Genomic DNA, 288,358 nt, shown 5'->3' with positions numbered 1-288,358 from the left:
TAATCTTGAATGTGACCATTTACACTTCTGTATCAACCATTAATTCTGGAAGAAAATTTCACATGCTCCCACATTGTTCTTGTTCTCCATTACATTTAAACTTGAATCTACATTCGCTTGTTCTTGGTCCATCAATCAGAAAACAATTTGCTTCTATGCTTTTAGAGTTTTAAACATTTCCAGCATGTTATCCTGTAATCTCTGTGCCACTAATCCAAGTGTCTTTTTGTGATGTTGTTTCCTCATACCATGAAGCAGTCTTGCAAATCCGTTTCATGTCTTCCTTATTGTGTGGAGTCATTCAGGCTTTATAAAGGAGCCTCAAAGCCTCTTTGCTTTTCAATTCTTTATCTCATGATAAACTTAAAATAGCTATTAGCTTTTTTGTTTTATTACAGCCTATCGACCCAGCATGCTGCCTTTCATGTCTTATGAACCTGTACTCCTGAATTCTTTCACTCTTGGAGAGCATTCCATGTCCTAAGAAACCCATGCTTTTTAAAACAAAAAACTCTCCTTCTCCTTGGTTCTTTTGGCGAGACCTTAAATCTGCACCATCCAGTTATTTATTCATCCCCCCCACCCACCCCCACCTTACCAAAATAATTTAGAACTGGGAATGGCGCTAATGGACAGCACAAGCTTATGTGGGGTGGTGGGTGGAGGGAAGAGGTTCAGAGGACGAATTGAAGGAGTGACTGAGGTGCCAGCAGGAATCGAAGAGGAACGAGTACTGTTGTGAACTCAGGAAGAGAAAGGCTGATGAACTGGGGTGGGATGAAGGGGATGCTTCTATGAATTGGAGGGAGATGGACGAGAGAAAAATTTGGTCATTGCGAGAATGTGGATTAACATGCTGGCATAATCAATCAATATATTAAAACTTTACTTCCTAACTTGCTACAGTTTTGCTATTTAACCGTAAGGGATATAAATTAAAGTATTATAATGAAATTGACCACGCCTGGCTCTAAAATGAGGATTGAATTAAATGCGAACTCAGTCCACTCCTTGAACCTCGAAATCGCACCATTTAAAGACGAATATTTGATCTGAAGTCCCGTGTGTAACGGGTAGTGGCCTGGTCCGGTCCAGTATTTTAAATGCTTAAAACTTGTAGCTCTGTAGCCTACAGTTTGCTACTCTTCAGCGTTGAAAAGTTAGCACCATTGATGTAAAAGAAGGTGCTGCAAGTTGCAGGTGAACATCAGACACTTTAGTTATTGGGGATAAGGATGCTGAGAAACGGAATTCGGGATGAAAAAAAACACCACAAAACACATCGTATTTTAAAATAAACCCATCCCATCGTTCTTTTAATTTCTGAGCCCAAAAATAAAATCACCGCAGCGCGATGTTTGTCAGTTCGGACATTTACCAATGTCCATGTTCGCTGAGTTGGGATAGGGACTTGAAAAGTTGTGACTTTAACATTTTATTTCATTTGGATCCCAATTTACGTCCCAGGTTACATTTTTTAGTAAGCCTTTTCCCCACTCCCTTACTTCGCAACGAGCGCACATCACTAAAAGTGTCTCTTGGTGCTACCACGATTAAACACGCCCGACAAGAATTAGACTTTTAATGCGGCACAATTTCTGTAAAAGTAGAAATATTTCGCTTACCTTAGAAAAAAATGGGATCCAGGAGTTTAATTTAGAGAAACGTTTGACGCTGAGCACTTAACAATTCGGTATTTTACTAAGCTTTTATCTAAATCTTTCCAGTTTGTAAGAAACAGAAGTCGGACAAAACTGTGTTCTAATCACTGCCTCCAAGTCAGTGAAAGTTTAGCCTGGCTGTTAGTTAGCATTATCGCATCAAGCGACTCCCAGCGGAAGTAATACAGTGCACACGTCAGAAGGTACCCTTTGAATAATTCCATCAGACCATCTGACTGGCTGAATTTTCGGAATCTCATTTTTATATGTCAATAATTAATTCTTTGCCTCTGTTAAATATTGAGGAAGCTATAATTAGTCAGTGGATGAATGCTCTGAAGTCTACGACACCGAATCATATGAAACCCCCAGGTTCAGCCATTGTTTCCAGGACTGTCACTGACCTCATCTCCTCTGGAGATCTTCCTCCCACAGCTTCCAACCTGATAGTCGCCCAACCTCGGACGGCCTGCTTCTACCTCCTACCCAAAATCTGTCCTGGCAGACCGATCGTGTCAGCCTGTTCCTGCCCCACGGAACTCATTTCTCGTTATCTTGACTCCCTTCTCTCTCCGCTTGTCCAGTCCCTTCCCACCTACATCCGTGATTCCTCTGACACCTTACGTCACATCAACAATTTCCAGTTCCCTGGCCCCAACTGCTTCCTCTTCACCATGGATGTCCAATCCCTCTACACCTCCATCCCCCACCAGGATGGTCTGAGGGCCCTTAGCTTCTTCCTTGAACAGAGGCCCGAACAATCCCCATCCACCACTACTCTCCTCCATCTGGCTGAACTTGTTCTCACACTGAACAATTTCTCCTTTAACTCCTCTCACTTCCTCCAAATAAAAGGTGTGGCTATGGGTACTCGCATGGGCCCCAGCTATGCCTGTCTCTTTATGGGGTATGTGGAACATTCCTTGTTCCAGTCCTACTCCGGCCCCCTCCCACAACTCTTTCTCCGGTACATCGATGATTACTTCGGTGCTGTTTCATGCTCTCGTCGGGACCTGGAAAAATTTATTAATTTTGCTTCCAATCTCCACCCCTCCATCATTTTCACATGGTCCATCTCTGACACTTCTCTTCCCTTCCTTGACCTCTCTGTCTCAATTTCTGATGATAGACTGTCCACCAATATCCATTACAAGCCTACCGACTCCCACAGCTATCTCAACTACAGCTCCTCACACCCCGCTTCCTGTAAGGACTCCATCCCATTCTCTCAGTTCCTTCGCCTCTGTCGCATCTGTTCTGATGACGCTACCTTCAAAAACAGCTCCTCTGACATGTCCTCCTTCTTCCTTAACCGAGGTTTTCCACCCACGGTCGTTGACAAGGCCCTCAACCGTGTCCGGCCCATATCCCGCGCATCCGCCCTCACACCTTCTCCTCCCTCCCAGAAACATGATAGGGTCCCCCTTGTCCTCACTTATCACCCCACCAGCCTCCGCATTCAAAGGATCATCCTCCGCCATTTCCGCCAACTCCAGCATGATGCCACCACCAAACACATCTTTCCTTCACCCCCCCGGCGGCATTCCGTAGGGATCGTTCCCTCCGGGACACCCTGGTCCACTCCTCCATCACTCCCTGCTCCTCAACCCCCACCTATGGCACCTCCCCATGCCCACGCAAAAGATGCAACACCTGCCCCTTCACTTCCTCTCTCCTCACCGTCCAAGGGCCCAAACACTCCTTTCAAGTGAAGCAGCATTTCACTTGCATTTCCCCTAACTTAGTCTACTGCATTTGTTGCTCCCAATGCGGTCTCCTCTACATTGGAGAGACCAAACACAAACTGGGCGACTGCTTTGTAGAACACCTGCGGTCTGTCCGCAAGAAAGACCCAAACCTCCCTGTCGCTTGCCATTTTAACACTCCACCCTGTTCTCTTGCCCACATGTCTGTCCTTGGCTTGCTGCATTGTTCCAGTGAAGCCCAACGCAAACTGGAGGAACAGCACCTCATCTTCCGACTAGGCACTTTACAGCCTTCCGGGCTGAATATTGAATTCAACAACTTTAGATCTTAAACTCCCCCTCCCCCCATCCCCACCCCGTTTCTCCCCCCTCCCCTTTTTTTTCAATAATTTGTATAGATTCTTCTTTTCCTACCTATTTCCATTATTTTTAAATCTAAAACTAAAACTTTGTTAGTCTTTCCACCCCACCCCCACTAGAGCTGTACCTTGAGTATCCTGCCATCCATTCTTAATTAGCACTTTTCTTAGATAATATCACCACCTTCAACACCTCTTTGATCCTTTTGTCTGTGACATCTTTTGATTATCTGCTCCTATCACTGCTTGCTTATCCCTACAACCACCCCACCCTCAACTTCTCTCTCCCCCCGCCCCCCACCTTAGACCAGCTTATATTTCACCTCTCTCCTAACTATACTTCAGTTCTGCCGAAGGGTCATGAGGACTCGAAACGTCAACTGTTTTCTTCTCCACCGATGCTGCCAGACCTGCTGAGTTTTTCCAGGTAATTCTGTTTTTGTTCCCCAGGTTCAGTCCCTACTCCGAGACGTATGGTGTCAATCAGGCCAATCTTGTAGCCATTACAAATGGTCCCCGTGTGCCTGAAGAGGAGAAAAAGATTGGGCATGGATTGTTTCCTAATAACCAATGGATGGAAGTGTGAGACAGAACAGGGTCAGGTTCAGTGTTATACCACCATAGAATATCCAATTTTCTGAGGGATGCAAGGACTATGACAACTTTATCCTAAATGAGTGTCAGCTTGGCTCAGTTGGTAGCACTCTTAGGTCAGAAGGTTGTAGGTTCTCTGTTAAATGAAAAAAAAATCATGCAGAAGTGAAGGATACTATGCAGTCAATGCTTTTTTGGGGGATTAGATGTTAATCTGCCTGCCGTCTGCCCACTCAGCTGGATGTAAGGAGTTGAATGGTAAAACTAGAGTGCAGGTTTGGAGTTACAATCTCCCATTAAATGTTCATTAGTGAATCATTGATTTCAGGTGTGCCATACTAAGGAAGCTCTTGAGGCAAATTATTTTTTGTGGGAAGGGAACTTTCAGGGAAAATTAGGCAAGGATAATTTTGTTCACTTTTTGGTAGCTAATTTTAGTTTGGTTATTTATTTGGAACAGGTATGGCTCAAGTTATAAAATATCAGAATTCTGAGAAATGGAGAAATACCTAAAACAAAACAGGATACTCACAACACCCCTCTTTCATTTACTTAAAAAATGTTCATTCCTCTTGTAATTACCAAGATCAGCAAAATATAAGGGCCATGGGTCACAGTACAATTCCAGACATTGAATCTCAGCAAACTTTCCCACTGTAAGTAGGGATAGCAGCAGATCCAACCCAGTAGTCACTTGGCATCCAAACCAATTCACTTTTCACCAAAGGTTATTTCCCCCAGTTACCATAGAAAAATAAGAAGAATAGGCAATTCAGCCCTTCAAACTTGTTAGATCTGAATCACAACTCTATTTGCCTTTGATCCCTATTCCTTGACACCATTACCCAATAAAATCTGTCAATCTCTATGTTGAATATTTCAATCACATCCACAGTTTGTGAAGAAAGTGTTTCCTGATTTCACATCAAAATGGGTTAGTTCCAATTTTAAAATACTTCCTTTTTTCTGGATTCCTGCAACAAAGTGGTTTATGCTTCCACCCTATAAAATCCCTTTATAATTTAACAGTTTTGACTTAGATAACCCCTCATCCTTCGAAACTTAAGGGAGTATAAAATAACTGTATGCAACCTACCCTAAAAATTTAACCCTTTAAGTCCTGGTATCATTTTGCTGAATCCGCACTCAAAAGCAATATTTCTTTCGTGAGGTTTGATGCTTAAAACGGAACTCAGTACTTCAGGTAGAATCTGACCAGGGTTCTCATAACTGAAGCCTCACTTCTGTTTTTCAAGTCTCTTGAGCTAAGGGTCAATGGCCCATTAGTCTTTTGATGATGCGTACCTATGTATGACTATCAGTGATCTGTGCACATGAACACTAAAATCACTTTGCTTCTCCATTGCTCACCATTAAGAAAATATTCCTGTTTGTGTTTCTCAGATCCAAAGTGAAATGCACAAATTGAACTGTCATAGTTTTGCCTGCTCACTTAGTCCACCATTTTTTCACATACAAACTGACAATCGTCTTCTCCCAGGGAATATGCATGTGTGCCATCATTATTCGGTGTAGTCTGGATCAAAAGCAGCTGCAATGTCTTCCACAGCTGAATAGTCCTCTGACAATCTCAGATTGAGCTCGAACATGAAGAATGTTGAGGTGCTAGAGGCTGTCCATAGAGTCACACTCCAGCAAGACTCAACCTCCTAATAAAAGATGAGAAGTAAAGGCATTCAAGAGATAAAAGAGAAACATTTCTGTGTTACTAACAATTTAGAATTTATGATAATTTACATAGATAAAAGCTATTTTGTAGTTTGTAATAAACAGAAGTCGAACCATAATCCAACTGTATGTGTAGATTCTAATCACTGTCTCCAAGTCAGTAAAAGTTTAGCCTGGCTGTTAGTTAGCATTATTTTATCAAATGACACCCAGCGAAAGTCATATGCGTCAGAAGGTACCCTCACTTTGAATAGTCCCATCAGACCATCTGGCTGGCTGAATTTTCGGAATCTCATTTTTATATGTCAATAATTAATTCTTTAACTCTGTTAAATATTGAGGAAGCTATGATTAGTCAGTGGATGAATGCTCTGAAGTCTACGACACTGAACCATATAAAACCCCCAGGTTCAGTCCCTACTCCGAGACGCATGGTTTCAATCAGGCCAATCTTGTAGCCATTACAAATGGTCCCCGTGTGCTTGACGAGGAGAAATAGATTGGGCATGGATTGTTTCATTGGAAGAAGGTGTGTCTGAGACTGAGAGCAAGGTCAGGTTCAGTGTTATACCGCCATAGAATATCCCAGAAGCATTTAGTATTTGGGCTCACGCCAAGTCTCACTTAGTGAGATAAAGTACTATATAACACAACTAAAAGTAATTTTAAATGAATATATAGTGATACTGTTTGCCACAAAAGAATCGCTACATCAGGGGTTTTCACTATTGCGACATGCAGTTTGCTGTTAGAAAGTTGCATGAAGGAAGAGGCAACATTCAAGTTCAGCTGTGATGAACAGTCTGCTTAATTTAAAATGGTTGCACACTTGACATTTCTGACCGACAACCACTGTAGTATAATCTACATAAGAATTTCAAAACATTTGGGGCAAAAATAACCTGTGCCATCGATAAATCATTATTTTCTTCCATCAAAACTGCATCTCGTGATTGATGTAACCAATATAAGACTAACAAAGAAAAAAACTGAAAATTCTCCCTGATATGAGGCAATTTAGTAAAATTTTCAGGATAGCAGACTAACATTACAATCTATATTACTAAACACTTACATTTCAAAAATTACATTTCTATGGTCTCAAAAGAATAGCAGGCAAATTATTCTATAATGTCCTGGATCATGTATATCCATGTTTATTGTTATATCTTATATAACAATATATTGTAGGTCTCCTACTACATATCTTCAACCACCTTCAACTGCTTCATCAATGACCTTCCCTCCATCATTAGGACAGAAGTGGGGATGTTTGCTGATGATTGCACAATGTTCAGTACAATTTGTGATTTTTCAGATGCAGAAGCAGTCCATGTCCATATGCAGTAAGGCCTGGACAACATTCCAGCATAGGTTGATAAGTAGCAAGTTATGTTTATGGCACACAAGTACCAGATAATGACCATCTCCAACAAGAGAGAATCTAACCATGTACCCTTGACATTCAATGGCATTACCATCACTGAATCCCCCACTATCAACATATTGGGTGTTATCATTGACCAGAAAATTATCTGGACCATAGAAATACTGTAGCTACAAGAGCAGGTCAGAGGATGGGAATTCTGCGCTAAGTAACTCAACTCCCAACTCCCCAAAGTCTGTCCACCATCTACAAGGCACAAGTCAGGAATGTGATGAAATACTCTCCAGTTGCCTGGATAAGTGCAGCTCCAACACTCAAGAAGCTAGGCACCACCCAGGGTAAAACAGCCTGCTTAAATAGCATCCTGTCCACCACCTTAAACATCCACTCCCTCCACCACCGATGTGCAGTGGCAGCAGTATGTACTATATAAAAGATGTGCTGCAGCAACTCATCAAGCCTCCTTGGACTGCACCTTCCAAACCTGCAACGTCTACCACCTAGAAGGACCTGGGCAGCAGATGCATTACCACCTGCAAGTTCCCCTCCAAGCCATACACCATCCTGACTTGGAACTATATCACCATTCCTTCATTGTCGCTGGGTTAAAGTGCTGGAGCTCCCTTCCTAACAGCACTGTGGGTTTACCCGATGGACTGCAGCAGTTCAAGAAGGTGACTCACCACCACCTTTTCAAGGGCAATATGGGATGGGAAACAAATGCCTAGCCAGTGACACCCACATGCTGTGAGCAAATAAATAAACAAAAATTCTTCCTGTTCTTAAATTGGATACTTATCCAGCTCATTAGAAGAACATGTTGCCTGAATACTTGAATTATTAATTCTATACTTCCTTGAAAAGAAAGTCCTGTCTTTTTAAATTCACTTCTCTTGTGTTGCTGCCAAAACACAACATTCTTTCTGTCATGGCAGGATTGACCATGTCACCATTCTGAAATGCAAATCATGTAGATATGTAGAGAAAGAGAATAGGTCTTCCTGTGTGAGGAAACTGAATAATTTAGTGAAAGGTGTGGAAAGATATAGTTCAGCAGAGTATGCTAATTCACCTGTCTTTATCGACACTTACTGACTAAACTACTGATTAATCAACAGAAAAACATAATAAATACACAAGCAGATTTTATGAGTGCCAATTCTTTGCACTTTGAACAAGGTGCTTTGATGGAAGTGGTTTTTTCATATCTTTACGACTTTCCTGAATGCAACTTATTAACAGCGAAAATTACAAAAGTGCACATTGTTCATAATGGTTCTGATTTTTCACTGTGTTGAAAATGGTTTATTTTAATTTTCATTTCAAGTGTTTTTCTTACATTTATTCTTCCTGCTGGCTCTTTTCTATTAACATTCAACTTGCTGGCCCAGATCTTCTGTTCTCCTGAGGCCGTACCCTGGAAGATGCGACTGCACGGGAATTGCCCTGGAAATGTCAACTTCTGTTGGGCAATTACCCTGTGCCTGGAACCCTCCAAAACTCTGATTTAAATCGGAGACTTCGGATGGTTCCAACTCTCCTAGCAGAATAGTTACCCAGGAAAAGGTAGAAAGATTAAAACCACTTCTAACTCCTGGGTAATTATGGACCTGAACCCGCCCACCCCCTCCCCCCCCAGCCCCCCCGCACTGGATACCCCCCATCTAGCCCCCCACGCCCCCGACACCTGATTACCGCCCCCAACCCCAACACCTGATTTCTGCCCCCACGCAACAACTATCCCCCAACCCCTAGCTTATTTATTTTCTCACTACAACCCCTAACCACCCAGCCCTCCCAACCACACCACCCCCGACTATCCCCAACCCCTCCTGATCACCCGATCCCCGACTATCCCCAACACCCTGATCACCCGACCCCCCCAACTAACCAGCACCCCCCTGACTAACCCCCTATTCCGCCCCTGACTACTCCCCTGACCCCACCTCTGACACAGACACAATGGACCAAATGACTTCCTACTGTGCTGTATACTATATGGCATATAGTATATGTACCATATAAATTTAATAACTCAGCTACTTTCATTTCTAAAACATTATTGATAATTAATATGTAGCAAGTAAAGTTAAATATTTGGAAGAAATTCCATTGCATAAATATCCTCTTTTAAAGCTGCAAGAACTCCAGCGGATATATTAAAACTACTCTGACATGTTGGAAATTTGACCAAGACTTATTCAATAAAATTGATGCACAATTATCATATAAATGTAGTAAAAGTTCCTAACAGAATGGAGACAAAGGGAGAACTAAGAGACAAAACTTCCAGAAATTGTAGCAAATCAATAAAATGCAATAGGATTTGATGGCCCTTCGATAAGATTAGTGAAGGAATGCAGTTTATTTGCCAATATAAGCTCCATGGAAATGCACTAGCCTCCTGAGAAAATTAATATAAATCAATTAACATACACAATTATTTTGGGTTATCATAGGACATGCATCAGAGACAATAAATGATCACTTATAACAGCATCTATTATATTTTAAGATGAAAAGCACCAGACAGCATAGATTTCAGAAGATATATTGACTCTTGTAGGCTTATCAGTTTCACACAGATGATAAACTAGAGAATAATGTTGCTTAAGTCCCCAGTTGAAACTATTAAGCTTGTATATAAACATGAGCTGTATTAGTGGAGTCAGCATTGTTTTATGGGTGTAGTTACTAAAAATCAACAACCAAACATTAGAAATGAACAGTAGCACAACAGGACAATGAGGAAACAGGTCAGCAAGCATTCTGATTTAAAAAATCAATTCTGTCAATAGGAAAGCTACGTGATAGAAGCCGTGGTCAGATACAGCTGCAGGGAAGCTCTATCTTTCATTGCAAAGACCATGGCCAGAATTTTATGCCTCGCGGACAGGCATGCACCCGACCTGAAAGGATGTGAAATAGTGAAAGATGATGTCATGTGAGTGTCCCGACGTCATCCCGCATGCGAGCAATGTTCAGGCTGGTGGGCCCGTGCGGGTGTCGGAGCCACTCGCCAACAATTAAAGGGCCACTTAAGGCCATTAAAAAGGCAATTGATCCTGATTTTACGTTGCCTGTGCAATTTCATGGTCGTCGCCCAGGCAAAATGGGCAGACGGGCAGACCGCTTTTAACAAAACCGCATCCAAGGGTGGGATAAAAAGGGTCTGCAGCATTGCCCTCGTCAGTTGTTTAGGAGATAGTTTGCTGCTGGTTGCTTATTTTAACTTGACAGTTTCATCTCTGTTCTGAGCTTCGGTCTTAGCACTTTTAGTCTTCATTTCAGGACTCTTTGGTGTCTCCAAGGCCCCAGGAGGATTTTGACCATGTGGACTCTTCCAGGTACCAGACAGCCTTCTATTACCCTGGTAATGGGGATTGTGGTATCCACTGGGGGCATCTCCTCTGAGAAGGGAGGGCCAGAAGGGAGAGGAAGCCAGATGTCCCTATGCAGCTTCCAAGGGAGCAACCTGTGGGAGGAGAGGCACAGGCACAAGGGGCGCAGGGCCAGCAGGTAGTCCAAAGTGGAAGGGGCCGCAGAAGACGCCACTATCCTGCTGCCAGGATTTACAGGCAGCAGTGCAGCTACCTCAAATGTCCGAGGTGCAATCCCAAAGGAGGCTCCACCTTTCCAGGAAGACTGTGACCTCCATTTGTCAGATGGTTGGGCTTGAGATCACCTCCAGCTGTGTAAGTGGACACTCCATGCCAGTGGCTCTGAAGGTCACAGTGGCCCTCAACCTTTATGCCTCCAGCTATTTCCAGGGGTCAGTGGGGGATCTTTGTGGAGTGTTCTAATCAGCTGTCCGCAGTTGCGTCAAGTTGGTGACTGATGCTCTGTTTAGGCAGGTAATGACATTTATTCATTTCTGTACAGACGAGGCCAGCCAGGCTGAGCGAGCCAGACGGTTTGCAGCGATTTCTGGGTTCCCCCGTATTCATGGTGCAATTGACTGCACACATGTAGCCATCAAGGCACCAGGGGGTCAGTCGGGTGCCTTTGTCAACAGGGATTCCACTCGTTGAATGTCCAGATAGTTTGTGACCACAAGATGCAAATTATGCAAGTCTGTGCAAGATACCCTGGCAACTCCCAAGACGCTTACATCCTCAGGCACTTACAGGAGGTGCCAAGCCTGTTCACTGCTCCAGCCCGACTGGATGAATGGCTGCTGGGTGACAAGGGCTATCCGTCGAAAAGGTGGCTTCTGTTGTCTCTCCGCCACCCAAGAACAGGGGCAGAGGGCAGAGAAGTGTTATAATATGAGCCATGCCTCCACAATGGCGGTGACAGAGAAGACCATAGATCTTCTGACGATGCACTTCCAATGCCTGGACCATTCAGGGGGAGCACTACAATACCTTCCAGTAGTGGTTGCATGCTGCGCTCTCCACAATCTGGCATTGACAAGGGGGACCCACTGAAGGAAGATGAGGGTCAACGCAGTGCTCATGCTCCACATGGACTCCTCTACCATGGAGACCATGGCACGTGGACCCTCATGGGTCTCCGCCAGATCCTCCCGCACATTCCACTGGACATCCAGCATCTGCCTCCTAATGGATGACTCCAGAGGCTCATCATCTGCCTTCGAATCAGCATCGTCCTGGTCTCCAGGGCACTCTCTGCCTCCGCCTGCACCTCAAGTGAGTGTGAAGTGTGCTCACCATCGTGCAATGACATTCTAGCTGATGATTTAATGCCCACTGAGGTGCTGGTATCTGCGCTAGGGCCTGGTGCAGAGAGGGGATGTGACGATGTGAGCCCAGTGGTCCTCTGGCATCAAGGGTGGCTCTTCCTGCGTTCGTGGATGAGCTGGCAATTCTAGGGGAGAACAACGACATATCATTAGTTTAAGTCATCACACTGTCACTGTGCATGCCAGGCACCCTGGTGAGACAATGGAGATCTGCATCATAGTGCAGTCTTTCAATGGGAACTCCTGGTTTGAGGCTCCCATTAATGATGAGACTACACAAGAATATTTGCACAATCCGACACTCTCACCTCTGTGCACTGCACTCTTACCTTCGTCAGTGACCCCTGCCTCTCCATGACCAGCTGACCGAGGTGGGTGGCAGCACTCAAGCTCCAAGGCACCAATCTCCTACCTCGTCAGAATAAGGTGGTTTGGGGGGCCTTTGCCTGTCTTAGTTCTTTCATTGGTGTTATGGCTTCTCTTCTCCTGAAATGACAGAGGAGCATTGATTTGTCCACTCTCTACCTGCAGCGCCATTGCAGCCTGGCAAACCACCACCACCACCCCCGACACCTTGCAGGGCACATCCGAGTTGTGCACTCGGGCAAGTAGCCATGGCTCACCCCCTTGGCCGACGCTGGTGTCAGTGACAGTTGGCACTCAGGCTCTAACACCCCTTAGCTCCATGGGAGGCTGGCCACCCCATAACATTTCTCCACACTGATCTATGCCAACTTGGTGCTCACCCTTGCCGAGCACAGCAGATTGCTGAACCTTTTGCGGCGCTGCACCCATGTGCGCCACACAACGTCGTGGCCGCTGACCTCGGCTGCCACCTTCTCTCTGACTTTTTTGAACAGGTGCAGTGGCCTCCTCCTGCCATCTCTGGGTACCAGAGTGTCCCACCTGACACCGACCTTCTCCACAAGGAACACGAGACACACGTCTGAGAAGCAGGGGGCCGAGTGCCCACCCAACTTGCCCTCCCGCCTGGCGTCTCCAGCCACTGGTGAGGCCATTGTTTGAACGAAATGGTTTCCTGGACAGACTCCAAAGATTCCCCCCTGGCAGCCTTCAGGGAGCTGCCTCTGCCAGTTTTAAAGCGCCCGCTGAGTCACCATTGGACCCGGCGCCCAACAGGCTCCCATCCTCGCCCGGCCCGTCCCGACCATTGAGAAGACTTGTTTCATGCTGGACGGACCTTAATTGGCCAGAGCGACCATGGCCGGGAACGGATTTCACATCCGCATCTGCCGACTTGGCGCGTACACCAAGTGTGAAATTCAGGCCTATGTCTTTGTCAGAATGGGTTATGTGCAAGTGGTTTCCTCTTATTATCTCGGACTCACGCTGAAAAGAATTTGTTCTGAAAATTTATAAGCTTTCCTGATGGCCCAGTGGATAAGGCACAGGAGAAAGAAACTGTTGCAAATTTCATTTGTGAAGCAACTCGATGGGGATAAAGATTTATGCCTTAAAACACAAAATAAAAAATCAGGCAGTATTTTTTTCTGGAACAGACATAAATAATGCAAACCAAATGAAAGTTGTTAGAGTTTGCCTCATTGACATATTTGTGTAATTAATAAGGCTTAAGTTATCAAATTGTACTGTCCACAAGCTTAAGTGATGAAAAGCCTTAATTTGTATTATTGGAATGTGGTTAATAAGTCAAGGCTAGAACTGTAAGTAAAGGGTATAAGTTTGTTGCAAGGAAGCCAAAAGCACCCATCTCATTGGTCAAGAATTGCAAATACTGTATTTGGTTGGCAGTTATTAGTTCTGTTGGCACAGGTGCACAAACATGGGCTGAATGTTGCAAAAGCTGCCAGCTAAAAGGGTATAAAAATAGGACACTTGCCAGGGGTCTTTGCACTTGCTAAGTGTCAGCATTTGTCACATGACAAATGGAGCATTTATTGGGAGAGAAAGTTAGGAGTGAGTACTTGCTCATATTATATCATATCAAGTTAATATTTGTATAAGACATTGCCAGTTGACAGGTAATTGACGCCAGGCTATGGGCAGCTGTAGAATCCCAGCATCAGGTTTAATTAGTGGCAAAAGCAAAAAACTGCAGATGCTGGAAATCCAAAACAAAAACAAAAATACCTGGAAAAACTCAGCAGGTCTGGCAGCGTCCGTGGAGAGGAGCACAGTTAACGCTTCAAGTCCGAATAACCCTTCTGTCACCCTCTCTCACCACCTCTCTCAGACCCCCACTATCTCAGGCCCTGCCTCTCTTCCCACCCCTCTCTCCCACCCACCCCTCATCCCTCCGTCTCACCCCCTCTCTCTTAACCGCTCCCTCTCCCTCTCACCCCCTCTCTCGCCACCCCTTCTGTTGAAGGATCATTTGGACTCGAAAAGTTAACTGTGTTCCTCTCCACGGATGCTGCCAGACCTGCTGAGTTTGTCCAGGTATTTTTGTTTTAATTAGTGGAAAAAGTAATTGTTTTCGGGCTGAGATAAAATCCAATACATTCAGCTGGTTAAAGTCCAGCTTGGGATAATCAGTAGTAAAGTACAGTCATTTTGGAAAAGTCACAATTAGAAAGCTGTTTCCACTAGTGAGCGAGGGAGAGCAATGGCAAGTGAGAGGGAGAGTGAGGATCAACAAAACGAGCGGGGGTGAGCGCGGGCAGGGGAGAGCAAGGGAGAGCAGGGGGGAGCAAGTGAGAGCGAGAGCAAGGGCAGGGGAGAGTGAGAGGGGATGAGAGAAAGGGAGCGGGGTTGAGAGAGAGCAGGGGTGCAAGAGAGGTGATGTGAGAAAGGGAGAGGTGGTGAGAGAGGGATGAGAGAGAGAGGGTGAGAGGGGGGATGAGAGAGAGAGCAGGGGTGAGAGAGGTGGTGAGAGAGATAGAGGGGTTACTGAGAGAGGCGGTGGTGAGAAGGAGAGGGGGTGGCGAGAGAGGGGGTGAGAGGGAGAGGGAGTGGTTGAGAGGGGTGAGAGGGGATGAGAGAGAGAAGAGAGAAAGTGGGTGAGAGGGAGGGAAGAGGGGTGGGTGGGAGAGGGGGTTGGGAAGAGAGGCAGGGCCTGAGATATTGGGTGTCTGAGGTGGTGAGAGTGGGTGAGAGAGGGAGACGGGGTGAGAGAGATTGAGAGGGGTGGGAGGGGGTGCGAGAGAGAGAAAGAAGGGGGTGGGAGAGAGAGGTGGTGAGAGAGAGGGGTGAGAAAGATGGTGCGAGACGGGTTGAGGGGGTGAGAGAGAGGGCGGTTGCGTGAGAGAGGGGGGGTTGCGTGAGAAGGGGGTTGTGTGAGAGGGGGTGTGAGAGAGGGGGGCTGTGTGAAAAGGGGTTTGTGTGAGAGGGGTTGTGTGAGAGGGGGTGTGAGAGAGGGGGGTTGCGTGAGAGGGGGGTTGTGTGAGAGGGCTTGTGAGAAAAGGGGTTGTGAGAAAGGGGGTGTGCAGAAAGGGAGTGTGCGGGAGAGGATGAGAGGGGGTGAGGGAGAGGGGGAGGTGTGAGAGAGGGAGGGGTGAGAGAGCGAGAGGGGTGTGTGAGAGAAAGGGGGATGAGAGGGAGGGGGGAGAGAGAGGGGGGAGCGAGAGAGGGGGGAGAGAGGGGGGTGAATGAGAGAGAGGGGTGAGAGAGGTGGTGAGAGGGGGGTAAGAGAGAGGGAGAGTGGTTGAGAGGGTGTGGACAGCAGGGGTGAGACAGAGGGGGGTGAGAGGGAGGGTGAACGAAAGGGGGTTGAGATATAGAGGGGTCAGGGAGAGGGCGTGGTGAGAGAGAGTGAGCTGAGAAAGAGAGGGAGATGGGGGTGAGAGAGAGAGATAGGGAGGTGAGAGAGATAGAGTGGGGTTGGTGAGAGAGCGAGAGGAGGGGCTGGTGAGAGGGGGTGTGAGAGGGAGGAGGGGGCATGAGAGAGGGGTGGTGAGAGAGGGAGGTGAAAGAGAGAGGGTGTGAAACAGAGAGAGGGGGTGAGAAAGAGAGAGGGGGTGAGAGGGAGAGGGAGGGAGTGAGAGTGAGAGGGGTGAGGGCGAATTGTTGAGAGAATGAGAGATGGGGTGAGAAAGAGAGAGGGTGTGAGAGATAGAGAGAATGGGGGTGAGAGAGCAGGGAGAGCGAGGGAGTTTGAGAGCGAGGGAGATCGAAGGAGAGCTAGAGGGAGAGGGAGAGCAGGGGGGGTGCGAGAGAGGTGGGGAGCAAGAGCGAGAGTGAGGGGGGTTAGCGAGAGTGGGGGGGAAGTGACAGTGGGGAGGGTAGCGAGAGTGGGTGGGAAGGGAGAATGGGACCGGGGGAGCGGGGTGTGAACAGGAGAGAGCAAGAGTGAATGAGAACGAGAGGAAGAAGTGGAGAGCAAGAGCAGGGGAAAGCAATAGCGGGGGAGAGCGAGAGCAAGGCAGCAGGAGAGTGAGGGAAAGGGAGAGCGAGGGAAAGGGAGAGCAAGAGGGGGAGCAAGAGCGAGGGACAGGGAGATCAGGGGAGAGGTAGAGTGAGATCGGGGGAGAGCGAGAGCGGGGTGGGAGCGGGAGAGAGTGAGAGCGTGGAGAGCGAGAGTGGAGACCGAGAGTGCAGAGAGCAAGGGAGAGCGAGAGCAAGGGAGAAGGGGAGCAAGAGTGAGGGAGAAGGGGAGCAAGAGCGAGGGAGAGGAAGAGCAGGGGAGAGTGAGAGCCTGGTGGGAGCGAGAGGAAGAGGGGAGAGAGCAAGAGCTGAGGAAAGCGAGTGGGGGAGAGCGAGAGCGAGGGAGAGTGAGAGCAAAAGCAAGGGGGAGGGGTAAGAGAAAGATGATGTGAGGTAGAGAGAGGGGGTGAGAGAGAGAGGGGGTGAAAGAGAGGTAATGAGAGAGAGGGGTTGAGGGAGAGGGGGTGAGAAAGAGGAGGCAGCAGGAGAGAGTGGGGGAGGAAGAGAGAGAGGGGGAGAGAGAGGGCGGAAGAATGTAAGAGAGAGAGAGAGATAGCAGCACGCAGCTGTGAATCATGTAGCTTCATGTGTTAAGGTGGAGTGGGTTAGACTGGTGCCACATGTAAAATGACACTGGTAAGGGGGAAGCCTGTGTCACTGACATTGCTGGATCTCCTGTGGGCAGCTTTCTTCAGGGTCAGTGGCAAAATATTTTTTTTCTTCTCCACTGACCATAAAATCCAACCGAATGTCTTCAAGAGAGTCGGGGAGCATGAAGATTTTAAGTCTGCATCCAATCTTTGTTGAAGACTGTCCATATAATTTTAAGCAGAATGATTATTTTGGAGTTCACCTTGAGAGAAACATTGAATATATTAAAATGGAAGGCTAAAAATGATTACTTTCTATAAAAATGTTGTGCTTCATACCAAAGCTAATGAATATTATAAGGAAACCAAATCTGGGTGCTGTTCACTTTGGTGAGGTCACACTGATGGAACCAAATTCTCTTTTCTAATTGTTGTCAGGGTACTAAGTGAAATGAGTTTTGGTATTCTCAGTCAAATTCTCATTGGGTAACAACATTGCATAATTTGACATATTTTAAGAAAAGGTACAAGGACAAGTAGTATGACTATTTTTGAACTTTCATAAGGTGCAATTAAGAAATATTACTTGAGTATATGTAGGAGCTGCAACAAATGGGAAAGTGTTCCACTGATACAGTCAATAAACTAAGTGAATGCCCCCATTAAAATAGTGGCTATTTCAGACAAATGCACTAGTACATGTTATTGTGCTGCACTTTCAGAGCAATGATATTTTATTCATTTCATTACCACAGCAATATGAAGGAAATAATAAAAGATCCTTACAAAAAGCATTACAAAACAAATGAACAAAACTCAAACACAGAATTTAAGACCTTCTCAAAATAAAAATACCACTTACGAAAGTGTAATAAAGAACAAAGGGATAAATTATTCTACATTATTTACATTTCTGGAATTATTGCCAAAGAATTCTGTTATGGAATACAAAAAATACACGCTGTGTACGGACAACATAATCCCTCTTTTGTTTAATTTTGTAACTCCAGTTCTGTAGATAGTATGTGATGAGGAGGATCTTTACAGGAAGTTGGCCACATATTGAAGAATTCAGCAGGTGATTCCTGAGGAAAGATCCATTGTCATTTCCTGTATGACTGGCTGCCTAGAAAAGGAACAAACAAGTTGAATTTAGATGCAAACAGCTTAACCCTGTTGTCCAAAAATCTGGCTTTTGTCTATTCCCTACTTACTAATTGCATTATTTGTGAGAACAAGAATGCGAATCTTTCAAAGCTGACAGAGAGAGAAATGTAGGTTTCAAGAGCCAAGCAATTTGTCAAGCAATGGCACAGCAGCCATTGATTGGGTGCTAAACAATCTCCTAAACCTCCAATACATTGGGCAAGAAATGCATGTTCATTAACCACCATAACGGAAAAAAAAAAGCCAAAAAAAAAAATCAGCGTGCAGTAACCACAGGCATTATTCCTGTTTCAGGGCCCCTCTGTAAGGCTGGTTTGCTCTGAGGTAGCTGATGTCAGCTGCACTCAGGAAAAATGAATCCATGTGAGCCTAAAGTAAATAACAATCCACAAGTTATGTATATCAGGGCGTGGGAGTGAGAAGTATATCTGGGTAAGGGTTAAGTGATAAGTTGTTAAAATGTACACCTTTGAATGTGGAGGTGAAAGAGACAAATGCTCATCTTCACTTATATGCACAAAGTTGTGAGGGGCCTGGATACAGTGGTGGGAAGGGCCTATTTACATTAGCAGAGAGGTTGGTGCCCAGGGGGCACAAGTTTTTAAAATTCATTTACGGGATGGGGGCATCAGTGGCTAGGTCAACATTTATTGTCCATCCCTAATTCCTCTTGAGGAGGTGGTGGTGAGCTGCCTTCTTGAACCACTGCAGTCCATGTGGTGTAGGTACACCCACAGTGCTGTTAGGGAGGCTGTTCCAGGATTTTCACCCAGCGATTGTGAAGGAATAGTGACATGTTTCCAAGTCAGGATGGTGAGTGGCTTGGAGGGGAACTTCCAGGTGGTGGTGTTCCTGTGTATCTGCTGCCCTTGTCCTTTTAGATAGTAGTGATCGTGATTTTGGAAGGCGCTGTCTAAGGACCCTTGGTGAGTTTCTACAGTACATCTTACATCTTGTGGATGGTACACACTGCTGCCACTGTTCGTCGTTGGTGGAGGGAATGAATGTTGTGGATGGGGTGCCAATCTAGTGAGCTGCTTTGTCCTGGATAGTGTCAAGCTTCTTGAGTGTTGTGGGAGCTGCACTCATCCAGGCAAACGGAGAGTATTCCATCACACTCCTGACTTATGCCTTGTAGTTGGTGGACAGGCTTTGGGGAGTCAGGAGATGAGTCACTCGCCGCAGGACTCCTAGCCTCTGACCTGCTCTTGTAGCCACAGTATTTATATGGCTAGTCCAGTTCAGTTTCTGATCAATGGTAACCTCCAGGATGTTGATAGTGGGGGATTCAGTGACTGTAATGCCATTGACTGTCAAAGGGTGATGGTTAGGTTCCCTCTTGGTGGAGATAGTCATTGCCTGGCACGTGTGTGGCCTGAATGTTACTTGCCACTTGTCAGCCCAAGCCTGGATATTGTCCAGATCTTGCTGCATTTGAACATGGACTGCTTCAGGATCTGAGGAGTTGTGAATGGTGCTGAACATTGTGCAATCATCAGCGAACATCCCCACTTCTGACTTTATGATGGAAGGAAGGTCATTGCTGAAGCAGCTGAAGATGGTTGGGCCTCGGACATTACCCTGAGGAACTCCTGCAGTGATGTCCTGGAACTGAGGCGATTGACCTCTAACGACCACAACCATTTTCCATTGTGCTAGGTATAACTCCAACCAGTGGAGAATTTTCCCCCGATTCCCATTAACTCCAGTTTTGCTAGGGATCCTTGATGACATGCTCAGTCAAATGCTGCCTTGATGTCAAGGGCAGTCACTCTCACTTCACCTCTGGAGTTCACCTCTTTGGTCATATTTGAACCAAGGCTGTAATGAGGCCAGAAGCTGAGTAGTCCTGGCGGGACCCAAACTGAGCGTCAGTGAGCAGGTTATTGCTAAGCAAGTGCAGCTTGATAGCACTGTTGGTGACCCCTTCCATCACTTTACTGATGATGGAGAGTAGACTGATGGGGCAGCAATTGGCCAGGTTGGATTTGTCCTGCTTTTTGTGTACAGGACATACCTGGGCAATTTTCCACATTGCCAGGTAGATGCCAGTGTTGTAGCTGGACTGGAGCAGCTTGGCTAGGGGCGTGGCAAATTCTGCAGCACAAGCCTTCAGTACTATTGCCGGAATATTGTCACGGCCCATAGCCTTTGCAGTTTCCAGTGCCTTCAGCCGTTTCTTGATATCACATTAAATGAGTCAAATTGGCTGAACACTGACATCTGTGATGCTAGTGCCCTCCGGAGGAGGCCGAGATGGGTCATTCACTTGGCACTTCTGGCTGAAGATTGTTGCGAATGCTTCAGCCTTATCTTTTGCACTGCTGTGCTGGGCTCCTCCATCATTGAGGATGGGAATATTTGAGGAGCCTCCTCCTCCAGTGAGTTGTTTAATTGTCCACCACCATTCACGACTGGATGTGGCAGGACTGCAGAGCTTAGATCTGGTCTGTTGGTCGTGGAATCGCTTAGCTCTGTCTATCACTTGCTGCTTATACTGCTTGCTCCACAAGTAGTCCTGTTTTGTAGCTTCACCAGGTTGACACCTCATTTTTAGGTATGCTTGGTTCTGCTCCTGGCATGCCCTCTTGCACTCTTCATTGAACCAAGGCCAATCCATAGGCTTGGTGGTAATGACAGCATAGGGTATATGCCAGGCCATGAGGTTACAGATTGTGGTCGAGTACAATTCTGCTGCTGCATATGGCCCACAGCGCCTCATGGACGCCCAGTCTTGTTTTGCTAGATCTGTTCAAAATCTATCCCATTTAGCACAGTGGTAGTGCTACACAACACGATGCAGGGTGTCCTCAATGTGAAGGCAGGACTTCATCTCCATAAGTTAAGTGCGGTGGTCACTTCTACCAATTCTGTCATGAACAGTTGCATCTGCCGCAGGCAGGTTGGTGAGGATGAGGTCAAGTATGTTTTACCTCTTGTTGGTTCCCTCACCACCTGTTGTAGACCCAGTCTTGCAGCTACGTCCTTTAGGCCTCGGCCAGCTTGGTCTGTGGTGGTACTACTGAGCCACTCATGGTGATGGACATTGAAGTCCCCCACCCATAGTACATTCTGCACCCTTGCTATCCTCAGTGTTTCCTCCAAGTGGTGTTCAACATGGAGGAGTACTGATTCATCAGCTGAGGGGAGCGGTACATGGTAATCTGCAGAAAGTTTCCATGCCCATGGTTGCCCTGATGCCATGAGACTTCATGGGGGCTGGAGTTGATGTTGAGGACTCCCAGGGCAACTCCCTCCTGACTGTATACTGCGGTGCCGCCACCTCTTTTGGGTCGGTCCTGCTGGTGGCAATGGACTTATCCAGGGATGGTAACTGGGACATGATCTATGAGGTGATTTAAAGTGATTGGTGGAAGGATTAAAGGGAAGATTAGGACATTTTTTTTTCACCCAGAGGGTTGTAGGGGTCTGAAACTCTGCCTGAAAGGGTAGTAGAGGCAGAAACCTTCAACTCATCTAAAAGGTTTCTGGATATGCACCTGAAGGGCCGTTACATGCAGAGCTACGGATCAAATGCTGGAAAGTGGGATTAAGGTGGGTTTTTCAGCTGGCGCAAACACGATGGGCCAAGTGGCCCCTTTCTATGATTCTGACTTCACTTTCAAAAAAATGCAGGCCACTTCCTGACACTGATTCCCCTCCCAGTTGGCACCCATCCCTCTTGAAAGCCCCTCTTCCCAGTTACCAACTCCCCTTCTTCACTAATCTAAGGGCCACCGCAAAACCAGCTGCACCCTGAGTTTTCACTGCACCTGACTAGTGAGCCTCCTGTTGCTCTCTACAGCTCACTGGCTCAATGTAATTGAGACTTGAGCCTCAATATCAGGACACTTTGGACGTCAGGTGCAGTGAATCCACTATGTGCACCCAGCCCCCATGACCATATATTGCATCTTTGTTCAAGAAAAGTTTTGCACCTCAATTAACCTTACAGTTTTTGATTGAAGAAAAAAATAGGGGTGAACATTCACAGAATCTCAGAATTGTTACAGTACAGAAGGGGGCCATCCAGCCATTATGTCTGTGCTAGTTCTCTGTAGGAGCACATTACCGACTGCAACTCCCTGCCCTCTCCCCATACCTCGCACATTCTTCCTTTTCAGATAATAATCCAATTCCTACTTGAATGCCTCGACCTCACTCAGGCAACGCATTCCAGATCCTAATCATGCACTGTGTGAAAAAAAAATTCCTCATGTCGCCAGTGCTTCTTTTGCCAATTACCTTAAACCTGTGCCCTCTTGTTCACAATTCTTCCACCAATAGGCATATTTTTTTCCCTATCTACCCTGTCCAGACCCCTCACGATTTTGATCATGACACTGTTTCCCAAAGTTTACTGATGCTTGAATGGAAATGTTGCTGGAGCCATATTTGACACGTAAGAAAATCTTGCAAAAAAAATTGGGATCTCATCAAGTGGCCAAGGTAGGATTTAATACAGAGATAAAAACAAAAAGCCACTGTGGATGCTGGAAATCCAAAACAAAAACAGAATTACCTGGAAAAACTCAGCAGGTCTGGCAGCATCGGCGGAGAAGAAAAGGGTTGACGTTTCGAGTCCTCATGACCCTTCAGCAGAACGGAGAGAAATGGAAAGCAATGAAGGTGAACAAGACAGAAGAGACAGGCGGAAATCCTGTCGGAGAGCAGAGCAATACTTCTTCAAGGTAGGCATTTCTTGAAGAGGAGTGGCAGTCAATTAAACACAGAGATAAAAACAAAAAACTACTGCGGATGCTGGAAATCCAAAACAAAACCAGAATTACCTGGAAAAACTCAGCAGGTCTGGCAGCATCGGCGGAGAAGAAAAGAACTCAGTTCTGCTGAAGGGTCATGAGGACTCGAAACGTCAACTCTTTTCTTCTCCGCCGATGCTGCTAGACCTGCTGAGTTTTTCCAGGTAATTCTGTTTTTGTTTAGGATTTAATACCATAGGCTTACTCAGTCCAGGGACTTTATATAATATAGATATGTAGAGAATGCATGATACATTATAGGCTTTACACCCCATCTATATCCACCTGGTCAAGTGGAGGGATTATGAGTTAACATTTTATCTGTAAGGTGACACATCCAATAAGACAGCATTCCCTCGGTATTGCACTGAAATCCCAGCCAAGAATGTGTGCTGAAGTTTTAGAGTGCTGCTTGAAGTCACACCCATGCCCCATTGCTACCACAGAGATCGGTGCTGGAGCCTCAACTGTTTCCAATCTATATTAATAACTTGGATGAAGGGACCAAGTGTACTCAAGGATGCTACTCAAGGATGAGACTAAGAAAGGAGGGACATTAGAGATTTGATAGGCTGCTAGTGGTGGCAGGATGAGAAGAGGAGATCTAAGCGGAAGGTTGCTCATGCATAGACCACTTAGGTCAAACTGCCTTTTTCCATTTATTCATTGAATGCAAAGCATACAATTAAGTGATAAGACAAATTAACAAGCTGCATGATTGTATTCTTTTGTTCTTCCTTCCTACAGTTTCACACTAAGCAGAAGGAACAAGGTCTGGATAGGACATTGAGACAGAAATTGAGTGGGAGGAGGAGGAATGAGGGGACCATAAGTGCGTAGGGAGAGTGGAATGGCAAGGGCACTTCTATCACCCCAATGCACCATAAAGGTGGTGGTGTGGAGGTGATGCTTGACTACGGCCATAATCCCCATCCCCTCCCTGACAGCCAACCCTTCACAACAATCCCTGGTCACTCTCACTCTGCATGTGATGCATCTCTGCCAGGCAGCCATATAGTTGTACCAACACCTGTAGCACCTATGAGACAGTAGTCACTTCCTTAGTCTGACCTTCCAGTGCATTAAAGACCATGGAGTGGTAGGGAGTGTGTGCTCCAATCCACTCTAAGGCACAGTAAAAATTTGAGCCCGATATAAGGACAACTGGATTACAGAGGTTTAGATGGCAAAGAAGGTTGATTCAGGAACATCATAGGAATCCACAACACCTCAAGTTCAGATGAAGCTCCTGACTGAACATGAGAGAGGATGTCCAATCTCTGCTCTGTCAAGAGGTCAGCTGAGGACAGTACTCCTACAAAGGCCCCTATATCTGCATTGCAGCTCCACCCACTGTAGCAAGTGTTTTGGTCCACAAAAAACATACAAGTCAGCAGTTTCCAGGATCATCTCTATCCACACCCAGGTTTTACGCCAAACACACTGGTCTTACAGGATCCAGCTGCTGAGGATGACCCTTTTACAACCAGCAGTTGCCCCATCATAGGAGGCAGCTGTCACTGCTCACAGCACACCTAACTCCCTTTGTCCTGTCAGAAACCCAATTCCCAATTCTCTGATTCTGACTGATCTGTGGGACACATAGGCTGTGCCTTTCAAACACAGGTTTGTGCCTGGTGCATGCAATGACTAGGGTGCCAGCCTCATTCAGAGTCCATGCTTTATAATGGCAACTTAATTTGTTGCTGTTAAAAAAGCTAGAAACTTTGTGAATGGGTGCAATAAGTTAATAATCCCTGACTTTTTTATTCAATTTCGGGATGTGGGTGTCGCTAGCAAGGCAAGCATTTATTGCCTATATTTAATTGTACTTGAGTCCAACTGAAACCCCTGTCCATCTGGTGAAGATATTTCCATGGTGCTGTTAGGTAGGAAGTTCCATGATTTTGGCCCAGCAACGAAGGAGCAGCAATATATTTCAGGATGGTGTGAGGCTTGGAAGGGAACTTGGAAGTTGTGATGTTCCTATGAGCTTGCTGCTCGTCCTTCTCGGTGGTAGGTGTCTTGGGTTTGGGAGGTGTTGTCAAAGAAGCCTTGGTGAGTTGTTGCAGTGCATCTTGTAGACGGTACATATTTCATTATTTCTGTCTGCAGTCAAACTGCTTTGCATAGTAATTTATATTACATAAGTGAAGTGGATGAATAGATGCTTAATAGACCATTACAATGTCTGTGGAGCATTGTTTCACCCTTTGTTACTTGAATAATTATTTTGTTCAATAAATTACCTTAAACATGTCCAATCACCTCTCACTGAAATTATGCACACCGTTGGAGCCTTGAATCTTTTTCACACGGAATCTCGTAATCTTCAACTGAGCTCAATCATTAAATCGACAGATCAAATGCTATCTATATGCTCTAGCCCTTAATTATAACTTGAATCTACAATTTTTTGATTCAGAGTCATGAATGCTATCAACTGAGCCAAGCTGAAACTGAATCCAAAAGTTGCATAAGTAATAAATATTGAAAGAAACAACATTTGCAAATCAAACCTATTCATAATCATAAGCCTGGATCACAACTTTTGAAAGTGCATAAATTTAATGAAGAATGTGTTATTGCAAGAAGGAGAATGGCTTTCCCCAATTACTCAATATCATGATTAGGCCATTAAATGTCACTACTGCTGAGAAATAAAAATTGGTCTTTAACTAAACTAGTCTAAACAGCCTCTTTGCAATGCAAAACATTTCCCTAAAGTTTCCAGTTTAGAAAACAACGGATAGCAATTATAAAAAGTAACAAAAATGTAATAAAGTTTTTTCGGATATGTGCATTCCAACTATACTGTAGATTTTCCGAAGTGCTACATTTCCTCCTCCACGCTGCAATTTGCCAATGAAAGCATTAAGCAGGAAACAGCAATGTCTTACAAAAAAGTGGGACAAAAGATATGAGGAGCACACACTTTCAAAGTCAATAGTTCATAATACAAAATTTCAGAGTCTAAAATTTGGCAATTAGCAGCATCCGATATTATGTTGTCTGCAATTAAGGTGCATTTCTGACAACAGCAGGAAAATTTATTGTTATTGTTTAACTGCAGAGCTTGTTTGTGTGTGCTTTCAGTTGGTAACTCTTCTATCAAATAGCTGCTTATAATAAAAATGGAAAACTGGATTTTTATCTATATCCACAGTGTATTTAGGGTCTAAATCTAATTTTAATAAAAATAAAATATAAATACTGCAGGTAGAGAATGGTATTTGCATTCACCTGCACAAGAGGGACTCCAGCGGTTCAAGAAGGCAGCTCACCGCCACCTTCTCAAGGACAATTAGGGTGGGCCACAAATAGCTGGCCTTGTCAGAGATGCTCACATTGCATGAAAGAATGAAAAAAATTCCATTCCGCAGGCAAGACAAAAGGCCAGAATCTTGCACTCCCCCAAGGGCAGGTCGGCAGATGCAGCGGAGTGTAAAATTGGGTGACATGGCAGTGGCACCATGCCCATTGCCTATCCATCTGTCCTCATGGGTATTTTACCCACTGTAGAGGGAAATGTTGGGCAGCCTGCTTGCCCCTGGGCCAATTAAGGCCCTTACTCAGCTTCCTCACATCACTCAATAAAACTTGGTGAGCTTTGTGGCTAGGCTGGGGTGGGGCTGCCTTCTAGTCAAGCACCCTGTGCCCATCAGAGGCCAACCCTCACAAGGTATTTCATCCCCTGCATTTTTCCCCACCAGGGTGTGCCAACTTGGACCCCAGTAAGTCCGGGTCCACGCCACTCATCTTCAGGGACTGCCAAACAGTGGCCAGCAGCTCTTGGAGATGGGATTTCCTCTCCAAAGGGGGCGAAGGCTCACATCAAGACAATTAAAGGCCCGACCTCGCCCCCCCTGTGTAAAATTCAGCCCCATGAATGCACAAAATAAGAAAATTGCAGTAAAATCAGTGTCAGCAAAAACGGAGGACCAGTGATTTGAAATGAACTGGAAAAAATGTATTGCGTTTATATAGTGATTTTCATGGTGTCAGGGTGTCTCCAAGGTTTGTACAGCAATTCATTATAGTTAAAGTGCATACATTTGCAAGACAGGAAAATGTCAAGATAGAAAGACAGATATTTCTTATTTCTCAAAACACAGCAGTATCAAAGAAGTTAGATAGCGTATACATATACATGTATTTTCTAACAGACTGAGCCAGCCTAAAAGCCGAGGCTTTAGCAGTGTCATTTCATTTGCATAGTAGAGTACCTCACCACTAGGTTGTCCTTTTTTTTGCTTGGCAACGAAAGGAAAAAGCAACAAGAAATATCCAAGCACCAACATCCACCCACTTCCAGGTAGGCTATGAGGCTATGAACAGAGGAAAGAAGGTAACTGAAAGATAGAGAAACTGGAAAGAAAGGGAAAATACTAAATGAGGAAAAATATAAAGCAGAAAACAAGAAAGCAAAGTGAGAAACTGGTGACAAGGTAAGCATTAAGTGTAGCCGGCTTATCTGAATTTAGACAGAGTGACAAGACTATTCAAATGTCATGTGCTTCACAAGTAAGCTGATAGCTGTCTTCACCCAACACCTACACGTGTCCTTTCTTAACAGTCACCACCAGATAGCAATCAGGAACAAGAAACAAGTTGATTTTTCCCCTCCTTAGACCAGGAACATTACAACCCATTATAATGCCCTAACTGCTACCATTTTGTGGTGCAATGTGTTGCAGAAGCTTTGGAATGGGGAGTAGGGTGACGACACACACTTCCTCCCTGCCCTTTATTACTCACTCTGTTTGCTTCTGTTAGAGGACCCTCCAGAACTTGGACGGCTTGTCTGTTGCGGACCAGACTGAGAAAACTGAGGGGCAATTGTTGGAGTTTTGATCTTTCGTGGGCTAGTAGAAACATCTGGAGTCCTAGGAATTCTGGGCCTACTGTCAAATGCAACTTCATAATCATTTTGCCTGCAAGGGCAGAAACAACAGAATGGATGAATAAAAGATAATTGATAGCACATCTTCAAGGTTAAGTAACACCTAATTATTAACCACATTTTAATTTTCATGACACAAATCTAATTCTGCCATCACTGCCAGAAAATGTATTAAGCAAGTGGACCACTAAACAACTGGCTCTCAGCTGAACAGTCTGTAGGCCTTGTTTCTTCTTTACATTAATTGGACAAAAAGGTTGTCAGGGTAAAGAGGAAGATGATAAAATGGAGGGAAGGGAACACAACCATAAATCTGCTGACCACATATGCTGAATAGTACTTGAATCAGCTATTTCATATCCATGCTAAGGTTGGGCAGAGTGCAAAGAAGGAAAAGGAGGCGGGGCAGGCTCACCTGGTTTTCTTCCTGTTAATTTAAATGAAAGGAAAATCAGGTGGGTCATGTTTGGTCATGAAATTGTTTCCTCTACCCTCCAGAAATTTTTCTTTGCTGTCTGTCCAGGCAATGCTTAATTCCACCTGGTAAAAATGAAAAGCTGCTCTGCCTAGTTTACACTAATGGATTGTAGATCATTAATGTTTAAAACAGCTGCACAGATGATTGATAAAACATACTTCACTGTAAAAAGGGGCACGAAAGTTTTCAGTTGGTTTTCAGTGCATATTGTTAAAATGTAATCGAGTGTAATGCTAGTGGAATGATTAGCTTCTTCCAAAGGACTCAAGTCAAATTAGCAATGATGGGTAGAAGTTTAAATCTTTAAATTTATTAAGCACACTTTGCGAAAAAGTTCATAAAGACTTTTCTTGTACAGCACAATTTCTGCATTTTAGTATTTGCATTGTCTCCTCACCTGATAGACTGTCGACTCAATCTGTCAAAAGACCTGATACCTAACAAACTTGTAGCTGCTGTTAGATCCTGATCAAAATCACCAACTGGAGAACCCAACTGTGATGTGTTGCGATCAAAACCTGCAGGAAAAAAACACAATTAAAAACATTTCCATCAAAAATTATTAATTTGAATAGTTTAGTCTTAGTAAAAACTCTGTACAATTTTGGGAATCCTAATTGCAAAATTCCATTTACTTATGGTGGGAAATTCAGAGAAAAGCATAATGAACAATAATAGTTTAGTGAACATACTGGTTCCTGTCCTGTTGGGGGGACATAAATATCATCTGTAGAGTGCAGCTCGTAAAGGTTGAATGAAGTTGGCTACAATGTTGGATTGAAAGCCTGGAGTTTTGATTGATTGTCTTACAGTGTTGGTAAGAAATTTCAGATTCTTATTGTCTTGGATGCTTAGCATTCAATCAGTTATTGCCTACTGAGATTGAGAAAAGAGACCCCAGTTTAGCATCTCGTCCCTCTCTGTTTCCTGGTGTCAGTAATGAGTTCAATTGTGCCGATGATCTTCAAAATGTTGGCCTAGATTTTCTGATTTGGGGCCAACGAGGTGGACAGAAATTTTACTGAATTTCTAGTCCTGGGTAATTTGGTTGTGGGAGATGAGGGCCCAAATCTTCCAATCTCCGGATTGTTGGAGACCAGACGTATGATGGAACATGCGCATCAGGATTCTGAGGAAGTCCTGACACATGAACATACATGGGAATTACCCAGGAAGTTCAAACTTCTGATGGGCAATTCCCTGCTGCCTGCAACCCTGTGTGAAAGTCTCCAACTCTGGATTCTATTCCAGTAACTGGAGTTAGATGGGAGATGCTGCACTGCCGGTTTTGGTGTCAGCCGGGATCAGAAGATCCTGAAGAATTTGGAAGCAGCACTGGGTTGGGAAAATCTTCATGGGCAGCGGCAGTGACAGGAAGATTTGGGCCAAGGCCTTGCTTCTGCCAGGGAGTTGCACAAGAGACATGGTGGAAGAGACATATTGCAACGTGTCAACTGGCCTGCTACAATGGTGTTTGGGGGTGGGGGGGGGGTGCGGAAGAAGCAGCCACTGAAGAGATTGGTATCTTTGAGAATTGATTTTTATTGAGTGGCTATCATACTTTGACATTACCACCACAAGTTCTTTGGATGATTCCCCCAAGGGCTCCCTCTACTGACAGTTGAATGTTAGATACCCTGAGACAAATCAGTTGGCCCTTAGGAACAGTATTCAATGAGGGGAGGAATTAATTACAGCAAAGGCCCTATTTACCTCATTTAAATTTAATTTGCATATATCTGCCCACATGCTGAAAGGTGAACTTTAACCCATCCAGTACACATACTGGGAAATGGTGGCGTGATGGAGGGGAGCATTAGGGATGCCATAGAATCTGTCCCTGAACAGGTGGATGCCCCATCAGCTTGTGCAGAAGCGCCAGTTGGGAACTTTAGCCTATCTTATTTTTGTCAAAATAATGGCTTGGATCTTCCAAGGAGCGGCAATCATCATTGGGTGGCACTCCCACGCGAACTTTCGCCCGCCTCAACGCTGCTCCGTTTATCTTGCCAAGTCTTCCAAGCTCAGCTTTCCTAGAAATGTGGAGTGCAGCGTGCCTCAAATGACTCCATTGCAGCGCTGTATAGTCAGGGGGAAGCCACAACAGGTCCTCTTTTTACAGCACTAGTTGCCATATAGTAAGTTTAAAGGTCTAGTGTGAATGTTAGTGAATGGATGAATGTTTGTAATTGAGTCATTGGAAAGGGTGGTAGGGTGGGCAAGTGGTTAGGGTGGGTGAGGTGGTAGGTAGGTGAGGGGGCAGGTGGGCGAGGGAGGCAGGTGGATGAGGTAGCATGTGGGCAAGGCAGCATACAGATTGGGTGGCTAGGGAAGCAATGGCTAGGGCGGCAGGTGGGTAGGGAGGCAGGTGGGCAGTGTGGCTGGGGCAGCATATCAGTAGGGCGGTAGGTGGGTAGGGAGACAGGTGGGTAGATGGATGAGTGGGTGTGTGTTGGGGGGTAGTCGAGTCAGGTTGTGGGGTTAGTATGGTCAGGAGAGCTAGTCGGGTCGAGGTTAGTTGGGGGTTGGGGGTGTTAGTCAGGAGTCAGAGGAATAGTTGAGTGGTTGCGGGTTGTCGGGGGGGGTCAAGGGGTAGTTGGGGTGTTGGGGGAGTTGAGGGTGGTTTGAGAGGCAGGGAAGTTGAGGGGCCAGTGAGAGTGATTGGAGGTCTGCTCCATAGTTATCCAGGAGTTAGACATGTTTTTTTTTTCTGTCTAACATTTCCTAGGCAGCTATCCGGGTAAGTACATCCGAACTGTCTGAGGTCGCTGAATCTTTTGTGAAGGATCCTGAGGAGCAGCAGAACAGCCAATTGGAATCCCGGATATTTCTCGTGTAGGTCAGTACACCAGGACTTCCGCGGGGCATCGATAAGCATCTCCAGATGTATGTCTGGTCTCCGATGATCCGGAGAATTTTTAAACAATCAATATAGATTTTCAACTTACTGACAGGAGAAGCACCAAGCTCGGAAACACTTGTTCTGCTCCCACTTCGAGTTGGTGGCCGAATGCTCTGCCGCGAATAGAGGTTGCTTCCTGTGCTGGGGCTTCTGCTTTCATGTTTATTTAGAGCAGCTCCTAACCTATAAAGTATATAGAAAGTAAAGTCTTGATAAATTCTGTAGATAAATACATTTGTTTAACTAAATGAATAAAAGACTGTACTTGATAAAAACATTTTTTAGAAAAGTAATGCAGATTACCTGTTCTTCCATTCATAAATAGTGAAGACACTACACATTTTGTAGCAAGTTATATTTTACCTAATTATTTTCCATTTCCTTTTTAAGATTTTATGTCTTTTTCTTTGGTTTGCATTTCTATTTCTCTCCTTCATGAACAGGTAGCTTTAAAATGGTTATTTTATCATTAATTGTTTCAGTCATGGTTTGAACTGATATAATTTCAAAAAGGGCAGATGGTGGCATAGTGGTATTGTCACTGGACTGGTATTCCAGAGACCCAGAGTAATGTTCCGGAGGTCCGGGTTTGAATCCCACCATGGCAGATGGTGAAATTTGAATTAAATAAAAGTCCAAGTGATGACCATTGCCGATTGTCGTAAAAGCTGGTTCACTTTAGAGATGAAATGCTCATGGGGTCATGAGAGTCCAGACCCAGGTTGACTCAGAACAAAGGCAGTTAGGGACGGGCAATAAAGGTTAGCAACATCCCAGAAACGAATGTTAAAAAAAATAAAATGATGCATCATTACTTGTTCTGTACATGATGTGACTATAACTTTTCAATTCACATAAACAATGCAACTGTGATGTTTCACCTCACTCCCAAGGAAATAAAAACTCAAGTTGCTAGGTATTGAGGACAATAAGAGCAAAATAGTTGCAGTTACGTATCCTAAATTAAAACTGTCAAAAAAGAATCATTTGTATTATTCATAACAAATTATAAAGCCCTGGAATGTAAAGTTTTCCACCAATTAACCCGGTCATTAAAGAAAACAAAGTATTGGCTCTTTCAACACTTCAATTGCTAAATTCAGACTACTTACGATGTATAACCCACTCTGTGCATGCTAGGTGTAACTGGTCGCCGGAGGGGTTCATCAACACTTTCATTCAAAAGTGGCAGTGGCTTCCTCCTGGTCTTCATTGTGTTTGTCATTATCTGTCAAATGATAGAAAACCCATTGTAAAATTGCCTAAAAGTGCACATTTTTCACATCATTAAATTATGATAACTAACAAGGCTTATGACAGCTGTTTGGAAAGGCACATGGATGTAGTTTCTCTCAGTTCCCAACTATGCCAAGATGCCAGGAGGACATCCACATTTACCCAGTCATTGAAAGCTCATTCAATGATTTGCACATTTAGAAGATGGTATGTATTACCTAAATATTTCAATCTTCAGCAACACAATTTTCTCAACACTGCCCTTGTATTCTTTCCGATATACAATATATTTCAGATACAAATTCAAAAAAGGCTCTCAGTGGGCTACATCTGTAAATTAATATTAATACCAGCTATTATTATTAATTAGCCAATATTACTTTTACAACATAAGATGCGTTTGCATGCCAAAATAATTAAGTGTTGATAGAGGAAAAAATGGCAGTATAATCTTGGAGTATAATCTTAGCAAAAAGATACAGAAGAGCTTTCTATTGCTTTGCTACTAATATATTCTCTTATAGCTTAATATGTTTGCACATTGGAATTCACATTTTTCCCATCAATGGAGCCTAAGAATATGATTATTACAATTTCAGTACTTCTGTTCTTGGCATCAACCGCAATTGTAGGATTTAGATGAAATATCCAGCCTGACTATATCATATTCAGAACTATTTCCTTGGCTTAATACATATTTTTTCCTTTACCAAATTAATTATTTTCAATTCTATGGAATACTTGCTGTACAATGCCTACAATTATTAACTACCTCTTTTCATAGCACAGTGAGCAAGTATATTGATGATGTGGCATTGAATCATACAGATCAGAAGCTCCAAGGTACATACACTGGTTTCTGCTGAGTTAGTCAATTTCTGCTGGGTTATGTGGGGGAAACAGATGTAGTACGCTTATTACAATCCCCTGCCTGGGAGAGGTGGGAGGGAGGGGCAGAACCAACCGAGGTTCCCAATACTGATCACTAGTTTTTCAAACTTTTAGTTTGCAACAGATGGATGATGATGGCAGTTGGCATTTATTGTCCAGCCCTAACTGCCTAGGGAAAGTGTTAACAGACCTCCCTGCAACTACTACAGTCTTCATGACAACCACCATATAAACTGGGGTTACTCACAATCCAATAAAGATGGTGATTGATTACAAAGTTGGTGTCTAGTAATGCCTTCGCCCTGGTCCACGACCCTGAACAGTGTACCCCTTTTGGTCAATGAAATGGAGTCAAGATTATTCTCCTGGAATCTGCTGGGTCACATCTACCACCGGAGCCATGCACTGTTCCCACCAACACCCCATGTAGTCAACACTGATCATTAACTATCCATGTGCAGCTATGACCACACTCCATCACAAGTACAAACAAAAGCTGGAAATTCCAGAAAGGTAATTGGACTTTGTTCAGATAGGCTGCTCAATGAACAACTGTTACCATCTGAAAGCATAACATCCCAACTGTGAAGGTTATAAACATATTTGTGGCACTATCTATAAAACTGCAGTATCCACATTTCCTCATGGCAACTGCCTCTTATATATATTGTGCTTGGACAAAGACTGCACTGCAATATTGAAGCTGTTGAAGGATTTTGGTGACTTAGTCTTTGAACAGACAGTATGTGATGTATTGAAATGCCCAATCTGGGAGTCCCCAGTGGCCTTCAAACCTTCAACTTCGTGCCATGTGATATGAAACCAGGTACTACAGGCAGTTTGAGAACATATATGCTGAACATTTGCAGAAGCTTGGTTCACAAATTTGTTATTGGCTCTCACTTTTATTCGCTCGTTATCTTGGCGGCTGAATTTCAGCAGTGTGGTACCAAGCTAAGATTATTTAAGCTAGATAAGGATCTACAGTCAGTTGGAGCTGCTGACCAATCTTCCCCAAGGGTTTACCATAAGATGCTTGAGGACTGGTCCGTTAGTGTATAACTTCAGCAGTTGATGTTCTATTCCAGAAAACCAGGTGAAGGGTAGAACTGGTATCAATCTTTACACACTTTTATAAGCTTTTATTTACAGAGATACACATTACAAGTCTCCTAACCCAACAATCATAGTTTCAGTCGACTCCTACATACAGGAATACAAGTGAATAATCCCTAGTTAATGCCCACCACCTGAACACAATTAAATACTCAATTGCTATACAATTAACAGTTGACGCCACACTCGGCCCAGATAAAGCTGCTTTCTGTTGTATTTGCAGCATTTGTGACCAAGTACTTGCCTTAGCCACCTTTATCAAAAATAGGTTTCAGAAAGACCTTAAGTTGTGTTTTTTGATCTAACAGCAGCCTATGATACAGTCTAGCATTCTGTTCTTCAGGTGAAAATATTGAGAGTTCTACTATTTGGACCACCTGCATAGTTGAACTGCTGCTACAGGGCTGGCATTTCAGAGTAGACATGGCTGACCACATCAGTTCTTGCAGATACCATTTCAATGGACCTTCCTCAGGGATCAGTACTAGCACCACACCTTATTAATCTGAATTTAAATGACCAGACTGCTGAAATTCCTAAACTCTTTCCTGCTCAAGCTAGTAGCTTTTCCATGCTAGAAACTATTTTCAATCAGAGTAGTATCTTCAACTAACTACGACAAAGGATGGCTTCGTCGTGTTTCACCTGCAATATGCTAATGCCGAGATGAACTTGGTAGCATCTTAAATGGTCAGCTCCTCAAACATGATGCTCACGCAGTCTACTTGGCCACTACACTTGACTTGTGAAATTTGTAATGAAGGGATAGCACCCCAAGATTTTTTGGGGCAAAATTAAATGTTGGGAAAGTGTTTTAAAATGACATTTTAAATCATGCTTTCAAACTTTTCTTATAATTTTGCAGCAGGAGCCCAGATGTAATAGAAAACAAGGGGCAGAATTTCACCCATGTCGGGTGGGCTCGGTCGGGAAGCCGACCGCCACCCACAATCGGGGCTGGAAGGCAATTTCATGCTGGTGTGAGTGTGTGCTTCATAATCTCCCTGAGATTTTCATCTCGGACATCTTGGAAGCGACAACATGCCTCCTAAAGATGACAAGAAGAAGAAAGATGGGGGCAAAGGGGGCAAAAAGGATAAAGACCCAGTAAACAAAACTGGAGGCAAGGCCAAGAAGAAGAAGTGGTCAAAAGGAAAAGTAAGGGACAAGCTGAATAACTTGATCCTGTTTAACAAAGCCACATATGATAAACTGTTGAAAGAGGTACCAAACTACAAACTTATCACGCCCGCAGTCGTCTCTGAAAGACTAAAGATCAGAGGTTCTCTGGCCAGGACTGCCCTGCAAGAGCTGCTTGCGAAAGGTATGATCAAGCTGGTGTGTAAACACAGAGCACAGGTAATTTACACACGAAACACCAATGGAGGGGATGCACCATTGCGTAAACAGGTTCTGGAATGGATACCAAGCAAGGATATTTGGATACAAGTGTAAAATAAAAATAAAAATGATGTAAAAAAAAAAAATCTCCCTGAGGCACAGAAGTGTTAAATAAAAAAAATAAAGAAAATAAAACTGTAATGAAACATGTCCCTTCATGTGACTTTGTCACTTGAGCAGGGACATGTTATTAACTAAGTTTTAAAGTTTTTATTTGCTTTAGGAAACCTCATCCTGCCCTTGGATGAGGTTTCCTAAAAAGTGCAAAGGCCGCTTGACCTTTTCACCTGCCCACCAACCTTAAGGTTGGACAGGCAGCAAAAATTTCAAGTTAATTGATAACTTAATGGGCTTAACAGGCCTTTTAATTGTCAGCAGGCATGCTACCAGGCTCAGTTCATAGCACCCTCGCCTTTGAATCAGAGGGTTGTGGGTTCACGTCCCACTCCCGGAAACCAAGAACTGTGATTGTACTCGAAAGAGTTGCAATCTGTGACTGTTGATAACTCGAAAGAGTTTAAAGAGACTCTGAAACAAAAATCAAACTTGACCAGCGCCCGTCGACCAAAATATCGTGCAAGTGCGTGATGACGTCGGGGCGCTTGCCTGATGTCATCGCGCGTCATTTTACGCTCAGTCGGGTCGGGTGTACGCCCGCCCACCGAGCTAAAAATTCTATCCAAGATGCAGGTAAAGAATAGTAAAGATAAAGACAAATACTTGTAACTGGTATTGTAACATTATTAAATAAAGCTAAATGGGCCAGCTGCAAAGAAGGTACAACATAATGTAAACAAAGCGATAAATATAAATCATTAACTATGTTACCTTATTCACATATAATATCAAACATGGGAATTTCCAGAGAATTAAAAAGAGAGAATAATTCCTTCATAGTCCCCTCTCATTCCATATCAGATGATGTTTGGCCATAACAAAGGATCATATATCCACCAGGAAACCTACTGAGGTGGACTCTGACTCCATATCACTTTCAGGCACCATACACTGGTGAAAACTTGACCACAAACCATTCCAAATCAATATACTCCCTAAAGCATGTGAAGGTGACTCCTTGAATTTTCAGTGCAAGTTTATTAATTATTTCACAATTGATGATGTAGTGGGGATTATACAGCAAATAAGGTTGTGATAGAAAGTAGGGACTAGGCTAGATAGCCCAATAAGTGCCATGACCTTAAACCAAGGCAGCTATTTTATGGAAGTTGTCTCCTAGCCATTATGTCCTGAATGCCCAAATTTTACTTGAATAGCCCATCTTTGCCAAACAGCTGGGAGTGAATTATAATTGCTTTTATTAACTTAATAACCTATACCTTAAATATTTCACAATTATCTTCAGTATTCAACTTACAGTGCTTCCAGATGTCTGATAATGAACACCTACCCCTAGATACTCAGCTGTCAGTAATTTTTCACCTGATAACTCTCCAGGCTGAGGTTTTAATATTTCAGCCTTATCCAGATCCGCTTCCATTGCATCCTGATCATCCTGTTATTGAGATTTTAATCAATTACTAAACCAAAAAACAAATATAATCCATAAATAAACCAAGTTACTCATATTTTCTTACTTCTGTACTGTTACACCAGTCAGAAGCCATGCAGCTTTTAAAAGGTTAAAACAAAGAAATGGAGTTTAATATTGTAAATGCTGAAGTGCCTCTATCCCATCATTCTGGACTAACTATTATAAACAGATAGAAACAAAATCAGACACAGTACTTGGAAGATTGTCCACTCAAAAGTAGGAAATCTTTTGAAATTTTCCTTAAAAGTTAGCATTAATTTTGAGGACAAGTTTGAACAGACCAGTCAAACTATTTGTACTTTTAATTCCATCATTATAAAATGGCAAAAAAAAACACTGTACTCGTCAGACTAGAGAAACAATCCAAATGACAGAACTGAGTTGATAGGTAGTTTCCACTGATAATATAAACTGCAAAATTCATTGTACATTATTGAATTTGCTAGGTTTGTACTGGTCAGAGCTACCAGTATCTTAAATGTAAATCAACTGTGATCTGTGGATCTTATGGGTAAAAATTGCTTTCCAATTGGCAGGGGGAAAAGAACACTCTTCTAACCCTGTACATCTTGCTAGGTTTAAGAAGGAACAACATTCCAATATAAGCTTTTTCAAAGGTCACATATACATTGACAATCAAAAAGGACATCTAGGGCAGCAGAAAAATGTTGTACATGAGTAACTGTGAAAAATGTGAACAAAGCTTTTACTTTTACCAGCTTCTAGAAGAAATTATACTCACTTCATCATCATCCTCTTCCTCTTCATCATCAGAATCTGATTCTTCAAGCACCTCCTCTGTTAGATGTACATTTAAAAGTTATAGCCATATGTCATTTTGAGAAATTAAAATGAATAGTCTGCCAATTTACATAAACTTTGAGAGTTAATTAGCAGCATTTTACAAGTGGTGTTTAATACAGTAGATCATAAAACATGCACTATGTGTATAAATGCTATTGGTTTCTTTAGCAATCTTTAGATCACTAACAGCATTGAGAAAATATTTTCATCAGCATGACCTCTTTTGTACACTAACCTGAATTGAGCTGCTTTATAATAAACTCAAGCTGTCTGTTCATCTCAGTATTCCCTTCTTTAATAAAACATCGCAGAATTTCTTCCATGCCCTAGAAGTGTGTCAGAAAAATGGCATAATGAAACTAAATCAAAGAAATCATCGGAAGATAAAGGTTTTTTTCTGCGTTCTGCCCCTCCTCCACACTCATACTTACCATTGCTTTTGCCTCCTCACGTATTGAAGGGATGGCAAGGATGCTGTATAAAGCTCCATTAACATATGGCCTTATCTGAAAGAAGCAGCTGGTATTCAGTTAATTCATATTTGGTAACAAAAATGAAGAGAGTTTTATTGTCTCATACCTAATTGCTAATTTCATGGATCTGTTGAAAATATTATGTTTTAAAATTAAAGACAGATTTATGTTGAAAACTAGAAAAGGAATTGGACTTTACTTGGAACCTACTGCAGTTTTTTTCTCTGCACCACTACTCCACCACCTCCCCTAGATCATGCTTCCAATGTGTGGCAATAAACATCATAACCAGGGCCACATCTGGATTCTAACGCATTCCTTCTCATTTATATCAATGTGAAGAAGGAACAATAATAACTAATCAAAAGAATTAAAATTATTTTGGATTTTTTTTTGGTGGTTTCTATACTTTTTTTCTCCCCAATAGAGGGTTATTAAAGCATAAACTGTTTTAACACAAGTTGCTAGAATACAATACTGAATTGGAATTTCATAAATATTTTAAAAAGGAGGAATATAAAAGGATGCAAAGAAAGAGCAGCAAAATTAGTCAGTGTGCACAGGGCTGCTGCCAGCACAAATGCAATGGGCTAAAAGCTATCTTATGTGCTTCAACCTGTATGATTTATGATCGCACACTTACACAAAAACAGTTCACCCATTTCACTCGTACACCAGGGCTCTCTCTATCCTGGTCCTCTTCACAAGAATGTGAAAAGTGAAGATTCCATCAGAAGATTACAAGTAATTTTCATCCTACCACATTAACCTTCTTAGGGTAGCATTTTACGCAATAAATCTTCAAAACGTTAAGGGCAGCTCTATTTTAATTTTAAAATGATATGCATTTAGTAGATTATTTAGTGGTCTCTATGTCTATGATGAAGAAATTCAGTCATCGGACTAACCATTACGACATAATTACTGTATGTTTAATTAAGAAGTAATGTATATATAAAATATGTGTAATTTTAAAAAGCCTTGTGCTTAGACATGTTCATCACACTTCAACCATAATCTACATATAAAAAGCCATTTTCCACTGGTTATTCTGATCTTGATAATCTGTCTTCTCCCCAGAGCAACAACTGGGGAATTCACAAGCAGCTGCCAATTTACAAAAACTTGTAAACTTCATACAACAATTAGCCTGTTTAGGAATTTCTCCATAGGAAATATGCAGGCAGAAAATCCCAACTCCAGTCTACCCCTGAACCTTGCCATGGACAAGCACTGAGTGCATTTAAACAATTTTAAAAAGTCAACTAAATTATTTCCAGAAACAAAGTAAATACTTAGATTTGTACTATGCACTTAAAGATAGTACCTCATGATTTTCATGACCCAAAAGATCAGACAATACTTTCAACACTCGTCTTGCATCTTCCACACATTTCCGTTTACCTGAAAGGTAGTAACACATTTTCTTTAGACTTTAGCTGGTTGAAGTACAGAAGTCCTTACTTATGAAATGTGATTCAAGCATGAACATGTCTGTTTGACTATTAAATAGTAGGTTATCTAAATCATGCTTCCAATGTGTTGCAATAAACATCATAAGCAGGGCCCAATCTGGATTCTGACACATTCCTTTCCATTTATATCAGTGAGAAGAAGGAACAATACTAATTAATCAAAGGGATTAAAATGATTTTAGATACCTTTAAAAGCAGTGGTGGTTTCTATCCAAATTAGTACCATTCTAACAGCACAGGAATCCAAATGCAGCCGAATTGCTAGAATTATCTCTGTTATTGTTCTATATCATGGAATTTTACAGTCTGCCTCAAATGGAAGCTGATCGTATAAAAATTGGATGCTAAACTGAGGCAACAGTTACCCATTGGACTTGTATTTCTTCTAGTAGCTGCTTTCAGACAGGCATAGTTGGAAAGCTAGGGTGGGTTGGCCAACTTTTCAGGCATAAATGGGCTGTAGTGTAAGAAACCAGAAGAGAACAAAATAACCTTAAGAAGTGAGACATTCTCAATCCCTGATTTGCATTGAATTAGCTAATCTGTCAATTGAATTTGGGGCTCAGAATTCATCTTAATATCCTGGTTTTGGAACATTATCCAATGTGTCTTTCTGAAGTGCCAGACAGCACGGGCCAGTCAGGCTGTGATGGTTCCTAAACTTAACTTTCACAGTCTGGACAGATGAATGAATAATGGCTGCTGGACAAGGTATCAAAAGATTGAAAGCCCCATGCCTCAGGAGTGAAAAAATAAAATCAAAGAAAAATGAGGAACAGATGAAAAAGACAATTTCACCTTTAACAAAAATAAATTAAATGTACTGATGCAGCATTTCTGTTTTTGAAAAAAAAACTCAAGGATTGATAAACAGATGGTGTTACAAATTTCAGATCTGCACTTGATGTCCGCTAAGGGTCATCACACTGGCTTCTGCACTTATGACCTTTACTGCCTAATATCCAACCATATGAAAAAGGTTGGTTGGGGCCATTATAATGTTGGTATGTTGTAACGTGAATGAAATATGATGAACTTGCATATGACCCTATGCATGTTTCTCCTATCTTCCAAAAAGTGGACTGATAAACTTTTCAATGACATTAGGCAAGTTCTAAACCAATGGGCTACTTATTTTCTTTTACAAAGAAATGTGAACAAGAAACATTTACTGTGAATTTTACCCTATTTCTTATCATCCCACATACCATTGTAAATAACGAAGGAAGAAACAAACAAAGCACGCCACACCTTCCTTCTTCACCTCTCTATGGTAAGTGAAAAATACCACCTTGGATAGATGTTTTGACTGAGTCTAATTCCTTTTTGTGCTGAATCCTAATCCTCATCTCCAGATGCTGCATATTGTGGATTTAACCTCTGTTCAACTGAATTTAGCTTAAATAGCCGTTTCTTAATACACAAGTCCTCCTAGGTTAAAATCAGCATTCTGAAACAACAAACTTATTTTGGACATTTGGATAAAACTTGGATCTTATAAAGCATTTTGAAAGGTACAAGCATGAATTTCTAGTGCTATGATTGAAATCACTGTTCTGGCGTTCCAGGTTTATTCAGAAATTATGCACTTTCACAACCAACAAAAGAAGATTTCCACTGTGTACCAGGTGTGGCAAAATCATAAGCATGTTGTTTACAAAGGTGCTTGTGATTTTGCTACACCTGGTGCACAAGGAAAATATTCCCTTTATATCTTTTAACTCTTCATTGTGCAATCACAGAGAATGTTCACTGCCTGGCCAGCGATATTATAACTGTACCTTGGGTCCGAAGGCAGAGGTTCATAAACAGTGCAACAGAATATTCCAAAGTGTAATCTGACAATGAATCCGAATCCTCCAGTACGCTCAGCAGCCAGAAAATAATGTTATCTCTGACCATGGCTGACTGCAGTGCTCGTCTGAAAAGGAGGTAAATGTCAATATATGTTAATTGTATTGCTAAGGTTAAGGATAACATGTGAAAGGTTTGAGCACATATAAAAAGGGGACTGCTGGGTCACTGGGAGTGTTAGTAGGTAAGAGCAGACATACGTAAGGTTGCATTCTGTAAATAAACCAACCATTAAGAAAAGGATATGTGTCTAGTTTCACACTTCATCATTTGACTTGGAATCCATTTAACAGAAAAGAGCACTTTTTGGAGCAATATCCCAAGGGTTTTCAAGAACATTGCAGTTGCAGAACACCTTATTTTATTACTGATACCAGAAAGCAAACCATTTGGATTGACAAATTGTCATGGGCTGGAATTGCCGGTGGGATTGGTACTGGGTGTAGGCACGATTTAAAAATTGCGTTCCCGAAAGGCCTGTCTGGATTCCGGTGAGTGCAGGGTGAGGGAACGGGGAACCGCTCACAGTCAATTATTGGCTCATTAAGCTCCTTTAGGAACTTGTTACTGGGCCTGGGAGGTTGGCATTGCAATTTTCAAAGGAGATTTTGAAGAACCCTAACAGTCTTGTACATGCTACTGCACAGCCGTCAGTTCACAGTGGGGCAAAGGAAAACTTTAACACTGAAGCTTGTAGGGCCCTTGGGAGTCTTGCACCAGATCATGCACATTACCTATGTTTTGGCTGTTTGATCACCACTTTATGTCTTTATACTGCTGGCCCTCTGAGGAGCTATCGAACCTCTTCAGCAAGGCAGCAGCTGTGCCCATCATGGATGCCATTTGCCTTTGTCGCTTGCGCTCTGCTGGCAGTTCCCACCTCTTGGAGGCCACCACAAACTGGCACCGAGCTCACCTCCGGCAAGTTAGGGCATTAGCTTTTCAAAACAGCATCAAGGTGTGACGATAGGAGATGGAATTGTCTGGGCATCGGATTCCATGCTCCCCTTTGACAATCTGGCCCTCTGTAACAGCATTATTCTTTTTATACATGTTTTCTGTCTAAAGGAAATATTAAAATTGAATTTGCAATCTTTATCATGCCATGCTGTTACCCTGTCCCTACCTGGTTCTAGATTTATCAAGAACTTATGCTACTATTTTCAGCTGCTTTTTATTCACTTTTCAAAGTAACACTGTAAGGTGTCATACTGAAGAGCCTGAGCATTTGGCTGTGTTCAGTTCAAACTGTTTTTTTGACATTGAAGGTCTTTCGGAGGACAGGATGGATGGGGAGGCGAGGGGAAGGTTAGTGGGGAGATTGCCCAATTGCAGAGGCCCCTCATGTAGGCACCTGGATCCAGGAGGTAGATGTAAAGCGCTCACATCCTGAACCTGCCAAGTCCTTGCCTTGATGAAGCTGCCAGGTTTCCCCATGTTTGGAAAACCTGGTTGACCAGAGTTAAAATTGAAAACCAGAATGACAAAGAGCCTTGCGCATTCATTATCATATTTAAAGTGCCTCCTTGGAGTGGATTAGTTGCTTAGTCACCTTTCAGTTTCAGTTAAAGCCAGAAATGGACTTTAACCTGCTCTCATCTGACCCAAACCCACCTGTTTAGTTAGGTTAAAATTTCCCACTGAGCTTCTGGTCATTGTCAACTCCTCATCTAAAACATATGAGAAAACGGGCCTTTCACTAAACAGCTGGAAAACTAAAGTCTTCTTCTAATCAGCTCCCACAGTACAACACATCCCCTTGTCAATTAATATCAGTGATGAGATGCTGGAAAACATGGACCATTTTCCGGATTTTGGGAGCTTCCCCTCGACAAAATCAGACCTGGACAATGGAATTCATCATTGCCCCCGAAGTGCCAGCCCAGCCTTTGGCTGAAAGAAGAAGAGTATTTGAGGACCAGGATCACAAACCCATGACTAAGGTCATGGGTTTATAGGGCAGCAGTGATTTGTGCGTTCCTATATGCTTTACAGATTTGGACAACCTATAGAAGGCACCTTAAAACCTTAAAGCACTGGAGAAGTACTATCAGTAGTGCCTTCGCAAGATCCTCCAAATCGGGTGGCATGTGATCCATCAGCAGTGTTTTCTCCCAAGCTAACATAAACAGCATTGAGGCGCTAATCATTCAAAACCAGCTCCACTGGGTGGGATATAGAGTTGATACACCTAACACCAGACTTCTGAAGCAACTGCTGTACTTGGAACTCAGTCACGGCAGGACACTCCCAGGAGGACAGCGAAAACGCTTTAGGGATATCCACAAAGCATCCCCTGAAGAAGTCAAACATCCCCGCCAACTCATGAGAGTTCCTGGCTCGTGGCTGACCAAAATGGAGAAGGCTCATCCAAGAAGGCAACGGACACATGCAGGGATTTTGTCAGAAACATGCAGAGAAGAAGTTGAGGCGCAGAGGGAGCGCACAAACTCCAAACAACCCATTCACCCAACCCTTCAACCCTTGTCTGCGCTTCAGGCATTGAATGTGTCAAACTTGAGTGGAATCAAGTCATCCTTGATCCCCAGGGACTGCCTGAGGATAAGAAAATGCTCCCTAAATTTCACAAAGCAAGTACAGGGTAAATAGGCGTCTGCTGGGTGAACAAAATAGAAACAATTGGATAGAGAATAATGAACCCAGATACTGATTGAACTTTAATTTTTGGTTTAAAAAAATTCTAGCAGCACTATATCCTTTCCAGACAAATATTATATTAAGTCCAAAGAAGATGATAGCAGCATACGAACATAATAATTAGTAGTAATAGGCCACTCAGCTCCTCAAGCCTGCTCCACCATTCAACAAGATCATAAATAATCTGATTATAACCTCAACTCCATGTTCCTGCCTACCCCCGATAACCTTTCACCCCCTTGCTTACGCAAAGACTCTGCTTCCGCCGCCTTTTGAGGAAGAGAGTTCCAAAGACTCATGACCCTCAGAGAAAAAAATTTCTCCTCATCTCTGTCTTAAATGGGCGACTACTTGGGTGGGATTTTCCTGTCCCGCCCACTGACAGGATCTTCTGCTCCCATCAAAGACAATAGACTTTTGGCTAGTTGCGGGAAAGTCCTGGCCTTTATTTTTAAACAATGACTGCTGGTTCTAGATTCTTCCACAAGAATCCACCCTGTCAAGACGGCTCTGCATTTGATACGTTTCAATCAAGTCATCTCTTACTCTTCTAAAATCCAGTGGATACAAATTTAGCCTGTCCAACATTTCCTCATAAGACAACCCGCCCAATCCAGGCGTTAGTCTAGGAAACCTTCTGCATATTTTATCTTTATCTCAAGTTCTTTGCTTTAGGTTCGCCAAATAATTTCTCAGCCAACAACATAACCTGCCTCTATCAGGGCTGTTATAAAACTGTTGGCTACGAGGTGTAACAAAGTTTTGATTGATTCACCTTCAGGCTTGCCCTCTGTATAGGGATTGGCTTGCCTCTGTTCAGCAATTTCTCCAGTGGGTTTGTGACACCAGGAGCTGAATTTTCCCTGCAGGCTTCTTGAATGCCGGTGTCAGGTTGAAATGTGGGTCAGGAGCCCGCACTGCGTGGGAAACATTCACTCTTTGTGGTTTTACCTGAGGTGGTCCATTGATGAACAATTAATGATCGTTGGCAGGCTCTTGAGCTGGAGGGCCCATTAGAGGCCTTCCAGCATGGAAGAAGCAATAGGCTGCAATGGAAGTAAGGAAGAGGGTGCTTCAAAATGGAGCTTCCTCTCTCCAACATCTTTAAACGTAATTAGAAAATTGATTTTGGCGACGGGCCACAATTGTGGGGGATGGGGAGGAACACTCTTCTTCAAGGGGGCCTTCAGCTGTCGCAGGGAGAGCTGCTACGCCTGCCTGGGGTACTGATGCCCCAGTCTTCCACCAGCAGGCTGCAAAGTAGTCAAACTGATCCTGACCACCTGCAGGGACTTGGAGGCTGACTGGAAAATCCCAGTCGGCTTCCTTTAATTGGCTTTAAGTAACTCTTAATGAGCTGTGTTGGCTACGTTGTGTGTGTGCAGGTGAATAGTCTTGCCACCACCCTCCCATCCCACCTCCACAAATATGGCCTGGAGGGAGGGGGCTGATGGGATGAAGTCGGGTAATCAGCACGTCCGGTGACAGTGTTACTTTTAGCACCCACACGGCTCCAATCCTGGCCTCAGTGGAACAATCAAGCCTTAGGTGCTTAACAAAAACAAAAATACCTGGAAAAGCTCACTAGGTCTGACAGCATATGTGGAGAGGAACACAGTTAACGTTTCGAGTCCGTATGACTCTTCAACAGAACTAAGGAAAAATAGAAAAGAGGTGAAATATAAGCTGGTTTAAGGGGGGGTGGGACAGGTAGAGCTGGATAGAGGGCCAGTGATAGGTGGAGATAACCAAAAGATGTCATAGACAAAAGGACAAAGAGGTGGTGATATTATCTAAGGAATGTGATAATAGGTGACATTAAGGGTAGAAAGCAGGACGAGCAAGGTACAGATAGCCCTAGTGGGGGTGGGGTGGGGGGAAGGGATCGAAATAGGCTAAAAGGTAGAGATAAAACAATGGATGGAAATACATTTAAAAATAATGGAAATAGGTGGGAAAAGAAAAATCTATATAAATTATTGGAAAAAAGGGGGATCGGAAAGGGGGTGGGGATGGAGGAGAGAGTTCATAATCTAAAATTGTTGAACTCAATATTCAGTCCAGAAGGCTGTAAAGTGCCTAGTCGGAAGATGAGGTGCTGTTCCTCCAGTTTGTGTTGAGCTTCACTGGAACAATGCAGCAGGCCAAGGACAGACATGTGGGCATGAGAGCAGGGTGGAGTGTTGAAATGGCAAGCGACAGGGAGGTCTGGGTCATGCTTGCGGACAGACCGAAGATGTTCCGCAAAGCGGTCACCCAGTCTGCGTTTGGTCTCTCCAATGTAGAGGAAACTGCATTGGGAGCAGCGAATGCAATAGACTAAATTGAGGGAAGTGCAAGTGAAATGCTGCTTCACTTGAAAAGAGTGTTTGGGCCCTTGGACAGTGAGGAGAGGTGAAGTAAAGGGGCAGGTGTTGCACCTTTTGCGGTTGCATGGGAAGGTGCCGTGGGAGGGGGTTGAGGTGTAGGGGGTTATGGAGGAGTCGACCAGGGTGTCCCGGAGAGAACGATCCCTGCGGAATGCCGCTGGGGGGGGGGGGTGAAGGGAAGATGTGTTTGGTGGTGGCATCATGCTGGAGTTGGCGGAAATGGCGGAGGATGATCCTTTGAATGCGGAGGCTGGTGGGGTGATAAGTGAGGACAAGGGGGACCCTATCATGGTTCTGGGAAGGAGAGAAAGGTGTGAGGGCAGATGCGCGGGAGATGAGCCGGACACGTTTGAGGGCCCTGTCAACCACCGTGAGTGGAAAACCTCGGTTAAGGAAAAAGGAAGGCATGTCAGAGGAACTGTTTTTGAAAGTGACATCATCAGAACAGATGCGACGGAGGCGAAGGGACTGAGAGAATGGGATGGAGTCCTTACAGGAAGCGGGGTGTGAGGAGCTGTAGTCGAGGTAGCTGTAGGAGTCGGTAGGCTTGTAATGAATATTGGTGGATAGTCTATCACCAGAAATTGAGACAGAGAGGTCAAGGAAGGGAAGGGAAGTGTCAGAGATGAACCATGTGAAAATGATGGAGGGGTGGAAATTGGAAGCAAAATTAATAAATTTTTCCAGATCCAGACGAGAGCATGAAGCAGCTTCGAAGCAATCATCGATATACCGGAGAAAGAGTTGTGGGAGGGGGCCAGAGTAGGACTGGAACAAGGAATGTTCCACATATCCCATAAAGAGACAGGCATAACTGGGACCCATGCGGGTACCCATAGCCACACCTTTTATTTGGAGGAAGTGAGAGGAGTTTAAGGAGAAATTGTTCAGTGAGAGAACAAGTTCAGCCAGACGGAGGAGAGTAGTGGTGGATGGGGATTGTTCGGGCCTCTGTTCGAGGAAGAAGCGGGGAGCCATCAGATCATGTAGAGGGATTGGACGTCCATGGTGAAGGCAGTTGGAGCCAAAGAACTGGAATTTGTTGATATGATGTACGGTGTCAGAGGAATCACGGATGTAGGTGGGAAGGGACTGGAGAAGGGGAGAGAGAATGGAGTCAAGATAGCAAGAAATAAGTTCCAAACCTTAGGTACTTGCTGGTGTCATGTTGCAGCTTGCTTTTACAACAACAATAGCTCTGTGACAGAGTATCACTTTAAAAACGTGGGGCATTGTGCCAGTACACTTCATTTTTAAAAAATATTCAATTACGGGACGTGGGCGTTGCTGGCAAGGCCACCATTTATTGCCCATCCCTAATTGCCCTTGAGAAGGTGATGGTGAGCTGCCTTCTTAAACCGCTGCAGTCCATGTGATGTAGATACACCCACAGTGCTGTTAGGGAGGGTATTCCAGGATTTTGACCCAGCGACAGTGAAGGAAAGGCGATATAATTCCAAGTCAGGATGCTGAGTGGCTTGGAGGTGAACTTCAGGTGATGGTGTTCCCATGTGTCTGCTGCCTTTGCCCTTCTAGATGGTAGCGGTCGTGGGTTTGGAAGGTGCTGTCTAAGGAGCCTTAGTGAATTCCTGTAGTGCATCTTGTAGATGATACACACTGCAGCCACTGTTGATTGGTGGTGGAGGGAGTGAATGTTTGTAGAAGGGGTGCCAATCAAGCGGGCTGCTTTGTTCTAGATGGTGCCAAGCTTCTTGAGTGTTGTGGGAGCTGCACACATCCAGGCAACTGGAAAGCATTCCATCACACTCCTGACGTATGCCTTATAAATGGTGCACAGGCTTTGGGGAACCAGGAGGTGAGTTACTCGCAACAGGATTCCTAGCCTCTGACCTGCTCTTGTAGCCACAGTATTTATATGACTATTCCAGTTCAGTTTCTGGTCAATGGTAATCCCGAGGATGTTGATACTGCAGGATTCAATGATGGTAATGTTACTTGCCACTTGTCAGTCCAAGCTTGGATATTGTCCAGGTTTCGTTGCATTTGGACACAGACTGCTTCAGTATCTGAGGAGCTGCGAATGGTGATGAACATTGTGTAATCATCAGCGAACACCCCCACTTCTGACCTTATGATGGAAGGAAGGTAATTGATGAAGCAGCTGAAGACGGTTGGGTCTAGAACACTACCTTGAGGAACTCCTGCAGTGATGTCCTGGGATTGAGATTCTTGACCTCCGACGACCACAACCATCTTCCTTTGTGCTAGGTATGACTCCAATCAGTGGAGAGATTTCCCCCTAATTTCCATTGACTCCAGTTTTGCTCAGGCTCCTTGATGTCACTCTTGGTCAAATGCCAAGTTGATGTCAAGGACAGTCACTCTCACCTCACCTCCGGAGTTCAGCTCTTTTGTCCATGTTTGAACCAAGGCTGTAATGAGGTCAGAAGCTGTTTGACCCTGGCGGAACCAAAACTGAGTGTCAGTGAGCAGGTTAATGCTAAGCAACTGCCACTTGATAGCACAGTGATGACCCCTTCCATTACTTTACTGATGATCGCGAGTAGACTGATGGGGCAGTAACTGGCTGGGTTGAATTTGTCCTGCTTTTTGTGTGCAGGACATGCCTGGGCAATTTTCCACATAGCTGGGCAGATGCCAGTGTTGCAGCTGTACTGGAACAGCTTGACTAAGGACGCGGCAAGTTTTGGAGCACAAGTCTTCAGTACTATTGCTGGAATATTGTCAAAGCCCATTGCCTTTGCAGTGTCCAGTGCTTTTAGCTGTTTCTTGATATCACGTGGAGTGAATCGAATTGGCTGAAGACTGGCACCTGTGATGCTGGGGACCTCTGGAGGAGGCTGAGATGGATCAGTCACCTGGCATTTCTGGCTGAAGGTTGTTGCGAATGCTTCAGCCTTATCTTTTGCATTGATGTGCTGGGCTCCTCCATCATTGAGGATGGGGATATTTGTGGAGCCTCCTCCTCTAGTGAGTTGTTTTATTGGTCCACCATCATACACAACAGGGCGTGACAGGACTGCAAAGCTTAGTTCTGATCTGTTGGTTGTGGAATCGCTTAGCTCTGTCTATCACTTGCTGCTTATACTGCTTCACCAGGTTGACACCTCATTTTTGGGTATGCTTGGTGCTGCTCCTGGCATGTCCTCTTGCACTGTTCATTGAACCAGGGTTGATCCCTTGGCTTGGTGGTAACGGAAGAGTGGGGGATATGCTGGGCCATGAGGTTACAGATTGTGGTTGAGTACAATTCTGCTGCTGATGGCCCACAGTGCCTCATGGATGCCCAGTCTTGAGTTTCTAGATCTGTTCAAAATATATCCCAATTAGCCAGTGGTAGTGCCACACAACACAGGATTTTGTCTCCACAAGGAATGTGCGGTGGTCACTCCGACCAATACTGTCATGGACAGATGCCCTGCAGCAGGCAGGTTGGTGAGGGTGAGGCCAAGTATGTTTTTTCCTCTTGTTGGTTCTCTCACCACCTGCCGCAGACCCAATTTAGCAGCTATGCCCTTTAGGACTCGGCCAACTTGGTATGTGGTGATTCTACCGAGCCTCTCTTGGTGATAGATATTGAAGTCCCCCACCCAGAGTACCTTCTGCACCCTTGCCATTCTTAGTTTTTCGTCCAAGTGGTGTTCAACATGGAGGAGCACTGACTGATTCATCAGTTGGGGGAGGGTGAGGTGGGGGCTGGCGGTATGTGGTAATCAGCAGGAGGTTTCCTTGCCCATGCTTGATCTGATGCCATGAGACTTCCGGGAGTCTGGCGTCGATGTTGCAGACCACCAGGGCAACTCCCTCCCTACTGTGTACCACTTTGCCGTCACTGGCACAGGACATATCCAGGGATGGTGATGGTAGTGTCTGGGATATGATCTGTAAGGTATCATTCCAGTGAGTATGACAATGTCAGGCTGTCACCTGACTAGTCTGTGAGGCAGATCTTCCAATTTTGGCACAAGCCCCCAGATATTGCTAAGGAGGACTTTTTGTTGCTATTCATTCACGGGATGTGGGCTTCGCTGGCTGGGCCAGCATTTATTGCCCATCCCTAGATGCCATTGAGAAGGTGGTGGTGAGGTGCCTCTTGAATTGCTGCAGTCCATGTGGTGCAGGTGCATCCATAGTGCAGTTCAGAAGAGAGTTCAAGGATTTTGGCCCAGCAACAGTGAAGGGACGGCGATATATTTCTAAGTCAGGATACTGAGTGGCTTGGAGGGGAACTTCCAGGTGGTGGTGTTCCCATCTATCTGCTGCCCATGTCCTTCTAGATGATAGCGGATGTGGGTTTCGAAGGTCTAAGGAGCTTTGGTGAATTCCTGCAGTGCATCTTGTAGATGGTACACACTGCTGTTACTGCGCATCGGTGGTAGAGGGAGTGAATGTTTGTGGATGTGGTGCCAGTCAAGCAGGCTGCTTCGTCCTGGATGCTGTCAAGCTTCTTGAGTGTTGCTGGAGCTGCACTCATCCAGGCAATTGGGGAGTATTCCATCACATTCCTGACTTATGCCACGTAGATGGTGGACAGGCTTTGGGGAGTCAGGAGGTGAGTTACCCGATTCCTAGTCGCACGATTCCTTGCCTCTGACCTGACCTTATAGCCACGGTATTTATATGGCTAGTCCAGTTCAGTTTCTGGTCAATGGTAACCCCCAGGATGTTGATACTGCGGGATTCAGTGATGGCAATGCCATTGAACGTCAAAGGGCGATGGTTAGATTCTCTCTTGTTGGAGATGGTCATTGCCTGGCACCTGTGTGGCGCGAACCTTATTTGCCACATGTCAGCCCAAGCCTGGATATTGTCCAGGTCTTGCTGCATTTGGGCATGGACTGCTTCAGTATCTGAGCAGTTGCAAATGGTGCTGAACACTGTGCAATCATCAGCAGTCATCCCCACTTCTGACCTTACGATGGAAGGAAGGTCATTGATGAAGTAGCTGAAGATTGTTGGGCTGAGGACACTGCCCTGAGGGCCTTCCGCAGTGATGTCCAGGAACTGAGATGATTGACCTCCAACAGCCACAACCATTTTCCTTTGCGCTAGGCATGACTCCAGCCAGCAGAGAGTTATCCCCCTGATTCCCATTGATTCCAGTTTTGCTAGGGCTCCTTGATGCCGCACTTGGTCAAATGCAGCCTTGGTGTCAAGGGCAGTCACTCTCACCTCACCTTAGGTATTCCACTCATTTGTCCATGTTTGAACCAAGGCTGTATTGAGGTCAGAAGCCAAGTGGCCCTGGCAGAGCCCAAACTGGGTGTCAGTGAGCAGGTAAGCAAGTGCCACTTGATAGCATTGTTGATGACCACTTCCATTACTTTACTGATGATGGAGAGTAGGCTGATGAGGCGGTAATTGGCCGGGTTGGATTTGTATTGGTTTTTGTGTACAGGACATACCTGGGCAATTTTCCATAAAGCCGGGTAGATGCCAGTGTGGTAGCTGTACTGGAACAGCTTGACTAGGGACGCAGCAAGTTCAGGAGCACAAATCTTCAATGCTATTGCCGGAATATTGTTAGGGCCCATAGCCTTTGCATTATCTAGTGCCTTCAGCCTTTTTTTGAGATCACATGGTGTGAATTGAATTGGCCGAAGGCTGACATCTGTGATGCTGGGGACCTCCGGAGGAGGCCGAAGTGGGTCATCCACTTGGCACTTCTGGCTGAAGTTTGTAGCAAATGCTTCAGCCATATGTTTTGCACTGATGTGAACTCCCCCATCATCGAGGATGGGGATATTTGTGGAGCCTTCTCATCCAGTGAGTTAATTGTCCACCACCATTCACGACTGCATGTGGCAGGACTGAAGAGCTTAGATCTGATCCATTGGTTGTGGGATCAATGAGCTCTATTACTTGCTGCTTATGTTGTTTGGCACGCAAGTAGTCCTGTGTTATAACTTCAAATGAGGTTGACACCTCATCTTTAGGTATGCCCAGTGCTTCTCCTTGCATGCCCTCCTGCACTCTTTATTGAATCAGGGTTGATCGCCTAGCTTGATGGTAATGGTAGAGTGGGGGATATGCCAGGCCATGAGGTTACAGATTGTTCTGAAAAAGAATCATATAGACTCGAAACATTAGCTCTGTCTTTCTCTCCATAGATGCTGTCAGGCCTGCTGAGTTTTTCCAGCACTTCTTGTTTTTGTTTCAGGTTTTCAGCACCCACAGTATTTTGCCTTTATTTTAGGTTACAGATTGTGTTTGAACACAATTCTGCTGCTGCTGATGGCCCATAGCGCCTCATGGATGCCCAGTCTTGAGTTGCTAGATTTGTTAGAAATCTATCCCATTTAGCACGGTGGTAGTGCCACACACGATGGAGGGTATCCTCAATGTGAAGAATGGACTTCGTCTCCACAACAACTGCGCAGTGGTCACTCCTACCGATATTCTCATGGACAGATGCAGCTCCAGCAGGCAGCTTGGTGAGGATGAGGTCAAGTATGTTTTTCTCTCTTATTGGTTCCCTCACTACCTGCCGCAGACCCAATCTAGCAGCTATGTCCTTTAGGACTCGGCCAGCTCAGTCAGCAGTGGTGCTAATTGAATTACCCCACACAGAGTACATTCTGCGCCCTTGCCACCCAAGTGCTGTTCAACATGGAGGAGCACTCATTCATCAGCTGAGAGGGGGGGGGCTGGTATGTGGTAATCAGCAGGAGGTTTTCTTACCCATCTTTGTCCTGATGCCATGAGACTTCATGGGGTCCGGAGTCAACGTTGAGGACTCCCAGGGCAACTCCCTCCCAACTGTATACTACTGTGCCACCGCCTCTGCTGGGTCTGTCCTGCCGGTAGATGGTGATGGTGGTGCCATTATCTGTAAGATATGGTTCCGTGAGGATGACTTTGTCAGCCTGTTGCTTGACTAGTCTGTGAGACAGCTGTCCCAATTTTGGCACTAGCCCCCATATGTTAGTAAGGAGGGCCTTGCAGGGTCAACAGGACTGAGTTTGCCATTGTCGTTTCTGGTGCCTAAGTTGATGCCGGGTGGTCTGTCCAGTTTCGTTCCTCAAACTTTGTACCAGAGACTTTGGTTTGATACAAGTGAGTGGCTTGCTAAGCCATTTCAGAGGGCATTTAAGGGTCAACCACATTGCTGTGGGTCTGGAGTAACATGTAGGCCAGGCCAAGTAAGAACGGGAGATTTCCTTCCCTAAAGGACAGTAGTGAACCAGATAAGTTTTTACAACATTCGGCAATGGTTTCATGGTCATCATTTGTTTCATGGTCCAGATTTGTATTGAATTCAAATTCCACCATCTGCCATGCTGGGATTCGAACCCAGGTCCCAGAGCATTACCCTGGGTCTCTGGATTACTAGTCCAGCAACAATACCGCTACACCGTCGCCTCCCCCAATTTACATATTAAACATGGCTTATGTCAGAAACTTCCCCAATCTACCAGCTAGGGTAATTTTCTGATCAGCTTTCTAATTTGAGGCAACTTGTACAGCTCATGAACTGAATCAGTGTGATACTCCAAAAGCAAAGTCTGTGACTGTGGTGATTTGTCCTCGATCGTCCTTGTTGGCTTTTTGTGCAGCTTTTGACATACCACACCATCCTCCTCCAACAACTTTCCTCTCATGTGATTCCACCCGTATTATCCATTCAATCATAGACAGAGCATATCCAGATAGTTTCACTTTCTATTCCTGCACCATTACCTCTGAAGTCTCCCAAGCATCTATCCATGGTCTCTCCTATTCTACATCTATAGCATCCAAAGATATGGGGTCAGCTTTCCTGTATATACACCCCCCTCCCTTCAGCACAGAACTGGTGGCTGCACCTTCAGCCACCCACGCTCCATGGTTTGGAATTCTTTTCTGAAACGTATCCACCTCTTCGCCTTTCTTTCCACTTTTAAGATATTCCTTAAAAGATACCCCTTTGACCAAACTTTCAATTAACTCCTCCCCATATTTCAAGATTCATTTTCTGCCTCTGAAATACCCTGGTATATTTTTCAACCTTAAAGGTACTAGACGAATGAAAGTTGTTATCACCTGAGACTAAGTTTCTGTAGGGCTCCTAACACATTTTCTCTAGTTATGGAATCCTCCTCCTCAGTCTCCAGTGCTTCTTCAAGTATCTTCAATAACACTGTGCTCTGTGCCAAATACGTTCGGCCTGATACACAGAAGAGGAGACAAAACAGAACTGTCGAACCATGTCAAAAGAGACTGTTAATAACACAAAAGCAAAATACTGCAGGTGCTAGAAATCTGAAATAACAACAGAAAATGTTGGAAACACTCAGCAGGTCTGGCAGCATCTGTGGAGTAAGAAACAGTTAATGTTTCAAGTCAGTGATCTTTCATCAGAACATTTGTCAGATTGTTAAGAAATTGGGTTTAATATAGATGGGGAGTAACCACATAAGTTAAAAAAACAAGGCTTTTCAAAATTCAGATAAATATCAACTAGGGCATAAAAATAAAAACTTACCATGTGACAGCGATGCAAAACCATTGATTAGTCGTGCTGTATACTGTCTGACAATCTCACTCTTTGAATTTAACAAATTAATTAGGCTCCGCTGCAACAAGGAAAATATTATTTACAATCTTTTACTTAGTATTTTTAGAGATAGCTTGAAACAAAACTTTCTGATTATTTTGGCTTAATAAATTAATTTTAAAACTGAAAATTTTACTGTCATCAGTAGAGTCTTTCATTAAGTGCTTAGTCATATTTTTACAGATAGCCTATTTTAATTACTGATAATAGTAAGATCTGCACTTACTATCATCTGCACTTCATTTTTATATTGGGAAAGCAAAGCTTAAGACATTATAATTTAGAACACAAAGTCTGTAACTCCACAGATCAGTAGGTCAATGCACTACATAGTTCTCCGTCATAAAGACTATGAACATTCCAGATTCAGCTCCTAGCTCGTACTGAGTCAGCCATAGGATAGACAAGGGCAGGATGGAAAAAACCCTCATGGAACATCTTTTATTCGAAGAACTGGATTAATAAAAATTTTATTTTGTACTTCATACTGTTGCACATGAAAAAAAAATCAGTATTCTGAACAATTACTTCCTCCAAGTATTCACAAGGGAGACAGACAGCATGTGCTACATGTACTTCACAACACTATCAATAATTTCAACATAAATGATATGCTAGCTATAAGAATATAGATACATTTTTACATTCTTCCAGTACAGAACAAAGGCATAAAAGCTAATGTAGACAGAATTAGTTTAAACTGTGTGCTCACAAATCCTTATCTTTTCCCCTCAACAATACTGATAACACTAAAGACGGATGAAACTTACGGCCGCAAACATTATATTCTGTATTGGCACATATAAATTATTAACTAAGTGAGCTAGTTGGCATGAATGATATAATATGCAGCGAAAAGCACTGTAAGGCAAAAATGCATATCGGGCACAAAATTTGGATGGCATTATGGACACTGATTGCCGATTGGGGGTGTGCACTGCGGCATCAGCCATTTTCAGCATGGCCTGGGTGGCACACCATCTTGAAAACAGCATACAGGCTGACACCCCTTGTCAGTTCTGGAAGCAACTAAGTTGTTGATATCATGACATCACACAGCTCCACCAGCAGATGTGACACCCATTTTGCAAACTTGGACCACGCAGTTCCATTCAATGAATTTGCATGCCGCTCACCAAAAATCAAACTTTCAAATGCAAGAGGGGCCTAGCACTAGTTATTTGAAAGGGCCAGTCCAGAAGAAGCAGATGAGGTACTTTTCACTTACTTATGCTTAGGCTGAGTTTGTGGAAGTACTGTGCTGTGTTTTTGAAGTTAATTTTTGAGAGTAGGTGTCTAAAGTCAAGGTGATCAGGGGACAGCGATGTTAACCTGATGAAGCTACAACACAGGATTACTTGCATGCTAAACAGCAGGAGCAGCATACAATATATAGAGCTAAACAATCCCACAACCAACAGATCAGATCAAAGCTCTGCAGCCCGGCTATTTCCAATCATGAATGGTTGTAGACAATAAAACAACTAACATTCCCATTCTCCATGATGCAGATCCCAGCATTTCAGTGCAAAAGACAAGCCTGAGGCATTTGTAACCACCTTCAGCAGAGTGCTGGGTGGATTATCTATATCGGCTTCCTCCTGAGGTTTTCGCCATCATAAATGCTAGCCTTCAGACAATTTGTTTCATTCCACATGATTTCAGCAAAAGGCTATGAGCCCCAAACAAGATTCTGGCCATGGTGCTGAAAACCTGTGCTCCAGAACTAGCTGCACCCTTAGCCAAGCTGTTTCAGTACAGCTACAACACTGGCATCGACCTGACAATGTGGATCATTGTCCTGTCCACAAAAAACAGGACAAATCCTATCTGGCCAATTGCCACACCCTCAGTCTATTCTCAGTCACCAGCAAACTGAATGGAAGGTGTATTCGATAGTGCTATCAAGTGACACTTGCTCAGCAATAGCCTGCTCACTGACATTCAGTCTACGTTCCACCAGCGCCACTCAACTCCAAGTCCAGCCTTGGTCCAAACATGGTTAAAAAAGCCCAATTACTCAAGGTGCGAAGAGACAGCCCTTGACACCAAGGCAGCATTTGCATTCTGGAGTTTTGGAGTTTAGAAGAATGAGAAATGATCTCATTGAAACATACAAGGTTCTGAAGGGGACTGTCAGGGTAGACACAGAGGTTGGTTCTGCTGGCTGGGGAATCTAGAACACAGGGGTAAGGTCTCGTGACAAGGAGTTGATCATGTAGGACTGAAATGAGGAGAAATTTCTTCACTTGAAGGGTTCTGAGCCTTTGGACTTCTCTACAACAGAGGATTGTAGATGGTCCACTGTTGGCCATATTTAAGGCTGGGATAGAATGGGTTGTTGATCTCTCAAAGAATCATGGGATATGGGAAGCGAGCAGGAAAGCAAGTTGAAAAGCAAGATCATCCATGATCGTAATGAATGGCAGAACAGGCACGACGGGCCGTATGGTGTGCTCCTGCTCTTACTCTTGTATTAATGACAAGTAGCAAAACTGGAGTCAATGGGAATTAGGGGAGAACTCTCCAATGGCTGGAGTCATACCAAGCACAAAGGTGGATGGTTGTGGTTGTTGGAAGCCAATCATGTCAGTTCTGGTCCAATACTGGAGAAGTTCCTCGGAGTAGTGTCCTGGGCCTAGCCATTTTTAGTGTTTCATCACAGACCTTTCCTCTAGCATAAAGTCAGGTGTGGGGGGATTCGCTGATGATTGCAGAGTGTTCAATGCCATTCACAACTTCTCAAGTACTGTAGTAGTACACGCTTGTATGCAGCTAGACCTGAACAACATTCAGGCCTGGGCTGATAAGTGGTAAGTAACATTTGTGTCACACAAGTGCTAGGCAATGACCATCTCCAACAAGAGAGAATCTAACCATCTCCCCATGATATTTAACAGCATTATCATTTCTGATTATCCACCATCAACATCTTGGAGGTTACCGTTGGCAAGTCATATAAATACTGTGGCTACAAGAACACATGCATACATATGAACTTATGAATTAGGAGCAGGAGTTGGCCATTCGGTCTCTCGAGCCTGCTCCGCCATTCAATAAGATTACAGCTGATCTGATTGTGGCCTCAACTCCATTTTCCTTCCTGTCCCCTATACCCTTTGACTCCCTTGTCAATCAAGGATCTATCTTACTTAGCCTTAAAAATATTCAATGACTCTGCTTCTACTGCTCTCTGGGGAAGAGAATTCCACAGATTCATGACCCTCAGAGAAAAATTTTCTCCTCATCTCAATCTTAATTGGGAGATCTCTAATATTTTAACTGTGTCCCCTAGTTCTAGTCTCTTCCACAAGGGGAAACAACCTTTCAGCATCTACCTCGTCAAGTTCCCCCAGGATCTTACATGGACAAAGGCTGGTTAGAGCAGCAGGTCAAAAGCTGCAATTCTACAGAGAGTAATTAACTCTCCTTCGAACTCCCCAAAGCTTGTCCACCATCTTCAAGGGGCGACTTTGATGGAATACTCTCCACTTGACTGGATGAGTGCAGCTCCAACAATGCTCAAAAAGCTCGACACCATCCAGGACAAAATAGCCCACTTGATCAGCACCCCATCCACTACCTTAAACACTCACTCCCTCTATCACTGGCGCACAGTGGCAGCTGTGTGCATCATTTACAAAATGCACTTTAGCAACTCACCAAGGATTCTTCAATGGCATTTTCCAAACTCGTGACCTTTACCATGTAGAAAGACAAGGGAAGCAGGTGCATGAGGACACCAGTATCTGCAAGTTCCCCTCCTAGCCACACACCATCCTGACTTGGGAATTATGTCATTCCTTTGCTATCGTTGAGTCAAAATCCAGGAACTCCCTCCCTAACAGCACTTTGGGAGTACCAACACCCACATGGACTGCAGCGGTTCAAGGCAGCTGCTCACCACCACCTTCCCAAGTGCAATGAGAGATGGGCAATAAATGCTGGCTATGCCAGTGATGTGCACATCCCAAGAATGATTTTTAAAAATCTGACCCAGGTATGGGGGTTGCAGGGGCAATGCTTCTTAGTCTGCAAAATGACCAGGACATGGAGCAGAGGATGCAGAGAGGGGAAACTATGCAAAGCGGAAAGAGGAGGGCTCTACACAGAAGGCCATACCCACTACGGGTTTTTCGAGAGCATTTTGTATACCTATGCCTGGCCCAGAAACAGTGTGAGGCAAATTGGGTTCAACAAGGAGGTAGTCACTGAACTGTGCCACCTCTTCAACCCATCTGAAGCCTCACAGCATGGCAAGGATGGCCAGGCAATGGCAGCAAAGGTCACCATTGCCTCAACTTTTACATCTCCAGTTCCTACCAGGCCAGAGGGGGAGGCATTGCCAACATTTGCTAGTGTGCCTTCTATAGCAGTATTAGGAGGCCATCCAGTCAAAGCTGTTCATTACATCTTCACTGAGGAGGCACAAAGAGGGTGAAAGCATTGGTAGCTTTGCCAGGATAGCAGAATTTACAATGGTGCAGGAGATGTACATGGCGCTGTGGGCCCCATTGTCAACAGGGAGAGGTATAGCAACTGCAAAGGGTTTCATTCCATAAGTGTGCAATTGGTGTGCAATCCTGTAACAACCATCACTTCTGTGAATGTCTGCTACCCTGGCAGCAAAAATGATGTGTTTATCCTGTGCCAACCAGCCCTACCTTTGGTCCTCACAGTGCCTGGCTGCTCAGGAACAAGGGCTATCCCCACTGTATGTGGTTGGTGACACCCATCCCCCATCCCAATAAGTGAGCAGAACAAGTCAACGAGGGCCACAGAACCTCTCTTAACATTGTCACACAAGCAGTGAGACTCCTCAAACAACACTTCTGCTGTCTTGACTGCTCAGTAGAAGCACTGCAGTATATGCCAGAGCAGGTCTTGAAGTTCATGGTGTCTGCATCCTCCGGAACATCACCATTATGAGGGGGCTGTCGTCAGCTTCAGTGACCCGGAGGTCACGTCAGTAAGAGGAGGAGGAGGAGGAGGCAGGGTGGAAGCATCCTGGACCCCTATTAACTGGATGAGTGGTGACAGCGTAGGTTATCAGGCTCCAATTTCAATTCCCCACACCAGCATTACTCAGTGGTGTCCACCGTTAGATCCATCTGAGATTCTTATCATTGCACCTCCTTGGCCACCAACGAACAATAAAAGTACCCAGCCAAAAATCTTTCAAAATATTTTATCCAACAATACATCCAATTACTGTTTAAAAACAGAGCTACTTCATCTTAGCAGCAGCGGTTCTGCCACAAGTGCCGCATGTGAATTGGTTATCAGCTGTCATGGTGGGTTGTTGTTTTCAGTGTTGGCTCCTGGTGTCAAGTGCCGTAGCCACTGATTGTCATGGTGGTACATGCCAGCCCATAAGTGATACATGCCACCCCATAGGTGATGCCACCACTTTCCTCTTTCATCATCAGTGTCTCCCAGATGCAAAAATCAATGCTTAGGGACTTCATATCATGCAAGCATCCTTGAAGTGGTACTTTGGACATGTTAGGAATCTGGCTTCGGCTACTTGTCATACTGAAAATCCTTAGATATGCAACCATCTTCCATCCTATGAACATGCCTGAGCCAACTAAGTTGCCTCTGCTCAATGAGTACCAGCATAGTTGGGCGATTTGCCTTTGAGAGGACTGTCGCATTCAAGATTTTGTCCTTCCATGAGATGTCCAGAATGCGCCACAAATTGCAGAGATTCATGTTGTTGAACTTTCTTTATAGCTGTAAGTTATCCATGTTTCACAGCCATACAAGGTTCTGAGAACATAGGCTTCACAAACCAGTATCTTGGTCCAACAAGTCAGCTTGATGATATTCCAAGCACGTTTTGTGAGTTGGCCAAAGGTGGTAGCTGCTTTCCTTATGCATGTATCAAGTTCTGCATCAAAAGACAGATTGAACTATACACTCCTGTGCATTCCCTTAGAGACTTTCTTGAGTTTGCTTTTGCCAGTCCTTGTGCTCGTACACAGTGCTACCCCAGCGGCTGCAGTGCACCTGATGAAGAGCTGCTAACATTCAGTGGGGACAACTGCAGATGGCCTTGTATGTCGATCTCGAGCTGTTCCGGACCTTGAAGACTCGGCTTTGGACTGCAGCACTTTGGCACAGGGGCAGCAGTCTGGGTTGGCTGGCTGTGAGGCAACAGGAAGGGCACTGGTGTAGTGGCATCGGCGGGTGCACAAATGTTTTCATCCTGAGAAAGGGTAGCCGGTTTATGCACCATGGAGCCACTGCCACGCCCACTAGGTGGCATCTCAGCAAAGCTAGTAATCTGTTAAAGGTCAGATTACTGGCCTTAGCCCTGTGTGTGCATTGCGGTCAGTGGTAAAGAAACAAATTCATAACAGCAAAGGAAAATAAATTTTATGCAACTAGTACTTTCCTAATCTTCATGGCTCAATATCATATTGAGTGCAGCATTCATTCATAAAGCTGGTAAGGAAGTACATGAGCTTTCGAGAGAGATGTCTGATTTTAGTGCCAAATTTGGACAGTTTGCAACTTGGTCTCACACTTTCTAGTAACTCGGTTGAGACTGGTCAACCTATTTTCAAACAGTATCCTTACATTTGATAGTCTGGGTTGGATTTGAATCTTAGGCTCAGAGATAAAAAAAACATCATTAAAACAGTGCATCAACCAATCTCCAAAAATGGTCTTTGGATTTTTATTCCTCCCTTTCCCCAAAAACATGTTATGTGTACACGGCCAATTTTCTACTCAGTATGTCCAACGTATTTGCAACAGGTGAACTCTTTTTAATAAATTTGCCATCCAATTCGCAATGTTAATACCATTTCCAATTCCTGCCTCAAGCTACACACTAGAAAATGAGGGAGGACAAAATAAAGCAAATGTACTGTGATGAAATGGCAACATTTACGGCAATCTACTGCAAAGTAAAGACAATAAAATTCAAATATCAAAGCTTTTTGATTCAGAAGGAATTTTGTTACATTACTAACCTGGCTCTTATTGTGACATTCCAGCAGATCATTGCTAATGTAAGCCTGAAGAACTGTATCCCTTTGCTCTCCAGGATGAGACTGTGTCAGCCGCTATGGGAGTGAAAAAATGTACATTAATCTAATTTTGCACCATAATTTTTAACAAATTTTCATATTCTTTAATCTGTCAGAATTCCAATTTAGCATTCTAATTCACTTTCAGGTTGATGGGAAATATTAATTTAAACTTGGCCAAAAATAAATCCATGCAAAGTTTCTCAAATCTGCAGTCGACTGATGGTGGATTTTTATGATGCTAAAAACGTGACCAGTCACAAATTTTGCAAATATCAGTCATCCATTAATTGTGAAAATTTGGCTCTTCTTCTGTGTCCTTTTGCATGCACATATTGGTTATTGACTCTGGTCCAAATACTTATCGCCTGACTGGCTGTTTCCCATGCAGTTCTGGACTCTTGTCACCTCGCACCTCCTCCTACCCTCTTTCCCCCCTCATTTCATCCATGTTTTGCCATCCCTGGTAAAGTTCCTACCTCCATGCCCCCTTGTTTGAGAGCTGCAAACTGGAGCTCTGCTGACACATGCTTGGCCTGAATTTTCAACGGTAGACCTGACTTAACCTTACTAAGCCCAGGCATTGTTCCCACTAAATTGCACAGCCGCCTGAATGTTCCCACCCAGGATGTGCACAAGTCAGCCCTTAAAAGTTACCACAAGCGCGCAGCCGTGCAAAAAAAGTTTAAGGGCCCGCATACTTAAACAAATTGGCTGTGCACTACAAAATAAAACTTAGAGTCCTTTGCCCCAGTCTCCTTGTTCCAATGCTGAGTGCAAGGTGTTTATCGATTTTTTTCAACTCCAAGATCATAATTATCCAGACAAATGACTCTTTCTTCTTTCCTTGATCCCTCTTTGCCACTTTCGCATTCCAGTACACAGATTATGGCTCTGAAGCGTCCCCTAAGACTTCACCAAGTATCACAGTATCTTTACAGTGCAGAAGGAGGCCATTCGGCCCATCGAGTCTGCACTGGCTCGCTGAAAAGAGTATTCCACCTAGTCCCACTCGTTACCTTATCTCCGTAACCTTGCATATTCTCTCTTTTCAGGTAGCAATCTAATTCCCTTTTCAATACCTCAATCAAACCTGCCTCCACCACCCTTTCAGGAAGTTTGTTCCAGACTCCAAATACCCTCTGGGTGAAACGAAATTTCTTCACACCACATTTACTCCTTTTGCCAATTATTTTGAATCTGTGCCCTCTAGTTCTTCATGTTCTCTTGAGTGGGAAGTTTCTCACTATTTACCCTGTCCATTCCCCTCAGAATCTTAAATACTCAAATCTCCTTTCAGCCTTCTTTTCTCCAAGGAAAATAGTCTCAACCTCTTCAATCTATTCTCATAGCTACAGTTCTTCATCCTGGGAATCATTCTTGTGAATCTCCTCTGTACTCTCTCCAATGCCATCATCTCCTTCCTCAAGTATGGCGCCCAGAATTGGATGCAGTACTCCAGATGAGGCCTAACTCGTGTCTTATACAAGTTCAACATGACCTCCTTATTCTTGTGTTCAATGCCCCTATTAATAAAGCCTACGATACTATATGCTTTATTAATTGTTCTCTCAACATGCCCTGCCATCTTCAATAACCTATGTATGGTCCCTCCGTTCCTGCACCTCCTTTAGAGGCTGTTCCTTTATTTTATACTGTCTCACCATATCTTTCCTGCCAAAATGAACCACCTCACACTTCTTTGCATTGAACTTCATCTGCCACTTGTCTGCCCAATCCACAAACATGTCTTTGTACTTTTGAAGTTCAAGACCATCACAGTTGACAACATTTCTAATCTTTGAATCATCTGCAAATTTTGAAATCATGCCCTGCACACCACCGTCTAGGTCATTAATATATATCAGGAAGAGCAAGGGTCCCAACACTGACTCCAATACAAACCTTCCTCAATCTGAAAAACAACCATTTACTCTGTTTCCTGTCACTCAGCCAATTTCTTATCCAAGTGCCTGCTTTCCCTTTTATTCCATGACCTAGAATTTTTGCTCACAAATCTGTTGTGTAGCACTGTATCAAATGCCTTTTGAAAATCCATATAATACACCACATCAACAGCATTTCCCTTATCAGCCTTCTCTGTTACCTCCTCAAAAAACTCCAGCAAGTTAGTTAAACATGATTTTCCCTTGATGAATCCATGATGGCTTTCCTTAACTACCCTGTACCTGTCTAAGTGACTATTGATTTTATCCCGAACTATAGTTTTCAGAAGTTTCCCTACCCCTGAGGTCAATCTGACTGGTCTGTAGTTGCCAGCTTTATCCTTGCACCCCTTTTTGAACAAGGGTGTAACATTCGCAGTTCTCCAGTCCTCTGGCATCTCCCCTGTATCTAAGGAAGATTGGAAGATTATCCCTTTGGCCTTTGCAGTTTCCACTTTCACTTCCCTCAGTACCCTTGGATGCATCTCATCCGGTCCTGGTACCTTATCTATTTTATGTGAAGATAGCCTTTCCAACACCTCCTTCCTCTCGATTGTAAGTTCTTCTATTGTACCAGTTACCTCCTCTCTCACCTTGGTCTGGATAGCAAATTCTTCCTTTGTAAAGTCAGATGCAAAGTACTCGTTCAACACCTCCGCTATTTCTCCAGCCTCCACATGCAAGTCCCCTTTTTTGTCCCTAATCGGCCCTACTTTTTCTGTTACCACTTTTTTATTATTTACATGCTTATAGAAGACCTTGGGATTCCCTTTATGTTCACTGCCAGCCCCTTTTCATGCTTTCTCCTTGCTTTTCTTATTAGTTGCTTCACTTACCCTCTAGTCCTGCTATATTCAGCCTGATTCTCCATTGTATTTTTTACCTGACATCTGTCGTACACTCACTTCTTCCTTTCATCTTTGCCTCTATCTCTCTCGTCATCCAGTGCTCTCTGGATTTATTTGTCCTACTTTTCCCTTTCAACAGAATATACTTTGACATTGCCAGTAATACTTATTCTTTGAAGGTGGACCATTGTTCAGCCACGGTCTTTTCTGGCAACATTTGATTCCAACTCACTCGACTCAGGTGCATTCTCATCCCATTGAAGTTGCCTTAGCCAATTAATTATCCCTGCTCTGAATTGTTCTCTGTCCTTTTCCATGATTAACCTAAACCTTATGATGCAATGGTCACTTTCCCCGAGAGGCTCTCCCCATGATATTTGATCTACTTGGGCCAACCCATTCCCCAGAACCAGGTCCAAATGTGCACGTCCTCTCGTTGGACTGGGAAAATACTGCTGTAGAAAATTATCTTAAATACATTCCAGGAACTCTCGCTCCTCTTGTCCTTTTGTACTATTCCTATTCCAGTCTATAATTGGATAATTGAAGTCCCCCATTATGATTACTCAATAACTCTTGCACCTTTCTATAATGTCTTTGCAAACTTGTTTCTCCACATCCCTTCCACTCATTGGTGGTCTTTTTACTACGCCAATCAATATTATTGCACCTTTCCCATTCCTTACCTCTAGCCAGAGAGATTCTGTCCTTGACCCCTCTGGAACATTCTATCTCTCCAGTACTGTATTGCCATCTTTAACCAGTATTGCCACTCCCCCACCTCCCCCCCACCCCCCAATTTTTCTTCCTTTCCTGTCTCTCCTAAACTTCTTGTAGCCAGAAATATTTAACACCCAGTCCTGCCCTTCTTTGAGACAGGTCTCTGTTATAGCAATAATATCATAATTCCATTTGTCAACCTATGCCTGCAGTTCACCAGCCTTATGAATCACACTCTGTGCATTTATATGCATGCACCTTAGCCCTGAGTTAGGCTTTTTTACTTTCCTGCTTATTCTGACCCCATCTAATGACTTACTGTTGCCTACTCTAATTCTATCAAGCTCTCCAAGTATTCTATCTATCTTGATGCAACTCTCTGCTATATCCTCTATCAGTTGATACTTCACTATCTCCCACTGCCAGTTTTTCTCCTCCACACTCTGAGTTTCCCCCCAAGTTCCCATCCCCTGCCAATCTAGTTTAAACCCTCCCCAACAGCACTAGCAAAACTCCCTGCGAAGACACTCGTCCTAGTCCTGTTAAGGTGTAACCCATCTTTCTTGTACAGGTCCCACCTTCTCCAGGATCTATAAGAGCCTCTTCTGTTCCCCAAAAAAATCCTGGACACTCAACTAGTTTTCCTTGCCCCAATATTTGTCATTTATATAAACGACATAGATGACTATGTGGGGGGTAGGATTAGTAAGTTTGCAGATGACACAAAGATTGGCCAGGTGGTTAACAGTGAGGTTGAGGTTCTTGGGCTACAGGAAGATATAGACCGGATGGTCAAATGGGCAGATAAGTGGCAGATGGAATTTAACCCTGAAAAGTGTGAGGTGATACACTTTGGAAGGAGTAATTTGACAAAGAAGTATTCAATGAACAGCATGGTACTAGAAAGTTCTGAGGAACAAAGGGACCTTGGCGTGTGTGCCCATAGATCTCTGAAGGCGGAGGGGCATGTTAGTGGGGTGGTAAAAAGGTATATGGGACACTTGCCTTTATCAATCAAGGCATAGATTACAAAAGTAGGGAGATCATGTTGGAGTTGTATAGAACCTTGGTGAGGCCACAGCTGGAGCACTGTGTGCAGTTCTGGTCGCCACATTATAGGAAGGATGTGATTGCACTGGAGGGGGTGCAGAGGAGATTCACCAGGATGTTGCCTGGGATGAAACATTTAAGTTATGAAGAGAGGTTGGATAGACTTGGGTTGTTTTCATTGGAGCAGAGAAGACTGAGGGGCGACCTGATCGAGGTGTTCAAGATTGAGGGGCATGGACAGGGTGGACAGGGAGCAGCTGTTCCCCTTAGTTGAAGGGTCAGTCACAAGGGGGTATAAGTTCAAGGTGAGGGGCAGGAGGTTTAGGGGGGATGTGAGAAAAAACTTTTTTACGCAGAGGGTGGTGACGGTCTAGAATACACTGCCTGGGAGGGTGGTGGAAGCAAGTTGCCTCACATCCTTTAAAAAGGATGAGCACTTGGCACGTCATAACATTCAAGGCTATGGGTCAAGTGCTGGTAAATGGGATTAGGTAGGTAGGTCAGGTGTTTCTCACGTCAGTGCAGACTCGATGGGCCGAAGGGCCTCTTCTGCACTGTGATTCTGTGATTGTGTGTGTGAATACACCCTAGCATTGTTAATGGCTTCCTTTGCACAGATATTGATTCTCTTCTATTACAAACTGCTACTATCATTTGCTTTTTCAAAATCCCATTCTTTACCGTCTTTTATCAACCCATCTCCAAACTCTGTCTTAGGGTCGTTGAAAGCTTTGTCCCCATGCAGCTCTGCAGTCACTTCTCCCACAAATCTGTACTTGATTTCCTTCAGTTCAACTGCTATCTTATTGTGGTCAAAGTTATTAATGTCATGCTCTGATTGCAATATTGTTGCCTTGTTTTCTCCATGGCATTCAAAGCAGTCACACTCCCCAACCTCCTCACTACCTTTACTCCATGGTGTGCCATGATTGGACTGTCTCCATCTGGTTCCACTCATATTTTTCCCAACAGAGCCTGCACATCTATCCACACAAGTATCTTCATGGCTCCTCTATCTTATTTACATGTCATCCACAGCAAGAACATCTATAGCCCTGGGGTCAGCTCCCATATGCACACCAAAGACATCTAGCTCTATGCCTTCATCACCAACAACTTGCATTTACATGTTGGCTTTAATGTAGCAAAATGTCCCAAGGCACTTCACAGAAGCATTATCAAAGAAAATTTGATACTGAGGCACTGAAAGAGATATTAAGGCAGATGACCAAAAGAGAGATAGATTTTAAGGAGCACCTTGAAGTAAAACAGAGATGTAGGAAAACAGAGATTTTTCGGAAGGAAATTTAGGGCCTTGGCAGCTGGAAGTATGGTTGTCAATGGCGGAGCAATTGAAGTTGAGAATATGTAAGAGGCTAGAATTAAAGCAGCATGTATATTTTAGAGTACTGTATGGCTGGAGGAGATTACAGAGAAGGGATGGGGTGATGCCAAAGAGTGATTTGAATACAAGTATGAGAATTTTAAAACCAAGCAAGATATTGCTAATCAGGAACCAATGTAGGGCACTGAACACAGGGGTTGATGAATTAATGGAACTTAGTGCAAGTCAGGACACGGGCTGCAGAGGTTTGAATGAGTTTAAGTTTATGGAGGATGGAAGGTGGGAGGCCAGTCATTTGGAATTTCTAAGTCTAGAGGTAACACAGGCATGGATGAGGGTTTCAGCAGCAGATGAGCATGACAGGGGTGGAATCAAATGATGTTAACGGAGGTGCAAATAGACGGTCTTAGTGATGGCGCAGTTATATGGTTGGAAGTTCATCTTGCGGTCAAATACAAAACCGGGGTTGCTAATAGTCTGGTTCAGCCTCAGACTGTTGCTAGGGAAAGCTGGGAGTCGGTGGCCAGGAAATAGGGGACCTAAGACCATGGCTTCAGTCTTCCTAAAATTTGAAGGAAATTTCTACTTATCCAATGTCAGACAGGCAGTCTAACAATTTAGAGCAGGGTTCCCAAACTGTGGGTCACGACTGCCAGTGAAGTCATAGAGATAGAGCAAGCTCCCCTTCCTCCGGAGCAACACTGTCAACTGTGGAGAGGAGACTCTGGAGGAGCAGCTCTGGATTCATTGGCTGCTTGCCACCAAACAGCAAGAGGTGAGCCCAAAGCGCCCACTAACCTCAAAAAGCACTTTTAGTGCAGGGTGCCAAGCAGGGATATTTCTGTGCCAACTTGGTGCAGGCAGAGGCAAGCAAGTGTAACTCAGTAATTGACTATGTGCAGAAAGAAAAAACAGAAGGTCATGCAGCTGAGCTAGGAAGTGAGTGGTGGCTTCAAACTTTACTGTGTTTCTGCTCCTGTTGTACAGGCTCTATATCCCAAATGGTGACTGCTTCACAGGGACTGGCAACCAGGATGGAACAAGGGGTGGTGGCGGTGGTGTTAGGATGATTATAGTGCATGTGGAGGAGAGGGGCTAATTAATGTGTGTGTTGGGGGCGGTGTGGAGGCAGGAAGGGGAGAAGGGCTGATTACTGCGTATGGGTGAGAGGAGCTGATTACTATGTATGGGGTAGAGGGTAGCGGGGCTGATTACTGTGTGTGGGATAGAGGGTAGAGGGGCTGATGCTGTTTGTGGGGTAGAGGGGAAAGGGGCTGATTACTGTGTGTGGGGTAGAGGGGAGAAGGGTTGATTACAGTGTGTGCGGGGAAGGGTTAAGGGACTGATTACATTGTGTGGGAGGGTATGGGGGAGGGGGCTTCACTGAGTCTTCTGTCACTGGGGAATATGGAGAGCTTGGCTGAAACATACAGGAGTCCATAAAATATTAACTTTTTTACAAAGCCATTTAAAAACACTTCTTCATGTTTATATGATATATTATTATACGTTGATTCATATGTTAGTATATGTTGATCCACGTTATTTTATGTTGATCCGTTTTTGCTGACATTTCGGGGTCATGTAATTGTCAAGTGTTAAAATGGGATCATTTCGGTACTGTGTTAGGTGCAGAAACCCGATTGGATGGATTCAAATGTGGAGTTCTGGGAAAGATGGGTAGTACTTTCTCCAAGACAAAAGCCATCAATCTTTAGTTCCCAATATTAGTGCCTCTGATTGCTTGATACTCATTCCAAGTAATTCAGATGGTGCAAAACTTCAAGTGGGGCAATAAAATTTACCTCAGCTTAGGGAGAGGACTGTTGACCAAGGCTTCAGCTCTGGATTGCTATTCTTCAAAATGTGCTGCAGTACATTTAAATGAATGCAAGCAGTGGACAGGATCAGGCATGACTGTAATACTTGCGCAGCTGAATAGTCTATGACATTAACTGCTATAGATCACATATAAGCTGTGGTTATTTGGGCAAAACTGTACCTCAAACAAGAGATTATTTTCTTTCAGAAGAGGCATGGAGGAGAAAGGGATTACTATTAACAAAAGCAGAGTTGCAGTTAAATCATGCTTTCTAAAACAGAAGTTTAAGAACTGACCGGGTGTCCCTCAATAGCTCAGTGGGTACATTGGAGTGGTGCACACCCCTTTACAGTCAAACAGCCAGACAATACTTATTGTATAGGCTCACACATGAAGAACAGGTATTTTGGGCAAGGTATTAAAGGGCTGTAGGCATCTGTCAAGCAATTCTCCAGCAGAAGTCATTACCATTAAGAATGGAAGAACACAGGTGCAGGATAGGGAACAGTATCTTTCTGACAAGGATGAAAAAAGAAAGAAAATTCTGAAATGAACCCTTCAGATGAGGATAAGCACAAAATTAAATCTCAATAATCTCAAAACTCTATACAAGTTCTGTACATAGTGGATCTTATTATCTACATTCAGAATGTACTGTATAGACCGGAAACAATGCATCATCACACTCATTTCAAGCCAAATAGCAAATGCATCAAAAATAATTGAAGCTATATTAAGATTTACCAAAGTTAAACTAACAATTCTATACATACCCAACGCAGTGCTTGCAAAAGAAGTGCCTTAAGTCGATCATTTCCATAGATCAAATCATTCTTCAACTTTTCGTAATCAAGAGATGGTAATAAAGGTACATCTTTAGATTTCCTAAAGATTGAGACATTTATTAGCAGCAACATTAATAAAAGTTTTGCATTTAATGCACAACAGCCAATTTAAACCTCAAAAGTGCAACAATTCAGGGTTTTGCACATCATAGAACAAAAATTAGTAACTGACAATTTAACGAACTTAATTTCAACCAATCAAATATCCAATTGACTAAATAAATTAATAATAGCTCAATTCTGTAACTAGCAACAAGCAATCAGTAAGTGGCAGAAAATTAGGCAATCACATCAGTCATTTTTTCCAAAGCTACCTTTTCACCAAGCAGCAAGTATCACAACGTTGATCAATTCAGTTGTTCAAACAAACATTTTTCAGTTGTTATTCTTTCTTCATTCAAGTGAGAATATAAGAATATACAACCAGATTTAACATAAAATATGAACATATGATTTAGTAGCAGCAGCAGGCCATTCAGTCCCTTAAGCTTGCACTGCCACGAGACCATAAAATGTAGGAGCAGAAGTAGGCCATTCGACCCGAGTCTGCTCCGCCACTCAATGAGATCATGGCTGATCTGATAAACCCAGCCTTTACAGCCCTCTGCGGTAAAGAATTCCACAGACTCACCATCCTCTGAGAGAAGAAATTCCTCCTCATCTGTTTTGAATGGGCGACCCCTTACTCTGAGATTATGCCCTCTGGTCCAAGACTCTCCCACAAGGAGAAACAGCCTCTCAGCATCTACCCTGTCAAGCCCCCTAAGAAACTTATATGTTTCAATAAGGCTGCCTCTCATTCTTCTAAACTCCAATGAGTATAGGCCCAACATACTCAACCTCTCCTCATAAAAAATCCCTCCGTACCCAGGATCAACCAAGTGAACCTTGTCTAGACTGCCTCCAGTGCTAATATATCTTTCCTTAGATAAGGGGACCAAAACTGTTCACAGTGTTCTAGGTGTGGTCTAACTAGTGCCTTGCATAGTTTTAGCAAGATTTCCCTATTTTTATAAAAGCAAAATACTGCGGATGCTGGAAATCTGAAACAAAACAAAAATAGCTGGAGAAACTCAGCAGGTCTGACAGCATCTGTGGAGAGGAATACAGTTAATGTTTCGAGTCCGTATGACTCTTCATCAGAACAATTCTGATGAAGAGTCATATGGACTCGAAACGTTAACTGTATTCCTCTCCGCAGATGCTGTCAGACCTACTGAGTTTTTCCAGCTACTTTTGTTTTGTTCCCTATTTTTATGCTCTATTCTCTTTGAAATAAAGGCCAACATTCCATTTGCCTTCCCTATTACCTGCTGAACTTGTATGCTAGCTTTTTGTGATTCATGCACGAGGACCCTAAATCCCTCTGTGCTGCAGCTTTCTGCAGTCTTTCTCCTTTTAAATAATATTCAGCTCCTCTATTCTTCCTGCCAAAGTGCATAACCTCACATTTTACCACATTATATTCCATCTGCCAAGCTTTTGCCCACTCACTTAACCTGTCTATATCTCTCTGTAGACTCAGTGTCATCCTCATCACTTGCCTTCCCACCTATTTTCGTATCATCTGCAAACTTAGAGATAGTACATTCACTTCCCTCATCCAAGTCATTAATATCTATTGTAAATAATTGCGGTCCCAGCACTGATCCCTGTGGCACTCCATTAGTTACAGGTTGCCATCCTGAAGATGTCCCCCTTATCCTAACTCTCTGTCTTCTATTAGTTAGCCAATCCTCTATCCATGCTAAATATACTACCCCCAACGCCATGGGCTCTTATCTTATTAAGTAGCCTTATGTGTGGTGCCTTATCGAACGCCTTTTGGAAATCCAAATATATTACATCTACTGGTTCCCCTTTATTTATCCTGCTTGTTACCTCCTCAAATAATTCTAATAAATTTGTCAGGCATGATTTTCCCTTTATGAAGCCATGCTGCCTCTGCTTGATTATATTATGTATTTCTAAATGCTCTGCTATTATATCCTTTATAATAGACTCTAACATTTTCCCAATGACAAATGTTAAGCTAACTGGCCTATAGTTACCTGCTTTTTGTCTCCCTCCCTTTTTGAATAAGGGTGTTACATTGGCAATTTTCCAATCCTCTGGGACTTTTCCAAAATCTAAGGATTCTTGAAAGATTGCTACCAGTGCATCCACAATTCTGTAGCTACTTCCTTCAATATCCTGGAATGCAACCCATCGGGTACAGGGGACTTATCGGCCTTTAGCCCCATTAGTTTCCTTAGTACTCCCAATTGATAAGATCATGGCTGATCTGACTGTGGCCTCAATTCCACTTTCCTGCCTACCCGCTATATCCTTTGACTCCCTTGTTAATCAAGAATCTATCTAACTCTGCCTTAAAATATTCAATGACCCTGTCTCCACCGTTCTCTGGGGAACAGAATTCCACAGGCTCACGACCTACCTCACCTACCTTCTGGTACGAGTCAGGAAAAGTTAGTATGTAGGTACAGCAAGTAATTGAGGCGGCTAATGGAATGCTATACCTTATCACGAGAGGGGTTGAACATAAAAGTAAGGATGTTATGCTTCAGTTATACAGGGCATCGGTGAGACCTGTGCAGTTTTGGTCTCCTTATTTAAGGAAAGATGTAAATGCATTGGAGGCGGTTTAAAGGAGATTTACTAGATTGATACCTGGAATGAGTGGGTTGTCTTATGTGGAAAAGCTGGACAGACTGGGCTTATTTCCACTGGAGTTTAGAAGAGTGAGGAGTGATTTGATTGAAGGATACAAGATCCTGAACGGCTTTGACAAGGTAGATGTCGAAAGGCTGTTTCCTCTTGTGGGTGAGTCCAGAACTAGGGGGCACAGTTTTAAAATTTTTAGGACAGAGATGAGGAGAATTTTTTTCACTCAGAGCGTTCTGCGACTTTGGAACTCTCTGCCTCAGAAGGTGTTGGAGGCAGGGTCATTGAATATTCTTCAGGCAGAGGTAGATAGATTCTTGTTAGGCAAGGGAATCAAAGGTTATTGGGGTTAGATGGGGATGTGGAGATTGAAACACAAGAAGATCAGCTATGATCTTATTGAATGGTGGAGCAGGCTTGAGGGGCTGAATGATCTACTCCTGTTCCTACTTCTTATGTTCTTATGACCCTCAGAGAAAAAAAATCTCATTTCCATATGGTATGAGAGATCCTTCATTTTTAAACTGTGCCCTCTAGTTCTAATGTCTCCCACAAGGTGAAACATTCATTTAGCATCCACGCTGTCAAGGCCCCTCATCTTCTATCTTTCAATAAGATCACCTTTCATTCTTTTAAAATCCAATGGATACAAGCCCAACCTGTCCAACGTTTCCTCATAAGATAACCCCTTCCTCCCATGAATTTGTGGAGTGAACCTCCTCTGAACTATTTCTAATGCAATTATATCCTTTCTTAAATAAGGAGGCCAAAACTGTACACAGGACTCTAGATGTGGTCTCACCAATGTCCTGTACAACTGTAACAAAATTTCCCTACTCTTATATTCCATTCCCTTTACAATAATCGACAACATTCCATTAGCCTTCCTAAGCACTTGCTGTACCTGCATAATAACTTTTTGTGATTCATGTACCAGGGCACTCCGATCCTTCTTTACCAAAGAGATCTGTAACCTCTCTCCATTTAAATAGTATGCCACTTCTCTGTTCTTCTTGCCAATGTGGACAAGTTCACATTTTTCCACATTGTACTCCAATGGTCCTCTGCTCATGTACACTATGGCCAGAATCTTCTGGCCTCGTTGGCTGGTGGATTCTCAAGGACATGGTTCCGCCGCAAAGCAGCTCATGGAATGTGGAAGGTCTCCGTTGACGTCTTGGGTCTGGTTCAGAACATCACAGTCTTGGCCATGGGCTGTTACAAATGGTCGGCGAGAGGCGGGAGAGGAAGGTCCAGTTGTGAGTGGTGAGTGGGAGAGGAAGGTGTACCAGGGGATGGAGGTGAGAGAGGAAGGTCTAGTTGTGACTGGGAGAGGAAGGTGTACCAGGAGGCGGGGGTGCGAGGGTGGAGAACAAAGGTGTCAAGGTGTCGGGGAGGTGAGATTGGGGGGGGGCGGCGGGAATGAAGATGTCGGTGTGGGGCAGGTTGGGGGGCAGAGGATGAAGGTGTCAGGGGGTGGTGAGTAGGGAAGGAAGGATCACGGGGGGCGGGGGGGAGGAGGAGGGTGTAATCGGGGAGAATGCGGCAATTGGGGAGGTAGGTAAGGGAGAGAGTTCGGAGGGGGGAAGGAGCTCGGAGTTGGGAGAATGTGGTTGGTGGGGGGGGAGGGAGGCAGTTTGGAGGTGGGGTGGGGCAGGGTAAGGTGTCCGGGGAGACAAGGGAGTTCGGAGAGGGGAAGGTGTCCGGGGGGAGGAGGAGGCAGGGGGTCGGGGTTCGGGGGGGGGCGGGGGGTGTCCAGGTGGAGGAAGGAGGAGGGTTGTGGGAAGGAAGTAAGAGAAAGGGGATGTCCAGGTGAACGTACAAGGGAGGGGTCTGTGATGTCAATGACTACCTCCTGGGGAACAATCTGAGAGTGGGCATAGTAGGAGGGAATAGAAACATAGAAGGCCATTTGAGCCTGCTCTGCCATTCAATATGATCATGGCTGATCCCCTATCTCAACGCCATATTCCCACTTTCTTTCCATTCCCCTTGATGCCCCTAATGTCCAAAAAAATGATCAATTTCTTTCTTGAATATACTCAGTGACCGGCCTCCACAGCCTTCTGTAGTAGAGAATTCCACAGGTTGACCACCCTCTGGGTGAAGAGATTTTTCCTCATCTCAGTCCTAAATGGCCTGCCCCGTATCCTGAGACTGTGGCCTCTGGTTCTAGGCTCCCCAACTGGGGAAACATCCTCCCTGCATCTAGTCTGTCTAGCCCTGTTAGAATTTTATATGTCTCAATCAGATCCCCCCTCATTCTTCTAAACTCAAGTGAATACAGGCTCAGTCGAACCAATCTCTCCTCATACGACAGTCCTGCCATCCTTGGTATCACCCTAGTGAACCTTCGCTGTACTCCCTCTATGGCAAGTATATCCTTTCTTAGGTAGGGAGACCAAAACTGCATGCAATACTCCAGGTATGGTCTCACTAAGGCCTTGTATAACTGCAGTAAGACCTACTTCTGAACTCAAATCCTCATGAACTGAAGGCCAACATATCATATGCCTTCCTAATTGCTTGCTGCACCTGCCTGTTTACTTTCATTGACTGGTGTACAAGGACACCCAGATCCCTTTGTACATCCACATTTCCCAATATATCACCATTTAAATAATACCCTGCCATTCTGTTTTTCACACCGAGCGTATAACTTCACATTTATCCACATTATACTGCATCTGCCATGTGTTTGCCCACACACACAACTTGTCTAAATCGCCCTGAAGCCTCCTTGCATCCTCCTCACAACCCCGCCCAGTTTTGTGTCATCAGCAAACTTGGAAATATTGTATTTAGTTTCCTCATTCAAGTCATTTATAAACATCGTGAATAGCTGGGGCCCAAGCACTGATCCCTCCAGACACCACTAGTCACCGCCAGCCATCCGGAAAAAGACCCATTTATTCCCACTCTCTTTCCGGTCTGTCAACTAATTCTCAATCCGTGCCAGTATATTACCCCTGATCCCGTGTGCTTTAATTTTGCCCACTAGCCTCTTATGAGGGACTTTATCAAAAGCCTTCTTGAAATCCAAATACACCACTTCCGCTGGTTCTCCCTTATCTATTCTACTAGTTGCATCCTCAAAAAACTCCAGTAAATTAGTTAAGCATGATTTCCCTTTAATAAACCCATGGTGACTACAAGAGGGGGCAGAGGGAGCTGGAATGGTGGAAGAATGAGGGTGCAGTGTTAGCGGTAGAAGGGATGGCGAGGTTGGTGAAGACTCAGAGGCAGACATGCACCCTGGGGGTGGGAAGGCAGAGATTGGGGAGGTCAATGTGCATGGGGGTGGGATTCACAAGGGGATAGGGAGTGTGTACGTTCACCTGGACATCCTGGAAAGACAAGGGTTGGTCAGTGACGGTGGGGCGGTGGTGCCAGGGGATCGACAGCGATGGGGGAAAGGACATGTGTGGCTAGTGGAGGGGAAAGGGTGGCGGAGCTGATCAAAAACTTGACTACGACCGTCATTGTCGAAATCAAAAGTGCGCAGAGCCTCGTGGTGGATGGGCACAGGTGCTGCATGGGAGTGCAATGATCGGGTGGGTGGAGATGCAGGTCAGCTCAGATGGACAACTGAAAGAGAAAGCAGCACTGAAAATGCTCAGGACAGTAAGATGAGTTTGATGAATGAAGGCTCTGCATGCGTGGGAGAGTGCTTACACGAGGCTCCGAGAGGCTCTGCCACACACACATTTCTCCCTCCAGAATCACTTGTGGTCCAGCTGCATGCAGCTGAACTGCAGGGGAGGACTCACGAAGCTTGACAATAAAGCTGAAAGATGACATTACGCATTACTCAATGAAAGTGAGTTTTTTCAGATTATAAAGTGACAAAATGTGTTCACCCATGCATCAGAATTTCTTAACTTTTCTAGGCCTACCACTTCTTCTAGGTGCTGCCCTGACATCCACAGCAGGAACGGAGACAGCCTGTGCAATGCTTGGCCCTAGTGCCTCTAATGACTTTGGCGTGCATCCTCTGGAGAGCGGAGGCTTGAGAGCCCTGGCTTGCTTTGGCTGTCCTCCTGTGGGCTAGCTGCTCCCTCTGGGGTGACAGAGGGTGAGGTTGAGGGGGTCACAGATACAGGGGACTCAGTGGGAGCAGACATCCTGAGTGGATGACCCAGGAGTGTCCAGCTGCCGCTCTTCCTCCCTTCGGGTGCCTCAGGGCCCCAGCCTGACTCCTTAAAGGGAAAGGGCACCTCGATGGGCGTCAAGGTGCCCTGTTTTCCTCTCGCGTCACCACTGCAGGAACTCACCCATGGTTACCGCAATGGAGTGCAGGCCTGCGTGCATGTCCGCATTCTGCTGGACCAGAGTGTCCATGGGGTCTGCCATCCTTCCCATGGAGACCTCCATGCATGCATATGTGGACACTACATCATCAGACAGCAGGTGGACGCACTCCTTTGACTCAAGTGTCACTCTGTTGAGGGCTTCCAATAGCTCTACTTGATGTTCCCCTGCCTTCTGCTGACTCTCCATGATGAGTTGGAAGGCCAAATCCAGAGGCTTATCATCTGACTCAGACCTCACAGATGCCTCTTCCCCAGCAGTCCTTCGAGTTCCGGTGGGGGGCTCAGCTGAACCTGCCTCCTCCTGCTGCCGACACTTGTTTCTGAGGTGACCACCAGATTGTGAACGCGAACCTGCCCTAGATCTAGGTCCCACCGAGGTGTGTGGCTCTGCACTGGTGGAGGGTGTGGGTAAGCGCTGTGACGGGTCTTCTAGGCTGCTTATTTCCAACTCTTCAATGGAGGCGCCTTGATGATCACATTGGTGCAATCAATGATGCCCTGCATCTGGGAGAATCCAATGATGGTGGTGAAATCCACTGCCCTCTCTCCTTGTGAGGCCCCATCTGCCTGACATCGAATGTCTATGCAGTTCTCACAAAATGGGCATCAGTTACCTGTAAGATGCAGTCTTGTGCAGTCATTTACAAGGCATCAACGCCTCAGAAGGAGCCAAAGACGAAGAACTTCAACACCATAATGGCTTTGACAGCTACAGGCAGGGCATGGAGAGCTGTGCTGTGAGGTGTGAGGACTTAACATTTAAATATCTTGATAAGGCTAACCGCCACAGATGGACAGGCAGGAAAACTTTCTGGCGCAGAAACGTTGGGGAGCAGACCATTCACACCCTTCATCTCCAAAGCAACCTCCATAGTGCTGGGAAGATTCTGCTCATTAACTCAGTTTCTCACTCCACAGATGCTGCCAGGCCTGTCTCGTATCTCCAGCATTTTCTGGTTTTATTAATCATCAGCCTTTGTTCAGTTGTAGCACTCTCACAGGTTCAAGAACGACTCCAGAGACTGAAACACATAATTCGAACTAATAGTTTAGCACAGTACGAAGGAGTGCTTCATTGTTGGAGATGCCATTTTTTGGATAAGTAGTTAAATTGAGGCTCCATCTGTCCTCAGAGTGAAGTAAAATATCTCATGGTGTTAAGCAAAGGAAAGCAGAAGGGTTCTGTTGTCCCAGCCAACATTTATTCCTTAAGAAACATCGCTAAAACAAATGATCTAATCATTGGGTTAGTGAGGCCTTACTATGTGCAAAATGCCTGTTGCGTTTCTCTATATTATTACAGTGACAAAGATTTTAAAATACTTCATTAAACGTGAAGTGCTTTTGGATGTCTTGAGTTCGTGAACGGTACATATAAATTCAAGTTTTTCTTCATTTAAAAAATAAATTTCACGATTTGAAATACAACAGATCCCCCTATTCATCATGATAACCATATAGTCAGATTCTGGTTTTTGACTATAGAAGAGAATATCCTTCGAAAAGAATTTCACCAACAGCTACAGCAAGAACCATGGAAAATAATAGGTAGAAAAATATATTTTATAATCATAAAAAAGAAAAAGTAGTTTTGAAAAGGGGAGTTAAAGGTAAATAAAATACTTGTACATTAAGCAAATACTGTTAATCATTGTGGAACACAGAACAAATACTACAAGTAACTGAAAATAAGAGGTTTTGGTTGAGAAGAATAAATTTTCATCTTAAATAACCTTTATAAAGGTGGTAGGTAAATTGCATTACAAATATTAAACTTGCTTATTTGCAATTTTATTTTCAAAAGATATGAAAATACTTTAACTGAGTCAACAACATTTTACTGCTTCAGCAAATATGCTGTATTACACTTATGGACAAGTCAAGGCACATCTAGGGTTGCAGGTGGCATGGCTATAAATATCAAAAACTGCACTTCATGCCTGGACCACAAATGAAGAGCACCACTGGAGATGGATTAGTATAAGAAAATATACAAACATGAAACTTTCAAAGCATTTAAATCACTTACGTGGTAGGAACGATGGATGCCCTCAGCATAGATGATGCCTGTTTTAAAAGAAATTTAAAGAACACTTTAAATTGACTGTCTCAATTGTAATTCATTCAAGCAATACATGCAGCTTCTATGCATTTGCAAAACAAAAATCAGCACATTCCCAATGGCAACACCTTTGCAGGCTATGGTATTTTCTGCTTTTCATTAATAGAGCTAAATGTTGCTTGTAAATATTTCATGCACTGCACAAAATGAGAAACAAGGTAAGGCATAATAAACAAAGCTTCATGCTAAAATTACCTCATACACTGCTTGTAAGTAGCCCTGGAAATTAGTGTTTCAGTTTGAAACCACTTGTTATTAAACATGTGACAAATGCATATTGAACAATTGCAACAGAAGGTTAACAGAAAAAGTTCTTGAATTTATAAGCTTGCTTAGGAGATGCAACAGATATATAAACAATGCACCAGAATTGGGTTTCAATTAGTTAATGCTTCCTTCTTTACATAGGCTGAGAATGAAATTTAGGTCTTAAACATTATGGCCAGGATTTTGGTGTCTGCAACAAACAAAGAGCGCTCGCATTCTGACAGACTCACCATTATTTTGACTGGAAAATTCAGGCCACAGTATGATTTGATATTATAACTTTTTAATAAGATTTTCTTGACAGAAATTAATTGGAAGAATTCATTTTCAATATAATTCAATTGTAAAGAAATTTACACAGCTAACATACAGTGGAATCTGCTTTAGCGATCAATGGGTGAAGTGAATATGAGGATATGATGTTTAAATTGTGTTTGCCAAAAATCATTTGAAGTCAGGGAGGAGATAGCAGATGCTCTGAGGATGATTTTCCAATGTTCACTAGATATAGGGGAGGTACCAGAGGACTGGAGAAATGCAACAGTCCATTGTTTAAAAAGGATCAATGGAAATGCCAATTATAGGCCAGTTAGTCTTACATCGGTGGTGAGCAAATTAGTAGAATCAATCCTGAGAGATAGGATTAATTGTCATGTGGAAAGGCATGGACTAGTCAGGGATGGTCAGCATGGATTTGTTAAAGGAAGGTCTTGCCTCACAAATTTGATTGAATTCTTTGAGGAAGTGACAAGAAGGGTTGATGAAGGTAGTGCAGTGGATGTTGTGTACATGGATTTTAGCAAGGCATTTGACAAGGTCCCACATGGCAAATTGGTCAGGAAAGTAAAATCCCATGGGATTCAGGGAAATGTGGCAAACTGGATAAAAGGTTGGCTTTGTAACAGGAAACAAAGGGTATTGGTCGATGGATGCCCTTGCAAATGGAAAGTTGCCTCAAGTGGTGTTCCAAAGGGCTTGGTGTTGGGACCCTTGCTGTTTGTGTTATATATTAACGATTTGGACCTGAACGTGAGGGGCACGATTGGGAAATTTGCAGATGACACAAAGATTGGCCGAGTAGTGGATAGTGTAAGGATAGCCATAATCTCCAAAACGATATAGATGGGTTGGTGGAGTGGGTGGTAAAGTGGCAGATGGATTTTAACATAGAGAAGTGTGAGGTCATACATTTAGGGAGGTCAAACAGTTACAGGGATTACAAAATAAATGGGAATATACTAAGAGGGGTAGATGAAGTGAGAGATCTTGGCGTACAAGTACACAGGTCCCTGAAGGCAGCGGTTCAAGTAGACAAAGTTGTAAAGAAGGCATATGGAATGCTCTCCTTCATTGCCAGAGGTATAGAATATAAAAGGAAGGATATAATGCTGGAATTGTATAAAACACTGGTGAGGCCACAACTGGAGTATTGTGTCTAGTTCTGGTCACCACATTACAGGAAGGACCTAATAGCTCTGGAGAGAGTGCAGAGGAGGTTTACAAGAATGTTGCCAGGGTTTGACAAGTGTAGCTATGAGGAGACATTGGATAGGTTGGGATTATTTTCCTTAGAACAAAGAAGGCTGAGAGGTGACTTGATTGAGGTGTACAAAATTATAAGGGGAATAGTAAGAGTGGACAGGATAAAATTGTTTCTCTTGATGGAGAATTCTAGAACCAGGGGACATAAATTCAAGATAAGTGGCAGAAGTTGGAGGGGGGAACATGATAAAGAATTTTTTTATGCAGAGGGTAGTGAGTGTCTGAAATTCGCTGCCAAAGTTGGTGGTAGAGGCAGAAACTTAAACTCTTTCAAAAAGTACCTGGATCTACACCTAAAGTGCTGTAAACTGCAGGGCTATGGGCCAGGTGCAGGAAGGTGGGATTAGAAAGGGCACCTGTGTGTCCTCGGGCTGGCATGGACAAGATGGGTCGAATGGCCTCCTTCTGTGCTGTAACTTTTCTATGGTTCTATGGTTAACCCCACGTTGTCTTGGTTGGTTGTACTGAACAATTTTGTGCTAGAATCCCTATTGGTTTCAATTTTCTAATTTGCCTTCTATCCCACTGTAAATTTCTGAATTTTAGGGTGCCAATGAGCAGCAATGCTGAATAGGTGAGCAACACTGTTTCACATTCATCAGCTATTCTGGTGTCTCAACATGATGCAAGATCAGATGTTAATACAATAAAAAGTTATTCTGTTCATAATTTCAACCCAAAACCAGTACTGTGAAAACTACTCAGTTGTTTAAAGTGCCAATTCCAGCATGCTGTTTTTATGGAGTGAAAAAAAGAATGGAACAATATAATAGCCTTCAAATTCTTTTTACTTTAATGGCATTTAAGTAAGGTGGCAAGGATAAGAAAATGATTAGCATTTTAATGGTCAGCTGTTTGGAGGGTATGAACGTTCAACAATAATGTTCAGTAATACAATGAAATCCATAGTACATTGGGATCATGGGATAGCTACGTTCAACTATGTTGTTCAGTTGATCATATCACCACTTGAGTTATTGAGCACTGTTGATCACTATGACCAGGTTCTGCTGTATTTTGGATAAATTTTTCAATACAACTTTTTAAGTAGATAATTATGTAACTAATTCCAATTTAGAAATTAATATGTTGTGTAAATTATAAGAAAAATGTAATATTGATGGAATTAGAGGAAAGGGTAGGACAGGAACAGACATTCAAAGTCTAGAAAGAATATTAGAAACTCACAGATCCTTCACTGTTACAAGGGCTCTTAAAGTAAACATCCTTTTTTTGGACAGGTAACCAGACAACAAAATAGAAAACATTCACAGAGTTAGAAAATTTACAAAAATTAAAGCAAAATTATATTAATAAAAAGCAATTAATCATCTAGATTTTAGTCTTTTGCCTCCACCAGACAAAAGATCTTATTTAAGTGAAAAGCTAAGTGGTCAAAGTGTCCTGCTGCAGGCAAAAGGTTGAAGTTTAAAAGTAAAAACAAAAATAAGTACATTGTTGAAAATAAATTTTCTTTAAAAACTGTCTTAAATTAATAAGTTATAAGAACTATATAAAAAATGTACGAAAGTCATTTACATGTTATCTGTCATCAGGATAATTATAGCAAGAAAAGTAAGAGACCTGTTAGAAAGTTTTCAGTAAAAGATGACAAATAATTATTATACAGCTATAATTCTTAAACTTCATGTTCGAAATGTTCAGTATCAAGCAAGTTTAATGTTGCAAAACTAACATTTGAAAGGAAGAAAGTGCAATTTCAAAAACAGTGAATAGTGGTAAAACTGAAAAATTAGGGATACTTTTGTTGACAAAAGCAGTGGTTGCTTGATTTGAACAATTAGATCAAAATACAGGAGTGGATGCATGATCCAACAAAAGGAACATAGTGCTATTGAGTGAATCCAAGAATGTTCAGCATGGCTCTGAACCACGTTATTTTGCGCATTAAATAATTCAAGAATTTTTCTATAAGAACAGAAAATATATTCCCCACCACAGTTCTCTAATGCTGAGATCCATTGAATGAAGCAAAGGTGAGCTCAGGTAATGGTCTATCACAGTTAGCCATTACTGTAAACTGTTAAGATGTTAAGCTTAAAAATTAAAATAAAGATTACACTCCAACACTGCCCCAAAATCTACAATGTAAACTGTTAAAAGATGATCAATTACAAGCAGTATCAAGTGTTACTGTACTATGAAAAAATTGTCAACTGCATTCCATTTTTAAGAACTGAGTTTTGAAATTTAAATATAAGTAGACTTAAGCTGATCACTAAATAAATAATTCATATATAATACAAATATTTATATAAATTAACAGTTACGATCAGGAGACAAGAGGTGGAATGGTTCCCCTCTTTTCCCACTCCTTGGGCTGAATAATATGGAGGAGGGGACTCCCCCCCGGAAGCAAGGTCGAAGTGGAGCCAACATGCTCGATGCCAACCCATCCCACAGCCATAATGCCTGCGGGATGGCTAAATGAAAGGCAAGTGAGACTTCCGCCCCTCACAATACCCAATTGGCTAGCAGCTCCATTGGTCCTGGCAGCACCAACAGCACATCAGTGGCAGCTGCTGGGACTGCATGAGAAGAAAGAAGGCGGCTCATGGATCTCCAGGGCATGTAAGTCCAGGGTCTTGGACAGGAAGGGTTTGGGTAAGTCAGGGAGGGGGACCGAGTTGAGGGGGAGGGGATGGGTTAAAGGCTGCGGACAGGTATGAAGAGCGGGGGTGGGGGGGGTGTTCAATCGTAAGGGGGATCTTAGGATCGGTAAAGGGCAGACCCTGAAGAGAAAATGTCCCCCTTCCTTCCCTCCCTCCCTTAGAAGAACTTTAAAAAACAGTCAAGCTGCTTGCTCCTGCCCGACTGTTCACGTCAAACATTTTATGGCATGGGCAGCTTATTATTAGAGTCAACTGGCTTGATTACTTATTTGAATATGGCAGGCAGGATGCCGATTTTGACACCCACCCTGCCCCCCATTTTATGGGGGTGAGCGAGAAGGTACTGGGTTGGGCACCTGCCCTATTTTACGTGCCCACCCCCGCACAAAGCACATCTGGCAGGGGCACATAAAATACAACCCCTTGTTTGACCACAACAGGATTTTTAAAAGGATATGATATGCTTGCCAATTCAATGAGTGTTTAACTGTTTACGTGCTGTGACTTTAAAAGACACGAATGGAGAGGTTTCTTTAAAAAGGAAAAGAGAATAGTTTTTACTGTGCTACCCAGTCTAAGTAAAATAACAACACTACAGGTGGAATTTTCTGTGCCCGTGGACATTGGGTGTCATGGGGGGCGGGGCGTGAGCAGACAATATGGCGGGAAGCCAAAAATCGGTTTCACGATGTCATGAAACCAGTTTGCAATCGTCCGCTCCACCTGTCAACAGCGGGCCGCATTTCCTTCCGCCACACATCGGGAACATCATTTTAATACACCTGCATATCATTATAAGCCCTACTCGCCAGAATCATCTCTCCATACTGGATCATCCAGGCATGATGGCTGGCTCACAACAGCATTTATAAGGCGTGCATCTGGTGAGCTGCACTTTGAGGGGAACTTGGAGGTGAATGCACAGTAACGTTGCAACCACTCACGAGGGTCACCTGTTGGACCTCAAGGGTTGAGGCACAGTGCATTCAGGCGAGGGCCAAGGCAAGTCACATTTTCCCGGCTGGCTGACAGTGTGGTGCTGGGGCAAGCGCTGCACTGTGGTTGATGGTATTGCAAAGGGGGGCAGAGGGAAGTGGCCACGCATTAAGGAAACTTTGTATGAAGTGACCATTCCACCGCAGCTGAAATAGTTCAGGCGCAGACACATTGACATGCTTGGAGTTGGGTCTCTAGCTTATCTGCCCACTCAAGCAACAGAGGCCTGAACGTGCCACCAAATGCTCCAGTGTGCTTTTCACCCCCTCAGGCATAGACTGCAAACTAATGAGCGTTTTCGTAGACTGCAGAAAAATTGGACGAGTGGGCACGTTGTTCAATCTCCTTGTGAAAGCTGGCCATGGAGCAGTCTCTGGTGGAGGCACTCACAGTCCCTTGCCATGTCATCATTCTGGTTTGAACCAGTTTCTCCCATGGTTCAAGCTAACAATGCAGCCTTGCAGTGTGGGTTAGGAGAATGCCTGTGCCTGAGCTGAGAGCACAGCATGCAGTCCACTGGGCAAAGTTGCCGCCAATCGGTCAGGTGGAGAGGGGTGGGGGTGAATGGGGTTTCAGCAGCCATGCAGCGCACTAAGCTCTGGCCATCCAAGAGGTGGCCAACACTCTCTGGCATGCTTTAAGGGGGCCTTCAGACTTAACCAAGAGAGGTTCTTGGTATACCCAAGCTTTCATCCCGTAGGAGAAGTACATCAGGAGCGTGGAGCCTGGTGATCTAGCTGTATGCCGCAGAGCTTACAGAGAGCGGAGATGAAGGAGAAAAGAGTGACAGAGGCCCCTGACTGGGCAGAGAGAGGAGCAGCACCCTCAAGAAGAAGGGGCAGCTGGGGCTCCCGCACAGTCCGCTTAAGATCCACAATGAGCCGCCGATGGTTGGCACCTAGCTAAACCAGGGTCTGTAGACGGCACTTGCCATTCCTGCAAATGACCAAGAACCAGTGTCGCCAAAGACTTCACATGTCCAGGGAATGGTTGGTCACATCTGCCACCTACTACAGGATTTGGCGCCACAGGGGACATGGAGGGCATCCACTGCCAGTGGCCATGAAAGTGACCGCAGCGCTCAATGTTTACGCCAGTGACTCCTTTCAGGGTTCCTGGGGTGACCTCCGTGGGATATTGCAGGCCTCCACGCACAAATGCATCCATATCTTCTGAGGTGCAGGAGGTTCTGGGTGTCCTACTGCATGAATCACAAAAGGCTAGTATGCAAGTACAGCAAGTAATTAGGAAAGCTAATAGAATGTTACCATTTACTGCGAGGCGAATTGAATACAAAAGTACGGAGGTTATGCTTCAGTTGTAAAGGGCACTAGTGAGACCATATTTGGAATACTGTGTACAGTGTTGGTCACCTTGTTTAAGGAAGGATACAAATGCATTGGAAGCAGTTCAGAGTAGGTTTACCAGACTAATACCTGGAATGGGTGGGTTATCTTATGAGGAAAGGTTGGACAGACTAGGCTTGTATCTGCTGGAGTTTAGAAGAGTAAGAGGTGACTTGATTGAAACATAAGATCCTGAGGGGTCTTGACAGGGTGGATGTGGAGAGGACGTTTCCTCTTGCGGAAGAAGCTAGAACTAGGGGGTCACTGTTGAAAATAAGGGGTTGCCCATTTAAAACAGAGATGAGGAGAAATTTTTTCAGAGGGTCATGAATCTTTGGAACTCTCTTCCTGAAAAGGTGGCGGAAGCAGAGACTTTGAATATTTTTAAGGCAGGGGTGGATAGATTCTTGATAAGCAAGGGGGTGATAGGTTATCGGGGGTAGGTGGGATTCAGATTTCAGGTTACTATCAGATCAGCTATGATTTTATTAAATGGCAAAGCAGACTCAAGGGGCTGAATGGCCTGCTCCTGCTCCTTGTTCATATGTTTGTATCTGTGAACATTTAACTCCTGTCTGGCTGATGGCAGTGCATATACGCTCTATGATAAGGCTCCTGTCATGGAGACACAGTGGATGCCCAAAGTCCCTACATTCCAGGAGGATGATGACAACATCCAGTGGGGACACTCCATAGATCCCCACATAGCTTATTTGAATGTCTGCCTCCTGTCTGGCTGATGGCACCTCGTTGCGCTCTATGAATAGGGTCATATCATGGAGATGCAGTGGGGAAACTTTAACTTCCCCTGAGCCTACGGCATCCTTCATGAGCTGAAACCTTCAGGACCATACTATCACTGGACATAGATGCTGATGAGATGGGGGGCCAGCTGCACCTCATAGGTGCTGGGAGCACACAGAGGGAATGATAGAGCTCTGTGTCACCAGCCCAGGGCATTCTGGCAGCAATAATAAGCCCCCTCGAGGTGCAGGCATGACTGATATGACCAGTGACAATGAAGGCAAACCATCAGCGTGCTGGGAAGGTTGCACAAAGAAGAGGCCTTGGACTGAGACACCTACCTTTATCTTATGCAGAGACCAAGGTTTCACATCTGAGCAACATGAACACTGCTCATCAGAACAAGGAGCCATAGGCAAGGAGAGATTCTTGGGAGTTTATGAACAAAGTGAACATTATGTAGAGGTGATTAACACCCGTGCCCACTACTTCTTCTTAACCTTCCTAGCCCTGACGCTACGTCTTTTTTGCAGATTTTGCAGAATTTGTAGATGACACAAAGCTGGGTGGGAGGGTCAGCTGTGCGGAGGATGCAGAGATGTTTCAGTGTGATTTGGACAAGCTGATGCAGTATAATGTGGATAAATGTGAGGTTATCCACTTTGGTCGCAAAAACAGGAAGGCAGATTATCTGAATGGCTATAAATTGAGAGAGGGGAATGAGCAACGAGACTTAGGTGTCCTCCTACACCAGTCACTGAAGGTAAGCATGCAGGTGCAGCAGGTGGTAAAGAAGGCAAATGGTATGTTGGCCTTCATAGCCAGAGGATTCGAGTACAGGTGCAGGGATGTCTTGCTGCAATTATACAGGGTCTTGGTGAGGCCACACCTGGAATATTGTGTGCAGTTTTGGTCTCCTTATCTGAGGAAGGATGTTCTTGCTATAGAGGAGTGCAACGAAGGTTTACCAGACTGATTCCTGGGATGGCAGGACTGACATATGAGGAGAGATTGAGTCGGTTAGAATTATATTTGCTGGAGTTCAGAAGAATGAAGGGAAGGGGAAGCTGGAGTGAGATCACACTGCCCCTTACTCCTATCACATTGACACAGTTGGAGACCAACTATGGCGTCAGCGATGGAGTTCAACCCACGCAGCAGTGCAGAACCGATGTCCCGGACCAAGGTCTCCTTGGCTGCCACCATCCTACCAATGTTGACCTCAGTGTGTTGGCATGCCAGCGTTATCACCTCAGACTGAAGGTGGCCGGACTCCTTGAACTTGCCATTGCAGCTCCAGCAACTGAGGTATGACCGGATTCAGAGGCTCATCATCTGACTCAGACTCAACAGATTTCTGGTCTCCAGCAGTTCTCGAAGTGCCAGAAACCTGGGAAATCCATGCCGCCACCTGCTGTGGATCAGACAGTGTGATGTGCTCATCAGATTGTGACCCCGAGGCTACTCTAAAGCTTGGCCCCATCAAGGTGTGAGTCTCTCCGCTGGTGGAGGGTGTGAGTGAGTGCTGCGACAGGCCTTCAATAAGTGTTTCAGCAAATTCCTCTTCTGAGGTTTCTTCAGGGCTTGAGTCGAGGACTTGGGTCGTGGGCTCACTCGGCTGTTTCCCAGATGTGCCTACGAAAGCAAGGAGAGATATTAGTGCATGGCAGTGGCCTGTGAAACAGGACACATCACTCACAGCATGATTGTTTGATGGATGTCGCACTGCTGGATCCTCACTTTGTTGATCACTGCTGACCTCACCTTCAGTATAGGAATGGTCCAGATCTTCACCGGCCAGCTGGATGACTCTATTTTCAAATTCCATGAGGACCTTGATTTCAGACATTCCTCCACCAGTCTGCGACCTCTCCCTTTTGTTGTGTGCCAGCTCGTCCTGCATGAAGACAGATGGAAAGAGTGTAAGCAGGACACCTGCTAGGCCAGATGATAAGTATGCCTGGCATGTGTGGGTGGTGAGTGGTCCCACAGACGAGACGCGGGCAATGAAGGTGTGTGTGAGAGAGTGAATGTCCCTTGAACTGACAGTGAGTGAGATCCCTGTGGATGTGTGATGAGCCTGAGTGTGTGAGCTGAGAGTGATGAGAAAAGTGACTTACTCTGGAGAAATGGAGATCATCATTCATCCTTTTTTGGCACTGGCTGCCCTCCTTTGCCAGGTGTTGGCACCAACCACCGCTATCACCACCTCCAAAGCCAGATTGATGATGTTGCTGCTCCTCCTGCAGCCGGAGCAGGGGTAGGGGACATCACGGCGGGCCTCCATGGCATCCAAAAGGTGTTCTATAGATGTGTAACTGAATCAGGGGGCTGCAGTCTTCTTGCCTTTTGGGGCCATGACTTTTGTGCAGCAGTCCTGGGCTGGAAGCACTGAGAGGTGTGCGTGCAGCTGCACTTTAAGTATGGCACCTGGCATGAAAAAGACAGCGCGACGGGCGAATCGGAGGCCGCCTGCCAGTGAAACGGCTTGTTTCCTGGGAATCCATGATTAATGAGGCAGGATTGGGACGATACAGCGTGAAAAGCCGCCACTGCGGCCGGCAGGTAAAACGTTTATTTCCCGCCCGCTAACGCACTTGGTGAAAATCCGGGACGATTCCGCCCTGCAACTTTCACGCACACACACACATATATATATATATATATATACACACACACATACACACACACACACTCAGGTTCACACATGAAAAGTAGATTACAAAGTGAGAGGATAGATTAAATGATATTTCTGAGGTCCAATAAAGATTCAGTTATACAGTTGTTGTAGGTTGATGACTTGGGTGGATCCAGGCTGAGCTCAAAGGTCCTTCTGGTTCAGCACCAAGTTGGTTTAAAGATGTTGACACACATTTATTGGTTTGTCTAGTGACAGTAGCTGCTGGGTTGAGCTCTTTAAAAACTTCTGCTTGCGGCGTGTGGATAGTCACAAAGTAGTAAAAAATAGCAGACAAGGTTCGAACTTGTAAAAATAGGTGGAGGGAGATAAAGAGGGAGAGGCTAACACAGGAGGCTTCTGTTCTGTTCATTTCCAGGCTGGCTTGTTCTCCCTGGTTCTTGGGAGTAAAGAAGATTTGTTATCTGATGTCAGTTTTGGTCATGTGACCACATGATCACTATTTCCATTGTCCACATAAATGATTTGCAGTTAGAAGCCATTGCTACACAATGGGGAATGATGGTGGCTGTTCACACCAACTTCTGATGAACTGGTTCCTCACAGCTCTCTTTTATTAAGTGTTGCTTGGAGACATTAATTAAGAACTTTCCAGAGAGTTGAGGGAATGCTGTGTCTGTGCAGAAATTACAAAAGTCAAAGCAAAATACTGCAGATACTGAAAATCTGAAATAAAAACATGAAAAGCTGGAAAAACTCAGCAGGTCTGGCAGCATCTGTGGAGAGAGAAAGGGAGTTAACGTTTCGAGTCTGTATGACTGTCTTCAGAGCTCTGATGCAGCACTGAGAGTGCTGCACAACTGAAGGCACCACGTTCCATCTGCTTTCTCAAAAGGATGCAAAAGATCCCATTCCACTATATGAATTGCAGCAAGGGATTTCTCCCTGCATCCTCCCAGCGGCCATTGTTCATCCGTCAAACAGCGCAAACAAAAACAGATTAGTTAGTCATTTATCTCAAGTGATCTTTGTGGGACCTTACTGTGCATAAACAGGCTATCATGTTTCCCTACACTGCAGCAGTGACAACTTCAAAAGTTCTTCTTTGCTAATGAACTGCTGAGATGTTCTGAAACACTATGTAAATGCAAGCTTTTCTTTCTAATTTGGATCAGCGACCCAGAGGTCTTGTTCGAATCCCACCATGGCAAATGGTGAAATTTAATTTAAAAATCTGGCAATTTTGTGAGCTTTCACCATTCAACTTTTTGCAGTTGCAGGGTGCTGTTAGCTGCTCATAGACAGTACCTTATTTGAAAATTAAATTAGTCTAGTTATTTCAAAACTAGATTAATGAAACTCTCAGGTTTAATTCACCAGATTCATAAACAAATCCAATGGTTTGTACTTACAGTTCCTGGTCTTGTGAAGTCAATGCTTTGGGCCATGCTTTGTCTCATTTGGTTGCTAAACAGTCGCACACAGACACTCTGAAGATATTCTGGTGTGATCTAGTAAAAGCAAACAGAGATCATCAAGTGATATTTAAATGATAACATTTTTCTTTTATAGCTGGTTTTACTTCTTTGTGCGTCTTTTTTGTGGATCACATGTCGTCCCAGCTGAAGGAGCAGGTATGGCTTGCTCTTAGGTCTCATTAGTCAAATGCTGGAAACAATGCAACATCAGTTAAGGATAATTCACCACTAATATTGCTTTTTGTTTACTTGCAGAGAATGATTTCTTTCCTACTGCTCTGTAAGAGATCAGTATCTTTCTGGAGAATTTAAAAAGGTGTCCTCAAAGGAAGCTTATTGATAAGCTGTATTTGAACTTGTTGGCAGTCTACTGGATCATTGAAGTAGTCCACAGAGATCTAATTTTCAGTGGGCATTAGCTATATTAGTTAACAATCTTAATATCTACACCAAATTGAAGAAATTATTTTGCTCATCATTGTAATGTGTTTTATACATTCCCTGGCTGCTATATCTTAATAGTAGCAACACTCCAGTCCTATTCTCTTCAAATAAATTTTAGAGATGATGTTATATATGCTAATGTATAATGTGGTCATAATCTGACCACATGCTTCCAGTTTCTTTCACACTTGTATTCAAGCCTATGGGAGTTGCAGACAGCATTATTTGTCAGTGAACTTCTGTCAGGTAAGCTGAACTGTGAGCTTTTGGAGTTAGTGCCTTAGAATATCAAATGAGCTATCTTTCTTTTCACCAATTTCATGCAGCAATATCTCCACCGCTGTATCAGTGAACCTTGGACTTCTTTTTCCTGAGTAACATAGGCATTAGTTAACTTCCCTTTATAATCCGTTTCTTCACAAGCTACTTTGCAGCCTTTTACATGGCTGCATCATTCCTCAAAATTGCTGATATTCCATTCAGCTCCATGTGTGCGCCTTTAGGCAGCTGCTGAGGTCTCTCCAGCCTGTGATCAATGGAAATCTTATGAACTGATGAAAACTTTCACTCTAATGCTATTAGTCTTGCTCTAAAAACCCTTGAAAAAGTTACACCTTGTTGGATGAAATATTACTGGGTTTTTAATGGTGTACTAACTTCAGAATCATTGCTTATGCCCCTGATGGCCCTGAGAAGCTAATTTTATTTTTGTGGAATGTCAAATTTCTTCACATTGATAAAGAAATAACAAAAATGTGAATTTTTAAAAAAGTTTGTTTACTGTCATTTTAGCTTCTAAATCCAATCATAATCATTTATTTCGCTATCAGAAAATTAAAAGAGGTTATTAAGTGCTTTTAACTTCTTAGTTTGGTCTGTGTGAATACTTCAATGTGACTGGCTCATTAGCAGCTTGCTGCTGCTGCATACTGCATGCCAAGACATCCCCTTAACTTGGCATCAGATGTAAATGCTCAGAAGGAGGTACAGATCGAGCATAATTCAGCAGTTCTGGTTCCAGCTTTTCTTTTGCACTCACTTGTTGGATTCCGCCAACACTGAGGATGGGAATGTTAACAGAGCCTCTTCCTCCTCTTGCCTGTTTGCCCACCACTATTCATGATTGGATACGGCAGGACTGCAGAGTTTTGATCTGATCCATTATTGGCGGATCGCTTAGCTCTGTCTATTGCAAGATGCTTTCACTATTAACATGCATGTAATTCTGTGTTGTAGTTTCACCAGGTTGGCATCTCATTGGAATGAGATTCAAATGGGAATGGGTTCGAATCCCACCATGGAAGCTAGTGGAATTTAAATTCAATAAATAAATCTGGAATTGAAAGCTAGTCTTAGTAATGGCAACCATGAAGCCATCATTGTTGTAAAAACTCATCTGGTTCACTAATGTTCTTTACAGAACAAAGTCATGCTTGCTGCTGCTTCTGAAATGCTCTTCCACACTGTTCATTGAAGCAGCTGATTTGACAGAAATGGTAGAGTGAAGGATATGCTGGGCTGTGAGGTTACGATTGTGTTTGAATACAATTCTGCTGCGGTTTGGGCAGAATGCTTCATGGTTGCCAAGTTTTGAGCTGCTAGATTTGTTCTCAATCTATCCCCTTTAGGTCAGTAATACTGCTACACAGCACAATGGAGGGTAACCAGGGGACCTCTGTGTGAAGATGGGACTTTATCTCCAAAATAACTGCGCAGTAGTTGCTCCTACCAATACTGTCTTGGACAGATGCATTTGTGACAGGTAGATTGGAGAGAATGAGGTCAAGTACATTTTTCCCTTGAGTTGGTTCTCACCACCTGTCGCAGGCCAGCTCAGTTGGTAGTGATACTACAGAGCCCCTCTTGGTATTGAACATTGAAGTTCATCAACAAGAGTACAGTGTCCTTGATAGCCTCAGTGCTTCTTCCAAGTGGTGTTCAACATGGAGGAGTACTAAGTTAAAAGCTGAGGGGAGGGACGGTAGGTGGTAATCAGGATGAGGTTTCCTTGCCTATGTTTGACCTGATGCCATGAGATTTCATGGGGCCTGGAGTCCATGTTGTGGACCCCCAGGACCACTCCCTCCCATCTGTATACCATTGTGTTGCCACCTCTGTTGGGTCTGTCCTGCTGGTGGAACAGCACATACCCAGGGCTAATGATGGTGAAATCTGGGGGAATCTTACCATTTTTCCATTTACTGTAGCTTCCAAGGAATCTACCAGCTCTGCAGTGACTCCAATCAGGCTGTGGTAATCCTCTTGCATCTTGCTGTATCTTTTCATATATGTCGCTGCTTTTCTCTCAGTCTCTGCTAACTGTTGCTGAAGTTGTTGCAACAATTCTGCCAATATAAGGTCAACATAATAATCATACAAGAAAATATCCTTGCATATTCTGTTTAAATAAAATGTATCCTCCACTACATCACTTTTCCTATAAAAAACTCCCAAGTTCAAGCTTTCAACAATTTCTAATTCTAACAGCTCAATATAATTGAGACATCCTTGCAGTAGTCAAAGTCAAACATCAATTAAATCACATATTGCAAGTCCCTCTTGAGCTCCCTTTTCACTCAAGATATTTCAGAGGCATCCACAGACTCAAGTGTCAGCTGTGGCTCAGTGGGTAGCCCTCTCACCTTTGAGTCATAAGTTTCTGAATTCAAGTTCCACTCCAAGACTTGAGTACTAAAATCAAGACTGGCACTCCAGTGCAGAATGGGGGAATGCTGCACTATCAGAGGTGTTGTCTTTTGTTAAACTGAGGCCCCATCAACCTGCTTGGGTGAATATAAAAGATCCCATTGCATTATTTCAAAGAAGACAGAGGAGTTATATCCAGCGCCCTGGCCAATATTTATCCTTCAATCGACATCACAAAAACAGGTTATCTGGTCATTATCGCATTGCTGTTTGTGGGAGTTTACTGTGCACAAACTGGCTGCTGCATTTCCTACAGTACAACTGTGGCAATACTTCAAAAGTGCTTTATTGACTGTAAAGCGCTTCGAGACATCCAGTGGTCATGAAAAGTGTTATATAAGTGTAAGCTTTTTTACTCAAATGTGCCAATTAAAAAAAGCAAGCTTCTATTATTACATTAGCTGTTGACCACAAGCATTATGCCTAACGTTTCTCCAAAATTAACAAGATTAATCTACAATGGGGGAGATAGTGGCATAGTGGTAATGCCACTGGGCTAATAATCTCGAGGCCCAGGCTAATTCACTGGAGGACACGGGTTCGAATCCCACCATGGAGGCTGGTGGAATTTAAATTCAATAAATAAATCTGGAATTGAAAGCTAGTCTTAGTAATGGCAACCATGAAACCATCATTGATTGCCTAGTTCACTAACGTCCTTTACGGAACGAAATCTGCCATCTGTACCAAGTCTGGCCTCCATGTGACTTCAGACCCACAGCAATGTTGTTGACTCAAACTGCCCTCTCAAATGCCCAAGCAAGCCACTCAGTTCAAGGGCAATTAGGCGTGGGCAACAAATGCTGGCCTTGCCAGCAACGCCCACATCCCATCAAAGAACAAAGAAAAAAAATGTCTGGAAATAATATACACTGAAAGACAAATTTTTTTAGCTGTATGCAAAAATAAGTCTGGTAACTTCTAACGGAGAATCAGAGGCACGAGGCATTAGAAATTAAGCTGATGTTCAATTTTGCATGTGTCTTCATGGAAAGTATCACTATTGAATCCATGTAAATACTGGCTGGAACGCTCTACAGAGAGCCAGCATGGGCTTGATGAGCCGAATAGCCTCCTTTTACGCCATAATAACTCGGTGAATAATTTTTTCCAAAAAAGATCTCTAAATAAAAGAGTACAGAAATGGGGTTGTTTATCTTTTTAAAACAAGCTCATTAAAAATATACTTAACAAGGATGGTAACTTTAGATGGGCAGTGCACATATAGTACACACCCTTACCCTCCTAAAGTTAACATCCTTGTTTGGCTGGTAAAGTGTACATCTGCAATTTTTACATCTCTTGCTATTTGTATTTCAGATCTAAAAATACTCCAAACAATTTCAGCAGTGAATATCTGGAGACACCCAACATTGTATTCTTCCAGAGACTTAATGTTAAAAACAACAGTGCTGTAACTGCCAATTTGCAGAAACGGGTGATGGTTTCAAAGCAAAATGTACATGTATGCATCCTATATGTGCATGTGGTCAAGTAAGATATTTTTCTACTTGTTGTCATAAGCTTGTTTGATGATAACCATATTTTCAAACTCTTTCGAGTTATCAACAGTCACAGATTGCAACTCTTTCAAGTACAATCACAGTTCTTGCGTTTTCCGGGAGTGGGACATGAACCCACAACCCTCTGATTCAAAGGCGAGGGTGCTATGAACTGAGCCACAGCTGACACCTCTTAACCATATTTTCAAGGTGCACTGCAGTGCTCACCTTCCAAATTTAACACAGATGAACCCAGTTTGTTCATCTGTAATTATCCTGCGATCTTATTTCATGCTCACATTCATTGTATTTGCACCTGTTCAAAGCACCTGGTCACTAATCATCTATCCAAAGGTGCAAGCTTTCAATTTACAGAATGGCAACAGTAACGCGCTAGGTCCAACAAATTTTATCTATGTTGTACTAAGCAATAAGATCTTCTTGTATTGATATTATGTGATCATAAATTGAAGCTCTTGTTCATTAATTTAGAAGTGCCTGTGCATGTCCATTTTTCTACTGTGCCACACAGGTTCAGTAATCACACATTATTGAGTTAGGAAAATAAAAGTTATATGCAGAATAAAGCTTCTCCTATTTTGTCCCAAGATGTGCTTTATCATTGGTCTCAGAAGATCACCTTCCGTTGTGCTAGTTGTCACGTAGCAACTCAATTTTTTCACTGGCAACCCTTTGGATTTCTAAGTGAAATTGTTATCTTACTTAAAATTATATACAGTTTATCATGGTCTACATGTTATCAACAATTGCTCAGTTCAAGAAGGGAACCTTTATCCTAGTTGCGACCAAAACAAACAAATCTGACAGAATGCATTCTAATTTAGTGAACCACCTTTTTCCCCACATTGTAACAAAGCTTTAAGTAACAAATGTAAACACAAGTATAATTTTGATAAACAATACAGTAAAACTCTTATTAGTAAATTATCTTCATAGGCCAGAACATGAAGAGACTACAACAAATTTGCCTGATTATCAAATTTAAAAATCAGAATTATATTCTTCTGTTATGCAGGTGCTCACTTTAACATAACATTCTTCTGTTCAGAGGGACAGTTTATGAAGTAGATATCTCAATGACCACTGGCCTTTGTAACAGGAGTGCTTTTGTGTTGAAATAAGTCTTCCCTCCTTCTTTGTAAGATAATTTACCTACAAGACTAGTCATGACTGGTAGCACTCATTATAGGCAGACTAAAAGATTCAAGTGTCAGGCAGCATGACCTCAATCTACATCTTCGAGAGCTCTGAAGCAAATAGTTACAGTTTAATACCAGAATGCTTTCAATTTAAATATTTTTGTTGAATTAGCAAAGATAATAAAACATTTTTTAAAATTCAGATTTTCCATGGAATTTATATTGCATGTGGTGAAAAGACAATAAGATAAAAAATACATAAAGTCTGAACTTTATCAAAATTAGTTTTACGTACAATATTTTTTCTAGAAGAAGTTTACATGATACAACAGTTTAATCATTTATTAAGTTCATTTTTGTTTTCACAAAGCTGGGTAATAGCACTCAAATTTTCTTCATTCACAACCTTTACGAACAACAGAGAGATTAGGCTTTCATCTCAGTGCTGGATTAAGCAAATGCTAAAGTTTTGGGACTGGAGTCATTTATAAGCCAGACTGGGTATGACAGCAGGTTACCTTTATTAAAGGATATTAGTGAACTGGTTGGATTTTCACAACAATCCAACCACTTCATGGTCACTTTTACCAATCTTGGATTGCCCGAATTTTTTTTAAACTGAATTCAAATTCTCAAACTGCCATGGTGGGATTTGAACTCACATACTCTAGATTAAGTTTGTCCAACTGGCATCCTGCAGGCCGGATTCCAGCCCCGATCCCTCTGGACTCGGCCACTAAACTTATTGGACAAACAACTGACTTGTATTTGAAAAATGCTGTAGAATTGCTCATCAAATCACAGGCCTGGTTTCCCCCTGCATTTGCCACTGATAGGCCCACTCATGAGCTTATTACCACCAAATGCAGGGAAAACCAGCCTGTGATTGGATGAGCAGCAAACAGTAGTGAGCTAAATTTGCAAGGCAAATTCTAGGGCCCAAGGTGCAAGCGGCGCCCGGGGAAGCCGGGATAACAGCAAGGCCCTGGGATGCAGGGGCTCGGGTGAGAGCAGGACCCACTGGAGGGAGAGAGAGTGTGTGTGTGTGTGTGAGAGAGAAAGAGAGAGCAAGGGGAGATTGTAGGAAAGAGTGAGTTAAAGGAGAGTGCGAGAGTGAGTGAAGGGAGAGTGCGAGAGAGTGAGTGAGGGAAGAGTGAGAGAGTGAGTAGGGGAGTGAGAGATAGTGAATGAGGGGCGAGCGTGCGAGAATTCACCCTCACCCCCACACACAAACATATGGGTGAGGGTGAGTAGCCTGAGACTGGGATGGAGTTGGACACACACTCTCATGCTCAAATGGTCATCTTTATTTATTAATTTATTTTAAAAAATTATCAATCATTGCTCAGCAAGTTATTTTCTTTTCATACCTGTCATGAACACTTTAATCACAGAAAAGGGCTCATCTTCAAGGGCTAAGAACATCCTGGAAGAATTTGTGTTTTAAAAGACTTAAAGGGTTAATGCAGGACTGTGATTGCTACTCCTGGAAAAAGCATTCTTTTACAAGAAAAGGTAATTAAGCACCTTTAAAGCAGCTGAAAACCTCTTGGCCCTGGTGGACTGTGTAAAAAGGAGTCACATGGTAGTTTATGGCTCTGAGAAAAAAAACATGCCAGGAAATAATGTGTTTAAAAGTTGGTTTTGGCTTTGCTTTGAGAAGACAAAGGGCCAACTGCTTGCGAAAGGAAGACAGCAGCCTTTTGTAGTCCAGAGCCAGTCCACAGCGGGAAGCGAATAGAAGTTGCTACGTGCTGGAATAGAGTACCTGCAAATGTTCCTCGAGTCCGCCTGAAAAGCGAGAGAGTGAGTGAGGGGAGTGAGTGAGAAAGTAAGCGAGGGAAGAGTGAGAGAGTGAGTAGGGGAGAGTGAGAGATAGTGAATGAGGGGCGAGTATGCGAGAATTCACCCTCACCCCCACACACAAACATATGGGTGAGGGCGAGTAGTCTGAGACTGGGAGTGAGCCGGACACACACTCTCTTGCAAGAGTCATTGACTGCTTTGCAGTTCAGTGCTGAGAGACCAACCACATAACGTGGACACCATATCAAGAACTCCACCATTTTTTCTTTTCTCTTGAACCATTGACTTTTAACCTTTGGCAGAGTTCCTCTTTTTATTTTATTATTTCCATACTGTATGTTAATACGCTTTGCTTTTTTATTCAACATGTCTGGTTTTATAATAAACTATTAAGTTTGTTGTTTATTGAAAGAAGCCTGGTCAAAGTCTCTTTTTATTCTCTTTTATATTATGTTAACAGTAGCAAAAGTAAATGATCGGCCATTTTGGTGAGTGAATCAAACTTTTAAACTAATGATACGACCTGTGGAGTAGTGGGGCTAGATCAACTGCGCACTCCTCCCATCCCAGTCGTAACATGCCTCACCTTTTTTTAAAAATTCATGTTTAATATTGCGCGAAAACTTATCTTTCTGAAATTTGCTCATCAGTCCCTGGAGTGGGGAAAAAAAATTGAAATTGAAATGTGAACCCCCCCCCCCCCAAGCAAAGAGGTTGGACAAGCCTGCCCCAGATTGTTAGTGCAGGCCTCTGGACGTGTAATATGTATTAATCTGATATTGGATTCTAGTACTAGATCAGCTCACAGGAGCTCAAAGCAGGAACAGTGACCAAAGAACAACGGTCTCACTACCACTGCAACAGGTTCAGATTATCAAACTCTACTTGTCAATGCTTCATAATTAGAGGAATATCATTTAGTAGCAATTTCCTGACTATGGGTGCTGTCAGGTGAACAATTTTCCTTGTTTACAATTTACAGCTGTAGTTAGTAGCATTTGACTTTACAATTCAGAAGCAAGCAAATATTTTAGTCAACAAGCAGTTGCAGACATTAACAATATAATCTTGTGAAAACAGCAATACATTTTTAAATCAGTTTATAAATAGGTATAGAAGCTTGGCAATGCTCTGAACAGTCACAATTACTACTGTCTTTAGGAATAATGGAGCAACAACATTGAAAGCCATGTTAAATTATAAGTCATTACCTTTGGAATTCTGTCCATTTTCTTTCTAAAAGACAAGTTAAGGACCACTGCTTTTCCATCCAGTACTAATATGTTACAATTTTATAAGGCTTGAAAAACAAGTAACAACTCTGTTTTTTCCTGTTGCTACACCAAACAGTAAACTTTGTGCTATCCAACACTATACCAGCTGGAGTTCTCTAGTAACTAGAATTTCTGACCAATCATTTTCAGTGTTCAGATAGTGCATTCTTTTAAAATAACTAATAATAATAGATTGTAAATCTGCAGAAGTTGTTCTTAGGCTTTACATCAAAATTATTAAATTATTGGGTCAGTTTTGGTTAGTGTACTCTGAACAAAGATATACCGCAACTTGAATTGTGTCCTGAGTAATGTGACTTGCCGTTAACCAGCATTTTTGAATAACTGGCACCTCCCATTCTGCATACTGTATTGTGTGGAAAAACTGTCCACAAAGTTGTGTGATTGATCTTCTATATCCGTGTGCTACCCCATTTTCTTTACAGGTTACCTCCAATACCAATGCGGTCAGAGGCATCTTATGAGAGGGTGTCTCAGCCTGCTCATACTTAATTGTTTGTGAAAGTATGTCAATTCCATCCTTAGTACCTTCCTTTCTGTTCTGAGGAGAAATTGCATTGAAATTCCCAATTGTCCCTTCTTTTCCCTGGCTACTTGCCTTCCTTTCACCTTCCCATCCTCTATCCTTCTCAGGTTTAAGGGGGATTACGGAAAAAGGGTTTAGATTTATGGACCAGTTCATAATCGTCAGCTATCTCCACTGCCTATCTAGCTGTTTTAACCTTCTGATCTTCAACATGGGTTCTAACTACAAGAGGAAGTGAATCTTTAAATTCTTCCTAGAGAATTAGTTCCCTAAGAGCTTCATATATCATCTCTACCTTTAATGCCCATATCCAACGGTAAAAATTACTTTGCTTTACCCTCTCAAACTCAATATAGGTTTGCCCAGGCTGTTTCCTTATATTCTGAAATTTCTGTCTGTATGCCTCATACACACTCAGAATAGCCTTTTTTACTGCACCATAGTCCACTGATACCTCTTTTGAAAGTGAAGCATAAACCTCATGAGGTCTACCAATAAACCTACTCCGTAAGAGCAATGTCCAGGTTTCTTTTGGCCACTTCATTTGCCTAGCCACCTTCTCAAATGAGATAAAGAATGCCTCTACATCCCTTTCCTCAAACTTTGGGAGAGCTTGGACAAACTTAACATCTTACCACTAGGTTGTGGGTTGAAGATTTTTTCATCATCAGAACTTTCCCCAGCATCTGGGGCAGCTTTTTTAACTTCCAGCCTCCTAAGCTGGTATTTCCTTTCTTTATCCTTCTCCCTCACCTGAAATTCCAGTTCCAGCTTCCTTTCTTTCTCCTGCTTTTCTGCTTGCTCCCTTTGAAATGCTCTTTCTCTTTCCATTTCTTTTTCCTTTGCCTCTAGCCTTTTCAATTTCAATTCTTTTTCTTTCCCTTTTTTCTCCAATTCAAGATTTTTCAGTTCCTTGGCTTGTTCAAGTTGCTTCATTTGCAACTGGATCTTAGCTAACTGAATTGACTCACCCCCTGGAGAACGTGGTCTCTCTGTTATCCCTTCCAGTTTCAAATGCTGTGCTATTATCTAAACTATGTCTGCTTTCCTCGCCCCTTCAGGTAATTCTAACTTCAGCTTGTCCACCAATTCAATTAGCTTACTCTTGGTTAATTTCTGTAAACCAGTCAAGGCTACATCCTCCATCTATAAAAAGTCTTAGCAACCTCCAATGTCATTTTGAATTCCAACTCGTATAATACCTCACAGCAACTCCAATTCCTATGTCCAGAGCCTCTTTACCTCCACGTGCTCGTTTTATAAGGATTCACAGATCTCACCAATGTTCAAGGATTTCCAATCCCACCTCATAATCGATAATCCTGGACCAATTACTATTCTGTGTCCAACCACCCGCTGTCCACATTTCAAATCCCGGACAAGCCCCCACTTTGTTATGATCCCAGCTGAGGTTACCCCTGGACAAGTCTGATCCCAGAGTGGAGCCCAACTTGATAGGTCCTAACTTTTATTGTTTGTTTAGATACGTGGAGAGTAGCTACAGAACAGAGTCACAGGAGCCAGCTGATGAACTTTTAACAAAAGAATAAAACATTTATTCAACAAGAAAAGATTAACTATGTTACACTACTCCTTCACCCACAACTATACCTTTACAGATATATATGTATAGACTTGTAAGGATAACACAAGTTACAAAGCTCTCTTATACGCTAATGTCCATAGTAAGTACACAGTCTATGTACCAATAGGCATCCTGTGGTCAGACACATCACACTCTGAAACCAAGTGACCGATGCCACCTCAACCAGATGCTATGAATCTCTTATCTCTTATGGAACTCTCCTTCCGGTGTTCCTCTGCCCTGAGTCACCACATGCATTCAAGCAGTCTTCCACGCACTCTCTTTCACCAACTCAGCCGTCAACAGTATCACTGGTTCACATACCCATAGCAAAGAGTTCCACATCTTCAGTTGTCTCTTTGGGCCTTCTTGCTTCTTGCAAGCTGTTCTCACTTTAAATCTGCTTTCTGCAGTTTTTGTCTCATTAAATCTGAAGCTTGGAGTCCTTCTCTCTGCCCCTCACACTTAACTTTACTTAACAGGACATTTTCCAAGCTCCTTCCCTTCCTTTGACTAGGAAGTCATCTTGGAACTTTCTCTTGTTCCATTCCCCTGGATTCTAGAGTCTTTCTTTAGCTCTGTCCCTTTTAGGTGGCTTTTGTTTGGCAGCTATCTTCCAAACTAGCTGAACTCCAACGGCTTCCAAGACAAACTGCTGTTTCTCTTCTTGTGTGTCTGTGGGAGGACCTGCCTCTCTGGACCCCTGTTGCTAGGCAACAGCCCAATTCTTCTACCCTTGTGTTTATCTTCTCTTTAGGAGTCAATAAACCTCATTGGAAATGCAAGCCCTTTTAAAGTGAAACTAAAACTCAATTTGACCTTTCTTAATACACAGACACAGAAATACAAATCAAACTTAAACTTTAAAGCTAAAACTCATTCCTAACACCTACAAACACCAATATAACTTACTTAAACTGTCTCTATTTCCTAACGCTTTTGATACACATCAAATGATGTAAAATCAGTTACATTTTTCAGTAGTCAGCATCATCTTGCAAAGAAAAAAAAATTGTCTAATCTCTGCTCTTGCTCAAGCTTATGAATTTTGTAATTGTACCCTTAAACTCTGTGCTTACCGTCCAGGCTAAATAGCCTGTTTATTTAATTTATCTATACCTGTTATAGTATTTTAAAAGCCTGCTTTATGTTTCCTCTCTGCCTTCTTTACCCAAGCAAAATTAAGTAAATCCTTTATAATAACTTAGTCACCCAAGGCCTTGCCGCTCATCTCTGAACAGTTTCCAATGCATCTATTTTGGTTGTCAAGTGCGGTGGCCAAAATTGCATTCTCCAGAACTGGCCTCAACAGTGAGCTACATGTCATTATAACTTAAGCTGGCTTCTAGTCTATTGTGCTCCGGATGCATCATAGTCCTGATTGCCTTATTGACAACTGTTTCCCTCTAGGTAGTGTTTTTGATAACTATATCCAAGAAAGAAGATTTACAATGTAAGGCAATGCATCATATCTATTCAGTATTCATATATTTTTTGCTAGTATATTGGTTGAAACTGATCAATGAATAGTAATAATGGGAAATTGGAAGAGCAGTCCAACTGAGGAACTCTACTTGTACGTTTGTCTTTCTACTGGCCTGCTGATCTTTAGTCATTGATACAGTAAGGAAAGTCACCGATTATACTTTAGCAGTTTCTACCTCCTCCTCCTCCTTCCTCTCCATATGCACACCTTTTCAGAACTAAATACCAGCCACAGGAATTATAAGTTTCACTGAAGATTAAGATGTAGAAAAAAAGGATACAAATAAAGACATCAGCTTTGGGACATTGATCACTTTCAAACTTGCAGACAGAAATTTTTGCAGTCTCATTTTCAACTCAGGAGACCATGAATCCTAAAGAGCAAAATCAGATTAACAGAAATGATTATAAGAATAAAAGAGCAAGACAAAAACAGCCTTTATTTATAAACCTTTCGTGGTAGAATCTAAAAAATACATAAACTTGGCAACAAAATGGCAATTATTGCAAGATACTCTTGCACTTAATGAATGAAATTGACGAGGGTTGTTAGAGATGTAATACGCCCCTCTCACTTTCCAGCATTTGCTGAATAGGCTCTGTTCAGAGCTGGTGGAAAGTGGAAGCTCAGATACCTGATATTTTATCACATACTTGCTTTCAACAATAATATATCCATTGTTGTCTGCCATTTTGAACTACTAATCTTAGTTACTTATGCATATTCAGGTACTTTCACTCAACAGAAAGTTGGATAGGAACTAATACAGTTCTAAAATCAAAGTTTATAAAGCATAATACTAAGTTCCTGTGTAGCGAGATAGATTACCCAGCTATTGGGATTTTCTTTCATTCTTTGAATGACATGCATCCTCCACACACAGCAGGATTACAGCCTAGCTTGATAGATTCATGGGAAACCATGTGTTGAGCAGGTTTATTTAAATGACACCACAACATTGCAGGCAAATGGTGCTCCAAGCACTTTCCATCTCCAAATTCCTGCACTGCAGGAATTCACCAAGGCTCCTTCGACAGCACCTTCCAAATCCACGACCACTACCATCTAGAAGGACAAGGGCGGCAGATAGATGGGAACACCACCACCTGGAAGTTCCACTCATCATCCAGGCTTGGAAATATATCACCGTTCCTTCACTGTCGCTGGGTCAAAATTCTGGGACTCCCTTCCTAACAGCAATGTGGATGTACCTACACCACATGGACTGCAACGGTTCAAGAAGGCAGCTCACCACCACCTTCTCAAGAGCAATTAGGGATGGGCAATAAATGCTGGCCCAGCCAGCGAATTCCACACCCCATGAATGAATTTTAAAAAGTTGTTGCTAAATCAAGGGACATAGGAACAGGAGAAAGCCATTCAGCCCGTTGAGCCTGCTCCACCATTCAATACGATCATGGCTAATCGAGCACTTCAATGCTTTTTACCCACACTATCCCCATAACCCTTTGCATTATTGTTAATTAGAAATCTATCAATCTCTACCTTAAACATACTCAATGACTGAGCTTCCGTGGCCCTCTGGGGTAGAGAATTCCAAAGATTCACAACCTTCTGAGTAAAGAAATTTCTGCTCATCTCAGTCCTAAGAGGCTGCCCCCTTATTCTGAAATTGTGTCCCCTGGTTCTAGACTCTCCCGCCAGGGGAAACATCTTACCTGCATCTACCCTGTCTACTCCTTTAAGTATTTTGTAGGTTTCAATGAGATCACCTCTCATTCTTTGAAACAGGCCCAGTTCCCCCAATCTGTCTTCATAAGATAGTCCCGTCATGCCTAGAACAAGTCTGGTGAACCTTCGTTGCACTCCCTCTATGGCAATAATATCTTTTCAGGGGTTAGGGGACCAAAACTGCACACACTACTCCAGGTGCGGTTTAACCAAGCTTCTATACAATTGAAGCAAGACTTCACTTACTCCTGTACTCAAATCCCCTTACAATAAAGGCTAACATGCCATCAGCTTTCCTAATTGCCTACTGCACCTGCATGTCAGCTTTCAGTGACTAATGGATAAGGACACCCAGGTCCCTTTGTACATCTACACTTTCTAATCTCTCGCCATTTAGGAAATACTCTGCACATCTGTTCCTTCTACCAAAGCGGATAATCTCACACTTTTCCGCACTATATTCCATCTGCCATGTTCTTGCCCACTGACTAAGTCTATCCAAATCCTCCTGTAGCCGCTTTACATTTTCCTCACAACACACATTCCCGCCTAGCTTTGTATCACCCGTGAACTTGGAAAGGACATGTACTATTGCGCCAATTTACTTTGACCTGAAACTAAACTGAAACTACCTTCTACTAACTCAACCCAAAAAAATTGTACTGCCACTGGGTCTACAAGAATAGATGAATGGGATGGTGTGCTGAGGATGTAAATCATTTAAAGAATGAAGACAACCAGATTTTTTCTATTCTACATCCTCCAGAAGCCAACAAAGTACACATTTAGGAGCAGGGGCTTGCTGAGAGGCCATAGCGCCAGGACAAATTATATTTATGTTCTGTAGTGAAGTATATACAGTAATGTTCAGCAAATGTGTGAGATTCGCTCCATGTGCTAACTTTGAATATTCTAAAGATTGGACTCTGATAGGTGTCAGGAAGCAGATGTGGAATGAATGGAATATCCTTCAACCCAGCTTCCTCAGTTCTCTGCTAAGAAAACAGCAGTATCCCATTCCATAAGCACATTCCATTATCCAACTGGCTATCTGCTGCTTAATCACTAGTTTTGTACTGGATCTTTGCATCATCTTTGCATCGCACAAAACAAATAACTTCCTAAATTGCAGTGTGAAAAAGACATCATTAACTTAAGGCCCTGCAGGCTACAGTGGGTATGATGATCCAACTCTGACCTCAGTAGTGATGAAAAGAACAATAGAAGAGCAATTTCTTGACTACCTTTATCATCTGAATAACATTATCTTACTTGTGTGTTTTGATCACCCAATACAGATTCAAGTGGTTACAATACCATGTCTGGGCAACAAATATTTTATAAATAGATTCTGAACATTAATGATCATGAACGAACACTTAACTGTTCATCATATTTAAATTTTCTGCCAGATTTTGGACATACTTGTTAACTATAATGGCACCAATTCTATTTTAATGCATTGTAGTGCCAATGCAGGTACACCTCAGTTAAATAAAGGTAAATTTCTAACTTGTATTTTAGCATTTTTGCTTGCAAATGCCAGTTTGTTTCTGCCTGCTTTATTGCGCTTTTAATGGTTATCTAAACAGAAGGGGACTGGTTGCCATATGACCTAAAGAGCATATATTTTCTTTCTTCTGCATATCTGTATTGAAAAGTGTAGCACAATATTTTTTTCAGATTGTCATCCAGTGCCAGGTACTGTTGACAGCTTCCACAGAACCTGACTAGAGAAAACAAAAACTCAGAAAAGTTGGTTTAAACACTGGCATATTTGATACCCTAAGGTCTGTGCAATCTAACCTACTCCTGCAGAGAAACTCAAGGATTGATCCCAAACTCTTGTGATGACAGGCGCAAAGTAAGGAACAAAGAACTGTTATTTGGGGAAAAATGAACTGGTGCAATGGCATAGGGCTTTACACAGTACAGGAGTAGGAGATCAAGCGCAGTAAGCCTGTCATATGTATGCTCACATGGAAATGACTACGTGTTGTTGCAAATTGGTAGTTTTATTAGAACCTACCAAGCTAGTCTACAATGTATAAAGGCAGAACTACTTAGAAGGAACAATAGGCAGAATTTAATGTTGGCGGTGCAAATTCCGGCATCAGACCCAGAAATGAGTAGCATTGCCATGTGGGGTGGTAGAAGCAGTTAGCCGTGGGGTCCAGCAGCACAACTGGGTACAGTGTGTTAACTCGATCCTCCTCCACACCTCTAGGGTGAGTCTGAATGAATGACGAGTGTGCTGTGGCTGCCAGGTGGGCAAAACGCGATGTGTCTCAATGTGGAGAAGAAATGGCAAGGCGGGCAAAAGAATAATATGCCCCGGCAATAGCTGCCTTGTGAGAATGGCTGCATGTAGCTGAGAGGAGTCTGCCTCCCAGTGCCAGCATCCTTCAAGTCACAGGAGAGTGGACATATCAACAAGACATCTAGGAGGAGTCATCATGTGCCTGAGGGATGCCAAGCAAGGAGGAGACTAGTTGATCACTATCTGGAGATTCACTTTCTCCTTCTGCCTGCAGGAGGAAAGGGCCCATAACACGACAGAGCAGGCGAAGGCAGGTGGAGGTGTACCAGACTTGCAAACCCTGACAACTGCTGAGATGGAGATTCTCGGCCTGGCTGGGTAGCAGGGCAGCCGGGCCATCAATGATGGAGAGCTCAGAGTGATACGCAGAGAGTGAGGAGGTCTCAAGCTTGGTTTCCACCTCTGGGCAGAAAGGAGGTACATGGCAGGCAAGGTCATAAGTAATGGGAAGGCCTAAGCCCTAATTGAGTTCTCCCCTCCTGGTATCTGCACTCTGGAGGGACAGATTGCTGCTTCCATAGGGATACTGCAGTACACCTCTGAGGAGGAGGATTTCCAAGCTTCAGGGGATGCAGCATCACAACATTCCCTCGTGTCTACCACCAGAGCAGATACATTCACCTTGATGGGTATGCACTCCTAACTCAATCTGGGGTTCACAAGCTGGTGAGCACCTCACAGACATGCAGGAACAACTAGCAGGTGTGACAGCCAAAGGCCCTGACAGTCAGAGGTATGTTGGAGGCCAAGCGCAGGCCAACGACAGGCCTCTGGTGTCAGCTACACTGAATTTACTGGAGCTACAGCAAAGAACAGGAGAACATCTGGCGGAGTTGCCAGAAGCTATACATGGTCATGTGTGGATGATGGAGGAGTCCATTCAGGCCATGAGTTCCACCATTTTTTATACGTGTGAGCAAATGGCTTCCTCCATGGGGCGGTTGACAAACGTCATGGAGAGCCAGATTCAGCAGACCTCTCGGTGACTGCAGACCAGCATACCATCACTTTGGCCATGAGCTCTCAGCCTCAGTAGCCATTCTCCTCTGGGTGCCCTCCATCTCCGGTAGACTGGGAGGTGCCATTGTGACAGAAGTAAAATGTGTTATGAGCAATGAGAATCACCCCTTGTCTCAGTATTACTGTTGGATGCTTTCAGGGAAAAGGATGCAATCTCTCAGATGCAGTACAAATAGGTTCCTGAAGGTGCTCTGAGGGATGATAGCCGCTCCTCAGTCCCTTTGTCTGTCGCCAGACCACCTCCAGTAGACAAGGTCACAATGGAGGCTTCTTCACTTGTGCAAGAGCTCCTCTGTGCCTGCCAGGGCCCTCCAGGCCTCAGGCATCCAGAGGATGGCCAGCAAGACAATCTCAGGCCACGGGGCATCGCTTTCAGCAGTCTGCCTCCACCTCAGCTGCGGATACAGGAGCCACACTCGAGTACATTCGGAAATGCATCAGGAAGAGCACTTAGATGCACGAGGGAAGCACGGATGTTTAAAACCTTGATTGGTCTTTGTGCTTCATTAAATGGTGTAGGTGCATTTTTATTCCTGTGTCCTTTATTCAGCGGCTGGTGGCTTCTGAATGGCTCTGTGAACCCTTAGGCCGTCATCTACCTGTTTGTAGGAATGTAAGCAGAGAACCATCCCCATGTATTGGACACTGGGCTTGGTGAGGCTGCTAATTAATACGTCTGATAATATGTGGGTGAGACTTGGTCTGTTGGTGAGGTGCAGCAACCAGCTCAGGAACCTCATTCCTGCTGGAAGCAACTTTGAATTAGGTTGTAATGACCCTCTCTAATGTGTATCTCCAAGGCTCTGATTTCTGGTGCAGGCAGTGGATGTTGCTCTCCTGCCTCCTCCTCCACATCCTTCTTTTCAGAAAGGAGTCAATCTCCTCCATGTCCTCTGGTTGAGAGGGTGAGGTTGTGCAGAGTGCAGCAGCCAACAATCATTCTGGAAACCCTCACTGGATCATATTGCAGAGTTCCTCCAAAAAGGTCCAGGCAACGGAACTGCATCTTGAGCAGGCCTACAGCCTGTTTGATTGGAGCCCAGGTCGACTTATGGCAGGCATTGCACCACTCCTTGGCTTAGGTGCAAGGGTCCCTCACCAACGAACTGGCATCAGTAGCTATGTCTTGAGAGGACACCCCTTGTCACCAAGGATCCATGTCGGGAGCCATGCGCAAGGCCAGAACAAGTGTAGCACCTGGAAATGTAGGGCTAGATATGCATCATGAGTTTTCCCCGGGAAACGGGCACACACCTACAAGACTCGCTTCTGGTGATTGCATAACAGCTCAACATTTATGGGTTAGAAACCCTTCCTGCTGTTGAGATTGCAGGCTGGTCTGATGGAGCTTTGATGCCTCATGTGTGCAAACTATTATACCCTGCACACCTGAAAAGCCTGCAATGGCCCTGAAGCCAACAGACCTCTCAGCCTGTCCCTGAGGGCCAGTGCAGTATCGCACAAACTCTCCTAATCTGCATTGATCGCCTCTGTAATGCAACTGCCTGGGATATCCTACATACATCCCCAGTGGACCCTTGGAAGGACTCAGAAGCGTAGAAGTTCAGCTCTGCAGTCATTTTGAGTGCCATTGTCATTGGGTGCCCGCCCAGGCCCATTGGTCGCAGGCACCCTACAGGATCACACAGAGGGTGGTGACTGACTCCCTTGAGAGGTAGCCTTCTTTGGCAATGGTGCTCCAACATCTACAGGTAATTCATTCAACTTCGTAACACTCTGAGATGCGGCATGACCCATCTTCATTCTCTCTCCTCTGCCATTCCCCATGGCATCCCGGTGCCAGCTGTCCAGCCAGAAGACTGTATCGCTTGCTGCTCCAGTAATGGTGGCTCTGGGGTCTGGTGCACCATTCCTCTGTGCCTCTCGTCCACTGATCGTGGGTCCAGGAGGGCCTTTGGGCATCCCCTTCACTGGCTGCAGCCCTTACATCGGATGACCAGCAGTTGCCCCATAGCTCCTCAGACCTGCCCCTCTCATTCACACCTCTGCCCCTCAGCTCCGAGCTGCTCCTCATATTCACAGCTCTGCCCCTCAGAGCTGCCACTTTCATCCACAGCTCTGACCCTCAGCTCCTCAGAGTTGCCCACCCCCTTCACAGTTCTGCCTCTCAGAGCTTCCCCTCTTCTTCACAGTTCTGCCCCTCAGAGCTGCCCCTCTCCTTCACAGTTCTGCCCTCAGAGCTGCCCACTTCCTTCACAGTTCCTCCCCTCAGCTCCTCAAAGCTGTCCCTCTCCTTTGCATATTCACTGGCCTTCTCCCCCTTTCAGTTTGCACTCCAATGGAAGGCAGCTCCTGAATGCCTCACCTTCTCCTCAGTGTCTGAGACTCCGCCTGAAAACCACCACCTTTGAATGGTCAGGGATCTGACGTGATCACCATTTAATTCCAGTCATGTTAATTTGACTTACTGGCCTTTTTAACAAGTTCAAACACCTTCCCGCTGCCTTCAAACAACCTCGCCACCTCCCCGTCGCCCACATAATTTGGCTTGAATTCCCAACGTCAGGCCTCCAATACACTCCCTCCTGTGAGATTCAATGCCCCCTCCAGGTTCCTGATCCAGTGGCCTGCATTAAATTCTGCCTCATATTTTAAATTAAAAAACAACTTTAAGGAGTTTGAGAATCATATTTTCTAGCATACTTGTAAAATTAACCTCTTTGAATGATGCAATGTGAAGAGTTAATGACTGATTTAGGACAACAATTTGTCAGTTGACTTTGCCACAATATAGTACAACATCCTTCCCTTCAGTCCACCAAATGGTAATTTCAAAGTCTAAACCCAATCATGAAACCAACTTGCTCCCCAAAGAAGATGACAACAAAACTGGACAGCAAGTCTATTCTTGCACATATGCTGACTTTGGAGAAAGCCAAGGACTCAAAGGAAGAGTCAAGTGTGAGCCTTTGCTCATCTATAGCACTCATTTCTGAATCCAAAGGTTGCAGGTCCAATTCTATTCCAGGACATGAGCACATAATTTACAGGGATGTTACTAGTACTGAGGGTGCTGCACTATTAGAAGCATAAACTTTTAGATCATATATTAAACCATATTCCCTCTCAGGTGGACGTAGAAGATCCCATGGCACTATCTGAAGAAGAAAACAAAAATTCTCACTATGCCTGGTCAAAGCTTTTGTCTCAGAAAACACCAGAAATAAATTAACTTCTCATACAACTCATTGCTGATTTTGCAATTTTTCTTTATGTAAATTGGTTCCCACCTTTGACTTCAAAACAAAAGTGACTACTCTTGAAAACTAACTCATTGGTTGTAAAGCACCTTGGGAGGGAGAGTACTGGAGGCCTGGCATTGGGAACTCAGCCAAATTACGTTGGCAGCAGGGAAGCAGCGAGGTGGAAATGCTGCATGGAGGCGGCGGGAAGGTGTTTGAGCTTGTTAAAAAGGTCATTAAGTCAAATTAACATACCTCTGATTGGAATTAAATGCTGCATTCTGAATTTAACGCATGGCTCATGGTGATCACGTGTCATCAGATTGAAAGGTGGTGGTTTCCAGGCAGAGTCTCAGACACTGACACCGAGGAGAATGTGAGGCATTCTGGAGATGCCTTCCATTGGAGTGCAAACTGTTCGCTGAAAGGGGAGAGAGGTTGCAAAAGGTGCTAGCTAAATGCAAATACGTTCTTGTTGAATATCAGTTAATACATTAAGGGAAGTATAGAAATATTAATTAAAAAAAACAAAAACTCCTATGGGAATCTAAACAAAAAGAACTGCTATTTGTATAAAGGTTGCATTCTTGATCTCAACAAGGAACTATCACGTTGCAAATAAATGTGGCTTTCAATTGGACTGCACTTTAAAGGTCTTCAAAATGGGATCGTACTGGCACATGCTTAGTCTATTTCAATAAATCAGTGGAAAAGTCACCCCATTGCTCTACAGCAAGATTATTCAGAAAAGGTGTTGAAAAATAGACAGGTCTCTGACACCAGATACATTTTCTTTGAACAATGTACTGGGGAAAATAATGTCGTTTTTTTCTATCTCCAGTGCTTTCATCTGTATGGAAATACCCATCTTTCACAGGTTCTGGTGGAAATATGGCCTTTGGCAAGTCATGCAATTTGTCACGTCTGTGAGGTTTCTCCCATCAATGAAAGAAAATTGCCATCAAAATGCAGCATAATTGTTATATACCTAGATAAGTTACCTGTTAGCAAAACATCATTACCTAGTAACTACCAACACAAAGAGTGCAACTCGTACCTGAAAAAGCTCCTTAAAAGAGGGGTGCACTGTGGGATTGGGGACAAATGGCAGTGCATAAAAGGGTAAAAACTCTGTTGTCTGACTTAATGCAGCACCTCTGGTTTCTAGATAGTTTTTGAAATGCGATACTCTTTCATCCACATCATCTTTGTCCTGTTAAAAAGAAATCAGCATTTGAACGATGAACTTCAGTTAAGTACATTTCAGATTTTGTTTCTACAATCTGGTATTTTCTATATTTAACAAGACTTATTTTGCTTTCAATATATTGCCTGAAATCTTCCAGGGCATCAACTATGCCAATTATTTTTTCTCTATAAATTTTCCTCTGATTTTCTTTCCTTTCCATCCTCTACCAAAGGTTATGTGAAGTATGAAAGGTAATCATCCAGATGTTGTCACTTGAAAATCTGAGAAAAATGCATTCTAAGAGGATATTATAATTTATTATGGGTGACCATTTTTACTGTTTTTTTATGCATTATGTCTCAATACTTCCACATATTAAATTAGCCCGTGCATCAAGCTGACAAGTAATTTTAGTATAAATGCACTGGTCCATCAATGTGGTATTTTATGCCTCTCAGAAAAGATAGGACATGGGTTTTTCACATGAAAATGGCATGCTTCATAAAACCACAGCTAGAGGGGATATTGTCAACCCTGGGTATGCTATTCCTTATATGGCATGTACAATGACGCAGGTTTTTTTATCCTAGAAGAATTGGTTTGCTTATGGAAGTCTGCTTATGATTTTATACTCTGAACATTTCTCTCCGTTGAGAGAAATCCTGAACTTTAAGATTCACCAACAAAGTAATGTACATCACTATCAATTCTGTACAATTTATGCATTTATGAATATAAAAGAATTCAGCAAAATATTCCTTCAATCATGTTCTCTTTTGTCATATTAATATTCTGCAGCAGTAACTTCTTTTCATTATCTCACATAGTTTGATTGCCCTTCACTAAAAATGTCAAAACTGGAACAAAAATTGTCCTTTGCAAATAAAAAGATACAATCAGATAAAAATGTACAGGACTTACGCTCAATTATACCATACTCTGATAGAATATTAAAGCTCTTAAACTGGTCTTCAATGCAAATAATCTTTCTACTGTCATATAATCAGATCCACTTCCCCTCCCATAACCCAGCTGGAATATAACTGTGTGTTATTAACACTAGTTCAACATCATTTTATTTCCAAAAGGTGGTGTTTAAAAGTCAAGATGTGGCAAGAAATTGAGAAATAGTGACAAACCCTCAGTTAGCAAATATGTTACAATCATATTGTAAAAATACAACTAATTAAGTACCAGCTGCACTTTTATTCTTATGAACAACATGAAATAAGGTTATACGTGGACACCCGGGCTAGAAATGGTTTGATGTAGTTCCTGTTAAGAAGAAAAATAATTTGTAATTTATGTTATGTGGGGGAGATTAACCAACAATATATTACTTGCTACCTGCATGTACCAAGCAGAAACAGAAAATCAGCAGGATAGATCTACAGAGCTTTTTGAGGTAAAACACATGGCTGAGAATCTACAATAAGAAGCATGGGAATTTCCTAAAACTTGAATAAATCTTTCCACAGTGCTGTTGGTTAAGGGAGTTCCAGGATTTTGACCCAACGATAAAGAAGTAACAGTGATATATTTCCAAGTCAGAGTGACATGTGACCTGCAGTGGAACATGCAGGAGGTGGTGATACGAAGCACCTACTCCCTCTGTCTTTCTAAGTGATGGAGGTCACTGGTTTGGAAAGTGCTGTCAAAGAAGCCTTGGAGAGATGCTGCAGTGTATCTTGTAGATGAAAAGCACTGCACCAGTGATGGAGGAATTGAATGTTTAAGGCTGTTGATGGGATGCCGATCAAGCATGCTTTTTCCTGGATGACGAAGAAACTTTTTCATGTTTCTGGAGCGTTTGTCCAGGCAAGTGGAAGGTATTCCATCACACTCCTGACTTGTGCCTTGTAGATGGCAGACAGGGAGTCAGGAGGATCACTCGCAGTCTCTGACCTGCTCTTGTAGCCACATATTTATTTGGCTAGTTCAGTTAAGTTTTTAGTGAATGGTGTCCCCCCCCTCAGGATGTCGATGGTGGGGATTCAATAATGGTAGTGCCTTTGAATGTCTTGGGAAGATGGTTAGACACTCTTTTGTTGGAGATAGTTCTTACCCGGCATGTGTGGTACAAATGTTACTTGCCACTTATCAGCCCAAGCCTGGATGCTATTCAGCTCTTGCTGCATATGAGCATGGTCTGTTTCATGATCAGAGGAATTATGAATGGAACTGAACATTGTGCATCAACAAACAATGGAGGGAAGGTCATTGATAAAGCAGCTCAGGATAATTGGGCCAAGGACACTGCCTTGAGAAACTCCTGCAGCGATGTCCTGGGGCTGAGATACTTAGCCTCTAACATCTGGAATTCAGCTGTCTTTTTGTATTTGGACCAAGGCTATAATGAGGTCTGGGGCCAAGTGGAACTCAAACTGAGCAATGAAGAGCAGGTTATTGCTAAGTAAGTGTCACCTGAAAGCAGTGTTGATGATACCCTCCATCACTTTGCTGATGATTTGGAGTGGGATGATGGGTGTTAATAGACTGGATTTGATTTATCCTCCTTTTTGTAGGTAGAGAATACCTAGATAATTTTCCATTTTGTTAGTAAGCTATCAGTATTGTTGCTATACTGGAACAGTTTGTTAGAGGCACGGTAGTCCTGGAGCACAGGCCTTTAGCCCTATAGCTGTGATGTTATCAGAACCTGTAGCTTTTGTTATATCCAGTGCTCTCAGCAGTTTCTTTATATCAGATGGAGCGAATCAAATTGGTGGAAGACTGACATCTGCAATGCCGAGCACCTCAGGATTAGTTCTTGATAGATATCTACTCAGCACTTCGGGCTGAAGATAACCATCTGCAAATGCTTCTTATGTTTTGGATACTATTTTCTTTTAAGCCGTTTCCCAATTTTCTCTCCTCCCTTTCAGACGTATAACCCTCGCTCATGTGTGATCATATGAGCAATAGAAACAAAGTGGTAATTTTTTTTTGATTGCTACACTAGCTAAGATCAACTTAATGCAACACAAGCCATGCATTGAACCTAAGGCCTTCTGGTTTATACGGCTTTCGTTGAACCACTAGGGATCTTTCTTTGCACATGCTTACAAACACTGGTGGGGAAGCTTGATAAACAATTTTTCAGTGATAATATGGCACTGCAAAAGAATCTATTTGAGGTAAAACAGCACCATCTGCTGGTTACATTTCTAATATGATGGTGGAGTGACCAGACTACATACTTAGAAACTGCTGTTCTGAGACAAAGTTGAATTTTATTAACTTATCATAGTCCACTGCTAACAACTACTACTTGCCTGTGTATTAAGATACAAATGCTACTATAAACATTTCAAATGTCAGTGCATTCATGCAGCAGCAGCTGTTGATCCAATCTATGTTCCTAAGTAGAGTGAACTGTGAAGCTGGAATTTACATGCCCCCGTCAGGCATGTTTACAGTGGTTGTGTGGGGGAGGGGGGGGTGTAAAAATAGGTCAGGTGGCTAGCCCAGCACCTTTCCGCCCACCCCCATATCATACTATGCTATATATATGCTAGGTGGGTGAGCACCAAAATCAGAAACCTACCCACTGTATATAAATAAATAAATAAGGGTCATTTAGGCTTGTGAACAAGCCTATAGACCTGAATAATACACTCCCCACGCCAGAACACGGTTGACATGGGCAGTCGGGCAGGAGTGGGCTGGCCGTTTTTAGAGGCCTACATGAACGTAGACGGGAAGGAAGGAGACAGCACCTCATTCAGGGGGCGCCCTGTGTACATGGCACCTCCCCCAAGTGTCATGACCCCCTTCCTTCTGCCCAGCCTGCCCAACAAAACCTGCCCCCCCACCCCATTCCCCCTCCCTGAGTTCTGAGATCCAGCCCTGCCCTATAGCCCCAGGACTTACCATCTTGGGGCAGCCATGATCCTCTTTGGGCTTCTTCCTGCAGTCCCGGCTGCACCCACTACTCAGCTCTGACTCTGATGGGAGTGATGGGGCTGTCGGCCAATCGGATTGCCTGCAGTTTCTTAAGGCAGGACTTCCACCCAAGAAAGGGGCATTCCGCCCACTGCGCACCCCCCTCCCTAACAGCACTGTGGATGTACCTACATCACAGGGACTGCAGTGGTTCAAGAAGACAGCTCACTGCCGCCTTCTCAAGGGCAATTAGAGATTGGCAATAAATGCTGGCTTAGCCAGCAACGCCCACATCCCGTAAATGACTTTTAAAAATCTCCAAGACTTTAATAACTTTTGAGAGGCATACTTTAACAAATTAATTGCCAAGTATCTTGATAAATGCTGGAAAGAATATTATTTTCTACAAATAAAACAGTGTGTAGTTTTCAAAAAATAATCCATTACACTTTCCCTATAAGGACAATTTTAAAAATGAATATTGTTGTTATATGTATTAACAGGAAATTGGTACAAAGTTCACATAATTTAGCAGCACCTATTTAGCCACATTTTTTAAAAAAACTTTTTTTTGTAACTTACAGGCTTTCCAGAATTTTTCAAAGGAAAGATGGCAAAATGAACATGAAGGTAAAACTCCAATTTCTGGGGCAGTTGCTCATCATCTCTAACTCGAGGTGAAATATGCTGTTCCCACAGTTTGAAAAATACATTTCTGTTTCCATCTTCAAATGCTTTAAGCAAATCTCCCTGTTAAAAAGGAAAAAATACATTTTCATCCACTATACATAAAAATATTGTGTACTGAAACTAACCTTTTCATTAGTTATTTTATTTGTACAATCTGCAGCCCTTTGGTCTTGTCTTAATTAAAAAGGCTGTGAACATTGGCTGCAAAGGTTTCTTTTTCCAAAGATATATTTCATTCATATTTCTTTAAAAGATGCATTACAATACAAGTGTGGCGGTACATAAAGCACATTATAAATCAATTTGATTCAATACAGTATATGGTACTTGAGAGTGCCTCAGTCCACTTACATTGCAGATTGCATCTGTATCTACAATTCTTTTAAACATTTTCTCATGCATACAACCAGAGGGGTTTTACACTGATTACAGCCCCTCACCATACTCTTGTGGGAGAGCCATATATGATGGCTGTTCCCCCATTGAGCCTCTGTGGTAGCTGCAGCAAGCTTCAGCGCATCCCTCAGTATGTAGTCTTGGACCTTGGAATGTGTCAGTCTGCAAATTTTGGTCATAGACAGTTTCTTGCACAGGAAGACCAGCAAGTTTCAGACAGACCAAAGGGTGTCTTTCATCAAGTTGATGGCCTTACTGCCACAGCTGATGCTTGTTTCAGTGTGCGTCCCTGGGAACAGTCTGTACGGCACAATGTGCTCACAGAGTTTCATAAAAATCATTGCATCTCTTTCCAGATGCTGTGCGCAAATGCGCATTCCAGAAGGAGATGAGTAACTGTCTCTTCCTCACCACAGCCATCCTGAAGGCAGCGTATGGTGGCAGAGAGAAACCAGGTGTGCATGAATGATCTGAAGGGGAGAGCCCTTCTCACCACCAGCTCAGCTACATCTTGGTGCTTGTTTGAAAGTTCTGTCTATGAGATATTCTGCCAAATTATTTTGACAGTTTGTTCAGCGTTCAAGGAATTATAGCATCCCGATTAATGCTCTGCTTGAAAATCAGCTAGCTCAGCACAGACCCAGGGTTGAATAAAGGATCTTCCCGATGTATATGACTTATCCACTTGGAGATAAACTCATTGAGCCATCAGAGAAAACCTCCCAGTTCATCTCTCACCAATGTATTTAACATTTTTTTTTGCAGGGAAGGGAAACTCATCAAAAGCCCCACAATGCACAGTGAGCATAAATAAATCCCAGCAGAAAGGAAGAATACCTCAGCACAACACACACCCATAAGGCAGAATCCTGACTCCCCAACCCCTCCACCCGATCACCCTCAGAATCTTAAACTGGTTCTGGTGGGGGAGAACAGGAACCACTGGAGTCACCCTCCTCCCTTATGTTGAGGTAACTCTCCTGTCTTTATTCTCCCACCCTCTGTCCTCTACCTTCTCTCCGCCCTTTTCCAGTCATTCACTGTCTCGCCCCTACAGTCTCTCCTTTCCCTTCCTCCTCAATCTTCCTCCCTCCTCCCATCAGTTTCCTCTGCACTTCTCCTTTCCTATTTAGCTCCAATTATTTCCACAACCCAGATCCTGCCTAATCTGAATATTGCACTTGTTATTTTTTCCTCATGCGCATTGTCATGAGAGGTAAGACCACAATATTTAATTCTCCACCACCACCTCCCACTCCCACTAGTAGGGTCGGAAATGTGAACCCTGTTATCAATTTTGTATCTTTTTTATACTTTGTATGTGACGGATTCATTTATGTGTATTCAGTATTTTGTATTAGCTCCTGATAGATGAAGAGGTAATTTTAGATGAGTGCTCTACTGTTGAAGGGAAGGCAGTGGCATAGTGGTACCGTCACAGAGACCCAGAGTGATGCTCTGGGGGCCCAGGTTCGAATCCCACCATTCAATAAAAATCTGGAATTAGAAGTCTGATGAAACCATTGCCGATTGTCGCAAAAACTCATCTGGTTCACTAATGTCCTTTAAGGAAGGAAATTTGTCACCCTTACCTAGTCTGGCCCAGACCCACAGCAAGGTGGTAGACTCTTAAATGCTGTACCAGTATTCACTGGACCAGTATTCTAGAGACCCAGGGTAATGCTCTGGGGACCTGGGTTCGAATCCCACCATGGCAGATGGTGGAATTTGAATTCAATAAAAATCTGGAATTAAAAGACTGATGATGACCATGAACCCATTGCTGATTATTGTAAAAATGTGGTAGACCCTTTAAAATGCCCTCTGAACAAGGGCAATTAGGGATGGGCAATAATGCTGGCCGCATCCCATGAACGAATGAAAGTAAAATGAAGTAGTGTTGAGTTATGGATGGATTGCATACACGTTAAGAATATGCTGTTTGGGTTGTGACTACGATTGATGACTTAAGGTAAGTAATGACAGACAGGTAACAAGATCAGAACACGACAACACGGGAATAACACAAGAGCAACACAGAATGGACTTGGAGGTTTATTGTACAGATTTAAAGGTGACATAAGGAGACACAAGAGAAAAAGAGTCACGAGCCGTTTGTGCCATCTGAACTAGGATACTGGTTGTCTTTGGTTTGTTATAATAACTTTTGTTGCTTAATTGATTGTCCTAATAGCACTGCATCAAGTGTCTCCTTGTCCAGAATTTATTGTCTTGTCTCTGAACTTCTTAAAACAGTCACTAGGCAAAAGTATTTCATAATGCTACATTATGCTCAAAAGATTAAGCAGGTCTCAGGTTCAAATTCCATGGTTTTAAGACAACCCTAAACAGTCAGAAATCGCTAAAATTAACCTTCATAAGCCCCAGTTCAGGAGAGGAAAAACACAACCAGGTTTTGCACTATTTATCATTATCCAGTAAAGTCCTGCTAATAGGATGATGTTCATATCTAATACCACCCACTATTAAAAAACACACAAATATATGCACAAACCCACCTTCCCCCTCCCCACCCCACTTGGCTAAAGTCTCAGAGGGCTGTTGATGTTCATAGAACCATGCTCAGTAATGAATGTTTGCTGTTTGGAAAAGAGGAAAGAGAAGGGGAGATGAAAAGGTATGCAAATTCATTAAGCTGAATCAGAAAAAAATCTGGATAACAGATATTCCAAGGGGAAAATTTTTTTCAATCACAGAGAAACTATATCATTATATCTGTGCAGCTAAAAATTCATTCATATCCTTGTAATCTCATACAAACTGAAACTGTACGAGTAACTGATAGAATCACCTGTGACATCCCATTTGTTCTTTGTAACACAGACCATGTAATGATTAATGTTCAAAAGTATGTTTCAAAAAGTAATAATTACTATAACTTTAGCATCAGAAAGTAATAATTATTGTAGCACAGATTACTTTAAGACTCTCAAGTAGTGATCCAAAAGAACACACAAAGTTTACCTGAATGTGTGAAGTCTTAAAATCTTGGTCAGCGCTCATTGGTGGTTTTGGGATTGCCTTTCCCTTGCTTTTGCATTCCTTATCAAACATATTCACAGTTTCCACAAAAGCAGCAAACTTTAAATACTGATTGAGAGAGAAATAGTTTAATGTGTGAAAACCATATAAAATATTTCCTGATAATTTTAATATTCCAGTTTAATTCAATTTTCACAGTATTATTAGACAGAAAATGTTAATCATTAAATGTCACCATCAATGCTTGCTTTAATAAACAAATTATTTGCATATTGCATGGGCAGCCGCTGTAATATTACTCTCTCCTATTTTAGGGAGATCTGAGATACCAGCCAGCTCAATGATAACATTAGCAGAGCACGCAGCTCAGAGCCATCTCTTCTGGCTGAGAATGTATAGGAAATAAAGACAGAAAATTTAAAATTGAGGAGGGAGGAAGAGGAGGATTGAGCATGAAAGATAAAAATAATCCCCATGTTCTTCTGGTAAACTATTTTCAATTACTCAATTTTGTGATTACATTGAATTGTTTTAGCCGAGCAAGTGGTAAAATTAAGCCAGGGTAGGCAATTTCACAGTTTTACACTTCTCTTTGAAACAGATTTACGTGATTTAAAATAAACTATAGTTTTCAACATTATATAGACCCTCTATATAGAAATTTCACAATGCTCATACATGCACAAATCTCAGACACAAGATGAATAGGCTCTGAACTGAAACCGAACTTTAGGCAGTTTGTATCCTGGAGTTTTATTATGGCTAGAAGCCATTTGCAACTTGTCACCTGTGGCCCAGGCAAGCTTGCTACGCTATGTGCTGTTGGGGTCCATTTAATACCAACAGTGGGATACTGTTAAAGATAGAAACGTTCACTCTTGTTTCCTTATTCTCCAGCAAGAGAAGGCAAAGCTATCCCAACTTCCAAGAAGCAAATAAAATTACAAATTTGATTTCAGTTTTTAATTTAAAACTGCTGAATCAATGTTGCAAGATTATTATAATTCTGCATTTACTTGTGCAATTTGATAATTTCACATCATCTCAATTCAGTTTCGAATATTTTCAGGCTGATAATCAAAAGGAAACCCTCCCTCAAACCAGTTCCTTCAGTTATCATGGACCATAATTTACTGTTTAATTTGCTGTTACTTGTCTTTTGCATGTTTAGGTTTCTTTGTTTTTTGTGGCAAGTTGTTGAAAGTGCAAGCTCATAGTGGTGCAACAAGGGAAATCTGGACATCTAGGCTCTGAGTAAACAGGACTAATAACTGTGCATCTGTTTAACCGAATGTGAATTTAACAATGTAAGGACTGAAAAGGAAGTGTAAATTAGAGTGGGTGAATTCAATGTCAATGTTACATACAGAAAAAGAAATAAAGAGAGGGAAGGAAAGATTGAATTAAGAACGAGAAAAAAAGAGACAGAATGGAAAAATATTTATTATTTTAAATGTTATGTTTTAAAAATCGTCAACAACTAAAACCTGAAGGAATGAGACTTCACAGTTGTAGTCGTTCATTTTCAGTGCCAGAGAGGTATTTTGGCATAACTAATACTTAACCACCTTGGTAAATGGGTTCCTAGGCTGAAATGGACAAGACCTAATTTTCTCTGGCGAGTCCAGTTCATACCTACCACACAAATACAGAAACATCACATAGTTCAATACATTTCAACTGTAAGCCAGACAACAAGATGTCACTTTTGCAAATCTAATGATGGAGAGGGCACATCATACAACAACCTTTGGATATCCACATACAACTGTGCATTTGCCACTCTACTGCCCTGAAATTTCTCCACTATTTGTGCATAAATAATTGCAAGCATCATTGGCCTCACCATTATTTTGACAGCAAATTTGAGCTCATGATCAACATTTAATTTAACCAATTTTTAATGTATATGGATAGCAATGCTCTTTCCAATGTACTTTCTGTCAACCTACCTCTTTTATCAAACCATTTAGCTCAGCTTCATGTGCTAAGTTGTCCCCCATGGTTCATGGAATAAATTACCGTTTTGTAGCTAAACAATCTATAAAAAGGAGACAATCAAAATATAATAGTAAGAAATGATCCAAAGGTCTGTGAAATTCAAATGGCTTTCAGTGAAAGCTGATCATAAAATGCACGAATTAAACACCATAAACTTCCAAGTTTTTAAAGAATTTATACCATTGCATGAAAATGAGCATACTGCTGCTCTACTAAACTGCTGACATACCAATCATTGTGTCTGGTCATTTTACTTGGGGAAAATTCTTTTAAGATCTTTTTCAAAAAAGTGGATGCCAAATTATTGAGCATATCTCAAGGAACACTGCAGTTTTAAAAAAAAATTAAGGGTTTTTTGGCTACGGCACTTGTGTAAGCAACAGGTGCAAACATGCAGTAAAAAGTGTCATATGTTCTGAATGTCACAGTAGTTCATTGTACATGAGTTTCTGGGTATTTGAGTCAATGGAGCTCAGGCAATAGCTTTGGTAGTTTGGGGTTAAGGGTTGTATTTTTGAGCAGAGGGGTGATGATGGTAGATTTTAAGGAGAGAGGGGCAGTACAGAGACTTTTAACGATATCAGTTAACAAGTGAACCAGTAAGGGAAGTTGGATGGTGAGCAGTTTAATGGAATTGGGTTGAGGAAGCAGGATGTGAGCCTCATGGAAAAGATGAGCAGTGATTGGGCATGAGGGGAAGTAGGAGAGAAACTAATGATACCAGTTCAGGGTTGGAGTGAAGGGGGGGTGGGTGGGTAGCCTTTGAGGAAGTTTGGGATCCAGCATCCTAGGGGAAGGGAAGGAAGTGGCAGAGGCAGCTAATCGGATGGTCTCAATCTTAATGACAACAAAGTCCATGAGCTCCTTGCCCTTATTGTTGGAGATGAAGGTGAAGGAGACAAAGAAGAAGAGTTTAGTACGTTGGTACAAGGATGAACTCCAAAACTACTGGTAAATACAGAATTAAAAAACTGGAAGGTAGTGATGTTGGTATCTTTGCACCGTTGGCCAATAGTTAAAAGTAACATCTCAGCTTTCTAGCACAACATGTGCGTTGAGATGAATACCGTTTTATTCTACTTTGTGCAGGATTGATTGTTGTTTACAAATTGAAAACTGTGTACCAATAAGGAATAGTGTATATGTAACTTTTGCAATTTGTCTGTCCCTGTAATTGTAACCATTGCAATCTTGTACTTTAAGAAAGGCTAAAGAAGTGTTTATTTATTGCTATTATTTCGATCTGATGGTGCAGTGGGCAGGGAAGAGATCAGTAATAACGAACAATATCATGGCAGCTCAACTGCACTCACTTTCCAACCTTCTGTGAAAAATTGATAAACATGACACCACTCTAACTTATGAATTTTTGGTTCCTCTTCCCTATTTCACAGAATTTACTCTGCAGTAACACAAAAATAGGAGAAAAGCAGCAGATTTCTATATACTTGTCATCAAATAAATACATTTTGTATAATGACAGGAGCAGTACAGTCTGCACTCTATAATTTTAAGCACTAAATGCCCATTCGCCATGTTATTTATGCCACTTAATTCAAACTATTGCAACTGATTGACTTCCTCTTTTAATTTTTTTTGAAGTGTGTATTTAAATAAATATGAAAGAACTAAACTACAGAATCTCGACCTACCATTAAAGGTTCACACTAGGCAGCTTGGGGACAATGGGGAATGCAGATATAATTATGGTCTTGGTGGTATATACTATACACAATGGTACACTTCATTTTGTTGTAGAAGCTTGTTGAAACCTAGGGACTGAAAACTCCAGCTAATGAAGCTGCTCACTCAAAGTGCTAGTGGATTTCAATCCCACAACATAAGGGGCTAAAAACTGGAGTGTCGGATTTTAGCTATGGGGATTGCCCATACCCAGTCGAGGTGATGCAAGCTTCATGTTGCCTGCTCATCACCATGATTGTGGCATGCAACCCAATGCAAAATGCACTGCCGATAGCAGGGTGCCCAGGTTTGCACACAGCTAGCACAAACTACAGCTGGTCTACACATCTTTAAGGCAGCCTGCACCTCTTAAAGGGGATGTACATTCTGGCTGCAGTAGATGGTAGAATTGTCTCCAAAAGTGCTTCTCAGAAGGAATGACAAAATGGAGCAGCAAAACAGAGTGAGGACTCTGATGTAACCTTGGCAATTTGTCTTTCCCTGTAATTGTAACCATAGCAATAGAGACCTTAATCCAGCAGGAGGAAATGAGAAAAGAGGTCATGTTTCCTCAGGAATGATGGGATCAGTTAGCCACACTGTTCAATTCAGGGAGTGTAGTCCTGAGGACTTGCTTGTGTGCCGCAAAAGATTCAATGCCCTCAAACTAGCAGGTCAAGGTCACGCAAAGAACGCATCTTCAAACGCCATCACCTACCCACCGCACCACTAAACTTACATGTCACTCAATGCACTACAGCCCCATTGCAAACTCATCAGCAATCTCTAGCAATCAGGAGTCAATCCTAACATTCAGATGTTCCACCTCACCCACAGCCATTTACCACTGCTGCAAGCACAATCACATCTCGCAGCTTCCACATACTGCCAACTACTCAGCTAAGATAGGCACATTACCCACACACATTGCAACATACTCACTGAAACTCTTCACTCTCTTTTCCAGGTCAAGGTTGCAGGAGCAGCAGTAGAGAACCAGAGGAAGACAGGCTTGCCTGCATCTCCTGAACCTCTTAGAGGAGACTGTGCCGGGAATTATTGAGCTGCCTTTGACTCAGGCCATTGCAACCAATGTCACCATGAACATCCATGATGATGATATGTTACTGCACAGTCTCAAATCTCACTTCCCCTTCATTCCATTGTGATATGAACATCTTGCTTTCCAGCCAACTCCATTCCCTGACCCAAACCTTCTCTTTCTGCATTTCAGACACCCAGGACCAGTAAGTGCAACATCATAATGAAAACTGCAAGTATACGCAGACATATGAGGAAGAACCACCTTCATTTGATCTAATACTCACACCCACCAGTTCAGATACTAGCACTGCATGTGCTTCAGAAGGTAGTATAGAGGCAAGATTAGCATGTCACCAGGTACAAGTAGATTGTAGCCAATGAGAGGGAAAGGATGGTGAATGTGCCATCTCGCCAGATGGGTAGGTCGTAGATAAGTTCTGCTGCAGAACACTCAGATGAGGGCTTCAATAGGTTGATGTTGAGGATGGGGAGGGGATTCAGACTGTGGACAATCAGTGTTGAGGATGGCGGGGGGGAAATTCAGATGTGGACCCTCAGTGTTGAGGATGGGGGTATTCAGATGTGGACCCTCAGTGCTGAGGATGGGAGGATTCAGACTGTGGACCCTCAGTGTTGAGGATGGGGGGGCGATTCAGACTGTGGACCCTCAGTGTTGAGGATGGGTGGGGGATTCAGTTTGTGGACCCTCAGTGTGGACCCCCAGTGTTGTGGATGGGGGATTCAGAATGTGGACCCTCAGTGTTGTGGATGGGGGATTCAGAATGTGGACCCTCAGTGTTGTGGATGGGGGATTCAGAATGTGGACCCTCAGTGTTGAGGATGGGGGAGGATTCAGACTGTGAACCCTCAGTGTTGAGGATGGGGGGGGGGGGGGGATTCAGACTGTGAACCCTCAGTGTTGAGGATGGGGGGGCAGGGGTTCAGACTGTGGACCTTCAGTGTTGAGGATGGGGGGGGGATTCAGTCTGTGGACCTCAGTGTTGAGGCCGGGGGGGGAATTCAGACTGTGGACCGTCAGTGTTGAGGATGGGGGGGATTCAGACTGTGGACCCCCTACAAGGGCCATCTGTCACCATGTTGTGTTCAGCGTGCTTATTCTGGTCCTGCTACTGGTCTGATCAGTAAGGGAACCGAGGGTTATGGGGAAAAGGCAGGAAAGTGGAGTTGAGGATTATCAGATCTGCCACGATCTCATTGAATGGCAGAGCAGACTCGATGTGCCGAATGGCCTACTTTTGCTCCTTCGTCTTATGGACCGTTTCTGGGGAAGGTGGGACCTGTACAAGGGGGACGGTCTACATCTGAACCAGAGCCGGACTAACAACCTTGCGGGCGGGTTTGCTAGTGCTGTTGGGAGGAGTTTAAACTAATTCGGCAGGGGGAGGGGACACAGAATGTTAGCAGAATAGGGACACATCATAATACAGTAAAACAATCAAGTCAGAGGGAGTACAGCTGCATTAAGCTTCAAGGGAGTAAGGCAAGGCTGGATGGCCTCTACTTTAATGCCAGGAGTATGACAGCTAAAACGGATAGTTAAGGGTGAGGATTGACATGTGGAATTGTGATATAGTAGCCATCACTGAGACGTGGTTGAGGGAAGGGCAGGATTGGCAGCTCAACATTCCGGGATATAGAATCTTCAGGCGAGACAGGGGAGGGGGGTAAAAGAGGAGGAGGCATTGCATTATTAGTTAAGGAGTTAGTTACTGCAGTAAGGAGAGATGAAATCTTGGAGGGGGCATCGAATGAAGATTTGTGGGTAGAGTTTAGGAATAAAAAAGTGCCAGCCACATTGTTAGGTATTTATTATAGATCCCCAGACAGTCAGTGGGAAATTGAGGAGCAAATATGTGCACAATTTGTGGAGGTGTGAAAAAACAATAACAATAGGGTAATTATATTAGGTGATTTCAACTTTTCCAACATTAATTGGGATAGACATAGTGTTAAGGGCTTGGATGGAGTGGATTTCTTGAAATGTGCACAGGAGAACGTTTAGGTCAATATGTAGAGGGTCCAACAAGGGACGGCGCAGTGCTGGACCTAATTCTGGTGGTGAGCGAGCATTTTAGCAATAGCGACCACAACATGGTACAGTTTATATTTGCTATGGACAAAGAAATCAACAAGTTGCAAAAAAATGTTTTGGATTGGGGGAGAGTGGATTTTAGTAAAATAAGGCAGGATTTGGCCAAGGTAGACAGTTACTTGTGGAGAAATCTACAGAGGAACAGTGCGAGGTATTCAAAAAGGAAATGTGGAGGGTACAGGCCCAACATTTTCCCCTTAGGGTGATAGGAAGGAGTAACAAGCCCAGAGAACCATGGATGACCAGAGGTATTCAGATTACAATGAAAAGGAAAAGAGAGGCTTTTAGCAGGTACAAGGGAAGCAAATCAGCAGAGGCATTAGTGGAGTGCAGAAAGTGCAGGGTGGAGCTTAAGAAAGCAATTAGGAGAGCAAAGAGGGGATATGAGAAAGCTCTGGCTGGTAAAAGTAGGGAAAATCCCAAGATATTCTATAAGTATATCAATGGGAAGAGGATAACCAGGGAAAGAGTAGGGACCAAGGGGGCAATCTATGGGTGGAGCCAAAGGACATCGCTAGAGTGTTGAATGAATACTTCACATCCATCTTCACCCAAGAGAATGAGGATGAAGGTATCGAACTCGGGGAGAGAGACTGTGAGGTTCTTAAGCAAAATAAAAGCAAAATACTGCGGATTCTGGAAATCTAAAACAAAAACAAAAATACCTGGAAAAACTCAGCAGGTTAAGAGGTTCTTAAGCAAATTGATATAGGGAGTGACAAGGTATTGGAGGTGTTGGCAGGCTTAAATGTGGACAAATCTCCAGGTCCGGATGATTTGTGTCCCCGACTGCTGAGGGAGGCAAGGGAGGAGATCGCAGGGGCTCTGACCCAAATTTTTAATTCCTCTCTGGCCACAGGGGAGGTGCCAGAGGACTGGAGAACAGCTAACATGGTTCCGCTATTTAAGATGGGTTGTAGAGATAAACCAGGGACCTACAGGCCAGTGAGTCTCACGTCAGTGGTAGGGAAACTATTGGAGGAAGTTCTGAAGGAGAGTATCTTTCTCCAGTTGGAGAGGCAAGATTTGAATAGGGATAGTCAGCATGCCTTTGTCAGGGGGAGGTCATGCCTAACAAATTTGATTGAATTTTTTGAGGAGGTGACCAGGTGTGTAGATGAGGGTAGTGCAGTTGATGTAGTTTATATGGATTTCAGCAAAGCCTTTGACAAGGTCCCACATGGGAAACTTTTAAAGAAGGCAAATGCACATGGGATACAGGGTAATTTGATAAGGTGGATTCAAAATTGGCTTAGTTGTAGGAGACAGAGGGTGATGACAGAAGGATGCTTTAGTGACAGGAAGCCAGTGTCCAGTGGCATACCACAGGGATCTGTGCTGGGTCCCCTATTATTTGTCATTTATATAAACGACATAAATGACTATGCGGGGGGTAGGATTAGTAAGTTTGCAGATGACACAAAGATTGGCCGGGTGGTTAACAGTGATGTTGAGTGTCTTGGGCTACAGGAAGATATAGACCGGATGGTCAAATAGGCAGATAAGTGGCAAATGGAATTTAACCCTGAAAAGTGTGAGGTGGAGGTGATACACTTTGGAAGGAGTAATTTGACAAGGAAGTATTCAATGAACGGCATGGCACTAGGAAATTCTGAAGAACAAAGGGGCCTTGGCATGTGTGTCCATAGATCTCTGAAGGCAGAGGGGCGTGTTAGCGGGGTGGTGAAAAAGGCATGTGGGACACTTGCCTTTATCAATCGAGGCATAGATTACAAAACTAGGGAGGTCATGTTGGAATTGTATAGAACCTTGGTGAGGCCACAGCTGGAGTACTGTGTGCAGTTCTGGTCGCCACATTATAGGAAGGATGTGATTGCACTGGAGGGGGTGCAGAGGAGATTCACCAGGATGTTGCCGGGGATGAAACATTTAAGTTATGAAGAGAGGTTGGATAGACTTGGGTTGTTTTCGTTGGAGCAGAGAAGACTGAGGGGCGACCTGATCGAGGTGTACAAGATTATGAGGGGCATGGACAGGGTGGATAGGGAGCAGCTGTTCCCCTCAGTTGAAGGGTCAGTCACAAGGGGGCATAAGTTCAAGGTGATGGGCAGGAGGTTTGGGGGGATGTGAGGAAAAACCTTTGTACCCAGAGGGTGGTGACGGTCTGGAATGCATTACCTGGGAGGGTGGTGGAGGCGGGTTGCCTCACATCCTTTAAAAAAGTACCTGGATGAGCACTTGGCACGTCATAATGTTCAAGGCTATGGGCCAAATGCTGGTAAATGGGATTAGGTAGGTAGGTCGGGTGTTTCTCACGTGTCGGTGGAGACTCGATGGGCTGAAGGGCCTCTTCTGCACTGTGATTCTGTGATATGAAATGAACCATATCCTGATGTCTAACCTAGATCTGGGCCTTATACAACTCAAAAGTGTCACCTCTGACCCTTCCTAACCTTTTTAATTGGAAAACACTGTCAACTGGAACACAATCTATTCCTTTCATTTTCTTAAAAATCTTGATCAGGTCACCGTAACTGCAGTTCATGTTCTTCACAGTTTATTTTAACCAGACTTGGAAAACTGAATTAACTTCACAATATCAAAGAATTGCTGAAAAATAGTAACTCAATAATTTTTGCAAAGTCTGAAACATAAATATGACAACGAAAACAAGGGCAGAATTGATACAGAAAGAACCGAGGAAACAATATATTTTTGCACCAGAGCTCTCTCAAAGAAACAGGAACAGAAAATAAAAATGGTGGAACCAGCAACTAAAACATGGAAAAATAATTGAAAACAAAGTTAAAATAAACAAGAAACATTACACAGATTATAATACAGTCCTTTAATAAAACCCAAATATGTCATGAAAATCCTTGGTCGTAAGGCAAAAGTCCCAGGCTTCATGAGACTGAAGTTTAAAACAGCAAGGGAGTAAATGTCCGCAAATGAAGTACAACACGAAAAGGAATGTGGTAGATCAGAAACACAGCTCAACTTTCTCTGACTACCTGGTGAGAGGAGGGGCAGGCAAGTCCTTGTGGGTCTGCCCCTGGAGGATGGGTGGGTGTAAAGCACCTTGGAACGTTTTCATTGTCAAAGATGGGGGGGCGGAGGGGAAGGGGGCGAGGAGAAGGGGAGGTGGGGGACGCGGCGGGGGGGAGGGGGAGGGGACGCGGCGGGAGGGAGGGGGAGGGGACGCGGCGGGAGGGAGGGGGAGGGGACGCGGCGGGAGGGAGGGGGAGGGGATGTGGCTTGGGGGGGTGGGGAGGGGGTGGGTGGGGGGGATTAGGGAGGAGTTGTGGGGTCGGGGGATTAGGGAGGAGATGCGGGGAGGGGGGGTGGGTGGGTTGGGGGGATTAGGGAGGAGATGCAGGGAGGGGGTGGGTCGGGGGGGATTAGGGAGGAGATGCGGGGAGGGGGTGGGTGGGGGGGATTAGGGAGGAGATGCGGGGAGGGGGGTGGGGGGGGATTAGGGAGGAGATGCGGGGAGGGGGGGATTAGGGAGGAGATGCGGGGAGGGGGTGGGTGGGTGGGGGGGATTAGGGAGGAGATGCGGGGAGGGGGTGGGTGGGTGGGGGGGATTAGGGAGGAGATGCGGGGAGGGAGTGGGTGGGTGGGGGGGATTAGGGAGGAGATGCGGGGAGGGGGGGATTAGGGAGGAGATGCGGGGAGGGGGGGATTATGGAGGAGATGCGGGGAGGGGGGGATTAGGGAGGAGATGCGGGGAGGGGGTGGGTGGGGGGGATTAGGGAGGAGATGCGGGGAGGGGGTGGGTGGGGGGGATTAGGGAGGAGATGCGGGGAGGGGGTGGGTGGGGGGGATTAGGGAGGAGATGCGGGGAGGGGTTGGGTGGGGGGGATTAGGGAGGTGATGCGGGGAGGGGGTGGGTGGGTGGGTGGGGGGGATTAGGGAGGAGATGCAGGGAGGGGGTGGGTGGGTGGGGGGGATTAGGGAGGAGATGCGGGGAGGGGGGGTGGGGGGATTAGGGAGGAGATGCGGGGAGGGGGGGATTAGGGAGGAGATGCGGGGAGGGGGGGATTAGGGAGGATATGCGGGGAGGGGGGGATTAGGGAGGAGATGCGGGGAGGGGGTGGGTGGGGGGGATTAGGGAGGAGATGCGGGGAGGGGGTGGGTGGGGGGGATTAGGGAGGAGATGCGGGGAGGGAGTGGGTGGGGGGGATTAGGGAGGAGATGCGGGGAGGGGGTGGGTGGGGGGGATTAGGGAGGAGATGCGGGGAGGGGGTGGGTGGGGGGGATTAGGGAGGAGATGCGGGGAGGGGGTGGGTGGGTGGGTGGGGGGGATTAGGGAGGAGATGCGGGGAGGGGGTGGGTGGGATTAGGGAGGAGATGCAGGGAGGGGGGGTGGGGGGATTAGGGAGGAGATGCGGGGAGGGGGGGATTAGGGAGGAGGTGCGGGGAGGGGGGGATTAGGGAGGAGATGCGGGGAGGGGGGGATTAGGGAGGAGATGCGGGGAGGGGGGATTAGGGAGGAGATGCGGGGAGGGGGGGATTAGGGAGGAGATGCGGGGAGGGGGTGGGTGGGTGGGGGGGATTAGGGAGGAGATGCGGGGAGGGGGTGGGTGGGTGGGGGGGATTAGGGAGGAGATGCGGGGAGGGGGTGGGTGGGTGGGGGGGATTAGGGAGGAGATGCGGGGAGGGGGTGGGTGGGTGGGGGGGATTAGGGAGGAGATGCGGGGAGGGGGTGGGTAGGTGGGTGGGGGGGATTAGGGAGGAGATGCGGGGGGGGAATAGGGAGGAGATGCGGGGAGGGAGGGATTAGGGAGGAGATGCGGGCAGGGGGTGGGTGGGGGGGATTAGGGAGGAGATGCGGGGAGGGGGTGGGGGGGGGATTAGGGAGGAGATGCGGGGAGGGGGGGGTGGGTGGGTGGGGGGGGGTGGGTGGGTGGGGGGGATTAGGGAGGAGATGCGGGGAGGGGGTGGGTAGGTGGGTGGGGGGGATTAGGGAGGAGATGCGGGGAGGGGGTGGGTGGGTGGGGGGGATTAGGGAGGAGATGCGGGGAGGGGGTGGGTGGGTGGGGGGGATTAGGGAGGAGATGCGGGGAGGGGGTGGGTGGGTGGGGGGGATTAGGGAGGAGATGCGGGGAGGGGGTGGGTGGGTGGGGGGGATTAGGGAGGAGATGCGGGGAGGGGGTGGGTGGGTGGGGGGGATTAGGGAGGAGATGCGGGGAGGGGGTGGGTGGGTGGGGGGGATTAGGGAGGAGATGCGGGGAGGGGGTGGGTGGGTGGGGGGGATTAGGGAGGAGATGCGGGGAGGGGGTGGGTGGGGGGGATTAGGGAGGAGATGCGGGGAGGGGGTGGGTGGGTGGGGGGGATTAGGGAGGAGATGCGGGGAGGGGGTGGGTGGGTGGGGGGGATTAGGGAGGAGATGCGGGGAGGGGGTGGGTGGGTGGGGGGGATTAGGGAGGAGATGCGGGGAGGGGGTGGGTGGGTGGGGGGGATTAGGGAGGAGATGCGGGGAGGGGGTGGGTGGGTGGGGGGGATTAGGGAGGAGATGCGGGGAGGGGGTGGGTGGGTGGGGGGGATTAGGGAGGAGATGCGGGGAGGGGGTGGGTGGGTGGGGGGGATTAGGGAGGAGATGCGGGGAGGGGGTGGGTGGGTGGGGGGGATTAGGGAGGAGATGCGGGGAGGGGGTGGGTGGGTGGGGGGGATTAGGGAGGAGATGCGGGGAGGGGGTGGGTGGGTGGGGGGGATTAGGGAGGAGATGCGGGGAGGGGGTGGGTGGGTGGGGGGGATTAGGGAGGAGATGCGGGGAGGGGGTGGGTGGGTGGGGGGGATTAGGGAGGAGATGCGGGGAGGGGGTGGGTGGGTGGGGGGGATTAGGGAGGAGATGCGGGGAGGGGGGAGTAACCCGTTATCTCCTTATTTGCGACACCAGAAAAGGCAAACCCATTAAAATCATGAGGAGTCTGTTTAAAGCTAAAACTGCTATTGACCGGAGCTGAGCAGAAAACAGCTACGTGACCCGTGTCACAGTCAATGGAGCTCGCAATCTGCACGCGCCCTCAGTTTTCCACAGCTATTAATATATAATTATATATTCTGAGAAGTGATATTTTTGTAGGGAATGGATAAATTGTGCCACTCAGTCCCCAATACCTTGAATTCTCCGCTCCAATCAGCCAAGTCTAATGTGACCCATTTATGGTGATCAACCGCCAGCGAGCGACCGGAAGTAGCTCCTTGACAACCCGGCCCCCCGACGGCAAACAACAAACTACCGCAAATCCTTGTCGCAAAGTATCGCAAACCCTAACCCTGGACAAAGGCTGCAGAAGCCTCAACGTCTGGAGTCTGTGAACACAACCTCTCTCCACTAAACAATACGGTGTCAATAACGCGATACAAATCGACTATGTTGTCAATGGTCACTCCGGTGCTTTTAATATTCGAATGAATTGTGACTTTAGTTTGTTTTTGACTGGTGGACAGAGAAGTATTCGCCAGGCTACCTTTCGTTAAATTCCAAATGCCAACCGCAGAATAGAGGCGGGGAATGGCATTAGCAAGTGTTTTCGGATTGTCTGCCTGTGGACACCCAGCCTGATTTGTCCTTTATATTAATGGGCAAAAGGTACAAAGTTCATAGCACCCTCGCCTTTGAATCAGAGGGTTGTGGGTTCATGTCCCACTCCCGGAAACCAAGAACTGTGATTGTACTCGAAAAGAGTTGCAATTTGTGACTGTTGATAACTCGAAAGAGTTTCGGCAGGGTTTGAAACAGATGGCGTGAAGGTTTGCCTCTTTAATTAAAGTAAATGAAAGGAAAATCGGATGGGATATACAATGGATGGCTAAACCATTACTGCACGATTTCCATCCTAATCAGAGTTGAAGTTTACCTCCATTCAATGCGTATCTATACATGTGAAACGATCACAGCCTGACCTTAGCTTTTTTTAATAGATTATTTGTGAATGTAGGATGATAGTTTTACTGGCAGAATGCCTACTTTGTCAAATTAAAGATATGACAGGCAGGAAGGTAGCAGATGTGACTGCAAATGAAAGGCGGTTTAGAAATTAGGTCAGTTTTGTTCCATTTTTGTAACCGATGAGAGCGTTGGTCGAGTTGCCTCAATATGACCTACTTGTTGAGAGCTTCAAGAGAAATGGAAAGCAGAATAATAGCAGATAATCATCAAAGATGCTGGTTACAGGTCCTCGATTGGAGGAGCCTCTGGTCTGAAACACATCCCATTTTGTTACTGACCAAACTTTTTTTCTTGTTTTGTGAGTGTCGAGAGGCTGCATGAGCAGAGTAAGGGTGGTGGTACTCATACTTCACTAAGGCAGGATCTTGCGTTTTGATTAACCAGAAATTTGCTCAGAGCTGCTCCCCCTCCACCATCATAACATTGCTGGAGAAGTGGTGGATGTTCAATTTTGCTTAGAAAATAACTTTCTGCCACACCCCTGACATATCACCAAAGAAATTCCTGACATTTTTTTCCCACTTTTTGCATAAAGTCCAACCCATAGTTTTTTAAAAATTCATTCAAGGGATGTGGCATCACTGGCTGGGCCAGCATTTATTGCCCATCCCTAATTGTCCTTGAGAAGGTGGGAGTGAGCTGCCTTCTTGAACCACTGCAGTCCAGATAATAGTGCAGATAGTTTTCCTGATATTGCAGTCAGTTTAAGATTAGTGGTAGGAAAGATAATGGAATCCCTACTAAAGGTAAAAACAGAAAATCATCTCATGACTAAAAAATATAAGGAATAGTCAGCGTGGATTTCAAAAAGGAAAATCTTCCTTGACCAACCTCATAGAATTATTTGAAGAGGTAACAGAGACTATAAAAAGGATAAATCAGTAGATATAATATATCTAGATTTCCAAAATGCCTTTAATAAGGTACCACATAATGGACTAATGAATGGCAGAGCATGTGGAGTTATGGAGCAAGTAGCAAAATGTAAAGCAAGCTAGCTGTAAGACAGAAAGCAGTGAGGAGGGGTAAAGGGTTTTTATTCAGAGTGGCAGAAGATGAGAAGTGAGATTCCACCAGAATCAGTGCTAGACTGTTGTTATTCACAACTTATAATAACAATTTAGACTTTGGAATCAAAAAACACAATTTCTAAGTTTTCAAACAACATTGAACTTGCAGGACAGTCAATACTGATGAGGACTGCAACAAATTACAAGACATTAATAAATTTGCAGAATTGATAAATGAATTTAAATACAGATATTACATTTTGATAAGGAAAATAAAGAAGTCACATATTGGGAAAATAAGAACTTAAATGGGGTAGAGGAGAAAAGGGATCTGGGAATACAAATATAAAAATCACAAAAAGTAGTGACACAGGTAACAAGACCAAACAAAATAGAAAACCAAGCACTGAGGTTTATTTCTAGAGTGATAGAATTGAAAAATAGAGAAATTATACAAAATTTGTTTGGAACCTTGGTTAGGCCTCACTTGGGATACTGTATACTATGCTGAGTGGAGAGGGTGCAAACACAATTTACAAGGATAAAACCAGAAATACAAAGCTAAACCTATCAGGAAACTATGAACAGGCTGAGTCAGGGGCCTCTAACAGTACATCACACACCTACATGATGGATGTGCCCTCCAAAATGGGCTTTGGGGAGGGAATCTGCAATTGGATACAACTGCTCTACACAAACATCCGTAGCACCAATTTTGATCAATGGGTGGGATTTGGAAGGCTTTCCAATCAAATCTGGAGTCAGACAGGACTGCCCTCTTCATTGTCCTGTTCGTATGTTGTATCGAACCTGTTGCTGAGTCCACCAGGAAGGATGCAGGTACAAGAGGGGTGATCCCATAAAGTGGAGGCATTGTAGTCATTCCCTGTACATGGATGACATCACTGTCTTCTGCTCAGATCGGCTGATGAGAATCTGCAACCAGTTCAAATAGGCCTCAGGAGCCAAGGTAAACTGTGGCAAGAGCGAGGCCATGTTCTTTGGGAACTGCGCAGTGGCGATCACTCGATCCACCTTCTGCTTTATCTGGATGTTGTAAATGGACCCTGTTCACAGGGACACAATGTGCAAACCTCTGGATAAAGAGGGAAAGAAACATACCCAACAGCGCCCTCATCCAATGGTCACCTTTGTGTGCGGCAGCATCAAGCTGTGCATGGACCTTCGGTATGCAAACACTAAGTTTCACTACATGCTGAAGTTCTACCTATCCCAGGTGTTGTGAAGGATGGGTCTGGCCACATTGCTGCAGAACATTCAAAGCAGTTGGCCTGTGCTGTACTACCTGTCCCTCGTGGAAAGGTTTATGCAGAAAAACACCTTTGACCCCAAGTCCATCAGGCAGTGGTCTGCATGTTAAGTCTTCAAGGCCCTGAAGTTAAAGGAGATGGTGGATCCTGTCAGAAGGTTCCCTGAGCAGACTGTCTAAACTATTTGGCAGAATACTTCATCAGCAGAACTTTCAAACAAACACCAAGATGTAGCTTAGCTGGTGGTGAGAAAGGGCCTCCATATCAAATCCTTCCTACATGCCTGGTGTCTCACCCCGTCCACATGTTGCCCTCGAGTTGGCTGTGATTGAGTAGAGACTATTGTCCACATCCTTCTGGAATGTGCCTTTTCAAAGAAGGTTCTGGAGAGGAATGCAGTGGTTTTTGTTGAGGGTCATCCCAAGCAGCTCCTGATCACAGGACTCTGTGCTCTATTGGCTGTTCCCAGAGATACAAACCAAGATAAACATCAACTGTGACTGGAGGACTATCAACTCAGTGAACAACATTCTTGGTCTGCTTGAAACTTGCTGGTCTTCCAGTGCAAAGAATTGTCTTCAATGGAGTATTGCAGACTGGCACATTCCTAGGTCCAGGACTACATGCTGAGGGACGCACTAAAACTTTGGGCATCTGCTGCAGAGGTGCAGTGGGAAAAAGTTGCCATCTAAGACCTTTCAGCCATTGTAAAATTACAGATTTGAAATGGTGTAAAATGCCTTGGGCTATATGCCCGATATGGAATGTGCATCAAGAGAATTAAAATTGTGCTGAAGCACCTCAAGAGTGGAATATGCTTTAAGGAGAACAGTTGAATTCTATTGCACATTCTGTAATATTCAATTTGAAATGTTTTGCCCTTGGGCTGCATGCCTGACATGGAATGTATATTGTAAATATTGTTATGACCACAGCCAATGTTATTCGCTGAGCAAGCCAAATCCCAGAGGGAAACTTGTCTTACTGATCATAATTTCTTTTTTTGTATTTTGAACATAAGGGGAAAACTACTGATCTCAGAAGCATAGAACCGCAGTAACACTTTTAGGATTTTAAAATTAAAAGATTTAATAATAAGAAAAAAAACTTAAGCACTTAAGATTAAAATTACACAGTTAAAACAGACTTACAAAACATTCCCCAGCCCCCCAAAAACCCATTTGGTCAGAACACACAAGTAAACTATTTGGCAACAGCTCCCTTATAGATTTTAACCATAGAAATCCAGTAATATTACCCAAAGCAAAAACTGCTGTAACTTAAGTAAAGGTATACAAACGACTTCTCACTCTCTTCCACTCTGCTGTGGAAATCCGAAAGAAAGGTTCAGTAACAGTCTGCTTTCTGAAAACAAGGGTTTCTCTGGCTTGAAAACTTGATGGCTGCTTCAAATTTACAATTTTCACATCTTCTCCCAGCACAGATATAGTCTCAGGACATCTCCCCCACACAGCTCAACATCCTACCTTTTTTCCCTTTCATCTTAGATTCCATTGTCCTAAGGACCTCTTTGAACTCAACTTTTCCAAAATATAAAAATCCTTCATGTTTTCCTGTTGCCTCCACTTTTGGGTCAAATAAAATTTAATAACCTTCCCTTGTTTACTTATGAAACCTTTGTAAGTTGTAAAAGTCCCTTAAACTCCCTTGAAAATTTAACAGCTGAAAAGTCAATCCCCTACTTATAATGCAAATTTCAAACCCAACCTATTTACTTGTAAATCCCACTTCACCATAATCCCTCAATACAAATGCATGCATCTAGCCCCTTTACCTTTCATCTCTCTGTTCCCACAGAAAAGCTGTCTTTACTAGCTTTCCCCCCATTTAATTAATCATGGACACACACACACAGCCTTCTTTACAGAATCCAGAATAATATTAAAATAATAACATCCATCTTCACATTACCAAGAGTATGGCAATTGTATTGAGGCACCACAGAGTGTAACATTGCTGTATGGAGAAAAGTTTAATTTTATTGCACTTTCTGTAATATTCAGTTTGAAATGTTTTATAATGTACTTTTGCAAATTTTATGAATAAAGTTTTTTAGAGAAAAGTATTAACAAGCTGAATCTCTTTACTCTTGCGAAGAGGAGAATGAGAGGTGGCCTAATAGAGGTCTTTAAAATAATGAAAGATCTTGATGGTTTAGACACAGAGAGCATGTTTCCACTTGTGGAAAAGAGCAAAACTAGAGGGCATCAATACAAGATAGTCACTTAGCCATCAAATAGGGAATTCCAAAGAAAATTATTTACCGAGAGATTGGTGCGAATGTGAAATTTGTGACCACATAGGGTAGTTGAGGTGAATAGTGTAGATGTGTTTAAGGGGAAGCTAGAGAAGTATTTAAGGCAGAAGGAAATTGAGGATTATGTTGATAAAATTAGATGACAAAGGATGTGGGGAAGCTCGAGTGGAGCATAGAGGCCGGCATAGACTGTTTGGCCTGTTTCCGTGGTGTATATATGTAATTTCAGTTTTAATGTCTTAATTTCTGTTTTGTTACATTTTGGGTTTTTTAAGGCTAGATTCGTCCTTTAGTTTAGCATTACCAGTCAGTTCCTTAAGTGAACATTCTGTCTCCTATAAACATAGCATGTGAAAGACTATTCCACCACATTTTTATCTATATCGAGTATATATTTTGAGTAATCACTTTTGTATTAACAACATGTATACCTGATGACTATTAACAGCTGGATTGTAACTTCATATGTTTCTTGACTCATTACACCACACATATTTTTGAATAAGTAACTTTTACTATCTTCATATGAATACCTTTTTGTATTAATTATACAGTAATTACCATGCATAAGATTGTTTGACACCTTATAACAGAGTTGGGGAACCTTTTTCTTATCAAGGGCCACTCAAACATAGATAAAATCAGTCATGGGCCCCACACACAAAAACCAACTTAATTTTTTTCTAAGAGAGAATACAGAAACATTCAACTCACCCACTGCTTTAATGCGATGGCTGAGTTTGCTTCTCCTTAATGAGTAGCACAGCTTCTGTGTCTCAATCACAGCACTCCTGAAATTGAGCTCAACTTTTCACCTGCTTTCTTTTCCCATTCTCTCCCTCTCTCCTTTCCCACTTTGTCTCTTCCTCACTCTCTCCTTTACAGGAGCAAAGACTGACACTGGAAGAGAACCAGACAGCGGTTGCTACATGAGAAATAGGCTGGATCCAAACAAAAGAAACACCAGATGGAGTAGGACCAAGGGCTGTGGTACATAGGATACCCTGGGGACAGGGTGGGAGGTAGGAGTGGGGGGTTTTGACTCAGAGATTCAGGCTGGGTGAAAGCTTCCTTCAACACTCCTACCAAGCGAGTGCAAAATTTAGCCAGCATAACTCTTGATCTTGTTATAGACCGAGGCACATATAGATGCCGATCCTTGTGAAAACCTAATTAAATACTACAGGACCATATTGGAGTTATGTTGATCATTGGAAAAGGGGGGAAAAGGCCCCCTACATATGTCTTTATGTAAATGTAGCAGGAAAACAGAATTCTTGTCACCATTCTCTAGTGGGAGCATGTCACATGCCACTATGTGATTTCCTTGACTTTGAAGCAAAACATAGCCCACGGCTTGGGCTATAAACCGGAAAATAAAATTGGTACATAAAATTGGTAAAATAAAATAAAACAGGCAAAAAAGCAGTCCAAATAATATATATTCATAGTAATTACAACAACTTGCTAATGTTTTCAATGTCTAGAACAACAAAAACTGCAGAAGCTCCTGTGCCAAATCTTAACACCCTGACCATTGACCCATTTTGTTTATTTCGTATTTGACAACGTCAAATTAATGAATGAACTGATCCTCAGGAGCCAAGTGGAGAGCTGACTTTCAAGATCCCACTGAAGATTTTCACAAACTTAACTAGAGGTTTCAATAGCAATGTAGCTGGGAGATGGTCATACAATGTTAATGTCACTGGATTAGAAATCCTGAGGCCCAGGCTAATGCTCCAGGGACATGGGTTCAAATCCCACCATTGCAGCTGGTGGAATTTAAATTCAGTTAATAAATCTAGAATGTAAAGCTAGTCTCAGAAATGGTGACCATGACAACTATCATCCATTATTGTAAAACCCCACTAACGCTCTTTAGGAAAGGAAATCTGCCATCCTTACCTGGTTTGGCCTACATGTGACTCCACAGCAATGTGGTTGACTCTTAATCACCCTCTGCAATAACCTAGCAAGCCATTCAATTTAAGGGCAATTAGGGATGGGCAACAAATGCTGGCCTTGCCAGTGACACCCACATCGCATGAAAGAATAAAGAAAAAAATGTTAACCAAACCTATAACTATAAAAACATTCCAAGATGTCATGAAAAAGGATATTTGAATTGAATATAATGGCTGACCCATTGCTCTGATTCAAACACTCTGGGCTGGATTTTCTTGCAGGCTTCAGGACCCCAACCCTGGGAACAAATGGGGGTCCAGGGACACAATATTCCCAAGGCCAGCTTCCAAATTGGCTGCCCCCACAGTTTCTGTCCTATTAAAGAGGACAGGTGGGCTTTTGATGCTGCAGATCCAATCAGAAGACCAGCAGCCCCACCAAGCAAGGTGGGTGCTGCTGAGACAGGTTGGGAACTACAAAGGCACTTCATCATGGAGGCACCTTGGAAGGGCTGAAGACATTAGGCCACTCAGAGCTGAAGGGCTCAGGAAGAAATCTTTGGGCCATGCGCAAAGCTTTTCCTGTTCACAGCCCGATCAATTAGGGCACAGAGCCTCCTGCTCTGATGGCCCCTGGCCCGGCTCCATTGAACTGGCAGACTCCATGATTAGTGAGGGGGGCCTCCCAGCCTGCTATCACAGAGCTGGAAAAATTCTCTCCTTTGGTCAACCTGAGAGGGTTGAGAAATACCACTGGTCCCAATAGTTATCAGTGATACTGTTTGATAGACTGCCATTAATACGTTTCTAAGGCAAAATATATGAGCATATTAAATCCTCATTTTTTTGCTGGGATAAACTGCAACAGGGACACATTAATACTCTTCTTTGTAATGCAATGTCCCTATAACTGGAAAAATCAGGTGGCAGTAAAGAGCTTTAACTCCATGTTCTGAGACCCAAGGAAAAAAAGATAAAGTTGCCACATTACAAAAGACAATGTTAAACTAAAGACAAATACAATGTTGACAATATTAATAACGAATCCCAATGTAGCAAAAGACACAGATGCAAGTGAGGGAATTACAATTATTTTCTTAAAAAGTTAGACTTTGATATGTTGTTTACATGTTTGAAATTTCTGTTCAAAAATGGTACAATCTAATCCAAAACTGAATTGACAATCTTTGCAATGGATTTCCTGGAATGAGTTTCATGGTTAATGCTTATTCTTTGTGCATCCAGGCTTGTTAAGTGAAGTGCCAGTCATTGTAAATGACAGTCACTTTTGTGGCGATGATAAGGTATTAAATTTCACTGAAAAATGATAAAATTCAATTTGTTTAAATTGATTTGTCTAAGCAACATGGAAAATTTTACATTAAATTTAGGACAGAGATGAGGAGCAATTTCTTCACTCAGAGAGTGGTGAACCTGTGGAATTCTCAACCACAGAAGGCTGTGGAGGACATGTCATTGAATATATCTAAGAGGGAAATAGATGGATTTCTAGACTCCAAAGGCATCAGAGGGTATGGGGAAGAGCAGATGTATGACATTGAGATAGAGGGTCAGCCATGATCGTATTGAATGTGGAGCAGGCTCAAAGGGCCAAATTACCTACTCCTGCTTCTATTTTCTATGTTTCTATGTAAATAAGAAAGAAATACTTGTATTTATATAGTGCTGATCACATCACTTTTCAACAACCTTTATGTGTAATGATTATTATTCTGTATAGCAAAAATGAGCAGTGACATAGGAGATTCATAGAAACATAGGGCAGAATTTTGCCGTCAGTGAGCAGGGGGCGGGGCCTGCTCGCCGACACATAAAATGACGCGGGATGATGTCGGGCGGAACCCCCAACGTCATCCATTTAAATTTTCAGGAAGACGGGGGGCGCAGCAAAATCAGCTGCGGACCCGCCGGCCTGTCAGTGGCCAATTGAGGCCATTGACAAGATCAATTACACAATTAAACGACCTGCCCGTCCAACCTTAAGGTTGGCGGGCAGGCCAGGAGCCTCAGCGGCAAATAGAAAAAACATGAAACCTCATCCACCGGCGGGATGAGGTTTCATGTAGGGTTTTGAAAAGTTTAATAAAGTTATTATGTAAATTATGAACATGTCCCATCTCATGTGACATTGTCAATGAGGGGAACATGTTAGGGAATTTTTTTTTTCTATTTTTCATATTTTTCAAAGTGTTAGCGATCTCCCTGAGGCAGCACTTTAGCCTCAGGGAGATGTGCACTCTTTCGTGTGCATGCGTGAAAGAGCGCACTCGCGCTTTTGGGGAATCTTCCCTGCCCACACAGGAAGCGCATAGCGCTTCCCGCCGGACGTAAAATGGCGTCGGAGCCCACTTCTCCGGCAGGGATTGGCTCCCCGCCCGCTGGAGATTGGGCCCACCCGCCCAACAGGCAGAAAATTCTGCACATAGAAAATAGGAGCAGGAGTAGGCCATTCAGCCCTTCGAGCCTGCTCTGTCATTCATCATGATCATGGCTGATCATCCAACTCAATAGCCTGCTCCCGCTTTCTCCCCATATCCTTTGATCCCTTTCGCTCCAAGAGCAATATCTAACTCCTTCTTGAAAACATACAAGGTTTTGGCCTCAACTACTTTCTGTGGTAACGAATTCCACAGGCTCACCACTCTCTGGGTGAAGAAATTTCTCCTCATCCCAGTCCTAAATGGTCTATCCTGTATCCTCAGACTGTGACCCCTGGTTTTGGACTCCCCCACCATTAGGAACATCCTTCCCGCATCTACCCTGTCTAGTCCTATTAGAATTTTATAGGTTTCTATGAGATCCCCCCCTCATTCTTCTGAACTCCAGCAAATATAATCCTAACCGATTCAATCTCTCCTCATATGTCAGTTCCGCCATCCCAGGAATCAGTCTGGTAAACCTTTGTTGTACTCCCTTATTGCAAAATCACTCTTCCTCAGATAAGGAGACCAAAGCTGCACACAATATTCCAGGTGTGGGCTCACCAAGGCCCTGTATAATTGCAGCAAGACATCTCTGCTCCTGAACTCGAATCCTCTCCCTATGAAGGCCAACATACCATTTGCCTTCTTTACCGCCTGTTGCACTTGCAAGGTTACCTTCAGCAACTGGTGTACGAGGACACCCAGGTCTTGTTGCACATTCCCCTCTCTCAATTTATAGCCATTCAGATAATAATTTGCCTTCCTATTTTTGCTACCAAAGCGGATAACCTCACATTTATCCACATTATACTGCATCTGCCATGCATTTGCCTAATCACTCAGCTTATCCAAATCACACTGAAGCATCTCTGCATCCTCCTCACAGCTCACCCTCCCACCCAGCTTTCTGTCATCTGCAAATTTGGAGATATTACATTTAGTTTCATCATCTAAATTATTAATATATGTTGTGAATAGCGGGGTCCCAGCACCGATCCCTGGGGTACCCCACTAGTCACTGCCTGCCTTTCGGAATAAGACCCGTTTATTCCTACTCTTTGTTTCCTGTCTGTCAACCAGTTTTCTATCCATCTCAATTACATGCTAATCTCTGATGTAGGACTTTATCAAAAGCCTTCTGAAAGTCCAAGTAAACCATATCCACTGGCTCCCCCTCATCAACTCTACTAGTTACATCTTCGAAAAATTTCAGTAGATTTATCAAGCATTATTTCCCTTTCATAAATCCATGCTGACTCTGTCCGATTCTGCCACTGTTTTCCAAGTGCTCAGATATTAAATCTTTTATAATGGACTTTAGAATTTTCCCCACTACTGACATCAGGCTGACTGGTCTATAATTCCCTGTTTTCTCTCTGCCTCTCTTTTTAAATAGTGGGGTTACATTAGCTACCCTCCAATCTGTAGGAACTGTTCCAGAGTCTGTAGAATCTCGGAAGATGACCACCAATGCATCCATTATTTCCAGGGCCACTTCTTTAAGTACTCTGGGATGTAGATTATCAAGCCCTGGGGATTTGTTGGCCTTCAATCCCATCAATTTCTCCAACGCCATTTCCCTACTAATACTGATTTCTTTCAGTTCCTCACTCTCACTAAACCCTGTGTTCCCCAACATTTCTGGGACGTTATTTGTGAAGACAGAACCAAAGTATGAATTTAGTTGGTCAGCCATTTTTTCTTTGTTCCCCATTATAAATTCCCCTGTTTCTGACTGTAAGGGACCTACATTTGCCTTCACCAATCTTTTTCTCTTCACATACCTATAGAAACTTTTACAGTCAATTTTTATGTTCCGCACAAGCTTACACTCATACTCTATTTTCCCCTTCTTAATAAATCCGTTGGTCCTACTTTGCTGAATTCTAAACTGCTCCCAATCCTCAGGTCTGTTGTTTTTTCTGGCCAATTTGTATGCCTCTTCCTTGGATCTAATACTATCTCTAATTTCCCTTGTAAGCCATGGTTTGGCCATCTTTCCTGTTTTACTTTTGCGCCAGACAGGAATAAACAATTGTTGCAGTTCACCCATGCGCCCTTTGAATGTTTGCCATAGCCTATCCACTGTCATCCCTTTAGGTAATGTTTCCCAATCCATCATAGCCAACTCGCGCCTCATACCATCGTATTTTCCTTTATTAAGGTTCAGGACCCTAGTCTCAGAATCAACTATGTCACTCTCCACCTTGATGAAGAATTCTATCATATTATGACCACTCATTCCCAAGGGGCCAAGCACAACTAGATTGCCAATTATTCCTTTCTCATTATACAATACCCAGTCTAGGATGGCCTGTTCCCTTGTTGGTTCCTCAATGTATTGGTCCAGAAAACCATCCCATATACACTCCAGGAATTCCTCCTCTATGGAATTGTTACTAACTTGGTTTTCCCAATCTATATGCAGATTAAAGTCACCCATAATTACAGATGTTCCTTTATTGCATGCGGCTCTAATTTCCTGTTTAATGCCATTCCCTACATTCAACCACAATAGTTTGGGGGTCTATATACAACCCCCAATAACGTTTTTTGCCCCTTAGTGTTTCTCAGCTCTACCCATACAGATTCCACATTGTCAGAGCTAATATCTTTCCTCACTATTGCGTTAATTTCCTCTTTAACCAGCAATGCAACTCCACCACCTTTTCCTTTTTGTCTGTCCTTCCTAAATACTGAATACCCCTGGATGTTCAGTTCCCATCCCTGGTCACCCTGCAGCTATGTCTCCGTAATCCTGGCTATATCACACCTGTTTACATCTATTTGTGCAGTTAATTCATCCACTTTATTGCAAATGCTCCTCGTGTTAAGGCACAAAGCCTTAAGGCTTGTCTTTTTAACATTACTTGTCCCATTCCCACTATTTCTCACTGAGGCCCTGTTTGATTTTTGCCCTTGATTTCTCTGCCTATCACTTTTCTTATTCCCCTTTCTGTCTTTTATTCTTGTCCTTCATTCCTCCTCCTCTGACTCCTTGCATAGGTTCCCATCCCCCTGCCATTTTAGTTTAAACCCTCCCCAACCACTCTAGGAAATGTTCCCCCTAGGACATCAGTCCTGGTCCGGCCCAGGTGTAACCCGTCCAGTTTGTATTGGTCCCACCTTCCCCAGAATCAGTCCCAATGTCCCAGGAATCTGAAAACCTCCCCCTCACACCATCTCTTCAGCCCCGTATTCATCCAATATATCCTGCTATTTCTACCCTGACTAGCACGTGGCACTGGTAGTAATCCTGAGATCACTACCTTTGAGGTCCTACTTTTCAACTTACTTCCTAACTCCCTATATTCTGCTTTTAGGACCTCATCCCTTTTTTAACCTATGTCGTTTGTACCAATGTGTACCACGATCACTGGCTGTTCACCCTCCCCCTTCAGAATTCCCTGTAGCCGCTCTGAGACATCCTTGATGCTAGCACCAGGGAGGCAAAATACCATCCTGGAGTCTCGTTTGCTACAGAAACACCTATATATTCCCCTTACAATTGAATCCCCTATAACTATTGCATTCCCACACTTTTTACTCCTCCCCTGTGCAGCAGAGCCAACCGTGGTGCAACGAGTTTGGCAGTTGCTGCTTTCCCCTGAGAAGCCATTCCCCTCAACAGTATCCAAAACGGTATATCTGTTTTGCAGGGGAATAGCCACAGGAGATTCCTGCACTGCCTGCCTGTCCTCTTGCTCTGCCTGGTGGTCACCCATTCCCTTCCTGCCTGTGGACTCTTAGCCTGCAGCATGGCCACCTCTCTATACGTGCTATCCATGACACTCTCCGCCTCGCGGATGCTCCACAGTGTTCCCAGCCACCGCTCCAGCTCCAAAACCCGGGCTTCCAGGAGCTGCAGCTGGAGACACTTCCCACACACATGCTGGCCCCAGGCACTGGAAATGTTCCCGGCTTCCCACACAGAGCAGGAGGAGCACACCACGGCTTTGAGCTCTCCTATCATGGCTTACCCCTTTAAATTAAATTAAACCTTTTGGAAGATATTTAATATCAAATAATATCAAATACTCTAGGGCCCTCCTTCCCTGCTCCTCATTGTTACAGAATATAGCCCTTACAAACGATGAACCACAAAATAAGACCTTAAAAATTATAAGCGATACAAGTAGTAAATACTTACCCGACTGTACTCACGGTACTCAAAGGATCACCTCATTCCCTCCTCACCGAACTCCCAAAGCAACACCAGTGATGCTGACTGCAGGACACTCTTCCCAGACTACTTCACAGTGATGCTGACTGCAGGATACTCTTCACAGACTCATTAATACCTAAAAGGAATAAATTTAAGAGAACAAACTATATGGACTTTAAGGAACTTGCAATATCCTATACCAACAAACATCATGATCATACAAAGAGTTGCAGTGAAAGGCAAGAATTGCAGTTATTTAAATACAACATGTAAGAAATTATGTATTATATAGATTCACATCTTATAACATATTATATGGTAAATGTATTTACGTACTGAAAATTTATAGAAGTAAAATTTTTTGAAGTTTATAATACATAAGTACAATTGGAATAAAGTTCTCACATGATGAAATATTGTCAATCATTGCTCCTTTTGTAAGTAACTATGTTTGATTTACCACTACTTATATTGAAAGTAAATGTGGGCCCCTTAGAGGTTGAGACAGGAGAAATTATAATGGGGAATAAAGAAATGACAGAGGCACAAAACAAATATTTTGTGGCTGGATTCACAGTAGAAGACACAAATACATACTAAAAATATTGCAGAATCAAGATTCTAAGAGTGAGGAACTTAAATTAATTAATATTAATTAATAAAGAAAAAAGTACTGAAGAGATTAATAGAACTAAAAGCTGACAAAAATCCTGGACCTCCTAGGTTTGTAAAAGAGGTAGCTGCAGCGATAGTGCATGTAATGACTGTGATCTTCTAAAATTGCCTAGATTCTGGTGGCTGAGAAAGCACAAAATGTAACACCACTATTCGAGAAAAATGGGAGGAAGTAGGGACCTATTGCTTAGTTTGCCTGACATCAGTTGTTTAAAATGCTGCACTCCATTATGAAGAAAGTGGTAACAGGGCACTTAGAAAATCATATGATTAGACAGAGTCAACATGGTTTCATGAATTGAAAATCATGTACAACAAATTAGTTAGTATTTAGCAAGAAAGGCAGTCCAACAGCAGCACCCTCTCCTAAGCCAAGGTGCCCAGCATCAAGGCGCGAATCACCCAAAAGCTGTTCCGTTGGGCAGGACATGCATGTCGTTCATATGCCTAATACTAGATTCCCAAAGCAACTGGTCTACTTGGAACTTGGTCATGGCATGAAATTCCCAGCAGGACAACAGAAATATTTTAGGGATGTTCTTAGCATCTCTGAAGAGGTGAAACATCCCCATTGGCTCATAGGAGTCCTTGGCTTGTGACTGACCAAAATGAAGAAGCTTCACTTTGGAAGGCATCAAACACATTAAGAAACTTCTTTGGGAATATGCAGAGAGAATGCACAAACCTCCCAACAACTCACCACCCAACCCTCCAAGTACCGCCTGCCTCACATGTGACAGAGTCTTCAGATCACACAATGGACTTAGCAGCCATCTCAGAACCCATTGAACTGGAATGGAAGCAAGTCATGTTCAATCCTGAGGAACTGCCTAAGAAGAAGATTTGAATATATAACAGCAACGTAGGAAAACCAATGGAGGTAGCATATTTGGATTTTCAAAAGGCATTCGACAGGGTACCACATGAAAGGTTTTATCTTTATTACAAGATAAAAGTTCTTGGGATTGGTAATAATATATTGTCATGGATACTGGATTGGCTAAAGGACAGAAAACAGAAAGTAAGAATAAGTGGGTCATTTTCAGATTGGCAAGCTGTTATTAGTGGGGGTCCTGCAAGAATCAGTGCTAGCACCTGAGCTATTTGCAATCTATCTTAATGACAGATGAAGAGGCCAAATATAATGTATTCAAGTTTTCTGACTGTATAAAGCTGGGTGTCCAGAGTGTACAAAGGGCAGAAGTTTGAGACTCTGGGGCCGGTAATGAAGGCAAGCTATCAACAATCCTGCCAGCCGGTTTGCTGATTCCCCCTCTCCAACCTGCCTTTGGGCAATTTTTGTGGAGGTGGGATATGGGAGAGCAGCAAGGCCAGCCCCCATGTGCCAGGTAAACAAAATGGCTCATTAAGAGTCTATTAGGGCCAATTAAAGGAGGCTGGCTGAGATTTTCCAGTCAGCCTCCAGGTTCCCACAGGCAGCAGTTTATATGGCAAAGGGGACAGTGATCTAGCCTTCCCTGCCTGCCAATGGATGGTACAGCAGCTATGGGGTGCCCTGTAGAAGGCTTCCCTCAACCCTCTTATCTCCCGTCAGCATACCTGGCTGCAAAAGCCACCTTTAAATTTAAATGTTTTAAAAAGTTGGAGAAAGAGGGACGAGGAGGAATTTCTTCTTTCAGTGGGCTGTTAGTCTTTGGAATTCTCTTCTCCAGGGAGCAGTGGAGGCTGGGTCATTGAATGTATTCAAAGCTGAGTTAGACAGATTTTTGATTTTCAACAGAGTCCAGGGTTATGGAGGGCAAAGAAAAAATTTGGAGTAAGGCCACAATCAGATCAGCCATGATATTATTGAATGGTGGAGCAGGCTCGATGGGCTGAATGGCCTACTCATGCTCCTATTTCTTAAGACCCTAAGATTATGATTTCCATCTTAAAACACCCTCTCCCTTACTTATCTTCCATTGTAGCCTTTCCCTTTCAAAATCAAGGCCACCCTCCAGCTTCAAGATTTCATCTGCCATCCTTATATGGATGGCGAACCTGCCCTATGGCCATTAATTGGGTCATGAATCTGTGGAATTCACTACCTCAGAGGGCTGAATAAATTTAAGGAGGAGATAGACAGGTTTTTAATTAGTAACGGGTTGAAAGGTTATGGGGAGAGGGTGGGAAATTGGAATTGAGGCCGAAATGAGATCAGCCATGATTGTATTGAATGGCGGGACAGGCTTGAGGGGCTGAATTGCCTACTCCTGCTCTTAGTTCTTATGTTCGAATTGGTTGCCCTGGGGAAATTCGCAATGAGTGACTGTTTCCCACATTGCGGTCTTCTGTTCTACATCTCAGCCTGATGATGGGGTTCAGAAGCCTGCAAGGAAGATCCGGCCTAAGAAGTCTGCAAAGGGTGTTGGATGGACTATAATGCAGGGAATTGTGAGGTTATTCACTTTAGTAGGAAGAATAGAAATACAGAATACATTTAAATGGTAGGAAACAATTAAATGTTAGTGTTAGGAACGTAGGAAATAGGAGCAGGAGTAGGCCATTCGGTCCTTTGAGCCCGCTCCACCATTCAATAAGATCAGGGCTGATCTTCTACCTCATGCTATTTTCCCATAATATTCCCGTATCCCTTGAAATCTTTAATATATAGAAATCTATCAATTTCTGTCTTGAATGTATTCAATGACTGAGTCTCCGCAGGCCTCTGGGGTAGACAATTCCGAAGATTCACCACCCTCTGAGTGAAGAAACCCCTCCTTATCTCAGTTTTAAGTGACCTACCTCTTATTCTGAGACTGTGTCTCCTGGGTGCCCCCACCTCCCAGCTAGGGGAAACATCTTTTCTGCATCTACCTGTCGAGCCCTGTAAGATTTTTGTATGCTTCAATGAGATCACCTCTCACTCTCCTAAACTCTAGACAATATAGGCCCATGGTCTCCTCAATCTCTCCTCAAAGGACAATCCCACAATCCCAGGGATCAGTCTCATGAACCTTTGTTGTTCAGAGGGACTTGGATATCCTTGCACAGCAACCAGTTAGGAAGACAAATGGTATGTTGGCCATTATTGCAATAAGTCTAGAGCACAACAGTAAGGAAACCTTGCTACAATTGTACAGGGTTTTGGTAATATCACATCTGAAGTATTTTGTACAGTTTTGGTTTCCATATCTACGGAGGGATATACATATCTTAGATGGGATGCAATGAAGGTTCACTTGATTGACTCCTGGAATGACACAGTTATCAGATGAAGAGAGATTGAGGAAAATGGGCCTGTCCTTGCTGGAGTTTAGAAAAACGAGAGGAGGTCTCATTGAAACATTTAAAATTCTGAAAGGGCTTGACAGAGTAGATGCTGAGAGGTTTGTTCTTGGCTGAAGAGTCCAAAGTTAGGGAAAATAGTCTCAGGATAAGGAGTCAGCCATTTATGACTGAGATGAGGAGAAACTTCTTCACTCAGCAGGATGTGAATCTTTGGAATTCTCTACCCCAGAGGGCTGCAGATGCTTGATTGTTGGGTATATTCAAGGGTGAGGTAGATGAATTTTTGGATTTTAAGGGAATCAAGGGATTTAAGGATCGGGATGAAGGTGGAGTTGGGATCAAAGATCAGCCATGGTCTTGTTGAATGGCAGAGCTGGCTCAAAGAACTTTATAACTTACTCATGCTCTTGTTTCTTATGTTGTTGATTTTTTTGTTGTCTTTTTATTTGTTGTTGTTTTGAAGTGCCTTGAGAAGCTTTATTATGTTCATGGCACTATCTAAATATAAGTTGTTGTTGTTTCCTTTCATCTTCCACTGAGCAAATGTTAAAACATCAAAAGTTTGAATACATTTTACTTTCCCTAAATCAGCCCAGTAAGAATAAACAGTTTGTCTTAGCTGAAGTAATTGCTCTGTTTTCAATTAACAGGCAAGTTGATTAGCTAAGTTTGACAGACTGCTGTCATTGTTTAACTGTAAAATGAAATGGATGAATCATCAGTCTTTTTCAATTATGAAGGCTCAGAATGGCTGATGTTTGCTTTCTATTCACATTTACTATAGGTGCTGTTCAGTCTCTCCGTTCAGATCGCACCATAATATTAAAATGCTATTAAATCTCCCAATGTTAAAATAAAGGAAGTTATTATTGTTTAGTGAGATTGAGTGTAATCTGTCTCAATACTTTTGCTCAATTCTCCTAGACTGATACCTCGATTTGTGATTCATGTCACAATGATTCTACAATGTTCTGCTCGAGGAGCTGCTCCCACAGCATGCGGTGTGCAGAATCAGGAAGTTAGGTCACAGTGTAGCTGTGACTAAGAACACAGGAACATAGGAGCAGGAGTAGGCCATTTGGCCCTTCGAGCCTACTCTGCCATTCAACGAGATCATGGCTGATCTAATTCCTCAATGCCATTTTCCTGCACTATCCTCATATCCCTTGATAGCTTTAATATCTAGAAATTTATAAGCCTCAGTCTTGAACATAAACTGACTGAGCTTCCACAGCCCTCAGGGGTAGAAAAATCCAAAGATTCACCAGCCTCTGAGTGAAGAATTTCCTCCTTGTCTCAGTTCTAAAAGGCCTCTTATTCTGAGACTGTGTCCCCTGGTTCTAGCACCCCCCAGCCAGGAGAAACATCCTTTCTGTGTCCACCCTGTTGAGCCCTGTAAGAATGTTGTATGCTTCAAACTCCTGGTTCAAGAAAATTTTGTGGTCACATTAGTTATTGCAAAATATTGAAATGGATGCAAAGCGATCACACGTAGCAAAGACTGCTTGTGAATCCTGCCACAAGTGGACGTCTCCATTCAATCCTCTGGCCTTTTCATATCAGACTTGAGGGCCTTCTGAAGATTTGAACCCTAGGTCCTACAGTATTGCCGATCAAAACGGCATCTGTGCACTCTAAAGTTGCTACCATCTCCAAAATGTTCTGCGGATCCTAAAACATGCTCAAATGTTCAGATGTTGGAGCAGCAGTTCTGTATGTCCTCTTACATTCCATGCTACAATGGAAGAATTTGCGTTTAGATAGTGCCTTTCACATCCTCGGGATGTTCCTGAAGTGTGGTCACTGCTCTTTTAAAGGTGATCGCAGCAGTCAAATTACACGCAATATCCTCCCCAATACTGCACCCAGTACTCTAACTGAAGTCTTATTAAAGTTTCATATAGACTTATTATTAGCTTGTGGCTTTTACATTCTATTTCTCTTGTGATAAAACCTAGAATTCCATTGGCCTTTTTTTTTAACAGCTTTATCAACTGGAGCTGTGTTCTGTGAACATATATCCCAAATCCCTCTTCTCTTTCACAGCATTGCTTCCATGCAGAATACAGTTACCACTATTATTTATTTTTACCAAAATGCACTCCCTCTAGGATAATTTCCATATCATTGATCTTTACAGTGAACAGAAGTGTCCCCAGTAATGAACCCTGTGGGTCACCACAAACAGCTAATAACCGCTCTGAAGAATTGTCCCTAATTCTTACTCGTAGTTTTTTCCCCTTATAATCAATATTTAATCTAGTTTGCTAGTCTTCTCCTAATTCCATATTCCTTGTCAAGGAAGAAATCCTACACACATTCTAGGAATTCCATTCTTTTTCCCCATTAATTCCCTCTCTGTCTGAATCATTAAATGCATAATTAAAATCCTTCAGAAGAATAATTTTGTTGTTTCTGCTCATCTCTCTAATTTGACTGAAGATTTTCTCTTTCATTTCCTTCCCACAAGTTGGATGCCTTTAATATGTCCCAACTAAAGTAACAAGTCCTTTCTAATCTTTGATGCAGCCTTTGGAAAATTCTCTTGTTGTCCTGGGCCAACATTCTCACTAACCAACAAAACGGGCTGGCTTTTCAAATGCCGATGAGAGCAGGAACGAGTATGGATGAAATTTGAAAATTGCGTGCCCGGAGGGCTGCACTGGATTCCACAGTCCCTGGAACAGTTTGCAATTTTCAATGGACCTGCAGAGGGGAGGGAATGGGGAACCTGCTTGGTATGATGATGGCTGATTGTGTGTGAACTTGAGCATTAGATACTCTACGGTATTCAGATAAGATACTGTAAGTTATACTCTGTACCATGCATGCTGTCACCTGACCTGGGGTGGGTCACCTGACATGGGTTGAAGGTCAGATAGAGAGTTAGCCAGCATGCCAGATTAATTGATGTTGTTCTTGCAGTTCGAGTGACTTCAAGTGTTGTTCTGTCAGCCTGAGACGTGACATTGGCGATGAGGATAATTATGGAGATATTTATGTTTGTTTTATGGCATTTGCTGGAGCTGATATGTCTGCAGTCTGGGGAATTAAGCTGTTTGATCTGACAAGTGATGCCAGTACCATCAACGTGAAGTAGAAAGTGGGGGAATTCAAAGCATATACTGACAGTTGCGATCTGTTTTCGGACAGGGCGACAGTGGTGCATAAAGCACAGCAATGGTCCTTATTATTGTTCAATGCAGGTGCTTCAGTGAGGGAAACTTTCATGATGTTGCCTGACACGAGAGAAAAGGCAGATTATGAACATGCAGTGAAAGCCCTGAAGGACCATCATGTGGTGATGCCAAATGCCACATTCCAAAGGCATGTTTTTCAGTCAGATGATACAGAAAGAGGGGGAAACAGCAGCTCAATTTGTGACATTTAAGGCATGGGTGCAGTTATGTTGCAACAAATGTGAATAATCAGATAATTGATCTGGTGGTCCAAAATTGTAAGTCAGAGAATTTGAGGTATAGGCTACTAGAAAGAGGAGTTAACTTAACGTTGGATGACACTTTGAAAATAGTAGCCACATTAGAAGCAGTGGATGGACAATTTCACAGCATGAAACATGGTCTCACTTCTGCCATTGGCCTGACAAAAATTGAGGCTAATCAAGTGGCACCAACAGAATTCAGGTACGTGTAAATGTAAAGAGTAAAGGTCTGAGAGAAAGTGTTGCAGACGTGGCAACTTGGAGGGCACAATGGAAAAGATGTCTGCAGTCCTGTCAAGTGAAAGATATGCAGAAAATGTGGGGGCAAAGACCATTTTGTCAACAAGTGCAGAAGCATAGCTGAACAGAGAGGAAAGCCTGGCAAACCACATAAAGGAAAAAGAGATGAAAGTAGCACAACTTGAGATGAATTGAAGAAGATGAAGAGTGAGGACACAGATAGTAATTATCGATACATGTTTTCAGTCAACAGAAGCAACCATGAGAAAGTTCCAGTGATTGCCGGTGGTGTTAAAGCGAGCATCATTACAGATTCAGGCAGTGACAGTACTGATCGACAGAGCACTGTGGGAGGAACTGAAGACAAAGAGAATCAAGCGCACATTTCAAAAACTGTCAAAAAGCTCTAACCTTACACACCTAAAACCCCACTTCAAACTGTTGAATGCTTCATTACAGATATGAGAGCTGGGGATCAGAATGTAGAGGCAGAATTCATCATGATTGAGGAGGATGGTGAGCCTCTTCTGAGCAGACAAACTGCCCAAGACTTGGGGGTGCTACACATTGAATTCAAAGTGAGTTCTGTGAAATCCTACGCAAAGCTTTGGGAGGAGTTTGGACCAGCATTACATGGAATTGAGAAGTTACACAACTACCAAGTGAGATTAACCATTGTCGAAAGTGTGAAGCCTGTAGCTCAGCCTGAACACAGAATACCTTTTGGTCTGAGAAGGAAAGCTGAGGCAAAGATCAAGCCATCACAGAGCCTGGTGAAAGACCAACACCAGGGTGAGCCCTGTTGTGGTCGTACCTAAACCAAATATTGACATCGGACTCTGTGTTGATATGTGACAGGTGAATGAAGCGTTAGTGAGAGAATGTCACTCAATTCCACAGCGGAAGAAGTCTTTCAAGAATCGTCAACAAGCAGTTTATTTTCCAAATTGGACTTAAAGTGGGAGCTTCATCCTAATTCAAGGAAGGTTGTGGATTTTACCGATTATGAGATTACTATTTGGCATCAATGCAGCATCAGAGATTTACCAAAATCCAATGGATCCCAGGAACTGCCATTATCTCAGATTTTAAAAAATTCATTCACAGGATGTGGGCTTCGCTGGCTGGGCCAACATTTATTGCCCATCCCTAGTTGCCCTTGAGAAGGTGGTGGTGATCTGCCTTCTTGAACCGCTGCAGTCCATGTGGCGTAGGTACACCCACAGTGTTGTTAGGAAGGGAGTTCCAGGATTTTGACCCAGCGACAGTGAAGGAACAGCGATATATTTCAAAGTCATGATGGTGAGTGACTTGGAGGGGAACTTCCAAGTGATGGTGTTCCCACCTATCTGCTGCCCTTGTCCTTCTAGGTGGTTGTGGTCGTAGGTTTGGAAGGTGCTGCCTAAGGTGCCTTGGTGAATTCCTGCAGTGCCTGTAGTAGATGGTACACACTGCTGCGTTGGTGGTGGAGGGAGTGAATGTTTGTGGATGTGGTCAAGTGAACTGCTTTGTCCTGGATGGTGTCGAGCTTCTTCAGTGTTGTGGGAGCTGTACTCATCCAGACAAGTGGGGAGTATTCCATCACACTCCTGACTTGTGCCTTGTAGATGGTGGACAGGCTTTGGGGAGTCAGGAGATGAGTTACTCATTGCACAATTCTTAGCCTCTGACCTGCTCTTGTAGCCACAGTATTTATATGGCTAGTCCAGTTCAGTTTCTGGTCAATGATGTTGATAGTGGGGTTTCAGTGATGGTTTTGCCATTGAACATCAAGGGGCGATGGTTGGATTCTCTCTTCTTGGAGATGGCCATTGCCTGGCATTTATGTAGCGCGAATGTTACTTGCCACTTGTCAGCCCAAGCCTGGATATTGCTCAAGTCTTGCTGCATTTGGACATGGACTGCTTCAGTATCTGAGGAGTCGCGAATGGTGCTGAACATTGTGCAATCATCAGCGAACATCCCCACTTCTGACCTTATGATGGAAGGAAGGTCATTGATGAAGCAGCTGAAGATGGTTGGGCCTTGGATACTACCCTGAGTAATTCCTGCAGTGATGCCCTGGAGCTGAGATGACTGACCTCCAACAACCACAACCATCTTCCTTTGTGCTAGGTATGACTCCAACCAGCGGAGAATTTTCTGCCTGCTTCCCATTGACTCTAGTTTTGCTAGGGCTCCTTGATGCCACACTCAGTCAAATGCTGCCTTGATGTCAAGGGCAGTCACTCTCACCTCACCTTGGGAGTTCACCTCTTTTCTCCATGTTTGAACCAAGGCTGTAATGAGGTCAGGAGCTGAGTGGCCCTGGCGGAACCCAAACTGGGCATCAATGAGCAGGTTATTGCTAAGCAAGTGCTGCTTGATAGCACTGTCAATGACCCCTTCCATTACTTTACCAATGATGGGGAGTAGACTGATGGGGCGGTAATTGGCCAGGTTGGATATGTCCTGCTTTTTGTGTACAGGACATACTGGGCAATTTTCCACTTAGATGGGTAGATGCCAGTGTTGTAGCTGTACTGGAACAGCTTGGCTAGGGGCGCGGCAAGTTCTGGAGCACAAGTCTTCAGTACTATTGCCAGAATGTTGTCAGGGCCCATAGCCTTTGCAGTATCCAGTGCCTTTAGCTGTTTCTTGATGTCACATGGAGTGAATTGAATTGGCTGAAGTCTGGCATCTGTGATGCTGGGGACCTCTGAAGGAGGCCGAAATGGCCTCGGCACTTCTGGCTAAAGATTGTTGTGAATGCTTCAGCCTTATCTTTTGCATTGATATGCTGGGCTCCTCCATCATTGAGGATGGGGATATTTGTGGAGTCACCTCCTCCAGTGAGTTGTTTAATTGTCCACCACCATTCACGACTGGATGTGGCAGGGCTGCAGAGCTTAGATCTGATCCGTTGGTTGTGGGATAGCTTAGCTCTGTCTATCACTTGCTGCTTATGCTGTTTGGCACGCAAGTAGTCCCGTGTTATAGCTTCACCAGGTTGACACGTCATTTTTAGGTATGCCTGGTGCTGCTCCTGGCATGCCCTCCTGCACTCTTCATTAAACCAGGGTTGATCCCCTGGCTTGATGGTAATGGCAGAGTGGGGGATATGCAAGGCCATGAGGTTACAGATTGTGTTCGAGTACAATTCTGCTGCTGCTGATGGCCCACAGCGCCTCATGGATGCCCAGTCTTGAGTTGCTAGATCTGTTCGAAATATATCCTATTTAGCACGGTGGTAGTGCCACACAACACGATGGAGGGTATCCTCAATGTGAAGGCGGGACTTTGTCTCCACAATGACTGTGCAGTGGTCACTCCTACCGATACTGCCATGGACAGATGCATCTGCGGCAGGCAGGTTGGTGAGGATGAGGTCAAGTATATTTTTCCCTCTTGTTGGTTCCCTCACCCCCTGCTGCAGACCCAGTGTAGCAGTTATGTCATTTAGGACTCGGCCAGTTTGGTCAGTAGTGGCACTACCGAGCCATTCTTGGTGATGGACATTGAAGTCCCCCACCCAGAGTACATTCTGTGCCCTTGCCACCCTCAGTGCTTCCTCCAAGAGATGTTCAACATGGAGGAGTACTGACTCATCGGCTGAGGGAGGGCGGTATGTGGTAATCAGCAAGAGGTTTCGTTGCCCATGTTTGACCTGATGCCATGAGACTTCATGGGGTCCAGAGTCGATGTTGAGGGTCCCAGGGCAACTCCCTCCTGACTGTATACCACTGTCCCGCCACCTCTGCTGGACCTGTCTTGCCGGTAGGACAGGACTTACCCAGGGATGATGATGGTGGAGTCTGTAAGGTATGATTCCATGAGGATGACTACGTCAGGCTGTTGCTTGACTAGTCTGCGAGACAGCTCTCCCAATGTTGCCACTAGCCCCCAGATGTTAGTAAGGAGGACTTTGCAGGGTCAACAGGGCTGTGATTGCCGTTGTTGTTCCGGTGCCTAGGTCAATGCTGGATTGTCCATCCGGTTTCATTCCTTTTTTCTGTCTTTGTAGCAGTTTGTTACAACTGAGTGGCTTGCTAGGCCATTTCAGAGGGCATTTAAGAGTCAACCACATTGCTGTGGGTCTGGAGTCACATGTAGGCCTGAGCAGGTAAGGACAACAGATTTCCTTCCCTAAAGGACATTAGTGAACCAGATGGGTTTTTACAACAATCGACAATGGTTTCATGGTCATCATTGCACTTTTAATTTCAGATTTTTATTGAATTCAAATTCCACCATCTGCCGTGGCAGGATTCGAACCCCAGTCCCCTGAGCATTACCCTGGGTCCCTGGATTACTAACTCAGCAACAATACCGCTACGCCATTGCCTCCCTGACATCATTATTCATGGAGCCAATAGAGGGAACATAATGAGAGGCTGAGATTAGTATTGACTAGATTGCAGTCAGCAGGATTTATGGTAAATGCAGACAAGTGCTTGCTGGGGTGACAGAGCTAACACTTGTGGGGCATAAAGTCATGTGTGGTGAAATAAGTCCAGCCAAAGACAAGATAGAAGCAATAGCAGAGACACTTGAACCACAATATGCCAGAGAAGTGAGAAGTTTTCTGGGACTTGTGAACTGCTGAGCGAGTTATATCCCAAACTTCCCCACTACTCTGGCTGATCCAGTGAGGAAGTTGACCAGAAAGAATGAATAGTTCAGGTTTGATGAAGAATAGAAAGCTGCCTCCAAAGCTCTGAACGACAGCTTGGCAAGTGCTCGAACCCTGGGATATTAAGATCTAAATGCACCAACGCAAGTCACAGCAAACGCTAGTCCAGTAGGATGAGGAGCATTGCCGCTGAAGACCCGAGAAACATGGTCTATACAAGCAGATCTCTGACAGATGTGGAGAGGAGATATTCTCAGCTGGAAAAAGAGGCCCTAGGATTGGTGTGGGCAAGTGAAAGATTCCATGATAAGTTTGAAATAGTGGCAGATCACAAGTCATTAGAGGTGATTTATTCTCCAAGATCCAAACCATGTACCAGAATCAAAAGATGTGTTTTGAGACTCCAAGTACAAGACCAAGGTGATTCACATTGCTGGAAAGATGAACATTGCTGACTCACTAACACAACTACTGAGGGAGGATCAATCACACATATCCTCATTGGAGAAAGAAGCTGAATCATTCGTATGGTTTTTGGCAGTTTGAGCTACACCCAGAGCAATGACAACTAGAGAGATTGAAAGAGAGTCAGACAGAGATCCTGAATTGGATGACATCAGACAGAACATCCAAGCTGGAAACTGGGAGAATTGTCCATTCAAGGCGCACATTGCGAGATGAACTATGCACTGTTGGGAAGTGTGTTCTCAGAAGCAGCAGATTCGTTGTGACCAAAAGCTTAGGCCCAGACTGTTGACTGTAGCTCATGAGGGTCACTTGGGAATGGCTGGCACTAAGCAAAACTTAAAGACCAAAGTATGGTGGCCAGGAATGGAGAAAGATGTGGAGCAGTTTGTCAAACATGTCATGGATGTCAACTTGATGTCAGCAGACCCAATCCACCAGAACCAGCAGGCAGTACACTGTTACCAGCTGGACCATGGGAGGGTGTAGCAGTTGACTTCATAGGCCCACTTAAATCAGGAGAATCCATACTAGTGATGATTGACTGCTACAGCTGTTACTATGAATATGTTGTGATGAAGTCTACAATGGCAGAGGAAATGGTGTCTGCATTGATTGAAATATTTGCAAAACACGGTCTACCAGTCACTCTGTATTCAGACAATAAGCCATAATTCATTTCATGGACCTTTGCAGATTACATGCAAGTCACAGGCATTCACCGTCACAGAGTAACCCCTAAATGGCCACAGACAAATGGGGAAATGGAACAATAAAACCAATCCTTAGAGAAACAGAAGAGGACTGCTCAGGCTGAGGGCAAAGATTGGAAGGAGGCGTTGCTGTCATGTGGCCATGTATAGAGCCACTCCGTGCACGGCGATGGGAAAGAGCCTGGCTAAGCTGCTATTTGGATGCAAAATACACACCAAGATGCCAGAGCTGAGGGGACATCAGTTTTGATCAAGAGGATCGAGGTTATGATGCAGAGAAAAAGTGCGCTGCAAAGTTTTATGCAAACCACAGAAGGGGAGCTAGACAGTTTGATGTGATGCCAGGTGACGAAGTGCTGCTGAGACGGGAGAGTCCGAGTAAGATGGATACACCATTTTACACCAAGCCATACACTATCGACGCCGAGAAGGGAAACAGTGCGACTGTGCAGCCACCAGAAGGAGTGCTACAGACAGAAATTCTTCACGTGTCAAAAAGTACCATGGTGACAAGGATGCAGCAGCAGATGAACCAGATATAAGGGCTGAGGTGAAGCTGACATCCAGCAATCCAGAAACCAAAGCCAGCGATGCTAATCGTAGGCAGACAGCTTGCTATTCCAGGGGGAAAACCATTAGTTCCAGAGGGAATTCCATAGGCAGCAGGCAGATCATGATGAGAGAGGAGACCACCAAAGCAATATGAAGATTTTGTGTGATTTAACAACAGAACATGAAATTGGAAATCAGTTTGGAGCATTGTGATTTTAAGTTGAAAACAACAAATCTTGACACAAAGCATGTGCCTCGGTGTGAAGTTGTATGTGTTGTGATTATGTTCAAAACAAAAAGGGTGTACGTTGAACACTGCTCTTATGATTTTGAAGTTCCTGTATGTGATGTTTGCAATACACACAAAAGTAATTGGATTGGATCATTGAAGAGCATCGAATTACATATTGATGCTTAGCACAAGGGATGCCACAGTTAAATAGTGAAAGAGAAATAACAGTTCAGGAAGCTAAATACTGAACAAAAGACTGAAGCTATATTGGACTGTGATGCACTGAACTTACCTGATATTCATAACTGAAGAAATTAATTTACTCAGTGAGCTAGAGAAATAATGATTTGTTAAGTTTGTTTGCAAAATTTATTGCAGTATGTTTATTAAGGGATGGAGTCTTAAGCTACCTAAACCAAGCAGAAAAATCATGAACATGTTTTTGGTCCAAAAAGGGAGGGATGTCATGATGATAGCTGATTGTGTGTGTATGCGTGGACTTGCGTGTTAGATACTATACGGATCTTGGATAAGATACTGTAAGGTACACTCTGTACTACAAACTGGATCACCCGACCTGGGGGGTTTGAAGGTCAGATAGCACATGTTAGAAAGTTAGCCAGCATGGCAGATTAAATAATGTTGTTCTTGCAGTTAAATCTGTGACTTTGACTTCAGCCTGAGATATGATACCACTTACTGCCCCTTAATGTGCCCCTAAGCTCCTTAAGGAGCTTGTTTTGAGGCCTGTCTGGAACGGGATGGGATTTTCACTCTTTTTTTCTGGATGAAGCTGAACAACTGGTGCACATTAGCGCACAACTGTCAGGGTCGCCGTAGGGCAAAAGACAGTTTGTTTCCATCGGTATTTTTTTGTGAAATGTGAGGGGTCGGGTTGAGCACCAAATCTCGACTTTGCATCCATGGCCACTTTGCAATGTCTTTATCCTCCAAACCCTTCCGTTAGCTGCCTGCTTTCCTCGGCAAAGCAACACCAACCCCCAACACGGCTGCTAGCAGACAGGGAGCTCCTGCCTCCTAGAGACGCACAGAGCCTCAAATGGTGTGCCCAGCTCGCCTCGTGCACAATTAGCCCATTGACATTTAAAAATTGTGTCGCCAGAGCGACACAGTTCACATGTGAGGTCAAGACCCGGAGTTCATCCGGTGTCAGGTTCCTGAACCCCACCCTTTGAAAATCTGGAAATCTTTCATTTTGCGGGATCTTGAGTGCAAATTAGTTGCTGCATTTGCTGACATAACAACAATGACTGTGATGGACCTAGAATACATAGGAAGAACCTTTTCTCTTAGCAAAGAAGCCAAAACCAAGGGGCAGGGATTTAAAGCAATTGGTAGAACGATTAAAGGGGTGAGGAGAAATATTTTCACCCAGAGGATGATGGGGGTGTCGATCTCGCTGCATGAAAGGGTAGTAGAGGCAGAAATGCTCAGCACATTTAAAAAGTATTTGGATATGCCACTGACTTGACCTAACCTTCAACGTATATGGACCAACATGGACCTGGAAAGTGGCTCAATCAAAATGGGCAAATGGCCTCCTTTTTTGCCATAAATTTCTATACTTCTACTGATAAGAGCGAATCTAACCACCTCGCCTCGACATTCAATGGCATTCTCACCTTTGTATAATCCACCATCAAGGTTAGAACTGATCAGAAACTTAACTGTGTCAGCCATATAAATACTGTGACTACAAGAGGAGGTCAGAGGCTGGGTATTCTGCTGCGAGTAACTCACCTCTGACTCCCCAAACCCTTTGCATTATCTACAGGGCACAAATCATGAGTGTGATGGAATACTCTCCACTTCTCTGGATGAGTGCAGCTCAACAAACTCAAGAAACTCAAGACCATCCAAGACAAAGAGGCCCATTTGATTGGCACCCCATCCACACCTCAAACATTCACTCCCTCCACCACTGGTACAGTGTGGCTACAGTGTGTACCATATACAAGATGCACTGCAGCGACTGATCAAGGCAACTTAGACAACACTTCCCAAACCAGCAACCTCTAATTCCGTGAAGAATAAAGGCAGCAGGTGCATGGGAACTGCACCTCTTGCAAATTCCCTGCAAGTCACACAGCATCCTGACCTGGAAATATATCATTGTTACTTCATTGTCGCTGGATCAAAATGCTGGAACCCCCTTCCCAGCAACACTCTGGGTGTACCTATGCCATATAAACTGTAGCAGTTCGAGGAGAGCCCAAGAGAAGGACCCCAAGCCAGGCAGTCAGCAGCACCTAGAGGAGAGTGCAAGAGGAGGACCCTGGGCCAGGCAGTCAGCAGCACTTAGAAGAGAGTGCGAGAGGAGGGACCAAAGCCAGGCAGTCAGCAAAAATGAGAAAGCTTTCCAATTAAATTGTGACATCAAAGAAAAACAGGTAGGTGATTGGTGGGTATCTCTTTTGATTGGCCAAGTGGTTTAAATCAGGAGATGATATTACAGCTGAAGAATACAGTTAAAAAATTCACTTTTAAAATATTTGGTAGGTGATGTGTTGCAGCTGTAGTATGTGGGTACTGGTGGCCATATCTGCAGCAAGTGTTGGCTACTCGAGGAACTTCGGCTCAGTGTTGATGAGCTGGAATCTGAAGTGCGGACATTGCAAAACATCAGGGAGGTGGAGAATTACCTGAACACTGTGTTTCAGGAGACAGTCCCACCCCTCAAATTAATTACATCAAATTTGGACTGAGGTCAGGGACAGGAGTGTCTGATTGTGAGTGAGGCAGATATAGGGATCCAAAATTTAGCTTTGGAGGAGCCTTTGACAATGCCCTTGTCCAATGGGTACGAGGTTCTGGTTCCCGGTGTGGATGAGGGCACAGATTGCAGGGAGGATGAGTGAACTGACCACAGCACCATGGTACAGAGCGCCATTCAAGTCGGGGGAAAAAGGGAAATGTAGTAGTAATAGGGAATAGCATAGTTAGGGGAATAGATACTGTTCTCTGCAGCAAAGACAAAGCGTCCCGAAGGCTGTATTGCCTACCTGGTGCCAAAGTTAAGGACATCTCTTCTGGGCTGGAGAGGAACTTGGAGTGGGGGTGGAAGGATCCAATTGTCGTGATCCACATAGGTACCAATGCCATATAAGGACTAGTAGAGAGGTTCTGCTGAGGGACTACGAGCAGCTGGGGGCTAAATTAAAAAGCACCGCAAAGGTAATAATCTCCGGATTGCTACCTGAGCCATGTGCAAATTGGCATAGGGTAAATAAGATTAGAGAGGTAAATGAGTGGCTCAAAGATTGGTATGGGAGAAATGGATTCCGATTCCTGGGGCACGGGCACCAATACTGGGGAAGGAGAGAGCTGTTCCATTGGGACAGGCTTCATTTGAGCCATGCTGGGACCAGTGTCCTGGCGAATTGTATAACTAAAGTTGCAGATAGGACTTTAAACTAATTAGTGGGAGGAATGGTTCAATTGAAGGGAAGTTTAAAAAAATCAAAATGAAATGATAGAGCAAAGATGCAGGGTAGTGAAGAGGCGAACGATAATCAATGTGTAACAGGAAGGGGCAGAAAATATAAGCAGAAGAATGCCGCAGAAATCAGATCCAGGATGAACAATAATGGTAAAAGGTCAAAGCTTAAGGCTCTTTATCTGAATGCATGCAGCATTTGTAACAAGATAGGTGAGTTAACGGCACAAATAGAAATAAATGAATATGACTTGATAGCTATTACAAAAGCATGGTTGCAGGATGACTAAGACTACAAACTCAATATACAAGGGTATTCGATGTTCCAGAAAAAGGCAAAAAGGAAAAGGAGGTGTGGTAGCTTTGTTAATAAAGAAAGGTATCAGTGTGGTAGTAAGTAGTGATATAGGTGCAGTAGATCGTGATGTGGAATCAGTTTGGGTGAAAATAAGGAATAAGGAGAAGAAGTCATGGGTGGGAATCATCTATAGGCCCCCGAAGAGTTGCCTCGCTGTAGGGCAAAGTATAAATCAGGAAATAATGGAGGCGTGTAAGAAAGACGCTACAATTGTCATGGGTGATTTTAATCTGCATATTGACTGGACAATTCAGATTGTCAGGGGTAACATGGAAGATGAATTTGTAGGGTGCATCAGGGATTGTTTCTTAGAGCAATACGTTGCAGAACCCTACCCAGGAACAGGCTATTTTGGATTTAGTATTGTGTAATGACGTGGGATTAATAAGAGGTATCATAGTCAAGGATCCTCTAGGGGGTAGCGATCACAACATGGCAGAATTTCAAATTCAGTTTGAGGGTGAGCAATTCGGGTCTCAAGCCAGTGACCTCAACTTAAATAAGGGCAATTACAGAGGTATGAAGAAAGAGTTGTCTAAAGCGGGCTGGGAGAATAGACTAAGGAGAAGGTCAGTGGATGAGCAGTGGCAAACATTTAAGCAGGTATTTCATAACACTCAGCAAAAATTTATCCTGGTCAAAAAGAAGGACTCGATGAGAAGGATGAACCACCCGTGGTTAACAAAGGTGGTCAAGGAGAGAGTGTCCAATCAAAAACTAAGGCATACAAAGCGGCGAAAACTAGTGGTAGGCCAGAGGATTGGGAATTTTTTAGGAACCAGCAGTGGATGACTAAAAAGTTAATAAAGAGGAAGAAAATTGATTATGAAAGTAAGTTGGCAAGAAATATGAAATCAAACAGCAAGAGCTTCTACGGGTATTTGGAAGGAAGAAAGTGGCTAAAGTGAGCATGGGACCCTTGGAGGTTGCGACTGGAGAATTGATAATAGAGAACAGGGAAATGACAGATAGTTTAAACCAATCTTTTGCATCAGTCTTCAGGGTGGAGGACACTATAAACATCCCAAAGATATCTGATAAGCAAGCAGCTAATGGGAGGAAAGATCTTGTAACAATCTCTGTCAAATACTTGGTCCCTCATGATATACTAATGGGACTAAAGGCAGACAAGTCACCAAGACCTGATAGCCTGCATCCAAGGGTTTTAAAGGAAGTGGCTGCAAATATAGTGGAGGCATTGGTCGAAATATTCCAGAACTCGCTGGATTACGGGAGGGTCCCAGCGGATTGGAAAAGCGCTAATGTGACACCCCTGTTCAAGAAGGGAGGGAGACAAAAAGCAGGAAACTATAGGCCAGCCAGCCTAACATCTGTCATTGGCAAAATGCTAGAGTCCATTATTGAGAAAGAAATAGCAGGATATTTAGAAAAGCTTAACACAATCAAACAGAGTCAACATGGTTTTGTGAAAGGGAAGTCATGTTTGACAAATTTGCTAGAGCTCTTTGAGGATATAACAAGCAGAGTTGATAAAGGGGAACTGGTAGATGTAGTGTGTTTAGATTTCCAGAAGGCATTCATTAAGGTGCCACATAAAAGGCACCAGAGAAGAGCTCATGGTATTGGGGGTAATATATTAGCATGGCTTGTGGATTGGTTAACACAAAGAAGACAGAGAGTCGGGATTAATGGATCATTTTCAGGTTGGAAAGATGTAATTAGTGGAGTACCACAAGGATCAGTCCTAGGGCCTCAATTACTTACTATCTATATTAATGACTTGGAGGAGGGGGCAGAGTGTAAATGTATCCAAATTTTCTGATGATACAAAAATAGGTGGGAAGGTATGTTGTGATGAGGACATAAAGAGGATAAGGGGATGTAGTGGGTGGGCAAAAACTTGGCAGATGGAATTTAATGTAGGAAAGTGTGAGGTCATGCACTTTGGTGGGAAGAATCAAAAGACAGACTATTATTTAAATGGAGACTCCAAAAAGGTGCAGCACAGAGGGATCTGGGTGTTCTTGTGCATGAAACACAAAAGGTTAGCATGCAGGTGCAGCAAGTAATTAAGAAGGCAAATGGAATTTTGGCTTGTTTTGCTAGGGGTTTGGAGTTTAAAAATAGGCAAGTTTTGTTACAACTGTACAGGGTATTGGTGAGGCCACACCTGGAGTACTGTGTACAGTTTTGTCCCCGTATTTAAGAAAGGATATACTGGCATTGGAGGCAGTTCAGAAGAGATTCACTGGGCTGATTCCTGGGATGAAGGGGTTGACTTATCAAGAACAGCTAAACAGGTTAGGCCTTTATTCATTAGAGTTTAGAAGAATTAGGGGTAATCTTATTGAAACGTACAAGATTCTGAGGGGGCTTGACAGGGTAGATGTTGAGAATATGTTTTCACTAGTGGGGGAATCTCAAACTAGGGGACATAGTTACAGAATAAGGGGACACTCATTTAAAACTGAGTTGTGAAGGAATTTCTTCTCTCAGAGGGTAGTAAATATCTGGAATTCTCTACTCCCTTCCTAACAGCACTGTGGGTGTACCTACACCACATGGACTGCAGTGGTTCAAGAAGGCAGCTCACCACCACCTTTTCAAAGGCAGTTAGGGATGGACAATAAATGCTGGCCCAGCCAGTGAAGCCCGCATCCCATAAATGAATTTTAAAAAAACCCAGAGAGTTCTGGAGGCTAGATCGCTGCAAGTATTTAAAGAGGAGGTAGATAGATTTTTGAAATACCAGGCAGTTAAGGGTTACGAGGGGTTGGCACGAAAGAGGAATTGAGGCCTGAGGCAGATCAGCCATGATCTTCTTGATTGGCAGGGCAGGCTTGAGGGGCCAAATGGCCTACTCCTGCTTCTATTTCTTACGTTCTTATGTTCAAGAAGGTGGCTCAGCACGACCTTCTCAACAACATTTATGGATGGGTAATAAAAGCTGACCTGGGCAGTAATGCTTACATCCCAAGAAAGAATAAAATAAAGACCAGCAAGATGTCTGGTAAAATAAATATCCATGCTATGTTTGCTGATTTTAGCTGGGTGGTAGTTAGGAATATTAAACCAGTTTCAGGAGCAGAAAAAAAATCAGGGTTTATTCTCCAGTGACTGCTGCTGAAAGCACAAATATGTAGATATTGGCTGAAGATAGACTCAAAGTTAGCTGTAATGTCCTCTATGAATGAATGGCATCCTGACATTCATTACCTCATTTCCCAGATAAAGAATGGGTCACTTGGGCAAGATGCCAAGAGGGTGCCACTGTCTGTTGAACTACACTCCAATATGGGCCAGTTTCTCAGCAAAGGAGAAAATTGGAAAGTAACATATTACACAATAAATATCCAACAAGTGTTGCCATCCTGTTATCACCCTTATGGCATTTGCCTAAATTGAAAATATGCGCAGCCTAATTTCAAACAGCCTGCCAACAATTTGCAACACATGTATAAGGCTCCTATGTTTTTGAGACGTTAAGAATACCACAAATTTGCTATTTTTAATACAGCTATAATAATATTGCAACATTAATAATCCTGCATATTCTTTCACATTACATAAAAATGATATTTGTGATACAGTTTGAGTCTGTTAAAAACGATAGACAAATTTTGGAAGTAGGGGTTTGCCGATCTGGGGATTGAAAGTTTCTCAAAGATATTTTTCAGTCAATATATATCAATACCCTGAAGTCAGGGGAGCTTGCTGCACTCAATATTAGAAGAGCACATTCCAAGAAAAATTAAAGTATGTAACAGTCCCTCAGAGGATGAAAGTACCTTAAGAGATTTATCCTGAATCAAAAAGCCTTGGGGATATAGAGCAGATGGAACCAGCTCTGAAATATTCACAAACTTCTTCAGTTTTACACTCTTGGGACTTCAAAATTGCACTAAAACAGTTTTACAAAATCAATTTTCAAAGGAAAATTGCATTTCCCAAATTGCTTGCCAAGTCACAAGCTTTCTAAAATGTAGTCAAATAGTCTCTAATTGTATCACAAAATTGAAATAGTACTGCATGTATCCTCAAAGAGAATTAACCCATTCACATCAAGCCTGCTAACTTCGTTTATAATATGGCTAACAAATAAATCCCATTACACGTGTGATCTGAAAACTAGTTTTTCTGCTTGGTAGTTTATACTTCCAACAGCCACTCATGAAATTATTGTTTTAAAATACAATCAGGATCAGAATAAAACTTTTAAAAATCATACTCTGTCAATATGTGTTCTCTTTATTGTAACGTGATGTGATGTAATGTTCGATGGTTTCGTAATTGTGACTACATAAAAAGAACATGTTGTAACCTGACTATAAATATTTAGGGATTTGCTAAAGCAGAGATTGTATCCGAGGGCTGGTTAACAGTGAAAGTAAGCCCTTATTCAAAAAGGAGGCTGGGAAATTCTGAGTAACAATAGGTCAGATAAAATTCTGGAATCAATTATGAAGGTTGAGGTCAATACCTTAAATACTTGGAGAGATATAAATTATTTGGAAAGAGTCAGCATTCTTTTAGAAAAGGACATATTTCCAAAGCAATATAATAGAAAATTTGAAAATGGAATAAACATTTAATTAAGGGTAAGAATGTAGATGTTCAGTGAGGCATATGATAATATACTAATAATGGGCACCACAATCCAGAATGTTTACAATAAAATTAACAGGATATCATGTTCATTGATAGTGCGAGAAAGAGAAAAAATATAATCTCAAGCAATGAATGCATGATCTTTAGTGTACTATCTTCAGTGACAATCCAAACACTGGATCTCATACACAATGATCTGTGGCCAATTGTTATTCTGTGTAGTTTAGTATGTTAACACTACCATTTGTAGGAGTTGGCTTATTTTCTTCTCTCTTGATTTTTTTACAGTCACTTTTTTTCCTTTCAGATAGCAAACATTAACTGAAGTAACGGCATGCCAACTTTTTATCCACAGGAATTGCTGTAAAAACACAAGGTAAAATGTAAGATTTCTGGTGGGTTAAGAAAGAAACACCTCTCTCTATGCTATTGCATCCAATGTTTTCTGATATTCTAGCACAGGAGTTTTGAATTGAATAGACCTGTCTCTAAATTCCGTGTTTTTTTTAACTGTCTCAATATATATGATCCAGGGTGTCGGTTCATAGTCCCACATATCTGAATATGTAATATGGCTTATTTTTGTTTCTATCTGTATAAAAACATATATGCATCCAGAAATCACAGGTAAGCTGTATGTGGGTTATAGATACAATAAAATATTATTGAACTATATAACAATTAGCTATTAACAGTGCAGTAAAGAACTCTGGGTGATCTTTCAACCAGAGCCAAAATGGTGGTGGGAATAACCCTTAACTTTTAACAATCCTGAATTAGAATTTATTGTGAGTGAAATATTAAAATTTGCTTTTCTACTTGTTCAACTCTCATTGGAATGGTTAAATGAAAATCTGGCTTGATATTGCTTTATCAACAATAATCAATGTTAATAGCAGCTGATATACTTGCGGTTTGTGGGAAGTTAAGAAATCAACACTTTCCTATAAATTGCAGGAACCTGAAATTTAACAAATGAGACATACTGATTTGCTGAAATCTAGGCCAGAATTTTACGCTCGGCATACGGGCGCCTGACCGACACACTCAAGCGTGAAATAGCGCGCGATGGCATCAAGTGAGCATCCTGACATCATCGCGCACTTGCTTGATATTTCGGTCAGTGGGCATGCGCAAGAGTTGGCAGCACGTCCATGGACAATTAAGCGGCCTATTAAGGCCATTAAAGTAGCAACTGATGGTGATTTTTCGCTGCCTGTCCAACTTTACGATTGACGGGTGGGCGAATCGGCAAGGCGGCCTTTGCATTTTTGAGGAAACCTCATCCACGGGCAGGATGAGGTTTCTGTGATTAATTTAAAGAAAGATTAAAATTTTGAAAAAATTTTCATCATCCGTATGTTGAGGTGTTTCACCACCACCTTTTCAAGGGCAACTTGGGATGGGCAGTAAATGCTGGCCCAGCTAGTGGAGCCCACATCCCGTGATTACATTTTTTAAAAATTCTGATGCGTGGATATTTTTTCCCGATTTTACATTCTGTTTTTATTGATTTTAAGTTCGTCAGCTCCCTGCGGCAGTTCTCTGCCTTCAGGGAGCTTTCCTTCCACACTCCCCCAGCTTTCACACTGACTTCAGCACTTGCCCTCCTTCCGCCCCCCACCCCAGCAGCACTGAGCCTTTCAGTGAAATTGAGGTTGGGGGCCGATCGCGGTCGGCAGTCCGTTCCCTGGCCGCTCCCGGGCCCACCGATCAAGGTCACTTGACCCGAAAATTCTGCCCCAGATCAATAAAAGCTTGAAAATTAGTAAATTAGTGAAAGAAACATACTGAATCACTAAAGTATAGATGAGCAAAAGCTTCAAGCAAACCCTGAAAACAAAATTTCTTTCTGAAGCATGAGCTACCTGTTGAAGAAGCTGCTAAATCGAGCAGTGGGCGGAGGAACAGCTAGGCCTTGACTGTCTTGCATCAGCCACTGTTAAAAACATGGACTGCTTCTTGCTGAGATGGGAACCACCTTCAATTTTTAAAAAATTCTTTCATGGGATGTGGGTGTCACTGGCAAGGCCTGCATTTGTTGCCCACCCCTAACTGTGATTGAACTGAGTGGCTTGCTAGGCCATTTCAGAGGGCAGTTAAGAGTCAACTACATTGATGTGGGTCTGGAGTCACATGTAGGCCAGACCAGGTAAGGATGACAGATTTCCTTCCCTAAAGCACATTAGTGAACCAGATGGTTTTGTTTTTAATGACAATCATTTCATGGTCACTATTACCAAGACTAGATTTCAGTTCCAGATTTATTAATTGAACTTAACTTCTACCAGCTACCATTGTGGGATCTGAACCCATGTCTCCAGAACGTTAGCCTTGCTAATGTTACTAGCCCAATGATGTTACCACTCTGCCAGTGTCTCCCTATAAATGCCAGTTACAGCGAGGTTTGAGAGAAAAGAAATACAGAAGAGTTTCTGAAAGAATTCTCAAGTGTGAAGAATAGGAAACTAAGCTTTGCACAAAGCCTAGATGAGGAAATGAAACTTGATGTTGAAAAATATGCACTAGTACTCGAACACACAGGGGACAATTTTTGACTCAAGGGTAAATTGGGGTGACGGGAATGGCAAGTGCTCCTACCACCAAAAGGCTAGGGCCTGTGAAATTTTCGTAGCCATGCCTAATTTAAATGAATTCAATGACTTGGCAGTGCAAAACGCACCCCCTATAGGCAGCTCACTAATTGGAGGAGCGAATTTCAGCAGATGGCTGCTACCTTTACAGAGGTGGATATTGGTTAGTGAGATTGTTCTGCAAAAGGCAAGGTCTGACAAGAGTCTTCAAATTCTCTGGTGCAGTAATGCAAGTTTGCAACAACAACAACCACTTATAACTATATTTATACACAGTATATTTGTATTTATACACGATAACACCAATGGAAGAGGACACACTCAACATTACTGACAGAGGGCACATAGCATTGGAAATGGCCAGGATCAAGGTCAGGTATAGTTGAGTGTTTGGCCTTTTTCCCTTTTCTTTTTCTACTTAGATCGCTCATTCATAGTCATGCACTCTGTATAACAAACCGGTCTGTACATTGATCTGTAAATTATACATGCAGTAAATCACCATCATACATAGGCTGCAAAATTGGGTTCCGTGGCTCTAAGGAATCCAAGGGCCTTCAAGATGGAGTGCACAGTGATTTTATCCGCTTGCACTGCGATCTATGCAGCTCCCCATGTTTGGAAAGGCATGAGCACAGGCGTGCCATGAGCTTTCACAATGGGCAAATTGTGACATCAAACAGCCTCTCAGGTCCAGTGAACGTTCATTGCTAATTGTTTCCAGTTGAATATGTGTTAAGCTGCTTTAGGGGCACCCCCATCAGTGCTACTTAAAGGGCCAGCCATTCAACTTGCTGGTGAGGTACTCGAGGCTTACTTCTGCTAATACACAGTTTATGGAAATACTGTGGTGTGTTTTGGAGAACTTTGGTGACATACTAGATTTTGAAGCAAATGCTGCTGGAAAAATGGAGTTGAAGCCAAAGGTCACCTATGATCATATTGCATGGCAGAGCAGGCTCAGTGGGCCATTTGGTTTACCCCTGCTCCTATTTCTTGTATCCTTGTGCTTCCTGTCAGGGAGGTCAGAGGAGTTTTGTGACCCGTCTATAGAAAGGCTACTAAAGTTATGGTGACTCATGTTGGAGTGCCTCTGGGTCTTCAACATGACAAGGAGATGGAGCTGAGGCTGCAGAGAGGGGAAGCTCTGCAAAGGCGAACTCGCCATTGAAGGTCAAACCCACCGAGGGTTTTCAAGGAGCACTTCTAATTCCATCTCAGCCAGATACAGTGCCTGGGGCATCTGAGATTCAGCAAGGAGATGGTCAAAGAACTGTGCCACTTCCTTGAACAGGATATTTAGCCTTACAGTAGGGCAGAAACAGTGCTGCTCGTGGCCATCAAGATTGCTCTCAACTTTTAAGTGACCTGATCCTTCCAGTCAACACAAGCGACATTGCCAACATTTCCCAGTTATCTGCACATTGCTGCGTGCGGGAGGTGATGGAGGCCCTGTATGCTGGGGAGTTCATTATTTTCTCTCTATCCAGAGAGAAGCAGGATGAACAAGCACCTTGCTTGGCCAGGATAGCAGGATTTCCAGTTGTGCAAGGAGCCATCAACTGCACACACATGACTTTGCGGGCCCCATGTGTAAACGGGGAGAGGTATGGGAACCACAAAGGGTTCCCCTCCATTAATGTGTTGTTGGTGTGAAAGCATGCCCAAACAATCATGTAGGTGAATGCCTCTTATTCTGGCAGCAGCTACATGGCTTTCATCCTGAGGCAGTCTGATCTTTCCATAGTTATTGGGCCCACCACAAAGAGCCAGAGGCTGGTTGCTTGGAGACAAGGGATACCCCAAGTACACATGGCTGATAACTCACCTCTGATACTCAACTATGTGAGGACAATGGGCCTACAACAAGAACCATGCTGCCACCAGGAACATCGTAGAGCAGACCATTGGCATTCTCTTGGACCACTCAGGGGGGAAGCCCTACAATACCTGCTGAAGCCATTGTGTCGAAGTTCGGAGTGGTCTGCTGCGTCCTTCACAATCTCGCTATTGTGAGACCGCAGCCATTTCCACCAGGCATTCGGAGGTCACTTTGAGAGGAGGAGCAGGAAGAGGAGGAAAAGGAGAAAGCATCAGGGTCTCCTTTGCACCAGCCGGGCTGTCAGTGAGTGCTTCTTGCTCCCATAGGACGTCATCCCCACAAAACCATGGCTCCACAATGCTCCACCTTCCCATATACCCATGAAATCACATCCCAGCATCCTCTTCCCTAAAATCCCACAACAAAAGTCACCAACAAATACCTTTTCATAAGAACTTTATCCAGCAAAACATCCAATAATAAAAATGAAACTGAGAGATTTACCCTTGTGCATTCCCTTGCTGCCCATCTTCTGTGTGCTGTTGCCTATCCGAGTGTTCCTACACAGTGCTAACCCAGTGACTGCAGCATGGCTGATGGAAGGCTGCTGACTTTCATCACAGGTAGCTTCAGATAGTCTTGCAGGATGCCCTCGAGTAGCTCTGGGCCTGGAGGGCTTTGTTTCATATTGCACCACCTTGACATGGGTGACAGCAGTCTGGATTAGTTCACTGAGAGGCAACAACAAGGGCACTTGTGGAATGGCAATGGGGTGAGGATGAATGTTGACACCCTGAGAGACGACAGCAGGTTCATGCTCCATGGAGCCACTAGCACATCCCCAGTGCAGTGCCTCAACAATCCTCGCAATTTGTTGGAGGACAGATTGCTGGACTGATGTGAGAACCTGCATGCCCCTTTATGCACTGAGATTCACTGCCATTATGGTAGCAGTATGAGCCTGCATAGATCTCATGACTGCTGTCTGATCTTCCAATGCATCACTAAGACATTAGATAGTTACCACCTGTTCTGCTGTGGAAGCTGACACAGCAGCCACCAGATGCTGTATCACGGCTGAGTCCACAAGTGCTGCCATAGAATTGGTCACACTTCCATGGTGGAAAGGCTGAGCTCCAAGCTCAAATGATACCCCCTGTGTCATGTTGGAGCCAGACTCCTTCGTGCCCCTTGAGAGTGACAGGAGGCTGTCTAGCAGGCTTACCAAATACACCAAGCATTTCAGTGTGCATGTTCATAAGTGTTATCCACAAACATCCTCAGCTGAATCCCCTCTTACAAAAATTGTTTTCAACTCACCCTTAGTGGGCTGGCACACAAACTCCCTTCCTTATGGCCTGGCTGCAACCACTTGTACCCCATGACTCATCAGGTGCTGACCTTGACTTTCTACTACCCTCTAAGTTAGTGCTGTCAGTACCTGAGCTAGTGGCTGTGAGTGTCAGTCCAAGTAATGGTGCTTTTCCCTCAGAAGCCTGTAGCAGGTCTTCCTCTTCCTCATGAGGCTGCACTGGCTGGTCAGGGAGTAATTTTTGGGAATCTGAAAGCAGAAATTCACATGGGGAGGGTTGAGGTGAGGGAAGGTGGGTGGAGAGGGAAGCAGGAAATCCATGGTCACATGATCTGCAACTTGCACTTCATGCCAGATAGCCGGATGCCATTGAGGTGGGATGTGAACATGATCATGTCATCCTGAATCTTGCCAGATACAACAGCTTCACTCACAGCCGACCCCAAGATTTTGAGCACAGTTTCCTCCAGGGGCTTAATTCAGTGATACTGGCATGCCTGTCCCCTTCCAGTTCCATTCCACACCCTGCGCTTATAGACCATCATGTCCTGGGAGAGAGCGAGAAGAATGTCAGTGATTGTGACACACTGTGTTTAGAAGATCTGCCTATCACAGCTGAATAGCTGGAGTCTGTGGAAGCAGTGAGAAGTGGGTGTGATGCTGGCTTTGTTGCTGCCTGTGTGAGGGTGAGGTGGATCATCTGAATGATAGACTTAAATCCTGACTGCAAGGGACTGCTGATTGGTGAATGATGGGAATATGGTGTATTGAGCAGTGTGAGAGGTTGGTGGTACAGTGGGCATGAGATATTATTTGAAGATACATTCACTGGCTTTGACCGCCCACAAGGTTAGGGAACTTCCTATGCCACTGTTGCCAGATCCTGGGGGTGAGACTCTGGGAATTGACTTCCCTGGCCACCTGCTCCAATTCCCATCTGAAGGTGTTCCTTGAGGGCCTCTTAACCCTCATGTGGAAACATGGCTTCTCTCCTCCTGCCAACATTCATCATGAAGACCTCCAGCACACATCCAAGAACCTACTTCTTCCGTTTGGGATATTTCTACTTACAGACACTTCTTGCGGAGATGGTCAGCAGCAACTTCCTTCCTAGTGCAACTCCCCTTTAACAGCCTTTAAGAGTTTCAGGCTAATATGTACTAGGCATGTTGTTAAGCATTCAGCCAGCCAGCTGGGCACGCTCAACTAACTGAACTGAATGTTACAGTCATGGAAATGAGGCAGCAAAGTTTGAGTTGGGACCAGGTGTGGGCTGACCGCGAATTGGAACCCCAAGCTCGAAAAAAAGGAGCAAACCAGTTTTAATCCCTACTATGTAACAGCACAGCAACAGGCCACTCAGCTAAAAATTGCTCTTGCCAGGTCACTGTGGGGGCTATATGCAGGATGCCAGCAGACCTGCAAAATTACTGTTTGAGGATTTATGATAGTCTGTTCAACAAAGGATCTAACTGAGCCATGGATGTGATTGTTGCATAATCAAGCCACCAAAGCACAGGTTCCTGAGAGGTCACGTACTGCCGATAGGGCCTTAGTTCCCCAGCAGCCACTTGCTATGCAAGGGGGAAGTGAGGGCATTGTAGGATTGTCACAATATAAAACGCATGATGACAGTCAAAAGGTTAGAGGACACAAACTATATCATGGTACGCTTCTGGACGCTGGATAAATGAAGCAGAAAGCCTGTGATTCATAAAAGTAATGGGAACATCTAAAGGAGCACAACGCCTATTGAAAGGTGGAAAATTGTTTCAGTTCTGCGCAGTAAAACCACTTCAGTTCTCAGAGTGACGACTCCCACACAAAAAATATCCATTGAAACTGAACGAAATAAATGCCAGCAGGGCCCAGAAACGTGCATTCCGTACTCATCTCCAAAGAGATCCAATTTTGTTCCACAGTTGAAACACAAAGCGGTTTATCCGGGAGCCAAATGATATCCTACAAGGGTGGTGTCACTTATTTCCATTAATCTGCAAGGTGACTTATTAAAAATGATCCATCAAGCGGCGGATTGTGGATTAATTGTAACACTGACTACAGCATGAAGTGACGACAGTGGTTTCCAGTATTTTACCACTTCTGCAGGAGCGATTGAGTCAGCAGTAAAAACAACTCTTTTCTGTACATTCTGCAGCCCCAACAGGGACGTCATTGCTGGAGTGGGTTGGAGGCGGTCACATGATCAATCACATGATCCACAGTTGGGTAACTTTCCCTTTGGAGCAGTTTTTGAGTTGTTGCTGCTGCTGCAGTGTGCCAGCCGGCGGCTCTGTTTAGGGTTACATACCCTGTCCCATGTTGTGACAGCCATGGCTGAACGGACGCCCCTACTCAATTACCGACTCTACACAGCGCCCGAGCCCGCCAGCAGCAGCAGCGGAGGCGGCAGCCGGGCCAGGATCGCGGGTCAGCAGCCCCCGCCCAAGAAGCTGTCAACTTTCTTCGGGGTCGTTATCCCCACCCTGCTGTCTATGTTCAGCGTGGTGCTGTTCCTGCGGTTGGGTGAGTGCTAGTTCTCCTTGTGCTTGAGCTTTCTCTCCGGAGTTTGTTGCGGGTTCACATCCTGAAACTGGGAATTCCTTCCTGACGTCAGCTGTCGTGGGTGAGACTTGAGTTTGAACGTTCCTGTTTCAAACTGCTCCCCAAACGGTGACGTTTCGGTGTGGATTTAAAAACAACTATTTAAGTATACTCTCGGATGTAGTTAGCCTAGGATATCTGGAATCTTTGGATTCTCCAGTAAACAAAGTGGGTTATTCATTGAACAAACAGCACAGGAGGCTATTCTACCCTTTGTTCCTGTGCCAGCTCTTTAAAAGACCTATCCAATTAGACCCCTGTTGCGTTCCCATCGCCATTGCAGAATTTACCTTATCAAGTGGATATCCAATTCCTTTTTGAAAATTATGATTGAATCTGCTTCTACCGCCCTTTCAGGCAGTGCACTATGAATCATCACATTCCAGATCATGCATAGCTTACCAAACTCTCATCAGTGGAAACTCCCTATGTGCTCTATAATTTTAAACACTGCTTAACCTTCTTTGCTCTAAAGAGAACGATTCCAGCTCTCCACATAACTGAAATTGCTCATCCTGGTACCATTCCAGTAAATCTCCCCTGCACCCTCTCCAAGGCCTTGACATCCTTCCAGAATTGAAGACAATGCTCCAGATGAAACCTACCCAATGATTTTTGAGGTTATAACTGATTTCCATACTTTTGTGCCCTTTGCTTCTAATTATGTAACCATGGATCCTGTCTTTTTAACAAATTTAACAAATTGACCTGTCACCTTCAATAATTTTTGTATGTAAACCCCAAGGTTTCTTTGTTCCTGCATCTGCTTTAAGATTGTACCATTTAGTTTCTATTGCCTTTCTTCTTCCTAAATTAATCACTTCACACTTCCCTGCATAAAATGTTATGTGTCTGCCCATTTCACCAGTGTGTCTTTCTGAAGCCTGCTACTATCCTCCTCACTGTGTTACACCTCTGAGTTTTGTCATCACATTTAATACTGAGGGATCTAGAGATTTATAATGTTTATCTCCAACGCCGCTCACTCTGCCTCTCCCAGAGCAATGAGGTTGATACTGATGTGTCGTCACAAGGATGTGCTATTCCTGCATTGTAGTTTTCTCATTCATCTTGAGGTGCAAAATATGTATCATCCCTGCTGCAATTCCAGCCCACATCAGTAGTTTGGATTTATTTGCTGCAATTAAAAAAGCTAAGTTCAACCTAATCCAGTTATTTACAATTCACCATTTCCTTTATTTTTTTTCAGCAGCATTGGAGGTTGCTGAATCTAAAGTATATTTTAAATGAGTGGAATAAAAGCTCACAGCTTAAGTTACTCCATCTCTTCCCAGCCCCAGACTACCCACCACCAGCTCTATGGCAGAACCTGCCCATGAGTTACCATCATCACTCTTGCATTGATGTATCACCAAATATTGTTAGTAGCAATGCAAATTTAGTTGTATAAAATCAGCTAAAGTGCCATTTAATGTTTATGGTTATTCAAGCAAAATGTTACCCTAATTCATTTTTAAAAATACACATTATCAACAAGTGAAAATAACAAAAACATTGCGTAGCTCAACGTGAATGTGAAAACTACTATACAAGAATCACAGGACCTTGTGGTAACAGAAATATGAACAGTGGTTGTAGGAAACACCATCCCAAACTCATTGCACTGGTGGCATGAGAGGTGCAAAACAATAAACGTCACTATAAATGTCTAGGTCCCTCTGTACTAAATGTGCTGACTCAAAACTAAATAATGTAGTAAACAGTGAGAAGGACATGGACTGGTGAAATGCGTAGACACATGGCAAATTAAATTTAATGGAGACGAGTGTGAAGTGGTGCGTTTAAGAATGAGATGACAATAGAAACTAAGTGGTACAATCTTTAACAGGGTACAAAAATAAAGAAACCTTGGAGCTCATGGACACAGTTTCTACTCCTACATCATTCTATTTTGGCTATTGCAAATTATAAAGCGACGAGAAATTGACGTTCCTTCAATTCTGGCCTCTGGCGCATTCCTGATTCATTCACCCACCAATGGCGACCATACCTTCAGCTGTCGAGGCCCTAAACCCTTTGCTAATTGTGCTATATAAGTGCAAGTTGTATCTGAGTTCTCCTTCTGTGGTTGTGGCATATGGTTTTTTTAAAAAGTTATTTTGCTGGTACGAAAAACGCAGTTCTTCTCTGAATTTCTTCATTAATACTGTAAAGCATGGTGAGAAATAGAAAATCAGTGTCATGTGCAAACAAAAAAGGTTATTCATTCATTCAGGAACACTTCCAAAGCTGCAAAAGAAATTGCTGAACACAAATGATTAATTGATCAGTCCATTTTGTTCGTTTTACTTTAGTGGCTTCATTCTTTTAAAATTAGAGACCCTATTTAGTGTTCACTGTAGCAGTTGATTTGAACCTTTGATTCTGTTACCTGGGAAACATGCAGATAGTGGGTCTCTGAGTAATTGTGGACATAACAGACTCAAAATTGTTTCAGATGGTGCATCCAACCTCGTCGACCTGGTAAACTGAAAACAGTCAATGTTGTACAATGTTGCTTTGACTTCTTAATTCCAATACTTCCCTATTTTCACCTGAGCAATTGTGTAGCAATATCAGCCATAGATGAAAAATAATTTAGAAAATAGCACTTATCTAGAGAAAGTCATTAGTGCTCTGTAACCTCTGTTTTTATTCTGCATAGGGTCACGAACCCAATTTTATGTATGAACAAAAGAATGAGGCAATTGTGCAGACTTGAATCTTTTTGGTCTTTCTTCCAGCCTTGAATTTTGTAGGATTTCAGCAGCAAGCAATTTTTAAATGGCTCAGTGGCAGCACTCTTGCCTCTGAATCAAAAGGTTGTGAATTTAAGCCCCAGATAATGTAAACTAACATTTCAGTGCAGTAGTGTGGAAGTGTCAGAGACGTCATCTTTCAGATGAAATGCCAGACCAAAAGTGAACTAAAATATCCCAAAAAAGCAAAACAAGCTCAATGGGCTAAATAGCCTACTCCTACTTCTATATTCCTGTGAGATGTTACACAAAGCTCCATATGCCTCTTCAGGTGAAGGTCCCATGGCACTTTTTTTGAAGAGAAGGGAGTTCTCTCAGTAACTCAACCAAAATTTCTCCCTTAACCAACATTTCCAAAATGGGGCTTTAATCTAACTTGTTGCTTGTGGGCGCTTTGTGTTGCTGCTTTGTTTGGCTATGTAACAGTGACAACAATTTTTTAAAAGCAGTGAAGTGAGGATGTGAATGATGCTTAATAACTTTCCTTCCATCCATGGTCTCTGGTCTTTGAGCAGCTTCAAAATGACTCCCGTTAGCTATTTGCTTGTCACATTCTGTCTTTTCCATCTGGACATTCATCAAAACCTGGACAAAGAATGTCAATGGGCTAATTAATTGTAATGAGCAACATAAACATGATCAGTTTTGTCCATATAAGCACAGGGTGGAATTGCTGGGTAATCATCATGAGTGGAAACATTAGTGACTATTTAAACTCTCCTGGGATACTCAGGCCAATTGTTGCACACCTGCTCCCATTCAAGCTGAGATCAAGTGACCTGGATTGAGCTCCTGAATGTTGCGGGAAACAATAACCATTGAACTTTATTTAAGTAAATATTTATTCATTTTTAGAAACTTATTTGCTTTATTTAATAAATGGTGAATGTGGAAGTTCATCTTCCTCTTTTGGTTTGAGTCACAATATTAATAGATTCATACTGAAATTATTTTCTATACGCCCAGGACAATTCCTTAATGTGGTGCAAATGTTTCTCCTTTGTATAACAATCTCCTCACTTTTTTTTATTGTTGAAGGTTTTGTTGTTGGTCAAGCGGGACTGTATCAGAGTATACTCATGTTCATTGTGGCATATTTCATCATAAGCATGACTGTACTGTCAGTGTGTGCTATCTCCACTAATGGAGCATTGGATGCTGGTGGAGCCTACTGTATCTTTTGGTGTTATGATGTTTGCAAGTTCATTAACTTTGTGTATTAATCTTGCGTAAGTTAACTAGATAATAAGTCACACCATCTAAAGTCAAAAGATTCAATTGTATTGATATTTAAACTGGAAAAATAAATCAATTTGTAAATGCATTATAGATAGACAATGATGTTTTCCAATGGCTGGTACTATTCTGGTAAATTTGGCCAGCAATTTTCTTCTTGTTTCAGGTCAAGGACCCTCTTTGAGGCAACTCGTAACTTTTTGATCAATTTTAACTTTCTTGATCTATCACCACCAACTCTGCTCATATCTCTTGTAGCATTTCCATTCACTTAAAATGGGAGGATTGCAAGTTATCGAATTGGTAGTAGATGTGGTGCATAAAGTGAAGAATAATAGGTTGATAAGGAACATAGGGACAGGAGTAGGCTATTCAACCCCTCGAGTCCATTCTACCATTAAATTAGATCATGGCTGATATTTACCTTACCTCCATTTACCTGCCATTGATCTATGTATCTTGATGCCCTTGCTTAAAAAAAAATGTCTATCCATTTCAGTCTTGAAAATGTGGATTGACCCAACATCTACGGACTCTTGGAGAAAGAATTCATTATTTCCACGAATCTTTGCGTGGAAAAGTCCTTCTTGATTTCACTCCTGAATGGCCTAGCTGCAGTTTTAAGATTGTGCCTTCATGAAGGGGAAATCATGTCTGACAAATTTATTAGAATTCTTTGAGGAGGTAACAAGCAGGATAGATAAAGGGGAACCAGTAGATGTAATATATTTGGATTTCCAAAAGGTGTCCGATAAGGTACCGCACATAAGGCTACTTAATTAGATAAAAGCCCATGGTGCTGGGGTAGTTTATTAGCATGGATAGAAGATTGGCTAACTAATAGAAGACAGAGATTTGGGATAAGGGAAGCATTTTCAGGATGGCAACCTGTAACTAATGGATTGCCACAGGGATCAGTGCTGGGGCCACAATTATTTACAATATATATATTAATGACTTAGATGAGGGAAGGGAATATACTATCACCAAGTTTGTGGATGACACAAAAATAGGTGGGAAGGCAAGTGGTGAGATGACACAAAGAGTCCACCGAGAGGGATATGGACAGATTAAGTGAGTGGGTAAAAACTTGGCAGATCGAATACAATGTGGGAAAATGTGGGGTTATGCACTTTGGCAGGAAGAATAGAGGAGCTGAATATCATTTAAATGGAGAAAGACTGCAGACAGCTGCAGCACAGAGGGATTTGGGAGTCCCCGTGCAGAAATCCCAAAAAGCTAACATACACGTTCAGCAGGAAATAGGGAAAGCAAATGGAATGTTGGCCTTTATTTCAAAGGGAATGGAGTATAAAAATAGGGACATCTTGCTAAAACTATATAAGGCTAGTTAGACCACGCCTAGAATATTATGAACTGTATTGGTCCTCTTATCTAAGGAAAGATATACTGGTGTTATGACACAGCTGTTGGTAAAGGCTGAGTTGTTTAAACCCCAGAGGGAAACTGGAACAACTGTCATAACCTACATTTCAATTGGTATATTTGAGATGCAGCCCTGAACTCAGGAATAAGACCACCGAGCCTCAAAAGGTTTTTTTATATAAAACTAAATTAAACAGTTATTAATTTAACAAATTAAAAACACACAAATGTCTACAAATTACTACCATAATAACTTTTAAACAAATCCTCAAATTAATTACTCCCAGGTAAATCTCCTCCAAGGCAACAATAACCCATAGACTTTAAGTGGACACCAGGCAAAGCACATTTGGCCTTACAAATTCAAAATGAGGTTCCTTGCAATTTGGTTCCTTTGTAGACACAGTTGAAGGCTTACAGGCTGGTTAGATCCTAAATGCCTCTGCCTTACACACACACAAACTCCTCTCTGTTTATACCTAGCTTTTCCTTTGAATGTAAATTTTCCGTTGTATCACCAAACTTTTAATGTTACGCCTCCTAACGATAATATCCTTTCATTCCACCAATTTTATTAGTGAGCTGAAAAAAAAACACATTGCTTCACGTCTTCTAGCTAGGTGCAAGATTTTGCTCCCACTCTTGAATGCTTTATTCAACAAATGCAAGTTTACACTTCTATCCTCCTTATTGTTTACCCAATTAACATCTCAAAACTATTATACATCAAAGCACTAGCTGACTTTAATCCAATTAAGACATACACTGTCAAACACACAGACACAGACCCCACTACAATTCCATTTTAAAAATAATTTCCAATAACATTATAGTCATTAATACCTCTTCATGACACTGGCATTGGAGGCAGTCCAGAGAAGGTTCACAAGGTTGATCCTGGGTATAGAAGGATTTTCTTATAAGGAGAGGTTGAGTAGTTTGGGCTTGTACTCATTGGAGTTTAGAAGAATGAGAAGTGACCTTATTGAAACATATAAGATTCTTAGGGGGCTTGACAGGATAGATGCTGAGAGATTGTTTCCCCTTGTGGGAGAGCCTAGGACCAGAGGGCAAAACCTCAGATTAAGGGGTCACTCATTGAAGTCAGAGATAAGGAGGAATTTCTTCTCTCAGAGAGTAGTGAATCTGTGGAATTCTTTACCACAGAGGGCTGTAGAGCCTGGGTTGAGAAGTATATTCAAGGCTGGGATAGACAGATTTTTAATCAGTGAGGGAAGCGAGGGTTATGGGAATAAGGCAGGAAAGTGGAGTTGATCAGCCGTGATCTCATTGAATGGGGCGAATGACCTACTGTTGCTTCTACGTCTTAAGGTCTTATGGTGCCTCCAACAGAGGAAATAGCTTCCCTGTGACTATTCGATGAAATCCTTGCATCGTCTTAAACACTTCAATAAAATCACCCATCAATCTTTTAAATCCAAGTCAATACAAGACTTCTGCAATTTGCCTTCCTTTTAACTCTTTAAGCCCTCGTTATTTTGCTGGAGCTGTGCTGTACCTCATTCAAGGTCAATATTAACCAGAGGTGCAGTGTTTAAAACTGGACGCAGAACTCCAGATGGGATCTGACCAAGCACAAATGGTGTTTCAGCCACAAACCAGCAGAAATAGTACAGGCACTCCGATTTGTAAACAAGTAGAATCTTTTTTTTAATCATTTTTGAGGTGTGAGTGTCGCTGGAAGGGCCAGCATTAATTGCCCATTCCTAATTGCCTTGAGGTGATGATAAACCACTTTCTTGAACTGGTGCAGGTCATGTGGTATATTTTGGAGCTACAGCACTGCTGAATTTGATTATTTGCTTCCACATTACATAAGCCCCTTCATAGTACCATTGTCACATTATATTAATTTGTCAAGTTTTTCTGCCATATTCATCGTCATGTAAAGACAGAGAACAAAAGAAAGGGAAAACACATAATTACTTCATACCTTCCTAATCAAAAAGGTTTGCTCACTGCTGTCAACTTCCACAAGACATTACATCAGGTTGGTCTTGCTTTATGTTTTTACCCCTCTTAGCTCACCATATATTACACCACTTGCATTTGCTGTTGTTGTGGGCTACACATGTATCGGCCCCAAGTACATTAAATCATATTTGTAACTGTAAGCATAATGCCATTGCAGATCAGGACCAAGATTGAGGTATGTGCTACTAAAACTCCACCCACATTCTCACCATTTTCAGGTTCAGCTTGTCTAATATTTCCTTGCCAATCCCTGAGTTCCACCTTATGCAAGCTAACGCCTACACACTCAATTTGTCTGTTTGCCAAACTCCACTAACACCCTTCCCCCAGTGCATTGTTTCAAATTCCTCAAGCTCATTTACAAATATTTCCTTGATCTAGATATAGTGTGATGCAACTTCGAACAACCCTGCATCTCCACTCATACCTCCACCCTTCTAACTCTGGCCTGTTGGGTGCATTTTCCTGTCTTCTCTATTCCACTATAGATGGTAGAGCCTTTAGCTATTACACCCCTATGCTCTGTTATTCTCTTGCTAAAAGCATTTTCCCTTGCTACATCTTACCTTACCTTCAAAACCTACTTCTTGGAATAAGTCTTTGACTTTCTTCCCCAAGTCTTTTCACAACATCTGCTTAATGTGACTTTATTTATCTGCCCTTCCCTTAGGGATATTTCACACATTTTATACATATGTATATTGGTAATAGTGATATTGTTTCAGGTAAATTGAAACACTTACTACTAAAATCGCCCAGGGTATAATCTTTTAATCATTTTTTACTGTTTGAATGGGAAAGTCCTCACCCAATATTCATCAGAATTTTGATCTGTATAATATTGTGAAAACGACAAAATTACAGAGGATAAATTTGCAGCATTGACTTCCAATGAATGTAAAATGCATGTCATCAAAATGATTTTTCTGTGCATATGTTTTTCTTGAATAAGAATGCTATTTTTATTATTCTTTCAAACAACACAATACAAGAGGTCTTTCCAGATGTTTCTTTTTTCAAAAATAAAACTGATCATGTAGACATTTCAAGTTGAAACAAAATAATTTGCCAAATGGATAATGGCTAAACATTAGTACAGTATTCTGAGCACTTATCCTGCTTTGATCAATTAACTTGTGTAACTAGGAATTGGTGAAGTGTGAAGGAGCAGATAGTAAATTAAATGAGGTGTGAAATTGGCCTAGGATTGAAGAACATGGGCCTGAATTTGCTGAAAGCTTGTGTCATAGGAATGGTGCATCTATGGCATTATTATGGTTCAGAAATCACAGGAGGTTATGGTGTGAGTGACTTGGATTATTACATGCATCGTTCCATCATTTACTGGGAATTTTGCACTGCTGCACAGACCCTCAGCAAAAGAGTTTGACAAATAATTATCATAGCTTCACCCCAACTAAAAGCAATGGTGAGATCAAGTTTGCTGAATTCGCACCATTGTGATTGCCACAGCCACATGCAGAATGGCACTGGAATCAGAATCCAGTGAAGTGTTCAATCCATCAACATGTTTTCACAGTCTACATGAGGTTCACTGTAAATAAAATTCCCTGGGCCTGAAATGTTGGAAACATTATACTCAAACACAGCTATTTTGGAACAACCTGGCTACCTTGCATATCAAGGAATTTTACTGATTTATTTGAAAACATGCCTAGCAATAGGAGATACAAGGAGTTCTTGACTTAATTTAGTGTAGATTAGAAGAATCTCCTTTCTTTCTAGTTTACCTAAATATCAGTTGGAAGCAATTTTATCAAATGTATTTGATGTGCCAGTATTGCAATTGTCAATAATTTAACTCATCATTCAGTCAATAAAGCATCTTGAACACCCCAAGTCAAGTCAATACCACAACGCTGTTTGGGTAGAAAAGAGTGAAAGAAATGGGTATTATATGGAGCTGTGCATTGCATGTGTAAGGATATAACTGCGTCAGTCTTTATCAAACCAGCCTTTAGTGTCATAACTTTGTCTAAAATAAAACAAGCAGTCACTTGCTGAAAAAGACTGTCAAAAATGAAGTTAACCAGACACCTGGATTTGTAACAATGATGAACAAGCGAATGGGCCAAATGTTAACTACAGTTGCTCTGTTCCTCCAGAAACTTAACTATACCAGATGCAACATTGGAACATATGGAAGTGTGTGAAATAGCTGTACTTGTGTGATAGATACCCATTAAGCTTGGTAGAAAAAGTTAGGGCTTGTCCATTCCAGTGAAGTAAATTTTTAACTGGTAAGTCTCCTTTAATGCCAAACAACCTCTCTAACATTGAAAATTAACTTTTACAAACACATCAAAACTTACCAGACCTTGCCAAAAAGCAACCTGCCAAAACCAGCTACTATTCTAGGATAATTTTGGAGTGCAAAAAAACACTTCTTCTCTCCAATGATAACCAGTTCCTTAAATCTCTCACAGATGCCCTCTCCATCCTTAGAATAACTGTGAAGAGCTCATTGACTTCTTCCTCACAAATGTAACACCTCCCAGATCAAGATAGATCATCCAATCCATTTAGGTTTTTGAAAATATTACCTCTACTGTAACTGAACAGTTTTGAAATAACTTTTCAGCACAATACAAAATGATCCCATATATTTAGGAATAGCCAAATGTAGAGTATTATTCCTTAAGATGTCAGTAATTGTTGTTTGAGATTTCAATATTAAAATTTGGACTTTCTTTCTTTCTGTCTCTTTTTAATCTCTCTCTCACTTGCATCTTTCTTTCCCCCTCTCCCTTTTGCTTTCTGTGCCTGATTTGACATTGAATTCGATATTCTAACTGACATTTCCTGGTTCAGAATCTGCACTGCTCATTAGCATTTACTTAACTGATTGTTGAGGAGATGCACAGTTACTTGCCTTGTTCACAAAGGTCCAAGATCCCCTGTGGTGGGCCGTTTTGGCTCTCCGATTTAAAGTTCCCATATAAAGTCCCGTAGAAAGGCTGTGGAGAAGTGTAAGTGTTATGAACAGCTCATGCTGTATATTTTCTGTTAAGAGCAAAATCGGACCCTATGAATTACAAACTAAGAGAAAAACTACCTTCACTTATGCTAATTAATTTAAAAATATGGAAATAGAAAAACCTACACTACTTGTTTAAGTCATTTACTTTAATGGAAACATTAAATAACCTGTCTCTGTGTTCTGTGTTAGGCGTTTGTCTTTTGGATATGTATCAGACATTGGCCATGCCATTCCCAATCAACCGCTATGGTCACCGCAAATTGTGGTGCGAATTCACCACTGGAGGCTTGAGGTGCACAGTGGCCTAATAGCATATAGCAATATATAGCAATATCAACCATTTCAGTAAAATTCACAGCCCAGTTTTATACCAGAAAACTGTGGTAAATTTCTTATTAGTACCCTAAAAATGAATCATTTAAATTAGAAGTGTGTATATTAAAAAAAAAAGAGCTTATTTCCTAACCATTTTCCATCACAAAATGTGATATAGCAGACTTAATCGGGTTTCTAACTTGCAATATTACGGCACTTGTTTCTCCATAACATATGTGAGCTCACGTTTTTGCATTTTGCTTGCCTACGTCCAGAATTCTCTCACTGACACCTAAATAGTTACATTTTGATGTTCGTAGATGACCACTAATCTTGCGAAGATTCAAAATTAATTTGGAAAAGTTCATGTGCACTTGTTTTATACTGCACTTGGCTTTTATAATGCATTGTTTGTGTACAATGATGTAAATTATGTGGATTATGAATAACGATTCAGCTTTAAAAAAAAAAGTTTCTCAGTTTTTCCTTGACAGATGCTCGTGGTCAGATATGATCAGTCGAGCATTGGGTCCAGAATTTGGAGGCAGCATTGGAATCATGTTCTTCTTCGCAAATATATGCGGGAGTGCTCTCTATGTCTTGGGACTTGTTGAGTCTCTGGTTGACATTTTTGGATTTCCACTAACAGGTAAGCACATAATTTTAAATCAATTGTCCAAATTCTATTTTGAATTTTGCATTTTTGTTAAACTTTTAATTAGGAGGCTGGTTATTCCCACTATTACATTGTTATTTGGCGAAGAATACGCTGGAAAATGAGGATTAATTAATAAATTGGTGTAACAGAGTAAGGATTTAATGCTCTCTGTTCTTTGCTTATACTAAAACCACAACTCAGTGAATGAACCACAAATCAGGTGGAGCAGGCAAACCAGTTTCCCATTGGCTATTCCTAAATATATGGGACCATTTTGTATTGTGCTGAAAAGGTATTTCAAAACTGTTCAGTTACAGTAGAGGTAATATTTTCAAAATCCTAAATGGATTGGATGATCTATCTTGATCTGGGAGGTGTTACATTTGTGAGGAAGAAGTCAATGAGCTCTTTAGTTATTCTAAGGATGGAGAGGGCATCTGTGAGAGATTTAAGGAACTGGTTATCATTGGAGAGAAGAAATGTTTTTTTGCACTCCAAAATTATCCTAGAATAGTAGCTGGTTTTGGCAGGTTGCTTTTTGGCAAGGTCTGGTAAGTTTTGATATGTTTCAGCCAGATCTGGCAATGAATGCCTAAGCAGGGAGTGCACCAAATAGAGTCAAGTTTGTGCTCTTTGACTTGAGGGAGCAAAGGTGGGGATCTTACCAGGCAGAATGACCACGTGTGTGAGAGAGAGTTGACTGAGGTTGAGAGACCAGAGGTGGAGTTAAGGGAATTGCTGAACAAATTAAAAATTCCATACCTGTTGTGGGGAATGCAAGAGTAAAGGCCAGGGAGTTATAAGTTTGGCAGTCCAGTTGTAAGTCAATTGTGATTGATAATCCTTATAGTATGATAGCTAAATTGCAGCAAAACTTGTATTTCCACAGTCAGGTGCTTCAGAATATTGGTCTGCTAGTACCCTGTACACATTTTAGACAAACTAATCACTCAGGAGACATTTCACAAACATGGCTTCTAAATATAAAGAGGAATGCCCTGTGATTTCCCTGTTTACATTTCTTTCTGCTGTGGGGAAGAACCAGAAATTTATTTTTTAGTCATTCCTGCATTGGAATTGGCGAGATAAACTCAATGATGGATATGAATGCAAACCCATATCTCGCCACTCCATTGTTTACATGCTGGCAAGACCAATAACTTCTTCCTAGACAGAAGTGTGAAGCCTATGGTCCCCCTCCACCCACCCACACAGCAGTGACAGCAAGTGGCAGCAATAACTTGAGAGTTGTGTGTTTCTGCTGACATATTCAGATTTACAGAGAAACAGCTATGATATTGATTGAGACAATAAAATCTTTAATGTCACTTGGTGGATGTCTGCAGTTGTCCATGACACACAAATTAAAATACAGCTCAGATTTTACAAGAAATAGGCTGTAAGTAGTATATTGCCAATTGAATCTCTGTCTTTTTGCAGGGCAAACCACAAGCAGCACTCAAGTGCTTCCTCAGTCCTACTGGTATGGACTTCTCTATGGCACAGTCGTTCTTCTCCTCTGCCTTCTTGTGTGCCTGGTTGGAGCTGACCTCTATGCAAAAGCCTCCTTCATAATCTTCCTTATTGTTATCCTGGTGCTTGGCACGATATTCATCAGCTTTTTTGTAGTGTCGCCAAAATCAATTAACATTACAATGTCCTTGGGGAACACCTCAGAGGCTTCATTCACTGGATTTAAACTGTCAACTCTGAAGAGTAATCTTCCACGTAAGTTAATCCTAAAAATAAGTACTGTAGTAATGTAACTAGACTGAAAAGTATTAGAGCAACAGAGTTTTGTCGCTACTTATTTGCATTTATCCTAGCTTATAGTTAAAACGATTAATCAGAATTTATGTCACAACTCTTAATGTATTCGGTCAAATTGCTGAAGATAATTAATCCATGCTGACCTACTGCCATGAATGCAGAAGATAATTTTAAACTTTTCTTCAGTATATCACTGAAAAGAGAGACATGTTGCCAAAGCTTTTAGTCTTGCATTAATCAGGACAAATACAAGAATACCAAATTTCAAACAATCACAGCAATTTATACTTCAGGGCAAAAGGGTGCTGATTGATTGGCTGAAGCATTGCCTTGGAGAAAGCAATGGAGGGATATAGGCTCCCCAAGCTCCTGGGTAATTCAAAAAAGGTGGAAGGCTTGAACATATTCCTTTTGTTTGCAGAGAACAGGTTCCTGCATATTAATGTATGTCACTCTAGGAAGCGTAAATGAGCCATGTTACAAACTTGACTGGATTATCTTAAATTTGCTGTTAGTCTGGCTGTTAGCTGATGAATGCAAGAAGAAAAGTGTTGGCAACATGTCTCTCTTTTTGGCCATATTCAAGTCCTGCACTACCAAGCGACTGTTTTCTTCACTTCACGATGTAAAGAGTATTTTTTCCTCAAAACCAAATTAGTTTTTGAACATGAGAATTGCTGGTGATCAAAGTTCTTTTTTCCAGAGCAAACAGTCCCAAAACCTTTCCCAAAGGGTAATAAATTGGTGCTTTGTTTTCTGAACATTGATGTTTATAGATCAGCTAACTCGCATGGGTGTAATGGGAACTGCATAAAAGCTAAAACAAGTTGATTGTATTTTCTCCTATTTTCTCTCAAGCGTGTCCATGTTATGCTCATAAAGCCTTATTCAGAGTATGAAGTCATGAATCGCTACTAGACCGGTGCTGCTCTGTGTTAGGGTCTCTGAGCATATTCAAGAACAATCTGCCTATATTGGTCACTTACTGCAAAATTTGTAGGTGCAAACTCATTCAAATTTGCTGTCAGCCCAGTCTCGGGTGAACTTGATGTCTTTGTTCTGAAACCACTTTATATGTAATTGGGGCAATTTCTTAAGCAGGAAGCACAGAGACAAATGGCACCATCCTTTCTATTTTCACTTTATTCTTTCATATGGGTATTATTGACAAGGCCAGAATTTGTGGCCCATCCCCAATTGCCCTTGAACTGAGTGGCTTGCTGCGCCATTTCAGAGGGTAATTGAGAGTCAACCACATTGCTGTGAGTCTGAAGTCACATGTAGGCCAGACGAGGTAAGGATGGCAGGTTCCTTTCTGCTAAAGGACATTAGTGAACCAGATGGGCTTTTCAATGGTAATGGTAGTTTCACGATCACCATTACTGGGATTTGAACCCGTGCCCCCAGAGTATTAGCCTGGGCCTCTTAAATTACTAATCTAATGACATTACCTCTACAACCCTGACTCCCATGGCCAATGCCATGCCTAATGCGTGAAGCAAGGCTGCAAAGGAGGTAAAAGCAGAAGCAGCCCTTTTTTAACCCACCATAAATTCCAATTAGTTTGAATAATTTTTCTTTGGACTGGATCTTTTTCAAAAAAAAAAATTCAATTTGTCTCGCCTCCATTTCTTTCTGCAGCTGACTACGTAGAAGACTACACGACTGGCAAGATAATGAATTTTGCTGCTGTATTTGCAGTTATGTTCAATGGATGCACTGGCATTATGGCTGGATCCAATATGTCAGGTAAGGCTCGAACAAATATTTGAAGTGCAATATGCATGTAAAGTGTATCCATAAATTTGTTAATGGTATATTGTGTGCATATCAATTAAATTGTTACTTTGAATTTTGAAGATTTTGGAAAATAGGTTTCTGTTCTATGCTGTTGCACTGTTAGCTGATACGTTGACAAAAAATTCTAAATGCCTTGTAATCCATACAGCATGGTATCAACAAGATTTATTGCAGAGTAGTTTGTAAGGATTTCGTGTTGTCAGTATATACTACAATGTTTATTATGGTGCTGAATCTATAGTGGCACTTTTGTTGCAAAATCGTTTATTAAACGATATTGGTTGCAAATGTCCATTTTCTATGCATTATGAAAAATTCAATAAAGTTTGGGTTACAAAAGAAGTTAACTGAAGCTGTAAATCCTTGCCTTGATGTCACTTTCAGGTGATTTAAAGAACCCCAGCTATTCTATTCCCAGAGGCACTATTACAGCAGTAATTTTTACGTACATCATATATAATATTTTATCCCTCATGATCAGCTGCACTTGTGAGAGGTGAGTCTAATTTTTCTTTTTTATGTCATGTTCTAATCTCTTGTTGATGAATAAACAAGTCCTCCATGTGCTGACCCTCTGTCGTTTTATATTATCGTTAAGTGGAATTATTACAAAGCAAAAATGCATGTGTTCTATTTTTGCTTTTTCTGCTTTTAAAAGGTGGCTGTTGTAGTAATTCTTATGAGTATTTGGGAGAAAGTGAGCTGAATTTTGAGAGCCATTTACAGTAATATATAAATTAACCTGTGCTCCTTCATTTACTCTGCTATTTGAAATGTGCATGTTAATTCCCCACGATGTTGTGTTGAAATTCCTCCCAAACAATTTAGTTGATATCAACAATCCAAGATTTAAAAAAAATTGAACTACAAACAAAAGAATTTTGTTAATTTAGCTGCTGTATTTTAAGATTATTTCTGGTCAGGGTACTCTTTAAAGTTTTACTAACAAGCATATTCCCTTTTCAAAATATGTGTTTATATTTGCACGTTTACATATGTTATGTATCTTGAAAAAATGATCAATTGATTTAATATTCATTGTGTGACAAATTGTTTTCATAAACTATGGTTGTAGTTCAGTAACATTTTGTAGTGTTAACTGTTGTTATGCTACTGTGTAAACAAACACTATGCATTGCAAACAGTACATTTGGAAGAAATATTACAGACGTAACTGCCTTGCATGAATGGACTAACCTGAAAACCTCTGTACAGTAGAGTACAAAGATGGATAGCTTCAGTTGCTCTTACACCCTAAAGCAGTACAATTCTGTGACTTTGAATAGCTTGCACAAAGATTATTGCTGGTATGTGGCTTGAATGTGAACCCTGGTTTTATTAGTGTTTTTTTTATTTGTTCCCGGGATGTGAGCATCTCCGAAAAGGCCAACATTTGTTACCCATCAATAATTGCCCTGGAGCAAGTGGTGGTAAGCTACTCTTTTGAACTGTTGCAGTCTTTGTATTGTGTAGTTATAGGTACATCCACAGTGCTGTTAGTTAGGGGAATTTTGAGGATTTTGATCCAGCAACAGTGAAGGAACGGAAATATAATTCCAAGTGACGATTGTGTTTGATTTGCAGGGGATCTTGGTGGTGTTACCATGCATCTGGTGCTTTTTACTCTTCTAGGTGGTAAAGGTTGCGGATTTGGAAGGTGCTCTTGCAGGGGAGTTCCTGCAGTGTATCTTGTAACTGGTACACACTGCTGCCACTTTGCTTTGGTAGTGAATGTTTAAGGTGGTGGATGGGGTGCCGATAAAGCGGGCTGCTTTGTCTTGGATGGTGCTGAGCTTCTTGAGTGTTGTTGGAGCTGCACTCATCCAGGCAAGTGGTGAGTATTCCATTACACTCCTAACTTGGGCTTTTGTAGATGGTGAACAGGCTTTGGGAACTCGGGAGATGAGTCACTCACTGCTGAATTCCTAGCCTCTGACCTGCTCTTGTAGCCACAGTATTTATATGGCTGGTCCAGTTTAATTTCTGGTCAAAGGTAACCCCCTAGGATGTTGATAGTGGGGGATTCAGCAATGATAATGTTGTTGAATGTCAACAACGGAGACGGTTAGATTCTCTCTCGTTGGAGGTGGTCACTACCTGGCACTTATGTGGCATGAATTTTGCTTGCTGCCTTACCAGCCCAAACCTGAATGTTGTCCAGGTCTTGCTGCACGTGGGCATGGTGTGCCTTATCATCTGAGAGTTATGCATGGCTCTGACCACTGTTCAATCATCAGGAAATATCCTGACTTCTGACCTTGTATTTGCACATCCTGAGGCATTTCTCAGACGGGCAGAAAGATAAACCTTTCAGGCTTGGTATCTAGCAAAGATTATGGGAGGCTGAATTTTAGGGGCGTAAGTGTTAGGTTGAAAATAATTACTTTTGAAAAGAAGTGATGAGGAAAATTAAGGGTGATGGAAAAGTAATTATAATTGTGTTTGTTGTTTCATTCAACAGGATTAAATTATTGTAATTAAATCAAGTTATTAAGGGCCAATCATTGTTTGGGCAAATAGGAATATCTCTTCCTCTTGTTTTCTTCCTTGTTTTTGCCTCTGTGAAAGCAGTGACTCATGCTAGGCTAGAGTTCAACAGGTGTTGGCTTGTCTCCAGTAATCAGTTGAAGTATTCATCCATGTGTGAACTTCAGCAGTGAGTGTGAACAATCTGTTCTACAGTACAGGGTGCAGAGGAAGGAGTGCTGGTATTCGATTCTGTCCTTATCCGATATCCACACACATCATTGCAGAAGCTAGAAGTAGTAACTGTAACTGATGTTTACCCCCGTCTCGTGCTCTCGCTTTGTCCCAGCCCAAGAAAATTATAGTGCAATTGTGCCTTACACTCTCAACATTTCAGCTAAGGTGGACTAAGCTGACAAAGACTTCTTTATTGCTTAAATTCAGGCTGTTTATTCAGCTGCTTCTGTGTTTCAAACCCTCATCTGGTGTCCTTCCCCAGTTTCTCCTCTATATCTATTCATGGCTACTTTTAATTGCTGTGATTTTTGATCAGTAAAATGCAGTAGGATGTTCTTCTACATGAAAAGTGCTAAGTAAATTCAGGTAGTTGTTTTGAGACTAGGACTGGGTTTTCCTGTTTGCCTCAGTGCTGCACCAAGTAGGACTGAGCTGATGGAAGTCAAATCATGCATTTCCAGAAATGGGCAGTCATTTTCACTAGGTCACAGCAGTCCTAATGTACAAATTAATAGATGTAATGGTTGAGCAGTTTTACACAGTACGTTTTGATGACTTGAAATGTTATTCTTTTAGTGAAACTAAACTGAACTGAAATGCATTCTTTAAGTTGAATTTATTTCAAATATGTGACTAACAGCAGGTTATTTTGTTCCAAGCTTATAGCCATTAGAGAAGAAATGTTATTCGGTCTGTACATCAGTCATTTAGCACAATGCAGTCAGATCATTATATGCTGCCTTAAAAGAAAGCATTTAACCTCCATGCTTTTATACACCACCTTCCAGTGCAATTAGATCCTGCTGTAGAAACCCAGCTTTCCCAAATTGATGAATGTATCTTACATTTTTACATAATACTCTGAATCTCATGTGGGTCACCTTCATTTGTTCTGTAATAAATTCTGCTAAACCACAAATCGATTATTGCTCTACTTTCTGGGTGAGGCAGTTGAAATTCTATTAATGCCTTAAAATGTTTCATAAGAAATGCTTACTTCATATTAAATAGGCAGTATTTATTTTAGTGACTTGAAATAGCTAGGTAAAATCAAAATTAAACATGGTGATTCCTCTTGCAATTCAAAAAATATGATTTGCTTTACAAAGACTTTCTGCAGCCTTTCCTCTCATCAAGATGCTGAGACAAAGGGTTCCACTTGAAATGTTAAGCAGAGGTGTCAGCTGTGGCTCAGTTCATAGCACCCTCGCCTTTGAATCAGAGGGTTGTGGGTTCGTGTCCCACTCCCGGAAACCAAGAACTGTGATTGTACTCGAAAGAGTTGCAATCTGTGACTGTTGATAACTCGAAAGAGTTTGAAATGTTAAGCAATCTTTTCTATTTCAGCTGCTGACCAATCATCGTTTATGGGATGTGGGTGTCGCTGGCTAGGCCAGTATTTATTGCCCATCCCTAATTGCCTTTGAGAAGGTGAGAGTGAGCTGTCATTTTTTGAACCATTGCAGTCCTTGTGTAGCTACATCCACAGTGCTGTTAGGGAAGGTGTAAGGATCCGGACTCTAACCCAGAGTAAGAAAATTCTTGTTGAAGAATAACCTTATTGGCGAAAAAGATAATTGCGAATTTAGAATGCAAACTAACAAGATTTATTGAAAAACAAATATTAGTAATTAACATTTCACTAGTTGAGGCATGGCACGATGCATAAGTTCAGCATGTGTTGGCCTGTCTTTCTGTGGATCTTCTCCTTTTCTTAGTGCTTTGAACCTGGTTTCTTGACTCACGATGTCCTTCGATATTTCAACTTAGACAACTTAACTCTTTTGCAGTCTAAAGACTTCCACGCTAGTGAATCCTTTTTCAACCTACCTTAGCCCAATCTACCTTAACTGCTAAAGCTTTCAGTCCACCTTAACTTTTGATGCTGCACTCTTCACAGCTGCCTGCTGAACGTTTCTCTCTCAAGCTACACACTTCACAGCTGCTGCTGAGTGTTTGTTCTCTTTCTCTCTCACTCTGCTGGAGATTAGTCTTTGTTAAAGAACTTTCACACTCTCTTACAGCAATTACTTTAGCCCTAATACTGGATCCTAATATTGATCTCTATGCTGAATACTTATGGCTCTCCTCAACCTGTGGCAATTATTTTAGTCACTTCTGGGTTCTTACGACAACCCCCAGCCTAGTCAATTACCCGTCAACTAGCAATGTCCTACACAAATGTTAATTCCCTAGCAAGTGCCCACTCCTAACTTAGACTCTCCTGACAAATGCCCCCCCAGCAAGTGTCCTGTGACGAATGCTGTCCCTTGGCAAATGCGAAGATCTTTTAAAGATCTAGTATCTTTGTTTGCAGGTAGTTTGAGCAATGTTTAGGTATGTGCATCCATGTCAACACAGCTAAAAATTTCCAACCAAATATTTGCAATTCTTGACCAATGAGAAGAGTGCTTCTGGATTCCCAACAACAACCTAACCTTAGCTTGTACCCTTCAACAGAACTTGGTAAAAATAGAAAAGGGGTGAAATATAAGCTGGTTTAAGGGAGGGAGGGGGGGGGGGGGGGTTGGGTGGGGGGGTGGTGGGGGGGTGGTTGGGACAAGAAGAGCTAGGTAGAGAGCCAGTGATAGGTGGAGATAACCAAAAGATGTCACAAACGAAAGGACAAAGAGGTGTTGAAGGTGGTGATATTATCTAAAGAAGGGCTATCTGTACCTTGCTTGTCCTGCTTTCTACCCTTAATTAGCACATTCCTTTAGATAATATCACCACCTTCAACACCTCTTTGTCCTTTTTGTCTGTGACATCTTTTGGTTATCTCCACCTACCTCTGGATCTCTACCTAGCTCTTCTTGTCCCAACCCCCCCCCCCCCCCCCCACCCCCCCACCCCACAACCTTAAACCAGCTTATATTTCACCCCTTTCCTATTTTTACTTAGTTCTGTTGAAGGGTCACGAGGACTTGAAACGTCAACTGTGTTCCTCTCCACCGATGCTGTCAGACCTGCTGAGTTTTTCCAGGTATTTTTGTTTTTGTTTTGAATTTCCAGCATCCGCAGATCTTTGCTTTTATCTTAGCTTGTACCCTTTATTTGCAATTGTAGCCCTCAAGCTTTCAGTAAAGCAGCATCCCAGTTTTGGCTTCTCTTTACTGGGAGTACTAGACTCGCTGGAGTCTAAATATGCCCAGCTGTAATTCCATTTAATCGTTCTGAAAGCTACATTACAGTACTTTGGCACTTAAGAGATGCCAACTTAAAGACTTCCTAACATTCCAATAATACATATAAATTAAGGCTTTTTATCACAAAGCTTATGTACAGTACAATTTAATAAATTAAGCCTTATTAATTATACAAATATGTCAGTGAGGTGAAGCCTAACAGAAGGTGTTCTATGATTTTGACCCAGTGACGTTGAAGGAACAGTGATATATTTCCAAGTCAGGACGATGTGCAACTTGGAAGAGAACTTGGGAGTTGGTGCTGTTCTCATGCCTGCTGCCTTCTAGGCAGTAGAAGTCATGGATTTGGGATGTGCTATCAAAGGAGGCTTAGTGAGTTGTTGCAGTGTATCTTGTATATGGCATACACTGCAGCCACAGTGTACTGGCAGTGGAGGGAGTGAATATTTAAGGCGGTAGATGGGTTTCCAGTCAAACTGGCTGTTTTTTGGGTGATGTCGAACTTCTTGATTTGTTTTTGGAGCTGTTCATCCAGACAAGTGAAGAGTATTCTGTGATATTCCATCGCACTTCTGATTTCTGCCTTGTAGATGGTAAACAGGCTTTGAGGAGTTAGGAGGTGAGAATACCCAGCCTCTGTCCTGCTCTTGTAACCACAGTATTTACTGGCTGTTCCAGCAAAATTTATGGTCGATGGTGAACCCCACTGCACCTCCTCCACCCCCTAGAATGTTGATAGTGAGGGATTCAGTGATGGTCGTGCCATTAAAAGTCAACAGGAGGCGGTTAGATGGTCCTTTCCTGGCACTTGTATGGTGCAAATATCACTTGCCAGTTATCAGCCTAACCCTGAATGTTGTCCAGTCTTGCTGTATTATAGACATGGACTGCTTCAGTATCTGAGAGTCGCAAATGGTGCTGAGCATTGTGCAATCATTAGCAAACGTCCCCACTTCTGACCCTATGTTGGAGGGAAGGCCATTGATGAAGCAGCTGAAGATGGTTGAGTCTAGGACACTACCCTGAGGAAAGCCTGCAGTGATGCCTTGGAACTGAATTTTTCACCCGATTCCCGTTGAATTAAATTTTGCCAGGACTCCTTGATGCTGCACTTAGTCAAATGCTGCCTTGATGTCAAGTCCAATTACTCTCCTCTGGAATTTAGCTCTTTAGTAGGTATTTTTGATCAGCAAGGGAGTCAAAGGTTATTGGGGGGACAGACAAGAAAGTGGAGTTGAGGCCACTATCAGATCAGCCATGATCTTATTGAATGGCGGAGCCGTCTCAAGGGACAAACGGTCTACTCTTGCTTCTGGTTCTGGTTGTATTTGGACTAAGGCTGTAATGAGATCTGGGGCTGATTGGCCCCTGGTGGAACCTAAGCTGGGCATCTGTTTGAATCGATTATTAGCATTGTCGATGGCACCTTCCATTATTTCACTAGTGATTGAGAGTAGATTGATTGAGTGGTAATTGCCAGATTCTATTTATCCTGCCATTTGTGAACAAGACATTCGTGGGCAATTTTCCATGTTGTTGGGTAGAAACCAGTATTGTAGCTGTACTAGAACATCTTAGTAGAGGCATGGCTAATTCTGGAGCACAAGTTTTCAGTAAAACAGCTGAGTGTTGTCAGCGCCCATAACCTTTGCTTTTTTCAGTGCCTTCAGCCATTTCTTGGTCACATGAAGTGAATCAATGTTGAAGATTCACATCTGATGGTGGGGATCTTGAGATGTATTATCCATCCAGCACTTTTGGCTGAAGGTGGTTGCAAACGCTTCAGCCCTGTCATTTGTACTGATGGGCTGCTCTTTGCCGTCTTTGAGGATACGAATGATCATGAAGCTGTTCCTCCCATTAATTGTTTAATTCTCCACTACGATTCGCAACTGAGGAAGAACTGCAGAGTTTTGATCTGATCATTGGTTGTGGCATCACATAGCTCTGTCTATAGCATGCTGCTTCCACTGTTTAGCATGCATGAAACCAGATTGGCATCTCATTTTTAGGTATGCCTGGTGCTGCTGCTGATGTACTCTTCTGCACTCGTTGAACCAGGGTTGATCTCCTGGCATAATGGTATATGAACATACAAATCAGGATCATATGTTAGTGAGGAGAGCTTTGCAGGGTTGACTTGGTGGATGTGCTTTAGTCATGTCCAGTGCCTAGGTCGAGGTTGGATGCTCCACCCAGTTTTTTTCTTTTTTTGACCTTTTCATAATTATAATGATGGGAATGTATTTTTTCCCTCTGCATTTAGCGGTTTCTGAATTAAATGTGACAAAAAACCTTCCTGCAAATAATATGCTTCAACCACAAGTTATAAATTTGCTGCTGCACTAGGATAACTATCACAATTTCTCTTATTGTATATCCCCATTTTCATTCTGAGGGAATTGACAAATTAATGGCAAATTTATCTGCAATTTGTGACTTGGTTTCATCCTGAAGGCAAACATAATCTCAGTCTGCATTTCTCTACTCCAACCATCTCCTTAACCCTCACTCCCTGCCCCCTCCACTCTTGCCTCTAATGACGAGTGCAAGGAACTGATGGATTTTTTCATCAGCAGGATGAAGTCCATCCATTCAGCTACCTCCTGATAATTTCCCTCAGCCACCAAACCAACCTCCTCATCTTCCTTCTGAACCTCCATCTCTCTAATTTCTTTCCTAACTCCCTCTCACCCATGGCAAACTTATCCTGCCCATGAAATGTGCTCCTGTTCTCTTGATCCCACTCCCACTTAAATTCTGGCCCCCACGCTAGCTGATATTGTAAATTAATCCTTCACTTTAGGCTCTGTTCCCTCCATGTCAAAACCATCATCAACATCCCCTTGTTCAACCCCCTTAAAGAAAGCCACTTTCAAACTGGCTGTCCTAGCTAAAATTCACTATATACACAAGGTCCTTGACTGAGTTGCCAAATGAGCTCCATGCCAATCTTTCCTCCAGTCTGGCTTCTTCCCCTCCCAGTGTACTGAACTGGCCATAATCAAAATGTTGAACATCATTCTTTGTGCATTACCCCTCAACAAACTCTCTACCTTTACAGCCTTTGACATGACCTTCTTTGTTTAGCTCTGTTGGACTTTTTTGCTTGGTTTCTCATGAATCCAATTAGAGGCAGAACCTCTAGCAAAGCCCTTCTTCCCTTTTCCTTTCCCACGTATTCAGCTCCAGAGTTTCCCAGGAATTCATCCTCCACTTCTTCAACTTCCTCATCCCTTGGCAACATTATCTGCAGATCTCATATACCCCTCCACTGCCTCTATGCTGTCATACTAATTACCTGACATCTTGGAGGAGCTCTAACTTACTCCAGAAAAGCTTTGATAAGACTGAAGCCATCATCTTTGACTCCTGGCACAATCTTCAGCCTTTGCTACTGGCGTTGTCTGCTTCCTGGCCACTGGCTTGGGCTGAAACACTGTCTGTAACCTTGGTGATTTGGTTGACACTGGAGATCAGTTTCCCACTGTATATCCTCTCCATCACAAAGATTACGCCCACTGCTAACATCTTGCATCTCTGTCCCTACTTAATTTTTTTCCAGGTTCAGTTAAGCCATATGCTCTCGTGGGCAGCCTCCTTATTGTCCCAGCACTTAAGCTTTCTACATTGAATGTGCTTTATAAATACATGCCATCATCATGGCCCCTTCTTCATTCTTCCCTGTACAACTTTATTGGTTCAATTTGGGATGGACTAATTCAGTCAGGATCTTCTAAAAATTATCAGTAAGAATTGTGACAAAAATGGAGTTTTTCTTTCAATTCTACTGATGACTCTGTGATACTGCAGAGGAAATTGAAACGCAACTTCATTCATTCAGAATCACGTCTTAGTGTAAATCAACATAAGATTGCAATGACTAAGTTTCTCTCCAGATAATTTGTTCAAAGCAGGTGTTGGGCCACCCACTTTACATACAGGTTTGCTGTGTGATTTGTTAATGTCAGTGTCTGACCTTCAGAAGAGGGGATAGCTAGACAACGTCTGTGGTTGATGAGGGAAGTAATAAAAAAGCTTTTCCATGATGAGTAATTATAGTCATAGTTTTAGCATGAACTGAACTATTATATCCCACTGTACAGAGCATTATGTAGCAACTATGGTAAGTGCTACACTTCTACTATCATTTGCTTGTTCACTTACTAGTTAATGGACTTGTTTGTCATTAAAGCATATAATACACTCCAGTGTTAATATTGCCCTGCTGTTTTCAAAGACCAGGAGAATTCCATCAATATCATGAATGGGATCAGTAGTTGAATTATTGTCTAGAAGAGGTTCTATGCTTCTTTTCTGCCTGCAATAAGATATGTTACATAGATAGGTATCAAGACAAATGCAAACGCACTCAAAGGCACAAGGAGCAAGGGGCTCATCTTCGAAAGTAGTGTGAAACATACCAAAAATATCCAGGATTAAAAGGGTAAATGAATCAAACACATAGAAGATGAAAGCACCTCAATTTGTTATTAACTTGGTGTTGAATTGAAGTTCCAGAAATTAACTCTGTCTTGTTGCTCAATTGCCTATATATTGCAAACCCCCCACCCCTCACCCAAACTGACTGATTTGTATGTTAATATTGCCCATTATAAATAAGAATACTTGACTTATAATTTTGCAGGAATTGGCATCAGATGGATTTTATTAAAAGAATCTAAGAAGCTTCTTTTTGATTACTAGTTAATGGCCTTTCCAGCAATATAATTGTGTTCTTTTTCTAACAAGAAACTTCTGGAAAAATAAAATATTTTGAAGGCTTACTATGTTTTTACTATGCTATTAATACTACCGATGTATTATGAGCTCTAAATTATAATTTACAGTCATTTTTGGCTAAACATTTATGGTATGGGCTGAGGTGCTATGGAGGTTTAAAAGTTCTAATTAATAACTCTTAGAATTCGGGGAAAATCAGGTTTGTCATTTTGCATAAAATTACTTTGTAATGCTTGTGATTCAAGAAAAAGATGCATGAGATTTTACTTTCTGTCTTGCATAAGCAGCCTGGAATCTGAAGGTATGTTGGTGATTTTAAATGGCTTTATTGTCCTGTGAAGTGAGAGCACAAGTTTGTTTTGGAAGAATTGCATTCTGTACTACTTAGACTGACCAGAAGAGGGCATAGAAGAAGATTCTTCTTTCCCTTAGCCCATTTGTTCTTTGAGACAGTAGAATTTGGTTTGAATAGTGGCAGTGCTCTAGGAAAATGTAAAGGTGAGGTTTTAATTGCCATTATATTGAATTTTCTCTTCCCTTTTACAGACTTAGTGCTGTGAAGAGAGACTTGTTGCCGAAGCTTTTCGTCTTGCACTGATCAGGACAAACACAAAAATGCCAAATTTCAAACATTCACAACAATTTATACTACAGGAGAAAAGGGTGCTGATTGGTTGGCAAGTTGACCCTGATTGGCCGAGGCATTGCCGTGGAGAAAGCAACAGGGAGCTATAGGCCCCTCAAGCTCTCAGGAACATGTTCGGCAACATGTCCTTCTTTTCAACAATATTCAAGTTCTGTACTACCAGGAGACCCTATGTACTACTTTCCCCTACAAAATAATTAATATGTTTTCAACTCTTCCCCCAGTGGAGTTCTGTAATTGGGTGCCAATAAAAGCAATTCAGGGTGACTCAGTCCATCATCCTATCCTTTACTGTGGAACAGTTCTTTCTTTCCACCTGACAGAATCCATGTGAAGTTCAAATTTACAACTCGCTGCATAGAAAATTGCTGGACTAACGAACATCCTAGCATTCTGTGATACACACTGGTGTGTCAAGAGATTGCAGCAGCACCACCATTGTAACAAAGCTGGAGCGAAACAGGTTTATTTTCTCTTAGTTGATTAAAGGGCCTATCTAGTAAACAGAAGTGCCTGAATTCAAGTCTCCACACAGCCATATTTCAATTGAGAATGTTAGACCAATGTGTGAAATTGAACACACATTTTGTTAAGGGCAAAATCTGTCTTTGTTCTGGTAACTATTTCAGAAGGGCTGGTTAATCTTTCCTTCTAAAATAGACCTGGACGATCACTGGCTTGAAGACGTGATTGCTCATTTGAAGGTTTTTTTGGCCAATCTTTGTTTTTTTCTTTGTTTGACCCCTTCTCAAAAATCACTAGTCTCTCTCCCGGTTAGGTGTTTTCACCCTTGATTTTATTTTGTCCCTTGCATAACTACATTAAACTTAATTACAATATGATCACTGTGAGCCAAATGTTCTCCACTGATTACCAAACTAAAAGAGAGAATTTCAGTGATTCTTGAGAAGGGATCTACCACTTGCCCGACTTCATTCCTCAGAACTAGATCCAGCACTGCTACCACCCTTACAAAAGCAAAATACTACTGACCTGCTGAGCGTTTCCAGTATTTTCTATTTTTATTTATGCTTTCATCCTTGTACACTTTTTAGGAATCCTTCATTGTCCATGCCCTTTACCCTGTTTTCCCCAGTCTATATTAGGCTGATTGAATTTTCGTCATTACTGCTCCATTATTTTTTTTCTTTCTCTGAAATTTACATACAAATTTGCTCATCTGACTCCTTTCCATATGAGGGAAGAGCAGAGGGATTGGATTGCTCTGCAAAAGAGCACAGACTCGGTGGGCTGAATGGCCTCATTCTATAATTAAAAACAGATACTGAACATTAACTCTGTTTCTCTCCACAGGTGCTGCATGACCTGCTGAGTATTTACAGCATTCCTAGTTTCATTTCAGATTTCCAGAATCTGCAGTATTTTGCTTTGGCCTCCAATGCTATACTATTTTATGTTTACTGTCATTTCTGGGCATGCAGATTAATTATTGATCATTGATAATATTCCATTTTTATGAACATGTGAATTTAGGAGCAGGAGTAGGCCACTCGGCCTTTCGAGCCTGTCCCACCGTTCAATAAGATTATGGCTGATCAGCGTGTAACCTCAACCCACAACCCACCTGAAACATCGTTTTATGATACAGCAATCTTTGGATTTAATGGAGGTATACTTTTTAAAAAAGCAAAACTGGAACATTTAATTTCAATTGGGTCGACAATGGCAAAAATATATCCAAATCAGAATTCACAAAGGAGGCTATTTATGCTATTGTGTTGTGCCGATAGAGATAGAAAATAGCAAAAGCTGCTGGCTACATAGTGCTGGAAATGATGAGTTAAATAGCTAAGTGAGCTCCAGTCCTAAGTTTTACTGCCAGATAGTTGTGTAAAGCTTGGTTGCATCATGTCACTAACAAGGGAGGACATTGTAAACTAATCAGTACTGGGAAGGGCAGCAAATTAAAGTTGTTTAGAATTGATTTCATTTACAATGTAGGGCCTATAGATTTCACAACACCTACCTCTGTCCGCCCTCCCCTGCCCCTCCCCACTGAAATTTCAAAATTTGATGTGGCTCTTGCATCTTTGTACCGGTGACGACTATCAGTTCGTGCCTTGCACACCAAGCTACTGCCTTCAGTTTTATGAAAAATAAATTAAAGAAGAAATCCATCACTGTCATTTCAGACAAATAGGTATTGATTTCAATTGCAGAAATAAAATGAGATCATACCTCACCTTGGATATTTTGACCACAATTTTCCTGTACAGACTGAGTCAGGCTTGATGGTTCCATGTTAAAATGAATCCAACATTTACTACATGTTTGCATTTCATTTGGCTGAAAAACAACTTTAAAGACTTTTTTTCCTCCCCGCTTATCCCCACCTCCTGACTTCCCCCACTCACTCTGCCTCCCGACCACTCCCCGCATTCATTCTGCCTCCCAAACCCTCACTTTCTCTGCCACCCAACCTTCCTTGCGCGCTCGCCCTCGCGCTCTCGCCCGCGCTCTCTCGCCCGCCCTCGCGCTCTCGCCCGCGCTCTCTCGCCCGCGCTCTCTCGCCCGCGCGCTCTCGCCCGCGCGCTCTCGCCCGCGCTCTCTCGCCCGCGCTCTCTGTGGGCGGAATCATCCCAGATTTGCACTGTGTGGTAGCGGGTGGGAAAAGAATGTTTTACCCACTGGCAACTTTTCACGCTGTATCATCCCAATCCCGCCTCATTAGTCATGCGTTCCCGGGAAGCACAGTTTCGCTGGCGGGCTGCCTCCGATTCGCCCACCACACCGTCACCTCGCTGCTTCTTCGCACTGGGCACCGGATTTCAAGTGCAGCCAGGCACACACCTCTCAGTGCTTCCAGCCCAGGATTGGCCCCGTAAAGCAAGAAGACTATAGCCTCCTGATTCAGTGATGCACCCCTGGGACCCCTTCTGGGCACCATTGGAGCCCGCCGCAATGTACACTACTCCTGCTCTGGCCGCAGGCGGCCCACCAGTCTTACCGCTCCAGCTTCTGTGGCAGTGGCAGAGGTCAGTGCCAACGCTGTGCAGAAGAGGTTCACCATCCAGTGCAGAAAGAGGATGAATGATCTCATCGCTGTAAACTCTCTCACTCACAAGCTCATCACACATTCACTGGCATCTCACTCACTGCCAGCTCAAGCGACATCATCATACACTCTCTCACACACAGCCTCACATCTCCATCTGGCCTCATCTCCTCTGGAGACAGCCTCCTCAACCCTCGCCCTCTTGAGGCCACTTGCACGGATCAGCATGTGTCCCCAACACGCCCTGGCATACCTCAAACAAAAACCGAAAATGCTGGAAAAACTCAGCAGTTCTGACAGCATCTGGGAAAGAAAAACAGAGTTGACATTTCAAGTCCGTATGACCGTTATTTGCTGGGATACCCCACTTCCCCAGTATAGCCCTCACCCTGAAGCCTCTTCCCTTGCCTGAGGCCACTCTCCTTTCCCTAAGCAAGCCGTAGCCCTGCAGCCATTGAAAGGCCACCCCCGCCTCATGCCTCATCTTATAAGTAGACACCTGCCCATGAGCCCCCCCTAAAAGTGATGTGGTGCAGCCTGTGAAGCCTGGTGCTGATAACCGCAAAGTGTTGCCCAAAGCAAGGTAGGCAAACAAGCCTCAAAGTCGTGAGTGAAATGCAGCTTTCTAAATGCATGTCGCTTGTGTTCAGTTGTGCTCAGATGATGCAGTGCAGGGATGATTCCGGCGAGCAGGGCTTATAATGATATGCAGATGTATTAAAATGAAGTTCCTGATTTGTGGCGCTGGTAAATGCGGCCCACCATTGACGGACGTGGTGCACTGTTTCAAACTGGTTTCATGGTGTTGTGAAACCGATTTTAGGCCTTCCCACCATATTGTCTGCTTATGCTGGCCATGGTGCCCGAGGCTAATGGGCATGGAAAATTCTGCCCTGTGTGTGTGTCTCTCTCTCTCTCTCACACACACACATTCACTGTCTCTCTCTCTCTCTCTCTCACTCACTGTGTCTGTCTCACTCACTGTCTCTCTCACACCTCACTGTGTGTCTCTCACTCACTCACTGTCTCTGTCACTCTCTCACTCACTGTCACTCTCTCACTCACTCTGTCACTCTCTCACTCACTCTGTCACTCTCTCACTCACTCTGTCACTCTCTCACTCTGTCACTCTCTCACTCACTCTGTCACTCTCTCACTCACTCTGTCACTCTCTCACTCACTCTGTCACTCTCTCACTCACTCTGTCACTCTCTCACTCACTCTCACTCTCTCACTCACTCTGTCCCTCACTCACTCTGTCCACTCACTCTGTCGCTCTCTCACTCACTCTGTCGCTCTCTCACTCACTCTGTCGCTCTCTCACTCACTCTGTCGCTCTCTCACTCACTCTGTCGCTCTCTCACTCACTCTGTCGCTCTCTCACTCACTCTGTCGCTCTCTCACTCACTCTGTCGCTCTCTCACTCACTCTGTCGCTCTCTCACTCACTCTGTCGCTCTCTCACTCACTCTGTCGCTCTCTCACTCACTCTGTCGCTCTCTCACTCACTCTGTCGCTCTCTCACTCACTCTGTCGCTCTCTCACTCACTCTGTCGCTCTCTCACTCACTCTGTCGCTCTCTCACTCACTCTGTCGCTCTCTCACTCACTCTGTCGCTCTCTCACTCACTCTGTCGCTCTCTCACTCACTCTGTCGCTCTCTCACTCACTCTGTCGCTCTCTCACTCACTCTGTCGCTCTCTCACTCACTCTGTCGCTCTCTCACTCACTCTGTCGCTCTCTCACTCACTCTGTCGCTCTCTCACTCACTCTGTCGCTCTCTCACTCACTCTGTCGCTCTCTCACTCACTCTGTCGCTCTCTCACTCACTCTGTCTCTATCTCACTCACTCTGTCTCTATCTCACTCACTCTGTCTCTATCTCACTCACTCTGTCTCTATCTCACTCACTCTGTCTCTATCTCACTCACTCTGTCTCTATCTCACTCACTCTGTCTCTATCTCACTCACTCTGTCTCTATCTCCACTCACTCTGTCTCTATCTCACTCACTCTGTCTCTATCTCACTCACTCTGTCTCTATCTCACTCACTCTGTCTCTATCTCACTCACTCTGTCTCTATCTCACTCACTCTGTCTCTATCTCACTCACTCTGTCTCTATCTCACTCACTCTGTCTCTATCTCACTCACTCTGTCTCTATCTCACTCACTCTGTCTCTATCTCACTCACTCTGTCTCTATCTCACTCACTCTGTCTCTATCTCACTCACTCTGTCTCTATCTCACTCACTCTGTCTCTATCTCACTCACTCTGTCTCTATCTCACTCACTCTGTCTCTATCTCACTCACTCTGTCTCTATCTCACTCACTCTGTCTCTATCTCACTCACTCTGTCTCTATCTCACTCACTCTGTCTCTATCTCACTCACTCTGTCTCTATCTCACTCACTCTGTCTCTATCTCACTCACTCTGTCTCTATCTCACTCACTCTGTCTCTATCTCACTCACTCTGTCTCTATCTCACTCACTCTGTCTCTATCTCACTCACTCTGTCTCTCTCCTCACTCTGTCTCCTTCTCTATCTCACTCTGTCTCTCTCTCACTCACTCACTCTGTCTCTCTCCTCACTCACTCTGTCTCTCTCCTCACTCACTCTTTCTTCACTCTGTCTCTCTCCTCACTCACTCACTCTGTCTCTCTCCTCACTCACTCACTCTGTCTCTCTCCTCACTCACTCACTCTGTCTCTCTCCTCACTCACTCACTCTGTCTCTCTCCTCACTCACTCACTCTGTCTCTCTCCTCACTCACTCACTCTGTCTCTCTCCTCACTCACTCACTCTGTCTCTCTCCTCACTCACTCACTCTGTCTCTCTCCTCACTCACTCACTCTGTCTCTCTCCTCACTCACTCACTCTGTCTCTCTCCTCACTCACTCACTCTGTCTCTCTCCTCACTCACTCACTCTGTCTCTCTCCTCACTCACTCACTCTGTCTCTCTCCTCACTCACTCACTCTGTCTCTCTCCTCACTCACTCACTCTGTCTCTCTCCTCACTCACTCACTCTGTCTCTCTCCTCACTCACTCACTCTGTCTCTCTCCTCACTCACTCACTCTGTCTCTCTCCTCACTCACTCACTCTGTCTCTCTCCTCACTCACTCACTCTGTCTCTCTCCTCACTCACTCACTCTGTCTCTCTCCTCACTCACTCACTCTGTCTCTCTCCTCACTCACTCACTCTGTCTCTCTCCTCACTCACTCACTCTGTCTCTCTCCTCACTCACTCACTCTGTCTCTCTCCTCACTCACTCACTCTGTCTCTCTCCTCACTCACTCACTCTGTCTCTCTCCTCACTCACTCACTCTGTCTCTCTCCTCACTCACTCACTCTGTCTCTCTCCTCACTCACTCACTCTGTCTCTCTCCTCACTCACTCACTCTGTCTCTCTCCTCACTCACTCACTCTGTCTCTCTCCTCACTCACTCACTCTGTCTCTCTCCTCACTCACTCACTCTGTCTCTCTCCTCACTCACTCACTCTGTCTCTCTCCTCACTCACTCACTCTGTCTCTCTCCTCACTCACTCACTCTGTCTCTCTCCTCACTCACTCACTCTGTCTCTCTCCTCACTCTCTGTCTTTGCCTCGGCGCTCGCCCGCTGCCTTTCTCTATGACACAAACTCTAAATGCCTCTTAAATGTAATTAATCTCAGTTATTGAAGGTTGTGGCAGCATTGTTTAGTTCACTTCCATTTGCTTTTCTGCATAATGTTTCTGGTAATTTTGAAATCTATATGCACTTCTATAAATGTCGATCTTTTTTCATCTATGTTTTGTTGGTTGGCAGGGCAAATGTCAGGGATTTGTGCAGGTTTTCTGTTCAGGGTCAAATAATAAAATAATGTAAGGAACGAAGCTGTTTTCAATTTGCAGAAGCACATTCAGAATAAATACAGTAGAACCTTTCTCGTAAATCTCTCTCGTGTAACATAATATTTTCACATGGTCTTGGAAGGTGTTCATTATTATTTCATAGATAGGGTTTAATCTTGAATTGCTGTTTTTTCTAATGTAAACTGTACTTATCTGCAAGAATTATAGTGATGTGTTGCTGTGTACAATTTCTTTTGGGTCTTTTGTAAATATTTTAACTGACCCCTTTGTTTAGCTTTGAATAAATCTCATTCCAATAGCACAAACTTATACTTCAGTTCAAAATGCTTTCTAGTTAGTTTAAGTGAATTTGCTGCCCATTGTAAATAGCAAATTAAACTGGTGTGAGCCTATTGGAGCTGCAAAGTAATAAGTTGGCATCTGGCTAACTACCTAGTTTTTTAAAGTAGAAATTTGCATAAATTCAATCACTGGAAGATAGGTTTGAAGACTTATTCCAAAAAGCTGACTGTTTTTCCCCTTAATAAATGATCTAAAATGAATTTGACCAAGTAGTGATGAAAGCTGTAATTTCAACAGTTAATTTTTTTTAAATCTCCCTGTCACTCCCCACAAAAAAATCTTACAAGAGAAACAGGAGGTTAAGCCGAGTCCAAATAGATTATACTCATTGGACAGGTTTTTAAAAGTTTTTTTGGATCCCAAGAAATGTAATTGTTCCACTGGACTATCATTTTCAAAAGTAAAACCTACTTTAATGGACTTGTGACTTATTAACATTTTTGGCCTTAAATGGAGGGAGGGTGGAGCAGCGGGGGGGAGGGTGGAGCAGCGGGGGGGAGGGTGGAGCAGCGGGGGGGGTGTAATTATAAATTGTATTTGATAATGGCAGCTCCTGAGTCTTGACAATGATAGTTAATGTGCACTGCCCCATTGGCAAGTTATTTAGTCCCAAAATGAATGAGTTAAAACTGGTAAACCAGAATCTGTCTGGTGGTAGCAGAGGTTTGACATTTTTCCAGCATTATTTAATAAACTTCTGTTATTGGTGATGCAACCGATCTTGGTGATTGGATATATTTGTTTATTTCTGTTATAGAAATATTTCAGATTATTACTGATATTGATATTTTTCAGTATATTACTGATTGCTTTAATGATGGTTCCAGGGACTTGTATGACCTTCATCCTTCTGAGTTGGTGTAGTAGGGTTAGCTATCACACTTTCGAATGGTGGTGTCAACCTCTGGAGACCTCAGAGTGGTGAACCAGATTTACTATCTGCTCCCTCCTGGATCTTCTCCGAGTAGATTTTGAGTACTATGAGTGCTGATAGCTTTACATGGATTATCTAGTTCAAATCTAATTTCTCAGGATACTTGTTCATCCAGGATTTATCTGCCTATATTTGATTTCTCTAGCCTGAAAGTCTTTCAACAGTGGTGTCTTCTCACTAGCCCCTTCTCTTTTTCCTCTCTCTCTGTCTCTCTATCTCTCTGTCTCTCTCTCTCTGTCTCTCTCTCTATCTCTCTCTGTCTCTCTATCTCTCTCTGTCTCTCTATCTCTCTCTGTCTCTCTATCTCTCTCTGTCTCTCTATCTCTCTATCTCTCTCTGTCTCTCTATCTCTCTCTGTCTCTCTCTCTATCTCTCTCTCTGTCTCTCTCTCTGTCTCTCTCTCTGTCTCTCTCTCTGTCTCTCTCTCTGTCTCTCTCTCTGTCTCTCTCTGTCTCTCTCTGTCTCTCTCTGTCTCTCTGTCTCTCTGTCTCTCTCTCTCTGTCTCTCTCTCTATCTCTCTCTGTCTCTCTATCTCTCTCTGTCTCTCTGTCTCTCTATCTCTCTCTGTCTCTCTATCTCTCTGTCTCTCTCTCTGTCTCTCTCTCTGTCTCTCTCTCTGTCTCTCTCTCTGTCTCTCTCTCTGTCTCTCTCTCTGTCTCTCTCTCTGTCTCTCTCTCTGTCTCTCTCTCTGTCTCTCTCTCTGTCTCTCTCTCTGTCTCTCTCTCTGTCTCTCTCTCTGTCTCTCTCTCTGTCTCTCTCTCTGTCTCTCTCTGTCTCTCTCTGTCTCTCTCTGTCTCTCTGTCTCTCTCTGTCTTCCCCCCTACCCCACCCCCTCACCATCTCTCTCTCTCTCTCTCTCTCTCTTTTCCCCTTTCACCATCTCCAACAGAGCATTCTGTCTCTACCTCCCTCTCTGTTTTTGTCTGTGCACTTTTAAGGTGCAGAAAGACGCTCTCCTGCATACAATTCTGCACACACGTACCCCAAATGTATATTCAAACTTGTGTCTGTATGTAACGATGTACAATTTGTGTACAGATGCGCCCTCTCACACGCGCTCTCTCTCTCTCTCTCTCTCGCGTGCTCTTTCTCTTACCCACTCACTCACTTTGCACATGCATGCACGCGCACACACTCTCACGCACACTCACTCTGTCTCTCACGCACACTCACTCTGTCTCTCACGCACACTCACTCTGTCTCTCACGTGCACGCACACTCGTGCACTTATTTTATACTTTTGATTCCTAGATGACCCTCCCTGAATTTTGTCGTCAACCAATCTGAGTTGCATGTTTTGCAAAAGCACTGAGAGAAAAGAACAAATGTATGTTTTTATAGCACCTTTCACATCCTTAGAACAGCATAAAGAACTTTATAGCCAAATGAGTACTTCAAAATAACAATGATTGCAATTTTAAAGATATTGCATACCCAGTGTCTGTGAAAGCACCTACAAACAGTGAGTGAATGAGCGAATAACCAAAGGATCTGTTTTTGGTGGTTATGGCTAAGAAAGGAACATTGACTAATTTGCCATGGGATCGCTTATGATGTAAGCAGCCATGGGATGTTGGTTTATGGTCTATTCCAAAATACATCACATCCAATAAAGCTGCACTCCTTCAGTACTAAAGTACCAGCCTCTGTTACGTGCTCAAGTCTGTAAAAGGCCTTGAATCAAGTCAGTTGCAGAAAGAGGAATAAGGCAAGGGAAAGAGAGGGCGGTTGACGAGAAGGAAAATGTAAGAAAAGGTATTTAAATTTATAATCTGACATTTTAATAATCTACAAGAACAATTTAACAACTGAAGGAATGAGTCTCCACTATTTAAATTGTTCAGACTCTGGGCAGAGAAAATGATTGCCATTGCATTAACAATTATCACCTTAATAAAATTATCAACTTGCCAAACTCAATTTACTGTGGCAAATTTATTGAAAAATTAACGTGTAAATCCAGCAGGTTGGTAAAAAAATACTGGTTACGGGCAAGATACTGTCTTGCACATCGATAACAGAGTGCATTGCTGAGACAGTTTATTTTTGAGTAAGATCCGACCCAATCAGTCTTCGGCTGTACTACATATAGAAAATTATCTTTGTGACCCAGTCACACTGGCCAAATATTACGTCTTGCGATTAGGAATGAAGAAACGTCGATTAAGTGCAATCTGCTTTTAAATAGGTTGGCATTTCAGTAAGTCTGTCTTTACTATGTTACTTCCTAATGGGGAACTTGTTTCTTTCTTGTTGTTGAATGTTCCACGATTTATTGATTCACTGCACTAGGTAGCATTTTATTCCATAAACTTCTGTTGAATAAGCAGAATATTTTATTTTGTGGGGACACCGGCAAGATTTTATTATCTGCTATCCCTAGTTACTGTCAGAAGGTGCTGCAGTCCTTATGCTGACTGTGCGTCCATAGTCTTGTTGAGTAGGAGGTTTTGGCTCAACAACAGTAAAGGAGCTGCCATTAATGTCCAAGTTAGGATGTTATGTGATTTTGAGCAGAATTTGGTGGTGATAATATTCTGATGTTGCTACCCTTATTCTTCTTCTGGGTGATGGAGGTTGTGGGACTGGGAGGCTTGGTGAGTTGCTGTAGTGCATCCTGTGCGTACTATAATTCACAACCACAGCATACCAGTAATGGTGGGGAGAAGATATTGAGTCCAGAGATGGGGGTGCTGATCAAACAGATTACCCTATCCTTCATGCTGCACCCATCAAGGTGAATGATGAGTATACCACACTTCTTACTTGAACCTTGTTGACATGAAGACGATTTGAGGGGACAGGAGATGAGCCACTCATCTCAAAAATCCTAGGTTCTGCCCTGCTTTCCGAGCCACATTTTTGATATGACTCGATCAGTTAAACTTCCAGTCAATGGTGACCCCTTCCATGATGTTGAAAGTGAGGGATCCTTATGATTGTGCAGTTGAAGATCAAAGAGATTGTTGGAATTTTCTTTGTTGGAGGTGATCATTGCCTGCATTGTGTGGTGCAAATGTTTACATTTCACTTGGATGCATTCCCCATTTTGCTTTATTATAGGTTCAAGCCTAACTTACAATTTGGCTGGTTTTTTTCTACTTCCGGACAGAGCTTTATATCTCATCTTATCAATTTGCTTCACAATGCTTTTTTTTAAAAACAAAGCAAGAGCTTGTCACATGGAGAAATACAGGAGGCAAATTTGGCATCCCTTCCACCTTTGTCCCTGAAAATAAATGTTATTTTTTCAGAGCTAATTAGTTCTACAAAGGTTGAAAAGCATTAGCCAAAATAATGTTGCTTATTTTGTATGGGAAAGAAGGTTTTGAGGTTGTGCAAAAGGACTGAAAAATGTTGCAGTGAGTTGTAGTTATTATATTGCCTACAACTCTAGCAGCAGACATTTATTTTCTGCAGGAAGCATTACGCCTGAAAAATGTCTTGTGTAATAAATAAAATCACAAATTGATGTATAGAATATGTTTTGTTAAACAAAGGAACATTGGAGTTTCTTTTAGTCTTTTTTTATTATGTTTTGCTTCAAGCAATAGTCCAGTTGGAAAACCAATTTACAGGACACGTGCAGCACGAATGTGTACAGTAATTGTGAATCATCTTTTAGATGGCCTGTCATGAAAACCTTTTGTTCATAAGTATGCATGCCACGTGGGAGACTGGATACATGAAATTTGAGATGCACAAATAGGATAATGAAAATTGAATGGCACACTTCCACTTTCCTGGATGTGCCTCATGTGCCTCATTAGTTTTATTAGCTGCACTTAGAAATGCTGACCTGTAGCATTCCAAAATTGAAGTTGGAAGATGCAATTATTTTAAGCTCTTTTGATGGCTTGTTAAGACATTCTGGTTAAGATCGGTATCTTCACTTTTCAAATATTCTATTTCGAAAGGTTTTCTAAAGGTAAAGTAACTGAGCTGCATTTACTAACCAAATGCAGTGTCATTCCATGCACACCATATATTTAATCTAAAAGTGGTTTATGATGCCAAGATTAGATGCTTTATAAATATCATTGCTCATACATAGTATAATTTATTGTTGCATGATAATTTTATTCAGTCAAAATTTAAGTTTGTTACTGCATTAGGTAATTAGTTCCCTTGATGGATAGTTCTTATGGCAGCGACAGCTAATCCATACAGATCAGGAGCATTGAGTTCATGTTATTTTGTTTGGTCTGTGGAGTGACCTTATCGCAGCTGGAGCGATAGCTGGGAGGGATACAGTTGGCCTTAGAACCCCAAGTTAGTGAGGGGACAAAAACCTACTGACTGTCCCTGTTCCTGATTGCTACCCGGTGATCATCACCCCCACCTCCCATCTCTCTTGCTAGATAGTGTGAAGCTGGATGAAGACAAAATAGGTGTGGTCCACTTGCATTTTCTGGTGTGGATCACTCATGAACCATGGCCACGTGGATAAGATAGAAAGGATGACTGGCATCTGTGGAATTGTAATTCTTAAAGGAAAGGCATAAGGGAGAAAATTATATTTCAAAGCAATCAGTAAAACAGCAACACAACATTTCTCCTCTCATGAACTATGTCAGGCTCTGAATTAAGCCTCCAGACATTCATTGCCTGTGTCCTCCATTCTGTCCAAATTTATACCCGCCTGTAGAACTGTCTAAAAGCCATCGAAATCCGAGCTTATGGGCCAGGCATTTTCCTGCCCACAGTGGTTTATAACTTTGCATTTCACTGTTCAAGATTTGTTTATTTGGTACCCAAGATTGAGTTCCATCTGAGCATCTGAGTATGATTTTCTTTCTGTTATTGTTTTAAGATTGCTGCTTCAAAAGGATTATGATTTCCTTAAAGACATTAATGTCTGGCCTCCCTTTGTCATAATTGGAATCTACGCTTCAACTTTATCGGCTGCGATGAGCAATCTGATTGGAGCTTCCAGAATTCTCTATGCACTTGCAAAGGACGATATATTTGGCAAGTTGTTTTCTTCCTTTTTATTTAAAAAAAAATTAAGATTATTGAAGCAACATTAGAGGGATCAGATGATGTCACAGTTATATGGAATTACGATGCAAGACTTTCCGTCCCTCATAGCTATTCCAAATAGCTGGATGAACTGCAGCTCTGTTCAAAAACTAATTTCTTTGTGGGGAGAAAAGCATACAATTTTAAGGGCTGAACATTGCTTTTATGTTGCATTTTCTTTTTAACTGTGCATGTAGATTTGAAAGACTGCAGGAAGATATCAGGAGAATTGGCAGAGGGGTAGGAAATGTTCAGTGTCGAAAAATGAGGTAATACATTTAGAAAGTAAGAATAAGGAAAGAAGCTCACATTACGTGTTTAAGATGTTTTATCATACCATAGGGATATGGAAAAAAAACGAAAAGGTACAGTGTAAATTCATAGAGATGTTACTGAGGACAAGGGATTACAGTTATGAAGAGACATTTCAGAAATGTGGGCAATTTTTTGAACATAAAGGTTGAAAGATCAAAGGTAAATAGAGATTAGTTATTTCCTCTGATCAGTGAAATTTAAGATAATCACAGAATTAAAACGCAAGTTTGAAAAGAAATCTTTATAGTGGCTTGAGTTTGGAATTCTCTGCCACAAACCATTGTGGAAGCAGAACCCATAAATTATTTTAAGGGGGAATTAGATTGTTGTTGTTTGAAGAAAATAAATATTAAGAGTATGCAGAGTAGGCAGGGGAGTCAGATTAGACGTGTGGAGAAATCCATCATCACAGGCATGATTGACCGGTAATTTATTTGATATTAAGACCAGAAGCAGACAAAATTAATGCTATTAAAATAGATCTGAAATGAAATGATTTGAGCTACACAAAAGTGTGAAAAGAATTGAAAGCACAAGACTTAAGAAAGCGACAGTGCAGCTAATTGAAATGGGAAGGGGTGAAGCTAAAGGGACTAACTTTTAACCCCAAAAATGAGTGGATTAGAGTCAGGTCAGGTGTTAACATTTTAAAAATTGAAGTGGAACAGGGGATGGACAGTCAACTCGCTGTCAGGCAGATTTCCCAGCCAGGTTTCCCTAGCCTTGGGGGAACCCAGCAACTAAAGGAAGACAGGGAATTTGGAAATTGCTATGACTTTTTTAAAGACAGATTTATCCCTGATTGGTTTATAAAAAGTAACCAAGGCGAAGCTAAGGGAATTGGCAGATAAGTTGATGTTAGAGTTAACTGAAGAAGTGAGGAAAGCGGACATAGCTGAGGTAATAATGCAGCATTTAAAATTGGAAGGGATACAAGAGCAATCACATTCTCCAGGGGGTGAATCAATTTGAGTTAGTTAGGGTTCGGTTGCAAACAAAACAACTTGAACATGAAAAAAAACCGGAGAAACTTAAATTTGACCAGGAATGAGCAGAAAGAGAAAAAGAGCAGATAAAGAGAGTATTCAAGCAGCTAGAATTGGAATTTCAGGCAAGAGGAAGGAACGAGAAAAGGAATACCGCCTTAAAAGGCTGGGATTTCAAACAGAGACACCAAATATTGGGGAATGTTTTGCGGATGGAAGAACTTATCCCAACCCAGAGTCCAGTGGGAGATGCCTTTCCAAGGTTTGAGGAAAGGGATGTATGGGCTTTCTTCATTTGAGAAGTGGCCAAAAGGAAACTGGACATTGCTCCTGCAAAGTAGGTTAGTGGGCAGAGTTCATGAGGTTTATGCATCACTTTTTGAAGAGCTATCTATGGATTACGATGCAGTGAAGAAGGCTATTCTTAGTGCATTTGAATTGGTCCCTGAGGTATACAGACAAAAATTTTGAAACCTAAGGAATCAGCCTGAGCAGACCTACATTGAAATTGAGAGGGTAAAGTAAACTAACTTTGATCGTTGGATATGGGCACTAAAGGTCGAGGCCACATGTGAGACCTTTAGGGAAATAATTCTCCTGGAGTACTTTTAAAAAAAAAATTAACTCCCCTCCCCTGAGTAGTAAGAATTCATGTAGAGAATCAGGAGGTTTCAACAGCTAGACAGGCAGTGGAGGTGACTGATGATTACAAGAAATCGAAACCCTTTTTCCATCACCCCTACAAGCCCAAGAAGGATAGAAAGTGAGAGGGCGAAAGGAAGGCAAGTAGCCAGTGAAGAGAAGGAACAACTGGGAATGTTTTGAAATCTCCTCCTTAGATCAGAAAGGAAAGTTTCTGAGGGTGGGAATGACATCCAAAGGCCTATGTGTTTCCATTGTAACAAGGTGGGACACGTTTGGGAAGATTGCTGGAAGTTGCATGGGAAATCTATGGGACTTACTGGGGTACGTAAGGATGACTCAAGGATAAAAGCCCCAATTGAAAATACAACTGATCAAGTTTTAACATTAACTGTAGCTGTGAATCCGAATGTGAACACTGCTGTGTGCGCAGGGAAGTGAACAAGATACCTGAAAGCTACAAGGAATTCTTTTTCAAAGGAAAAGTTAACTCCTCTTTCCTCCAGTGAAGCAGGTAAACCTATAGTGATACTTGGGGATTATAGGGGCTACCCAAGCTCTTTTGCTGGGGAAAGGCCTGAATTTTCCACCAGTGAGTTCACTAAATGCCAAGGCTTTGGTGAATGGTATTGGCAGGGAGTATATACCTTATACCTTTGTATCAGGTACACCTGGAGTGTGACCTAATGTCTGAAATGGTAACAGTAGGAGTTGTTCATAGTTTGCCTGTAGATGGAGTTGACTGATTTGGTTGGAGTGAAAGTAGTAGCTTCTCCAGTAGTTATGGAAAGACCAAGTGAAGTCAAGGAGACAGAGCAATTGCAGGAAAAGGTTCCAGGAATTTTTCTGACCTGAGCAATGGCTGAACAAGTTCCGTCACCAAAGGTAAAATTGGAATCACGGACAGGTATTTGGCAATCTGAAACTTTCTTTGGGGATTTGGACAATCGAAAGGAAATGTTCAGTAAGTTGTCTCTGATTGAGGCTCAGCAAGCCAACCCATAGTTAAGTAAAGTGGCACAACAGCTCAAACTGATGCTGAAGCAGGAGTAGTTCAGGAATGCTAATATACTAAAAGTAGGATTCTGATGAGAAAATGGAGACCGCTTCACAGGCCTGCAGATGAAGAGTGGATGGTGGTTCATCAGGTAGTGGTACTGCCCAAATATTGCCAGGAAATATTAAGATTAACTCATGAGATTCCTATGGTAGGACATGTAGGGATCCAAAGGCCCAGGCATGCATAAGTCAACATTTTTATTGGCGAGGTCTTCACAAGGACACGGTGCAGTTTTGTAAAACATGTCAGATGGTGGGGAAACCACAACATAGAATCAAACTGGCAGCCTTAATTCCCATGCCAGTTTTAGGAGAACAATTCAGTAGGGTGTTAGTAGACTGTGTTACTGAAAACGAAGGTGGGACACCAGTATATCCTTACTATTGTGGATATGTCAGCTCGATTTCCAGAGGCCATCCCTTTGAGAACAATTACAGCTAAGGTCGTGGTAGAGAAGTTAACCCAGTTCTTTACTCAATATGGATTACTGATGGAGATCTAGTCAGATCCAATTTTATGTCCAAAATATTTCAAAACATAATGAGTAATTTGGGTATAAAACAGTTAGAGTCCCTGGCATACCATCCACAGACACGGTGGGCTTTATAGAGCTACCATCAAACTCTCAAAACAATGATTAAAGCATATTGTCATGAATATCCCCATGATTGGGATAAAGGACTGGACTTTCTTTTATTTGCTACCCGAGACTCACCGAATGAAACTACCGGTTTTAGTCCTTTTGAATTAATCAATGGGCATGAGATAAGAGGTTCTCTATAATTAATCCTGTATACTATGCTGATGATGATGTATCCATGCTCCAGGAATGGTTCACTGGAGCCTGCAAAGTGGCTCAAGAGCATCTTAAAAGTTTCTTAAACACAGATGAAGGAACGGGCCGATTTAAAAAAAACTGAAACCTGAACATTTCAACCAGGGGTGAAGTGTTAGTGTTTATTGCCTTTACAGGAAAATCCTCTGTACGTACCATTCAGTAGTCCATACAAGGTAGTTAAGAGGCAGTAAAGTAAATTATTTGATAGATATCCCAGATCAGAGGAAAAAGAATTGGCTATCACATCAATATGTTAAAACCATGCCATCGTAAAGAGGATAGAAAGGAGCAGGTATGTCAGATAATGAGAGTAGAAGATGAAGGAGACAGTGAGAGTGAGGTAAAGGTAGAAATCCAACATGTTGGCTGCCCTTAACTTCACTAAACCCTTCAAGGTGGCAGTCGATGCCAGTGTCTTGGGAGTGAGTGCGGCCTTATTATGAGAAGATGAATGGAAAAGCCAGTGGGATACTTGTCTAAAAAGTTAAATAGGCATCAAAAAAAGATATTCCACCATAGAAAAGGAAACACTGGGATTGTTACTGACTCTAAAATATTTTGAGACTCAGAATGCCAGACTGTTTCACTGGAGTTTGTTACTACAGCCTTATAACTTGAACTTCTTTCAGTAAACACAAAAAATGAATTGATTTATTATGAAACAAACTACTTTTTAATAAAAGAAAAGCTAATAAATTGGTTAACATACAAGTTGTAGTTTAGAAGTGTAACAGTTTTTCCCTTTTTAAAAAAAGATATTCAAATCCCCAAATGCTCACACACAAACACAAAACAGAACAAAACAAACACAGACCCCTGCAGAGGCTGGAGTATGGGAACAGTTCTTTTAAAAAGATAAAATTCAAAGAGATCTCGACGCTGTTAATCTAACAGAATTCTGGTCACAATAGATCTGGAAGTTCTTTCAGGTGGATTTTTTTTTTTGGTGAAACTGTCCTTGTTATCACAACAAGGATGAAGGAGACAGTGAGAGTGAGGTAGAAGTAGAAATCCAACATGTTGGCTGCCCCTAACTTCACCGAATTGATAAAGTTCTTGCTGATGCGTTATCCAGAATGTAATTTTTGTTAGTATAATATAGAAATCAAAATATCAGAATCTATACAGAGATTCTGTATAAGGAGTGAGGGAGAATGGGTGTGTGTGTTTAAAATTTATAAAAAGACATTGAATTTTGAACATTCCTCCTCCTGAGTTATTTTAAAAGTTTGCAATATTAATTTGGGGCTGTGAATATGCCGTTCTTCAAAAATCCACAGGTCAAGATAGATGTCCTGGAAAGGGGAGAGATACTTTGTATATCTAAGTTCCCAAAGAACTGCAGTTGCCAAGCTAAAGACTCTTGCTGATTGGTTAAAAACACCTGGCCTAAGAGAAGTATTCTTTGAACATCTTAGTCTTTAAAGCTCTCAGGCAGAATATGTGGGGGGTGCATTAAATGCAGGCTGCCAGAAAAGACTCTTTCCCTCTCTCTGCCCCATCTTTTTGTGTTAAGCTTTCCCCAGAAATGTCTCATCAGGATAACTCATCTTTTTTTGAGAGTTCGCAAAGTTGTGGTAACAAGGACAGTTTCACCAAAAAAAAATCCACTTAAAAGAACTACTAGATCTATTGTGATCAGAATTCTGTTAGATCAACAGCATCGCGATCTCTTCGAATGTTATCCTTTTAAAAGAACTGTTCCCATACTCCAGCCTCTGCAGGGGACTTTTCGTGTTTGTTTGTGTGTGTGTTTGGGCGTCTGAATATCTTCTTCAAAAAAGGGAAAAACCAGTACACCTCTAAACTACAGCTTGTATGTTAACCAGTTTATTAACTTTTCTTTTTTAAAATAAGTAGTTTGTTTCATAATGAATCAATTCACTTTTTGTGTTTACTGAAAGAAGCCTGGTTAGAGTCCTTTTATGTTGGGAATAGCAGTGTCAAAAGTAAATAAATGGCCAGTTTGTGGGTGAATTAAACATTTCAACTGTTGTTGTGACCTGTGGAGAAGACATCCTGGGGGTTATCATTGATCAGAAACTGAACTGGACTAGCCATATAAATACGGTGGCTACAAGAGCAGGCCAGAGGCTAGGAATCCTGCAGTGGGTAACTTACCTCCTGACTCCCCAAAGCCTGTCCACTATCTGCAAGACACAAGTCAGGAATGTGATGGAATACTCTCCACTTGCCTGGATGAGTGCAGCTCCAACAACACTCGAGAAGCTTGACACCATCCAGAATAAAGCAGCCTGCTTGATTGGCACCCCATTCACAAACATTCACTCCCTCCAACACCAATGTACAGTGGCAGCAGTGTGTACCATCTACAAGATGTACTGCAGGAACTCACCAAGGCTCCTTCGACAGCACCTTCCAAACCCGCAACCACGACCATCTCGAAGGACAATAGATACATGGGAATACCGCCACCTGGAAGTTCCCCTCCAAGCCACTCACCATCCTGACTTGGAAATGCCCACCGTTCCTTCACTGTCGCTGGGTCAAAATCCTGGAACTCCCTCCCTATCAGCACTGTGGGTGTACCTATACCACAGCAGCGGCTCAAAAAGCAGCTCATCACCACCTTCTCGAGGGCAATTAGGGATGGGCAATAAATGCTGGCCTAGCCAGCGAGGCCTACATCCCTTGAATGGATTAAAAAAAAAGTGGGGCTAGAATTAACTGCGGTCTCCTCCCATAACGGTCCGTAACACCATCAAGGAGATATCTGTAATGTACTTACACCAAAATTGTTAAACCTTCTACTCCAAACTCTCATTGCATCTCTTTCCAACGCTGCCTCAGTGCCAAAGTACATAAATTTTTCATTTCTTTGTTGTATGTTTGGCTTCACAGGTCATGAATTTGACCCTATTTAAAATAATTTGAACACATCCTATTCCTGGAGCTACTTTGCTCTCTATTTGAAAAAAGGGCTTCATCCATGCAGATTCTAATTCCCCACCCGAACAACAACACCAATGTGCCAGATCAAAACAACTGTTGAAATAGTAGGCAAATAATTAGGCAAAGCCAACCTCCCCAAATGCACTTACTACCCTCCCTTCCCTCATTTGCCTGCCTGCATACTTGTTCGTGGCCCTGGAGATTTTCACAGCTTTATCCTTCTTAGAATTATCTTCAAGTCTATTTGCCCAATTCTAGTTATTTGTTTCAATCAGACTATAGCACTAACTGTTTTGGATGCAGTTTATGTAAGCTGGAAAGGCAAGAAAAATAACAGCTGCATCTTCATTATCCTGTTCCGGTAAAATTGTTCACTGGTCATTAAATTGCTTTTTTCAACCAGACAAGCATTTCTACAGATTGAACGTTTATAAATTGCCTCAGACTTTTCATGGTATTTGAAATGAATATGGTCAGCTCTGAATTATGATGCACAAAACACAGGAGAGGGAGGTAATTACTACACTTCGATCATCTCAATTATCAATTACAAATTATATGCTGAGAATGGTGGTAAATTGGATTAAACAGGAAACCTTTTTTAGCAGAATACAAAGGTAATATTAAAGTTAAATCACTTGTGAAGTAATGGAAAAGATGGAATATCTGAGAGAAGCCCTGAACAAAGAATATTAGCTTTTCTTTTTGCTTGCATTGAAATATATTTTTCATTAAGGCATTACATGTGATGACATATTACCTTCCTCAGCACCTAGAGTGAGATTCTGGACCAGCTGTGATTACTTTTGATTTTAATTCCAGTCATTAAGAATGATTATTTGCACTGTAACCTATTCTGAATATTGTTCATTAGCTTTTAGCTTCACACTGTTTCCTCTTGCATTTAGTGGTTTAATCACTGATAATAAATAACCATGAGCCTTTCAAAAATGCTTTTAACATTTACAGCAATGTTTCTAAATTGGAGAGTGAAAAAGCATTGCGAAAATGACTTTGCAAAATTAATCCAGTAAAAGCTGCTATTTCTGCAAGAATTTTATCAAATTTTTAGTCAGTTAAACCAATTTAACCCATTTTTAACTCAGTGTGATTTCAGAAGCCACATTATTGAACTGAATAGAATCCCTCTAATGGCTTTTCAGTATATCTCGGACAAGCCAAATCCACCTTGAGTCTGGGTTAAGGCTGTATTTTACGACCATGTCTAACATGAGAGAAATTTCTATATTTGTCACAGTGCCATCTGAACCTCTTGCCTGAACTAGTCCTTTGTAATTGTCAGCCCTGAAATTTTGTTACTGATGCTATTTTTAAAATGTTTTTGAAACTCCTTTATTTATTACAGCAGAGCTTTAACCCACTTTATTTCAAAATACTGAAAATAGAAATTTCAGATAAATGTGTTTATAGACTAATTATCCAATGATGTAATTGCAGCATTCTTGTGTTTGTTTAATGCTTTGTTATTGTGAATTTAATCCTTGCAGTTATAAAGAAAACTGCAATTATGGGATGGGTTCTGTTCATTCAGTTTGATGATGGGGTGAACCATTTAGTGGGATCATGAACTGTGACATACTAACTTATCTGCTGCTTTGTCATTTATTATTTATTTCTTGATATGCGCAATTTAAATGTGATCTGAGGAAACAAATTTAAGTATGAGAATTATTGGGAGTCCTTAATTTGATTAACCTGTTCACTAGTCTTTTTTATTTTCATTAATTTAGGAAAACTTCTCATGCCTGCTAAGAAAACTTCGCGAAGTGGAAATCCTTGGGCTGCTGTACTGATTTCATGGGTGTTAGTGCAGGTACTTTATATTTGTTTGTTTTTGAGGTAATGGAAGTCACAAAAAATCTTAATAATTTGCAGGATACCTCTGTTATCTGTGGGAAAGTATGTGAAGTAATTCAAAAACCTGTGTAACTGTTGTTTCATCATGCTGCAATCTATGAAATAAATTCAGATTTTGTAAATAATTAAATATTTTTAGAAGACCAAAATATATCTTTGATTTAGTTGTTTTTACCAACAGGACCACCTAAAAACAGGGTCAATAAATTTCATTAAATCTGATGGAAAACTTGTAAAGCTTCCCAGACCAATATTCTTAAAAAGTAATTTTGATTTATGTGGGCATTCCTGTATTGTTCAAAATGCTTCAAATGAAATATGCTGAAAATTTAGTATTTTGGAACACACCAGCCATGTTCAGTTTTTTTTTTGTAAAAGATATATATCCTTTTTTATTCACTCATTATGTGCATCACTGCCAAGGCTAACATGTATTGGTGATCCCGAATTGCCCTAGTGAAGGTTGTAGTGAACCACCTTCTGATTCAATTTACTGCAGAGTGAACAACCTCCCTTCTACTTTCAATATGGCAGTTGATAGTACTTCAAGCCTCTTCACCCCCATCGCCCGGTGGAAGCATAAATCTTCCATTCTACAATCGGATGTTTTGAGATCAAGATGTCAGCAGTGCGGGGGCCAAATGTGGAATGAATGATGCCATGGAGGGAAACTCCTTTAATCTTCCTATTAAATTAGGATCAAATTTATGAACATCTAAACAACTCAACTCCACCTTTTTTGTAATTGCCATCAGTCAAAAATGGAATTTGTATTCTGTCCCAGTGCAAAGATGCTTGTTCTTTCTTAATAAATAACTAGCTAAGTAGCTGAAATAAATAGTTGAGATCAATTTTGTGAGCAAGAAAATATTATAGTACTTAATATTGATGGAGGTTTAATATTGTCAGAAATCAATAGAATACATTGCCAAATTGGATAGAAGATGGTTAACAACACTTTTTATGAAGTAATTAGTTATCACAGAGTTGACTTAGGTCAATGTTCTAAATGACATAGTCCCTTTAGTGATTGGTGGTAAAAGCTAAATTATATCTATTGAATGATTAGACTGCAGGTTTCATTGGTCATTTTAGTTCTGATGGCAACAATACTTATCAAAGCGAGCAAGCTAACATCAATAACAGTACAGTTCATGTACTGATTCAAACTTTATATTTTATGGAAGATTGAATGCATTGGCAGGATGAAGGCACAGATTGCAATCCAGCATACAAGACACTAAAAACTGCAACAGAGGTTTTTATTATAGAAAGGGTATTAAAACCATCGAGTGCGCTCAGCATAGATTCACCAGAATGATGTCAAGGATTGAAAACAATAGTTCTGACGTAAGATTTGAGATACTGTGACTCTTTCCACGAAGCAGAGAAAATGAGGAGCAAAATTATTAATGACTTTTAATAGGGCAAGTAAGGAAAGACTATTTCCTGTGGAGTTGGTGACGAGGGGTAATAATCAATTTAAAATTATCACTAAGCGAGGTTAAGAGAAATCTGTTTATATAGAGTATTGTGGAGCATGGAATGCTTTGTCACAGAGAGTGGTTGGAGCAGAGCCCATTGCTGCTTTAATGGGAAATCTGGATAAATATTTGAAGCAGAGAAAGATACAGAGCCATGGGGAAAGAACAGTGCAATGGGGTTAGTTTTAGAATACTTTAGCGAAGATCCAGCACGGACATGATGACTTGATTGCCCCCCTCCTGCGGTGTATACTTCTGTAAGTTTAAGTTGAAGTGTATGCTGTAGGCTGAATGTTTGATCAGGCACCTCCAGAGCGCTGTGGATGCTCAATCATTGAGGATGTTCGAGATCAATAGATTTTGGGGTACTAAGTGGATTAAGGGATTTGGGGATGATGGAGGAAGGGTGTAATTGAGTTAGATGATCAGCCACAATCTTATTGAATGATAGAGCAGACTTGAAGGGCCGAATGACCTCCTCCAATTTTTCATGTTCTTAAACAAATTAAGCATTTTAGCTTGGTGATAGCTCCCTTAATTCAGTCACAGTACCTCAGAAGATAAAAATCAACTGTATTTGGCAATCATGTTCCCTGTCTAAATTGATACCCATGGGAAGAATTTTCCTGTTGGCGAGCTGGGGCAGGGGCCTGCTCACCAATGCGTAAAGTGACGTCGGGTGGGCGTCCTGACGTCACTGCGCGTCATTTAGATTTTCAGTTCAGCGGGCGCGTAGCCGAGTTGGCTGTGCGCCCGCCGAACTGTCAAAGGCTTAAGGCCATTTAAAACCTAATTAATTCAATTTAATGAGCTGCCGGTCCAACCTTAAGGTTGGCGGGCAGGCGAAGAGCCCAAGCGGCCTTCGCATTTTTCATGAAACCTCATCCACGGGCAGGATGAGGTTTCATGAAGTGTTTTAAAATCTAATAAAAATTTATACATTTATTCTTTGACATGTCCTAGCTCATGTGATAATGTCACATGAGGGGACATGTCTTAAAAGTGTTCAAAACCTTTATTTAAAACTTTAGCACTGAAACAAATCCCCCTGAAGCACCTCCGCATGCGCGAAAGAGCGCAGGGAACCTCTCAGGGATTCCGCTCCCCACCCCCCACCTGCACAGGGACCACTCAGTGCCTCCAGGCAAGCGTCGCGCTGGGCGGGCCTTAATTGGCCCACCCATGTAAAATGGCGGTGCTCCCCCGATCGGGGATGCCAATCAGAGGCGCGCCCGCTCCTGGACTTACCCCACAACGGGGGGAGAATTTTTCCCCATGTTGCAAGGACTATTCTTCGATAACAGTACATGGTTGCCATTGCAAACCTGTTTCACATGTCTTTAGATCTCCTTCTTGCAAATAGAGCCCCAGGTCTACCTCCCATTTTCTCAATAGCATCTGTTTATTAATTTTCGAGCCAGAGGATATCATAGTGGAAGTTAATTGCTCATCTCTGTATTTTCAGTTTAGTACATATATACATACTGTAATTTCTTGAGTTTCGATGTTTTATTTATGAAGTACTGTATTATTTGTGATCTTTCAAAATCAGTAGATGTAAATTTATTGCAGTAGCGTAAATGTGTCAAAGGTTTTAAGATCAGGAGATATGTTGATTTTGCTATGTATTTAGCATATATTGTGCACTTGGAAGATTAAAATCAGCTGAGATTTTCTTTTGCTTAAATGATAGAACAAAAAGCACTATAAGGAATTGCTCTTTGCAGCAGTGAATTGACAATCATTTTCAGAACCTAATAAGTTGTTCTAAGCCACCTGAGATTTGAAAGCCTCATGTCACTCATTTGTTCCTCTGTCTGCTAGGAAAAGCAGTGAATGATAAATGTGGAAGCTGACGTGCAGAAAAAATTATATGGTCTAGCCAAGTAAAGATAACCATTCCAAATGTTACCGTAGGGTCTGGTGTAATTTCATTATGTTAGACTAATGATTAATGTGTCTGGTAATATTAATTTGTCTCTATTTTGACATCTCACTGCAGTCCTCCTGGTTTAACTGCATCTTGGCCAGGCGATTGTTTCCTTCTTCTAAAATAGCTTCAGCAGCTCGGGTTGCAACGATTATTTGTAGAAATTCTTTAACGACATGAACCGAGATGTCCTGGAAATCTGGCCAGTGTTTCAGTTTAATAGATAATTATATTGCTTTAGGATATCGGACACCCTGTAGACCAAAGATCCTATGGAACTTATTGTAGTTTAGTGTCAGATTTTTTTGCTTTTTTTTAAAGCTCGAAAAGATCATCAATGCTCAAGGGGTCAATATAACCTTTAGTAAAATTGCTGTTCTTTGAATGCTAACCAATTTTCAGGTTAGAATTCATTAATTTTGCTGTGTTTTCATTAGAGGTATCAGTTCACTGCGTTACGATGCAGTTAGGGACCATTAATATTTAAGTAGAAATCCAAACGCCTTATTTTCTTCTTTTTACCAATAGAACTACGCCACAAGATTTCACTTTTTAAAAAAAATACAAACTTGATTGTTTATAAAAGACTTAAACAAAACAAATATGATTTAGTTAACACTATAGCTTAGTATTATGCATTCAGGTTTCTCTCTTATAAGACGCATCAATCTTAAAGTTATTTACTTTTGTAGGGACCACTCATAAGCATGCTGCAGACCTCTGGCGAATTCTCCTCGGCTCTAGCTATTCTCAGAGGTGCAGCTTTCATTTACCATCCCTTGACAGTGGAGGTCTCAGTCACCTATTATGGCTACTTTTCAATACTTCCAAGCTAATTCAGCTGATTAGGAATATAGGAAATAAGAGCAGGAGTAGGCCAATTGACCCCTCGAGCACGCGCCCTGACTCAATTAGATCATGTCTGATCTTCTACCTCAGCCATTTTCCCGCAGTACCCTTGGATGTCTTTATCTAGACATCTATCAATCTCTGTGTTGAACATACTTAATTTATGGAGTACTATATTATTTATGGCCTTTCAGAATTAAAGGTTACTTTTTCAATAAGACACAGTGAGGTCACTATAGATTCTCCCACAAGCTACAAACTAGGCAATTTTCCAGTTTCCGTTCCCACACAAAATTCAAACTGAGATTACGTCTCACCCACCTTCCACCTGATCAATGATGAAGTTAGTGTTTTACTCTGCTTGCAGTATCTAATTCTCACTTACTTTGGCTATCTTCTCTGTGAGCTGTAAATGGCAGACACCAGTTCCAAGCTGCAACTAAGAACGTCTTGCAGCAAACTCCCAGATAGATTGAAACCAGAGAGCCTTCTGAAGCTCGACCCATCTCCATGACGATGTAGCCTGCTCTGGGATGTTCTCAAACCGACCTTTAATGTAATTATCCTTTGCTTATGACTTTTTTTTTTAAGTAAATTAGTTTTACAGCCTTTCAGTGTTTACTGAATGCTTTTCAACTAATTTACCTCTAAGATCCAAAACAAAAACATCTCTCTGGACTGCCTTTATTTTTGCAAGCAGTGTAGACATTACGTCTCCAGCTGTTCGGTTGAGTGAGCCCATGTGCCCTTTTATAGCTCTATCTCTATTCTGAATTTATGAAATAAACACGGGTCATCTTTTAAAGTGCCATTTCTTGAGATATTCTGACAATTTCTAAAGCCCAGTGTTTTAATTACCTTACCTTCCTAGCTGTTAATCTCTAAAGACAACATGGCCCTAACCTTTTTAAGTGTAATAGGCTCCAAGCTGCTTTAATTGCATTTATCCCATTTTCTACAGTTTAACCTTTAATTCCTAAAACTAAAAATTATATTCTAAAACACATGAACCATAAACTAGATATTTGCAATGACTGTTGAGATCATGGCTTTCTCCAGCATTGTTGAGTGCATCCCTGTCATAGTGAATTTTCAATGTTCTATACTTATAATCAACATTCCAGCTTATTTTTCCTCCAATCTGTCAACTCACCTGTCTCTCTCTGCCTCCTCCACATCCAAAATTGTCCCATATCGTCAAGCATCTCTAAATATATTTTTGTTCTGGCGTGCTGGGCACTTCTGAAGGATGAACAATGACAAATGTTGGATCCCAGTTCCTCCACTTTCCTCCTCAAATACCACTTCCTCCTGGGGCTTACTGCCCTTTCACTGGACTTTTACATTTTCAAGTAAAGGATAAGATAGATAAATTTTAAAATATAAACCCATGCATCACATAGCACATGTGAATGAAAAGGACCTGACAGATAACTTCGCTAAAAATTACTTCTCACAGTTGAAGACATCTGGAGCAAAGTTGGGCGGGTTGGAAGACTAAAATAAAGACTGGAGCTTGAACAGTTCAAATAAATTGAATTATTCCGAAAGAAGGTCTCTGGAGGCTTGCAAACAAGCTAATTTGCTTAGTTCACACGTTTGGGTCTCGGCATTGCTTCAAATAAGAGTCCACTTAAGATTTGAATTATGTTTTGCCCTATCACGGGGCTATATTTTAATTTTCAAACTCTCTACTACTTTTGGTATTTGAAAATTGGAAAATCATCACTTATTGAGTCAATAAGCTAGAACTGTCATGAATAGAATAACTCGTAGTTGCGTCTTGGTATCTACAAAAGGCCCATATGAGAATGCATACAAGATTAAACTTGCATTTGTCAACGTATTTGTGAACTTAGCTATTTCGCTTGGTTCCTTCCTGAGCCACAGTTTTGATAAATCAGAGCCCCTATAGATTCATAACGCAGTGGGGTGACTTCTGAAATTGGTTTTTGAAGCAAGTCTTTAAGCTCCAGGTAATGGGTGTATCTTTCATTAATAATAATTTGTGCTGAAAATGCCAGATGTACCCTTAAATATAACTTGCAGACAGACAGTTAGAGTATGTTAAGATCTGTTGCTCCGATGTTTCTGATCGTACACAGTATACCTACTTTCTATGGGTTAGACCTGTCCAGTTTTACAATCAGCCAGAGATGGTGTCCCTATTTCCATTCTGGGAGTTGTCTACCAGAGATGGCACTTATGTATACTGAGAGCTGTTATCTGTTGAGTGGTGGAGCCTCAGTATTTTAATGTTTTGCAGAGCTGAGATAAATATTTTAACCACAAACCCAGCTGACAGATTGAAATTCATGAGGCTAGCAACAGGACTCCAAGAGAAGGCCAGACCTGTTGAAAGGAAGAAGGTTGATGTGGCTAAAAGCTCTAATGCCCAAAACCGTGACATGAGTTGCCATCAATGTGACATCAGATCTTTAATCAAATAAGATCCATGAACAGATGGAGAATGCAGAACGTTCAAATGAATGATAGAAGTAGATTAGGTAATTTTGTTTTTGGAACGCTTTTTTACATTCCCTATTTTCTGTTAGTTCCCAACTATATTTACCATCTGTGCTTTGTGACCAGAAGAGGAAGTATGCTTGAAGTAAATCATAAAGATCAGCAAGTTAAGTTAAAGGAACTGTATACATGTAAACAAGAATCCCAAAGTACTTCACGGAAGTGTAAAACAATTGAAAATGGATGTCTGTCAAAGATGGAGTTATGAGGAAGAGCGGATAAAATTTTGATTAAAGAGGTGAACTTTAAGGGGGATCTTGAAGGAAGAGAGGGAGGTGGAGAGTTTTAGGGAGGAAATTCCAAAACGTGGGGCCGAGATGGCTAAAGATGTGACAGCCAATGCTAGGCAAAGGGAATGAGGAATATGCAAATGGTTGGAATCAGACAAACACCATTGTTCTTGGAGAACAGCTGGAAGATATTAAACAGGCTAGGGCCTGTTGCATCACCACCGTCCCCTTGTTCACAAAGCCAATCCTACAGCCTGACCTAGTTCTGAACCTGTATCTCTCTAGTTTCTTCAGTATTTCCTCTCTGGGTCCTGCCAAGCTCAACTTGTTTGTCAGGCTCATCTCCTGCACCCTCAAACCCACTATCGCAAAACCAGACAAATGCAATTTTCTCTTCATGATCCTCATGCTATCTGGCATTGTAAATGGTTCCCTCTTCTCAGTTAGTGTTTTCCCTCTATTATCAAAACCAAGGTTACCTCCACCTGTTCTTAAAAAAACCCACTGCCTTTGCAAACTACTGCCCCATCTCCAACTTTCTTTACTTCTTCAAAGGTCACTAAATGCATTGCCTCCTAAATCTAAGCACAAGTTTTGAGGAACTGTTTGAATCCCACAATTGGATTTCTGCTCCTGCCACAGCACTGATACAACCTTAAATTAAAGACAAGGGGTTACCATTAACCAGAAACTGAACCGGTCTAGCCATGTAAATACTGTGGCTACAAGAGCAGGTCAGAGGCTAGGAATCGTGCAACGAGTAACCCACCTCCTGACTCCCCAAAGCCTGTCCACCATCTACAAGTCACAAGTCAGGAGTGTGATGGAATACTCTCCACTTGCCTGGATGAGTGCAGCTCCCACAACACTCAAGAAGCTTGACACTGTCCAGGACAAAGCAGCCCACTTGATTGGCACCCCATCCACAAACATTCACTCCCTCCACCACCGACACACAGTAGCAGCAGTGTGTACCATCCACAAGATGCACTGCAGGAATTCACCAAGGCTCCTTCGACAGCACCTTCCAAACCCACGACCACTACCATCTAGAAGGACAAGGGCAACAGATAGATGGGAACACCGCCACCTGGAAGTTCCCCTCCAAGTCACTCACAATCCTGACTTGGAAATGTATCACTGTTCCTTCACTGTCATTGGGTCAAAATCCTGGAACTCCCTTCCCAACAGCCACTGTGGGGTGTATCTACACCACATAGACTGCAGCAGTTCAAGAAGTAAGCTCACCACCACCTTCTCAATGGCAACTAGGGGTGGGCAATAAATGCTGGCCCAGCCAGTGAAGCCCACATCCCATGAATGAATTTAAAAAAAAACACAATTGCATCCTCTGTAATTGACAATTGTGCACTATCATAGGAACATAGAACTTAGGAGCAGGAGTAGGCCATTTGACCCTTTGAGCCTGCTCTGCCATTCAATAAAATCATGGCTGATCTTGTTGTGGTCTCAACTTCACTTTCCTGTCTGCCCCCCATTCCCCTTGACTCCCTTGTCTATCAAAAATCTATCTAACCCTGCACTGAATGAACTCAATGACCCAGCCTCCACTGCTCCCTGAGAAGGAGAATTCCACATGCTACCGACTCTGAGTGCGCAAATTTCTCCTTATCTCAGTCTTAAAAGAGAGACCACTTATTCTTAAACTGTGTCTCCTAGTCCTCGTCTCATCCTCCCAGTATCCATCCTCTCATGTCCCCTCAGGACCTTACATGTTTCAGTAAGGTCATCTCTCATTCTACTAAGTTCCAATAGGTATAGGCCCAATCTGTTCAACCTTTCTTCATAGGACAAGCCCTTCATCCTAGAAATGAGCCATGTGAGCCTTCTCTACTGTTAATGCAATTATATGTTTTTTTCAAATTAGGAGACCAAAACTGTGCACAGTATTTCAGATGTGGTCTCAGCAATGCGCTGTCCAGCTGCAGTCAAACTTCGCTACTTTTATATTCCATTCCCTTTGCAATAAACGCCAACATTCCATTTCCTCCCTAATCATTTGCTGTACCTGTGTACTTGCATTTTGAGACTCGTGTATCAGGGCACCCAGATCCCTATGTACCACCAAGTTCTGCAATCTCTCTCCATTTAAATAGTATACTGCTTTTCCATTCCTATCCCTCATCATCTTCCTTGACCTGTCTGCAGTATTTGACATGATCAACCACACCATTTTCATTCAATGCCTCTCCTGGCATCCAGTTCATCCTAGTGATGAAATCCCCTCATGGCTTTGCTCCTCCCAGACATAAAATGTGATGATAAACCTTTTAAACAGTTTTTGAAGTGGTTTATCTAATGACATTATGTATTGTAGTTTTATAAGAAACAGTGGTAGATAGTTTTGCTATTTCTGTGCTGGATATGGGCATGATTTACAATACAGTATAAAACATTACCCAGATTCAACCAGGTATTTCCTAATAGCAGCATTCAGGATATTGCAAAAGAGAAACCTGTAATCTAATTTACTGATGTAATTGAAGACCATGCAAAAATAAGCAAACACCATTGAATGCAACTTCACTGGCCTATTTCATGTGGGTATGACTAAGTGCCTAACATCTCTCCCATAAACTGTGGCAATGCTAAGATTAGAAAAGGCAAAAATCACATGAATTTCTTTCTACTAAATGTTACAAGGGAATGTAGACATTATGGGTGGTGGGCTTTAAGATTATGCAGCAGCAATGGGGGTGAATGCTATCTTGATGAATTAATGAACTTTAACCCCTGTGCGCAAAGAATTATCAGCAAAGATCTGGGAGGTCATTATTAATGCAATTAGAAAAATGTTGAATAAAATCAACAGAAGATGAGAAAAAGGAATAAGATCTCCACTTGTCAGTCAAATTTCTAACTAGCAGCAATTTTTTAGATTAGGTACTCAGTTTGAAATTAAGTTTATGGAGGTGAGTCGTATTCTACACAATCATGGCCATAGCCTACAACCAGATTGAAGGCAGGTGTAATACAGACTTATCCCTCAGGAACACTTAAGAGTTTACACCAGGAACTGGGCATTCAACGTGTTTATGGATAGATGTACATACTCGGGTACTAAATAATCTATAGTAGTGGTCCTAATTGAGAGGTTCTGGCCATTAAGCTCATTATAACTCCCTTTCCAAACCCACACAAAATAAAAGGTACTCCTTGTATTATCTTTAAAAAAGAGAATCATGTCACATTTGCAGCAGATTATTTACTAATTTAGATTTTTTCATTCCCTCAATGCTGCAGTGTAACCTCCCACTTGATGATTTTTCCTGCTTCAAACAATTCAGCAAACAATATGAGCTCCTAGTCTGATACAAAACTAGTGCCACTTCACAACATGCTTTCAAGCCTGCATTAATCAGGACCTGGAACTGCTTCTCTATTGAGATTTTCAGATAAATTGCCTTGTTTCTGATGTACGATTCAAATTCTTAATGATCAATGTTCAAGTTGCATGCATTCCTTTACACTGGGTAGTTTAGGGAAAAATAAATGTAATTGATAGATTACATGATGGACACTAATCTTGCCCAACCTTCTGGTTTCTCTGGATTGACATCAAAGTTATTTGTGAATGAAACCACTCTGGGACAGAAAGGGTCATCTCTGGAAGCTATGCAATCCAAATGGTACGGCTGTGACTAGCGATACAAATGGTAGATGTTCATGGGTGTTATGGACAGAATTTGTGTGGCCCCTTCCAATTGGTAATCAGGGTATTTATGTGTAATGTGTGTGTATTAACTTATCCTCAGAATGATTTCTCTTAATTTAAAAATAAATTCCAGCAGCGGGCTTTTTGGTAACTATTTAATTTATTGTCACACACTTGCCCTGGATATTTAAAATACGACGTCTCAATCACTCATCTCTCTCTCACGATGACACATGCAAAAAATAGATGGAGTTGAGGTTAAAGCAGTAATTATAAAAATGGAACTTATAACTTGGTCTCTATGTTGATCCAGGCCTAAAGTCATCTTAGTTGAGTTGATACTTTAGTGGAATGAAGGATTCTCTTAAAGCTGCAAAGCTTCTTGTAGATGAATAATCAGAAAATTAGTTTTCAGGTGATCATGCAAACTGGGACAAGTACAGTACTTTAGCTGCTTTAGAAGACTTTTAGCTATGATGGTTCAGTTTCAGATGTTTCTGGTGTTTCATATGTTTCCCCCCTGCCAGATTGGCTTTGTTCAGGTTCTATTATACTGCAGTCCCTGAAAGTTAGTTTCAGTCACATGACTGCAAGGTTAATACTTCTGGGGTCCAGACCACCACAAAGCAGTTGCAGTTGACAATGGTGATTCACTCTTATCTCTGACCCAACTTGAGCTCAAATATTCTCCTTTATCCAGTCTGGCACTCAGAGACTAACAGTCTAGAGATTGCTGATTCACTTTGAAACAATGTGCTGTGTAAGCTTATAACCTTATTCAGGTCCATAGTAACTAAATTGTGGCCACAGAATTGAATACTATCCACAGTTTAAAGGTCCATAGTCACATGTTAAGTAGCAGTCATCTTAACAGAATTTGTGATCGCTTTCACAAAGTATGATCTTACAGTCTGTAATGCCCAATATCCTCGTGCTGTACTGAGCATGACAATAGGAGAGAAATATGTCACAAAGTTAAAGGTATCTCCTATAATGACAAAAGTGAACATTAACTAATCATTTTTTTACCCCCAACCTTTCCATCGCCCAGGGTTGCTGAGACCACTTGTAATGACCATACTGCCACCCTGCTGAGATTAGCCAACTCAGCAGAGATCATTGGCTGGGTCAGTATAACACAGTTACAATTTGGCTTTATGAACTGGATAACTGGAGCTACCAATGCCGACAGGGAAGTTTTCTTTTGGTGCCTTCATACAGCTGGTTAACTGTATGATGTCCATCTTTTTTGCAACATTGGGAGCAGGCAGTGTGGAGTCTGACTTCCTACTTGCACCATGTTCTTGTCAGACCTGTACTCAGTGACCTGAACTGCTGACTAAGCGTTTAACATTAGAAAGTATTGATTTTACCTTTTCTAACTCTGAAATTGTTAAATTTGTACAAAACTTTTATCCAGCCACAGTTGGAGAAATATTTATAGTTTTGGTCACCCCATTATGGGAGCAATAAAAAATGAAAGGGAAAGGAACAATGTAGGTACACTAGGATATTACCAGGGATGAGGAACTTAGTTAGAAGAAGTGCCTTGAAAGATTGAGACTGTTTTTGCTAGAAGGCTGGGCAGTAACCTGATTGAAATTTTCAACATAAATGATTATCATGGGATAAATAGTAATTGATTGTTTGCACTAATCAGTGAGAGTTCACACGTTCAAGATGATCAAAAATAGAATTGAGGGGAAGGTTAGAAAAATATTTTTAAATAAAGAATGGTTCGAATTTGGAATCATCAGCAAAAAGTTGTTGATGCAAAGCCCATAAATTATTTTTAAGATAATTCAATAGGTTATTGAAAACATGTAATATTTAAGAAGAAAGCAGCGTGGCATTAGTTGAGTGTTTCATGGGGAGAAACACTGGAACTGAATTGATGGGGCAGGGCTACGTTCTTTGCTGTAATCCAATGACAATGAATATTACTATTTATTACTGAAAATCTTATTTATTTGGTGCTGAAAGCCAACAGTTTTAACATTGAATTTTTAAAAGTCAACTGTTTAGATTTTTCATGAATGTAGCATGAACACCAGCATATCTTGGCATCCCATTTGTGTACAATGATGTATTTATATAATATACAATGACTTATAACAGGGTTCTTTCACTCAGGTTAGCTCCTGATACCCTCCGGCAGATGGTGCATTATTAAGATTACAGTGACTGTTTATTTTATTACACCCTTGATCTGCATTCAACTCAGAGGGGAAATCTTGACCTTTAAAGTATCTTTAACAATACCAGAAGGCAAATGGGTTCTGCAGTGTTCGGGGAGTGGTGGTGGGGGGGGGAGGTAATATTTAACAACTATTTTCCTCTGATATTTATTTGGACCATTGCCAGTGATTTCAATGGGAAATTGAATGCATGCTTGTTAACTTTGTGGCATTAAAGTATTTTTTTTTTTTCGCTTTTACAGCTTGTGTTGTTTACTGGCAAATTGAATACAATTGCTGGGATAGTGACCATCTTTTTTCTTTTGGTCTATGCTGCTGTGGATCTAGCCTGTCTGGCATTGGAATGGGCCTCCGCACCAAATTTCAGGTATGAGAGATTTCAAAAATTCAATGATATTGCACATTAATTGATAACTATTTCCAAATTCTGAGCTGCTCAAATTTCCGTGCCTGGTACAAGAAAATTATATTTTATGTATCTGGAGCTTTTATGATTCCCAACTAAAACCAGTGTAGGGGAACTAATTCGGCAAGTATGTATCTTAAGCTTTTACCCATCAGATATGCATAAGGATAAGGAGTCTGGATCAATCTGTCTCAATAAAGCATAATTCTGATTTAAACAATGAGTTCACATGTTCCCTTCCATTGACCACCGTAGTATTGAAATTTAAACTTGTTGTATGTTCAGAATTCAGTTGTTACCCATTTTGAAAAGATTTAAGGGTAATGATGTGGTCATAGACCTTGTCACAGATTGTGCACTCTAAAGAGCTTTATTGATCAAACAACACATCGCCAACGTTATGCCGATTGTGTTCTAAGTTTAAATGATTCCTGGGTACCATATGCATCAGTTCCTCAATTTTTGCTGCTAATAATATATGTAAGGAGCCAATGGATTTCTTGGTCACCAAGAGGAGATCACCTATCCAGCTACCTTTGCTGCTTCCAACTCTTCCTACGCCTTCGAAGTTACATGTCTAGCAGGCCCTTTCCCATACATTCCTCGTTCCCAACTACCAATCTTTCTAGTTTTTCACCCATATTCTACTATACCTCCATCTCTACATCCTGTTCCCTTGATCTCATTCCCATTAAATTACCTATCCTAGCCCACTGCCTTTCAAAATGGCAGTTAAAAATAAAAACTCCTCACCCCCTGTGGGTTAAAGGTGCCAGAGTGGGAGCAATGTGTAGCCACTGTTCAATTTGCACAGCACAGAAAATAATTTGAGATTTTGATCAGTATGATGTTGATACAGTAGGGAGGAACATATTTTAACAAGAACACATTCTAGGGGCTGGATTTTACGCTCCTCGTTCGGTGGGTTTGAATACGGCATGGAGGGGGTGGGGTTCATAGAATCCAGCACGTGGCCTTTAGCTGCACAGGCTGGTCTCAGACAAGTTGGGTGGAGGGGGGGTGTACTTAGTTTGCTCGTCCCCTGTGCCCATTGGAGGCAACCCCCCCTCCCCCTAAGATCACACCACCCTTTACCCTACCCTGCAACCCCAGCCTCCCAAACATGGCTCTCCACCACCATCTGCACCTCACCCCCCCCCACCCCAACCCCACTCACTGGGGCCTGCCAGCCTGACCCCTGCAAAACCCTCCCCCACTTAGCTTTGTGTCCGGCTCCAGTGACAATTTCCATTGGGGACTGCCTGTAGTCCCAGCAGTAACCACCATTCCTGCCTGGTGCTGTGGGACTACAGAACTGCCTTCCATCCGATTGGCTGGCAGCTCTCTGAAGCAGGACTACCCGTTCCTGAGGGTTGGAAAACCCGCCTATTAATAGCCAATTGGCTGCTAAATGACAGCGAGGCAGCTGTCATTCCTGTGGGTGGGTTCCTTGCCAACGTTTTAGTCCTGGGTGTGCGGGGATCACTGCGCTCTGTAAAATCCAGTCTTGGGTCTTTGAAGAGGAAAAGTAGGTTTTAGATGAGGCAGAGAATTGGAGAGAGTAGAGCAGTTCAGGCTTGGTTGATCGCGAAGGGAGCAATAATGGTTTTGAAAGAGGGGGGATAATGCTTGACAAGATGCATTGCTGAAAATTGCCATTATGGGAGCGAGAAGATGAAGGTGGGTGGTCTTGACTGGGGTGGGAGGGGTTCAAAGATACAGGAGCTAAATTTTTTGTGAATGAGAAAACAGGCAGGAATGGGGGGTGGGGGTAAACTGCAAAGATGGGAAGAGGAAGGGCATAATTTGGTGGAACACAGATGGGGAGCCGGGAGTTTGGGGGAAGGAACAGTTAGTGCTCCCAGCCACAATGCTGATAACTCAAATGTTGGGGACAGAAACATTCCTGAACTCTTTCCATTTAAGGCTGTGGACAGACAAGGTCTGAAGTCGGGTAGTGAATATGTAAAGGAGAAATCCACTTGCAATTTTTTTGTTTATTGTCATGTTTCTGTTCCATGGTTCCTACTTTGTTTCCTTTTTTCCATGTCAATTTGCAAATTTTGTTCCAGTTGTAAATTGGTTTTGATTGGATCAAACCCTGCTCTGTAGGCAATTGTGGAGTTCTGCTATTGCTATATTAAAACTGCTTTAAATTCTCTCTTTCTTTTGGTGCCTCCTGCTGATTATTTCCAACTCTCCTTCTATTTTGGACTTACAAATCCTTCCCAACTTTGAAACCTGACTAAATCAAATACCATCCCATCCACACTGCATAGACGGATTTTTATTCTTAAAGAAATCCATATTTTAATTTTTGCTTTGATCCTTTTTTGTTTTCCGACTGTGTAGCTTGTGGCTTGAATATAAAGTGAGGGATTTGTTCTACAATTTCTCCAGCTGACACCCTGCCAATATTTTTGGCATGTGTGGTTGCATTGTTTCAAAATATTATATTTTATTTCCTTTGGTAGATTTTTTGAAACGGGATTTTTTTTCAATCATTGCCACATGTAATTTTCCACTTTTTTATTCCGCCCCCCCCCCATCTCTCCCTCCCTACCTCTCCAATCCCCTCCAAGACACGTACATCTGTCCCTCCATGTCTCTCTCTCTCTCTCTCTCTCTCTCTGTCTGCCTCCCCCTCCCCCTCTGCGGCCCTCCCCCTCCCCCTCTGCGGCCCTCCCCCTCTGCGGCCCTCCCCCTCCCCCTCTGCGGCCCTCCCCCTCCCCCCCCTCTCTCTCTCTCGACCTCCCCCTCCCCCGCGCTCTCCCCCGCTCTCTCCCCCGCTCTCTCCCCCGCTCTCTCCCCCGCTCTCTCCCCCGCTCTCTCCCCCGCTCTCTCCCCCGCTCTCTCCCCCGCTCTCTCCCCCGCTCTCTCCCCCGCTCTCTCCCCCGCTCTCTCCCCTCCCCCTCTCCCCTCCCCCTCTCCCCTCCCCCTCCCCCTCTCCCCTCCCCCTCTCCCCTCCCCCTCTCCCCTCCCCCTCTCCCCTCCCCCTCTCCCCTCCCCCTCTCCCCTCCCCCTCTCCCCTCCCCCTCTCCCCTCCCCCTCTCCCCTCCCCCTCTCCCCTCCCCCTCTCCCCTCCCCCTCTCCCCTCCCCCTCTCCCCTCCCCCTCTCCCCTCCCCCTCTCCCCTCCCCCTCTCCCCTCCCCCTCTCCCCTCCCCCTCTCCCCTCCCCCTCTCCCCTCCCCCTCTCCCCTCCCCCTCTCCCCTCCCCCTCTCCCCTCCCCCTCTCCCCTCCCCCTCTCCCCTCCCCCTCTCCCCTCCCCCTCTCCCCTCCCCCTCTCCCCTCCCCCTCTCCCCTCCCCCTCTCCCCTCCCCCTCTCCCCTCCCCCTCTCCCCTCCCCCTCTCCCCTCCCCCTCTCCCCTCCCCCTCTCCCCTCCCCCCTCTCCCCTCCCCCCTCTCCCCTCCCCCCTCTCCCCTCCCCCCTCTCCCCTCCCCCCTCTCCCCTCTCCCCTCCCCCTCTCCCTCTCCCCTCACCCCTCCCCCTCTCCCCTCTCCCTCTCCCTCCGCCTTCTCACCCTCTGCCTCTCTCTCTCTCTCTCTTCATGTTCACTGACAACCCCCAGCTTTACCTCACCACCTCTCTCAACCCCTGCACACTCTTTAAATTGTCACACTGCTTGTTAGTACTGGATGAGCAGAAATTTCCTCAAATTAAATATCAGGAAGACTGAAGCTATTGTCTTTGGCACCCACTCCTAACTCGTTAGCCAAAACCCTTTCCCTAGCCACCCCATTACCCGGCAGCCGTCTGTGGCTGAACCAGACACCTTGGTGTCAGATTTGGCCCAAGCTGAACTTCCAACCATGTAACCGCACCATCACCACGACCTCTGTAACGTTGCTCAACTGCACCTCTAGCTCATTTCATCGACTGCTGAAATTTTCTTTTGCGCCTTTGCTGCCTTCAGATTTGACTATTCCAGTACCTGACCAACCTCCTGTTTGCACTCTCCGTAAACTTGAGGTCACCCAAAATTCTACCCATGTCGTAACCCGCACCAAGTCCCGTTTACACATCTATGCCATCCTCGCTGGCCGAAAGCTCCCAGTTAAGCAATGCCTCGCTTTTAAAATTGTCATCCTTGTTTTCCAACCCTTACATGACCTTGCCTCCTCCCTATCTCCATGATCTCCTGCAGCCCCATATACTTTCAAGATGCCTCAACACTTTTAATTCTGGCCTCTTGAAAATTCCTGATCTTAATCACTCCATCATTGGCAGCTCTGCCTTCAGCTTTCTAATCCCCTCCCTAACCTTGTCTGCAGCTCTGCCTCTTGCCTTCTTAAGATGCCCTTTAAACCTACCTCTTTGACCATCTGTCATTGTATCAAAAGATGTCCACATGCATCGGCCCTGTGACCAGTGTTGTTCACCATTTACAAGAACGATTTGAACTCAGGACTTGGATGCACAGTTGCAAAATTTGCATAAGGTACAAAATTAGGGGATGTGCTTAATATGGAGGAGGATTGTTATAAAATACCTGAAGAGATTACTAAACTTGCAGAATAGATGTGTAATCAGCAAACTGAAGCCAATATGGATAAGTGCGAGGTAATAAATTTTAGTAGGAAAGATAAGGAGGTCTCACAATTGTGGAAAGTGTCTAAATGGGGTAGATAAAAAGAGGGACCCGATGGTGCAGATAAGCAACTCACTAAAAATAAGAATGCAGGTTAATAAGGCCATTTCAACAAAATGAACCAAAGTGTGGCTTTGTTATGTTAAAATTGTGTGGGGGGAAAAAAGATGCTTGGTCAGTCCATGCTTGGAGTATTGTGCACAGTTTTGGCCTCCTCATTATGAAAAAGGATATAGAGGTACTAGAAAAGATGCAAAACAAACCACAAGTCCAATACCAAGATTGAGTGGCCATACCTACCAGGAAAGATTGAGCATTCTGAGGTTTCGTTCTTCTAGAATAGAGAAGACTTGGAACGATTTACTACATTAATGGTGCAATGCCAATGCAAATTGTTGGGTGACCTGATAAAGATGTTTAAGATTATGGAAAGTTTTTTTTTATGGGGCAGCTATAGTGATGTTTTGATTTCAGAGTGAGGCTAGAACTTGATGGTCATTAACAATGACTCCAGTCGGAAATTCAGTGGCAACCTCGCTACCCAGAGAGTGGTTACAATGTGGAACACTCATCCACAAGAGGTAGTTGAGAGAACTAGTGTAGATACATTTCGGGGAAATTAGATAAACACATTGGAGGGGAAGGAATAGAAAGTATGTTAATGGCTCAAAATGAAGAAGGTTGGGAGAAGGTTTGTGTCAAGCATAGACCAACATGGACCTGTTGGGCTGAATACCCTGTTTCTGTGCTAATAATCCTGTGCAAGATGATGTGCTAATAATTATGGTTTAGCAAGGACATAGTGGTCAAGCAAGATGGTATTTTCCACCATCTGGCTTGGCAGAGATCATGGACATCCAATGAACAATGTAGGAATTGTTAAACCTGGGCTTTGCTCACCCAAACACGGCAGAGGGTTTCAAAGCTACTGAAAATGATAAGGAGCTTTTCCCATGAATGTATCTCAATTGAGTAGAAATAACTAGCAAAGTACCACTTTGCTGGTTGGCAATAGAAGGAGATCATTCCAGATGTGGTAAAAATGCACTGGACCTGCTGCACCAACAGCACTGAATATGCTACTCGTAGAACAGCAGAACGATGGGCAGGTCTCACCATGAAGCCTTCTTGGAACCTTTGATGCATATTTAAACCCAGTATGTTTAGCTTTTGCAAAGTTTATGTTCACTAAGCTTTTGCAATTCCTTAAATAGTGCTGTACAGTTAATTTTTCTAAATTAGGTGTTAGAAGAGCAGAATGCTCTCACAAAATCAGTGCATATGTTTGAGCATCATTTGGTCAGCTGCTCAAGCAGCACAGGTAAACTGAGCTTCAGAATTTCAGGCAGTTCTGAAATAAATTGTTTCTCTGGTCCTCATGAAAATAGTATGAACAGGAGCTGGAAAAGCTGATTATCGTTGTAAAAAGCAAATAGTTGAATAACAAATGCTGTTCCCTCTATATCCATTGAACACAAAATTAAAATAATGATATAAAGTATTAGCGAGATGTAGCATTGTATTATAAGCTTTTATGCACCAAATATTGTGGCACAGAACATAATTTTGACTGATTGTTAAATTGGGCTCATGGTTTTATATGACTGCTTAAAAAAAAAATTCCAAGTGAACTGGAATAAGCATCTAGCAATTCTGATCAGAAGCTTACATTAGGGAAAAAGGAAAGGAATGGAAGAGGAACAGTGATTTTTATTAAGGAAAAAATAAGTGCTTGACTTAATAAATTGAAGTCTCTAGTAGTTGGTTTCTATCGGCGTCAAAGAATCTAAGGTATACTCCAGTGGGTTCAAAGCAATGCAGCATTAGATGTATACATTTCCCATCTTTTTTGAAGTAAAGCAATGCAATAAGTGTAATGAAGATATGTCTGTGAAATACGCACATAAATTAAATGTAAATTTAATTTTCCACGTCGTACTTGGTAGCATGGAGACCAAAAATGTCACACTTTGGTGACACTTTAATGGAGGGTGACCCTATCTCGCCTTGGCCCAGCACCTTTCATAGCCTATAAAAATAAGAACTGAGCAGCTAGCCACTTTAAGTGGCTTTCTAAATAATTGTTTTTGACCCAAGTAAGGGTAATATCCTCAAGGAACACATCATCTGCAAATAACTGTTAGTTGTCACAGTTCAAATGCACTAAGCATCTTTTAAGGAACTGGCCACTATAAAGGTTATTATAAAAGTACCATAAATGATAACGCAGCTTTGTGTGGAAAAGCACCTAAGAGATTTTTCAGCTTTCATTTTTACTGCAATTTTCTCGGCTGAATGCTTTGATTATGGCAAGTAGATTGTAAGATAATGACATCAAGCAAGATTGCATTCCAGGCTGCTCTTGGTGCAGCACTGTATATTGGGGTGTGGGGGAAAGGACTGACTGGATAGAAATCTGAAAATAAATGTTTTCATTTTAAACTAATTAGTGGCAAGTGTTTTTTTAAAATAAACTTTAGATTTCCTGCTTAAGCTATTTAGGTGATGCTTTTGTGACAAAATTAAATTGTTTCTATTGTTTTTTGTTCTTTATCTGTCAAACTGACTGAAGATTAGGTAGCAATAGTGTTGAAAGTACAGAAAAGCACTGGTTTAATTTGCCAGTAAACTGTGATCTGTTGACTTTTTTGAATGCATTAAATAAATACCACATTTGAGATCTCTATGAAACCCTTGAAATGTATTACTGCTATGCCACAGTTCTTGTACAACTGTGCAAAAAGCAAAATCCTTTGGAATATTTTCATAATAGAGTTTTTACTGTTGTAACGTTTGTAACAACCGAATTCACAAGACTGTTTGAGACCGATGGCCATGAAAATTTTTCTTGTAATGGGGTCTCCCTGACTCCTGCCAGTCGTCTTAAACCCAGAAAATGTGCTGAATCAGCACCAGCACAATTCCTGACAATGTCAGCACATAGATGCAATCATTGTAGCGGTGTGATGGTGATTGCACTCTGGTCAGATTGTCTAAGCCATTTGGCACATGCTCACTATGCCAGGGTCTGCTTCGCAGCTGGCTCATTGGTAACCTGGCAGCACTATTGGATCATTAATGTGCACTTGGGTCACTATCCTGAGATCTAACCTGTGGAACATAGAAGTATCTGGTGGTATTTAGATCTGCTATGGTTATTATCACCATGTATTTAGTTGTTCAGGTAACAGTATCTGCAAATGAGAGGATAATAATCTGAACTCTGAAACAATAACTTGAAAAATATTTATAAATCACCTGTTTGAGGTGAAACTTTGAACATTGCAAGGATAATTTAATTAATACAATGAGGCATTTATGTGCATAGACTGCAAAATAGGCATGTTCAAATCCCCAAAACATGTTTACTCACTGTATAGCTTCAAGAATGGTAATTTTGTGAAAATAACTGCACTTAAGCATGCTGGGTCCCATGCAGGTTAGTATGAGTATAGGTAAAGCCATACCAATTAACACAGCTACCAGGAACTTCCAATTGCAAATCAATTGCCCTCAACAGCTATCAATAATGAGCAGAAATGGAGTCAATCAAATGGCTTCAAATACATATCTATGGAACTCTCACAAGCTGAAAAGCTTAATGAAGGCTACTCCTGATAATTCAAAGCTACTGAATTACAATTCAATATTACTACTGAAAAAAGAGATATGCTATCAAAGCTTTTCGTCTTCTCTCATCAGGATGGATTCACACTAATAAGAGGCAGAATAAGGAGTAGGCCACTTAAGACTGAGATGAGGAGGATTTACTTCACTCAGTGTGGTGAATCTTTAGAATTCTCTACCCCAGAGGGCTGTGGAAACTCAGGCATAGAGCTTGTACAAGACAGAAATCGATAGATTTCTGGATACTAATAACATCAAGGAATATGGCAGGAAAGTGGAGCGCAGGAAAGTGGCAATGAGGTAGATGATTAGCCCATGAATGGTGGAGCGGGCTTGATGGGCCAAATGGCCTACTCTTGCTATGAACCTCTTTACAACTTCAAACCAAGTCATTGGTTGGTGGCTGCTCCAAATTAACCCCATGCAGCCGAGAAGCGGCGTTCATCCCATTACAGCCTTCTGGCTTTCAAACTTCAGTCTAATATTAAAGTTTGCCTACTCTTGCCTACTGGCTACTCTCGGGGCTGGATTTAACCCAGCCCATTGGGATGGGAAACATGGCAGCTGGGCCTGCTTAATTGTGGTCGAGGTGCCAGGGCAGGCTCCCAGCAGTGGGAAAACCTCCTGTGATTAAGTTGAAGGTAGGTATGGGTCCACAGGGGAAACTCGTCCGCTCGTGGTGGGTTGTCAATTAGGCTCATTATTGAACCAATTGACACCAATTATCCCTGAGCCCACCAGAATTTAGTGGTGCCTCAGGGATTACGCAAGTGGCATGACTTTCCTGTGCCTTTCAAAGACCGCCAAGCAAACACTGGGATTGCCTGCAGCCTTCTCGGGGTCGGTGGGGTGGGGGGGTGCGGCGTGGTGGTGAGGACCCACCCCCTGTTTGAAAGGAACTTGGTGCCCGATCATGAGACCCAGCATTGGAGGTGGGGGTGACCGCTGAATGCCAACTCCCCCCCCTAAACACCGACCCCACCCTCCTCCTCCCGCAGCTGTCCCACCCCCACGCGAAGGATCCCTGTCCCACACTCATGTGTGGCCTGAGTCCTTAGGCGATCTTTGGCCTCTTGTGTGTATTCCCGGCAGCAGCCCCACTCCTGGTGGGCAGGATCACTGGCCCTGGGGCCCTGAAGCCTGGGGAAGGCCCGACGCTGTTACTCCAGTTGGGCGTCCCTCAGTAGCGACGTGGGCTTCTCACTGGTTCTCCCAACTGTGGGCTGAACTCTCCTCATTATATTTAATTCCATCCCAGGTTTCCAGTTGCTGCATGTCTCTCATAATCTGTCATGTATGGAACCTGAACTCTCTGTCCATTGGTGTTGAGTACTTTGGGTGGCTTTGGATTTTTGGCCACTACTCTGATTTCCCATTTTTATTTTTAATCTCTTATTTTCTCTCCCCTCTTTTGCTTCACCTGACTATGCAACCTTTCATCTCTCCCCTCTCTTGTATCTTGCCCCGCCTGATCCCTACCAGAGTTTATCGTTTCTCAAATCTTCTGTTTATCCTGGTGCCGTCCCAGGTTTGAATTTCGCTTTGAACAACACATGGCTACCCTTTGTGCATCTCTGTTGTGGCCCACTCAGTCATGGGCCCATTGTGGCATCCACCATGCCACCTTAGTATCAGCAACCCCAGCTGCCCCATCCTCTTTTGCTCCTGGTTGTCCAGCACCTCAAGTGTAAAATTATCATCTTTGTATTCTGATCCACCCATAAAGCCATTCACTATTTCTCTAGACCTAGAACTGCTCCGCAACCAAACTCTCCATTTCTCTAATTCCTGCTTTTTGTGCATCAACCCACCCTCCCACTCCTCACCCTTCACCCCGCCCACAACTACCATTGCAAGCAGTATTTTCAGTTCTGCTCCCTAGAGCGCTCTCCCTTAAAAATCAGCACCTATGTTCTACCTTTTGAGAGGTTCCTCAAAACCTACCTCTTTGACCAAACGTTTGATCACCTCCTCTAATATCTTAGACTTAAGGAATAATAATTGGAACTTAGCAGTGCTGCAGGTTTGTTTACACCATTGAATGAACAAATCTCATCCATTTTCCTTATACCTTTCTGAAAAGCATTTTCACATTGAAGGCCTTACACCTTTGTTAGGTGTAGCGATGGATAGATTTTGAAAGAATTTGTCAAGACTCCAGATGTCAAGCTTTTATTTTGTTGGCCTTTTTTTTCCAGGATATTCTAAATGTGCATTTTCTGTCTCGTTGATGAACACCCTGCCTCGGCTTTTGTTCTCATTATTCACTCTCATTACTATGCTGCATTTTCCCTGCCACATCTAGAAGCTTTGGTTTTATTGACTTGATTTTATGCAATGATTTGACTTAAAGCTGAAATTCCTTTGCCACATTATATTCTGAAAGACAAATATAGGAACTACTTAGAACACACAGCTGTCAGCTTGTACTTGTGAACTTGAATTGAGCCTGTCTTTGGGACATATTTGTTCATACCTTAATTTTTTTTGTAAATTTGTCATATTTTTAAACAGTAAACAAATATTACTTGTTAAAATTTACTAACAGAAGTAATGGGGCTGTATGTGTCACAATTTTAACCTTTCTGATTCTTCAATACCTCTGTCGCTTTTCCTATTTTCAAGTTTTCAGTTCTGTTAAGTATTTTTGTATAGTTTGCTCCTGTTAATTCAAAGTCTGGATAATTCGAGAATTATTCAGCCATTTGAATTAAACAATTTAAATCAAACACCACTGGAGGCTTTTTATACTGAAAGGAATTCAAATTAATAGATAATTCAAATGAAGTGACTTTGAATTAAAGGACTAGACTGTCTTGCAATTGCATTTAAAATGTTAATTAATTACCATTCTCTAACAAAACTGACTAAATTATTTTCGTTCAAAAGGGTTGCTGAAAGTAAAAGTGGTTGCTTTTTAAAAAGTCAAGTGAGACCTGCCTCAGGTATTTCCCACCCATAATACGCACAATTTGCACCCTGGGCGCCACCCTGCCTGCAGCTAATGTATTGATATTTCTGAAAATTAACAGCCCAGGAGGAATCATCTTCTTTCCCAAGATGAAGTGTTTGACATCCACAGTGCTTCCTAGTGGAATCAACCTAGGATTTGTAATGTGGTGGGGCGACAGTGGAGAATGTGACATCATTCCACATTCCATAGTGCAGCTTATTCATGCTCCAATCCATATATCGTCATCCAGCCCCTTATTCCATGTGTATTTAACTTGTGAACCACAATACAAAGGGTGATCTTTAGCTTGCATTTTATTTTTCAAATGTATTTTTCCTGTTCATAGGCCAACCTTTCGTTACTTCACCTGGTATACTTGTGTGTTGGGGATCATTGGCTGTGGGATCATGATGTTCCTGATTAGCCCAATATATGCTTCAAGTAGTATTGCATTCATGCTGATAATGTTGCTGGTCCTTCACTACGTATCGCCTTCAAGCAGCTGGGGTTACATCAGCCAAGCTCTAATCTTCCACCAGGTACAGTAGAACATTAGGAAACTATTCAGAGATCGTGTTAATTGTGTGTTCTAAACATCTATTAAATAGTCCTGATGAAAGGGCATCAACCTGAACTGTTAACTGTCTTTCTCTCTCCAAAGATGCTGCCTGACCTTTTGGATATTTTCAGCAATTTCTTTTTTATTACAAATTTCCAGAACCTGCAAAATTTTGCTATCTGTCTAATAGATTCACCAACAAGCCATCATCAGAGCAACACTAGCTGTGATAAAATGTATTATTCATGGCTCTAACTGCAAAACACATGATAGTCTGTTGTTGTAAACCTTTTAAAATCTGCAAATAAAACCCCTCTTATGTTGCACAAAGTAATAAACACATTCATTCATGCGATGATAAAAGCCAGTTTTCAGCACCAAGTTCCCATTTTTGCATCTTGCACGGTGAATAATGGTTTGGCCGATCTGTTTTATCTATATCCTTATTCAATCTAATTTTCTAGGCATAAGAGACTGACACCATACTGTGCTTTTATTTGGTTACCAACATGACTTTGCAGTTGATCAGAACAGTGCCAGTGTTGTTTGAATTTGATAGCACGTGACCTACATGCTGCCTTAATTTGAGTCATCTGCGACATAGAGGAATGAAAAAAGATTCATGACAAGACCACTTGATTCATCAAAGCTCATCCCTTTCATATGCTGCCAGTTATTTTGAATGCCCATGAGGTCTGTGGCTGGACACTAAAAACCTATATCCTGGAAAATTTTTCAAGGTTTCATTACATATGAATTATCATGCAAATATTAATAACAATCTTTTTACAGCAAGAATATTTTCTGTTGAAGTGAAGATTACTTAATCAAACTTTTCAGTTACTGATGAGAAGCAGCATACCTTCTTGCTTGACCACTTGGGGAAATAAGTGGATTTCAGTACAGTAATCATTCTAGGTTACTGTCACATATCCTCTAGCTGCGAGATTAACAGTAGGATTTGTAGAGACACACAAACTTAAATGTAGCTTTTGAAAGGGCTTATATTATTGATTTAAGAATCCGTGTGTGCCAACAACTGTACTTGGCAGCATTCCAATCAGCTACATGAAAGTAATGTTGCTCACCAGATAGAGACGAAATTCAGTGAAATCCAGTTATGTGAAGTTGGAATCACTAAAGAAATGAGGTTCACATGCACATAAGAACTTAATGCAATTAAATTTGTATTACTATTATTGTGAGGAATTAAGACACTCACTGTATATTTTTATAAATATATATATATGGATATGCTTATTGCAATTTCTAAAATTTAAAATTGAACCAAGACCTTTAAAATGGCTGAACGTTTGTCTGTCTGTGATCCCAAAACAAAAGAAGCTTCTTGGTAGTTTCGGGTAAACTCGCACCTCGTTATCTCTGAGGAGCCAGTAATGACCACCTGTGGACTGTACAGAGAGCTATGCAAGGGCCATCTGCATTTAATAACCCGTGCTGGCCAGAAGGAGATGCACCATCTGCTAAGGCCCCACAACCTTCCTTCACAGTCTTTGGAATCCAAACAAGAGGTGGGAGTCATGTGACATAGGCCTCTGGCTGGTGGGGCAAGTAATATTGCTTTGCTGAACTGAAAAGCTCAGTCTGCTGTTCACCATCTGACTAGCAGCCCCGCAGACAAAGAGTCCTGCCCAGGCTGAACACCTGGCCCCATCTGCTCTGCTTCATCTCTGCACGCACCTCATCGTGTAAAGTCAACACCACTGGGAAAGTGAATTATCCAGCATCAGTTTTCAGTCCACTAGCCTCCATGAGGACTTTGATTCTGGACTCTGGAACCCACGTGAAACAATATTTTTTTTCTCTGTGGTCTCTGTGATGTAAATCTTTCTTTTCTCTATCCCTGTCTTTACTATCTGAATGCGAGGGAGATGTTGTGAACTTTCTTTTCGCCTTTTGAGTGTGTGTAAATAAACAAGCCCTTAAAGTTCATCCTATCTCGTTTGCTATGGGGCTAGTAATAGAAAATTGGATTGCAGCAAAACTGAGCGGTTGGGAAATAAGCCACCGCTTATAAAGAGGGAAACAAATCAAAAGTTTCTGTTTATAGATGGGTGGTGAGAGGAGACATTAGTGCTGTCCATAACGGTATGGATAAATATCTACATTTTGTAATTTTTACCCCAAATACAAGAGCTACAAAGAGGGCTTCCCAGTGGCAGATTCGCTCTTTGTAAATGTCCTTTATTTCACATTTCATAGCAGACATGGATTTATTTTAATCACAGCTACTAGCAGTAATTCAGTGTATGCTACAAATACATTTCTGTAGTTATTAAGTTGATCATTTTACTTCCGAGTTCTGCATAAATACTTGTGTTTGCAGGTTAGAAAGTACCTTCTGATGCTAGATGTTCGTAAAGATCATGTCAAATTCTGGCGCCCACAAATTCTGCTGATGGTTGCCAATCCCAGAACAAGCACTCAACTGATAAGTTTCACAAACGACCTAAAGAAGAGTGGATTGTTTGTGCTGGGTCATGTGCAAAAAGGAAATTTGGGTGAGAAGTGCTTTTTTAAAATTTCCTGAATGCTGAATGTGAATCGTGAATTATTTCAGTCTTTGCAAGTTTCATTTATTTGTTCTTAAACCTTTCGCTGCATTTTTTGAGTTTGCAAAGACAAGAGAACTTCATAGAATCATACAACACAGGAGGCCCTTTGGCCCACAGTGCCTTTTGAAAGTTACTGTTGAATATCCTTTCACCATTTCTTCAGTCAGTGCACTTCCGATCACTACAAAAACAAAATTTTAACTCCCGCCACCACTACCCCTCAACAGCTCTTTTTGCCAAACAATTTAAAACTGTCTTCTATTTCTATCTGCTTATTTACTTTATCAAACCTCCTTGTAATTTTGCACATTGCTATTAAATTGCTGCTCTCACCTTCTCTGCTCCAAGAAGAACAATCTCAGCTTTTGTCATCTCTTAACTTATTAATGGCGAATGGTACATCTCTTTTCAGTCTGTTTTAGGCTGAAGCACTACTGTTTCAAGTGTAATATGAGCTAAAGACAGAGTAGAGTTCTCTCTACTCTGTTTTGACATGAGGCTTAATGCCAACCAAAAGGAAAAACAATCTCTACTGCACTTTTGTGACAATTTCCATTTCCAAATCTTGTGGCCTTTCTGAATGTTAGCTTCGGGTCAATCAGTGGTATTTTTATCCTTCTCAATTTAACACTCTGGTATGTCCCTGTTGCCACTGCAATACCGGAGTATTGTACTTCCCTCACTATGATACATCAATATTTTCCCATGTCTTAATGGAAGTTTCTGATGTACCTCATACCTTTCACTAACATTGTAATATATTCTGCAAAATGCTTGTAGTAACTCTGATATATTCCTTACTGGCACATGCTCTAATATATTTCACACCCCTCACTATAACATGTTCTGTTGTTCATGCTAGGATCTGGTTGAAAGTTCCCAAACACATTGGACCCACATAGGCTGTAGAGACTTAATTCAAACTAGGGTCCGAGTGTAACTCGCCACTCTGTTTAACCCAATCTGCAGAATTTTCCACTCGGTGATTTGGGGGCGGGGCCCACTCGCCGAGGGGAAAATGACGTGGGATGACATCAAGAGGAACCCCCGACGTCATCCTGGTTCATTTAAATCTTCAGTAAGGTGGGCGGACAGCGAAATCAGCTGTCTGCCAGCCCACTTGTCAATGGCCAATTAAGGCCATTGACAGGATAATTAACCTTGTTAAAGACCCTGCCCGTCCAAGCTTAAGGCTGGCGGGCAGGCCAAGAGCCCCAGCGGGCTCCAGATTATTCATGAAACTTCATCCACTGGCGGGATGAAGTTTCATGTCAGTTTTTTAAAAATTTAATAAACTTTGTGTTTCTTATTAACATGTCCCATCTCATGTGACATTGTCACATGAGGGGGACATGTTAATAATTTTAATATTTCTCTATTTTTTGACTTACCTGTCAGTAAACTCCCTGAGACAGCACTTTGACAGTTGGGGATTCCCTCCTCCACCCCCTGCACAGGAAGCCCGCTGGGCGGGGCTTAATTGGCCCGCCCACTCAAAATGGCGGCGGGCCCCATTTCGGTGATGGGTGTCGGCTGCCTGCCCGCCGCCGAGCCGGTGGGGCCCGCTCGCCCACCAAGGGCAAATTTCTGCCCAATGTGTATTACACAGTTTCCCTGATTGTTTATCTGACATTTGTGGAAATATACCAAAATACAATTTTTGAATTTGTTTTGCATATATGAATTTCTCTACTACCATAAATTTCTAGTGTTTGATTTAAACGGTGTCTTTTTATACCAAATCAAGTCAAGAAAATTACATTAGCATTACAGTTCATAGCACCGTAGGAGACTTATCTGACCCATTGTGTCTTCATTGATTCTCTGTAAGAGCTATACACTTGATCGAATTGCCCTGCCTTTTCCCCATATCTTTTTATATATTTTTTGATTTACAAATAGCTATCCAGTTAATTTTCCAACAACTGCTATGATTTTACTTTCACCATAACCATAAAAATAGATAGTAGTTACAACACAATAACAAGCCATTCAGCATCATCGGTTCATGCTGGTGTTTACCCTCCTTCAGGTAGATCAATGTTTTCTTTAACTTCTGTTTTCTGTGCACGACCAGCTTGGTGCACTGTGTGGCCCCTTTTAAGATTGATGCATGGCTCCTCGTGTGCACATCTTAAAGGGAATATTGCTTCCGTGTGACCTGTTTGTTGCCAAGGCAGAACATTCTGATTTCTGTGTGACCGTACAACTTAGAGGGAACATTGAAACAGCTAGTTCAATCATATTTACCCACCCTGTTTCTATATCCCTTCAACTCCTTTTCCACATCCATTTATCCAACCTTATCTTAAATATTGGCATAGTTTTTTCCACTGCCATCACTAACCCTGGAAGTGACTTCCACATCCTTACAGTTTGTTTCTAGTAGGGCATTCTTATGTATTGTATTTTTAATCATCTTTCTTCTCCTTGTGTTATTTTAGTGGTGACGTTAAATTTATACCCTCTAGTCACTGATTCACCAACCAATGGAAATAGCATTTCCCATTTACCTCATGAAACCCAGTCAATTTTGAGCACCACTTTCAGATATCCTCTTAACCTTTATTCTAGTGAAACGCCCAACTTTCTCTATTCTCCTCTCATAACTAAAGCCTCTCACCCTGATTTCTTAATGAATTTCTTTCTTCAGTATCCTCTGATCTTAGCATCTGTCATACTGTGGGGCAGTCAAAACTGGACAAAATATTCTAACCATGACCTAACTCATGATTTATATTAGGTTTGGTATTGTCTCTATGCTTTTGTACTTTATGTCCTTGCTTATGAATTTTAGGACCTTTTTTAATACAGCCATATTTATCAATTTATCCCCCTTTTAACGATTTGCACCTTTTGTAACACCTAAATGTGCATGTCTCTCTTACTGGTCCTCTGCTCCTTTCAAAGTTTTCCCATTTAGTGGGTTTCTTCACCTTTTCTCCAAAAATGCATGACCTCATATTTCTGCACATTAACTTCCGTATACCCATTCTACTAACCTGTCGTCTTCCTAAGTTGCATACAATTCCCTTCACAATTAATTTCACTGACTAAGTTTGGTATATGCCCTTACACATAGGCCTGAATCTTCCGTTCTGTGTGCGGGGACAGGCCCCACACGCCGACGTGTAAAATGGCACGTGGTGACACCAGGCATGTGTCCCGATGTCACCACGCATCATTCCAATCTTCAGTTCGGCGGGCGCACACCGGAGTCAGCTGCGCGCCTGCCGACCTGTCAAAGGCCTGTTAAGGCCACTAATTACCTCATTAAAGTGATTGTCAGGGCTGCTTGTCCAACCTTAAGGTGGCGGGCAGGCGAAGAGCCCAGGCGGCCTTCGCATTTCTCATGAAACCTCATCCACAGGGGGGGATGAGGTTTCATGAAGGGTTTATAAATTAAATAAAAATTTTTATTAAAATACATAAACACGTCCCAGCTCATGTGACACTGTCACATGAGGGGACATGTCTGAGTATTTTTATTCTTTTTTGCAATGTTTTATTATTAAATTAATCTCCCTGAGGCAGCTCTGTGCCTCAGGGAGATTTCGGCGCTCTTTCACGCGCATGCACGAAAGAACGCAGGCCCCAACTCTCCCTCCCCCCCCCGCCTGCATAAGTGGCGCTGAGCGCTTCCAGGTGCGTGTCGTGCTGGGTGGGCCTTAATTGGTCCGCCCATTGCAAAATAGCGGTGCGCAGCCAATCGCAGGTGGCGATCAGCCCTGCGCCTGCTCCCGGATCACCCGCCCGACGGGGAGAAAATTCTCCCCCTAAGTCCAGTTGAAAGAAGCACTTGTCCCAACATTGATATCTGGTGCAGCCACCTCTGTTTACATGCTTTTGCCTGAAAAATACCCAATAAGAACCATTTCTGTCTTTGAACCAACTTCTTTACATATGCGCTTAATGCTATGTGGCAACTTGTAAAATGCCTTTTGCAAATCAAAATATACTACACCCTTTACATATCATTTATCAATGTACTATCACTTCCTCAGAACTTTATTAGATTTATCAAACATGATTTATCTTTTCCAAATTCATTCTGGCTGTCCTAAATTAACTCTTGCTTTTAAGAGAATAGTAATTTCTGTCTCATTATGGTTTCTTTGATTGGCCAGTAATTATTCAATTTATTCCTTTTTATGCTTTCTCGAACAGAACTGTTACAGAGAACAGTGAGGATCCTAATGCATTACTTTCATATCCAAGGATGTTTTGATTGTGTTTAGAGCCTCTTTTGTTTCTCCTGTGTCTTCATACTTTGTGGCTGAAGCCTTTTCTCCTTTGAGTTCTAGATTTTTTTGCCCCAGTACTACCACCTTACCTATCCTTAACCATGTTTATTATTCCACCTCATTGTCTTCCTTTCACTCCCACTGCCGCACTCTTCTGTGAAAACAGAGTCAAAGTACCTATTTAATATCTTAGCATCTTTTTTTAATATACTTATCCCATTGCCATCTCCTTTCTCCATGCACGATGATCCCTTTTGTCATTTAATCTGTCCTTTCACCTATCACAGACCTTCCCATTTGTTCCTCTTCCTCTCCTTTTCCCTGCCTCTGTACTTGCTTAAAACCTGTTACATCTCTAACTTTTTCCGGTTCTGACAAAAGGTCTTCGACCTGAAATGTTACCTCCTGTTTTACTCAGAGTCTGGCAGTAATTTGGAGAGAATCAATGACATGATGTCATCCGAAACTCTCCTGCCTACTCCCCTATCACTCCTGTGCTCACTGATCTACATTGGCTCCTAGTCAAGCAATGTTTTGATTTTAAAATTCTCATCCGTGTTTTCAAATCCCTCCATGGTCTCACCCCTCCCCCTCTCTGAAATTTCCTCCAGGCCCATAACCCTGCAAGATATCTGCATTCCTCTAATTCTGGCCTCTTGCGTATCCCCAATTTTAATAGCTCCACCATTACTGGTTGTGCCTTCAGTTGACTGGGCCCTAAGCTCAGGAATTCTCTTCCTACGCACTTCTGTATCACTCTACTGCTTTCTTCCTATAAGACATTCCTTAAAACATACTTCTTTGACCAAGCTTTTGGTCATCTGACCTAATATCTGCTTATGTGATTCAGTGTCATGCTTTGTTTTATAATGCTCCTATGAAGGTCTTGGGATGTTTTGTTAAGCTAAAGGTGCTATATAAGTTCACGCCCTCGCTTCTCACCCAACTAGCCTCTGCATTCAAAGGATCCTCCTCTGCCATTTCTGCCAACTCCAGCATGTTGTCACCACTGAACCCATCTTCCCCTCACCTCCCCTGTCAGCATTCTGTAGGAACTGTTCCCTCCATGACACCCTGGTCCACTCCTCCATCATCCTCCATCACCCCGCAACTCCTCATCCCCTTCCCATGGCACCATCCCATGTAATCACAGAAGGTGTAACACCTGCCCCTTCACAACCTCCCTCCTTACCATTCAAGGTCCCAAACACTCCTTTCAGGTGAAGCAGCGATTCACTTGCACCTGCTTCAATTTGGGCTACTGCATTCACTGCTCCCAACGCAGTCTCCTCTACATTGGGGAGGCTAAACTCAGGCTGGGTGACCTCTTTGTGGAGCACCTTCGCTCAGCCTGCACACACCAGCCAGATCTTCCTGTTGCTTGCCATTTCAATTCACCAAATTGCCCTCAGGCCCACATGTCTGTATTTGGCCTGCTGCAATGTTCCAATGAAGCTCGAAGCGAATTGGAAGAACAGCAGCTCATCTTCCGATTAGGCACTTTACAGCTTTCCGGACTTAACATTGAGTTCAACAACTTCAGATTATGAAATCTATCCTATATTTTGATCTTTTTCTACTTTTTCCCCCAATCCCCTCCCCCAACAGTGCCATCTGCAGCTTGTTCTTATGTTTTGCTTTCACAAAACGCTGATCCTTGTTCTACTATGAACACATTCTGTTATCTTACCTTTATGCACCTTCTTTAGTCTTTATCACTATCATTAACACTGTTTAACATCTTTGTCAAATCTCTCGAGCTCCCACCAATCCCTGGCCTTTTATTTTGCTCCACCTGCTCCCTGCCCCCCACCCCCCCTTCAACAGTATAAAATCCATCACATTTCTATCTATCTCTCTCCAGTTCTGAAGAAGAGTCATACGGACTCAAAACGTTAACCCTGTTTCTCTCTCCACAGATGCTGCCAGACCTGCTGAGTTTTCCAGCCTTTTCTGTTTTTATTTCAGATTTCCAGCATCCGCAGTATTTTGCTTTTTTGTTAGTGCTATGCAAGTTGCTGTTGTTTAGTATTCCCAGTGTTTTCTCTTTTAGTTTCATTTTCCAGCATCTGTAGTATTCTGCTTTTGTTTTTCCTGTACCCTTGATGAGATTTCCTTTTTCCATCTATAATAGAACTTGCCTTTTAAAAACCTGTTATTTTTTTCATGTGCCTCAAAAATCCTTTGTTCCCTAATGTGTTTATTAATATCCCTTTTAATCTTTTGCTTCCTTCTATATATTTTCTATACTTTGCTTTCATTTTATAATACCAGCTCTAAATCTGTCATCACTGATTTCTAAATTTCATTTCAACCCTCATATTTGCACTCATTCTTGGAAAGCTAGTTTTTGCTAAATCTCCTTTGTTACTTGAGGGGATCTATCTAGTTTTTATTCTAATCATCTTCTGTTTCCCGCTGTCTTATCTTCCAGTCCAATTTCCAATTTTTCCTGGTCCCTTATAGCTCACAACTTTATTTTGCATCTGCAGCTTTTGCAGTGTCAAAAAAGAATCAAAGGCTCACTGCTTTGCCCACACTTGTGTTGCAATGGTGCAGTACCTTTCTGCTGCCAATAACCTCTAACTGAGCTATGTAAATAGCACTTCTCCGATATTTCAACTCGTGCACTTGTAGATGTGAATAAAAAGACCATGCTTCACAAAATTGTGATATTTCATAAATACGAAATGTTAACTTTATTGTAAAATGCAATCTACAACGCTATTTTAAATGTCAAAATTTGCAATGCCTTCAACTACAGTACATTGTGCAGCACTTATCAGGAGCTTTGGACATCTACTTTTACATTTTTATTAATAACCACCCTAGAGCTCAATATGACCTTGAAGCAGATTTATTGTAATAGTTTTAAGAGTCATTGTAGAATGACCCACTAAGTCTTATGAAGGTTTTTTTTTTCTCTTAGCCACGTTCAGCTATTAAGAAAAGCCCTCCATAAACCATAATGCAGTAACTCTTTTTTTAAAAGTTATTTCTTCTGCCAAAATCTGCCAACAATTTTAAATGGAGTATATGGGAGAAGGATATTTCTATACTGCTGTAGTATGATGCATCCAGTACATTGAGGAGTCGTCATAATTTGGATGGAGTATTTTGCATTTCGATTTGATTAGTTGTTTGATTCCTGAGACAGAGGGGGAATTTTCCAATATTGAAAATGTCTGTTCTTAATATTGAATCATACAGCGAAGGAGGAAGCCATTTGGCCCATCATACTTAATGCTGGCATTCTTTTAAAAACAACTATCAGTTCGTCCTACACCCTTCTATTCCCCTTTTTTAAAGTATATATCCACCTCCCTTTTGAAAGTTGCTATTGAATCCACTTCCACCACCCTTTCAGCAAAGTATTCCAGATCACAGCAAATCACTGAATAAATAGATTTCTCCAGTGAACACCGTCTCCCCTATATGACTGCATACAATTCTGAGCACTTCTGCTAAATCTCCACATAACCTCCTTTGCCCTGAGGAAAACAATTCCAGCTTTTCCAGTCTCTCCACATAACTGAACTCCCTCAGCTCTGGTACCATTCTGATAAATCTTCTCTGCAGTGTCGCCAAGGCCATGACGTCATTTCTGAAGTGTTGTGTTCAGAATTGGACACTACTCTGGCTGAGATCTAACCATCACTTTGTACTCTGACTCCATTTATAAAGCCAAGTATCCCATATGATTTTTTTAAAAGCTTTACCAACTTGTCCCATTACTTTCAAAGATTTATGTAAGTGAATCCCCAGGACTCTCTGTTCCTGCACCCTTTTAAAATTATATCATTTAGTGTATATTGCCTCTACTCATCTTCCTTCCGAAATGCATCACTTCTCTGCATTAAATTTCTCTGACATCTTGTGTTGGTCCATTTTACCAGTCTGTCTATGTCTTACTGATGTCTATAACTATCCTCCTCAGTTTTTACTAAATTCCCAAAATTTGAAATTATGCCCTCTAATCCCAATACTAGATCATTAACATATATCAAAAAAAGCACTGTTCCAACACTGACCTGTGGGGGTCACCAATGTATTCTTCACTCCAACCTGCTTTTTGTGTCTCAACTAATTTTGTATCTTTGCTGCCACTGCCCCTCTAAATCGTGATCTTCAATTTTACTAACAAGTCCATGGTATTATTAAATGCTTTTTGAAAGTCCATTTATGCAATATCAACTCCAGTACCACCTTCAAGCCATCTCCGTTACTTCATCAAAGGAGTCAATCAATTAGTCAAACCTTGCCTTTAACAAATCTTTATCGGTTGTTGTTTACAAACCATATTCTTCTGATAATTTTATCTCTAGTTATTGTCTCAGCTCCAGTGTTGGCTACCTGTTTTATTCCTTTTTCAACAGGGGTATAACATTGTTATCCCCCTGGTTGTCCATCACCATTCTAGTATCCAAGAGTGATTGAAATTTTGTGGCTAGAACCTCTGCGATTTCAACCCTTGCTTCCCACAAAAACACAAGAGGCAACCCATCTGACCTGAGTAACTTCACGACCTTGAGTGCTGCCAATTGTTTTACTACCCCTATCTATTATTCTATCCAAATCCTTTACCACTCTCTCTTGCCTCTCCTCCCCTCACCCCCCAAGCAGCATCATCTTTGCTTAAAAATAGATACATTTAGTTGCTTTTCCATCCACAGTTTTTGGTCCTTAATTAGCTCACCTTACCTTTTGATTATCCTTTTATATGTTTGTAAAAGCCTTCAGCCTGCATATCTTTTCTCATTATTTCTCTTTGTCTCACTTATTTCCTTTTCCTATTCTCCTCTAGACTCTGTATTCGTTTTGACTATTAAAGTTTTTTTCTGTTTCATTTGAACATCAATTTCTTTAGTCACATAGGGAGCTTTAGCTTTGGAAACACTTCCTTTCTGCCTATTGAGAAGGTGCCTAATTTGTACCTGAACTATATCTCCTCTTTGAAGGCCTCGTATTGCTTATTAGACTTCTACCTGTCAATATTTGTTTCCAATCCATCCTTCTCAGCTTGCTGAAATTAACCCTCTTCCATTCAAGTTTTATCACATCAGATTGTCCCTTATCCTTTTCCATAACTACTCGAAACTTAATGGTATTGTGATTTCTGTCATCAAATGCTCTCTCACTAACATGCCGTACTTGTCCACTCCATTACTTGGAACTTGATCCAAACACTGATTCCTTCCTCCTTGAGCAGGAAACAAGGTGATTGAGAAAGAAAGTTTGCTTGTGTGCATTTCAGGAATTCCACCCCCGCTCCCCCCCCACCACCTCCCCCCTTGTCTTTTCTGCTTTTATTCCTAAGTCAATATTACAATAAATGAAGTCTCCTATTATAATGACGCTATTGTTTTTACAACTTCCTGAAATTTCCCTGCAAATTTATTCTTCTACCTCTTTCCCACTTTGGTGGCCTGTAGTATACACCCAACAGTGTTACAGCTTCTCTTCTCCCTAACTCTGAGTAAATAGGTACTATCTTTGAATCCTCATGCAAAGCATCCCTTTCTAGAGTCATAGCTACATCTCCCCGCTTATATATTTTCCTTACCTATTTATCCTGAACATACATCATGTTTGCTATTCCTTTCTCTCATCACTATTTGATGTTGAGCTAATTTCTTCATAGTTTTGAAGTAATCCTTAAAAATGAAGCATCTGTTTTATCTGGAATGACCACAGGGCAAATAACTAATCATTTCAAAAACAAGAAGTGTATTTTTATTACCACATTGCATTTTGCACATAACCCTGCTGCATATGAAACTGTCTATGCTGATTTATTGTGACAACATGATGTATGCCATTTATATTGCTGAGCCAAGTTCTACAAAATTGCATTTGTTTAAAATATATTTCATCATGCAGCTGAGATTTGATAACTTGATTTGTGAAGAGATATAAATTTTTCCAGAATTTTTGCTGTCGCATATTTAATCCAGCAACCCCCATGGATGGTGGTTAGTCTTGTTTGAGAGTTGTTCACAAGTGGCAGGCCATGTGGTGTCTAGATTGAGCCCATACCCTTTAGTTGGCAAAGGTTCCACATCTTGGTTCAGATGAAAAGATGTTGAGCGTTGATGAGGCCGGGGGTACCCATGTTAAGCAGCTCATTGTTTGATTTGATAACATTTGTAGCCACCATGTAGGTAACCAAAATCCAGGTCAGTGTGAATATTTAATAAAATGACTTGATTGTAAAGAAAGCAAATTACACTTCACATCCAGTCATGGTATTGAAGCTCTGCTGTTGGCCACTGTAAGGCACTGAATTGACATTAAGTGTGGTCATTAATCACACTGGTAAGACAGATAATTCAGCAGTAGCCAGGGGGGAAAGTAGTTCCCATTGCAATGTTTTTCATATACCACAATAAATTTACATCATTTTTAAAAGCACTTATCCAAACACTTGCTGCATATAATATAAAATGTCTGGTGTGATTTCAGTTTGCATTTCACAAATACTAGAAACATTTCCAATGGTTTGTCATGATTTTTTTGTGTGTAAATATAAGGCAAATATAACTCCTTTATAAAAAAAAAAGTGACATTATTACTAACTCTCACCCATATGTTTTTTTTTAGATGAGATGCCTTCTGACCCACTTCAAGCACAGTATGATTCCTGGCTAAGCTTAGTTGATGCGCTGAATGTAAAATCATTTGTCAGCCTTACACTGTCTGACTCAGTACGTCACGGAGTTCAACATCTTTTATTCATCTCTGGTCTAGGTAAATAACCCACAAGAAATCAATTCATTTTAAACAAATGCTCGCATGAATTTAGTTTATTCTTAAATAGCTAGTTAGGGCGAACTGGCATCAATATTTGTCATCTGGGTACAATAAGTTCCTGTGTTTATGCTGCCCTGTTTTATAGGTGGAATGAGACCCAATACGCTTATTCTTGGTTTCTACGATGACTGTGTTCCGGAGAATGGTTTGCAACAAATTCCAGCATTTTCATGCAATAGCTCTTCCACCCTGAATGAACAAGATTGCAGCTTACAGCCCAATTTTCCACCAGCCAGAAATGCTTCATCTCCAAAAGCACTGTCAGGCAAAGAGTATGTGGCCATTATTTCTGATTCCATCAAAATGTTAAAAAATGTTTGCCTAGCCCGATACTTCTGCCAGCTAAACAAAACAGAACTATTCAGTCGCAAGAACTGTGAGATCTCCATTGATGTGTGGCCACTCAATCCACTTCGCCCTGACAGTGCTAATTACGTTGACACTTGCAGCCTGTTTCTGTTACAAATGGCATGTATTCTTAACATGGTGCGCTCCTGGAGGTCGGCCAAACTGCGTATTTTTCTGTGTGTTGAATCTGGAAACATTGTTGGGGAGCAGGATAAAAAGCTAAAGCAGCTTTTAAGCCAGTTGCGCATCAAAGGTTCGATTAAAACTCTGCACTGGGATAGTGTTGCTGCCCTTCACTGGCACAAACAGATGGTTCAAGAAGATGGCAGTGAGGGCAATTTTGCAAATACCTTCCCATCAAATGCAATGAAAATCTCAGATGACTATTTGATGGCTGTAAACAGGATGATTTTAGAGCAGGGTGCCCATCCAGCTATCCGATTTCTATATCTGCCACGGCCTCCTGCTGACATTACACTCCATGAAAGATATTTGGAGCAACTTGATATCATGACCAAAAACCTAGGACCCACTCTGTTAATTCATGGAATTAGTGCAGTCACCAGTACAGATCTCTAGATCATCCATTAAATCCATTGATTGTGGAGGTTAAGAACACTACCATATATAGTAGTTAATATGTTGTAAACAAAGAGGTAACATTGGAAAAGTTTGTTACAATGAAAAAAGCCTAATTATACAACAGATCACACTTAACCTGAGCAAAAGCATTGAGCTGTGTTGCTATAAAACTCTTGAGTTTAATGCCGTTTTCTTTCTCCCTTCTTATTTTTCACGCTCTTCTCAAAAAAAGGCAGAGGTGTTATGTTGTCACTCTATCCATTCACACTTACAACGCCTTGTTGGCTAAAAAAACACTTCAGCAGATTTGATGAACCTTAGAAGCGTTGACTTCTTTCAAAAATGGGCTTTGGAGCTGTCAACGTATCTGAGTTACGGGTAATAGGTTCTGTTTCACTTCCAGAACATGCAACAAAAGAAAAATCATGCAGATTTTATTCACTTTTCTCAGTGCTTTCCTTCGTCAAATGTTGGGTTCATGTGTGGACCATCTATGTTTTGTATATATGTGAAGGGATATTTGATCTTGACAACAATAATCTGAGACATTTAGTTGAACCATTGCTAAATCTGCAGGTAATCTCAGGTAGGATATTGTTGTTATAGAAATCATGGTAGGAATATTTTGTGATATGACAAATGCTAAGTTTATTGTTTGGACAATGGATCTAAGATTTGGTATAGACTCAAAACACATGTTTAACTGTGAACAAACAGTGCTAAATTTAAGAATAATGCCTCTTTGTCTGTATTTTAATGGTGCTTTGAGTGTTTAATATTTTTGCCATAACATTTTGATTGTGTTTCTATTACTTTTTTGTAGGAAGTTTGTTGTGACCACCCCTCAAATGATAAGTTACATTTTTTAGTCTGTTCTCCAACACCTCAGGCTGGATTAATGTTGGTGAACGGGGTTCTCGCCCACCAGTTGCAGAACTGATGGAGAACCCACGTCGCTTCGTGGGGAGCCCTGACCAAATGAAATAAAAACAGAAAATGCTGGAGAAACTCAGCAGGTCTGGCAGCATCTGTGTAGAGGGAAACAAAGTTAACGTTTAGAGTCCGTATGACTCTTTTCCAAACAAATGAAGTGTCTGTCAGGCACTTAAATGGCCAGCATCAGGATTTCCCTGGGTTTTAAACCTTCGGAGGTGGAAGCCCCACCCCTCCCCAACCCCGGAGAGCTTCCAGCCAATCAGAAGCCAGCAGCTCTCCATTGCCAGCAATGTCACCAGGAGCGGGGACTCGGGTGAGTGAGTTTAGACAAGGGTGGGTTGGAGGCAAGGGCAATTGGATAGATTTTGCTACCATGCTGGGTTCCTCAATCAGGCGCTGCATGCCTGCCAATGAGGGGCACACATCCCAACCCCGCCCCCCCCCCACCTCTCTCTCCGCGCGCACACACACACACGCACACACACACCGCCCCCCCACCCCCAACCTTTCCACCTCCAACTTAATCACAGGAGGTTTCCTGCTGCTGAGAGACTAGTGCATGGCCTTTCCTGTGATTTGAGTAGGGCCGGCTGCCAAGTTTCCCATTGCAATGGGTTGGACTAAATGTGGTTTTGCTGGCTCTAAACTATCAAAGCAGTGGATTTACATGCATCACAGAGGTTCTGACTGTAGTTCACTTAAAGTAACTTCAAAGTCATTTCTACTGGCTTAAAGATTGTAGACAAGGGTGTTCAAGATGCCATCATGCCATGGAGCCTTGGCAACATGTACAAAGTTTTAATCGATGTACCCTGTAATTTGCATGACTTTCACCTTGCAGACATTAACACATCCTGTTTCCTGATTCAGAATGAATCCGCCAATAATGCCAACCATCAGCCCCACAAAATGCTAAACTGGCAAATCAACAAATATTAAAATATAATCATCAATTAACCTGAGCTGCCTAGGCTGGTTTGCTAGTGCCATAAGCCTCGTATGGCCTATTGATCATAGTTTGGCCATGTGCATAAATTCACAAGTGCTAACTCAAACTCTGTGTCTGCTAAATCCTGTTTTTTTTTAAAGGGACAAATGGGTTTGATAGTAAGCATAAGCTTGAAGTTTTAAAAAAATGGCACTGAGTGGTTCTAGAGATTGAAGCACTAAGTGTTACATGGCTAATGTGCTGCTATCTTAATACTTCCACTGCCAGTAGATAAATTGTACCTCAACAGGGCTTGTATATGAAACAATTTGAAAAATTGGCCGACAGCTTTCCTGTTTATATTAATTAATACAGTAAGAATTAGTACTTCTGTCTAAATACACCTTTCAGTACATCAGGCTAGTTACCTGCCCACAGATGTTGGCTTTCATCTGGCAGACTGGTGATTTCGAGCCCAGCTTCCAGTTACTATTTAAGTCTGTACAGTGGAAGTATTGAGCTTGCGCAGATTTGATGGATATCTTCAAGGCAGATGTTTCTGTATACTGAAGGTGTATCTATTTTTGCTGAATTACACACTTTATTATCTTTGGAGATTTTGTTCATTGCATACTCGTTTCATGCTTGACAGATTGAGGTTTACCTTAAAGCTGTACTTTTTTAGTACTTGGAAATTTCATAAAAATGCCAAGCAACTCTGCCTTAAAAATTACTCTTCAATCCTGAAACTTAGAATTCCTACTTGATACAGCAATATGATACCATCATAAATGTATCCAGTTTTGAAGGTCTGATGGAAAAGTGCCCAGATTTACCAAATTGCTCTAGATAGAAATAAGTGCTTTAAGGTCAAATGAAAATGCAGGAGACAATCTTCTCAGATGGTTGAAACGGCATCAATAGTGCACATTAGCTGTTCTTTTAGAATAAACTGTTTTAAGGGGGAGGTGGTGGTCACATGGAATAACATAAGAAAGCTAAATAATAAGCAATCAACATTAGTGTACCTTTACCATTAGCACTAGCCATAGAATATCCAAGTGTAGCAGCATCTCTGATCAACATCGAATGAACAAAATCCACAAAGATAATTAAGTGTAAGTACTTACCTATTATTTCTATTTTTATTGGTTTAAGTATACATATTTATTTTGCAATTAAGACAGATAATGTAAAAAATCCTTGATGCATTAATGCAACTCTTAACATTAACCCATCTCTTTGGGCTATTGCATGAGGAGAGCCTTTTTCTCGAAAGCTGGACCCAGCTTGCCTATAAGGTTCCCTTATAATTTGTGAATAGTTTGTGGGGCAGCGCCCCAGAAAGGAAGAAAAATCAAAGGAGAAAAATATTTTTAAGTGTTTGTTTTCAGAAACAGAAATAGAGATTTTAGAAAATGTTCTATTGGTTTTATTCAATTTTATTTTCACCAATATATTGTCATTTTTTCCCCTCTTTTTTGCAAGAATAAATGAAATAGTACCTTTTTTTGCAGGCAATATTACCCAAGTATTTGAATAGATTTTGTTTTAATCTTACCCTTGGGCCCAGATTTTCATCCTGGAGTAGGAATCATGCCCAGCAGAGCCCACCCATGCTATTCTTATGTTAGAGTGAGGGGTGGGCTGGAGTGGGGGGGTGCTAAGCATAACAGAGGCAGGCAGCTGCTGAGGCCGGCAGGTTAGAAGGCCTACTTCCATTTACTGGGACATTGGTCCAGTTCTGTAAATGAAATTTTGGCACCCTAGCCCTCATCCCTAACCTCTCACCCCACCACCCATCCCCTATACGCCCTCCGTACCTCTATGCATCCTCCATACTGTCCATACCCCTCATATCTCCCATGCCCCCCCACGCATCCTCCTTGCCCACTCACCCAATATCCACTATAGACACAAATCATGAGCCTTACAATAACACTGGGAAAACTTTAAAATGCTCATGAAACTGTCAAAATAATAACAGCCATTCAAAAACCTCTTCAAAGCTCTTTAATCCTATTATGCACTCAAAACTCAACACAGCCATTCAAACTTCACTTGAAAAAAACTCAAAAGTTTTTTTAAAAATTCAGTCAAGGAATGTGGGCTTCACCCACAATCAAACAGCCATTCAAAAACTTCTTCAAAACATTTCAATCCTATTATCTGGTCATAAAACTGTCAATCAGGCAAAGCACATGGTTCCATTCACAATTGTGTAAATAACCCCTGTTGAGCTGAATTCTTTAGGGGTGCTTGGAGCTTAACTAAGCATTCATAATGATATTCCATTGTACAACTGAATAAACAAACCCTCCAGAGCTCCGTACAATAGAGTGAAGTGCATGAACAGATGGCCATCTGTTAATTTTTTTCAAAGGCCCAGCAGATGGACTTTCAATCAAAGAAATCAGGCATCTATTCATCCATTTCTAAATGTCTGGACTTTTAATGTATAAATCAAAGCATAGGGTCCAGTTGACAAATTAGTTTTAATCTCAATACTATTGAATGCAGAAGAGCAGGTTGTCCACTGGATGAAGTACTAAAATGCATCAGAACACTTTCACAATGCTGGCCAATTTAATGATCAATTACCTTTTATGAAGAAAGCCCTGTGATTAATCACTGTATTAAAAATATATTTAACTTATCATACACCATAATATGTGAAGTTGTCAACACCTTTGATGTTATCTGCCAAAAGGTTCCTGACCCCAGACTAGGCTTCCCCCATGACCCATGACTCCTCTGAGGTGCTGTGAACCCTATCTCCTAACAAAATGGGCCAGGCTCCATGGAAATAGCAGGGGTCTAAAATGCCCAGCCCTGCAATGGAATAGGCAAGGCCAGGATTGATTTTTGCAAGCTTGCTATCTGCACCCTTATCTTGGAGCCAAAAAAAAAATCAACATAACGGGAATGGGGCAGGAATCCCAGAATTGGGTCCCGCTCACCTTTCTTAAATTATCACAGACAGAGGCATGAAAATCTGGCCCTTGGTGTCTGTCAATGATCCCTTAGCAGCAAATGTCTCTGTACTTTGATTTGTTATATTCTGTCCATGTAGCTACAATTTCCATCAATATTCTCCAGGCCTACGAATAATTCTGCAAATACCGTATGGAATTTTTTGCAACTTTTTGAATTTCTGCATGTCTTCATCAAGCATCAAATCATTCGTTAATGAGAATTGCAAGATCTCTAATACCATAGTCAAAATTCTCCATTGACTTTGCATTTGAAAATACATTGGGTGCTTTACCACTATGTGTTAGTAATAGCGCCTCTGTCCAAACTCCTTTGGCACATTGAAGATGGTTTATTTTAAAAAAAAATCAAATGCTCAATAATTCACTTGCGTCCTATTCTTAGAAAAATGGTATGAAATAAATTTTCGTGAAATTATACTGCACTGAGCTATAAGCTAGATCAATTGGGCCCTCATTTACTGGACTGTCCAATGTAAACCTTTCTCAGCCAGATCAAGTACCTGAAAGTGTAGTTTCATTTCTTCACCTCACACTTGCACAGAGGCTGTTCAAGCTGGCATTTGCTTTAGACTTGAATCGGCACTATAGCTTCTTATCATGTTGCTACTGAGCCTCCTTTTGTAGCCTGGAGTCTGAAGTGCTTCCCATTGGTACACCAGTTCCCAGCTTTTTCCTTCATTGCTAGTCACACTAACTCCAGCTCAGGACCTGTCTGTCTCATTATCATTATAAATGTTGCATGCTCCTGCTTCATGTACTTTTCATTTAAAAATTGGAACAGCCTGTTTTGGTTTGAAGGTGATATTCCAATACCACGTTTAGAATTTTGTCAGCTATCCTGTTCTTCACAGACACAATTCCCATAAGTGACCTTTTCATTCCCTATGAAGTGATGTATGCTCTTGTATGCACAATATCTAGTTATGCATGAGGTAGGGGGTTGAACAAAACTTTACAGGGGTTAGGAAATTTAAATAGTGTGATTTTTGACCAAAAGCTATTAGATCAGGCTGCTTGTGCTGTAAACTATTAAAAATATAAGCAGTGGGGAAAAAAATACAACAGGTTTATGATTACAGCATGTTCACCTTTTACACAATTTGCTTACTGCAGGCCCTATTTCAATTTCAAAAGTAATAAGTTGTATCACTTCATTTACACTTTCAGTAATACTGTAGCTGCATCAGAGCCTAACTCGCAACATATGTGTGAGGCTCAACTTACCCCCACAAAGCCATTAGGTGTTCATCATTGGAACCAGAGAGGAGTAAGAAATAAACATTTTCTCTAGCAGGGGAGTTAATTGAAGATCCTCACTCTCAGTGATGACAGACTTTGAGAGATTTTTTTTATGCCGAAAGTTGTTCAAGCATGGAATGATTTGCCACAGGGAATAATTGAACCAGAGACCATTGCATATTTTAATTTAAGAGCAGATAAATATTTTAAGTGAGGGATATTTCCAAAAAGAGAGAGAGCAAGGCAGTGAGATTAGTTCCTGGCTGCTCTGGCAAAGAGCTGGCACAAACACAGTTTTTTTTTGTAAAAATATACTTTATTCATAAAATATCTTCAATCACATTCCAAACCATTTCAAAAACAACATTACAAGGGTACAATCCAGGTTAAACTTTTACAAATTGTATCACCAGGTGCATCAGTACAAACAATATTACAATCATTTACAGCCTTTCATTTTGATCTGTACAGCCCGAGGGGCTCTAAACAGTTCCCAGTCTCTCGGTGCGCTGTGGTAGAAAGGTCTTAGACAGCGACCCTTCCCCATTGCGCCTTTGCGGCAGCTGCCCCAAGCTTTAGTGCATCCCTCAGCACGTAGTCCTGGACTTTGGATTGTGCCAGTCCGCAACAATCGGTCGGGGACAACTCTTTGTGCTGGAAGACCAACAAGTTTCGGGCAGACCAAAGCGCGTCTTTCACCGAGTTGATGATCCTCCAGCTGCAGTCGATGTTTGTCTCGGTGTGTGTCCCTGGGAACAGCCCGTAGAGCACAGAGTCCTGTGTCACAGAACTGCTCGGGATGAACCTCGACAGCAACCACTGCATCTCTCTCCAGACTTTCTTTGCAAAGGCACAATCCACAAGGAGGTGAACAACGGTCTCTTCCCCACCACAGCCACCTCGAGGGCAACGTGCAGAGGGGGTGAGCCTCCTGGCGTGTAGGAAGGATCTGACGGGGAGGGCCTTTCTCACCACCTGCCAAGCTACGTCTTGGTGCTTGTTGGAAAGTTCTGGCGATGAGGCATTCTGCCAAATGACTTTGACAGTCTGCTCGGGGAACCATCCCACAGGGTCCACCCTCTCCTTTTCCCTCAGGGCCTCTAGGACGTTACGTGCTGACCACTGCCTGATGGACTTGTGGTCAAAGGTGTTTTTCTGCATAAATTTTTCCACCAGGGACAGGTGGTACGGCACGGTCCAGCTACTTGGAGCGTTCCGCGGCAGCGTGGCCAGACCCATCCTTCGCAACACCGGGGACAGGTAGAACCTCAGCACATAGTGACACTTGGTGTTTGCGTACTGAGGGTCTACGCACCGCTTGTCAAATGGTCTCCTGTGCTATGTGCTATGGAGCTATGAATTGAGAAAATACCAATTTCTGGCACCATATGGGGTATCCTTCACTGTGAGAGCAATGTTACTTGATTTTAAGTTTCACAGACTTTTAGAATCAAAAGAAACAGTGACACCTGACTAGCTTAAGCTGACTGTGCGTGCTCATCTTTAAGCTTTGGTAGCCTGCAGGGCTGTAACATTCTGCTTAAGTCTAAAGAGAAAAATCAAAATAATCAATGTTGCTGTTTATAGTCACCTGCTGTAACACACACTAGTCCTTATGATATTTCCAGCTACATGTGGGGAATATGGATTCTCTCCTAACCTAAAGACACAGCAGTAGTAGTAAGAAAATTGAAGTGAATATTGCTGAAAAGAGAGACATGTCACTGAAGCTTTTTGTCTTGTACTCATCAGGAAAAATGCAAGGATGCCAAATTTCAAACAATCTCAATTTATACGATCGGAGTAAAGGGGTGCTGATTGAGGCATTGCCATGGTGAAGGCAACAGGGTACTATTGGTTCTCCCTGCTTCTGGGTAATTCAAAAAATGTGCAAGGCTTGAACATATTCCCTTATTTGCAGAGAGCAGGTCCCTGCATATAAATGTATGTTGCTTCTAGCAAGCATAAATGAGCCACATTATGAGCTTGATTGATTATCTTAAATTGGTTGTTAATGTAGCTATTAGCGCACTCAGGGTTATTCAGCAAGTGCTGCCCGATTGCAGAATCATATCTAACAGTAGATGTTTTGTTTTTGGTTTTGCAAGCATGGGCTGGTTGAGTATGGTTTGTACTCTGCCTGTTATGAACAGCTGGAGGAACATGCTGTTTAATTTGATCGGTCAATCACTGGGATGTACGGCCTACATGCATGGCATCGCACTGGTACTGAAATTCATACACAACATTGCTCAATTGTGCGGTAGGAAGAACATCTTTTTGGACTGACAACAGCATCCTATTAGTGGAAAATGATCAACAAAATCCTAAAAATGGATGCTAAATGATAGTATACAGCTCAATAAAAAGCACCAAAAAAATAATGCATGCTGCACCAACCTGACAACTCTGGTGGGAAATGATACTGTAAATGCTATGGATTATTCATCAGCAAGAAACACTAGCTGTGGCACTGAATTTAGTACCTGTTGTCTATATTTGACATTTTCTTTTTTAAAGAAAAATCTTTTAAAAATTATGTAAACTTGAAAGTCAACATTGTGGGGAGTCCCTCTTCAGCATATTAAACATCTCCAAAGTACCAAATCATTTCTAGACGAAGTTCAGCTTTAGACAGAAAATCCGTGAATTATTGTACTTAATCCAAAATATAACCAAAAGGTACAGGTAAAACAAACACACACGTGTAACTTAAAACATAATATCCATTTAAAACTGCCTTAAAATATATTAAAAATCTGATCATAGGATTCTTGTTGAAGAAAGCATTAAGCATTTCTTTTAATAAGTTAACAAAGGAGCCTGTCATTCTGTCTGATATTATCATGGAAGTCGATAGGAAAGTAATGCTAATATTACTGTACAATAAGTTATTGATCTTCTGAGAGATCTGTGGCTGGGGTTATCTTAGTTTTCAGAGTTGTGTATATATCAATAATTCAGTTGTTGGATTATTAATGCTGTAGCTGACATTCTAAAGTGAGCATGTACAAAGTTTTTAATTGAATCAGTTGAAACAGTTTTTTGAAACATCATAATTTAGCACTTTATTTGCTTGATTATACGCTGGCTGTAATATAGACTTCATCTCAAAATCAATCTCTTAATTCAGGAGTATGAAATAACATTTGAAGACACTCTGAGGTGCTCCTTGAAAAATCTCTGCCCACCTTGCCCTCCGTGACAACCAGTGTACCTCACCAATGGCTATAGTTTTCAATCATTAAGGGTTAAAGTGCATGAGTTATGGGCTTTCAGTGCTTTAGAAATTTTTAGATTCTGTTCATACTTAGTGTTAAAGCATCAGACATCTTTTTTATTGCGGCACTATCTGGCTAGTTGAAGAAAAAAACTGTATTTGTATTAGTACCTTATAAGCACACCTTAAAATTGTACACTAATATTGAAGGCAACAGTACTAAATATTATACAAGTATTGAATGGAGCATCACAATGGTTAAGAACAAAAGGTGGGCACAGAGCTGCCTGGTTAGTAACCTATAGGCAATTGCAATAGCTATGATGGTTAATTGTTAATGATGAGTATAAAGAAGTGACCTGAATAAATTAAGATAACTTCTGGTTATTGGTCTTTAATATTCATTCTCAGATCATGAGCAGGAGCTCCCTTGATTGTATAAACATCATGTAATTGAACCATATGTACCAGGGGTCTCAGTTTGACTCCTGATCTGTGCTGTCAGTTGGTTTCAACTAGGGTAGCAACAGCGATGCTACAATTGACCTCAGTGCCCCAGGCTAAGAAGGGGGTCGGGGTCCTCCCTTTGATACTTATTTAGTATTTTTGAAAGTTCAGTATTCATCCATATTTTAAGAGTGCTAATGAGAATTCTAACATTAAAATGAGCTAACTGTATCATTCACTCGAGTGAAACTGAGAGACTTCACTCCTTTATCTCTTGTGTATAATTGTGAAGCTTGTCCATTAATAACGTTGAACCTTCATTACAAATGCAGGGACCAGAAGGAACCCTGAGACCAGCATGTTGTCTCATAGTTGCTGATGTGTGCAGAAATGTTTCACAGATTTTGACCAAAGGCTTAATTGTATAGGATTAAGTAATCTCAGTTAGAATCAATCTCATTCAGCCTTAGTACTCCTTGGATGGAGGAAATAATAAAGGAAAGCTAACTGACTAATATATGAATTGTCACCATATACTGACAACCATCTACTTTTTTTCTATTATCTTCAATTTGTCCATTGGAAACGTTTTAGATTTAAACAATGTGCAACTTAGAGCTACAGGTGAGTATGTGATGGTTCATAGTATTGCATAGCATTTATGGCACAGAAACAGGCCATTCAGCCCAACAGATGCATGCCAGTGTTTCTGCTCACACAAGCATCCTCCCACCCTCTTTTTTTTTAATCTAACCTCATCAACATATCCTTCTCCCTTATGCGTTTACCAGCTTCCTTTAAATATATCTATAGTAATTGCCTCAACTGCTCATAGTTGTGAATTCCACATTCTAATTCTAAATTAGATCTAAAGAAGTTTCTCCTGAATCCTCCTTGAATTTATTAGGGACTATATTATACTTATGGCCCTAATTCTGGTCTCTCCCCCAGTGGTAACATCTTCTCTATGTCTACCCTATCAAAACCATTCATAACCTTAAAGATTCTATCAGGTTATGCCTCAGTAGAGAAAATAACCTGTTCAAACCTTTCCTGATGCAGAAAGTCTCAGTTCTGGTATTGTTCTAGTAAACCATTTTTTTGGATCTTCCAGTGCATATGCATCCTTCTTGCAGTTTGGAGACTAGAACTGTGCATGGTACAAGTGTAACATCACTTATCTGCTTTTTATTTCTATTCCTCAAGTAATGAACTCCATTTCTTTGTTCAATTTTTTTTAAAGTGGCCTTAATGACCTGTGTTGCTACTTCTGGTAATTTGTGCATCTGTTCCCACCAATCCCTCTGCTCCTCTACTCCTTTTAGATACATATTCCTAGGTGTAGGTGCCCTTCTTATTCTTCCCACCTGTGTTTTAGTATGAGATTCTTGAACAATTTCAAACAATGAGGTGCCCCATACATGTTGTCTCAGATAAATTTGTTTCTCTACCCTTTCATGCATTTATGAAAACTCCCAACTGGTCACTTTTCATATTGCCATAACCAAAGCAGAAGAGAAACGAAAGAGGTACAAGTTTGCACAGGTTTGTATTTTCTGATACATGAAGACACAGCTCTGCGAATACAGTTTTCTCGGAGTACATGGAATAAATACCTTGCTCATGTGTTACAGGGGCTGGTTGTGGTAACCTATTAATAAAGATGTGTTTTAAATGTTTAAAAGCACTCATCAATAGAGGTGACAATAATCATCTTTTTTGCTGAACATATTGGAAATGTGAAATTGGTTTAAGAATTTCGGCCTTTGGGCATGGAGGGACGAAGGAAAATTCATCTGACTTTTCCCTCCCTCTTTGTGGGGATGCGCTTGGCTCCACCCCCTGACAGCACAACTGATTTCAGGGACTCATGGGAATTGACATGCATGAACCTACATCCCACTATTCCAGACCACAGTGATATTAAATTCAATGAGGTTTTAAAGAAATTATATCTGAAGTGTAAACTCTGCTGTTACCGCATCAATTGTTTTACATGGATTCTGTCCTGTGCATTTAAAGTATTTACAATAATCCAATTTTATTCCCAGTGTACATCATCACAGCTGGATAAATGTCATCTATTTGTACTAAAGCTTAATTGGAGGGATGTAATGGAGGAGTTTTGCATTTTGTAAATATGAAACAAGTTTACTGTTTTTATGCTGCTTAGCAGGTATTTGTCAATGGGAGTTAATGTTTCAAGTCTTTGACACAATATACTCTAGTACACCCCAGAAGGAAAAAAAAGTTCAGACAAGTACTCCTATTTACCAGTTTTTGCTGGTGTTCCATTTTAAGACATACAAGACCAGTTCGGACCAGTATTCTTATTTCTCAGTTTTCACTTTTTTTTCCTTCTGGGATAACAGCATTTATATCTTCGCAGAGTATTTAGAATGGTGACTCAATAGGAAAACAAATAATGGATTAGCTAAGCAGTTTCTGTATGCTGCTGTGATTAATGTTAAATTTTTAATTTCTTATGCCTGAAAGCCACTGAATGTCTTTACATAATGTTCTTGCCTAGAGAAAAATATTGCAATAAAGAAAAACATAATTCTATGATTCTAAGTATATACCACTAATCACAGAGCAACTCCTTTGTTGTATATTTTGTAGTCTTTCTTTTTTCTGCCCTCCATGCTGCTCACTAATTTCTATTTCCAGCTCTACTTCTCCTTGTTCTGAACCTCACTCAGGTTCCTATCCCTTTTCAAGCTAGTTTAAACCCTCTACCTCAGCACTAGCAAAATTCCCTGCCATGGTGTTGGTCCCAGCGCTGATGAGGTCCATCCATCTAGAAAGGACAGATTCCAGCTCCCTCAGGACTGTCCCAATACCCCAGGAATCAAAAACCCTCCCGCCTACGCCATTTTTACATCCATTCATCTGCACTATCCTCCTATATCTGTGATCGTTCAAGATGGAAGCTGTAATATCATAAATAAACATTACTAGATTAATTAATTTAATTAATCATAATGGAGACACAACATTCAAAATATAAAATAATTTTTCATGTTCAAATCAGTTGTTCAGCAGTAGTTATTCCTCAGATTGCTGTTTTAAAACCCAGCTACATCCCACTGAACAAGGAGTGACTTTCTAACAGCAATGCGAGTGTGGAAAAGGGAAAGTTTGTACCAGATCAGTTGCTTTTTTTATTGTAGTTCAGATGGGGCAAAGGTCCACTGCAAAGCCTGTGGTGGTTTAGTGAATGACCGATGACAACTTCAGGATTTCCATGTTAATCTGTGCTTTTGCTAACCCCTCAAGTTGCAGTCAGATTCAGACAGTTGGCTGTGAAAAACCCTGCAATTTCCCAGCTAATGCCTTGTTTGTTTAATTGGGTTAAGTTGCCCAGTAAATTTATTACTTCAAAGAACACTTTAAAGAAAATTCACTGCTTAACAATTCAGTTATAATGCTGATAGCTGGCCAGGTGCAATGTGCTCCATAAACAACTCAGCTTATTTATTATGTCTAGATTATTGCCATTTTAAAAGTTTTGTCAGAAGCCATAAGGTAATCAATAACAGACATATCGCAAAATGGCCTTTGTGCTATATAGTATACTGTCCAGAATCTTGGCTTCTGTCATTTATTGAACTGTAAATAAATCTTGTCAATAATTGTGAAGTGGTCCAATGTTAAAATATCTTCTGGCTTCCACATTGATTGAAAACATTGTGAGCACCCCAGTACACAATTTACTAAAACTGGATAATTATTAAAATCAGGGTGCACTAACTGACAGTTCCACCAAAATTATACTAGGACTTAAAAGATCCAATTATGAAAAGTTGCTTAAATATAGCTTCTATTTGCTTGAGTTTAGACGGTTGAATAGGGACCTTATTGAGGTACTTGAATTGATAAAATGGTTTAATAGGGTACATATATGTAGGGGAGGGGAACAAGGTAGCACAGTCTTAATATTAGAGCTAGTTCAGTCAGGAGTGAAATCGGGAAACATTTTTTCATACACAGGATAATAGACATCTGAACCTCTCTTCACTTGTTCAAAATTGTGATCAATAATTTTTGTTAGGTAAGGGTATCAAGGAATATGGACCAAAGGCAAATGTAATGGTCAGAATGTATGTGCTCTCTTACTACCCATAATCAGTATGTTTTGTATGGAAAGGATTGTGTCTTTTCTTACCCTTGAAGTGCGTATTCCAATTAAATAATTTAGCAGCAAGCTTTCATTAGTTTAAAAATAAAAAAGGTTATTTATTCTCTCATACTTACCCCAAATTAACACAACATCACACACTCAGTTTCGTGCAATGCACACACACAAAGTTTAGAAGCAGATAAAGATAGTGCACTTTTACAGATTATAGTTACTTTAGTCTCTGATTTACATTTTCCAGTCTCCCTCATGGCTGGCTTTGGCTTCTTGAATGGATTTGATGATTTAAAGTTGAAGTGAGTGTCTTGTAAACTGAAGGGTTCACAGCAGGTTGTCGAATACCTAGGAGGTTGGTTCCTGGGTGAACTTTGAAACTGGAACAGTTTAAGCACTTTCTCTACTTGGTGACTTGCAGTTAGTTTCAGAGTTTGGTTCCCAGGCTAGCTGATGACTAATGGTTCTAATGATCTGCTGGGTCTTGGGGTGTTAAGGGTGCAGTCCCATAACCAGTTTCAATCACATGACCACTGGATTAACACTTTTGAGGCCCACACAGTCTCATTTGGATGGGGCAGGCCATTGTGATACAATGGGAAGTTGATAGTGGCCATTGAGTTTCAATCCCATGTGTCTAGTATGAAACCAGGAGACAGGCAGTTTGGAAATTCCATAGTCTTTAGCTGTTGGTCCATCCTTAAACAATGAGATTTGTGAATTCCACTGATGGCTGTGTAGAACTCTCACTTATGTCCATATTTAATTAGGCATTCACCGAAACTTGATGCTGTCCATAGTCCAAGTGCCAGAGGTCATGTGATTTGCAGCAACCACCTTAACAGCTTGTTTGTTTCCAATTTTAAAAAATAGCAACTAAAAATTCACAATATAACAAGCCTTCACTGGGCATTACACAATTAAATAGAGTTGAGATTCAAATCAGCCATGATCTAATTGAATGTGTTCAAGGACTTGTTCCTATGTTCCTTAAATGGCAGACTAAAGGACTTATGGTTGGTAATAAATATGGTCAGCTTATTAAATACAAGCTGTTTCAGAAAGTATTGGAAATAAAATATAGATTATATTTACATCAATTTACAAAGCTGTTTGAGAAAGAGGAGCATTAAAGAACATGGGGACTGAACAAGAGAATGGGATTAGACTAGTTGCCTCATATGGAGAAAAGTACCAGTGCAAATTTGATACAATAAAAATGGTCTGTTTCTGCGCTGTCACTTTCTATGTCTTTATGAAACTGTAACAGTGCAGTTGAGCATAGTAGAATATGTTTAAGATTGTTCAGCCTTTTGCAAGTATCGTCTTTAACTGGAATCTTGGGTGCATTTTAGACAGTAATCCTCATTGGCAGCAGTAATTACTGCTAGACTTGCCATTTCAAAAAAGAAACCAATGTTATCACTACTAATGTGATGAGAAAAACATTCAGCGATGTTATATTGATTAAAATCAGTGTGTTTGATGGACATTTTATAAAGGATCATAGACAGATTGCCAGAGGCATCCACTGAATTGTGCAAAAATCAAACTCAATAAAACACGTTGTAACACGTAGTTGTCTGTTCAAAATCTGTTGTCTTGTAGCAACTGTTTTTGCAATGAAGTTGTTGCTAGACAATTTTTTTCTAATAAGCAATTTTCCAAAAAGCCAAATCAAACATTGGCTGCTAAATCTTGTAGCTTCCTGACTTGATGTGGCATTTTATCTTGTGTTTTCCATATCTTAAAATTGATCTTCACTTGTTCCTACTGATAAACGTTTCCACCAGAAATTTACAGAAAAACAAACTAGGCAGGCCAATCCATCAATCAAATTGCTGTGCTACTGGACAGGTTTGTAATTCATCAAGGAAAACCAATGTCAGTATTGCGTAGCAGTATTTCTTTTTCTGTGCACCTCTTCCCCCTGCCACCCGCCTCATTGCCCTGATACCTTCCCCTCACCATTCCCAGAAGCATCCTATTTTCACAAGGGTTTTTACGTGGATGGCCACGATCAGGTTCCTGCATTGGTACATTCCCGACTGAGATGCAAAAAACCCATGCTTTTCTTTCTTTTGGCATAAAGGGGAGTCTCATTCACCAAGAAAGATTTTTTTTTTATGATGCATAACTGAATCCAACTAATAGCTATATAAATCTCTGACAATAATGAAATGTATTCTCTTATTTGTTTCTGTGGGGCTGAATTCCAATTTAAAAAGCATGCTACTAAAGTTAGGACTGCAGAACATTACAGGTAAACTAAAAGTTTCAAATGCAAAATACACCTTTGTGCACCTCCACAAACCTTTCTCAACTCTATGCCACTTCACAATTAGGTATTTATGTACCTTAGTGTAAACCTCATTTACTGTTGTCAAATAGACACAATGCTCTTGTTTTACAAAAAAATATTCCTGTCTCTTACTCCCAAACTCCCAGATCGATACCAAACATTACCTCAACTCATTCATAGCAATTACCCATATGTTAAACAGAGAAAAATGTCCACCTCAACAGATTTGTGCAGTAGGACGTTTGTGTGGTACATTCAATAGCAACTCCCATTGATTTAGAATTTCTCAAAAAGAGCATCTCTGAGATCACCTTACAAACAGAAGTGAAGAAGTTTCAGGATGGTGTACTAAGACTGCTATCTAAAAGAAGATTTTAGAGGGTTTTTAAAATTAGATAGAGGCCAGTGCGATATAGTCAGCATGCAATTCAGATCAATAGCACTCATTCTTTGTGCACTATAGATGCTATTTGAGGTCCAAAACAATGTCAGAGACAGCCTGGCATACATTTGAGGTGTGTTGCACTGACGCTATATTGGTCCAGTGAATGCCTGCCAGGAGTCCACAAGGCACACTTCAGGAGTGTGATGGAATATTTTCCAATTGCCTGGATGGGTCCAGCTCCAACAACACTCACCAGCTTGTCACCATCCAGGACAAAGCAGCCCTCTTGATTGGCATCCCTATCCATCACCTTAAACATTAATTTCCTTAACTACCGACACAGAGTGGCAGTGTGTGCCATCTCCAAGATGCATTGCAGCAACTCTCCAAAGCTCCTTCAACAGTACCATCCAAATGCACAACCTCTACCACATAGAAGAACAAAGGCAGCAGACACATGGGAACACCACCTGCAAGTTCCCCTCCAAGTCATTCACCATCCTGACTTGGAACTAGATCAGTATATGGTTGTTATTGAGTATACCATGCAATTATCCCACTGCAGCAAAATGTTTTCTCTGGCTGATCATATGGTTCTACAAGTGTTTGCTTTCTATGGTTGTAAGAGTCCACAGGAAATGATGTAGCAGGTGCTGACTTCAACAAGCCAGCTGCTCTCAGACATGGGGGTATTAGTAGGCCTTCCCTTGGAATACCGTGTGACTTGGAGATTGAGCTGAGGTCACAAAGCAGGATGAACTGATGGAGGAATGGGAGGGGTGTGGGCAGGGATGAAGGGCTCCTAGCAAGAGCTTATATATGTCTAAAATGTTCAGGGACAAAGTCTCCGATCTGAACCTCATTAAGGAATAGTGTGCACGACATCTGCATTTCCATAGGAACGTCCTCACTGAAATCTCCCATGTGCTGCAGCCACAGCTGCAAGGACTGTGTTGCCAGTAACTGTCAAGGTGATCGTGGCAAAGAATGTTTATGCAACGTCCTCCTTCTAGGCTGAAGCTGGTGACATCTGTAGCATCGCCACTGCCGTCCACTGTTGCATTAGTGACGTTCTAAATTCATTGAAAACTTTTTTATTCATTTACAGCATATGGGCGTTGCTGACTAGGCCAGCACTTATTGCCCATCCCTAATTGCCCTTGTCTATATTTCAACCTCTCTTGCCAGAGTGAAGCAGGCAGAGTGAACATGTGGCTTTGCTCAGATTGCAGGTTTTTCCTATGGTACAGGGGGCCATTGACTGCAAGCCCATTGCTTTGTTCAGTGCCGCAAGTCAGCTCACCCTATAGCAGACTCAAAAGGGATTCCACTCCCTCAATGTCCAGCTGGTGTGTGACCATACACAGAGAATCATACAGGTCAATGTCTAGTATTCTGGCAGCAGTCATGATGCTATCATTATGCGTCAATCTGCTGCGCCAGCTGCATTTAAGCACAAACCACTGTAACCCAAAGGGTGACTACTGGGTGACAAGTGCTAGCCACTGACCACATAGCTGATATCTCCAGTGTGCAACCCCTGCACATAAGTGCAAAATCTATACAATGAAACCTATCTTGCCACATGAAATGTGATGGAGCAGACCACTGATGCACTCAAACCCCACATCAGCTACCTGGATCTGCAAAACTCAGCAGAATGGATGTCAAAATTTTTGGTCTACAACTTAGTGCACAACCTGGCCACCCTGAGGGACAGGCCTTGCCACCAGCTATACAGAGGCAAACTAGGCAGGCCCTTTCTGCCTGGGCTGCCCATGAAGAACCCAACCGAGTGATTTACCATATACCTACGGTTCCCACACTTCCGCCTATCTCTGACCATCACTGTGTTCACTTGGCCACAATGCGAAAATAAAAGCCATCAGAAAATAAACATTCCAAATTAAATTTATGATTGAAGTCATTCTTGCGCATTCTCTTTGTGCCTTTGCCTGTCCTATAGTGCTCCTCTGCAGTTTTTTCAGCTTGGCTGACAGATGGCTACTGACCTTCAGAGGGGCAGACTGCAGATGGCCTTGGAGGAGAACCTCAAGCAGCTCTGGGCCTAGAAGGCCAACTTGCAGTCTACACCATCTCAGCATAGCGGCTGCAGTCTGGGCTGGCTGGCTGACAGGCAACAGCAAGAGAACTGGTGTACTGGCAGAGATGTAAGATTAAACGCTGTTTTTCTGAGAGAGGACAGCAGATTTGTACCCCATGAAGCTACTAACTCCCTGGGCGATACCTCAGCAATCCTAATAATTTGTTGGAGGACAGATAGCTGGATTACTGTGACACCCTGCAAGCCCCTTTGCACATCGGAATCCACAGCCATGATGGCAGCAAGCTGATCTTACTTGACCTTCCACTTCAACACTCAGACTTCTGGTAGAAGCTGCTTGTGCTGTAATGGAAGCTGAAGCTTTGGCAATCAGATGATGCATCATGGTTATGTCCCCAAGTGCACTGATGGAGTTGGCTGCCACTTCTAAGCTGGCAATGGTGAGCTCCAAGCTCTGCACAAAGCCCTGTGCCAAGTTGTTGCCAGATTCCTCCATGTTCCTTGGCAGACTATAAGCTTTCTGACAGACCGCCAATGCATCAAACATTTCTTTGTGCATGCCCATCAGCCTTCTTCTCTACACAGAGCTCATCTGGCTCCTCTACAACTGAACTTGTTTGTGGCCTTTCCCTCTGGCAATCTGACACCTGAGCAATCTTATCTCCTGTCATGGCTGAAGACTACTCATACCCATTGACTCACCATGTGCTGTTCCTGTACCTACACTATCCTCTGAATTACATGCAGTGTCAGTATCTGAGCCAATGGCTGTGTTGTGAAATCAAGTGACAGTGCTGTGTCTTCATTATCACTATATTCTTGCTGTTCCTCCATTGCCTGGCCAGGTTGTAACACTTGTGCCTTTCTCCTTTCAGATAACCCAGGGGTAAAGTTGTGGTGCAGGGTATGTGGGTAAGTGAGAGATGCATGCTCACACCAGCTGCAGCTTGCAAATCAGAAGAGAGTGTGGGATGAGGGGGGAAGTGGGATGTGAGAAGGAGCATTAGGTATGTGGATTCTATCATCTTCAATGCTTTCAGTATCTCTGCTGGCAACAGCTTCAGCAATAGGTTTCCCAATAAGTGCCAGCGCCATCACCATGTCACACAATCATGCCTTTTCCTCTCCAGTTAGTTCCTGCTGCCCCTCTGGTTGTGGGCCAGCTTGTCTTGCAAGAATGAAGGAAGGGTGTCAATGAGTGTCATGCAATCTGTTCGGCTGATATACCTGTCATGGTTGAATAGCTGGCAGTGTGCACAAGTTGTGAGATGTGGATGTGAGACGTGCAGCAGTGCTAATTGTTTGAGGGTAAGGTATAGCATATGAAAGAAAGGAATGATTAATACAGATAGTTGGTAGGTGAGTGATGGGGTGTGGTGAACTGAGCAGTGTGTGAGGCTAGTGGTACAGCTGCTATGATATGGCATTTGAAGGTGTATTCACTGACCTTTATCACTCTTGATGTTATTGAACTTCTTGCAACACTGCATCCAGATGCCTGAGGCTTGACTCCTGGCATTGACCTCCATGGCAATCTGCAGACACTGCCTTCTGAGCATGTTTCTGGAGGGCCCCCTGGTTCCCTGCAGATACAAGACATCTTTCCTATTTATCCACCTCCAGCTCAGTAGTGTCCCTGCCTCTGAGCCAGAAGCTCTGGATTCGAGTCCAACTCCAGGATTTGGTGGCTGTGGAAGTTGTGTCCATAACAGCTGGCCAAACAGGCTGATCATCAACCTACGAATCCTTTCAACCTGCCTCTCACAGGTAGTACAAGCTGGAGGGGGAGGGGAAGATGGTGGCATGGTGGTAATGTCACTGGACTAGTAATCCAGAGAAGCAAGTTAATGTTCTGGGGACATGGGTTTAAATCCCACCTGGTGGAATTCAAACCCAGTTAAAAACGAGGCCTTGTGGTACAGTGACAGTGTTCCTACCTCTAAGCCAGAAGCTCTGGGTTCAAGTCCCACTTCAGGACTTGATGGCCACAGAAGATGTGTTCATAATGTGGTTAAACAGGTTGATTATCCACCTGCCTATGGCAGACAGCAAGAGTGGGAGAGTTTCCTGATCAGTTAGAACCTGCAGAAGGCAATGACAAACCACTGCAGTACCTTGCCAAGCATAATCAGGGACCAACCCATGGAAGTCCATGGTCACCAATAAGGCATTCTATCTGAAGAGAGAAACCTCTCTATGTGGGAGTCCTCCCCGTTTCCATTGGGGATCTGGCATGCAGGGGGCAGCATGCAGTAGCCCCAACCTAAGATGGTTCACAGACTCCCAGACCACCTGTATTTTCTGTGGCCTTGAGTAGTCCATGTTCACAGAGTGAACCTGCTTTAGGTTTTTGAAGGGGCTGCTCCTCAAGTTTTGGCTGCATCTGAGCCCCACACTCCTGATCTTTGGCCACGTGATGCGGAGGGTGCACATACAGAGGAGGACCTCATCATAAGTCTGCTCCTGGGCCTGGCCAAGTTGACCAAAAATAGGTCCAGGCAGTGGGCGGTCGAGGAGGCTTGTCTGGTCTGTCTGCCCCTCTTCCGCGGCTTCGTTCAAGACAGGCTGTCCCTGGAGAGTGTCCA

The 288,358-nt window shown here is 42.5% G+C and overlaps 2 protein-coding genes and 1 pseudogene across 8 annotated transcripts; 2 read left to right on the top strand and 1 right to left on the bottom strand.

The window, feature by feature from the left end:
* Positions 1-17,737: 17,737 nt before the first annotated feature.
* On the bottom strand, positions 17,738-134,879 carry armc9 (armadillo repeat containing 9). 6 transcript variants are annotated; one of them, XM_078563920.1, is made up of 26 exons: positions 134,785-134,879; positions 123,812-123,900; positions 121,842-121,967; positions 118,353-118,520; positions 113,754-113,909; positions 104,742-104,834; positions 100,781-100,805; positions 94,583-94,740; positions 91,886-91,984; positions 83,305-83,343; positions 80,215-80,252; positions 71,137-71,248; positions 62,576-62,668; positions 55,521-55,611; positions 55,079-55,202; positions 41,975-42,114; positions 40,046-40,122; positions 38,677-38,751; positions 38,481-38,571; positions 38,184-38,239; positions 37,298-37,402; positions 32,358-32,473; positions 31,292-31,428; positions 28,741-28,861; positions 27,721-27,896; positions 17,738-18,161 (listed from the first exon to the last, which is right to left on the bottom strand). In XM_078563920.1, exons 2-26 carry the CDS (start codon positions 123,860-123,862, stop codon positions 18,139-18,141), a joined length of 2,490 nt encoding a protein of 829 aa, XP_078420046.1. In that variant the 5' UTR covers positions 123,863-123,900; positions 134,785-134,879; the 3' UTR covers positions 17,738-18,138. The 6 variants fall into 6 exon arrangements, 5 of the variants coding, with proteins under 5 accessions (XP_078420046.1, XP_078420048.1, XP_078420047.1 ...); XM_078563922.1 differs by lacking the exon at positions 134,785-134,879 and adding an exon at positions 131,676-131,695; XM_078563921.1 differs by lacking the exon at positions 134,785-134,879 and adding an exon at positions 126,486-126,506.
* LOC144694264 (small ribosomal subunit protein eS25 pseudogene) lies at positions 35,501-35,943 on the top strand (annotated as a pseudogene).
* Positions 134,880-179,114: 44,235 nt separating the features above from the next.
* Positions 179,115-270,758, top strand: LOC144693837 (solute carrier family 12 member 9). 2 transcript variants are annotated; one of them, XM_078563918.1, is made up of 13 exons: positions 179,115-179,494; positions 183,370-183,504; positions 190,773-190,913; positions 192,363-192,650; positions 194,334-194,441; positions 194,877-194,988; positions 218,692-218,849; positions 227,406-227,488; positions 240,668-240,792; positions 252,348-252,540; positions 254,908-255,082; positions 265,981-266,127; positions 266,276-270,758. In XM_078563918.1, exons 1-13 carry the CDS (start codon positions 179,302-179,304, stop codon positions 267,115-267,117), a joined length of 2,700 nt encoding a protein of 899 aa, XP_078420044.1. In that variant the 5' UTR covers positions 179,115-179,301; the 3' UTR covers positions 267,118-270,758. The 2 variants fall into 2 exon arrangements, with proteins under 2 accessions (XP_078420044.1, XP_078420045.1); XM_078563919.1 differs by lacking the exons at positions 254,908-255,082; positions 265,981-266,127; positions 266,276-270,758 and having other exon boundaries at positions 240,753-240,792; positions 252,348-252,533.
* Positions 270,759-288,358: the final 17,600 nt, after the last annotated feature.

Source organism: Cetorhinus maximus, chromosome 19, assembly GCF_964194155.1.
Source record: "Cetorhinus maximus chromosome 19, sCetMax3.hap1.1, whole genome shotgun sequence".
NCBI classification, from domain to species: domain Eukaryota; kingdom Metazoa; phylum Chordata; class Chondrichthyes; order Lamniformes; family Cetorhinidae; genus Cetorhinus; species Cetorhinus maximus.
Note: the sequence above shows the minus strand (reverse complement) of the source record. Positions and strands in the feature narration are given on the sequence as shown.

Bases quoted from the DNA above. Each gene is read 5' to 3' on its own strand.
- armc9 (XM_078563920.1), bottom strand. From the start codon at position 123,862: ATGGGGGACAACTTAGCACATGAAGCTGAGCTAAATGGTTTGATAAAA. The intron at 121,968-123,811 runs GTAGGTTGACAG...TCTCTCAATCAG, and splicing joins TAAATGGTTTGATAAAAGAG to TATTTAAAGTTTGCTGCTTT. The intron at 40,123-41,974 runs GTACAGTTATAA...ACTACCTTTCAG, and splicing joins CCTCTGCCTTCGGACCCAAG to GTAAACGGAAATGTGTGGAA.
- LOC144693837 (XM_078563918.1), top strand. From the start codon at position 179,302: ATGGCTGAACGGACGCCCCTACTCAATTACCGACTCTACACAGCGCCC. The intron at 190,914-192,362 runs GTAAGCACATAA...GTCTTTTTGCAG, and splicing joins TTTTGGATTTCCACTAACAG to GGCAAACCACAAGCAGCACT. The intron at 194,442-194,876 runs GTAAGGCTCGAA...TGTCACTTTCAG, and splicing joins GGCTGGATCCAATATGTCAG to GTGATTTAAAGAACCCCAGC.